This window comes from Apostichopus japonicus, chromosome 12, assembly GCF_037975245.1.
Source record: "Apostichopus japonicus isolate 1M-3 chromosome 12, ASM3797524v1, whole genome shotgun sequence".
NCBI classification, from domain to species: domain Eukaryota; kingdom Metazoa; phylum Echinodermata; class Holothuroidea; order Aspidochirotida; family Stichopodidae; genus Apostichopus; species Apostichopus japonicus.
Genome location: NC_092572.1, coordinates 21,400,575 through 21,607,569, shown reverse-complemented (window position 1 = coordinate 21,607,569; position 206,995 = coordinate 21,400,575). Strand labels below are relative to the sequence as shown.

At 34.7% G+C, this 206,995-nt stretch overlaps 9 protein-coding genes across 20 annotated transcripts; 6 read left to right on the top strand and 3 right to left on the bottom strand.

Annotated features, from left to right (window-relative positions):
• The first annotated feature begins 2,567 nt into the window (after positions 1-2,567).
• Positions 2,568-4,833, top strand: LOC139977867 (uncharacterized). The gene is made up of 2 exons (XM_071987568.1): positions 2,568-3,280; positions 4,107-4,833. The coding sequence occupies exons 1-2, from the start codon at positions 3,226-3,228 to the stop codon at positions 4,688-4,690; spliced, it is 639 nt and encodes a 212-aa protein (XP_071843669.1). The 5' UTR covers positions 2,568-3,225; the 3' UTR covers positions 4,691-4,833.
• A 21,772-nt stretch (positions 4,834-26,605) lies between these two features.
• On the bottom strand, positions 26,606-90,477 carry LOC139977852 (uncharacterized). 5 transcript variants are annotated; one of them, XM_071987538.1, is made up of 19 exons: positions 90,198-90,477; positions 89,097-89,408; positions 88,375-88,683; positions 86,379-86,510; positions 69,235-69,549; positions 67,095-67,394; positions 65,762-66,085; positions 64,493-64,801; positions 64,225-64,320; positions 44,760-44,778; positions 44,466-44,542; positions 43,970-44,143; positions 43,680-43,790; positions 43,161-43,330; positions 42,815-42,934; positions 42,133-42,247; positions 40,798-40,894; positions 40,147-40,228; positions 37,127-38,032 (listed from the first exon to the last, which is right to left on the bottom strand). In XM_071987538.1, the coding sequence occupies exons 1-19, from the start codon at positions 90,262-90,264 to the stop codon at positions 37,907-37,909; spliced, it is 3,255 nt and encodes a 1,084-aa protein (XP_071843639.1). In that variant the 5' UTR covers positions 90,265-90,477; the 3' UTR covers positions 37,127-37,906. The 5 variants fall into 5 exon arrangements, 3 of the variants coding, with proteins under 3 accessions (XP_071843641.1, XP_071843639.1, XP_071843640.1); XR_011796722.1 differs by lacking the exons at positions 37,127-38,032; positions 40,147-40,228; positions 40,798-40,894; ... (10 more) ...; positions 67,095-67,394; positions 69,235-69,549 and adding exons at positions 26,606-26,833; positions 28,453-28,767; positions 72,537-78,458; ... (9 more) ...; positions 83,873-83,943; positions 84,175-84,193 and having other exon boundaries at positions 90,198-90,475; XR_011796723.1 differs by lacking the exons at positions 37,127-38,032; positions 40,147-40,228; positions 40,798-40,894; ... (10 more) ...; positions 67,095-67,394; positions 69,235-69,549 and adding exons at positions 26,606-26,833; positions 28,453-28,767; positions 72,537-78,458; ... (9 more) ...; positions 83,873-83,943; positions 84,175-84,193 and having other exon boundaries at positions 90,198-90,475.
• Positions 90,478-93,988: 3,511 nt separating this feature from the next.
• On the top strand, positions 93,989-101,002 carry LOC139977395 (limbic system-associated membrane protein-like). Its single transcript, XM_071986691.1, has 6 exons — positions 93,989-94,124; positions 95,853-96,149; positions 96,453-96,734; positions 97,218-97,535; positions 98,579-98,884; positions 100,818-101,002. The coding sequence occupies exons 1-6, from the start codon at positions 94,064-94,066 to the stop codon at positions 101,000-101,002; spliced, it is 1,449 nt and encodes a 482-aa protein (XP_071842792.1). The 5' UTR covers positions 93,989-94,063.
• A 393-nt stretch (positions 101,003-101,395) lies between these two features.
• On the top strand, positions 101,396-106,125 carry LOC139977870 (uncharacterized). Its single transcript, XM_071987570.1, has 6 exons — positions 101,396-101,517; positions 102,196-102,329; positions 103,506-103,557; positions 103,897-103,949; positions 104,436-104,481; positions 105,379-106,125. The coding sequence occupies exons 2-6, from the start codon at positions 102,197-102,199 to the stop codon at positions 105,524-105,526; spliced, it is 432 nt and encodes a 143-aa protein (XP_071843671.1). The 5' UTR covers positions 101,396-101,517; position 102,196; the 3' UTR covers positions 105,527-106,125.
• Positions 106,126-109,821: 3,696 nt separating this feature from the next.
• Positions 109,822-124,406, top strand: LOC139977860 (neural cell adhesion molecule 2-like). 4 transcript variants are annotated; one of them, XM_071987556.1, is made up of 14 exons: positions 109,822-109,962; positions 110,819-110,864; positions 111,386-111,679; positions 112,816-113,097; positions 113,301-113,621; positions 114,366-114,680; positions 115,791-115,889; positions 116,134-116,161; positions 116,814-116,944; positions 117,407-117,458; positions 118,012-118,064; positions 118,417-118,462; positions 118,631-118,750; positions 119,065-119,099. In XM_071987556.1, the coding sequence occupies exons 3-13, from the start codon at positions 111,571-111,573 to the stop codon at positions 118,734-118,736; spliced, it is 1,542 nt and encodes a 513-aa protein (XP_071843657.1). In that variant the 5' UTR covers positions 109,822-109,962; positions 110,819-110,864; positions 111,386-111,570; the 3' UTR covers positions 118,737-118,750; positions 119,065-119,099. The 4 variants fall into 4 exon arrangements, with proteins under 4 accessions (XP_071843657.1, XP_071843655.1, XP_071843656.1 ...); XM_071987554.1 differs by lacking the exons at positions 110,819-110,864; positions 119,065-119,099 and adding an exon at positions 119,179-124,406; XM_071987555.1 differs by lacking the exon at positions 110,819-110,864 and having other exon boundaries at positions 118,429-118,462.
• A 183-nt stretch (positions 124,407-124,589) lies between these two features.
• Positions 124,590-142,875, bottom strand: LOC139977858 (uncharacterized). 2 transcript variants are annotated; one of them, XM_071987551.1, is made up of 15 exons: positions 142,750-142,875; positions 141,263-141,556; positions 140,581-140,862; positions 139,530-139,850; positions 138,465-138,770; positions 132,522-132,644; positions 131,676-131,694; positions 131,387-131,463; positions 130,856-131,026; positions 130,548-130,658; positions 129,983-130,155; positions 128,998-129,112; positions 128,230-128,323; positions 127,607-127,688; positions 124,590-126,979 (listed from the first exon to the last, which is right to left on the bottom strand). In XM_071987551.1, the coding sequence occupies exons 1-15, from the start codon at positions 142,871-142,873 to the stop codon at positions 126,854-126,856; spliced, it is 2,418 nt and encodes an 805-aa protein (XP_071843652.1). In that variant the 5' UTR covers positions 142,874-142,875; the 3' UTR covers positions 124,590-126,853. The 2 variants fall into 2 exon arrangements, 1 of the variants encoding a protein (XP_071843652.1); XR_011796724.1 differs by lacking the exons at positions 124,590-126,979; positions 127,607-127,688 and adding an exon at positions 129,695-129,814 and having other exon boundaries at positions 128,304-128,323.
• Positions 142,876-143,092: 217 nt separating this feature from the next.
• LOC139977861 (limbic system-associated membrane protein-like) lies at positions 143,093-159,932 on the top strand. 3 transcript variants are annotated; one of them, XM_071987559.1, is made up of 13 exons: positions 143,093-143,226; positions 152,218-152,511; positions 153,689-153,970; positions 154,175-154,489; positions 155,239-155,553; positions 156,642-156,740; positions 156,985-157,012; positions 157,648-157,775; positions 158,239-158,290; positions 158,845-158,897; positions 159,250-159,295; positions 159,464-159,583; positions 159,898-159,932. In XM_071987559.1, the coding sequence occupies exons 2-12, from the start codon at positions 152,403-152,405 to the stop codon at positions 159,567-159,569; spliced, it is 1,533 nt and encodes a 510-aa protein (XP_071843660.1). In that variant the 5' UTR covers positions 143,093-143,226; positions 152,218-152,402; the 3' UTR covers positions 159,570-159,583; positions 159,898-159,932. The 3 variants fall into 3 exon arrangements, with proteins under 3 accessions (XP_071843660.1, XP_071843659.1, XP_071843658.1); XM_071987558.1 differs by lacking the exon at positions 143,093-143,226 and adding an exon at positions 150,877-151,021 and having other exon boundaries at positions 157,660-157,775; XM_071987557.1 differs by lacking the exon at positions 143,093-143,226 and adding an exon at positions 150,877-151,021.
• Positions 159,933-159,977: 45 nt separating this feature from the next.
• Positions 159,978-182,852, bottom strand: LOC139977854 (high affinity nerve growth factor receptor-like). Of its 2 annotated transcripts, XM_071987542.1 has the most exons (16): positions 182,747-182,852; positions 180,671-180,967; positions 180,185-180,466; positions 179,384-179,704; positions 178,028-178,333; positions 173,083-173,205; positions 172,481-172,499; positions 172,192-172,268; positions 171,662-171,832; positions 171,354-171,464; positions 170,788-170,960; positions 170,509-170,628; positions 169,821-169,935; positions 169,051-169,144; positions 168,428-168,509; positions 159,978-167,800 (listed from the first exon to the last, which is right to left on the bottom strand). In XM_071987542.1, exons 1-16 carry the CDS (start codon positions 182,805-182,807, stop codon positions 167,675-167,677), a joined length of 2,478 nt encoding a protein of 825 aa, XP_071843643.1. In that variant the 5' UTR covers positions 182,808-182,852; the 3' UTR covers positions 159,978-167,674. The 2 variants fall into 2 exon arrangements, with proteins under 2 accessions (XP_071843643.1, XP_071843644.1); XM_071987543.1 differs by lacking the exon at positions 173,083-173,205.
• An 11,089-nt stretch (positions 182,853-193,941) lies between these two features.
• LOC139977864 (pregnancy-specific beta-1-glycoprotein 7-like) lies at positions 193,942-204,876 on the top strand. The gene is made up of 12 exons (XM_071987565.1): positions 193,942-194,099; positions 196,203-196,517; positions 197,510-197,809; positions 198,792-199,115; positions 200,036-200,344; positions 200,514-200,609; positions 201,785-201,824; positions 202,711-202,832; positions 203,229-203,262; positions 203,798-203,862; positions 204,311-204,359; positions 204,453-204,876. The coding sequence occupies exons 1-12, from the start codon at positions 194,051-194,053 to the stop codon at positions 204,508-204,510; spliced, it is 1,761 nt and encodes a 586-aa protein (XP_071843666.1). The 5' UTR covers positions 193,942-194,050; the 3' UTR covers positions 204,511-204,876.
• The last annotated feature ends 2,119 nt before the right edge of the window (positions 204,877-206,995 follow it).

Genomic DNA, 206,995 nt, shown 5'->3' with positions numbered 1-206,995 from the left:
TCATCAAAACAGTTTGTACTTTCTCTCTTTTTTTTTTTTTGGTACTTTCACCACCTTCTACTTGTTGAATACGTTGAAATTGTAAAGCTAGACCTATACGGAGTTCTGATTCGTTCATTCTTGTAATAAGTATTAATGAATATTATTAAATATTAGCATTAGAAGCAAACCCTGTAAAGTAGTGCAATTTCACTATCCGAAGTTAGAAAGAAACTAACTCCCTCCTTTTGGGGTAATGGCACTGCTACTGACATAAAGAATAATTATAGCAGAAAATGAAGGTAGATTACTTGGTTTAATCATCTTTGAACGGGAATTAAAATAATAATAATAAATTAATAATAATAAAAAGATAGATTTATCGACTAACTTGATCATCACATACTTTGTATTTAAAAATAAACATACTGCGGTCTCTCACATAGGTTTATGTCAACAGGTAATTTCCTTTGTATAAGGCAGTATTTCTTTGTGATGTGACATGTTACATACTAACACACACACTCGTTTGAGTAATTGTTGTTATGCGGGTTCCATGGATTCATTGATTAAATGATGTAATTACACGAAATGCATATTACAATAAATATATGCGTTGTAAGAATATATATTTACAATTAATAGGAATACAATCAAAAGATGTGCATATAACCTTAGTCCCGAACAATTAAAAGCGGAGGCTATGAATAATAGAGGGCGCAAATGCAAACACGATAAGGTTTGCATATGTAGTTGGATTTATGCACATTCTTCTGTTTTACTGTACATATCCTCTGTACCAAAGCCTATCTCTATCGATTATGTATGGCATTATATTTCATTGTGTAACAATTCAGTCAGTATAGAAGCTACAGCTTAGTGCTAATATGTAAATAGCCCAGTGCTAAGATGGCTATAGCCTAGTGTTAAGATGGCTATCAGCTCCTCGTATATTCTCACACAGTGAACGATTACTAGCATCTCCCTTTGTGTAAGTATTCTACGCTTGTGTATACTCAACGGTTTCTGGTATAAATTGTATAAAGTTGGTTCTTTGGAGGGGGAGGGGGGTTGAGCCGCCCATTAAGTGTTACTGTAATATTAACTTCATTTAAATAATCTACTTTCTGATGAATTGTACAGCAATGACCATATGTTATATCACAAAATATCACATTTTTTAATCCATCATTGTGAACAGTGTATACAACTGCGATTCATGTTTCTCTGTTTTTACCAACTTAAACGGCATGGATGTGATGCTCTGTGCAGAGTATAGGAATAAAACATTTCTACCATACAGCTGACATTCTTTACTGTAGAACCCTACCGAAAAACAAAGATAGTTTAGATCATACCGGACAAAATACTCGGAGGAGGGTAGAGGGGGGGGGCTGGTACTTTTCATCCATCTGTCATACAGGAATAATAATCACAAAAGTCACGGTTATCATCCCAAGATGTTGTTTGTTTCATTTTTATCTTTATGAAGGAAAGTATAAAGACGGTCATTTTTGGTCACATCCATGTTCCTTGTTTCTGAAACTCTTTAAATGGATTAACAAGGCAGTTGACGATGATCGCTTAGCAAAACAGCTGATGATTTCTTAAACGTGACCTGACCTATGACAGTACAACACTTCGTTTAACAGAACATGAGTGCAGTTAGTGCAACAATAAATTTATTTAAAACGTGCACGCACTGGTCATCGAAAGTAAACGGTGTAGGATATTTCATAGATTTGGTTCAAGGAACCGCCTCGGCTCCTTTACACTCTTATCCAATGGCATATGGATCATCGTGCTTTAAGCAAATGTCATTCAGGGATGACCTCCACAGTTAAGGATATCTACTGACAGTCGATATAATTACAACTTCTAAGGCAGTCCCCGTTACTGTTTTGATGATACCGTCGTTGCATGTAATTTTAATAAACGAACACTCTTTAACGTGTTGTTTATTATTTAGAAAAAAATTAGCGAAACATGCAACACATAGATTATGGTCGAAAAATTGTTACATGTATTAATGCACATTACAATACACATACACATATATATAACGTTAAAATGAATATGTTAATTCTCTGTGTAAAGTCCATTTATGATCCCGGAAGCAAGGATTGTGTGTTTTTAAAATTTCGAAAGCCATTTTCTCGCACACCGAGGTTACAGCATATGTTTTACTTTCGAGACATGTCTTTTATGAACGTCCCAAAGAGAGACAGAGTTAATATGTAAGTGAAATTCTTATATTATCTATGAAGTTGGGTGTTATTAAGAGTTGTTAAGTTTTCTCCGTGATTGTAAATGCAGTTAAAAAAGCACTATATTGTAAGTTTAGAAAGAGTAATGACGCCAGTCCATCACAAAAGCAATAAATCTCAAAAAAAAGTTGACTAGAGACTCAAGAGGCAGTAGCAGGTCTATGTATAGACAAGGTTATACATTAAAGGATGTCGCAATGTTCGATATCTTGTCTGTAAGTTTTTACTTCACGAAACTTTAGGTAAATTTATATTTCCTTCATATGTATATATATATATATATATATATATATATATATATAAACATATATATATATAAACATATATATATAAACATATACCTGAGAAAGATGGAGAACAGCAAAACCAACTGAAATGACCAAAGGACAGTATCATACCAAACTGACAAGTACTTTACACGTGTTAACGATCTCAAGTGTAACACTAGAAAATGGTGGAACATATTCATACATCACTTACTATAGTACAGGGAATGCTAATCTACGGAAATTTTTGCTTCAAGTTCAAGGTAACATGAAATGAAGAATTGCAGAGACTCATTGGTGATGTTCTTTCCAGCATATTTAATGTTTCTTTACTGTCAACTGAAATTTAATTTCTACCTTGAATCCTGATATACTCTTATCGACAGTCTGGTATTTTTTTTTACAAACTGACGCCTTATCACCTGCGTGATGAAAGACATGTAAGACACATTCGAACTCTTTACCGAGAAATGCGACTACAGAAAGAAATCCATGGAAGATGGACTACTATGGATAATGTCCATGTTCCTACAACTAATCTGTTTTTGGAAGGCATTTTCATTTTACTTTCAAGCATTACTTAATTTGAATAATATTGGTGTTTTCGGGCACTTCTACAGTTAGAACCTTTCTCCTCGGGTGATAATTCACTACACTTTAAATTCCAAAGAGTGAGAATTCTACGATGATCTCTCTTTAGAGAAGTAAAAGGAATGTTACATACAGGTACAACGGATGAAAATTACGTTCACACCTTGAGTTCTTCAGGTAATGGTTTTTTCCGACTTTTACCACATTTCTAAATAAGTGTTTAGTAGACTTTAAAATATACTTCAAAATAGAGGTGAACCTCTTGTTAAGGTAACACGTTCAAGATAACGAGGTACAAGTCGTTACCAGCACTAGCTCAGAAACCTTACACTATGCTCTTTGTAACAGATATTCATAAATGCCTACACCAGCTTTCTGTATACTGGACCAGTCTCGAATGCGGTTCGAGACTAGTCGAGTGTATAGTGAGGAGAATTGCTTCAGGATCGAAATATTAGACAAACACTGGTTTTTTGCCGTGGCAATCATGAAGTCATAATTGTATAGCCTACTTGCAATTAGTTACAGCAGTAGTACTGTATATGTTTTCACACACCGAGTCTCAATACACACACTGTACGTACTTCTTAAATCATCCAGCTAAATACTTCGAGTAACATGAATGACTTAGGGATTAATTTTGAGCTTAATTTTGAGCTAGAGTCACTAGCTGAAGATAGTCCTACTCCTAGTCCTTCAAACAGGTTCAAGGAATTGAGCAGTCAAGAAATTGATAAAATTGCTGAAGGGAAGAATGAGAAGGCAACCCTTTACAACACTACGTGGGGGAGTAAAACTTTTCAAGGGTCAGTATAATTTGTTTGTCTTCTTCAATATCTTAGGCCTTCTCCAGCAAGAACATTTACATGCATTTTAAAGACATGAATTAATGGATAAAACTAAATTCAAAGTTGAAAAGGGACCAGTCTCGAATACGATTCGAGACTGGTTATGAATGCAAAACTGTTCAACTCAGTTTACATGGTATTCTCTTTGTTTTCAGAATGGTGCACTGCAAAGGGAAAGGAAAGTAACTTTGAGGTACTTCCACCTGAAGAGCTAAGCTGCCTCCTCAGAGTATTTTATGCAGAGGTTAGGAAGAAGGATGGTAAAATGTACGCTAAGCAATCGTTTGTAGGACTAAGAGCGGCGATTCATCGCCACCTTACAGGGGAGCCATTCTGTCGTCAGATCAATATCATGAGTGACAGAGAGTTCCAAGGTGCTAACAATGTCTTCAAAGGGGTGCTTAAACAAATGAAGAAGGCGGGACTTGACAGAAGCCAACATAAATCTCCGATAGCAGCGGCTGATCTGAAGAAAATGATAACTGCTTTGGACGTGGACACACCACAAGGTCTCCTACGATTGACATGGTTTTACCTAGAGTATTACTTTTGCAGAAGAGGTAGAGAAGGTCTACGACTGTTGAAAAAAGACTCGTTCAAGTTTTGCAAAGATGACGAGGATAGGGAATTTTGTACCCTAGCTTTTAATGAAGCCACAAAAAACCACCCTGGGGACTTAAGGAAGGACAACAAACAGAGAAGAGAATATATGCATCAGGGGATGATAATTGTCCAGTAAAAATGTTGAAGCTTTATTTGAGCAAGCTCAATCCTAAGTGTGAGCACTTGTTTCAGCGACTAAATTCGTCTTTTACAAAAGGCAAAGGACAAAAATGTTGGTACAATAATGTTCCAGTAGGAAAAAATACGCTTGGGAACATGATGAAAGACATTTCAAAAGCAGCAAACTTAAGCAAACTATACACCAATCACTGCATACGTGCTACAGTGATAACTGAGCTAATGTAATATTGTGACGAGCCCGCTTCCTCCGATAGTAAAACTATATCGGGACTCGCGATAGAAAGGTACTGGGATATCTTGATGCCGTATTTATGCTTCTTCAGGAGATGTCTCGAACGGGCGAAAACAATGAGTTCACAGAAAAACAATTTGACAAGATCGGATTTGATTAGTGATTCGGTATAATTTCTTCTCTGTCGATTCTCTTTACAAATAAAACTAAATTACAATGATTTGACTTGACTTGACTCCGTCAATTAAACAATTAGAAAGAGTGATGAAATGGTGACGAAGCAACGAACTGATCACGGAGCGCTGTCGGAGTGATAAATTTGCTGATCAAGTGATAAACTTTGCTGACGGAGTGATAAAACTTTCGGCCTCCTTTTACTTTTAAACCTTACTTGCATAAAATCTCACTGCGCACAATCAGTAGGCAGCCAATGAACTGACCATCCTGTACTAACTTAACGATATAAAAATAAGTGCGCTGGCACTGATCTGCCCTGATTGGTTGGGAGTTTGGAAGTCCATCCCCTTTTCTATGGAAACTTCCATACCACGTGAGAGAACCTTCTCGAATGTTCCACAGACATAATGGAATCTATTTTGGGAAAAGGCCCTGTACCAAGATTCAATAAGATAGTTAAAAACTTCTCGTGGGAAAACTGAATCCATGACCTAGATAAATACATAAGAGGCCTGTAAGGTGTCTCGATGGAGTGTTTCGGTAACATCAAAGAGATGGCATCACTATTTCATAACATCCCCCTCAATCTTTTAAAATTTTTGGATACTCCAAAATTTTAACATCATACTGCTTTAACTTATCATGATCTCAAGAAGGTAGAGTACTGTAAGCACATTCACTAATATTCATTGACTTCAATAAATGGTCTTCTTATATCTCAAAGGTTAACATCTTGGTTACAAATGATTAAAATGATCATATGGTATATACATTGAACACTATTTCCTTGAATTTTGTGTACCTCTTCAATATTGATGACATCATATGATGTAATCCAAAAAAAAGGAAGATATCATTAAGATATCTTAAAGTTACATGACACAGCAAAATATGCAGTATCTCTAACAAAATACATTTATGCATTTCATACATCAATAATACATTTATATCAAAAGTGAAATCATGCCGTGATTGGGGAGAGATCAGAGAAAACTAGACTTAGTTATCTTTTAACTGAACAGAACACCTCAGCGTTCCATAAAAATTCGTATATTAAAAAAGAAACCTTAAAATATTACAAACTCATTTACAAAAGCTCCTCTTTAATGAAGGCATACAGTAGTTTCAAAACTGTTTTGAAACCTTGTGAATCATATACATCCACTTCAAGAAAATCAAGAAAATGTGACTCGATAGCATGGTGACCCTAGGTATGCACTCCGAAATGATCTAGTAAAGTACCAAAGTACTAGATATTCGATACCATAAAAGAGACCCCTTAGACTATGACATCAACAAATCTTTCTTCAAATTTACATATTACTTAACATCTTGTTCTTTTAAACTTCTTCATGAAATTTACTTTTGCATGAATAATTGAGGAAAAGAAAATTATATACATAACTTCCTCAAAAGATCTATACTTTCATTTGCTTCCATAACTGTTGCTGTAAGCAAAAGTTGCTCATCTTCAATGCTGTCTCAAAATAGCCTTCAATATATAACATAAATGATGCAATGTAAATATCCTTACAATATTTCTCAATATATGAAAACCCATGTTGCTAATATTCCGGATAGGTTCTAATTGCCGGGTAAACGTTTGAACGAATTCATAAGGAGAAAATAAGGTATACTCATTACATATTTGTTATAAAAGATGAAACTAGGTCACTTGGTGGCGTTTTTAACAATAAAGCTTATATTGTTACACCATATAGTACAATGACTTCCACTTAATAAGTATGCAGGTAATTGCCATGACGCATTCCATTCATACAATTGTGGGCAAAACACCTGTTCATCTGAAGGTAATATGCAGTTCTACATATTAACCATATAATGTTTGCAACATCCTGCCTGGATTGCCTGTAATGTTCAATCCCTTTTCATGGAGAAAATTCATTATTTCCCCTGTGTTGGAATATTTTCCTACATTCCACCAAAAATCGTGACTCTTAAAGCCTGTTGGAAAACATGGTGTCTGATAGGTGACCAGAACCTGTAATTCACCCAATTTGTATCGAGCACGTTGGACTTTCATGTCTCCTTGTGGAGCATTTGCAAAAACTTTCTTTTGCCTTAATATGCTATCTTTCATGGAAGGATATGGGATTGCTAATCCTTCATTATGTGCTCTATTCTCTAAAAAGGATGCAACATTCATTGGCTTAGTAGTCATAAGACACATGACGTGATCTGAAGTTACCCCTGGCAAAATGTTACCAAACTCATCATGAAACTCAATATATGCATCTTGCATGACATTAACATTTTCTGCATTAGAAGTGTTACTACTCAAAACATTTCTCATTCGTGCAACCTTTTCACTTGATGAACCCTTTGTTTTCAAGACATTTCGCAATTTCTGAATGTTTGTTATATTCTTAGTTTCAGAAGATGCTCTTACAAAACATGGTTTAAGCCTGTTATAATTGAATACATCACTAAGAATTTCTCCTTTGAGAGTGGCCAACAAATAATGAGTCCTATCTAAAACTTGATGGATCACTAATGGTCCACACCATTCTGCAGCAATTTTGCGAGAGTTCGCAGTCAAGGAAGAAGACGTTGGCTTATACAGATACACTAATTGACCCGTTGAATAAATTGCACCTTTGTCCAGTTTTGCACTTATCTTAACATTTTGAGCATCTTGTTGCTTCTTTTGTAAGACTAACATTACTCTTGACAAATGATCAAATCGTTTCTTTAACAATGCAGCATATTCTCCATGAGATTGTGATAATCCTGCCATTGGATTGAACGATAAATTTGTAAGATTTGGTGGCTTACGTCCAAATGCAAGTTCAAATGGGCTATAGCTACCTAACTGAGGAGAGGAAAACGTGTTATATGCATAGGCTGATGTTGGGACAAATCGTACCCAATCCGTACCAAACTGATTTAAGTTCACTTTGAGGAAATTTGAAAGAGTCTGAATGTGTCTTTCAACCTGTAAGCTTCCATGATTGCTTACACTGATGAACTTTTGTTCAATGCCTAAAGCTTTACTTAAGAGCTCCACTAATTTCCCTGTAAGAGAAGCTGCCGCATCACTTATGATACAAGACGGTGGACCAAAGGTTGTAACTACCCTCTGCAATAATGCTTCACATATCGTTTCAGCATCAAGAGTCTTAAGAGAAACACATACAACAAATCTAGTGATCTCATCACAAACAACCATCAAATGTTTAAATCCTGTAGCCGTTATGGGCATAGTCTTGAAATCCAGACTAAGTCTGTCAAAAGGACGATAAGAATCAGGAATGCGAGCATGATATTGTCTCAATTTGTCCGGTTTCTTACGGAATTCTTGACAACGGAGACATGCCTGAATATAATTACTGATGCGTTGAAACATATTGCGCAGATAGAAATGCTGTCTAATGGTCAAATATGTACGCATTACACCTTGATGATTACTTAACAAGTCATCATGATATCGAGATATTATTTGTTCTACCATAGTCTCAGGTACGACTAACTGAAGAGTCATCTTAGCATCATTAGTCTCATGCAAAAATATCCTGAATAACAAACCATTACATAACAAATAATCCTCTGCTTGAGAACGAACAGTTCTAGCATGCTTAACATTACTTGGAATAATATCATGTGCAAGAAAATCATAAATTGGTTTGTAGTAAGGACAAGTTTGTTGTTGAATTTGCAACTCTTTTACATCAAATGGCAGATCATAGTTTTTGATCAGCTTTCCTTGAATTGCCTTCATGACTTTATTCAATTCCTTTTGTTTTGGAATGTGCCCTGTAACCAAATGATCAATGTTTGTTATGACTGGCTTTGGCTGAGAAAATAATTCTGGTGGTGGTTCTCTGATTACCTCTTGCACTCTATGTCTATTCTGATCCACTAATCTTGGCTCTGAAGGTTGAGAAACACTTGTAAAATTTGGCACAACTAATACATCAGGACTATATGTATGTCTATTTTCACTCGGCATAGAAATAGTAGGCCTTTGACTATATGTTTCTCTCTTGTCATTAGAAATAACTGGTGGTGTCCTCTTTTGTGACTCAGATTGTGGTCTTTGTGTAACATGCTCATTAGAATGTGTTGCCTTAGGAATGGATGTCCTATTAACTCTATTTGTTGATACTTTGGCTGGGGAATCCTGCTTGGACTCCTTGGTGACTCTATTTGGAAATAAATCTGGAATTTTGACTCCCATTGACCTTGCCTTTGACCTTGTCATGATTGGATTAAATGTCTCCTTAGGTAAAGTTGAAAAATCCTCATAAGAACTGACCTCTTGAGCAACCTGATCTATTTCAGAGTGAAATTCCTGTGGTGCTCTAGACAAATAATCTGCCAAAACCAATTCTGAGCCTTTCTTATAACCAACCTGAAATGTATATTCTGACAATTTGAACAGAAGTTTACGTAAGCGTGAAGTTGCTGGTTCTTGTTTCGACTTAAACAATTCAACAATGGCCGAGTGATCAACATATGCCTCAAATTCTACATTTTGCAATAAATGTTTGAATGCTGTCACATTAATAAATAGACCCATCATTTCTAATTCAGTGACACTATACCTCTGACATGCTGGTGGTAATATCTTAGAGTAATATGCAATAATATTCTCTTTGCCATTAACTCTTTGTGTCAGGTATGATCCTGTTGCTACTCGTGATGTGTCGCTATATAATACAAAACGACCATATTTCTGTGGCATATGCAATATAGGTGGATTACACAACAACTCTTTAATACTTAGAAATGCACACTGATGTTCCTCTGTCCATTTAAATACCTTTCTCTTACGACTCAAATGATGTAATGGTCTCAATAGTGCTTGAATATTTGGGAAAAATGAAGCCACATAATTAACTGCACCTACAAATCGTCTTACTGACTTAACATTGTGTGGTTTCGGTGTGTTCCTGATTGCTGCACATCTATCATGTAAAGGTTGGATACAAGCCTCACCTTCTGGGGTTATTGAGAGCAAATGTCCCATATATCGGACTGAATTTTGAAAAATGCTACACTTTTTCGGAGAGATTTTCAATCCGTTGTCCATTAAAACCTTAAAAATTGCCTGTAGGTGTTGTTTGTGAGATCGTTTGTCTGCACTGTACACAATAATATCGTCATGATGAGCAATACAGAACTTATTTGAATTTGGGATCGTTGCCAAAATATCATTAATTTGCGACTGAAAGATCGCTGGAGATAAATTCAATCCCTGTGGTAAGCGTTTATAATAATAATGCTTTCCTCCATGAAATGAAGCAATACCTGTATATTGTTGTGCATGAACACTAAGTGGCAGACAGAAGAATGCAGACTTTAAATCAAGAACACCCAAAATTTTGGCTCCAGAGTACCCTATGGTACGGATAGTCTCATTCAGTAATGGAAATGGGTGATTGAGACGTTTTATCCTACTATTCAAGTAGCGAAAATCTGTGACAACCCTTTTGTCTTTTGTTCCCTTCTTTGGAATGAGGAAAACCGGAGAGGTATAAGACTGATGTCCTACTGCTAAGATTCCTAATCGCACTAATTTGTCAAGCTCACTGGCGACAATGACTTTGTCCTCATCTGAAAGTCTATAGGGACGTATGTAAAATGGCTCATCATTAGTAAGAGTAATATCAGCCTCATAATTTGGACAGTGAGATAATTCACCATAAAGAGAAAATGCATCTCTATGTGAGTCTAGAAATTCATATATGCTTTCTGTTTCTGAAGCATTCAGAATACTTTGTTCCAAATTAATGTTATCTCTCATGATTTCCTGTTCGGATTTGGAAACCAAGGGATCATCGGCTGTCAAATGTGGATAACGATGTAAATTATATCGTGTAATTTCATCACGATTCTCTTTCGAGTTAGAATTGTTTTGAAAAAGAGACGGTTTTTCGATGTCTCTCATGACATTGAGAAAATCTAGAGAATCAGTAGGTATGTCTTCTGTGACCGTAATGATATCTGCTAAATCTAAATGAGCCACTGTGCGAGAAGGATGCAGACAAAATTTCTGATTACCCATGTTCCTTAGTAGAATCTTTGTTCTACCTTTATGCATTTTTACTAACATTCGTGAAGGACACATACGAGATATTAGAGGAAACGGTTTAATAACCACATCTGCATTTCGTGCATAAAGTGGAAGACGTCCCTGTACAGTAATGTATCTTTGCTGACCTGGGTAAATAACAAATCTCTGCACTGGCCTTAGGAAAACTTTGGCTTGTTTTATTCTAAAACAATTTGTGGTAAAGTCCAAAGATCCATTCAATTCCTTCAGAGTTTGACTACCTAATATTAAGTCAATACCTGTCAGGTTTGCAGCAATTAAAGCAGAAAGCTGAAATTCATGACCCTGAATTTTGACCTGAAATGTTATCGTGCTATACGCATGAATAAACTGACCATTACCCAACTTTAGGTTTACTACATCAACTGAGACTGGTTGTATAGAGGATAAATACTTTGAATTTTGCACTGTAGAAGAAGAAATGATAGAGCGTGTCGCTCCACTATCAAACAACAATGAAATTCCTTTACCATCATGTAAAGTACCTCTTACAAAATTACGTGTGTCCAGTTGAATATCCACATTACGGTCGTTCCCTGTATATCTAGAACTAGGAATATTACTATTCTTCCAAATATTATTTGCTTTACGTTTCGATCTTCCCTTACTTGGTATATTGTCTGGAGTCACTGTATGATGAGTGCTATCATAAGTGCTCCCTAATGAAAATTCTGTGTTGGTACTTTCTTTACGTTAGCCTCCATTTCATGGCTTAGGCGAATTTGGCAATATTGTGCAAAATGACCTCGATTTTGGCAGTAGTAACATGTAATTGAAGGATTAAAACATGGTAACCTTCTCCTGTTATTATTCTGACTTGTCCTAGGACCACGAGAATCACGAGAACTATATCTTTGCCTAATATCTTTAGGATTGTCTTGCGATTCTGACCTACGTGACTGATCAAACTTGGTTTCTAATTCCTGAATTTTGGTACACAACTCGTGTATCTCAGAAGATGCAGAAATAGTAGGAGTCTGAACAGAAGACGCTTTGTCGTGCATTGCCATAAATGATTCGGAAGAAGCTGTGGGTTGACTTTGGATTTGCAAGTCAAAATAGCACTGTACTTTCATGACCAAATCTGCAATTGTTGCTTCTGGTGATGCAGACATTAACACTGCTGAGCGACATTGCAATGGCAGGGTTGAGATGAATTTATCTCTAATTTGGTCCTCGCCATAACTTAATTGTGCTGCAGCTTTTGAAATTTTTGCCAAATGAGCTTGAGCTGTATCACCTGGCGTATAGCTTAATGCATGAAATGCCTGTGATTTTGCATAGGAAGAGGTGCCTGGACTGAAACGAGCAAGGAATTGCTTTCGAAGATCAGCAATAGTTGAAAAATTTTTGTTTTCAATCCAGAGTCTGGCCTGGCCTTTAAGTGTTCGCTTAAATATGCGACATATTTCATTAAATTCTTCCGCTACAGGGGTGGTTTGGGACGGCAATTTATGCACCTCTAAATAATCTTCAAATCCCAAATAATGAGCTTCGGCTAAATCTGCATCTATTACATCGCCCTGAAATCGTGATGGCAAAAAATCAGTGGGCCTATGTTTCTGCATAACATTAACAGAGGTCGAAGTTTCCTGTTTACTGACGGACATAATGCCGCATACAATTAGGCTAGCTACGAGTATACAACATGAGCCTCTACTCAATTGAACACACTATCGACCGCAATTAAATACAAATAACAAATATGCAATACATGGACACGATTAAAATAACCTATCGTTACACTCTGATCTCAAATAGGGGTTGGGATACAAATTGGCATGATTTCACTCACCCTTAAGTTTAACTAAGAACTGGTAACTGCAAACGATGATTGAAGTCCCTCGGCTAGTAGTAGTATAGTAGTAGTAGCGGCAGGTAGTAGCAGGTAGGTAGTAGCAGGTAGGCCTACATCTCGTAAGAACTTCAGATTCGTTTGCCGTTAGCATCGGGTAGAGTCCAGGCTTAGATCGCGAAAATGTTCAGTTCTGATGTTTAGAGCTGTAGTATTCTACGTACTAGTTGCGCGAATGTTCAAACGCGAACTGCATGCTGGGTTGATTAACGTTAGTGTACAATCAGTGGTTCCGGTGTACAGACTTAGGCTAGTGTAGGCCGTCTTCCCTCGTAGAGTGTTTCCGTTAGGCTAGGTCGTGAACATACGTTGTGTTCCTCGTTAGGTCTTCGGGCCAAAAAAAAATCACCTGTTCGTTATTGAACGTAACGAACGAAAGTTGTGAAAAGTTCCGTTACCGTTTTGTTCCTGAAGAAAGCAACCGATCTCCACCATGTAATATTGTGACGAGCCCGCTTCCTCCGATAGTAAAACTATATCGGGACTCGCGATAGAAAGGTACTGGGATATCTTGATGCCGTATTTATGCTTCTTCAGGAGATGTCTCGAACGGGCGAAAACAATGAGTTCACAGAAAAACAATTTGACAAGATCGGATTTGATTAGTGATTCGGTATAATTTCTTCTCTGTCGATTCTCTTTACAAATAAAACTAAATTACAATGATTTGACTTGACTTGACTCCGTCAATTAAACAATTAGAAAGAGTGATGAAATGGTGACGAAGCAACGAACTGATCACGGAGCGCTGTCGGAGTGATAAATTTGCTGATCAAGTGATAAACTTTGCTGACGGAGTGATAAAACTTTCGGCCTCCTTTTACTTTTAAACCTTACTTGCATAAAATCTCACTGCGCACAATCAGTAGGCAGCCAATGAACTGACCATCCTGTACTAACTTAACGATATAAAAATAAGTGCGCTGGCACTGATCTGCCCTGATTGGTTGGGAGTTTGGAAGTCCATCCCCTTTTCTATGGAAACTTCCATACCACGTGAGAGAACCTTCTCGAATGTTCCACAGACATAATGGAATCTATTTTGGGAAAAGGCCCTGTACCAAGATTCAATAAGATAGTTAAAAACTTCTCGTGGGAAAACTGAATCCATGACCTAGATAAATACATAAGAGGCCTGTAAGGTGTCTCGATGGAGTGTTTCGGTAACATCAAAGAGATGGCATCACTATTTCATAACACTAAGCAACAGCGGGTTTGATTCAAGAACCATATCAACTTTGAGTGGCCACCGCTGCGAAGCAAGTATCCGCTCTTACTGCACAGACTCCTCAGCAGCACAAAAAAGGTCAATGTCAACAACCTTATCGAGGTGCTTCAACGAAGAACCGAAGCGTAAAGCGTCCAATGTTGACACTTACAGTAACAGAAGAAACCTTGTCGCTAAGCCTAACAATAACGCTAGCACTACTATTACTAGCAGTAACGACATGACTGACCAGGGACTAGGCCTAGCGATCTTTCAGACTCGCAATAACACTGCAGTTACTACAAGTACAAACCTGTCGAACAATGGGGCTCGGAACCTCTTCAAAAACTGCTCATTCTTAGGCACAGTAAACGTTTATTTGAACGGTTCATCTACCGACCAGGGATAGACGAGTTCTACTCAAAAGAATGTTAGCAACAGGCAACGTTGCTAGCCTAACTGTTGTAGCGTTTACGGACTTTCCAGAACACACACAACTCAGCATCTGTTTATTGCGCAATTTGACCTGGTAGGTCAAAAAAACGTTTTAAAATGTTATCTTGAGAAAGTTTTTCATCTGTTCTTATTTAATTTGCATTTCCTTCCTTTTTTAGTGTTTGAATTGATTAAACTACAAAAATTTAAGACCAAACGACACTCCCTCATTCGTATTTTGTCACTCTTCATATTCGTCGGAAGAAAATACTGTTTTACAAGAGGTGACTATTACGTCATTCAGGAAAAAGATGCAAGGGAGGCATAAGGAGAATTAAATACAGATCAGCAAATATTAGCGAAAAAATGCCGTTTTCTAACATTTGTGAGGATCATTTATGAATGGGGATAAAAACGAGGGTACCCGGCCGCCTCGGTCCGCTCAGCCTCCTCGATGACGTCATCATTGGTCTCAAATCAAATTTAAGACCGGTTCCCCTCGTATTTATCCCCTAAATTGATGTCCTCTATTCCCTAGAGTTCAATATTCAACATGAAAATGCTGTTCTTAACCTGCTTCCAAACCGTGCCTGTATACTCATCAAATATTAAGACTATTAGCTCAATGCACTCTTCTCTGTCTGAACAGGATATAAGAGCAGGATTCGTCTTTTGGTATCGTCAAACAGAGTTAATATGTTCTCGATATATTTATTTTGAGTCATTACAGTTGTTTCATGTTTCCTATTCTGAAGGATAAAGCTTTACTTATTACTGGGTGTATATTTTTTTTACATAATGGAAGGAAATTGAGTTAAATACTCACTTTCCGTCTCAAATTTTAAAGAAACGACAAGAACTGGCGATGAATGGAAATACTTTTTTGACTCATAACTGATCTTTCGGAAGATGAAACAGTTTGGATTCATTGAAATTTTAGGTGAAGATACACTTTTGGTGAAAACTGGTGTCGACTTTTTATATAATTCAAATCGTAATAAGTTGGAAAGTCAAGAACAGTGAAAAAACTTCCAGCCTCCACCGGGGTTTGAACCCGGGCCTCCCACTTTATATACGGACACCCTAACCAATAACCTATGGACGCTGATTTTATGTCCAGAGGTTCGAAACCGATAAGGAGGACGTAATACCACTGTAAGCGTTTGTCACCTGTATCGAACAATACTAGTTCTGTTTAGGTGACATATTTGCCTTACTCTAGAGATCAAACATGATGCTAACCAACTTGAAATCATTTGTGATTCCTAAAGCCGGATCTCGAAAGAGATACTTTGAACAGACTTTAAAATAAATAAAGCGCAACACACCAGAAACATTCCACCTCACGACCGATTTCGTCCTTTTGGGACTAAACAGGCAAAGGTATATAGGAATCGAACCCCGGATCTTGTGCCACAGACCGAAGTCAGTACCACTCGACCACAGTGATTCTACCGGTGTGTGAATGCGTATAATTTGGCTTTGTATAACTGTCATTATTACCCAAGTGTTATGATTGTACAGAGTGCACCCCTGGTGCTTTGAATCTGACAATTTACACAGAATAACCACTCTTTATAGGCAAGCCAAGCCGTAAAAAAGAAATGAATATGTAGCAAGTGGTATGACAGATATATAGTAAATAAATAAAGAACAACACGACCTCATGACCGGTTTTGTCCTTTTGGGACTTATCATGCGAAGGTATATAGGAATCGAACCCCGGATCTTGTGCCACAGACCAAAGTCCGTACCAGTCGTGATTCTACTGGCTTGTGAATGCGTTTAAACTGGCTATGTATAACTGTCAATGAGGGCGTATTACCTAAGAGTTATGATCGTACAGAGTGCACCCCTGGTGCTTTTGAATCTGACAACTTACACAAAATAACCACTCTTATAGGCAAGCCAAGCAGTAAACAAGAAATGAACGTGTGTGGGGTATGGGGAGGGGAGGGGGGTAACTGGCACCTGATACTATACTGCTTGGGCTCCTACTTGATTCCTAGAACACGTTCACTGTATTATTTGACAGGTATGAAGCTATGTCACTTTGCTGGAAATTGGATCAATAATCTCTCTTAAGCCTCAACGAACTTCGTAAGCTCTTACACGAAACTAAGGATATGAAACTGAAGTGGCAACGACTAATCAACTGTCGTGTGAATGAAGAAATCTCTACGAGTCTCAGTTAGAAAATACTCTCATGAGACGGCAGATCATGCTAGAACGAAGTATTTAAAAAATATTGATTTCTTGTTGTAGTATAAACATTCATAGAAGGAAGCTAAGAGAGAATCAGTTAGGAATCAGTTTATGAGAGACGACTGAAGATGGCATTAGGTTCCATGAAGACTCAATACATAATCTTCAAACTAATAATCAGAGAAAATATCAACGGCAATTAATCGGAAGGGAAACTATCCCGCCACTTCCCATGATAATTGTGTTTAATTTGTTTTCAAAGCATGTACATGGGAAACCTATACAGCGGGTCAATATCGTCCTACTACGTTACAATCTAATATGCTGGTTAACATTTACTGTGGTCAGATAGAGATATGATATACTTGGCGGTGATTACTAGTGGATGTGGGAAATAGTTGGACTTTAGAAGCCCTTGCTCCTACCTCCTCATTAATTTGCTAAGACTAAAAGAAGGAAAATATGGCCGCTGTTGTCATGTATGACGAGAGGGTTCAGGGAATACAGTGGTCTGGCCCGCGCTGAATTAAGGGGTCCCGAGGAAATAAAGAACAACATAAGAAAGATGACAAGGAATCCTATGACGTAATTATAACCTGGCCTGGTAATTATATATGGAGGCTTACACTGTGATACGTTTTTGACTTAAAAACGAGGTCAATATATGCATTACACGATTGTGTTGTAATATATTCATCTTTAAACAAAATTGCACAATGATGTACAAGAAAAGGCGTACACAGAAATTTATTCGTTAATTCAACCTTTATATTACTTTAGCTTTGCAATATCATCTAATCTTGATGAATGGACGAAAAATAGTGCTCCTGGTAACAGAAAATGAGGGTAAAATTACGGTAGCCACCAAAACAATATACAATGTACACGGCCGAGAACGTATAGAAAAGTGTAATAAAAAATATCTTACTGTTTATAATAATGACTTTTTGGTCCATGAAATGGATAAATTAACAACACTAGCTGTAACAAGAAAATATGAAGTAAAAATTTATCTAATAAGAAACCTATGGGTTAATGGGTAACTTATATGGAGGAAATTAGTAGTATGGTTAGCACAGTAGGGTTGTTTTGTTCCATAACTTTCAATTCTTTAACTCTGTTAATGTCGTCTATAGTGATATGAATATATCAGAAACTGTTGAGGTTGTTTATATCAAGAGAATGAAGAATGGGTAGTTTTCTTATAACCAATGAAAGATCAAAGTTGCAAGTATTGTTATACAGTCTTTCAACTTTACGCTCAACATATAAAGTATACTAATAATAATATATTAATGAGAAAACACCAATTGATACCAATGAGAAAATCCGGGTCTACTATCCTGCATGATAACTATCTAATTGCGGAGGTAAACTCTGCTGTAGTCAATAATGACTGCCGATCAGAACATAGCTGACACCCTGTTATACTCTACAGGTGCTGGTCAATAATGACAGACGATAAGAGCATATGCGACACCCTGTTATACTCTACACAACATGGCATATGTGGTCTGCTTAGGTAGGTCCTGTGACTTCAGGGAACTCTTGAAGTTTCGTAGCGGTTACCAATCGCCAGTATTAGAATCTAGGCACACTCAGTTCACATTCCAGCATGGTAGATTTGTTCTGCATAGCAAGGTTGAGCGGTATCAGGGGCTCTCATAGGTAAATACGTCGTAGGTATCGGTATCTCATAAGAACTGTCCGTGATTAACTTTTCAAATATCTGTTAAGGGATAATAAGGGGACTTTCGCAAGACACTATCAACAACAAAAATGCTAAATATATATTTAACGTTGCCTGAACTGAAGTTAGGATTTATACACCGTCTGACATACCACATATATTTAAAATAAATATCAAGTAAAATGAAATCATATGAAGCCACATTAGCTGGTAATATGAGACAGCTCGATTTTATTATACACTGTCCAAGGTTAAGCTACATATTCAGTTACATCATTATCCTTGCACGTGTCATAGCACATCGTGATGGTCGACATAGGACCTTTATTGTGAAAAAATGCCGCTTTAATTCATGTGGTATATCTGTGGCAGTTTTCTTTGTCAAACCATAACATTTTATGAATTCTATTACGCGTTTCTATATTGGGTTAGTTGTCCGAATGCTTTAACTCGGTTGTTATCGATACCAATAAACTAAACCTCACTAAATATTGTCTTTTCGATTCCGTTTCCTACCCATGGATTCCAATTTGACGGTGGGGTTGACTAACATGATGCAATTAAGGAACGTTGAATATAGGCGGATTAGGATAGAGTTTATGAACTACTGCTTAAACTACCTTTAACAGCTTGGTAACACTTCTAATCTTAGGTTTCAAATAAAATCGGGGATAGAATTTTATTATTCATTGAGCATGTGTAATAATGATGTTGATACCAGCTACGGCAACTTAATGGTGATTGATATATGTTCTAAAGATGAGTAATATATTACTTACAGCTACGAATGTTCCCCTCAGATGATGAATGGAAGGTCGAAGAGAAGAGTTATGATTCCAGCAATCAAACAAGATTTTATCTCTGCAGATGATTAAGAATTTAATTCAAATAGTGAATCAGCAGATGTAGTGTACTATTTGATATGTTTCATTGTAACTGTGAAATACAAGAAGTGTTATACTAATAATGACATTTAATAAGTTTTACTTTCATGATTACTGTCTTGTAAGTTTTCCCACTGGAAATCGTGAGGCTATTATTTGGTTAAAATAAAGGACTCTTCCAACGATTTACATATCAATGAGTATTACATTGCTCTAATTAAAGTGACCATGGAAACACTCATTTGGATGAAATTACCTGAAACAAATAAGTCAGCCCTCCATGAAACACTAAATTCATTTATGGTCACCTAAGTAAGCACATAAATACTCCACAATTACTCTATCATATTACAAAATTTTAATCCAACTAAAAATCGCATACACTGTGAGATAGTTGCACAACCTACAATAATTGCTGTAAAATACAGAATTAATTACACACCGACTTTAACTTATATTGAATGTGGTAACTTCGACACTCATAGAATGAAAGGGTAATTTAAAGACTGACTTCTTACTTTATCTGCCAGTACTTCTCCGGCCAGGGTACTGATGGCGTGATCGCCTCTTCGTCAAGCCTAACTTCCTTGTCCACAGGAAACGGTGGGCTTCCTAAGAGATGTGCGAGTGTAGAAATATCGAAACAGGTATATGTATATGTATATCCAACTTGTGTATGGAGGGAACACCAAGGTTATCACGTCTTTCAGACACTTGTACACCTGGGTGTCTGTCATAACTATTGTCAAATTCAATCCTTGCCTTCTTGCATTCACTCTACTTATACATGATACTACCAATTGTTATAAATGCAGTAATTAATTTCAGACATCATAGTCTTACATGATGCTCATGTCTCTGCTTCTAATAAAATAACCTTATAAAGATAAGAGCAGAGAAAATGTGCAATATTATAATTTGGTACTGGATTGCATTCGACGGTATTTCATGAACAATATATCTAGGTGTCTCTATAGATAATTATAATAAGTTGATTTTCTTTATAGAATATTTACATGTTTCTTCCGCGTTCAAATTACTGTAAAATATTTGAGCAAATCCACTTGACTCAGAATTAAGTAAAACTCAAAAACTTGAGTTATCTGTGATGTACTTATTTTATTGGAGATAAATATATTCAATAAAAGTCAATTTACTAATCAAATGTGAAACATGAAACTTTTTAATTGACAACTTCTGTATTTTTCTGTTATAATAAGCAACGTACTTTTTTATTGAACACTTTATTATGAGCTAGAATGATTTCTTTATTATCAATTTTTTTTACCAGCTGACATAATCTCCCATATTACTACTGCTGTAGACCACACGTCACTGGTTTCTGTATAATGATTCGACAGTAACATTTCAGGTGGAAATTGGTTCAAAGTTACCGTAGGAACCTGAAAAAGAAAAAGGAGTTTACAACTATAAAAGTTTATTGTATTAATTTAATAATGTTACATTCAGGTTATACTCATCCAAAATTTTACACTTGGGTTAATAAAATCACAACTGATTTTTTGTTTTCAAAGTCGAAATGATGGTAAGTTACGTTTGAAAATTATGCAATTGGGCTATGGGATGTCATTCAATATAGGGAGGTTTTGATTAAGAATAAAACAGTGATTTGCATATGGAGTATATTTAACTTTAATATTTAAAACAGTTTAGAATAGTCCATGTATGAGATTTTAGTATATTGAGCTTTCCATTCAAATAATAATAACAATGTACTTCTATAATGAAATCCACCAAATATGCAAAAACTTAGCGAAAAACGAGCGATTCAGCTAAAGTATTGTGTGTTTTTCTTAGTTGAACTTAATAACGTTGTACATCTTAGACTCCTCTATCAATTACAAAAGACACCTCTTCTGATGATAAAGGCCGTACAAGTAACTAAGTAAATAAATATATATAATTATTAGACACGAAGAACAGGGTCATACCTCGATTGATGATTGATTTATTTACCTGTGCTTTCTTAAGAGCAGCTATTTTTGGTGCATCACCGGCCAGACAGAAGTCAAACAATTTTACCTGCCCTTCCTTGGTTAGTAAAACCTTTTTGGTTGTTAAGCCAGGGTGAAGGAACTGACAGAATATAAAAACCAATAAGTTAAGCAGTTTTTAAATAATTAAGTGGTCTCGAGTTTGAATGAAAGCTTTGTTTGTTTAAAAATAAGTTCGATACGAATAGCAACTAAACAATAAACAACAATATTTAGCATATAACCCATTTACATTTCTTACCCCGAATGTTTTAAGGATGTCCATTCCTTCCAAAACTCCCGCTACGTGTTTGATGACGTCATGAACTGACAATGAACTACAACAATAGTAGTCTCCTTTATCTTTAGTATCACGTGACAAGACGCTATGCAGATTTTCACAGTTGAGATGCTCACTTAAAAGGAACAGTTTACCTAAAACAAAAGAAGAAATCAAAGATGGAGTTCAACAAACAAATCTCCATAAATAATAAAATTTCATTGAATATGATTCTAATCGAGATGAAAACTGACTAGCTTAATTATCAATTCGAATTAATATCAATGTTAATAAAATCCCTCCGGGCATGATTAACTCCTGTTCGGACAATATATAATGACTCTTGACTTAATCAGAAGATCTTGTCGACTCCAGACTGTCCATGAGAACCTTATCTTCCTTTACTGTCACAGCCGATGAGGGACGGGTGGAGCTAAATCATAACCCGAGCATGTTAGTTTTAATGAAAACGATTCCATTCCATTCACGGTCCATCATTTCTCATTATTACTTTTTTAAAGCATGTAAAGGACAAACTCACTGCTTTGGATAGATATTGCTTCAATCTTCGCTAGATGGTTCGATGCTGGGAACTCGAGACATTTTCTGATGAAAGCCTCCCAATTAATATTTTTCTTTCTAATGAGCTTTTCTGAAAATATGACAGAAAAGGGTCAGCAATAAATTAGAGCGTGTTAACATGTGTATATCAAAATGTTGCTCACAAGGTCACTCAATTAAAGCTATACATTTAAATGATATAAAATTGAATTTACTGTACCAATATCTGACTCTGACACTAACATCAGCCTTTGGTTTATAGATATTGAATATTCAATGTTATCACTAACCTATCATTGTTGTTATTACAACACACTTATTGGTCTCCTTAAAAAGATTAACAGATCCTTTCCATCTTTGGTAGATGTTTCCCATTTTAATATTCATGATGATGGAAATATCTTTCTCACTCAACATCCGGGTATCGTTTCCTGCGATCGCATCTGCTGTAGAATAGTAATCTGCCACAAATAAAAAGAGATTCGTAAAGGAAATAAACATCACGATACACATCGATACCTTCAGTTATTTAGCTTTAAAAAACTTTCTGGTCAACTTTAACAAACGTAGCTGTCTAATATGATTTTACTTAATGTTTTTCTTTGGGAAGACATTTATAAAATATACTAACCTATACAACTTTCATTCGTAATTTCTCAGTTTCTTAATTATTATAACTTTATGTAACTGGCTCTGTAATCGTACTATGTTACACGTGCTCTGGGCTCTACTTACGGTGTGTAATAAATGTTGTAGATTTGTAAATGCCTTCATTGATTCATACCTTTAAATTAGATTTATTTTGAGTAACTTACTGGGTTCACTTCCTTCCGAATGGTGCGAGTTCTGCGAGTTGTCCTCGTCAACAGGTATCTCTGGTATTTCTTTCCTTCTACAGAAATACACGACGAAAAGAGCCCGGACATTCCATCATAACTCATACCAAGGGATATTAGTAACATTATACACCTTGTTGTTACTTAAAAGTAAAATATTTCGATGCAAGTTTATTGTCAGTTTCTAATTCAAAATCATTTAAGCATTCAAATATAAACTCAATTCCAAAGCGTCAAGGTTTTGCTGGACTAAATTGATAACTAAGGCTTACCTGCCTCCTTTTCGATTGACTGGAAATGAAGTAAATATTTTTTATTTAATTCATTTTCAATAATTGTTTTCGTTTTCATTAAAGTATTGCAAGGTAATAAATACTTTAATATATATAACATTTTGAAACTAAACATATATAACTCCGTCAAAATACAATAGTAAGTAAAAATATCTTTGTTTTAATGATTGAATATAGTGAGTATTAAGTTAATACTAGACTACCATGCCAGAAGACTCAGTGTCACTTATATTTGTAACTTACGGTAATAGGAAACACTCATTGGAATCCCGATCATCATAACTGTTACTGCGACGCACATTGACAACTTCATGATAATATTTGCGGTCTGACCATAAGCTGTGTGAAAGACGAAAGTCATAAATTATTTAATAGTTGTACTTTCTTTTTCTACCTCTTTATTACTAATGGTATTAGCAAATGAAGCCTATGCGTAATATGATTAAAATGCGTTATAAGAATTAAATGTTAGACTAATTAAAGAAGAGACATACAAAATAGGGAATATTACTGCTTGATGTGTACAGAGTAACAACTGCAGACGATGCTGGGTCTCCTATTTGGTTTCCCGCAAGGCATCTGTATGACCCAACATGATCCATTACCATCTGTGTTAACGTGAACTGCCAGGTTGTGACGTAGTGTTCTTTAGACGAAACAACCGTTGGTGTGATACTAAGGTTCACCCATAAATCATGAATTCTTTTTTGTATTGTAATTTCTGGTACAGGATTGGAAGTACTCCTACATAAAATAGACACGTTACCACCGACAGTAAAAGACACATTCTCGCGTGTTAGCAAAGAAACTGTAGGCCCATCTACGAAAAGGAGGAAACATCATTTAGTATGAATATTGTCATCATACGGATGAAGAAAATGAAATATGTGTCGGAATCATCAGAAACAACTCATTTCAATGGTAACATTGGATTGAATAGGGATATTGTTATGCCATAGTACAACACGCATTTGAGAAATGAGTTTTTAATGTTGATATGACTATTCCGTTTCTTCATTTTAAAATTTAAATTTCAAATACATTAAAATGGACGATACAGCACTGTACTATATACATGGTCATGACAACAGTGTACTACAAGTCAAAAGAGAATCTTTACGGCAAAGTCGATGATTACATTGAGTAATCATTCCATACCTAATAGTTCACATTAATCCATTTCTTTATTAATTACTATTAGATTGTATAAATGCTATTTGACAAGACAAACATTATGATCAGGTTTTTAGTTATGTGTTGTTTCTGAGGGCTGGCATAAAAGTCTAAAATAATGTCCACCCATTATATTTACAGTGGTCAGTCTAGTATGTCTTATAGAGATTTCTACTGTTTTACGTTGCATCCAAGATAACATTAACGTAACATGTAGATAATTTTCATGTGTTATTTTTTGTAAGTATTGATATATTGTTTTCCTGGTTAAGTCAAACAAGCCTTAACTTGCTAACGCTAAATAATATTGGACTACTTTATTATCACGGTTACTTCAGATATAACCAGGTTTACTTTTGGATTACGTTCTAATATCAGGATAGTTCTAAAGAAGACTTCTAAGTAGGAAAGTTATATCAAGAAGAAAAAGAAATATCAAACCAGAATCTTATCAATATTCATGCCAAAAAGTATAACAATATTTATTATGAACACGTGGTGTGCTTGTAATCTTTTACTTTCAATAGAATAACATGTAAGGTACCATGTTGGCTTTGGTAGACGAATAGTTTCACTCTGAAGCAATGAAGATAAATGAACTACTCACATGTTATATCTAGAAATACTTTACTGGAGTTAGAAGTACCAAAAGCGTCTTGTGCTTCACATGCGTACACTCCAGTCACATTTTTTGTTACGTTACTGAAATAGAAATACCATTCTGTTTTGGAACTCGACACAGCTTCGGAAGAGGGTTTGTGAGTTAAAATCTCATGAATTCTACTATCTCCTGCCAAGTATCTTATCAGAGTAATGTTTGTTACCGAATTACTATCGGCTTCGCAAACAAGAGTGATATTGGTGTGCTCTTGAAAAGGAATCGTATCATTCATCTCCGAATCATCTAGAAAAAGCTTCAATTTCACGGGATCTGTTAAGATTAACAAAAAAGCAAAAAAAAAAAACAAAAACAAAAAATAACGTCTGCGAGGCTTTTATACACATTCACTTTAGATTATCAGGTTAGAGCATATCTTAGATTTTCTTATAGGCTACTTTTGCAAACAGTTTCAGATTGTCATGGCCACATAGGTTGCGTGTGGGCTAGATATGCCTTTTCAACGGAAGGTTTTCAATGTGTAAAAGATCGCTATTATCCTAGATTAGCTGTATTGATCAATAGTGGATTTTCGATTTCCATTATTTGCCGGTCGCAGCTCTTAGGTGCTGTGTGGTTCTCTCAAGCCTAGCTATTAGCTATTTTTACAGAAGACAAGTTACCTTTATGGCCAAAGCAGCGGCATTAGCCCTTACTTATGATCTTTGGGATTTTTTGGGACAACATGGGTATAGCCAATGATTCTGTGACATATTGAGGTTTCTCATCCCCTTTCATAAGAGATACTCTTCGCATTGCACAGAAACAGAAGTTTCCAGTGCGCGTTGCAAAGCTCAATTTATATGCATAGCATAAGTTGGAAAGAAGTGATGCCACAGTTTGTACGACCCACAACAATTACATAGTCTTACATGCAGCATTATTAGTGACAAGTGAATCAATGCTTTCGGTGATACAACCAGAGCTGCGCTCGCCAAATGGCAATTTGTTTATAATCCAAGTTCTCGCTCATGTATTGGCTTTCATACGTGACACGCTTTTCAGTTGGCCTATCTTGTGGAATATCTTTGTGGTTTGAACAAGTCTACCCCAATATTCAAGGTATAACCTACACGTATATGTTGTTCGTTTAAATTACAAACTGGCTCCTAATCCCTGCCGAGTAGCTCTTAGGTCTACCAAAATGCCCGTGACTAATGAGCCACTTTCCCCAGAAAGTGGCTCCTGAACATCAAATCTTAAATTCATCATTGGTCATGAGGGTCACAGCAATCACAATTGGGATAAAACAAAATAAAAACAAATTGGAATCATTTCTTACATAAAACATCCAAAACGACTGAAGCAGATAGGTTGAGAACATTGGATATCCAACAAGTAAGCGGTTTTTGATGATAACGTCGGTCACTTTGAAAGCGAACACTCTCACAATGCTCTGTTTTGTTGTCTGAAATATGAGTGGCAAATCTATGCGTATTGAGAAATGCGAAATCAATAGTTCGATGACCATCTTGTAGCAACCACGTAACATTATCCACCGTTCCTTCTGAAGAATCAACACAACACTCTGCTGTACTCATTTCGCCTTCGATGCTCGTACTACTATTCAAGACTGGATATCCTGTAACGATAAGTGAACATTTAATATCGTGCCAATTTTATGATTGTTGTAATTTAATTTTCGTCCTTCTCTTCCTCTTATTCTGGTTAGAAGTGGTTAGTGTATTTGTATATAATAATATAGGGACATGATGCATTAAATACCGGCATATCGTCGACCTCTGCAATTTTGCAGAGAGCACACAAAGGTATTAATCATTCTTAAATATGCTTCATCTCAATGTTTATCCATAAAAATCAAAACAGTCTAATCGGTGCATATTGATATCAGAATTTACAGCAGATAGCAAACCTTATAAAGATACGTTAAGAAGTTCTAAGTAACATTTTAAGGGTCGCAAACAGCGCAGAAAATGTTTTGATATATCATAGTCAAAGGAGCAGGAACTGCTGCTGCTGCTGCTGTTTTGCCATAGTCCTCATAGAACCGTCGGCATTCTCTTGTTTGCCTTTGCTCTTGCCACGGCCATTCCTCCATCTGTCCACTTCTTGATGTTATCGATCCATCCTGTTTTCCTACGTCCTGGCCTGGCATTCCCTTCTACTTCTCCTTCCACTGTCATCTGAACTAGGCTATCTGATCGGCGCTTCCAATGTCCATACATAGACAGCTTCCTCTTCCTTAACTGGAGAAGTAGACCTTCCTCTTCTGAAACTCCTACCCTTTGGCGGATCCATGCGTTTGTATTTCTATCTTTCCAGCTGACCTGAAGCATTCTTCGCCACACCCACATCTCAAGTGATTATATCTTCTTCATGTCATTCTGTTTTAATGTCCAACTTTCTGCACCAAGGAGCAGGAACTCTTAAGTGATAATAATGCTTCTATGGCGATTCCGGTTTTCAAGATAGCTTTAATCTGCTTGAATTTCGGAAAGCTCTTTAAGGCTTAATGAGTGCTAACATCTGCTCCTCAGTCCAGGTCTTACTGTGAATGGTAACCTATTGTTTACAAATTCTAACAATTCAATCAAAACATGTTCTATGTACTACATGTAAACAACACTGAACACCCTTGAATACAATTTGATGTTGACAATTGAGTTTTGTAATACACACACATGAAGACTGATCTTATGGTCTTTGGGTTAGACTAAGTAGTTCTAAGTATTAAATAATTGAAAAAACAATTGAGCTTTGTAATACACATGAAGACTGATCTTATGGTCTTTGGGTTAGACTAAGTAGTTCTAAGTATTAAATAATTGAAAAAAACAATTGAGTTTTGTAATACACATGAAGACTGATCTTATGGTCTTTGGGTTAGATTAAGTAGTTCTAAGTATTAAATAATTGAGAAATCAATTGAGTTTTGTAGTACACATGAAGACTGATCTTATGTTCTTTGGGTTAGACTAAGTAGTTCTAAGTATTACATAATTGAGAAATCAATTGAGTTTTGTAATACACATGAAAACTGATCTTATGGTCTTTGGGTTAGACAAGGTAGTTATAAGTAGTAAGTAATTAAGAAATCAAGGCCAGGGAACTTAAACACTAAGAAGTAATCATTTTGAGTTCTTATTTCCTAATAAACAAGCCTTTTAGACGAAGTTAATATTTCATTTAAACATATTAGTCAAGAGCAAAAATTCTGTATTAAACAGTTTAATAATTTACCCTGAACGTAAAGCAGCGATTGGAAACCTATTGGTATATCATTATCACTGTATACATAGCATGAATATTGTCCTGTGTCCAAGAAAGAAACGTTTATTATTCTAAAAGTTAAGGAAGACCGCATATCTTTCTTATTTTTCCCATTTATAAAATATCTTCCTGCTGATGAAGGTCCTGAGCCTTGAAGTCGTAGTAATTCTGTGCCATCTTTATCCAGTATGGCTGCTTTAATTTGATAGCCAACATCAAGAAGCCATTCTATCGATATACTGTTTCCTTCCAATGCCAGCCTTTGATGAGTAACTACGCTTTTCACTGTAAAAAGTAAAGAAAGAAAGTTCTTACAAAAATAACACAATGAAAGTTATCTATATGTTATGCAAGTATTATCTTGAAACCAGTGCTGGAATGTGAAACTCTCGAGACTGCTTGATTTATTATATAAGCATGTGCAAAATAATAATTTATTTATATTAACATGTTGAAAATCATACAAGTATGTCCACAAGTAATATGAACATGTCCAAAATAATATGAGAGTGTCGAAATATTATATGAATATGTCGAATGTAATTACTAACTTCATATTTGTAGTGAACATTTAGGCGTTTACATTAAGCCATTAGTTGCAAAATGTCCAAAATATTATAAGCTTATCCAAACTAATAGGAGCATGTCGAAATGTTTGTAAACATGTCGAAACTAATATATATGTATGTCCATAAATAGTTTAAGCATGTCAAAATAATATAAGAGTGACGAACAATACGAGAATGTTCAAAATAGTAAAAGTGTCGAAAAACCAATACAAAAGTCTCGAGGGTAACTGCTATATTCAATGAACATTTAGGCGTTTGAAGTTACGCCATATGTTCCAAATATCGAGCTTTTTATTTTGGTGTGCTGAAAACAAATACAGCATATCAAGCGAAAAGTAAGACGACGCCCAGTTCATCCATTCCCGTCTAAATGTATGTGTTTATATATTTTAATAAAATGTTGGTCGAGGACGATTTTATTTTCGAGATAATATTTATTGTGTTTTTTCGTAGCGCGAGTGGTCGACCGGCCTTAAGGTGCTGTGACTATCAGTGAGTTACGAAGAACCATTGTGTCCATCACACGGTTGCACCACTGATCTGTAGTTGGCGGCTTATTTCCACTTTTCCATCTTGAAATTTAGTAAGGTGAGAGTGAAGAGTAAGCGTGGGATACCTCTAGCCAAGGCTTAGTCTTTATACTCCTGGGCTAGTGTCATCTTCATTCATATCAGCTAGACCATAATTCGTAACCGGCCGAAATTTGTTCGTCGATATTGAATGATAAAATGTAATGCAGAACCGGTGATACTTTCCTCAATCCGTAAAACTAGTCGCTGTAAAAATCCCACGGCAGACCCATTCCAATAATGGGTAACCCTCTCAACTTGGTCAACTAAATTAGGTAGAAAGGCAACTCATTCACCCCAAAACTCCATCTTGTTAGATTATCTACTTAAGTATACTTCAACTATTTAGGTACATGAATAATAAAGACAAAACTGTTATTTTAACAAGCCTGGTAACCGTAATTAAGTATCACAATTCTCGGTTAAAAATTACCACAGTATAGTAGCTCATTTTCACTGTCAACGTACACATTTGTGATAACTATGTACTAGTCAGAAAGTTGTTAGCGCATGTGCATGATGTACGTAATTTCGTACGTTAACTTATTTGCCTACGCGTCATATATGAATAGTTTAAACACCTATAGGCAGGGCGAAACTACTCACATTACAAGGGGATGTTAAAAAGAAAACTGTTAGGTGATGGTCTTGTATTTACATATTCTGAATTATTTGCTTCACAAAAGCAGAAGAATGGTGCAATGTTATGATGTCACAATGATAACCATGGTGTCAGACGATACAGAGTAACCCCAAAGAAGGTATTGATAAGCTGAATATGTTTTCGACATACCAATATCAAAGTTAGATATTTGGAACACATGGTGTGACTTCAAACGCCTAAATGTTCACTAAATAAAGTTGAAGTGCGCCTGCCAGGTACACGCGAGACGTTTGGACATGCTCATACTATGTTTGGACATAATTATATATGTTTGGACATGCTCATAATATTTTGGATATACTCATATTAGTTTCGACAATTCTATTTAAATTTGGACATGCTCATATTTAATTTGGACATACCAATTATTTGGAAACATATGGCGTAACTTAAAACGCCAAAATGTTTACTACAAAATTGAATTTAGCACTTACATTCGACCATCTTGGATTACTTTTCGACACTCTTTTAATATTTTAGACATGCTCATTTAATATTTCGACACTCTTATTGTATTTTGGACATGCTACCATAATTGTTGGACATACTTATATTAGTTCGACATGTATATATAAATTTGGACATGCTTATATTATTGTGGACATGCTTGCATTGTTTTGGACATTTTATACATATGGCATTCCGTAGTGAAATTTAACATGTCTATAACAAGATTTCCGTCTTATACAACATAACATTCCGTTACATAGCCTTCCGTTACGAAAACGGGTTAAACATGTTGGCAGGAATATGTGGTGACATGTACTGTAGCCAAACTATATATATATATATATATATATATATATATATATATATATATATATATATATATACATATATATATATATACATATATATATATCGGAGGGGCAATATTTCCTAATTACTAGAACATTTTTAACTTACACATAATCTCATACTGGTCGTGTTTATAGAGACAGCAGTTTCTCCAAAATTTCCTTAGAAAATAAATAAATAATCAATTTTATAGCTAAAAAAGCTTTGCATAACTTCAAGAAATTGTACGGTGTCAAATTGTGGTCTAAATGAAAATACTAGTGCAGGAAACTTAATATTTCTGTGTTAATGTTAAGTTTTTTCCGGAAAAGAAATTCGGAAACGTGAAGTTTCTCTATATCTGGTAACATTATAACATTACAACATAATTAAGATATCAGTTTGAAAACCACTCAAGGTACAACACAAACGGTTATTAAAATCTCACCTTCGGCTTGTTCAGATAAGGTTAAGAACAGTATTAGTAAAACAAACATTGTTAAACGTAGGTTTCATCTTCCTTTTCGTAAAGACTGCTAACGTCATTTTGTTCACCGCCTTTGCCAAACATATTATTACATGGCGTTATGTGAAAACAAATGAAAGAGGGCTACTGGTAGTGGTTATTGATGATCAATTACATGGTTTCATTAACAGTAACAATAGGACAAAAATGTTAGAAAACGAACGGTTATAAAACTCACCTACGGCTTGTTTAGATAAGGTGAAAAACAGTATCAGTAAAACAAACATGGTTAAACATATGTGTCTGTTTGCTTCCCTTTAGACAGCGCACGTCATTTCGTTCACCGCCTTTGCCAAACAAATCGTCCCTTGTTTCACGCACTGACGAATATACTTATTATTTTATTTTGTTTTACGTAGTGACGAATGTTTTTAAAACATTTATATGCGCTTAAAAATTGTTCTACATCCTTTAAATTTGAAACGGCTATAAAATATAATTTGTTGTCTGTAACATAAAATTAAGATACTGCTTGAAAGGTATTATTTGTGATCAAACATTCAGTTGCAAAGCAGTGAATTGATTTGGATCGTGATAGATAACTTTCTAACATTCGTCAGTACGCGAAACAAGGGACGAAATGATTACATGGCGTTATGTGGACACAAAATGAAAGAGGACTACATGTTGTGATTATTTATTTTCAATTTAATGGGTTTCGATTAAAAGTTACAAAAGGACAGAAAGTGTAAGAACCCAATCACAGTATATCGTAGTTAACGTATTACATATGTAGTAGCAGTAGATCAGAACCGTGATAACAGCTGATCATTTCCTAAATAGGTCAACGAACAGCTTCGTAAAGTCGAAACCTTTCATTTAAAATAATTCGTTATATTTAGACAGTTTTTTCTACCCCTATGAATATTTACCTACTTTTCATAATAATAACCACACAACATGTAGCAAAACTGATTCAAAAATGCTGTATGCAGTTTGAGCTACACAATTCTTTGGAAAAAAATATGAAGAAATAAAGCAACCCCCCCCCCCCCCCCACAAAAAAAAAAACATTCGGTAGCTCCTAACATCCAAATCACCAATGTTCAAATGAGCTTAAAATCAATGTATGGAAACTGTCTTCACAATTTGAAACAGAAGGAAATCTAACAGTTATCAAGATAAACAACAGAAAATGGAATGATAAGGAGGTATGTGAGGTGTTGGACTATTCGTAATGTTTATTTTTGTAAGTACTCTTACTCGTTTTAATACTCGTGCTGGGGTATTGACGCAGTAGAGTATTCGTCATTCTGTACCAGGATCTTAAAGTACTCAGGCTAGATTTAAAGCATCTGGTACACGTAATATGGAAACATGTGGCCGCCATGCACATAAAATAACGCGGGGTCGTAAATTACATAATGACATGTTCTATTTTGTATGACATAAATCACACTTTTAACATATTTTTCAGAGTATTAAATTTACAACAAACAATACAAACATGGACAATAGATTTACAATATGAAGACAGTTGAAGGAGAGATGGACATAGCAGTTTCGGATAAAGAGCTTCATCCATTCTTTAAGCATTATGTAATCACTGAAACCCCAAGGATTTAACTGGATTGCACCCAAATCACTGAAACAGCATTTAACTGGATTGCACCCAAAACATTTAAACCGTAGCATTTAACAAAATTGCACCCAAAACACTTAAACCTGCGGCAATTAACTGGATTGCACCCAAAACACCTAAACTCTAGCAATGAACTGGATTTCACCCAAAACACTGACACCCTAGCAATTAAGTGAATTGCCCTCAAATTACTGAAACCCTATGCAATTAACTGGTTTCACCCAAACCACTGAAACCCTATAGAGCATTTTCCAACTGGCCACCAGTCATGGTTCGCAAATTATACAACAATTTGAGGAGTTTTTAAACAAGTTTGCTGTTTATTGCTGGTAAGATTTTGTAAAGATATATTCTATATTAACCTTAGCTTTTCATTGCGTAAAAAATCGCTTGATTAAGGCATTGTCATGGAGTAACATTGATATATTTGTGCGACAATCTGAAGCTAAAAGACAAGATAAATAATGGGCAAAATGTACGAAGTCGCGCAATCGAGTAGCGGTTCAAAGTAGCAGTGAGGCACTGTAAGGCTTAGTAATCGCGCACACTTATAGCTACTGCAGGGACATAGCCAGAAATTTAAAAGTGGGAGTGGGGAGAAGAATGTTAAAAGGGGCCCTTCTCACAAAGGGAGCATTATTAAATGTGACATAGCGCCATGATTTACAGAGAAAACGTTTGCCCCAAAATGCCTCCCACGTTCCAAGAATTAAACAATAATAAGAGTATAGTATTACGTAGCAGACTGAAGAACTTTTAGAAAAATTGCGAAGGGTCGCTTAGCTTCCTTTTAACCTGAAAAGAGGGCTATAATGATATTTCCTGCTTTTAGTTAAAACAAATTCGGGGTACTCAAGAAAGGGGGGGGGGTCGCTCGCATTGCTCACCTGGCTTCTTATATTACTGTATAGTATATCTAGTTTATACTAGTAGATACCTAATGTACTAAAGCGCCTAAAGTTTTGTTCATGGAATGTATTGATGTTGTAGATCTGTAATATAGAGAACTGAACAGCAGTCATAGTGGTTAGTATAATATTGCGATTTGGCGAGTAGATTTTTAGTCATGGTTGTCATATAGCGAGCACATTTTAAACATTTGCCGAGGCCATAAAACCTTTAAAACATGATTTATTATAGCAGAAGTCATGGATACTTTTCAAAGGCTACATGGTATACTGATTTTCCATATTGAGTAAAATAATCCTGTTGCTCGTGAGGTATAAATCTCATTTAAGAACAGCAGAGTTCAAACTCTGAAAAGCCTTTTACACGCAACCTAACGATGGGAATCATTGGTACTTTTCATACTTGGTGGTGGATTCAAAATCATGAGTAGAAGACCTCTATTGTTTTTGGTTGAGGTGTGTATTGCCCTCTCACGTTGTTTGACGTCAATGACATAACTTTTATATTCTCCATAATAGGGATTGAAACATTCCATGTTGATTGTTAACATAAGAATATCTGTGGTTCACTCTTTTGGCGGATTTGTAATTGTACAATCGTTAATGGTACTTAATGGTACTTAGCATAAAAACGAAAGAGGAATGTATTTTAACTGTAATGGAATTTGCGCCTGCATAACTAACTCACATTATGTTAGCATTCAGCTGGCTGTCTGATAATCCCCGCACAGAGAAAGAAAGATTGTTTTAGTTTCAGTTGACTACTTTAATGGACTTGTGCCATCCATTGTTATTGTTTCGGTGTTACCATAAACGTTACACTAGGCATAGTGTGATTAACTTATGATGTTATCATTTAGTAGTGTTTTTGGTGATAATCGATCCAATAAAATATTCGATATGTTGAACGAATTATCTACATTTTCTCTTGATCACCGAATATTTTTGTCACTTATTTCATTTATATTGAAGGTAACAGAATTCATAAATAGATCAATAAATTTAAAGTTTATGTGCGATTACCTTTGGATACCAAATCGGTATCGTTGACTAAGCACAATGTTAAAAATGCGTCAACATATACTGTAATATCATGCTTTAAGAGGGAATGTACCTATTGTTAATATTTTTGTGTTCATAAATATCTTTATTTCAGTTTTTATTTAAGTAATAATATCCGAGTATTGAATATTCTAACATTAGCAGTTTTGGGTAGCCTTCTATTTTGCAGGACTATGCTTGCTTGCAATTGGAATATTTAACATTCTTTTCATATTAGACTTAAGTAAGTATAAGTACGGGCTATCTCTGTTGAAGTTCTGTCGTGTCAAATTTATGTCACGCAGAATACTTTCATTTCTTGTGTCTATACTTATAGTTTGACAACATTGTTTTTAAGTTTTTTTCGTGTTCCGCTTACAAAAATTTGGTTGAAAATTCTGGGATGACTGGACTCCTGAATGACATGTCCATACACAAGAGGCAGGGAGAGGAAGAATAACTGGGATGTAGTTGATGGATGAAGGAGCCAATAACAGGATGTAATAAGTTTAGCAGGTAAATATTATTCGTATTGACAGCGCATTGTGATAACTGTAAACGCTAAATAAATGGAGGAGGTGGGTAGAATACATTTAACTAGGGAAAGAACTCCTTTTTTTAGGGTCATGTTTATCATTTGTACATTCTCTTTTCGAAAGGGAATTCATGTTTAATATCGTCCATGACCATATTGGTGATGATTTTGACATATTATTTTGTATGCGGGTTATTTTTCCAGACAGACAAGCCATGCCTTTTAGCCGTGATTGTTACGCAACCAGCAACTACCAAAACGTTTAGCAACGATATCACAAATACTTTATTATGTCCAGTCCTGTAGCAATCATTTGTGAATCATTTTTGAATTCCCGCTAGATAGATATGATGTGTCTAAATGAATGCGACGTCACCTGCGTCCAGGTTTGTCACATTCCCGCTAAATGTGCCTGGTTACAAGGGACTGGTCTAACAGTCACGATATGATCAAAGAAGAATAGGATCACGTGATTTCCGTTCGGTTGTTAGCAAGTTATCGTTAAGTGGTTAATATCTTTCACTTTGCCTGTTAACCTTCTTATATATTCAATAACGACGTGTACTATGTTAACGTAACGGTGAATATTTCCTTGTAGAATACATCATATGACTACAGGTTGATACTGTGTGTGTGTGTCCCTTTAGCCGTTGTAAGCAGTTAGCAGGAACACTCTTCAAAAGGGGAAAAGAGTATGAACAAACACACTAAATAATGGTGAAAAATGATTAAAGTATAAACTAAATATGAACTATTGCTTAATCCAGAAAGTTACTTAATACATAGTATACGGTAAATTAATGTATTCAAAGGTTATGAACACAGAGCAACAATTTTATCGACATGCAATTCGTGTTGTGATTGTGTTGGGGCACAGTAGCCTCCGTATACCTTCCTAATCAATCCGATATTAATGCTTGCGTAGAAGTTCTGTTCAGATATTTTGATCCTTATCGATGCAAGAGGAATCTCATTCCGATGAAACTCGTCACTTACATAAGGGGGTGGGGGTCGAGTAAAGTCCTTTTCTTCACTGGTTAGGCATCTGGTGGAGGGACCCAATGACCATTTCAATGTGGCCTATATTACGGTCAGTCGGCTGCTGTTGTCAAAGATGACGAGAGGGTTCAGGGAATACAGCGGTCTGGCCCGCGCTGAAATTACGGGGTCCCGAGGAAATAAGAACAACATAAGAAAGATGAAGAAAAGGAAGCCAATGACGTTATTGTACCATGGCCTGCTAATTATATATGGACGCTTGCACTGTGATACGTTATTGACTTAATTACTAGGTCAATATTTGCATTTCACGATAGTATTGTAAATATATTCATCTTTAAACAAAGTTGCACAATGATGTACAAGAAAGACGCACACAGAAAATTATTCGTTAGTTCATCATTAATATTACTTTAGCTTTGAATGTCATTTAAGCTTGATAAAAGGAAGAGAAATTGTGCTCTTTGTTACCAGAAAATGAGGGTAAAATTACGGTAGCCACTGAAACGATATGCAATGTACACGGCCGAGAACGTATAGAAAAGTATAATAAAAAGTATCTTACTGTTTATTATAATTACAGACTGAGTTTAACTGACTTTTTGGCATCCATGGAATGGATAAATTTACAACACTAGCTGTAACAAGAAATTATGAAGTAAAAATTTATCGAATTAGAAACCTATGAGTTAATGTGTAACTTATATATGGAGGAAACTACTATTAAGGTAGCACAGTAGGGTTGTTTCGTTCCATAACTTTCAATTGACTGACTCTGTTAATGTTATCTATTATATGAATATATCAGAAACTCTTGAGGTTGTTTATATCAAGAGAAGAAGAAAGGGTATTTTTCATATAACCAATGAAAGATCAAAGTTGCATGTATGTTGTTATACAGTCTTTCAACTTTACCCTCAACATATAAAGTATACTAATAATCATATATTACAGAAAAAACACCAATTGATACCAATGAGAAAATCCGGGTCTACTATCCTGCATGATAACTATATAATTGCGGAGGTAAACCCTGCTGTAGTCAATAATGACTGCCGATCAGAACATAGCTGACACCCAGTTCTACAGGTGGTGGTCAATAATGACTGCCGATCAAAACATATGCCACACCCTGTTATACTCTACAGCATGGCATATGTGGTCTGCTTAGGTATAGGTCTCGTGACTTCAGGGAAATCTTGAAGTTTCGTAGCAGTTACCAATCGCCAGTATTAGAATCTAGGCACACTCAGTTCACATTCCAGCATGGTAGATGTGTTCTGCATAGGAAGGTTGAGCGGTATCAGGGGCTCTCATAGGTAAATACGTCGTAGGTATCGGTATCTCATAAGAACTGTCCGTGATTAACTTTTCAAATATCTGTTAAGGGATAATGAGGGGACTTTTGCAAGAAACTATCAACAACAAAAATGCTTAATATATATTTAACGTTGCCTGAACTGAACTTCTTTACATTAAAGGTACAATCAAATCAATAGAAATCATAAATAAGTTAGATATGAATATTTATGGGAATCTCAACACAACAGGAAAGAGAGCCCATACCAAGCGTATTCAACAGTGTATTTTAGAATACATTATGTCGTTGTTACACCGAAGTTAGGATTTATACACCGTCTGACATACCACATATATTTAAAATAAATATCAAGTAAAATGAAATCATATGAAGCCACATTAGCTGGTAATATAAGACATCTGTATAACTACAACTATCGATTATCGTACACTGCCTAAGGTAAAGCTACATATTCAGTTACATTGTTATCCTTGCACGTGACTTAGCACATCGTGATGGTCGACATAGGACCTTTATTGTGAATAAAATGCCGCTTTACTTCATGTGGTATATCTGTGGCAGTTTTCTTTGTCAAACCATAACATTTTATGAATTCTATTACGCGTTTCTATATTGGGTTAGTTGTCCGAATGCTTTAACTCGGTTGTTATCGTGGGGAAGCAGGACACTTCGCCCAACAACCATTTCGCCCAACTGCCATTTCGCCCAACCTTACCATTTCGCCCAACCAGCCTGGTCATTTCGCCCAACCAGCCTGGTCAATAAGCCCAACCAGCCTGGTCATTTCGCCCAACCAGCCTGGTCATTTCGCCCAACCAGCCTGGTCATTTCGCCCAACCAGCCTGGTCATTTCGCCCAACCAGCCTGGTCATTTCGCCCAACCTTGATTAAATATGATACTTGAAAAGTAAACGTTCGGGAATTGTTAAAGTTACAGGATACGAACCGAATATTAAGGAAACTTGAGGACCGATCAGTGTGTTGGGGGTTAGGTTTGATAGTAAACGTTCGAATATTAAGGAATATTAAGGAAACTTGAAGTCCTTTTCTTTGTATAACTTTAGTAAGGAAACGTTACAGAATACGAACCGAATATTAAGGAATCTTGAGGATGGATCAGTGTTTTAGGGGTTAGGTTTGATAGGTTTGATAGTAAACGGTCGGGAATTGTTAACGTTATTAACCGAGTATTAAGGAAACTTGAAGTCGTGGTTAAATTGATTAGGCCTACATATGTGATTACATATGTGGTTACATTGATAAATATTACGGACGGGTTTTATATATATATATTGTTTTTCACTTAACGTTCCGGAATTGTTAGTCAGTAGGATGGACCAGTATTTTAGGGGTTAGGTTTGATAGGTTTTTATGAAGACCGATTCCCCTGTGTTTGTATAACATAAGATTAACACTATGTAGAACTAGATAAACACATAACTGCTGTGAACAATACCCTTGATTAATGCCTGGCGGACTTGATAAACCTTGACCGAAGTCATCAAGCAGAACAATAGGTGTAGTAATAGTAGTGTAATCCTCCCATTATACCCGAAATAACTGCTCAGACTCCGATCGATATCGAGCGGACCTCACTTTATTTACCTATTACGAAGTAACCTTACCCAAAATAAATCAAATTGAACTGGTGGAATAGAAAAAGTAATATTATTCTGACTGAATATTAGTAAAAATAAGGTTGGGCGAAATGACCAACACGGTTGGGCGAAATGACCAACACGGTTGGGCGAAATGACCAACACGGTTGGGCGAACTGACCATGCTGGTTGGGCGAAATGGCAGTTGGGCGAAATGGTTGTTGGGCGAAGTGACTCGCAAGCGTTATCGATACCAATAAAATCGATACCAATTAACTAAACCTCACTATATATTGTCTTTTCGATTCCATTTCCTACCCATGGATTCCAATTTGACAATTGGGATGACTAACATGATGAAATTAAGGAATGTTGAATATAGGCGGATTAGGATAGAGTTTATGAACTACTGCCTAAACTACCTTTAACAGCTTGGTAAAACTTCTTATCCTAAGATTCAAATAAAATCGGGGATGGAATTTTATTCATTGTGCATGTGTAACTGATGTTGATACCACCTACGCAACGTAATGGTGACTGACATCTGTTCTAAAGATGAGTAATATATTACTTACAGCTACGAATGTTCCCCTCAGATGATGAATGGAAGGTCGAAGAGATGAGTTATGATTCCAGCAATCGAACAAGATTTTATCTCTGCAGATGATTAAGAAATCAAATCAAATAGTGAATCAGCAGATGCAGTGTACTATTTTATATGTTCAATGTAAATATGAAATACAAGAAGTGTTATACTAATAAACACATTTAATAAATTTCACTTTCATGATCAATTTCTTGTAAGATTTCCCACTAGAAATAGTGAGGCTATTATTTGGTTAAAATAAAGAACTCTTTCAACGATTTACATATCAATGAGTATTACATAGCTCTAATTAAAGTGACTATGGAAACACTCACTTGGATGAGAGTACCTGAAACAAGTCAGCCCACCATAACACGCTAAATTCATTTATGGTAACCTAAGTAGACTTAAGTATAAATAAATACTCCACAATTACTCTATCATATTAACTTTTTAATCCAACTACAAAATTCGCATACACTGTGTGATAGTTGTACAACCTACAATAATTTTTAAAATATTTGTCTGTCAAATAGAAAAATACAGAATTAATTACACACCGACTTCAACTAGTATGGAATGCGGTTACCTCGACACTTATAGAATGAAAGGGTACATTAAAGATTGACTTCTCTCTTACTTTATCTGCAAGAACTTCTCTGGCCAGGGTGCTGATGGTGTGGTCGCTTCTCCGTCAACACTAGTAACTTCCTTGTTGACAGGAAATGGTGGGTTTCCTAAGAGATGTACGGGTGTAGAAACATCGAAACTAGTATATATATATTCAACTTGTGTATGGAGGGAACACCAGTTCAGTTCAGTTAATATATTTCGCATATACGTAGACATACAAAACAGTGCAGTAATGGTATATACAGGATACTAGAAAAAACATAAAATGTTTATCAAAGCCAGTAACCCTAAAAAAAAAAAAAAAAAAAAAAAAAAACAGAACAAAGTAAGAAAGAAAAACAAAAATGTACAAAACAAAATTGACAATAATATCAATCACGGTACTTGGAAGAAAGATAACTCTTTAGTTTATACTTAGATGAAGCAAATGATTTCGAATATCTTATACCAGTTGGGAGATTATTCCATATTTAATAACAGTAATTGTTTAGCAGAAACTTTCCATGTTAAGAGCGGTGTCTAGTGACAGAGAATAGTACATTTGTTCTCGTGACGTTTGTGATATCTGACCCAAATCTTCGGTCTACAATATTTCGAAAGACAGGAGGCAGTGCATTGTTAAAGTATTTGTAAGCAACAGTACACATTTTGAAAATGTGAACATCGTTGACTTTTTGAGCACACCAAGAGTACTGTGCAGAGGATTACTAGGAAAATGCCAGTGGCCAAGGTAATCATGTCTTCCAGACATTTGTTCAGCTGGGTGTCTGTCATGAATATTATCAGACTCACTTCTTGCCCTCTTGCATTCACTCTACTTATACATCATACTACCAATTGCTGTACATGCTGTAATTAATTTCAGACAACAAATTATGCCCATGTCTCTGCTTCTAATAAACTAACCTTAAATACCGATAAGAGCAGTAATGTAACTTTCGTCACCAAAAAAGGAAAATGTGCAATATTATAATTTGGTACTGGATTGCATTTGACGGTATTTCATGTACAATATATCTAGGTGTCTCTATAGATAATTATAATAAGTTGATTTTCTTTATAGAATATTTACATGTTTCTTCTGCATTCAAATTACTGTAAATATTTGAGCAAATCCACTTGACTCAGAATTAAGTGAAACTCAAAAACTTGAGTTATCTGTGATGTACTTATTTTATTGGAGATAAATATATTCGATAAAATTCAATTTACTAATCATATGTGAAACATGAAACTTTTTTATGATAACTGCTGTAGTATTCTGTTATAATAAGCAACGTATTTTGTTATTGAACACTTTATTATTTGCTACAAGGATTTTGTTATAATTAAATTTCTTTACCAGCTGCCATAATCTCCCATATTACTACTGCTGTAGACCACACGTCACTTGATTCTGTATACTGATTCAACAGTAACATTTCAGGTGGAAATTGGTTCAAAGTTACCGTAGGAACCTGAAAATAAAAAGGAATTTATAACGAATGAAAGTAATTGAAAGTAATTAATATATTAATGTTTTATTTAGGTTATACTTATCCAGAATTTTACACTTGTGTCAATAGACTCACAACTAATTTTTGCTTTCTTATGTCGAAATGATGATAAGTTAAATTGGAAAATAATTCAATTGTGCATAGATTTCGATCAACATTAAACAGTGATTTGGATATGGAGAATTTTTAATTGCATTAGTGAAAAACAGTTTAGAACAGTCCATGTATGATATTGAAATTTATTGAGATTTCCATTAAAATAATCATAATAATCTACTTCTGTAATGAAGTCCACAAAATATGCCAAACCTCCAACGAGAACAAGCAATTCCGCTAGATTATTGTGTTTTATTAAGCATGATCTAAATAAACTTGTTCATCTTAGACTCCGCTATCCTTTACAAACAACACTTATTCTGATCATAAAGACCATATAAGTAGTTAAGTTAATAGATAAAAATATAAAAATATAGTTATTAGACAGACAAAGAACAGGGTCATACCTCCATTAATAAATAAGTAATTTACCTGTGCTTTCTTAAGAGCAGCTATTTTTGGTGCATCGCCGGCCAGACAGAAGTCAAATAATTTTACCTGCCCTTCCTTGGTTAGTAAAACCTTCTTGGTTGTTAAGCCAGGGTGAAGGAACTGACAGAATATGGAAACCAATACGTAAAGCAGTTATGATATAATTAAGAGACAAAGCGGTCTCAATTATGCCTTCGTGTTTGACTGAAAGTTTGTTTTGTTTAAAGAAAGGTTAGATACGAATAGCAACTTTACAACAAGGAGAAGAGGTTGATTAAAAATCAGTGTCTTACTAAATAAGCAACAATATTTAGCTGATAACTCAGGCAAGTTTTACATTGCTTACCCCGAATGTGTTAAGGACGTCCATTCCTTCCAAAATCCCCGCTACGTGTTTGATGACGTCAGAAACTGAAAAAGAACTACAGCAATCGTAGTCCCCTTTATCTTTATCACGTGACAAGACGCTTTGCAGATTTTCACAATTGAGATGCTCACTAATAAGGAACAGTTTACCTAAAGCAATAGAAGAAATCAAAGATGGGGTTCAACAAAGAAATCTCCATAAATATTGACATTTTATTGGATATGGCTATCTTACTTATCAATAAGAATTAGAATCTATATTAATAAATCCCTCCGAGGATGATTCAGTCTTATTCGGACAATATATAATTACTCTTGACTTGATGAGAAGATCATGTCGACTCCAGACAGTCCATGAAATCCTTATCTTCCTAAACTGTCACTCATCAGGCCCGATGAGGGCTGAGTGGGGCTAAATCATAACCCGAGAATTTAATGAAATTGATTAGATTCACTTTCTATCTTTTTATTAGTACGTTTTCAAAGCATGTAAACTCACTGCTTTGGACAGACATTGCTTCAATCTTCGCTAGATGGTTTGATGTTGGCAATTTGAGACATTTTCTGATGAACGCCTCCCAATGAATTTCTTTCTTTCTAATAAGCTTTTCTGAAAATATGACAGAAAAAGGCCAGCAATAAATTAAAGCGTGTTAACGTATATATATATCATAATGTTGCACAAGGTCACTTAATATTTAAACGGTATAAATATGATTGCCTTTATCAATTTCTGACTCCGACGTTGACATCACCCTTGGATTATATATATTGAATGTTATCACTAACCTGTCAGTGTTGTTATTACAACATACTTATTGGTCTCCTCAGAAAGGTTAACAGATCCCATCCATCTTTGGTAAATTTTTCCCATTTTAATATTCATAGTGATGGAAATATCTTTCTCACTCAACATCTGGGCATGGTTTTCTGCAATCGCATCTGCTGCATCTGAATAGTAATCTGCCAAATATGATAAAAAAATCGTAAAGGAAATATTCATCACGTATACATACCGTTACCATTATAAATTTAACAAAAGTCGCCGTCTAATATGATTACACGTAATGCTTTTCTGTGGAAGGACATTTACATACAACATATTAAACACTAATACGTACTATTTCAGTAAATAATAATGATATCATTATTTTACCGGCTCTCTATACGTACCCTGTTATACGTACTCTGGACTCTACTTACTGTGTGTAATTAATGTTGTAGTTCCGTAAATGCCTTCATTGATTCATACCTTTAAAATTAGGTTTATTTTGAGTAAACTTACTAGGTTCATTTCCTTCAGAATGGTGCGAGTTCTGCGAGTTGTCCTCGTCAACAGGTATCTCTGGTAATTCTTTCCTTCTACAGAAATAAACGACGAAAAGAGCCCTGACCGTCCATGATAATTCATACCAAGGGATATTAGCAACATTATACACCTTGGTGCTACTTAAAAATAAAATATTTCAATGCAAGTTATCTGTCAATTTCGAAATAAAAAATACCTTAAGCATTCAAAGATACTCTCAATTTCAAAGCGTCAAGGTTTTGCTAGACTAAATTGATAACTAAAGCTTACCTTCCTCCTTTTCGATTGACTGTAAATGAAGTTAATTTATTTCTTAAATTCATTTTCTATAATTGTTTTCGTTTGCATTCAAGTATTGCAAGGTTATAAATACTTTAATATATAATATTTTGAAGCTAAAGATATATAACTTCGTAAAAATACAATAGTTAGTAAACATATTTTTATTTTAATGTTTGAATATAGTGAGTATTAAGTTATGCATTTGAATGTCATTACAGCAACATGAAATAATACCAATGAAATACAGAACATTTTATGTTGTTATATTCAACATTGATTGTAGTACTAACAACATTACTGTAAGGCTAAATTTATTAATGTCTCTTATAAATGTTTCATATATTGAAATGGTTTTGGCATGACAGTAATATACCAGTTAGTAACATGTTATCCAATATGGAACCTATACAAGAAATAATGTGATAACTCTTATTTAAAGTATGACTTGATATCAAAATACCCCTTACTTGGTTGATTTATATCTAAGGGTCCTTTATCAAGTACTTTCATTGGATGACTTGAGATGACACTCTGGTTTCTAACCCAATGGAAAAAAATTGAAGGAAAAAAATCATTCATCGTTTGTATAATCAATGTTAACAACTCTATTGACTGTCTTATATACAGTAAAGATATTAAATAACCATAATTGTAGTCACGAATGCAGGGACCGGGGTCAGGAAAGACGGGGGATGGGGAGGTGGGGGTGTGAATGGAGCTGGTCACATATAGCAATCAGTAGAATATCCTATTCTCAAGACTCACCTTCGTTGGTTTCTTGACACTGTAAGCAAATAAAGAAAGTATACATTTTGGTGTTTAAATCTTTTTAAAGTGGCCATCGATTATGGAGAAGCTCAATAAGAAAACAACACAATGTCTAAAACTCAAATGATCATTTCCCTCAAAAATGTTTCGTGAACAAAGTAGAAAACCAATCTGGTCTAAAACGATGTTTTCTTGGCTGATACTATACCTTAATATTTCTCATTGAAGCAAATACCTCCGAGCGTAAATATATATAATGATTAAAAGCACCTCTCACACTCTACCCCAACCTCTTCCCCTTTCCTCCTTTACCCTCTCAGTCTCATATATAACATTTAATATATGATCAAACATGTTAAAAGGTTAGTATGCATTATTATTCGTAAGCCTGTATTTCTCATCACATGATCAGACTTAATAATTCAGTAACTCAGATGTCAAGCTTATATATTGTTACCAATGCTTCATTGTAACAATCGTAAAGTGTCGCGGTCATTGAAGATACTGTATGATCGTTATCATCATATGAATGGTAACACTTTCGTTCTGTATAATGTCATTGCATGAACTTTCATATTATTATACTACTGTACTGTGTGTTTTATGCAAAATACCTAACCAAATGAAAACAAAATGTAACAATGTTATCCAAACTCTCTTTCTATGTCTACCTCTTGATAATGTTTCCTAATGTTATTCAATTATCTTTACTTTCTTAAAAAGATAGAACCTGAGGATTTTCGTAAAACAAAACACCTATATAGTTTTATCTGTTTTTATAGTTTCATTAATATTAAGTTCAAACGCGTGTACAATTCTTATACCTACATCTAAATTTCCTGACTGTGAAACAAGCACAAACTAACAGGCAATTGGCAATCACCAAACGGCACCAGCCACAATTACCCAACTGTCAATGAGGGTGTATTACACAGGTGTTATGATTGTACAGAGTACACCCCTGGTGCCTTTATTCAAGTTATATAAAGCCCGTATATACGCATTTACACACCAGAAGGAGAAGGAGAAGCAGAAGGAGAAGGAGAAAACGAGCTACCTATATAGCCGTATAGCCGCATGAATAGTCCTTACCTTTCCTCCATAAAAATATACAAGTTAAAACAAGTAAACATGCTAACAGAACATACACGGAACTGGCTATGCTGGATAGTTGCTTTGGTAAGACGGTGGTTGCGTCATACACATCTGTGGGAAAATAAAAACGCTTAATTGTTAATTAGTGAATATGTTCACGAGGTGGATGTACACAAGTTCTTTCGTGAATTAACTTGAGCAAACATGCAACACGTGCAACAGAACAGATACAACATCATGTAAGATACAACATCATGTAAGATACAACATCATGTAAGATACCCTTGAGCTCTCCCGTCACGTGATGTAGAAGCCAAACATAGCATCATGTTTGAATCATGGTATGTTGAAAAACCAAACCATCAAAAGTTTAAGTTCTCTCTCTGAAGTTTTGCTGCAATTGAAATGATTACTTTCTGATTCGAGAGTAATAAGTAATTTTATTGCAAAATGATTACTTGACGAGCTTTATTATTATATAATCTGACATCTAATCAGAGAACATGGGGTGAGACGAGAGTGGTGGTGGGTGTCCACTCGCTTTCAAAAGTAGAGGGGGTGGAATATTCTTCTAACTAGGAGTACTCTCCAAGGTGTATATAGCTGGATCATCCCCAGTTGGACCCCTAATTCACGCTGGTGTTAAATTGTCAAATCTCCCTGCTATTTTTAATCAATATTAATCATGTAATGTTAAAAATATAAAAAAAAATGCAAAGTTAATTATCGTTTATTAAAATGAACGGTGACTGATATGTGTCGTATCACAAAACTGAAGTCGGTAGGTATAGACCTATAAGATGTATTAATTATAACAATATTTACATCACAATGTTTGGCAGATTCCAGGTTACTTACCATGTAGGCTATGGTTAACATTTGGAGGAAATTTTTCAGCCGTTGTTGTCGTTTTACCGCCAAACAGGATAAATTTACTATTGACCGCTAAACAGGATCAATTTACAGGATAATGTAAATTTAGTGTTGCTGTTTGACTATACACGTTATGTGAGCCATTAGTTAGAATGGTGACATTAGCTGCTGGATTCGATGTACAGTGACATATGAAGAGGTCGTTAATGAACTGGCTAACACAGCGTGGTTTGTCAAAATTAATAAATAATTAAATAGACAAAAGCTAACAAAACAGTAAGACCTTGGTTTTTTAATTTGTGAATTAGGGCATTGTAAGTTTTCGTCCAGTGAAAAAGAAAGAAAAAAAGGGTTAACAATCTGCGTGGCTCTTATAAACAAGCAAATATGGCAGTATTAGGATTAAAGGTTGTCTAGTTAGTGAATTGGAGTAATAATTTGTATTTTTTTTCAGTGAAATATATCATTTCAAGAAACTGTATATCTAATGCATAATTCACCTGAAGGTAAAATTATTAAACTTCGACACCGCAGTAAATGATACATGAGTAGTGAAGGGGTGAAGGGGTTCCTCCACCCCGAGGTGGTTATTTAGGAAGCATTTTAGGACGTAAATTTGGAAACGTTTTAGGATGTATTGTAGGAAGTATTATATATATATATATATATATTTATATATATATATATATGTATATATGCATAGATACGTAGTAAGTATTTACCTCATGTTATCAAATTAATCCTACCCAAGTCATAATTTAATTATGACACGCCGTCATAGTGTATTTATGACGACCGTATGGCAAGCCGTTTTAGTTTTAGTTCTGTATTTGATGATATCAACCAATAATTTGATGATCCCAGCAAAAATTGGTGATATCAAAAAAGAATTGATGATAGCACTACTTATTTGATGATATCAGCAATTCAATTGCTGATATCACCAATTCAATTGCTGATATCACCAATTATTTGATGATATCATCAAATGAATTGAAGATATCAGCAATTTTACATATCTTTAATTAATTGATGATATCAGCGATTGATTTGGTGATATCAGCAAATGATTCGATGATATCAACAAATGCTTTGATGATATCAACAAATGATTTGATGATATCACCAATTGATGTAGAGATATATCTTATTTGATGATATCAGCAATTCGTTTGCAGATATCACATATTCAATTGCTGATATCAGTAATTCAAAGGTGAAAACCTTGCTTTTAGGATTAGCGCCCCACTTTAGTTTTGTTGGCGGCAAAAGGGAAACTTTAAAACTGGCCTAGTCTGTATGCATAATGCGTACATACGTACATAAGCCTACATTGTATGTACAGTACATATCCTAAGTTGTTTTGATCAATGTAGTTGTAGTAGTACAACGTAAAACTCGAGAAATGCGAGTGAGTACAGCATGAATGTTCGCACCTTCAGTCATTTTCCAAAGCAATGTACATACACTGAACGAACTCTATACGCGTACCGGTACGGTCAGATTAGTCGTGGCTTCAACTAGGCACAGAGAAACTAAATTGCAGATATAATCAAATACTTGGTGATATCATCAAATACAGAATAAACAGGTCAATAGTACTACTTACACACAATGTTTAAACTAGTTTGACGCCTGATGCCTGGTATTGCTTTTTGTCCACTTGTTGTGCATGATATCACTGTATCACCCATTTTCGGTTTATAGTGGAGTGTACTTATGACCGCATTAAGTGTTTCGTTTACTGCGATGCCGTGAACCTCCGGATTGCCATTTATCTCCAACCCAAGAGAAACAAGAGGCCTTCCTCCCTCTGCTACACATTGGATGGCAATTTCTTGGTTCAATCTAACATTTATGCTACCATTATTGATAACGTGACTTCCGTTATCAATTTTTAAAGTCACAATTGGAGGAACTGCAATTAAAAAGAAGAACAACAGAAAACAACATGTGAAAGACTGAAAGTGGTTTGGAACGCTCTCTGTATGACGCCATCATAACATAAAGGGTAGAAATATCGGGCAATTTATGGGATAGGTTATCGAGAAATTAGGTTTCCGTCCATTGAATGACTTTGACTTAAGCTAGATGCCATGGTATATTACCACATCAAAGTTATTGTAGTAGTACACACTAGTCACAAACAAGGTAAAATAAAATCAATTCTTTTCAAACGTATGTTTCTACCTCGAACGTTCTTTAATTTGCCACAAAACTGACTGGTCACAGGTATTTATGAGCAAAATAACAACAAGTTCCTTCACAATCTTATAAACTATTAAATATGTTCGCATTTAGAACTGAATATATTTTTATCAATATGTCACTATACCTTCCACACTAAGTAAGACCGTCGATTTTGTCACCCCTCCTTCCACGCAGTCGTAGTCTCCTTCCATATCTAGAGTTGCGTTCAGGATGATGAGATTGTAAGAAAATGAACCAGAATCAGAGATGGAAGCAATGTTCAGTTACATAGTCTTATTATCAAAGATCAAGTGACTCAAGGATATTATTTTGGGTGGAACATCGTTTCTCTTTACTGCCCATACGGTCTGATCTATTATACTAACAGCACATGCAAGGGACACTGAATTTCCCAATGCAACAGTTTCGTTTTTTGAAACGACTGCGTCCACAAAATCTGCGAAAATAATCGAGATAGATAACAGATGTTTCATATTATCTTGAATGTGTCGTCATAATTTGAGCAAAAAAATCAAGTGACTTTTTTGTATCATATTGTAAATCACATTTGTAATGATAAGAACAGGTTCAGTTGCTTTCACGCATAACTTCTAAGTTGGCTTATGTCTAAAGCACATTGGACTTATAGAGCAGTTAAGGATTAATATAGCAGTTAAGGACTTATATAGCAGTAAAGGACTAACAGAATAGTTAAGGACTAACAGAATAGTTAAAGGACTAATTTACCAGTTAAATTAATCATAGATCAGTAAAGGACTAATATAGCAGTTAAAGACTTATAGAACATTAAATGACCAATGCAATAGATAAAGTGTAAGAGTAAGAGGGTCTGACACAGGCTCTTTAGTGGATAAGCAGTATGCTAACAGTTTAATTTTTATTAGAATAGATAAAGGATTAATATCACAGTTAAATGAATAATATAGCAGTTTAATAACTAATAGAGCGATTAAAGGACTAATAGAGCAGTACAAAACTAATACAACGGCAAATGACCAATATAGCAGTTAAAGACTAATATAGCAGTAAATAACTATTTGAGCAGTAAAGGTATAATATAGCAGTTAGAGACTAACAGAACAGTAAAGGACAATAATAATAGTTTAGGACTAATATAGCAGTTAAAGGAATAATAGAGCAGTGAAGGACCAATAGAGTAGTTACTGACTTATAAAGCACTTATAGTCTAAGGGAATAGTAAAAGACTAATAGAATAGTTAAAGGACTAATAAAGCATTTAAAGGACGAATATAGCAGTTAAAGAATATTACAGCAGTAAATGAAGCAAAGAATAGTTTTGGACTTATAAAGCATTAAAGGACTAATAAAGCAGTAAATTACTAATATAATAGTTAAGGACTAATAGAATAGTCGAAGACCAACAGAGCAGTAAATGACTCAAAGAATAGTGATGGACTAATATAGAGGTTAAAGGACTAACATAGCAATCAGAGGACTAATATAGCTGAAAGGAACTAATAGAATAGTTAAAGACCAATATAGCAATAAAGGACTAATAGAGCATTAAAGGACTAACATAGCAGTAAAGTACCAATAGAGCAGTACAGGACTTATGTAGCAGATAAAGACTAATAGAGTAAAAGATTAATATAGCAATAAAGGACTAATAGAACAGTAAAGGATTAGTGTAGCAGCAAAGGACTAATATAGTAGTAAAGGACTAATATAGCAATAAAGGACTAAAGAACAGTACAGGACTTATATAGCAGTAAAGGACTAATAGAGTAGTTAATAACTATACTATAGAGTAGTAAATGACTTGAAAGAGGCGAAGGTAGCAAATATACTTACCAGCAAAGCTGAAAAATAAACAGAACAGAATTGAGCAGTATCCACAAATCAGCGATAATATATCCATCCTATGAGAGATGTTAGCTTACTTGTGTTTCGTTTGTCATAAACGCTCTGTGTTTATTGCTATTGCTCTCTTAATTTGCAAGCCCTGCGAATTGTGTTTCTTAGTTCATACTATACTGCGAATATCTGTCTGCACTTTTGAAGCCACAATTTTTGAAGCCTAACTGCAATGCCATTGTAATAACCTTAAACTGTTGTAAATATTGGCTGACATGGCTAGAAATATACTCGATAATTGTTCCAAACGTAGCATCACAACATCGAAAGTAAAATTATTTAGAATTTCATATCCATAAAAGCTAATATAAAATGTAGCATTACTTTCCGTTTAGCAACGCAACACGCACTAAGTTTTGTTCATATACACTACGTAATGGACATATACACTATAATACCAGGTCCTTCAAGGATGCTTTGAGTTATACGAAAGTTTATAAACATATAAGGTAAGCGAAGGACTTCCTTGACATTATAATAAAAAAGAAAGAAGGAAAGGGAAAAGCACAATGTGTATAGCCTAGCTACACACTTATTAGATACCACGTCGCTGCATGACAGATCTAAATCTGTTAATTTTCTCGTAGTGGATTAATCAGTCCCTTTCAATCATTTGTATTTTGGGTATTTATACTCCAGACTGAACAATTAAAACTTGTGAAAGTTCATGTTATTCTATCGTATAAAAGTAAAACCTTTGTAGCATGACCATGATATAAATGGCACTGTGTGTTGCGCAGTTGTGTTTATTATTTATCAATAGTGGCCAATAATCGATGTGTTATGATGCATTGAAAGAGGTAAGAGAGTTGAAACTGGAAATGGGAGTGGTTGGCGCAGGCGTTGAGTGGTGTGTCACATTCTACTTTCATTGCGGGCGGAGGTTGGTCAGCACAAAGGAACTGCTAAAGAGAGCAAAAATGGGACCACTAAGCATCGAAATTCAGAAAAGAAGATGGCAATTCATTGGGCATATATTGCACCAAGACCCAAACAACGACAGCAACATCAGCATGACTTGGGCACCAGAGGGCAGGAGAAAGAGAGGGCATCCAAAAACAACATGGCGCAGGACAGTGGACAAAGAGAGAGAGGGCTGGTTGGCGATCCTGGAATGATGCCAGCAACGTAGCTGCCGACCGAGATGAATGGAGACGCTCTGTGGAGGCCTTATTTGCCTCTAGGCAAGAAGAAGACAGATGAGATGAGAGGAGGTGGGATGAGAGGGGGGTCTGAAGTAGCCTTCAAACTTTGTGTCGAAATGGATTTACTCTACCGACACTTCCAGTATTTGAACAAAAGGGCACCTTCCATAAAAATGTATTTCTTAACGTTTTCCACAACAAGGCAGTTTTTAATAACAGTTTGATTTATTTTATTTTCAAAAAGAGCAAGCTTTTGTAATGAAAAAATGCACATTTTAAATATAAATAAAAGCTTTTCTAAATTTAAAAAGCCGAAGGGTACATTTCCTCCAAAACGGATCACATCTTATTCTTTACGAACGTCACTTTTCAGATATTTAAAGCTGGAAGTGGCACTTGCTCCATTCGATTCGTTCATAATTGATCCTTCTCCTGCAACAACGAAGGGAAAGGGAAATTTCCTGTTGGGAATGGTATTCATGTTGTTTTATGTTTGTAGCGAAAACTCTGATGACTTATGTGTAAGCTATTAAACAGGCGACGAACTCATACAATGGGTCGCAAACCTGACCGCGGTAAGTGAAATAATACAACTTTTCCAGGGGCGTATCCAGGGGGGGGCGCAACAGGCGCGCCCCCCCCTATTGGCCGTCACCAAAAAAAAAAAAGTTTAGCAAAAAAAAAAAAAAAATTGATGACGACCTTTATGTGAGATGTCGGTGATCGCTCAACCCCCCCCCCCCCCTCCCGTATGCTTTATTTTCTGTTTGCCAAAAAAGGTTCTGGCGAAGTTCGGCGGCATAATAGTTTTAGAAACATAGATGGTAATTGTGTTTGTATTATCACTATAAACACTAAGTGACATGCCAGCCATACTAAATTGTGCATTTTGTGTCCATATTTACTGGAAATGTTGCTTATTATTAAGGTCGAAAAATGGATCACATATGGCCATGGGCGGCGATCCTGGGTGGATGGGGGATATATCCCCCCATGAAAATGGGTGGAGGGGATGTAATGCACCATATCCCCCCCCCCACCAAATGCCAGGGATAAGAATATTTTCATGCCTACATTTATGCATCTTCGTTAATGTACGGCTCTTTTTTAGCTTCATTTTTCGCCTACTATAAACGCAGTGCGATCTTTTCAAATAAAGCGTCTTTATAAAGCAAAAATAGTTGACTGTAGGCTTCATTGGCCCTATAACAACAAAATGTATTATTGCGCCCACGGTATTGATATAGTACATATATGCACCCTCATAGTATTCATATAGGCCCTATAGTAGGCCTACACACGTACATGTTCCCTCGAACAGCTGAAAATCTCATGTAACCAGGGTAATGCTTAATACACGTTTCACCTGGATGCCCTAGCAATCGGTACCTAGGAATGTAACTATGTGTAATTGTGTATTGCATGTGTATAGGCCTATCATAGCCTGCATGAGGCCATTTTCGTCATCGAATAATATAAAAGAGCTCTCGAACATTATAACGTTGCGCCTGAAACAAGATTGACAGGGGCAATTTTCCCAAAATAACACCCGAAATTAAAAAAAAAAGTATTTTGGATCCTGATTATGAGATATTTCGGACATGACATCCCTATTTTAAAGTTGGGTATATGCCGCTTGGAAACCTCGGGAAGTGCCGTTTCCGGCCATCTAGAGGGTTTGTTAATCCCCAAATTTTCTTGTACGCTTCGCGCCAACTCATGGTGGCGCTACGCTTAGATAGTCAACAAGGTCATATCCCCCCACTCGGAAGTACGGATCGCCGCCCATGCATATGACACCATTTTGCATTTCAGCCCTTCTTCGAAAGCAAAAATTGTACACCCCTCCCCTTAGACCCATCCCCCAGGACGGCGATCATTCATGCCTAGCGCCCCCTCTATTGGAAAATCCTGGATACGCCCCTGTTTTCTACTTTTAGCTTCAATAGTGATTCAAGACAGTTATGTCAGTTGTAGAACTGCCTGCCTAGTACAATTTTCAATCATTTCTCAAACTTCTTCATAATGCTAAATGTGATGGTTGAAACCTAGACATAAGTCTGTGTTGAAAATGTTATAGTTTGATAAGAAATTGTTGCTTAGTGTACACGTTGTCATCGCCGTTAAAGAGGTTATGAAATGAAAAATTTTCATGTCTTGGAATGGTTTATCTACATTACTACAACACCACCCATGCACAACTTTCCGTAAATACGGCTTCAAACGCCAGAAATTCGCTGTCAAAGTATTCCCTCAAGCTGCCACTCGTAAAAAAAAAGCAAAGCTGCCCACCGCAGTTCATCTGACGTCATCAAAGGAACCATTTCAGCCAAAGCCGACTCCCCGCTGTTTACCGATACGGCGTTATACAGTTTACAAAAAGTGACCACAACACTCTTCTCATCAATTGTCTTCTCCCGAATCTTCCGATTCCGAGGAAATAGGACTTCACCTCTCAGGACATTCGTAAGCTTTGACTAAAATTATTTTCTTGAGGAAGAAGAGGAGGAAATAGTTTTGAGGGTGATGAAGATAATATCGGTGTTTTTCCCTATCAATTGAGCCCCTTGCAGAAGAATTGTAAAACGATCCCGATGGCCGAGACGCGTCGCTGCCGTGCGAAGTCCCCAAGCAGAACGGTTGGACGACCCTGAACCAAAACTGGTCGGTTGAGCATAAACAAAACCACCGTTATTAAGACCTTCATATGATTTAAATTATCTCGAATGTCGATGATCCTGCTACTTAACTTCGTAGCGAAGCTTCTATAATTTTGTGTCTTATAGTGCAAGGAAAATGTGACGTTCTGTTACAGTGCAACCCTATAGTAGTACTGGTAACATGGCCCTAGACCTAACTAATAGACGTTGTATAACAGGCTAGCCCGTGTAATTGTATCATCCAACTGTTACGTAAAATCACAACACAACGCCAGTTTTACCACAAAAGAAAACTTGCAGATCTAGAATGGATTGTTCTAAAACCAACTGGCTTTAAGTTTTGTGCAAAATATTAGATAATCAACAAAAAATCGACATTTGCTGTATCAAGGAGGCCTAGGCTATGGTCATAACAAGTAATTTGGCAACAGTATAGGCCTACAGGCACTCATAACGTTGTGTATGTGTAGTGTTTTGAGGGAGTCGTGTTCAAATTCTCCGATTTCTGTCATCTTTTGGAAAAGCTTGCAGTAGAAATCCGTCTTTATTTGTGGTGTAGCAACCTGATACCACATATCGGCTGGGCATATTTAACAGTAACGAGATAAATTTACGTAAAAACAAAACTCCAAACGCCAAATCTCAGTTACTACGGAGCGCTGCAACAGTGTAATGTTGTGTGTTCTCAGACGTTTAAGAATGTAAACATAGCGTCTCGGAAGTGAGCTGAGTTCCTCGACTGACGTCACGCCGCATTACCGTATATACAACAATTTTTTCGAAAGTTTTTATTACCCTCGAATTTTTGATCGTTTATTTCTCGAGGATGCAAGCTTCGGTTGACACAAATTGGGTATCATTGGAAAGCTACGAGTATACAGAATACGATGAGAAAGATTTTTTCTTTCCATTTCATAACCTCTTTAACGAGCATCATCCATTTTGATCAACACTGTGAACAGGGGGCGCTCATCACCTAATGGTCAAGACTTTCACTGTCTCACACATGTGAAGTTGCACTGATAGGCACTGTAGTAACTGTGTTTGTCAAATTGTAACCACTTTTTTCAATCGCAATATGTAATCCACAAAGCCTTAACCGAAACGCCAAACTTGCCAAAGTGAAACAAGGAAATATCAATTTTGTATTTACGGGGATTATTTCACTGATTTTGTGGATGCTGTGAGAGACGATGATATGAGCAAAGTGAGACATAGGGATCTTTTTTATGTGTTGAATTCTTCATTGTGTGTTAAAACAGCTATGAAGGAAAACAAACTCGTTTCCAAATACGACCGAAATTGAAAGAAAGAAAGAAAACCAATAACAAATGTTGAATAATAGAATCACGTGATTACTGTTCGGTTGTTAATAATTATCGTTAAATGGTTTATATCTTTCACTTTCCTTTTAACCTTGCTATTCATTCAATAACGACGTGTGCTATGTCAACCCAACGGTGAACTATTTCATTGTAGAATACATCATATGTGTACAGAAAACAACAATAGAAAAGATAAAAAGGAATCCAATTTCCCCGTTGTACCCTAGCCTGGTAATTGTATTATTTCACTGATGGAGGCTTACACTGTGATACGTAATTGACTAAACTAATAGGTCAATATATGCATTACACGACATTGTTGTAAATATATTCATCATTAAACAAAATTGCACAATTGTGTAGAAAAAAAGACGCACACAGAAATTTATTCGTTAATTCATCATTAATATTACTTTAGCTTGAATGTCATCTAAGCTTGATAAATGAAAACCGAAACCGAAACGATATGCAACGTACACGGCAGAGGACGTATTGACAAGTTAGTATGTAAACTGTTTATAATAATTATTAAATATAATAATTACTGTTGGCATCCATCGAATGGATAATTTTACTACACTAACTGTAACAAGAAAATATGAAGAGAGAATTTATCAAATATGAAACTTAGGAGTAAATGTGAAACTCATATATTGAGGAAATTAGTAATATGGTAAGCATAGTAGGGTTGCTTCGTTCTTTAACTTTCACCTGACTGACGCTGTTAATGTTATATATAGTTATATGAATATATCAGAAACTTTAGAGGTTGTTTATATCAAGAGAATGAAGAAAGGGTATTTGAAGTTTATGTCTACTAGCCTTGTGAAGACGCCAATAAATCATTACAGAAAAATGGCGATGACATCATTCATGCCTATTGTAACCACAGAGAACAAGAGTTGGCTGCTTAAATGGGAAATATCCAAACGCCTTGATAACCTATTTACGGAACAAAACAGTGTCCAAATGTGCGAGAATTGCTTTGGTGAAGAACGGTTAACTAGAAAAGGAAGGTCATTGGTAAAGTACAATTATATTTCATTCGATGCTGTGATTATTGAAAAAGCTAAAGTTTTCACATAACCAATGGAAGATCAAAGTTGAATTTGTTGTTACAAAGTTTTAAAACTTTATGCTCAACATATATAGTATAATAATAATAATCATAATTATAATAGTAATAATAAAAAATAATAATCATCATGATCATAATAATCATAATAATTAAAAAAAACTAATAATTGTAATATTAATAATAACAGTTATAATATTAATTATTATACTAATATTAAAAATAAGAATAATTTTTACAGAAAGCAGAGCAATTGAAACCAATGAGAAAATCCGAATCTACTATCCTGCATAATAACTATATAATTGCGGAGGTAAACTCTGCTGTAGTCAATAATGACTGCCGATCAGAACATATGCGGCACCCTGTTATACTCTACACAACATGGCGTATGTGGTCTGCTTAGGTAGGTCCAGTGACTTCATGGAAATCTTGAATTTTCGTAGCGGTTACCAATCGCCAGTATTATAATATAGGCACACTCAGTTCACATTCCAGCATGATAGATTTGTTCTGCATAGGTAGGTTGAGAGGTTTCAGGGGCTCTCATAGGTAAATACGTCGTAGGTATCGGTATCTCATAAGAACTGTCCTCGATTAATTTTTCAAATATCTGTTAATGGAAAATGCGGGGACTTTTGCAAGACACTATCAACAAATAAATGCTCTATATATATTTAACGTTGCCTGGACTGACCTTCTTTACATTAAAGGTACAATCAAATCAAGAGAAATCATAAATAAGTTAGATATGAACATTTCTGTGAATCTCAACACAACAGTAAAAAAGAGAGCCCATACCAAGTGTAGTCAACAATGTATCTTACAATACATTATGTCGTTATTACACCGAAGTGAGGATTTATACATCGTCTGACATACCACATATATTTAAAATAAATATGCAGTGAAAGGAAATTATATGAAGCCATATAAGCTGGTTATATGAGACTTTCTGTATAACTACAACTATCGATTATCGATTTCTATTATACACTGCCTAAGATGAAGCTTCATATTCAGTTACATTGTTATCCTTGCACGTGACAGAGCATATCGTGATGATCGACATAGGACCTTTACTGTGTACAAAACGCCGCTTTACTTCATGTGGTATATCTGTGGCAGTTTTCTTTGGCAAACCATAACATTTTATGAATTTAACTACGTGTTCCAATATTGGGTTAGTTGTCAGAATGATTTAACTCGGTTATCGATACCAATAAACTAAACCTCACTAAATATTGACCTTACGATTCCATTTCCTACCCATGGATTCCAATTTGACGGTGGGGTTGACTAACATGAAGATATTAAGGGATGCTGAATATAGCACGATAAGGTTAGAGTTTATGAACTACTGCTTAAACTTCATTCAACAGCTTGGTAAAACTCTTAATCTTAAGTTTCAATTTGGGACAAAGGTATATTCATTGTGCATGTATAACAACGATGCTGATACCACCTACGGCAACGTAATGGTGACTGATATCTGTTCTAAGATGAGTAATATATTACTTACAGCTACGAATGTTCCCCTCAGATGATGAATGGAAGGTCTAAGAAAAGAGTTATGATTCCAGCAATCGAACAAGATTTTATCTCTGCACATGATTAAGAAATCAAATCAAATAGCGAATCAACAGATGCAGTGTACTATTTTATATGTTTCAATGTATATATGAAATACAAGAAGTGTTAAACTAATAAACACATTTAATAAGTTTTACTTTCATGATCAATTTCTCGTAAGATTTCCCACTAGAAATAGTGAGGCTATTATTTGGTTAAAATAAAGGACTCTTTCAACAATTTACATATCAATGAGTATTACATAGTTCTAATTAAAGTGACTATGGAAACACTCACTTGGATGAAAGTACCTGAAACAAACAAGTCAGCCCACCATAACACGCTAAATTCATTTATGGCAACCTAAGTAGTCTTAAGTATAAATCAATACTCCACAATTAATCTATCGTATTAACTTTTTTTAATCCAACTACAAAAAACGCATAGGCTACACTGTGTGATAGTTGTACAGCCTACAATAACTTTTAAATATTTGTCTGTCAAATAGAGAAATACAGAATTAATTACACACCGACTTCAACTAGTATGGAATGCGGTTACTTCGACACTTCGATACTTTGACATAGAATGAAAGGGTACTTTAAAGATCGGCTTCTCTCTTACTTTATCTGCAAGTACTTCTCCGGCCATGGTGCTGATGGTGTGGTCGCTTCTCCGCTAACACTAGTAACTTCCTTGTTGACAGGAAATGGTGGGTTTCCTAAGAGATGTGCGAGTGTAGAAACATCGAAACTAGTATATGTACATCCAACTTGTGTATGGAGGGAACACCAGCTCAGTTCAGTTAGTACATATAAAACAGTGCAGTAATGGTATATACAGGATACTAGAAAAAACATAAAATGTTAAGCAAAATTAACCCTAAAGAAAAAGAAAGAAAAAACAGAACAAAGTAAGAAGAAAAACAAAATGTACCAAACAAAATTGACAATAATATCAATCACGGTACTTGGAAGTAAGATTTATACTGAGATGATTTAGATAAAAAATATACTTAGATTATTCCATATTTACTAACAGTAATTGTTTAGCAGAAACTTTCCATGTTTAGAGCGGTGTTTAGTGACAGAGAATAGTACATTTGTTTTGTGACGTTTGGGATATCTGACCCAAATCTTCGGTCTACAATATTTCGAAAGACACGAGGCAGTGCATTGTTAACGTATTTGTAAGCAAAAGTACACATTTTGAAAATATGAACATCGCTGACTTTGAGCACACCAAGAGTACTGTGCAGAGGATTACTAGGAAAATGCCAGTGGCCAAGATAATCATGTCTTCCAGACATTTGTTCAGGTGGGTGTCTGTCATGAATATTATCAAACTCACTTCTTGCCCTCTTGCATTAACTCTACTTATACATGATACTACCAATTGTTATAAATACTGTAATTAATTTCAGACAACAAATGATGCCCATGTCTCTGCTTCTAATAAACTAACCTTACATACCGATAAGAGCAGTAATGTAAATTTCCGTCACCAAAAAAAAGGAAATTTTGCAATATTATAATTTGGTACTGGCTTGCATTCGACGGTATTTCATGTACAATATATCTAGATGTCTCTATAGATAATATGTTAATTTTCTTTATAGAATATTTACATGTTTCTTCCGCATTCAAGTTACTGTTAATATTTGAGCAAATCCACTTGACTCACTTAAGTGAAACTCAAAAACTTGAGTTATTTGTGAAGTACTTATTTTATTGGAGATAAATATACTCAATAAAATTCAATTTACTAATCAAATGTGAAACATGAAACTTTTTTATTGATAACTGCTGTAGTTTTCTGTTATAATAAGCAACGTATTTTGTTATTGAACACTTTATTATTTGCTACAAAGATTTCGTTATTATTAAATTTCTTTACCAGCTGCCATTATCTCCCATATTACTACTGCTGTAGACCACACGTCACTGGTTTCTGTATAATGATTCAACAGTAACATTTCAGGTGGAAATTGGTTCAAAGTTACCGTAGGAACCTGAAAAGAAAAAGAGTTTACAACAAATGAAAGTTTATTGTATTAATATGTTAGTGTTACATTCAGGTAATACTAATCCAGAATTGTACACTTTTGTCAATAGAATCACCGCTGATTTTTGTTTTCTAAGTCGAATTGATGGTAAGTTACATAGGAAAATTATTCAACTTGGCTATGGGATGTCATTAAATATAGAGAGGTTTTGATTAAGATTAAACAGTTATTTGGATATGGAGTATTTTTAACTATATTATGAAAACAGTTTATAGCAGTCCATGTATGAGATTTAAGTATATTCAGCTTTCCATTCAAATAATAATAACAATGTACTTCTCTAATGAAATCCACCAAATATGCAAAAACTTAACGAAAACGAGCAATTCAGTTAAAGTATTTTGTGTTTTTCTTAGCTTGATCTAAAGAAAGTTGTACATCTAAGACTCCGCTATCCATTACAAAATTACTTATTCTGATGATAAAGACCGTGCAAGTAACTAAGTAAATATATATATCATTATTAGACACAAAGAACAAGGTCATACCTCGATTAATGATTGAGTTATTTACCTGTGCTTTCTTAAGAGCAGCTATTTTTGGTGCATCACCGGCCAGACAGAAGTCAAATAATTTGACCTGCCCTTCCTTGGTTAGTAAAACCTTTTTGGTTGTTAAGCCAGGGTGAAGGAACTGACAGAATATGAAAATCAATAAGTTTAGCAGTTGTTATATAGTTAAAGTGGTCTCGAGTTTTAATGAAAGCTTGTTTTGTTTACAAATAAGTTAGATACAAATAGCAACTTTACAACAAACAGTGACGAGGTTGATGACAAAATACTGTTTGACTATATAAACAACAATATTTAGCTGATAACTCATTTACATTTCTTACCCCGAATGTTTTAAGGATGTCCATTCCTTCCAATACTCCCGCTACGTATTTGATGACGTCAGGAACTGACAATGAACTACAACAATAGTAGTCTCCTTTATCTTTAGTATCACGTGACAAGACGCTATGCAGATTTTCACAATTGAGATGCTCACTTATAAGGAACAGTTTACCTAAAACAATAGAAGAAACCTAAGATGAATTTCAACCAAAGAAATCTCCATAAATAATAAAATTTCATTGGATATGATTCTAATCGCGATGAAAACTGGCTAGCTTAATTATCAATTCGAATTAATATCAATATTAATAAAATCCCTCCGAGGATGATTAACTCCTGTTCGGGCAATATATAATGACTCTTGACTTGATCAGAAGATCTTGTCGACTGCAGACTGTCCATTAGAACCTTGTCTTCCTTTACTGTCACAGCCGATGAGGGACGGGTGGAGCTAAATCATAACCCGAGCATGTTAGTTTTAATGAAAACGATTCCATTCCATTCACGGTCCATCATTTCTCATTATTACTTTTTTAAAGCATGTAAAGGACAAACTCACTGCTTTGGATAGATATTGCTTCAATATTCGCTAGATGGTTCGATGCTGGCAACTCGAGACATTTTCTGATGAAAGCCTCCCAATTAATATTTTTCTTTCTAATGAGCTTTTCTGAAAATATGACAGAAAAGGGTCAGCAATAAATTAGAGCGTGTTAACATGTGTATATCAACATGTTGTTCACAAGGTCACTCAATTAAAGCTATATATTTAAATGATATAAAATTGGATTTACTGTACCAATATCTGACTCTGACGCTAACATCAGCTTTTGGTTTATAGATATTGAATATTCAATGTTATCACTTACCTATCATTGTTGTTATTACAACACACTTATTGGTCTCCTTAAAAAGATTAACAGATCCTTTCCATCTTTGGTAGATGTTTCCCATTTTAATATTCATGATGATGGAAATATCTTTCTCACTCAACATCCGGGTATCGTTTCCTGCAATCGCATCTGCTGTATAATAGTAATCTGCCACACAAAAAAAAAGAGATTCGTAAAGGAAATAAACATCACGAATACACATCGTTTCCTTTAGTAATTAAGCTTTAAAAAGCTTTCTGGTCAACTTTAACAAACGTAGCTGTCTAATATGATTTTACTTAATGTTTTCCTTTGGGAGGACATTAAAAAATATACTAACCTATAAAACTTTCATTTGTAATTTCTCAGTTTCTTAATTATTATAACTTTATGTTACCAGCTCTCTAATCGTACTCTGTTACACGTACTCTGGGCTTTACTTACGGTGTGTAATAAATGTTGTAATTTCGTAAATGCCTTCGTTGATTCATACATTTAAAATTATATTTATTTTGAGTAACTTACTAGGTTCACTTCCTTCCGAATGGTGCGAGTTCTGCGAGTTGGCCTCGTCAACAGGTATCTCTGGTAATTCTTTCCTTCTACAGAAATACACGACGAAAAGAGCTCGGACATTCCATCATAATTCATACCAAGGGATATTAGTAACATTATACACCTTGTTGTTACTTAAAAGTAAAATATTTCGATGCAAGTTTTTTGTCAATTTCTAATTCAAAATCATTTAAGCATTCAAATATAAACTCAATTCCAAAGCGTCAAGGTTTTGCTGGACTAAATTGATAACTAAGGCTTACCTTCCTCTTTTTCGTTTGACTGGAAATGAAGTAAATATTTTTTTTAAATTCATTTTCAATAATTGTTTTCGTTTTCATTAAAGTATTGCAAGGTAATAAATACTTTAATATATATAACATTTTGAAACTAAAGATATATAACTCCGTCAAAATACAATAGTTAGTAAAAATATGTTTGTTTTAATGATTGAATATAGTGAGTATTAAGTTAATACTAGACTACCATGCCAGAAGACTCAGTGTCACTTATATTTGTAACTTACGGTAATAGGAAACACTCATTGGAATCCCGATGATCATAACTGTTACTGCGACGCACATTGACAACTTCATGATAATATTTGCGGTGTGACCATAAGCTGTGTGAAAGACGAAAGTCATAAATTATTTAATAGCTGTACTTTCTTTTTCTACCTCTTTATTACTAATGGTATTAGCAAATGAAGCCTATGCGTAATATGATTAAAATGCGTTATAAGAATTAAATGTTAGACTAATTAAAGAAGAGACATATAAAATAGGGAATATTACCGCTTGATGTGTACAGAGTGACAACTGCAGACCATGCTGGGTCTCCTATTTGGTTTCCCACAAGGCATCTGTATGACCCAACATGATCCATTTCCATCTGTGTTAACGTGAACTGCCAGGTTGTGACGTAGTGTTCTTTAGACGAAACAACCGTTGGTGTGATACTAAGGTTCACCCATAAATCATGAATTCTTTTTTGGATTTTAATTTCTGGTACAGGATTGGAAGTACTCCTACATAAAATAGACACGTTACCACCGACAGTAAAAGACACATTCTCGCGTGTTATCAAAGAAACTGTAGGCCCATCTACGAAAAGGAAGAAACATCATTTAGTATGAATATTGTCATCATACAGATGAAGAAAATGAAATATGTGTCAGAATCATCAGAAACAACTCATTTCAGTGGTAACATTGGATTGAATAGGGATATTGTTATGCCATAGTACAACACGCATTTGAGAAATGAGTTTATAATGTTGATATGACTATTCCGTTTCTTCATTTTAAATTTTAAATTTCAAATATATTAAAATGGGCGATACAGCACTGTACTATATACATGGTCATTACAACAGTGTACTACAAGTCAAAAGAGAATCTTTACGGCGAAGTCGATGATTACATTGAGTAATCATTCCATACCTAATAGTTCACATTAATCCATTTCTTTATAAATTACTATTAGATTGTATAAATGCTATTTGACAAGACAAACATTATGATCAGGTTTTTAGTTTTGTGTTGTTTCTGAGGGCTGGCATAAGAGTCTAAAATAATGTCCACCCATTTTATTTACAGTAGTCAGTCTAGTATGTCTTATAGAGATTTCTACTGTTTTACGTTGCATCCATGATAACATTAACGTAACATGTAGATAATTTTCATGTGTTATTTTTTGTAAGTATTGATATATTGTTTTCCTGGTTAATTCAAACAAGCCTTAACTTGCTAACGCTAAATAATATTGGACTACTTTATTATCACGGTTACTTCAGATATAACCAGGTTTACTTTTGGATTACGTTCTAATATCAGGATAGTTCTAAAGAAGACTTCTAAGTACGAAAATTATATCAAGAAGAAAAAGAAATATCAAACCAGAATCTTATCAATATTCATGCCAAAAAGTATAACAATATTTATTATGTACACGTGGTGTGCTTGTAATCTTTTACTTTGAATAGAATAACATGTAAGGTACCATGTTGGCTTTGGTAGACGAACAGTTTCACTCTGAAGCAATAAAGATAAATGAACTACTCACATGTTATATCTAGAAATACTTTACTGGAGTTAGAAGTACCAAAAGCGTCTTGTGCTTCACATGCGTACACTCCAGTAACATTTTTTGTTACGTTACTGAAATAGAAATACCATTCTGTTTTGGAACTCGACACAGCTTCGGAAGAAGGTTTGTGAGTTAAAATCTCATGAATTCTACTATCTCCTGCCAAGTATCTTATCAGAGTAATGTTTGTTACCGAATTACTATCGGCTTCGCAAACAAGAGTGATATTGGTGTGCTCTTGAAAGGGAATCGTATCATTCATCTCCGAATCATCTAGAAAAAGCTTCAATTTCACGGGATCTATTAAGATTAACAAAAAAGCAAACAAAAAAAACAAAAACAAAAAATAACGTCTGCGAGGCTTTTATACACATTCACTTTAGATTATCAGGTTAGAGCATATCTTAGATTTTCTTATAGGCTACTTTTGCAAACAGTTTCAGATTTTCATGGCCACATAGGTTGCGTGTGGGCTAGATATGCCTTTTCAACGGAAGGTTTTCAATGTGTAAAAGATCGCTATTATCCTAGATTAGCTGTATTGATCAATAGTGGATTTTCGATTTCCATTATTTGCCGGTCGCAGCTCTTAGGTGCTGTGTGGTTCTCTCAAGCCTAGTTATTAGCTATTTTTACAGAAGACAAGTTACCTTTATGGCCAAAGCAGCGGCATTAGCCCTTACTTATGATCTTTGGGATTTTTTGGGACAACATGGGTATAGCCAATGATTCTGTGACATATTGAGGTTTCTCATCCCCTTTCATAAGAGATACCCTTCGCATTGCACAGAAATAGAATTTTCCAGTGCGCGTTGCAAAGCTCAATTTATATGCATAGCATAAGTTGGAAAGAAGTGATGCCACAGTTTGTACGACCCACAACAATTACATAGTCTTACATGCAGCATTATTAGTGACAAGTGAATCAATGCTTTCGGCGATACAACCAGAGCTGCGCTCGCCAAATGGCAATTTGTTTATAATCCAAGTTCTCGCTCATGAATTGGCTTTCATACGTGACACGCTTTTCAGTTGGCCTATCTTGTGGAATATCTTTGTGGTTTGAACAAGTCTACCCCAATATTCAAGGTATAACCTACACGTATATGTTGTTCGTTTAAATTACAAACTGGCTCCTAGTCCCTGCCGAGTAGCTCTTAGGTCTACCAAAATGCCCGTGACTAATGAGCCACTTTCCCCAGAAAGTGGCTCCTGACCATCAAATCTTAAATTCATCATTGGTCATGACGGTCACAGCAATCACAATTGGGATAAAACAAAATAAAAACAAATTGGAATCATTTCTTACATAAAACATCCAAAACGACTGAAGCAGATAGGTTGAGAACATTGGATATCCAACAAGTAAGCGGTTTTTGATGATAACGTCGGTCACTTTGAAAGCGAACACTCTCACAATGCTCTGTTTTGTTGTCTGAAATATGAGTGGCAAATCTATGCGTATTGAGAAATGCGAAATCAATAGTTCGATGACCATCTTGTAGCAACCACGTAACATCATCCACCGTTCCTTCTGAAGAATCAACACAACACTCTGCTGTACTCATTTCGCCTTCGATGCTCGTACTACTATTCAAGACTGGATATCCTGTAACGATAAGTGAACATTTAATATCGTGCCAATTTTATGATTGTTGTTATTTAATTTTCGTCCTTCTCTTCCTCTTGTTCTGGTTAGAAGTGGTTAGTGTATTTGTATATAATAATATAGGGGCATGATGCATTAAATACCGACATATCGTCGACCTTTGCAATTTTGCATAAAGCACACAAAGGTTTGATCATTCTTAAATATGCTTCATCTCAATGTTTATCCATAAAAATCAAAACAGTCTAATCGGTGCATATTGATATCAGAATTTACAGCAGATAGCAAACCTTATAAAGATACGTTAAAAAGTTCTAAGTCACATTTAAGGGTCACAAACAGCGCGGAATATGTGTTGATATATCATAGTCAAAAGAGCAGGAACTGCTGCTGCTGTTGTTTTGCCATAGTCCTCATATATAGAACCGTCGGCAATCTCTTGTGTGCCTTTGCTCTTGCCACGGCCATTTTCCGTTCCCTACGTCCTGGCCTGGCCTTCCCTTCTACTTCTCCTTCTACTCTCATCTGAACTAGGCTATCTGATCGGCGCTTCCAATGTCCATACATAGACAGCTTCCTCTTCCTTAACTGGAGAAGTATACCTTCCTCTTCTGAAACTCCTACCCTTTGGTGGAACCATGCATTTGTCTTTCTATCTTTCCAGCTGACCTGAAGCATTCTACGCCACACCCACAGCTCAAGTGATTATATATTCTTCATGTCATTCTGTTTTAATGTCCAACTTTCTGCACCAAGGAGCAGGAACACTTGAGTGATAATAATGCTTCTATGGCGATGTCGGTTTTCAAGATAGCTTTAAAACCGGCTTAATTTCCGTAAAGCTCTTTAAGGCTTAACGAGTGCCAACGTCTGCTCCTCAGTCCAGGTTTTACTGTTAATGGTAACCTATTGTTTACAAATTCTAACAATTCAATCAAAACATGTTCTATGTACTACATGTAAACAACACAGAACACCCTTGAATACAATTTGATGTTGACAATTCAGTTTTGTAATACACATGAAGACTGATCTTATGGTCTTTGGGTTAGACTAAGTAGTTCTTAGTATTAAATAATTGAAAAATCAATTGAGTTTTGTAATACACATGAAGACTGATCTTATGTTCTTTTGGTTAGACTAAGTAGTTCTAAGTATTAAATAATTGAAAAATCAAATGAGTTTTGTAATACACATGAAAACTGATCTTATGGTCTTTGGGTTAGACTAAGTAGTTCTAAGTATTAAATAATTGAGAAATCAATTGAGTTTTGTAATACACATGAAGACTGATCTTCTGTTCTTTGGGTTAGACTAAGTAGTTCTAAGTATTAAATAATTGAGAAATCAAATGAGTTTTGTAATACACATGAAAACTGATCTTATGGTCTTTGGGTTAGACTAAGTAGTTCTAAGTATTAAATAATTGAAAAAACAATTGAGTTTTGTAATACACATGAAGACTGATCTTATGGTCTTTGGGTTAGATTAAGTAGTTCTAAGTATTAAATAATTGAGAAATCAATTGAGTTTTGTAGTACACATGAAGACTGATCTTATGTTCTTTGGGTTAGACTAAGTAGTTCTAAGTATTACATAATTGAGAAATCAAATGAGTTTTGTAATACACATGAAAACTGATCTTATGGTCTTTGGGTTAGACTAAGTAGTTATAAGTAGTAAGTAATTAAGAAATCAAGGCCAGGGAACTTAAACACTAAGAAGTAATCATTTTGAGTTCTTATTTCCTAATAAACAAGCCTTTTAGACGAAGTTAATATTTCATTTAAACATATTAGTCAAGAGCAAAAATTCTGTATTAAACAGTTTAATAATTTACCCTGAACGTAAAGCAGCGATTGGAAACCTATTGGTATATCATTATCACTGTATACATAGCATGAATAGTGTCCTGTGTCCGAGAAAGAAACGTTTATTATTCTAAAAGTTAAGGAAGACCGCATATCTTTCTTATATGTCCCATTTATAAAATATCTTCCTGCTGATATAGGTCCTGATTCTTGAAGTCGTAGTAATTCTGTGCCATCTTTATCCAGTATGGCTGTTTTAATTTGATAGCCAACATCAAGAAGCCATTCTATCGATATACTTTTCCCTTCCAATGCCAGCCTTTGATGAGTAACTACGCTTTTCACTGTAAAAAGTAAAGAAAGAAAGTTCTTACAAAAATAACACAATGAAAGTTATCTATTTTTTATGCAAGTATTATCTTGAAACCAGTGCTGGAATGTGAAACTCTCGAGACTGCTTGATTTATTATATAAGCATGTGCAAAGTAATATAAGCATGTCCAAATTTATATCAACATGTCGAAAATAATACAAGTATGTCCACAAGTAATATGAGCATGTCCAAAATAATATGAGAGTGTCGAAATATTATATGAAGATGTCGAATGTAATTACTGACTTCATATTTGTGGTGAACATTTAGGCGTTTAAATTAAGCCATTAGTTGCAAAATGTCCAAAATATTATAAGCTTATCCAAACTAATAGGAGCATGTCTAAATGTTTGTAAACATGTCGAAACCAATATATATGTATGTCCATAAATAGTTTAAGCATGTCAAAATAATATAAGAGTGACGAACAATACGAGAATGTTCAAAATAGTAAAAGTGTCGAAAAACCAATACAAAAGTCTCGAGGGTAACTGCTATATTCAATGAACATTTAGGCGTTTGAAGTTACGCCATATGTTCCAAATATGGAACTTTTTATTTTGGTGTGCTGAAAACAAATACAGCATATCAAGCGAAAAGTAAGACGACGTACATTTCATCCATTCCCGTCTAAATGTATGTGTTTATATATTTTAATAAAATGTCGGTCGAGGACGATTTTATTTTCGAGATAATATTAATTGTGTTTTTTCGTAGCGCGAGTGGTCGACCGGGTGCTGTGACTATCAGTGAGTTACGAAGAACCATTGTGTCCATCACACGGTTGCACCACTGATCTGTAGTTGGCGGATTATTTCCACTTTTCCATCTTGAAATTTAGTTAGAAGGTGAGAGTGAAGAGTAAGCGTGGGATACCTCTAGCCAAGGCTTAGTCTTTATACTCCTGGGCTAGTGTCATCTTCATTCATATCAGCTAGACCATAATTCGTAACCGGCCGAAATTTGTTCGTCGATATTGAATGATAAAATGTAATGCAGAACGGTGATACTTTCCTCAATCCGTAAAACTAGTCACTGTAAAAATCCCACGGCAGACCCATTCCAATAATGGGTAACCCTCTCAACTTCGTCAACTAAATTGGGTAGAGAGGCAACCCATTCACCCCAAAACTCCATCTTGTTAGATTATCTACTTAAGTATACTTCAACTATTTAGGTACATGAATAATAAAGACAAAACTGTTATTTTAACAAGCCTGGTTACCGTAATTAAGTATCACAATTCTCGGTTAAAAATTACCACAGTATAGTAGCTCATTTTCACTGTCAACGTACACATTTGTGATAACTATGTACTAGTCAGAAAGTTGTTAGCGCATGTGCATGATGTACGTAATTTCGTACGTTAACTTATTTACCTACGCGTCATATATGAATAGTTTAAACACCTATAGGCAGGGCGAAACTACTCACATTACAAGGGGATGTTAAAAAGAAAACTGTTAGGTGATGGTCTTGTATTTACATATTCTGAATTATTTGCTTCACAAAAACAGAAGAATGGTGCAATGTTATGATGTCACAATGATAACCATGGTGTCAGACGATACAGAGTAACCCCAAAGAAGGTATTGATAAGCTGAATATGTTTTCGACATACCAATATAAAAGTTAGATATTTGGAACACATGGTGTGACTTCAAACGACTAAATGTTTACTGAATAAAGTTGAAGTGCGCATGCCAGGCACACGCGAGACGTTTGGACATGCTCATACTATGTTTGGACATAATTATATATGTTTGGACATGCTCATATTATTTTGGACATACTCATATTAGTTTCGACAATTCTATTTAAATTTGGACATGCTCATATTTAAATTGGACATGCCCATTATTTTGCAACATATGGCGTAACTTAAAACGCTAAAATGTTCACTACAAAATTGAATTTAGCAGTTACATTCGACCATCTTGGATTACTTTTCGACACTCTTTTAATATTTTAGACATGCTCATTTAATATTTCGACACTCTTATTGTATTTTGGACATGCTACCATAATTGTTGGACAAACTTATATTAGTTCGACATGTATATATAAATTTGGACATGCTTATATTATTGTGGACATGCTTGCATTGTTTTGGACATTTTATACATATGGCATTCCGTAGTGAAATTTAACATGTCTATAACAAGATTTCCGTCTTATACAACATAACATTCCGTTACATAGCCTTCCGTTACGAAAACGGGTTAAACATGTTGGCAGGAATGTGTGGTGACATGTACTGTAGCCAAACAATATATATATATATATATATATATATATAACAAGATTATATATATATATATATATATATATATATATCGGAGGGGCAATATTTCCTTATTACTAGAAATTTTTTAACTTACACATAATCTAATACTGGTCGTGTTTTTAGAGACAGCAGTTTCTCAAAAATTTCCTTTGACTTCGTTGTTAATAATCACTTTTATAGCTAAAAAAGCTTTGCATAACTTCAAGAAATTGTACGGTGTCAAATTGTGGTCAAAATGAAAATACTAGTGCAGGAAACTTAATCTTTTTCTGTGTTAATGTTTAACTTATTTTCGGAAAAGAAATTCGGAAACGTGAAGTTTCTCTATATCTGGTAACATTATAACATTACAACATAATTGAGATATCAGTTTGAAGACCACTCAAGGTACAACACAAACGGTTAAAATCTCACCTTCGGCTTGTTCAGATAAGGTTAAGAACAGTATTAATAAAACAAACATTGTTAAACGTAGGTTTCATCTTCCTTTTCGTAAAGACTGCTAACGTCATTTTATTCACCGCCTTTGCCAAACATATTATTACATGGCGTTATGTGAAAACAAATGAAAGAGGACTACTGGTAGTGGTTATTGATGATCAATTACATGGTTTTATTAACAGTTACAATAGGACAAAAAATGTAAGAAAACGAACGGTTATAAAACTCACCTACTGCTTGTTCAGATAAGGTGAAAAACAGTATCAGTAAAACAAACATGGTTAAACATATGTGTCTGTTTCCTTCTCGTTTAGACAGCGCACGTAATTTTGTTCACCGCCTTTGCCAAACAATTTATTACATGGCGTTATGTGGACACAAAATGAAAGAGGACTACATGTAGTGATTATTTATGATCAATTTAATAGGTTTCGATTAAAAGTTACAAAAGGACAGAAAATGTAAAAGCCCAATCACAGTATATCGTAGTTAACGTATTACATATGTAGCAGCAGTAGATCAGAACCGTGATAACAGCTGATCATTTCCTAAATAGGTCAACGAACAGCTTCGTAAAGTCGAAACCTTTCATTTAAAATAATTCGTTATATTTAGACAGTTTTTTCTACCCCTATGAATATTTACCTACTTTTCATAATAATAACCACACAACATTTAGCAAAATTGATTCAAAAATGCTGTATGCAGTTTGAGCTACACAATTCTTAGGAAAAAAATATGAAGAAATAAAGCAACCCCCCCCCCCCCACCCCCCAAAAAAAACATTCGGTAGCTCCTAACATCCAAATCACCAATGTTCAAATGAGCTTAAAATCAATGTATGGAAACTGTCTTCACAATTTGAAACAGAAGGAAATCTAACAGTTATCAAGATAAACAACAGAAAATGGAATGATAAGGAGGTATGTGAGGTGTTGTACTATTCGTAATGTTTATTTTTGTAAGTACTCTTACTCGTTTTAATACTCGTGCTGGGGTATTGACGCAGTAGAGCATTCGTCATTCTGTACCAGGATCTTAAAGTACTCAGGCTAGATTTAAAGCATCTGGTACACGTAATATGGAAACATGTGGCCGCCATGCACATAAAATAACGCGGGGTCGTAAATTACATAATGACATGTTCTATTTTGTATGACGTAAATCACACTTTTAACATATTTTTCAGAGTATTAAATTTACAACAAACAATACAAACATGGACAATAGATTTACAAGAGTTGACAATTGAAGGAGAGATGGACATAGCAGTTTCGGATATAGAGTTTCATCCATTCTTTAAGCATTATGTAATCACTGAAACCCCAAGGATTTAAATGGATTGCACCCAAATCACTGAAACCGTAGCAATTAACTGGATTGCACCCAAAACATTGAAACCGTAGCATTTAACAAAATTGCACCCAAAACACTTAAACCTGCGGCAATTAACTGGATTGCACCCAAAAACACTTAAACCCTATAGAGCATTTTCCAACTGGCCACCAGTCATAGTTCGCAAATTATACAACAATTTGAGGGGTTTTTAAACAAGTTTGCTGTTTATTGCTGGTAAGATTTTGTGAAGATATATTTTCTATTAACCTTAGCTTTTCATTGCGTAACAAATCGCTTGATTAAGGCATTGTCATGGAGTAACAGTGATATTTTTGTGCGCCAATCTGCAGCTAAAAGACAAGATAAATAATGGGCAAAATGTACGAAGTCGCGCAATCGAGTAGCGGTTCAAAGTAGCAGTGAGGCACTGTAAGGCTTTTAGTAATCGCGCACACTTATAGCTACTGCAGGGACATAGCCTGAAATTTAAAAGTGGGAGTGTGGAGAAGAATGTTAAAAGGGGCCCTTCTCACAAAGGGAGCATTATTACATGTGACATAGCGCCATGATTACAGTGAAAACGTTTTCCCCAAAATGCCTCCCACGTTCCAAGAAATAAACAATAATAAGAGTATCGTATTACGTAGCAGACTGACGAACTTTTAGAAAAATTGCGAAGGGTCGCTTAGCTTCCTTTAACCTGAAAAGAGGGCTATAATGATATTTCCTGCTTTTAGTTAAAACAAATTCGGGGTACTCAAAAAAAGGGGGGTCGCTCGCATTGCTCACCTGGCTTCTTATATTACTGTATATCTAGTTTATACTATAGTAGATACCTAATGTACTAAAGTGCCTAAAGTTTTGTTCATGGAATGTATTGATGTTGTAGATCTGTAATATAGAGAATTGAACAGCAGTCATAGTGGTGAGTATAATATTGCGATTTGGCGAGTAGATTTTTAGTCATGGTCGTCATATAGCGAGTACATTTTAAACATTTGCCGAGGCCAAAAAACCTTTAAAACATGATTTCTTATAGCAGAAGTCATGGATACTTTTCATAGGCTACATGGTATACTGATTTTCCATATTGAGTAAAATAATCCTGTTGCTCGTGAGGTATAAATCTCATTTAAGATCAGCAGAGTTCAAACTCTGAAAAGCCTTTTACACGCAACCTAACGATGGGAATCATTGGTACTTTTCATACTTGGTGGGTGGATTCAACATCATGAGTACAAGACCTCTATTGTTTTTGGTGGAGGTGTGTATTGCCCTCTCACGTTGTTTGACGTCAATGACATAACTTTTATATTCTCCATAATAGCGATTGAAACATTCCATGTTGATTGTTAACATAAGAATGTCTGTGATTCACTCTTTTGTCGGATTTGTAATTGTACAATCGTTAATGGTACTTAGCATAAAAACGAAAGAAGAATGTATTTTAACTGTAATAGAATTTGCGCCTGCATAACTAACTCACATTATGTTAGCATTCAGCTGGCTGTCTGATAATCCCCGCACAGAGAAAGAAAGATTGTTTTAGTTTCAGTTGACTACTTTAATGGACTTGCGCCATCCATTTTTATTGTTTCGGTGTTACCATAAACGTTACACTAGGCATAGTGTGATTAACTCATGATGATATCATTTAGGGGTTGTTGTTGGTGATAATCGATCCAATACAATATTCGATATGTTGAACGAATTATCTAAATTTTCTCTTGATCACCGAATATTTTTGTCACTTATTTTATTTATATTGAAGGTAACAGAATCCATAAATAGATCAATAAATTTAAAGTTGATGTGCGATTCCTTTTGGATACCAAATCGGTATCGTTGACTAAGCACAATGTTTAAAATGCGTCAACATATACTGTAATATCATGCTTTAAGAGGGAATGTAGCTATTGTTAGTATTTTTGTGTTCATAAATATCTTTATTTCAGTTTTTATTTAAGTAATAATATCCGAGTATTGAATATTCTAACATTAGCAGTTTTGGGTAGCCTTCTATTTTGCAGGACTATGCTTGTTTGCAATTGGAATATTTAATATTCTTTTCATATTAGACTTAAGTAAGTATAAGTACGGGTTATCTCTGTTGTATTTCTGTCGTGTCAAATTTATGTCACGCAGAATACTTTCATTTCTTGTTTCTATACTTATAGTTTGACAACATTGTTTTTAAGTTTTTTTTCGTGTTCCGCTTACAGAAATTTGGTTGAAAATTCTGGGATGACTAGACTCCTGAATGACATGTCCATACACAAGAGGCAGAGAGAGGAGGAATAACTGGGATGTAGTTGATGGATGAAGGAGCCAATAACAGGATGTAATAAGTTTAGCAGATAAATATTATTCGTATTGACAGCGCATTGTGATAACTGTAAACGCTAAATAAATGGAGGAGGTGGGTAGAATACATTTAACTAGGGAAGGAACTCTTTTTTTTTAGGGTCATGTTTATCATTTGTACATTCTCTTTTCGAAGGGGAATTAATGTTTAATATCGTGCATGACCATATTGGTGATGATTTTGACATATTATTTTTTCCAGACAGACAAGCCATGCCTTTTAGCCGTGCTTGTTACGCAACCAGCAACTACCAAAAAGTTTAGCAACGATATCACAAATACTTTATTATGTCCAGTCCTGTAGCAATCCTATTTGAATTCCCGCTAGGTAGATATGATATGTCTAAATGAATGCGTCGTCACCTACGTCCAGGTTTGTCACATTCCTGCTAAATGTGCATGGTTACAAGGGACTGGGTAACAGTCACGATATGCTCAAAGGAGAAGACAGAGATTTTATTCGAGAGATAGAGGTGTTGAGAGAAAGAGGGATGCTTTGAGAGACGATGAGATGAGCAAAGTGCGACAAAGGGATTTTTTATGCGTTGAGTTTTCATTGTGTGTTAAAACAGCTATGAACGTAAACAACTCGTTTCTAAATACGACTGAAATTGAAAGAAAAGTAAATCAATATCAAATGACAACTAATAGGATCACGTGATTTCCGTTCGGTTGTTAGCAAGTTATCGTTAAGTGGTTAATATCTTTCACTTTGCCAGTAAACCTTCTTATATATTCAATAAAATATTTCCTTGTAGAATACATCATGTGTGTACAGATTGATACTGTGTGTGTGTGTCCCTTTAGCCTTTGTAAGCAGTTAGCAGGAACACTCTTCAAAAGGGGAAAAGAGTATGAACAAACACACTAAATAATGGTGAAAAAATGATTAAAGTATAAACTAAATATGAACTATTGCTTAATCCAGAAAGTTACTTAATACATAGTATACGGTAAATGAATGTATTCAAAGGTAATGAACACAGAGCAACAATGTTCTTGACATGTAATTCGTGATGTGATTGTGTTGGGGCACAGTAGCCTCCGTATACCTTCCTAATCAATCCGATATTAATGCTTGCGTAGAAGTTCTGTTCAGATATTTTGATCCTTATCGATGCAAGAGGAATCTCATTCCGATGAAACTCGTCGCTTACATAAGGGGGTGGGGGTCGAGTGAAGTCCTTTTCTTCACTGGTTAGGCATCTGGTGGAGGGACCCAATGACCATTTCAATGTGGCCTATATCACGGTCAGTCGGCTGCTGTTGTCATACATGACGAGAGGGTTCAGGGAATACAGCGGTCTGGCCCGCGCTGAAATTACGGGGTCCCGAGAAAATAAAGAACAACATAAGAAAGATGAAAAAAAGGAAGCCAATGACGTAATTGTACCATGGCCTGCTAATTATACATGGAGGCTTGCACTGTGATACGTTATTGACTTAATTACTAGGTCAATATTTGCATTTCACGATAGTATTGTGAATATATTCATCTGTAAACAAAGTTGCACAAAGATGTACAAGAAAGACGCACACAGAAAATTATTCGTTAGTTCATCATTAATATTACTTTAGCTTTGAATGTCATCTAAGCTTGATAAAAGAAAGAGAAATTGTGCTCTTTGTTACCAGAAAATGAGGGTAAAATTACGGTAGCCACCGAAACGATATGCAATGTACACGGCCGAGAACGTACAGAAAAGTATAATAAAAAAGTATCTTACTGTTTATAATAATTACAGACTGAGTTTAACTGACTTTTTGGCATCCATGGAATTGATAAATTTACAACACTAGCTGTAACAAGAAATTATGAAGTAAAAATTTATCGAATTAGAAACCTATGAGTTAATGTGTAACTTATATATGGAGGACATTACTATTAAGTAGCACAGTAGGGATGTTTCGTTCCATAACTTTCAATTGACTGACTCTGTTAATGTTATCTATTATATGAATATATCAGAAACTGTTGAAGTTGTTTATATCAAGAGAATGAAGAAACGGTATTTTTCATATAACCAATGAAAGATCAAAGTTGCATGTGTGTTGTTATACAGTCTTTCAACTTTACCCTCAACATATAAAGTATACTAATAATCATATATTACAGGAAAAAAACTGCCGATCAGAACATAGCTGACACCCAGTTCTAGAGGTGGTGGTCAATAATGACTGCCGATCAGAACATATGCGACACCATGTTATACTCTACAGCATGGCATATGTTTTCTGCTTAGGTAGGTCCCGTGACTTCAGGGAAATCTTGAAGTTTCGTAGCGATGATCAATCGCCAGTATTAGAACCAATGCACACTCAGTTCACATTCCAACATGGTAGATTTGTTCTGCATAGGTAGATTGAGCGGTATTAGGGGCTCTCGTAGGTAAATACGTCGTAGGTATCGGTATCTCATAAGAACTGTCCGTGATTAACTTTTCAAATATCTGTTAAGGGATAATAGTGGGACTTTTGCAAGACACTATCAACAACAAAAATGCTCAATATATATTAAACGTTGCCTGAACTGAACTTCTTTACATCAAAGGTACAATCAAATCAATAGAAAATCATAAATATATTAGATATGAATATTTATGGGAATATAAACACAACAGGAAATAGAGCCCATTCCAAGCGTATTCAACAGTGTATTTTAGAATACATTATGTCGTTGTTACACCGAAGTTAGGATTTATACACCGTCTGACAAACCACATATATTTATAATAAATATCAAGTAAAATGAAATCATATGAAGCCACATTAGCTGGTAATATCAGACATCTGTATAACTACAACTATCGATTATCGTACGCTGTCTAAGGTGAAGCTACATATTCAGTTACATTGTTATCCTTGCACGTGACTTAGCACATCGTGATGGTCGACATAGGACCTTTATTGTGAATAAAATGCCGCTTTACTTCATGTGGTATATCTGTGGCAGTTTTCTTTGTCAAAACATAACATTTTATGAATTCTATTACGCGTTTCTATATTGGGTTAGTTGTCCGAATGCTTTAACTCGGTTGTTATCGATACCAATAAAATCGATACCAATAAACTAAACCTCACTATATATTGTCTTTTCGATTCCATTTCCTACCCATGAATTCCAATTTGACAGTTGGGATGACTAACATGATGAAATTAAGGAATGATGAATATAGGCCGATTAGGATAGAGTTTATGAACTACTGCTTAAACTACCTTTAACAGCTTGGTAAAACTTCTTTTCTTAAGATTCAAATAAATCGGGGATGGAATTTTATTCATTGAGCATGTGTAAGAACGATGTTGATACCACCTACGCAACGTAATGGTCACTGATATCTGTTCTAAAGATGAGTAATGGATTACTTACAGCTACGAATGTTCCCCTCAGATGATGAATGGAAGGTCGAAGAGATGAGTTATGATTCCAGCAATCGAACAAGATTTCATCTCTGCAGTTGATTAAGAAATCAAATCAAATAGTGAATCAGCAGATGCAGTGTACTATTTTATATGTTCAGTGTAAATATGAAATACAGGAAGTGTTATACTAATAAACACACTTAATAAGTTTTACTATCATGATCAATTTCTTGTAAGATTTCCCACTAGAAATAGTGAGGCTATTATTTGGTTAAAATAAAGGACTCTTTCAACGATTTACATATCAATGAGTATTACATAGCTCTAATTAAAGTGACTATAGAAACACTCACTTGGATGAAAGTACCTGAAACAAACAAGTCAGCCCACCATACACGCTAACTTCATTTATGGTAACCTAAGTAGACTTAAGTATAAATAAATACTCCACAATTAATCTATCATTTTAACTTTTTTTTTAATCCAACTACAAAAATCGCATAGGCTACACTGTGTGATAGTTGTACAACCTACAATAACTTTTAAATATTTGTCTGTCAAATAGAAAAATACAGAATTAATTACACACCGACTTCAACTAGTATGGAATGCGGTTACTTTGACACTTATATAATGAAAGGGTACTTTAAACAATGACTTCTCTCTTACTTTATCTGCAAGAACTTCTCCGGCCAGGGTGCTGATGGTGTGGTCGCTTCTCCGTCAACACTAGTAACTTCCTTGTTGGCAGGAAATGGTGGGTTTCCTAAGAGATGTGCGAGTGTAGAAACATCGAAACTAGTATATGTATATCCAACTTGTGTATGGAAGGAACACCAGTTCAGTTCAGTTAATATATTTCGCATATACGTAGACATACAAAACAGTGCAGTAATGGTATATACAGGATACTAGAAAAAAAACATAAAATGTCTCTGCTTCTAATAAACTAACCTTAAATACCGATAAGAGCAGTAATGTAACTTTCCGTCACCAAAAAAAGGAAAATGTGCAATATTATAATTTGGTACTGGATTGCATTTGACGGTATTTCATGTACAATATATCTAGGTGTCTCTATAGATAATTATAATAAGTTGATTTTCTTTATAAAATATTTACATGTTTCTTCTGCATTCAAATTACTGTAAATATTTGAGCAAATCCACTTGACTCAGAATTAACTGAAACTCAAAAACTTGAGCTATCTGTGATGTACTTTTATTGGAGATAAATATATTCGATAAAATTCAATTTACTACTCATATGTGAAACATGACACTTTTTTATTGATAACTGCTGTAGTTTTCTGTTATAATAAGCAACGTATTTTGTTATTAAACACTTTATTATTTGCTACAAGGATTTCGTTATGATTAAATTTCTTTACCAGCTGCCATAATCTCCCATATTACTACTGCTGTAGACCACACGTCACTTGATTCTGTATACTGATTCAGCAGTAACATTTCAGGTGGAAATTGGTTCAAAGTTACCGTAGGAACCTGAAAAATAAAAAGGAATTTATAACGAATGAAAGTGATTGAAAGTAATTAATATATTAATGTTTTATTCAGGTTATACTTATCCAGAATTGTACACTTAGGTCAATAGACTCACAACTCATTTTTGCTTTCTTATGTCGAAATGATGATAAGTTAAATTGGAAAATAATTCAATTGTGCATAGATTTCGATCAACATTAAACAGTGATTTGGATATGGAGAATTTTTAATTGCATTAGTGAAAAACAGTTTAGAACAGTCCATGTATGATATTGAAATTTATTGAGATTTCCATTAAAATAATCATAATAATCTACTTCTGTAATGAAGTCCACAAAATATGCCAAACCTCCAACGAGAACAAGCAATTCCCCTAGAGTATTGTGTTTTATTAAGCATGATCTAAATAAAGTTGTTCATCTTAGACTCCGCTATCCTTTACAAACAACACTTATTCTGATCATAAAGACCATACAAGTAGTTAAGTTAATAGATAAAAATATAAAAATATAATTATTAGACAGACAAAGAACAGGGTCATACCTCCATTAATAAATAAGTAATTTACCTGTGCTTTCTTAAGAGCAGCTATTTTTGGTGCATCGCCGGCCAGACAGAAGTCAAATAATTTTACCTGCCCTTCCTTGGTTAATAAAACCTTCTTGGTTGTTAAGCCAGGGTGAAGGAACTGACAGAATATGGAAACCAATACGTAAAGCAGTTATGATATAATTAAGAGACAAAGCGGTCTCAATTATGCCTTCGTGTTTGCCTGAAAGTTTGTTTTGTTTAAAGAAAGGTTAGATACGAATAGCAACTTTACAACAAGGAGAAGAGGTTGATTAAAAATCAGTGTCTTACTAAATAAGCAACAATATTTAGCTGATAACTCAGGCAAGTTTTACATTGCTTACCCCGAATGTCTTAAGGACGTCCATTCCTTCCAAAATCCCCGCTACGTGTTTGATGACGTCAGAAACTGAAAAAGAACTACAGCAATCGTAGTCCCCTTTATCTTTATCACGTGACAAGACGCTTTGCAGATTTTCACAATTGAGATGCTCACTAATAAGGAACAGTTTACCTAAAGCAATAGAAGAAATCAAAGATGGGGTTCAACAAAGACATCTCCATAAATATTGACATTTTATTGGATATGGCTATCTTACTTATCAATAAGAATTAGTATCTATATTAATAAATCCCTCCGAGGATGATTCAGTCTTATTCGGACAATATATAATTACTCTTGACTTGATGAGAAGATCATGTCGACTCCAGACAGTCCATGAAATCCTTATCTTCCTAAACTGTCACTCATCAGGCCCGATGAGGGCTGAGTGGGGCTAAATCATAACCCGAGAATTTAATGAAATTGATTAGATTCACTTTCTATCTTTTTTATTAGTACGTTTTCAAAGCATGTAAACTCACTGCTTTGGACAGACATTGCTTCAATCTTCGCTAGATGGTTTGATGTTGGCAATTTGAGACATTTTCTGATGAACGCCTCCCAATGAATTTCTTTCTTTCTAATAAGCTTTTCTGAAAATATGACAGAAAAAGGCCAGCAATAAATTAAAGCGTGTTAACGTATATATATATCAAAATGTTGCACAAGGTCACTTAATATTTAAACGGTATAAATATGATTGCCTTTATCAATTTCTGACTCCGACGTTGAAATCACCCTTGGATTATATATATTGAATGTTATCACTAACCTGTCAGTGTTGTTATTACAACATACTTATTGGTCTCATCAGAAAGGTTAACAGATCCCATCCATCTTTGGTAAATTTTTCCCATTTTAATATTCATAGTGATGGAAATATCTTTCTCACTCAACATCTGGGCATGGTTTTCTGGAATCGCATCTGCTGCATCTGAATAGTATTCTGCCAAATATGATAAAAAAAATCGTAATGGAAATATTCATCACGTATACATATCGTTACCATTATAAATTTAACAAAAGTCGCCGTCTAATATGATTACACGTAATGCTTTTCTTTGGAAGGACATTTACATACAACATATTAAACACTAATACGTACTATTTCAGTAAATAATAATGATATCATTATTTTACCGGCTCTCTATAAGTACCCTGTTATACGTACTCTGGGCTCTACTTACGGTGTGTAATAAATGTTGTAGTTCCGTAATTGCCTTCATTGATTCAAACCTTTAAAATTAGGTTTATTTTGAGTAAACTTACTAGGTTCATTTCCTTCAGAATGGTGCAGGTTCTGCGAGTTGTCCTCGTCAACAGGTATCTCTGGTAATTTTTTCCTTGTACAGAAATAAACGACGAAAAGAGCCCTGACCGTCCATGATAAATTCATACCAAGGGTGTATTAGCAACATTATACACCTTGGTGCTACTTAAAAATAAAATATTTCAATGCAAGTTATCTGTCAATTTCGAAATACAAAATACCTTAAGCATTCAAAGATACTCTCAATTTCAAAGCGTCAAGGTTTTCTAGACTAAATTGATAACTAAAGCTTACCTTCCTCCTTTTCGATTGACTGTAAATGAAGTAAATTTATTTCTTAAATTCATTGTCTATAATTGTTTTCGTTTGCATTAAAGTATTGCAAGGTTATAAATACTTTAATATATAATATTTTGAAGCTAAAGATATATAACTTCGTAAAAATACAATAGTTAGTAAACATATTTTTATTTTAATGTTTGAATATAGTGAGTATTAAGTTATGCATTTGAATGTCATTACAGCAACATTAAATAATATCAATGAAATACAGAACATTTTATGTTGTTATATTTAACATTGATTCTAGAACTAACAAGGTTACTGTAAGGCTAAATTTATTAATGTCTCTTATTAATTTGTCATATATTAAAATGTTTTCTAACATGACAGTAATATACCAGTTCGTAACATGTTATCCAATATGGAACCTATACAAGGTATTATGTGATAACTCTTATTTAAAGTGTGACTTGAAATCAAAATACCCCTTACTTGATTGATCGATATCTGAGGGTCCTTTATCAAGTACTTTCATTGGATGACTTGAGATGACACTCTGGTTTCTAAACCAAATTGGAAACAAAATTGAAGGGACAAAAATCATTTATCGTTTGTATAAGCAATGTTCAAAACTCCATTGGCTCTCTTATATACAGTAAAGATATTAAATAACCATAATTGTAGTAACGAATGCAGGGACCGGGTTCAGGAAAGACGGGGGATGGGAAGGTGGGTGTGTGAGTGGAGCTGGTCACATGTAGCAATCAGTAGAATATCCTATTCCCAAGACTCACCTTCGTTGGTTCCTTGACACTGTAAGCAAAGAAAGAAATTATACAGTTTGGTGTTTAAATCTTTCTAAAGTGGCCATCGATGATAGAGAAGCTCTATAAGATAACAACACAATGACTAAAACTCAAATGATCATTTCCCTCAAACATGTTTGGTAAACAAAGTAGAACACCAATCTGGTCTAAAACGATGTCTCCTCGGCTGATACTCTACTTTAATATTTCACATTGAAGCATATAACTGCAAGCGTAAATATATATAATGATTAAAAGCACCTCCCCCACCCAACCCAACCTTTCCTCCTTTACCCTCTTAATCTCATATATAACATTTATTATATGATCAAACATGATAAAAGGTTATTGTGCATTATTATTCATAAGCCTGTATTTCTCATCACATGATCAGACTTAATAATTCAGCAACCCAGATGTCAAGCTTATGTATTGTTACCAATGCTTCATTGTAACAATCGTAAAGTGTTGCGGTTATTGAAGATACTTACTGTACGACCGTTTTCATTTTATTAATGTGACATGGTAACACTTTCGTTCTGTCTAATGTCATTGCATGAACTTTCATTTTCATTATACTACTGTACGGTGTTATTTATGCAAAATACCGTATGTTATCCAAACTCTCTTTCTATGTCTACCTCTTGATAATGTTTCCTAATGTTATTCAATGATCTTTCCTTTCTTAAATGGATAGAACCTGAGGATTTTTGTAAAACAAAACACCTTTATAGTTTGAACTGTTTTCATAGTTTCAATAATATTAAGTTCAAATGCGTGTACAATTCTTATACCTACATCTAAATTTCCTGATTGTGAAACAAGCACAAACTAACAGGCCATTGGCAATCGACCAAACTGCACCAGCCACAATCACCCAACTGTCAATGAGGGCGTATTACACAGGTGTTATGATTTTACAGAGTACTCCCTTGGTGCCTTTATTCAAGTTATATAAAGCACGTATATGCGCATTCACAAACCAGTAGAATCACAGTGTTCGAGTGGTACGAACTTCTGTCTGCGACACAAGATCCGGGGTTCGATTCCTGCCTTCGCCGCCTAATGAGTCCCAAAAGGACGAACCGGTCGTGAAGTGAAATTTGTCTGGTGTGTTGATAATTATTTATATATTATTTATATATATATGCAACTAACAGTTTCACTTACATATTGAGTTTTTTTCACTGCGGCGATCATCAGGCAACTTCTTGCAAGTACGACTGTTTCCTTCAAGGCGGTCAGTGGGTTTATTTGAACGGTTGCCATGACGACATTTGGACACAAATTCGGTACGCTTTTTGATTTTGTGTAGCATTTTTCGGCTCTGCTTCTTAATTTGAAGAATTTTTCTTCCATACAGAGATTACACTGGTCGGAGCTGCGCTAACGTGTCTTAGAGTGCTTTAGGATTTCCCAAGAAATGAAGTGATCGATTTTCTTTGTTTTTCAAGTCCCAGATATGTTTTGAGAGCTCAGTTTAGTGTTGGTAACGTTCGTTGCGGAAAGATTTGGTGTGATTGTTGTACCTTGCCTAAAAGCTTCCACTAGCCAGACCGATAAACACGGCTGTCTATGGATCAGTAGTGACCTCTGCTTTGTATATTATATCGCTGGCGAGACATTCCCCCGGACAGGGGCAGTCGCTCTTTTCTCTGCAATTACAGGTTATTTGCCTGGTGTCTGTGTTTGTTTTCGATATGACTTGTATATAAATACTTATATATACTTGTAAATATATATATATATATATATATTCGTGTTCTTAAATTCACGAATAACTAAGACAACATGAAAATAAGGGGTGGAGATTCAAAATGATTAAATTGGAGGCCTGAACCTGTATGGGAGGACTAGAGGCAAATAAAAGATTTATAGGATTATTAAACCGTCTCCCATATAGGTATGTAAAGTGTCTGTAGGTCATCTACAGAAAGAATGTAGGGGTCAAATGGTGCAATATGAGGAGTATTTAGAACATAATTTACGCCTTTCTAAGTACTTATCTAGGCAATTAGGTTGTGCTAAAAATGATAGAAGGATAGAAGGTAGATATAAAGGAAAGGAGAAGGAGAAAGAGAAAGAGAAAGAGAAGGAGAAGGAGAAGGATAAAGCGAGATACCTATATAACCGTATCTCAAAAAATCCGCTTAACTACATCCTGATGTCATATACTGATGAATAGTCCTTACCTTTCCTCCATAAAAATATACAAGTGAACACAAGTAAACATGCTAACAGAACGCCCACGGAACAAATGGGTATGCCAATAGTGTAGAGACTGGATAGTTGCTTTGGTAAGACGGTGGTTGCGTCATACACATCTGTGGGAAAATAAAAACGCTTAATTGTTAATTAGTGAATATATTCACAGGGTGGATTTACACAAGTTCTTTCGTGAATTAACTTGAGCAAACATGCATCACATGCAACAGAACATATACAACATCAGGTAAGATACCCTTGAGCTTTCCCGTCACGTGATGTAGAAAGCCAAACATAGTTTGAATCACGGTATGTTAGAGACCCAAAACATCAAGATGTTAAGCTCTCTCTCTGAAGTTTGGCTGCAATTGAAATGATTACTTTCTTAGAGTTATTAGTAATTTGATTGCAAAATGATCACTTGACGAGCTTTATCATTATATAACCTGTATCTAATCAAGGAATAGGGTGTGAGACGGGCGTGGTGGTGGCTGTCCGGTCGCCTTCAAAAGTAGAGGGGTGGAATATTTTTCTAACTAGGAGTACTCTCCAAGGTGTATATAGCTGGATCATCCAGTTGGATCCCTAAATCACGCTGGCGTTAAATTTTCAAGTCTTCCTGCTATTATTAATTAATATTAATCACGTAATCTTCAAAATATAAAAATTGTTGCAAAGTTAATTACCGTTTAATAAAATGAACGGTGACTGATATGTGTCGTATCACAAAACTGAAGTCGGTAGGTATAGACCTATAAGATATATTAATTATAACAATATTTACATCACAATGTTTGGCAGTTTCCAGTTTACTTACCATGTATGCTATGGTTAACGTTAATGAATCGTTAATGAACTGGTATATACAGCGTGGTTTGTCAAAATTAATAAATAATTCAACAGACAAAAACTAACAAAACAGTAAGAACTTGTTTTGTTTTTTGGTGATTTGTGAATTAGGGCATTGTTAGTTTTCGTCCAGTGGAAAAGAAAGAAAGGAAGTGTTAAAAATCTGCGTGGCTCTTATAAAAAAGCAAATATGAAAGTATTAGGATTTAATATTGTCTAGTTTGTGAATTGTAGTAATAATTTGAATTTTTTATCAGTGAAAGGAAAATATAACATTCCAAGAAACTGTATATCTACTGCATAATACACCCGAAGGTAAATTATTAAACTTCGACACCGCAGTGAGAAGTTAAATGATACATCAGTGAAGGGGTTCCTGATGATATCAGCAATTCAATTGCTGATATCAGCAATACATTTGCTGATACCACCAATTCAATTGCTGATATCACCAATTATTTGATGATATCATCAAATCAATTAATGATATCAGAAATTCTACATATCTTTAATTAATTGATGATATCAGCGATTGATTTGGTGATATCAGCAAATGATTCGATGACATCAACAAATGCTTTGATGATATCAGCAAACGATTTGATGATATCACCAATTGATATAGAGATATGTCTTATTTGATGATATCAGCAATTCATTTGCAGATATCACATATTCAATTGCTGATATCAGTAATTCAACGGTGAAAACTTTACTTTTAGGATCAGCGCCCCACTTTAGTCTGTTGGCGGCAAAAGGGAAACTTTAACTGGCCTAGTCTGTATGCATAATACATACATACGTACATAAGCCTACATTGTATGTACATAGCTAAGTTGTTTTGATCAATGTAGTTGTAGTAGTACAACGTAAAACAGGCCTTTTCTAAAGCAGTGTACATACACTAAACAAACTCTGTACGCGTACCGGTACGGTCAGATTGGTCGTGGCTACAACAAGGCACAGAAGAACTGAATTGCTGATATCATCAAATAATTAGTAATATCATCTAATACAGAATAAAAACCAAAACGGCTTGCCATACATAATAAAAACTAAAACGGCTTATCATAAGTACGAAATGAACAGGTGGGTTCAATCTCGAATTATAAACAGGCCAATAGCACTACTTACACACAATGTTTAAACTAGTTTGACGCCTGATGTCTGGTATTGCTGTTTGTCCACTTGTTGTGCATGATATCACTGTATCACCCTCTCTCGGTCTATAGTAGAGTGTACTAATGACCGCATTTCGTGTTTCGTTTACTGCGATGCCGTGAACCTCCGGATTGCCATTTATCTCCAACCCAAGAGAAACAAGAGGCCTTCCTCCCTCTGCTACACATTGGATGACAATTTCTTGATTCAATCTAACATTAATGCTACCATTATTGATAACGTGACTCCCGTTATCAATTTTTAACGTCACAATTGGAGGAACTGCAATTAAAAACAAAAAACATTAAATGTGAAAGACTGAAAGTGGTTTGGAACGCTCTCTGTATGACGCTATTATAACATAAAGGGTAGAAATATCGGACAATTTATGGGATAGGTTATCGGAAAATTAGGTTTCCTTCGATTGAATGACTTTGAATTAAGCTAGATGCCATGGTATATTATATACCACATTAAAGTTATCGTGGTAATGCACACTAGTCACAAACAAGGTAAAATAAAATCACTTTCTTTCAAACGTATGTTTTCCCCTCAAACGTTTTTTAATTTGCCACAAAACTGACTGGTCACTGGTATTTATGAGCAAAATAACAACCAGTTCTTTCACAATTTTATAAACTATGAATTATGTTTGCAATTAGAACTGCATATATTTCAATCAATACGCACTATACCTTCCACACTAAGTAAGACGGACGACTTTGTCATTCCTCCTTCCGCGCAGTCGTAGTCTCCTTCCATATCTAGAGTTGCGTTCAGGATGATGAGATTGTAAGAAAATGAACTAGAATCAGAGATGGAAGCAATTTTCAGTTCCATAGTCTTATTATCAAAGATCTGGCCACTCAAGGATAGTATTTTGGGTGGAACAACGTTTCTCTTTACTGCCCATACGGTCTGATATATTGTACTAACAGCACATGCAAGGGACACTGAATTTCCCAATGCAACAGTTTCGTTTTTAGAAACGACTGCGGCCACAAAATCTGCGAAAATAATCGAGATAGATAACACATGTTTCATATTATCTTGAATGTGTCGTCATAATTTCATGAATCAGTAAAAGCAAAAGATCGGGGTGATGTTTTTTTATCATATTGTAAATCACAGTTGTATTGATAATAACAGGTTCAGTTGCTTACACAGATAACTACTAGGTGGGCTTAAGGGGCACATTAAGTGGGCACATTGAACTAATAGAGCAGTTAAGGACTAATATAGCAGTTAAGGACTTATATAGCAGTAAAGGACTAATAGAATAGTTAAAGACGAATTAAAAAGTAAAAAAACTAATAGAGCAGTAAATGACTCAAATAATAGTGAAGTACTTATATACAGTTAAAATATAAATACAGCAGTAAAGGGCTAATATATCAGTAAATAACTAATAGTTAAGGAATAGAATAATAAAAAGGAATAGAAAGAATAGTTAAGGACTACTATAATTGTGGTAATACACGCTAGTCACAAACAAGGTAAAATCAAATCACTTTATTTCAAACGTATGCCAGTAAAGAACAAATATAGCATTTAAATGATTAATATCGCTGTAGAGGACTAATATCGCAGCAAACGACTAATATATCAATAAAGGGCTAATAGAGCAGTAAATGACTAATATATCAGTTAAGGGCAAATAGAGCAGTACATGACCAATATAGGAGTTAAAGACTAATAGCGTAAAGACTAATATAGCAACAAATGACTAAAGAGCAATACAGGACTAATATAGTAGTAAAGAAATTGAAAGAGGTGATGGTAGCAAATATACTTACCAGCAAAGATGAAAAATAAACAGAAAAGAATTGGACAGTATCCACAAATCCCCGATGATATGTCCATCCTATGAGAGATGTTAGCTTACTTGTGGCTTAATTTTTCATAAACGCTCTGTGTTTGTTGCTATTGCTCTATTATTTGCAGGCTCTGCGATTTGTGTTTCTAACTTCATACTATACTGCGGATATCTGTTTGCGTAAGTTTATATAGGTTTAAGACATTAATTTTTTAAGCCTAACTGCAAAGCCATTAAAAGAACATTGAACTACTATAAGTACTGGCTGATATGGCTTTAAATATACTTGATAATTGTTCCAAGTGCAGGATCACATAATCGAAAGTATAACTTTAGAGTTTCATTTCAGTAGAAGCTAAAGGTGCAGTAGCTGAAGGTAGTATTACTTTCCGTTCAGCAACGCAACTCGCACTATGTGTTGTTCATATACACTACGTATTGGGCATATACACTCTGTTACCAGGTCCTTCAGGGATGCTTGGGGTTATACGAAAGTTAATGATTGACAACCGGTTTAAAAATAAATTCAGTGTTCATGGGCGAAACATGATGAAGACTTGAATATGATGAAAACTTCAATGGTAAAAAAACGAAGACGTACAAGAGAAGTCGAATTAAGGATACAAATGGTACGTAAGTCGTAACCACAATATCGATGGACATATTGCAAGAGACTCTCTGGACTGATCTAGAATAAACACTGATTAGTTGAGAACCAGTAGCTTTTGCAATGCTGGTGAGGTGAGGGGGCATTCTTCATCTCCATCGAAGCGTTCAATAGGGAGAAACAAACCATTGATAAAATGACATGAAGGGTAAAACTAAGCCATTGAACAAATTCAGCGAGATCGACATCAACGCTCTTTTTTGGGGGGAGAGGGGGCTTCAGTTATTTTCAGTCTTTTCATTAAGCATATATACATGTAAACGTAACAGAAACAGTTTTAAAAATGTAAATAGAGAATGATAAACGAATATACATAACGATAGATTGTTATATACTATCATTTAGACCTGCAATATCTTTATATTAATTGTACGTATGGAAACTGTGTTCTAAGTGCAATGTGTTTCTCAATACTAAGGATAAAATCCACAGTGCTTTCAAAATGAGCGCGGCTGGGATTTATTTCCTGCATTTTACATTTGTTAATGAAATATTTAGCATGAAGTAAGAAAAAAATTATACTGTTTCATAGGTTTGTCCAATAAATCCAAAAGAGATAATTTTCAAAGTTATTCGGTGTTGAGGAAAACAACAAGAAATAGCATTCCGGAACTTCATAACCCTATCACAGTGCCAAAAGAAGGGATATCTTCATCTTCTAACTTACAGAATGTACATAAAGGAACTTGTGTCCTTTTTTCTTAAAAAGCAGCTGATTTGTACCAAGAATAAATGTAAGTATCTAATCTGGTATTAACATATTTTCGTAACCCGAACACGATAAAAACAATATTAGCAAAAGCCAAATATTACCATTATCATTAACTAGATATCCTTCATATTTGATACCAGCAGAGTAAAACACTCCATTAACGACAGTAGCGTTATCAATATGAATCGAGCTGTTGTTTCAAATGATTTTGAAAATAAGCAGAAGGCACTGAAGCTGAAAGCTTACTCCAGCGAGAAAAAAAAGACCAAATCAGTACCCTTCAAGTTAGAACGAAACGATAAGTACCTCCGTAACGTTTCAATGACAAATTGAAAAGACTGTTCATGCAGTATCGATATCACTTAAATATATTTTTACCTAAGCGAATTTCATTGCATATAAGGACAGGCGAACATTAATAATGTTAAATTTCCCCCTCTTTGTACGGATGGCGGAGAACCGTCCGCATAATTTATCTGGTTTCCCATCCCATATAAAACTTAATAGATTGTTATTTAAGTCATTCATAAAATACTCTGATGGTTTTGGTAGAACAGAGAAGAGAAAAACTAATTGAAAGATTGCAAAACTTTTAATCAGAACTTCTGCCAATAGGAGTGGGGTCACGAGTGCACCACTGCTTAAGCGTATTTTTGAGACGAGAAAGTTTTGGTAGATAATTGAGACTGTTAAGATCAGCTTTTTGATTTGTGAAATTTATACATCATGATTTAACAGGGCCATAGGTGATGACTATGCCACAATTCTTGAACAAAGCAGGAGTATTGTCATAGGTAGGACTTAAAGGGAGGAGAGATGATTTGTTGTAATTTATCAACGCTCTCTTTTGAAATAACATTTAATGCTCTCACTATCGCAAATTTCCCTTATATCATCATACGAATGTTCAAAACGATTATTTCTTAACATTTCTGATACTATATCGATTTCTTGATTTGAAATGAATTTCTAACTGAAAGGCGCTTAATTCATATCTTCTAACTATCGTTATTATTCAAGGAAGAGAAGCTTTATTCGAATGTTACCGTAATGGTCTGTTCTTGTTGACTTTCTCGATGTTGGACTATATTATTCCTGGAATGGACCACGCTGTATGGTACACTCGTATGAAAGCTTCGATGAAACTGTTAGGGTACTGTGGTTAGCGCTCACCCTCATAGCTGTTACAGTAACTACGTAGTTCATTTCATGTAACACATGTTACGGTGTACGAACACAAAGTAGTAATAATCATGCACGACTGTGGGACATGAACAGTAGTTGATGTACCAACCATTAAGTGACAGTTCATTAACACGCGATTCTAACATGACGTCCCTGAACATGATGTACTCGGAAATGGTCTTTCTTCGTTCTCAGCATGACGAATTGGCGTAATTTAAAAAGAGGTGTGCACTGGAGTCAAACGGTACAGTACCTTAATACTTTATCTTGTAGGCTTGGCTCATCTTCATAGACCCCTTGTCCACTCGCCCAATTCTCTCTCGTCTTAGTTTGGAACTAATAAAATGCTTTGCAGTTGTTATAGTGTGACGAAAACAAAGTAGTAATTATTGATGTACGGTTGTGGGATATGTGCATTAGTTGCTGTGTCAGCCTGAACATTGGCTATGCCATGCAGGGTGTTATCAGGAATCAACTGGATTGGTTATAAATCCGTTAGATTAAAATATGTTCTTGGTTATGTTCAATACTTGCAACGACTATTTTGATGTACAATTACCAACAAGTAGCAAACTGTTTAATTCACTCGTCCGTCCGTTGCTGTGGTAGTAAGGGGCGGACATTCGGGTGGGGTGGGGTTGAGGGTAGAGGAGTGGATGTCAGACACTGTCGTGAAAATCAAAAGTCGTACCAATGTCGATGTCAAATTGGCCACACACCTGGGCAAATTTAGCATGATATTTATACCCATGAACGTAAAAGCAAACAGATAAACGACTTTAGAGTACATCCTGCTTCTATAATGCTTACGAGGACATTCCCCCACCTGCTGTGCTCCCATAATTACACATTGACAAATTCGACACAATATTTGATATACTCCCTATAAGAACGACGAAATTGTTGAACATATATTTAATAACGAAACTATAAAGAATGAAATTTATACATAAAGTAACTCTTATCTTATACAACGTCATTGAAACAATTCAAAGTACTTAAAAAAATTAAAGTGCTTTTACTTTGGAAGAAAACAAAGAAAGTCAACCTAATTTATAAACCTTTGGTAACTTTATGTCTTTCACATAGTACTTAAACTTTACTGAAACGTGTCTTATCACACTTAAAAACTCATTCATTTTCATGAGTGATCTATAAAACTCGATGCCTGTATCTTTAATAATTAATTGCTTACTTTCATCGCATGATTAGCAGAATCAATATAAAATACTCGAGTACACAGAATGGACAGGGTTAACGTGAAAAAGAAACAACAGCAAACATGGCGATGAGAAGGTTTGTCCTAATAAGCTTGTGTTGTGCTCTAGCGAACACAGGGTTAGGTAAGTGTTTCTATTTCAATTCTGTTAGGGCTTTTTATTTTAAAACAATAGAAATACGACAAGTTTTAATTAAATGAACGAAACATTTTTGTTAATGTGTTAACTTGTCTTCTGGGAGCGTTGTGGTCAAGTGGACTTGGACTTGTGATGTAAGGTTTGCCGGTTCGAGTCCTGGCCAGCTCGTTACGTTGTGTGCTTGGGCAGGGCACTTTATAATTTTGTGATGCGCCTTATCGGTGGATTTGTCTGTGCTTTATAAATCATCAACATTATTGTTTTTATCCTTCGTAGTAGTAGGCCATATCATTGACATTAAGAGATAAAGGGAAGTAGACAAGTATTTCACAATATAACATTGCATCTATATGTTGCAGTATTACAAAGGTTTACAACTTGTTAATGTTATTTAATCTTCAAACTTGAGTTTATCACGTATTTGTGTACAATCAACACAAAACAGAACAACAACAACAAGAAACAAACTGCAATTCACGTTTTTAAATATAATATTCTGAGCACCATTTAATGCCCTGATATCGTCATAAAGGAGAAACACACTCACCTATATTATTACGGTGCGTGGGATGAACAAAGTGAAAGAAAATAAAGGTGATTGTTTAGATTTATGAAAAACCTTGGCCTAGATGTTGTATTTGGCCCGTGTATACAAATAACATTTCCGTATTGACCCTAAAACTTAAGAAGGGTTCCAGGGGTAGAAGATACCTCTTTTCCTTTGAGAAATGTTCATATGATTCAGGGTCCTAGTTACAAAATGTTTTTATACTCTTCCACTTTTGAAATATGTGCTACTTTATACTATTTTCAATTCTTGCATAAGACCTTTCCCTTTTCTTTTCACCGAAACAATTCTTTCGAAATTCTAAAAAAAAAAAAATAGCGACCCAAAAAGTTAGGATTCCCGCTTTGAAGACTAGGGTTTTAGGGGAATGCCACTCTGTCTCTGTGCAATGTCTTCAACAATTGGAATGTCTAAGTTTACCATTTGTTTACCTTCATATGTTTAATGTGTAAAACAATGCTAGTTAAGTCATATTTTGATTACGTCACGGAGAAAACACTCGAAAATATCTTATCTGTCGAAGACGAAAGTGAACAAAATAATAGTCAAAGAATGCATGTGAAATACCAGTAAGTTACTTTAATGATTCATGGTTTTGTAATGTTACATTAAAAATTTCATTTTAGTATTAAAGGGTAACGCAAAGTGTTTAATAGTTAAGGAAATTTATTAGTAGCAAAGCTCTCGCATAGATGCTTGGATTTTTCATGTCTTATAAGTATACTAGCAATGATTCAAGATCATCATTTGAATAATTCAACTTTCTCTGGCGATAAATTAGCTCATTAAACAATTACATTTTTCAATAAATGTCGAAATTTTGAAAAGTGCTATGATTTCGATATGTCTCATATTAAAAATTGGTAGATAATAGAGGATTGTGAAGTATATTAACTAAGGTATGATGACAGCATTGGTTTCTCCAACTGCTTATTTGCCTAAAAGTATATCTAAAGATTATTTGGAAGATTAAAAGAATGTCCCAAATTAAAGTTCTTAGTAGACTTGTCATATACACTTGGCATATTCTCAAGATATCTTGTACGGAATACATCCCTAATCCATTGAAACTAGTTTTTAAGATATAGTTATGAAACAAACTCTTTGATTTAATTACGATGGTAGTTTAATTTATCATCATACAGGATTATCGGTGCATACTGTCTTGATTAATGGTGACACTGAAATCGAATGGCCTATGAGTACTACACGCCAGGTTAGCTTTGCGGTCTTTGAAAAAGATGACGTCCAACTTCTAAGGATCGATAGAACAAATCATTTTAAGGCAACTAATGGAAAATTTTATGCAGAATTGAAAGAGAAATCGGCACTTATATTGAAGATTTCAAATGCGTCACTAGAGAATAATGGAGTTTACTCCCACACTACGTACTATTATACTGGAAATGCCGAAGAAGGGATGATCCGGCTTCAAGTGCAAGGTAACATTTCAAAAAATAAATAAATAATTTAATAACTAACTACCCTAATCCGAATCATAGCTTCCCGTATTTAATTTTACGAATATGCAAATTAAATGCAGTAACACATCATTAGAGCAATACTGACAATTTGAGGTAAGACATTATATTTGCACAAACGTTTTAACAAACTGGATTATATATTTTATTATATTTTACAGTAACATATCATTAGAGCAATACTGACAATTTGAGGTAAGACATTATATTTGCACAAACGTTTTAACAAACTGGATTATATATTTTATTATATTTTACTTACAGGGCAGCCTGATTTGTTCAATGTGAGCAGTGACACAGTCGAAGGAGATGCCATACACGCATTATGTTGTGTGGAATCTACCATGGAACCTCTGATGAAGTGGAAGGTTGATACAAGCATTTTGAATGATATTAAGCAAAATGCTTCTGTCCAGAAAATCTCGGATTATAAATATTGTGATGTGGTAGATCTGACTAGTCATCGGGTTTACAACGACAAATCACTCATTTGTGAAGTTCAAAATGGATTGCATCTCTCGGTTTCATCTTCTTTGAATGTTTTCTGTAAGTTACAAACTACGTTGTGTGGATGCTTATCGATCAATGCAAAATGCGTCCGTTAAAAGGTGGAAACAATCGTAAGCATCTCAGCGGACAGAATTTAATCAAGAAAGTTTGAAAAGTATTCCAAAATTACCATCGTTGTTTTGTATCATAAGACAAGTTGTAAATATGGAGAACATATTTCAGCTGGAATAAAAGTTCGCCCATCATTGGCAAAAGGGAAGCGTGCTATATAAGTATGATTTTAATAATTAGGGTAAAACTTTGCTGATTTAAAAATGACATATTTCCTCTTTGTAGATGTTTTGGCTTCTATGTTGTGTCATCCTAAGTAGAACAATAATGTGTCAATATTGCTCGTTATGTGTGCAATGGACCTGTTACTAAAGATGAATGGTTTCATATGTCAGCAGACAAAATGTTTCTACAGACGATATGACATGTACAGCTATATTTTTCTGTCTATTTTTCATTCCTCGACAGATGAACCGACGGTCACTGCTTCTGTCGATAGTGTCATTTGTTCAAAGGTCACCTGTATATTACGGGAATTCACAGACGCATTGGTTATATGTACAGGAGAAGGTAATCCCAGACCAAACGTTGTATTAGAGAGTCCATTGAGAAGGATAGACTTACCTGAATGGAATAGTTCCTTAATAGCAAACGTGTCAGAGTTTACAGTAAATAGGCATTTCTGGTTTGCTAACATCACAAGGAATCATTATGGCTTGTACAAATGCGAAGCGAGCAACGGTGTTGGAAATGTTGTCTACGATGCCGTACTGTTGAACATCACATGTGAGTTTTATAAGTCACTTTACAGTCCCTGTTCAAAATCTCCAATTGTAGCCCAATGAACATTAGAGTATGGAAGTGAAGTGTGGTGTACAAGAGACCGTTCAGTCTTGCGAAGGGTTCCTATGATATTGAACTACATATAATGCAGCTCAATAGTTTCATTCGATAATGTTATACTTTATAGTAAACTTAAGACAGTAACGTTATGTAATCATCAGCTGAACCACATGTTTACAATATTTCTAGTAGCATTCTTTGCAATGATCTTTTTTTAAAGTTAACCTTATTATCTAATCGATAACTGGCCAGTGGAACTAATTTGATGGATGCTGTTCATTCACTTCAGTGTGAAGTGTCAAGGTGGTCTGAAGCGCGCCACATCATGAGGCGACATTGCAGAGGGTTGTACGAAAATTTGATTTATTATTACTATGTAAGGTTTATTAGTGTAAGTCTGAGCAAAATGCCAACTTTGCTATATTTTACAAACCTGAAAGAGGTATTGAAGAATTTCCAACTGTATATGTCTTAGGATTTGTTTTAATAATCTCTTGCTGTGATTGGGGAGATATGAGCCCCAATATTGCTCCTGGGGTTGTTGGGGTGAATTCTCCCAGATGTTTACGTGGTTGCATCCCTTTGCAAAGCAACCGACATTGTAACTTCTCACAAATCAGCTTTGTTACAAGCAATCAAATAAAACGAAACAGTTTATGTAAAGAGCTGATGTTTTCCTGCCAACAAACCTTCTCAACAACATTGTTCTTATAATTTAGTAAGAAATATCACCACAATCAAAACCTAAGTGGCCCTTTACAATAAAGAAACAAGACGAACATAAAATCCATTTCCAATATCACCCCTGGATGTGAAAAGAAAGACAATATTTTCAGATATTGTGAGTGTCAAAAATTAAATTGGTTGATGACAAACTTTGATAGTTACATTTTAATGTAACCACACTGATTTTGGATGAAAATCTACAGATTAAGTTAAGTCTTAATATATTTTATGATATATAAAATGTCATTGACTTCGTACAGTTGACACGACAGTGAAAATGCTCACCTCTCCTTCCGATATGTTCACATCAAATGGCAGTTTCATCGTTGAGTGTGAAAGTTATTCCAATCCATTAGCGGAAATGTCTCTACAGAAGGAAATTTATGGTGAATGGGCTACTTTACGCAGTTCCACTGTTCCTGAAAGCAAGACAAGATTCACTGCAATTTGGAAGTTCACATTTGACGAGATCAAGGACGGCTACGAGGGCCGATACAGATGCAAAGCGTATAATGGAATAGGTCGACCAGCAACCTCTAACCTAACCATCTTATCGCCGGTACAACGTAAGTATAATACTTATATCTTCTGAAATCTGATAATACAGGCGCAGATCCAGAAAGGGGCGTTTGGAGTTGGGAGGGGGCTTAGAAATCCCTACATGGAGAGTCAGCCACAACCCTCTTTTATATCTTCTTGGGTCTGCCCCTGTATTTCTTTCCAGTATATGCACAGGCAAGAGAGCATAAAACATTTCATTGCTGACAATTAACATGGACATCACAATATCATAATCACGTACACTTGTACGGGATTAATCTCAACTCTCCAGGATACATCCGAGATATTGAGATGCTATCTATGAAAGATATCACCCTGCAGCTTCCTCTCCCGTACCAACTCCCTGACTACTCCATTAGGGAAGTAGGAACCACTCGGCCATTTAGCTGCGGAATAACCATTGATTTACATTGTACTCCCACATTCCGGTTTAGATTATACAGCCATAATATGTAGAATGGAATGGAACAACTGTTGTGAACGTTTCATTGTCTAAAGGAACTCTGAAGTGCGCGTGGTCATGTTTACGTGACGCCCGAAAACCTTTTTAAGAATGTTCAACTTTGATTTACCGTTCAAACTAGCTAATAAACGTGAAAATGAAAGTGTTATCCAAAGTGAAATTTGCACGGTAATTTCCTTGAATATAAAGTGTCACAATGGTTGGTAACATATTTTATCGCTTTATGACGGTCTAGGCAAGTTTGGGTAAAGAAACTCGCAAAAGATGATTGATCGGTGTTGAATTGTTTTAGGTATATTGAAACAAATCTACATGATGATTATGTGGTTCAACGGTGGTTGCAAAATATCTCATAATTATGTCACACACAACATATAAAATATAAAATGTTTATGTTGCAATACCAGAGGCGACTGACCGTCTAACTTAATAAACATGCTGGTGAAAAATAGCGAGTACTGCGAGTGCGACGGTAGGCGGTAGAGGCCAACGTCAGTTGGGGAATGGTGGGGTTAATTACTAACCTACACGTCACTATAGGCAAAAAAAACATGACTTATTGATGGTGGCTAAGAAGGGAAACACCACCGTTGACGTGATGTGTAACCTTCATAGCGAGTCATTCTGTCATCGACATGGTTGTGGTATGACCCAAGTTAGTGTGTTAATAGAACCTTGTCGTTAACAACATATTAATGTTTATGGTTAAGACATAGGCCAAGAAGTATACTATTTAATGAGCAAATCTTCGTTTCGATTATTTCATTTTGATTGATTACTTTAGGCAGAATTTGAGTCTTAATATATCATAGTAGAAGACGAAATGGACATTTGGAGTGCTAGGAGTGTTTCTATAACTATTGCGATTCCTCAAGACAGTAATTTCTAATAAATGCTAAATCTCTTTCATGCTCTATTGAAGCTAAAGTAATAATGATATCAAATCCCGACAACACCTCTAAAAGTTAATGTTAAACCATTATAAATTGAACACATAAACTGACAGATATTCATAGCACTTGATATAAACAACTAAGACGATACTCAACGTAATTTAGCCTTGGCAAAGTGGTATTACATGTTGCTTGCAGCTTTACAATGCTTTTGTATTTCTATTGACATTTTGTGTTGCATCTGAGGAACTAATGTATTGTGTCATTTTAAGTAGATCAGCTACATTAATTGGTGAACTCCCGTTATGTAAAAGGTCTGTTTTACACCCAAAAAATGGTGTTAGAAGAAATACGGTCTGGACTGAATGTAGTGTTGTTGAAATGTCTACAGCTTATCAGAATTATCTTCTAAAAGCTAACAGCATATGAGGTATAGGTTATGAAGCCATCGACTAATTCAAATTTGTGAACTTATTCATGTTAAGGTAAAGCCTGCTTTCTGTTAGCTTTATCAGAAGTTACCTGTGGCACACATGCAATGACACTGTCTTTTATTAACATTTAAATAACGTTTTCTTTAAGAGCAAGAATCGAGACCGTTTACGTGGAAACTGCAATTGATGACACTTGTGATCCTTGCAGTGTTTGGCCTAGTTACAGTAATGGTCATGCGTTATCGTAAGTTTGTTTCAATTTATCATACCAGGTACGGAACCATTCAGGCACGGATCCAGGGGATGTGGGGTGGGGTTGTACCCCATTTCTAGCCTTACATTAGCAGTTAAAAACTAATTTGTTTTGATGTAAACACAATCTTGTGCTTTGACATAAAAATAAGAAGACCACATTTATAGCCTAAAAATTTCTCAGAATTTTAGCATTTTTAATTTCCTGAAGTGGGATCCCATGCATCCCGATCACAGAGTAACACAAATCACACAAAAGAAATAATCACAAGCCATTGTTAACTATGACATGAAACATCTGTTACAATATCAGTATGAGATCTTCTAGTTAATCAGCTTGCAAGAAATTACATTATGTAGGTACTTGCAGTAGTCTGCCAAAAGCATTAAACAGTCGCTGCATTAATCTTGAGAATATAGTATGTTGCTTGATACATATATGCAAACAGCCCAATTTCGTAACACATGTAATTGGTTGGTTTACAAAAAAATGCCGGTAGATAATAATATTATTTCTGTTATGACATTATAATATTTTCATTTTCTTTCCTTTCAGGAAGCAAAAATTCTGTGGATTTTAAAAACCGTTATAGAAGGTTAGGGAACAACAAAAACATTATTTCATTCCTCAGACAAAACTTGGTAAAGTTAATAAAATGTCAGCTGGAATTTAATCTAGGAGTTTATATTATGTAAATCTCCTACTGCATTGAATGTATCATTGGCAAGGTCAGTCTTATCAATAATGTAATGATCTAACATTATATCTATATATATATATACGGTCATATTTGTGTACAGTAGCGCACCTGTGCCACCATAAGTAGTGCATATACACTAAGCAATCATTGGCAACTTACAGGGGCAGTGACTGCCCGATATGAAAACCATACGTATTCGCATCTTATTGCAGAAAACGAATATCGCAGTTGCACATATGTATTGCTGGCTATATCAGTCAACCATCAATCAACCACCAAGAGACTAATATCAATATGTTATTTGTGAAGAATGTTTGAAACGCTCTTTGATTGATATGTAGGCCGCTTCCCCGGCCCCCAATCGATCTGGAAGGAACATGCCACCCTAACATGTCTAACGACTTAACCTCCAGTACCATATATACTACCATATATATACCCTTGTTATACAGCGTTAGCATGTAATATTTTTGCAACTGTAAATGCACGGTATACTCACTACATAACAATAATTTATATTTATAGTTTTTTTTAAGTTATATTATATTTTGATACATTACTTATTATCGTTAGCATGGTTTCCATGAGAAGATACAAGTCTAATGATAACTCGAGAATCTTTCCGGATGTAGTCAGTGCACATCATGCTTCGGCTGTGGCTTCGACAATGTCACTTCGACAACTCCCTGATGAACCTAATAAGACCGGTACGTTGACACGATACACACGGGGAACACAGTATATACTGTATATCTTATTGTTTTGTACCGCAGTAAAAACTGGATCGGGCTATAAATGGATTTGCTGGGATTACACATATCCTCAGTTCTTACTGTTATCATCATAGCACATGATAACGATTTATCAGATTTACCAGTACGGCCACGCTTTTACGGTGGTACAACACTTGGTGATTACTGTAATCTCTGTGTGGATCGGTTAGTTAGTAATAAACACGAACATTTAAACTTGACTGCTCAATTTTACGTTTAAGATATTTGACTGCCAGCTTGCGCTGTAAATAATCCTTTGAAACGTCCCAAACTGTTCTACGGGATGCTTCATGACGTATACATGTTCATCATCATTACACACGTCATAATATGCATTCGAAGAGCGAAGTTTGAGAAGCGGTATCGACGATATTATACACATAGACTATTAGTAATGAATTTTGGTGGTCAACCGTTTGAGTTATGTTGTGTCTGCTATGTGTATACGTTATGTTTATATGTCATGTACATATGTTATGTGTATATGTTATCGTAGTAAATGTAATCCGTGGTGACATCACGCTGGGTGACGTCATTGGGGTCTAATGATAGGCTTTTTTATGAAAGCTTTGAAAGTAGAACTGCCTGCGAAGGAGTCCCATATTTGGGGATATATCAACAATAATTTCAATGATTGTGTACTATCTCGCAAAAAAAACAACAAACACGTTTCTAATGGATCCTCATTACTGGAACATTTCACCAACATTAATCTATCAGGGTAACATGTGATACTTCTATGGAAACCTATGCCATCCCCTGTAAAGGTAATTACGTCCATTAACATCCCTGTATATCCATGCATGCATTGGTATGTACTTAAACTAGAGCCGATGATCATTGTGTATCACTAAAACATCTTGACTGCTGAACCTGCCGTCTTTGCATTCAACGAGATACGGATTAGTATCGAATTGTTTTTATTTGTGGACATTCTACTACTATATAAGCACTTTTCGTCTGGAAGGAGTTTTAGTAGTATTTAGTTTCTAACAGGTATCAATATGACCAATCGTATCATATGGCGTCGATGGTGCTTGAGAAGAGATCAAAGTTGTACCTTACTGTTTATCGGCTCTCTCTCACATGAATGTCTTCATCTTACGATAGGTAACATCCGTACAAGTTTTCAACTGGATTCCGATTCTGATTATGAAAAATGGTGAGTACAATACAAGACTGTGCCTTGACATTTCAGTATAAACGTTGGGTTTCTCATCCTCCTCTTCTAATCATCCACATGAAGTAATATAATAGTTATAAATTTGTTTAAAAAGTAGGATATTTTGTTATATTATCGGTTTACAACATTTGAGATAGTTTGTTAGTTTTTCCCCAAAAATCGTATAGTTAAATATTAAATAGGTCTTTCTTTAATAGTCATATTGTGATCTGATTAAAACACTTTGGGTTTGCAATGAAAGCTACAAGAGATCTACTTTTGACTTCGCGTACTATATGTTCTATATTTGAAATTGTTCCCACTTTTCTTTATTTGTAGCCTCGATGAAGACAGCGATCGACAACTATCGTATGCCTGCGACGATACAACTTGTAAGCAATATGTACTAGCTTAATAGGAACGGGTCAAACGAGCGTACATGATTAACACAATGGGTCACTTGTATCACCCAGCTAAGTGTCAAACAGCATTCAAAATACATATATGGATATGTTACTAATCAAGGCTAGTAATTAGACCATCTGCTCATATAATGGAGCTGGTATTTGTTCAAATGCATACCATCTGATCGTGGTATTGCTTTCCTTTTAACAAAAAAAAAACAGTATTTTGTTAAGATTAGGAAGCCAAGGAATCTAACGAAGTTAAATTGTTCAGTGACACATCCAACGTACCATTCCATTGTACGAATGTACCTTTATTGCGGAAAGGTGTTTTGGACAAAGCAAGTACAACTAAGATAATATATTATTTGTTTAATACTTCTAAACAGTGATCTGATTAAAACACCTCGATAGAGAAGTAGAAAATATATATTAATATTAACACCAATAATTTCTGTTTCATAATGTAACCAGCTGCAGATGGATATTCAGGTGAACTAGATATTGCGCAATATGCGAAGTAAGTATTTTTTTTTTGTTTCATTTTGTTTCAACGTTGTTAAGAAACAATTAACAAAAGATGATTTCTAAATTCATTAGATATATTGGATAGCTGTTGTGATACATGAAATACCCATGAATGAAATATTCTAGTTAAAAGAGCTAATATGCACCGTTTCTCTCGAAAGGATAGTTGGAGATGAAAATGTTTGCTGTTAAACGATATGTATTTCATCCAGCAGTGAAACATTACTGTATTTGAGACATTTACGTATATGCTTAGTGCACTCGTTATGACGAGAATTTGATATTTACGAGACGGACACATTATGCGTGTCAAAATAAAAGTTCAGATGAATTATGTCATATAAGAAGCCATACATTTCTCTGTTTAATACTTCGTTGTTTTCACCTTTTTGATCAAATAGGCTACTGTTCATTCTTAATTGTGTGAAGATGTACCTTCCATGTATCTAATTTCAACTTCGCGTGTCAATATTTTGATCAAGAGAACGATTTTCTTTTGCGCGCAGGAAATCTAACGCGACTGTAATTAGCTGAAGTACAAGCTAAAAAGTTAGCGCTTTTTAAAAGACATTCTCAACATTGTGATTGTATGACAGTGAGTAGTTATACACGTTCGACCAAAATATTGGCCGAAACTTCAATCACACGCAACGATTTGTATTTAAAGTGTCGTGGAAATCCATCTTGCAAAGATTGTACGTAAAATAAACATATGTGTAATCGGTTATTTATATGTTTGCGATGCATCTTGTTACTATTCTCTGTTGAACGAAATGATATGTATTACGTTGATGTATATATAAAATGTATATGTGTTAATGCTATTAGAATAATAAACATTATCATAATGAGTTGATTATTCGTAACAATTTTGTTGTTCTGTCTATAGAGTAGACAAGGGAAATTTTCGTGTGGACGACTTTGCTTACGAGGCAATCGGTAAACTAAACACTACAATTGAGGAAGGTACCACGCAAGATGATATTCCAAAGGAGCAGATGTTACTTATTGGTCAACATGAGCTGTTTCCTGAGTGACACGCTTGAGAGAAAAGCATTAAATGAAGACAAATATTATATATTATTATGGATATAGTTCAGTCAGTCCGAAATAAGCAGCATTAGTGCTTTAGTCCTAATTCAGCTATCAGCTAGGAAGCTAGGTTTAAATGATCCACATTGCGATTTAGTTCGGTTGTTAGTATATGTATATATATATATATATATATATATATATATATATATATATATATATATTGGCTGTTGCTGGCATGTAACTAAAACGTAAAGTTGTGATTGGGTTAAAGTGTCATGTCTTTTACCTGGTGCCTGACGAGTGCTAAATTACGTTTGCTATGTGGGATGACGATTATTTAATATATAGTGCAACTTTGAAACTAAAGGAAATATTGACATTGAAGAGAACTGTTGTACAACAACTCAGTCACAACTACCAGAAAACAAAACATATGTATTATTGAGAGTGTATTTTAACGTCATATTTAACAATAAGTAACGTATTGATCAAGTAATCGAGGGCTTGATTGAAGGAGATATTCTTTCTAGGACAATTGTCACCACTTGTTTAGTATCAATTACTATTGTAGTAAAGAAATAAATAACTAACCGTCATCAGCCACCATGCTATTACTTTCGTTTTCATTGTCAAACTCTCTAAATAAACAATGAGCTTCATCAAGTTATTACTTAAATAAATAAAGCACAATCACTCTGTGGTTAATGCATGCGTTATAACTGTTCATTAACTACAATCCTCAAACGTTCGTATACATGAACACTAAGCAGACATGATTATGAGATTCTTGTGAAGATATAACCGACGGAAATCAGAATGTTCGAGCTCCTGGTCTTGTGTTACATACGAACGAATAGTCTATTGACCGATATCTTAATATTTACTTTCCATTTCTTTTATAGGGACAATCTCAATTTTCGATAGGAAATTGCTTGACTTTGTCTAACATATAAATAAAATGTAAGAACAAGTAAGAAAATGTATTGGAACAAAAATAATATTTTTAATATCAGCCTACAAGAGATACGCCATGAAGTTTTCCTTAATATTAAAGAAATTGTAACTGAACAAGATATATGTAACATTCAGTAGATATGTGTACCTCCCATGCGTTCATCTTTCAATAGCTTGAAAATAGGATATATATGTTTCTGTTCCTAATCCTTTTAAAGAAACACTTATGGGTATGGTTTACCATTATTAATGTTGTTATTCTATTCAATTCGAGCCTGACAGTAGTATTTGCAGCTGGAACTACAGTGGGATCCATTAGTTGGTCTCTGAGTAAACGGACTTCGAGCCAATTCCCAGTCCGATGTAGCCTAAATAAGCTTGTTTCCTACAATAGCTACAAATAAGTAATACACATTCCCCATGTAAGCTGTATGTAGTATAAACTAACAGTATCCTACGTCACAGTCCAACGTAATATGGTGAACGGAACTATGTGAGCATATAATCCTAATTTAGTGTTAGCTCACATTGCAACTGGGTAAGATAATTCGACAAAAGGATTTGTGTTGTTCAAATGCAATGATCTAGCTACTAAAGTGATCAAATAATAGCTAGAAAAGTCTGAGTGTAAAAAAGTTCACAGCCAAACTGTTAGCAATCAACGTGTTGCAGTTGCGGTCCACTATGTATCCAGTTATTTATATATGTTTTCTCACCAAACCTCACAATGTTAGGTTTTAGGCATCATGCATACAAATCATGATACAAATATACCATGTAATAATACACTGACAGAAATAAATATTTGTCATGAGCAATTTTAACATTGCTAACATTTACTAAAAATAATAACTGGGTGTTAGCATATTTTGAATAAACAATGACTTATATTATGTTTATAATAATAACTGAAGTAATATTCTTAAACCGTTGATGATGTTTACAGGGTTATCCACGTATATATCGACCATTGGCAGTGATGTTGCAATATCATGGTATCTGGATGACACACGTCCATTTGCGTATGCATTATTGATTAAAGATCACGAGCAAGTGGTGATCGTCGATCAAGCAAATCCAACTAAAATAATCGGACAATGTTATGCAGAACTGCTTAGAAATTCACAGGTGACGTTGAGAATATCACATGTAGCACTAAAAATGGTGGACGTTACACACACGAAACGTACTATAGTACTGGAAAGAACGAAGAGCTACAAGTTCAAGTTAATTAAGTTGAATTGTTTGTTTTTCTTTTTGTTTTGTTTTTGTCAATTATTTTTTCAATACTTCTATTGAGCTACTTTAACAAAAGAACCAAAGTCATTCAGCAAATAACTTAGACCGTCAAGCTGCAATATTATTTTACGTGATATCAAGCACTTCATCTTTGTATCATTACATGTAGGCCTTTATTTTAAGTTCCCATATATTAAGTCCTAAATATGACCGAAATATCACGTGTACCTTGCTAATTCAACTGGAAGTGAGAGGGACTGCTCAGCACAATACTACCAGGATCACCTTTTGTAGTAAAATAATGTCACACTTTCTCTTGCAAGTGTTCTATTCATCTTTGATTTCATGTTTTGTCAAAAACTGGATTAATAGAATAGATTTTTTTATTAAACTTCATGAATTGCTTAATAAGTTATCAATCGAAAACCACTGTATCAGCCATAAGTGCATGCTTAGTTATTCCAAGAATATATTATTATTGCTTAAAACTATTTTACAGTCGATTTTACTTTCATACACCATAAATGTATAAATACCTATATAATAGGTGAAGCAAAAGCGTAAGGTACATATCTTTCAACATTATGTGTGAGGTACGTATTAACCGGAGGAAGCCATAAAGTAATTTGCTTACTAACATAAGAAAGAAGAAGATAGGAACACGGTAATGGCATAGCGCTCCTAGAGAACGAACAATACCTAAAACTGCTGCATCTTTTCATGTGTTTTACCCTTAGATCTAGTTTGAGATCTGCCCCCCCCCCCCTTACGGCTCATGTACCTCTCAGCTGATATGAGAATACCCTAATCAAAATAGCGACTTACGATGGTGCAATTATCGATAGATTTACTTTCCTTTGGTTTTGTATATTATTTCGGTGATTTTATATGCGAATATATTTTTAAAACAACAGGTTGGTAAAATGTATGTTGAAATTGAAAATATATATAAAAATTTGCCTAAAGTGAACTTTCTTACCATGTAAACCTGTCGTTTGCAATGTGAGCACAGGCGTTATAGAAAGGGAATCCTATGACTGTAGTGTGCTGCGTGGAATCAATCTGAAAACCCCTAATGACTTGGATGTCTGAGACAGGAATAATACTTCATGACAGTCATGATCTTACTGTGGAAGAAATATCCAATTACACTTATTGTGGACGAATACTGCTGAAGAGTCATCGCTCTTACAATGAGAAAGAAATCGGTTGTAGTATTGAAAGTAGTTCGAATTTATGCGGAACAACACCCATTTTACGAGTTTTCTGTAAGACTTAAGACACCCTTCAGCTTTTTCATTCTGCTTTGCTTCTTGAAGTAAATTAGGCTCTTAATTATGAGGATGAACCATTTTGAAATGACTATGTTGAAAGTATGAAACTGTTAACGTTATACAACCATAATATCGCCGGATAAAACACGGGTGGGGGAGGGTGGTATTTTTTCACACTCTCGCGGTAGCGCCCTTCCACAGAGCATCTCACTTTTGAAGATGATGTTACGATGGCTACTTATATGTCAACATTTCAACGTTTTACACACAATTGCGACTTCAATTTGTTCTACAAAATGAGGAGAGGGATATTTGTTTCACATCAAAAAGACATGTCCTACTAGTATATAATCTAAATGTACCTCAAAATCCAATATTTGTAGTCAAAACTGTTAATGTTTTTGTGGGCAAGGAAAAAATTTAAAAAGAAAAACATCCTTCATACCTTCAACATCGGGTCTGATCATTTTACAAAGGTCAAATTCTGACCTTATTCAGTCGGAAAAGTCAATCATCTTTGATATCTTGCGCATGACACTGCCCCAAATACGCCGGTTTAAACTTAGACGTAAATATTTAAACAGTAATGGTCAAAAGAAAGAAAAGAGTAACGACGACTGAAATCACGTTTCACTCTTCTTCACATTTGAACATTATCATCCCTTTGTTATATCTCATTGGAGGGTTGCACGTTGATACTTGTCATGAATTAATTATTAAGGTAACAGTAAGATAATTTACACTTTCGTTTCTTTTGTCATTCGGCTTCCTTCTAATTATTAATTACCAAAATAATAACATAACGCCAAGACTGTTGTTGGTAAGACATCTAGATTTCTTTAAACATGTTCGTGCTCAACACACACACACACTAAACCTGATAGGAATGCAGATCAATCACGCAATCGTGATGGCTCTCAGAATTTTTGCTCTCAATGTGTTGTACTTTGCTTTAACGAACGCAACAAAAGGTAAGTTTTGTCTGTCAGAAAAGCTATATAGTTCGAAACTTGGCCAGTTAAGTAATGAAGCGAATAGTAGTTGGTTGTATCGTTTCGGGAAGAGATTTAAATATGTCATAAAGGTAGTATTTTACTGTTAAAGTAGACTGGTGTATTATGTAATGTGTCAGTCTATAATACTTAAATGAGGAGAGTTGTAATCATATATGTATATGAAAACAAGTGTAAAATGAAAATATACATTTAAGAATAGTGTGTATGAAGATAGCATATGACATTTGAGGTGAACACACGCATACCTTTCTATCTCCAACTAGTTAACTTGTGAAACAATTGTTAAAACCACGATCGGATTGACGCTAGATGACCTATTCACGTCATATCTTAAATCTCAAACCGGATGGAATTCTTCTAAGGACCCCTTTATCATTCAGTTAATTTCCACATTTGTATATATCAAGGATGATAGAATTATTAATACACACATATTCCTTTCGATAATCACAAGATCCTAAACTCTAAGCTCATTAATGTACATTAAAGACGAATCATTTAACAATAGCTTTTATTGTTCTGTTAGATAAAGGAATATTAAACTCCCATTATTTATTGCATCGCTAAGTTTTCCCGAAATCTCCTGTGAGATTCTCCCAGTCATTCTATGAAATGTTTAAGAGCTTTTCTACTGTATCCATGCGATTCCGCGTTACGATAATTGAAAAAAATACCAAGTATACACCGACGTATCATAGTATACATTAATATTTCTTTTTGTCAAGTTTATAATGTATTCTTTCATGATGCAAGTGACGGTTAAATGTTATGTAGTGTTAAATCAAATAGTGTGTAACGCATTCACTTCCAGCTTGTCATTCAAGAGAGCATGCAGTAATCCTTTGAAAATGAACACGGTAACAGAGCAAGGGAGGAGAAACATTTTAAGTATCATTTTATTAGTATTACCAAATCTATGCAACGGCCTTATACCATAAATCACTTTAAGCGAATTGTAAACTTTTCAATAAGCCTGCTAACTGCAGATTAAAGCAGGTGCAAGTTTACCCAAACTACGGAGTATTAAACGTGATCAAATTAATTCAATTAATTCAATCTAATTTCATTATGTTCTTAGTATTTGTTTGCTATATCAGTGTTAATCACTTGAAAAAAAAGCAAATAGGAAATCTGAAGAAGAATAGCATGGACTATTTTTCCTTTATTGAGCTTGATAAACTAGTCATTGAACTTTCATTAGACTTAGGTACAAATTAGCATGGAATTTATTCCTAGAAAGGGGTAGCTGTAGTTGGCAATGAATGTTAATGAAATATTTTGTTGAAAATACCAACGGAAAATAAGGTTATATAAGCCAATAATATATAATATTGTTTTACTAATCACGGAAAATAATTTACATATGTATGTTATACAGGGATATCGACACACACCGTTCTAATTAATAGTGATATTGAAATCGAATGGTATGTGAGAAAACATCAGGTCCGGTCTACGGTTTTGGAAAAAGATGGTGCCCAACTTCTCATCCTCGATCCAAGGAAACAAAGTGACGTAACTAAGGGACAATTTTATGCAGAATTGACAGAAAATGTACGTGTTATGTTGAGAATATCCAATGTGACCCCAAGGAATGGTGGAATATACTCACACATCACGTACTATGATACTGGAAATGCTGATAAGGGGACTTTCTTGTTGCAAGTTCAAGGTAAGTAACATAAAGTTGCTTTCTCGTTTTATTGCTTACCGAAGTAAAGTTATGGTAATCATGTATTGTATCTTGTTGGCTTACAAAATAACTACGTCAAAAGACTATGTTGATACACGAATGTTTTACATAGTTGGAAATATAGTTAAAGTAAACGTAATTCTTGGGTTTAATCTAAACAATTTTTATTTCATGATCTTGATTTTAATAACATAAAACTAACACTGTTTTTTTTTTGAAAAACTCAATGCTTTGATCTGTTCTAAACTCAAATAATTCTCAGAGATCCAAATAATAATTTTATGTTGGTAGTTGCATTATTGGATACTCTAAAATTAAAAACAACACTACTGACGAAGTGACAGCAGAGCATGTTTTAAAGGTCTAGTAAAAAAAGATGGAATTTTGGGACAAGGTTGAAGCAAACCTCATAAAGGGACACCTTGATTATGAACCTATAATAACCCAAGCCTTCAGTACTACATGTAATTCAATTTTTTTTTTTGACATTGGCAAGAATGAAACTTTAAATATGTAAATGATTATTGTTTTGAAGATGATACCTGTTACAACCGTTAAAATTGCACAAAAAACTTTGATCGATTAGCCAATTAGTATTCATAAAGAAATCAATCTAAAAGTATCGATAATGTTAGGATTTGTCTTGATAAACGTAAGACTCACATATCCATTGATTCATGACCGATAGAACGAAGTTGGTTTTATCAGTTAAACATATTTTTAATTGATTTTTAATTTTATTGTAATTCAACTTTAGTTTGAGAGGGTAACTTGGTTAGCTAAGGTTAATCTCCCCCAAGAGCCTTTTGAATTTTATTGTTATACAAAACACATAGGTGTTAATTTTGAATGTAAGAACCTACATGTAACCAGATAACAAAAAATGAAAAGATAACTAAACGTAAGCAAGTAAATGTATTCGAATAAAATGAGCCCATTGTCTATCTTTGCACGTAGGCGTAAAATATTATTTAAAGAGAGAGAGAGAAAATCCTGGGTAGGTAAATGAATAAGTAAGACGTTTCCATCCTGAAAGATATTCTTCAAAGGTAAAATTTGAAGAAGATCTTACTTTGCATAAAGGATAAATAAAATTTTCTATAATCTTGTACTAGGTCCACCTGGCTTGTTCAATGTCACCACTGGCGTAACTGAAGGCGAGGCCATAACGGCGCAGTGCTGTGTAGAAAGTTCCATGGAACCTCGGTTGACGTGGATGGTTGATACAGGAATAGTTCATGATAATACGCACAGTCTTGAAATAGAAACAGTATCTGGATATAGATATTGTGGGCAAATAAAGTTGACGAGCCAGAGAATTCACAATGGCAAGGAAATGATTTGTGAGGTAGAGAATGGTTTGAACCTGTCTGCGTCATCTCATCTAAATGTCTTCTGTGAGTAATTTATAATACTTTCTACAATGCTCATTGAAAACTATACATGCTGTAAAATAAAGATATTATTCTAGTGTGTGATAAAAAAAACCTTTTGGTTTCTTCGTTGATAGAACCACATGTGTTTGTATTTCTGTATTTCTTACATTCTATAGTTGCTGACATGATGTATATTTCTTTTGTGTTTTATAAATGACTGACAGACCAACCAACCATCAATATTTCTGTAAAAGGAACTGACACGTGTACTACAAGGGGTTGCATCTTCGAGGAGTTTGCTAACGTAACATTGCTGTGTTCAACGGATGGAAACCCTAAGCCAAACGTTACATTAAAGCGATTCGTTAAGACGGGAGAGTTTTACGAACGGAAAACGTATTTTACAGAAAACGGCAAAGGGTCAACAATGAACAGGTCTTTTCCTTTTAGTAACTTTACAAGGAGACTATATGGCAGGTATAGATGTGAAGCAAACAATGGCATCGGTGATATCGTCTTTGATGCAGTGCTATTAAACGTCACGTGTGAGTATTTGTGACGATATAAAGCCAGATAGATTTTTTTCTGCTCCGAATAAAGACAAAGTTTGAAAAAAAATGACTTTACTCCTTAGGTGGACAGTTTAAATGATCAGACCGAAACAAAGACAAAATATTATTACGTCAATCATCGGGAGTGTAAATTGTGATCCTGTACAGCTCTTTATGGCTAGGAACAACTCATATATGTTACTTCCTCTCCCGCGTGATACCTAATGTTTATTGATTACTCATTTTAAATAAGTCCTTTCAAAATAGTATGTAGCTGCTTTTATGACATATGAATTCTTAGTATTATATTAAAGATGTGTTATATCGTTGAAATTTTGAAACGAGTAACGAGTGTTGAATTATCATTCTTCTTCGGGTATGACTAGTTATCGTGATGTAAGTCTCGCTAAGAAGGTTAGCATGGTTTTTATTTTTTTTTTAAAGATATGTGTATATTAAAAACATATGGATACATATTACAAATAGAAAATACACATTAATATTAAGTATAAAATGAAACCATTAGATGCGATAATACGTCACATGTTACAAGCTTAAAATTTGATTGACAGTTTGAAGCAGATGGCTGACAAAAGAACATGCACGAATTGCCACATAATATTTTACCGAAAGCAGTATAGTACTTCTATTTGTAACTAGGAAGGTATAACCCCTCAGTAATGTACAATCATTTCATTTCTGTCCATACTGTACATAAGATGTTTTGTGTCTACACAGTTGCAGCAACAGTCAATATCTTTGTCTCGACTTCTCCGGATACCGTCACACCGCATGGTAACTTTACTGTGGAGTGCGAGGCGTATTCAAATCCATTCCCGACAATTTCACTGCAAAAGAAAATTCATGAAGAATGGGTTACTTTACGCATCTCAGTATCTCCACAAACCAAGCGAAGATTGAGATACCAAGCAGTTTGGACATTACCTTATGACGAGGTCAGCAATGACTACATGGGCATATACAGATGCATGGCGGATAATGGGATAGGTCGACCCGCACAATCAAATACAACCGTCATGTATGCGGTGCAAGGTAAGTCTAGTAAAGCATCGTGTGAACTCCACTGATCACAAACACGCACTAGTAATGCGGTTACCACTGCAGTTCCAAAACGCATATGCGCTTTCATTGTACACAAAGCATATCATTAACTATTACCATGCATCCTGCGAGTAAATAGTGAAGGAGAAGGAATCCCCTGTTATAGGTATCAACAATACGTTATTATTGCCATGCTTATTAGTTTATATCCCCCTCAATTTATGTAACATTTTTCACAGCACTAAATGTAAATCGTTAATAGCTTTCAAAACGTTAATGGCCATTTTTCATATTAACCAATCTTGTCAAAAAATGGTGGTGTCCCTTAGTCAAATGCTTTGAAACATTTTTTTTTGTCTGAACATCTCGGTGGATTTGTATCCTTGCGATCCTTGCGCTGTACTTCTAAAGGTTAATATAAGAAATTTATCGAAATGCGTTACCTTAGCTTCTTCATGTTTGGTTTCAAATTTGTTTAGAATGAGACAATTTATGTTACCTTAGTATTCTATATATTACTTATTATAAGTCACTTATTGGTGGTGTAGAGTGTGATCAATGCCGTGTAAATTCCGTACTTTATAAACAATAACAGGATTTGAATCTAAGAGAAGCTCGGAATTAACGGGTACCAGTACAGATTTAAAAGTTATCTAATTTATGTGAGTGTTAGGTCTAGTCAGTCGGTAAGTTACCAGCAACATTTCGAGATACCATTTGCATAAATACCGACGATGCCATATATATATATATATATATATATATATATATATATATATATATATATATATATTTATATATACCCATATAAATATATATATGTATGTATATGTGTGTGACATTTATATATATGTAACATATAGAAATAATATATAGGATCATTATTTTACATATAAGGAGGAACGTATAAGAAAATGTATCGGACTTGTTTGTCCTATTGGTACCTTCGTCGATAAATATTCGCAGTGGAAAGAAAAGTACAACATATGACACACAATGGTTTTGCTTCATTCAGTGAAGATCAGTTTTAAGGAGAATCGTTTAAGGTACTCCTTATATTTTCTTTTCGTCAACCCCCTAGCCTTCACTTCTCTCTCACAGATGTGGACGAATCGAGCCCAGTTTCACGGAAACCACTTTTGGTTTGTGTTATCCTCTTCGTCGTGTTTGGTATTTCATTCCTGACTTTCTTTTACAATCGTAAGTTATATTTATAAAAATGTACTTCTTGGTGTATAATGTAAGAATAAATCACCTGTTTTCTATTGTAATTGATGGTAAAAATTACAAAAAATAAAAACTTTAAAACGCAGAGTTTTGTATTAATGGAAGATAGAATTGAACTAAAAATGCACTTTTGTTAAATTGTTTAATTAATGATTATAACAGGAACTATGTGATTTTTAATCAAATTCATTTTCTTTCATTCTATTATGATGTGCAGGAAGGCAAATTACAAAGTTATCGAGACGGTAAGACACAAACAATTAAAGAAGATACGAATCAAAACCAACCTTTACCTCATCAAAACGGTTTTATTGTATAATCCCAATCCTTGCCTCCATTGCTCTAAATAATGTGTGATTTAAACATGTTTGTAGGTGTTACAACATTTGATTTTATGTTTGTTCATGTGTCGTTTGTTCTCACTTTAATCAACAGTCTATATAGTTGCTAATAAATTTGCCAATTTTAGAAAACAACAATGCAATGTATATAGCAAACTCTCTATTTAAGAAACGAAACAAAAAAGGACATAAAGCAGACATTAAAGCCATCTTAAAGACTTAAATATAAATGGCTGAATCAGGCTATTGTCAGGCTTGTTCTTCAGTCTTCTAGACATGTGAATAAACAATGACACCGTTTTTTCTTCTCTCCTACATATATATTAGTGCATATAATTGAAATTGGATAGGTTTTGTTGATTCTTAACAGAGGGAATGAATACCAATTATGCATTAAAAATTGAATCAATTCACATTTGAAAAATTAATTTTATCTACATTAATCTTCTATTTTTTAGATTTTGGAAAATGAGAGCCATTTAACTACCATACTTCTATCAACACAACCTTTATATATCAAGTACCTATCTTTCATTTTATTATTTTTTACTTTGAGATACTCGAGAAGACTGCATCCCAGGTTTGATACAGGTTTGGACTCTCCAGATGTAGTGAGAGCACATCATGCTCTAGATGTGGAAAACAGAATGTTACATAGGGACCTTCCTGCTAACCCGTGTAAAGAAGGTATGTTAATTCGATGATACATATATGTATATTAGATCCTCCTGCAAGCAGGAACTCGCGAAAAAGCCTAATTGGCTTATCAAAGCCGCAAGCAGACCGAAGTCAGTCTCTCACATTCATATTTAACGTCCATGATTATGAATTGTTAATTGTCTTGGGCGTTAATTTGTTTTGGGAGTGACTCGAACCGGGGACATTATGATTGAAAGGCACCGGTGTTAACCACTGAGCTAACACTCCTGATATGCAGAGTTAGTCACATAGTGATGTGTTGAGTACAATGATAGATATATCCAAAGAATTGTGAAAATACGTTTGATTTGATTACGAATGAATGTAACGTCCACTTAAAACCAGGTTAAGTGTGAAGTTATTCAGCATTGGCTCAGAATCGACGAAATGTTAAGGAACTGGAATTTATTATTGAATAGTTCTATGTTAACAGTTTTTTCTGCTTTGTAGGTAACGTCGATTCGGAAAGACCCGTAGTTTATGACCACTGCTACGAACAATGGTAACTACACACATGAATATGTCGTTTATTTTGCGATCAAGCCATCGAAACATTTAACTTAGAGTTTGATGTCAAATTGTTACCATAATTTGAAAGAATGGTAATTGAGTTGAAGAAAGATATCTTTCAGTCTGTTTGATCCTTCAAATAGGGCAAACTTCTACGAAGGAATGTAACATAATTGAATATGTTTACACCATATAGCGTTTGGACTGAAGATGTTCGTTTACTATAGTCTATATGAGTATATCATAATGCATTGTTGCGATTTGTTTACAAAAATGGCTTAAGTTAGGTCATTATACCTGTATTATTGTAAACGTTTAGTTTTGTTGCAGATCGATATCGCCACTAAAATATGTTTCACCCATTCGCCTTTATTTGAGAATAAAAAAAGTCTTAGAGTCTAAGAACAATAGTCTCTAGCATTCAAATTGATATATTCTTCATCTTTCATCATTTATATGTGCACAAGACTATATAGTTGAGAATGTAATTTTATAACCTTTGAATACTATTTTCATATTATTATGATATAAATTTGAATTTTAAGTTTGGGAGGGAACTCCGGTCGGAAGCTGTCCGTTTCTTACCAAGATCCAGAGGGTAAGAGGTTTATCATATATCATATATCCTCATTATATATCTCACGAACAGGAAGAAATATAGAGGTAAATTGAAGTTGCTTAAACTGCCAACAAAAAAAGCGTTTTTATTTTATTTTGTTCGGAAGTGACAATTTACCGTTGCTCTTAAATTATTATTTTTCTCTTAGCATTAAGCAACCAAGCTTGATATTTCTTTTCGATGACACTCTGGGTACTAACGGAGATTTAAGAGACCGCTAATGACAACAAAAAATCATGTGACTTCAAAACTTGATTTGATTAACAGCTTCGTGAATATTTAATTTGCAATATCAAGTATTAACATGAATAATTTACATTACTTTCATTAGATGATTTTGCAGATGGCCCAGAGCTAGATATAAATGGATATGCAAGGTAAGTAATATGGTAATTACAAAGTTGTGTAATAATCAGCTGTGCGTAGTTTCAATGATCGTAAAGTCAGATCCTCCTGGAAACGACATCCGGAAACAAATGTTATACCTCTGTCTTGAACGTAACACTACCAATAAAAACATATATTATATTGTATATTCATTTCAGATTAAGTCCGGAAACAGCCTCTATTTGTGAACGTGACGATGCAAACCACCAGGTCGCCAATATTTACATTGACGATCGAGTTCCAGAATGTGCTAATAGTGATTAAATTCGCATTATTTCGTGAGTAACGAAAAACTTCAATAAAAGACTTTTAAAAAACCTGTCCCGGGGATTTTAATCATAGATGAATTCCTCAGCAAGTTTATGCTCTAAAATATAAACATGGCAGTAGGAATGGACTTCCTGTTTTCATAAAAAGGAACCACAAATTTTGCAGTTACGTAATTATCAGGCAATCGTCATAATTATATTTTACTAAATATATTTTCTGAGCACTATATAGTCATGGTAGTTGTGTGTCAACGAAAAGCAAAAAGTTATCACAAAACGTTGACCTGAGAATTAATTTCCTTTATTTTCATCCTCTTACCAAGATAAAGAGAGAGAGTAGGAGGAGGAGAAGGAGGAGGAGGAGGAGGAGGAGGAGGAGGAGGAGGAGGAGGAGGAGGAGGAGGAGGAGGAGGAGGAGGAGGAGGAGGAAGAGGAAGAGAAAGAGAGATGAAAGATAATGGAGACATGAACACCACTTAATGTTGAAGAAACGTAGATAACAAAGCTTGGTACTAAACAAGCTAAAGCAAACATAACGCAATAAAAATTCCAGTGCCGCTCTTTTCTTAATTCGTAAAAGTATATTATCAAAACAGTTTGTACTTTGCTTCTTTTTTGTTACATTCATCACCTTCTACTTGTTGAAAACGTTGAAATTGTAAAGGCGGACCTTTACGGATTTCTGATTCGTCAATTTGTTCGATAAGGATTAATGAGTATTATTAAATATAAGTAGGGTTTTAGTTGGAGTTTTATAGTAGCAAACCCTCTGAACTAATGCAATTTTCACTATCCGAAGTTAGAAACTAACTCCCTCTTGAAGGGGACACAAACCGTACCATGATCTTTCCCAATCAATAATTTTATTTATAACTTATTTTTAACTAAATTTTATAAAACAATTTAATGTGACAGAAATTCTTGTGAAGAAAAATGCCCGCCAAACAGGAAAAGAAAAACGTAGTTCCGTCGAGATATATCGTATAGTTTCAAAGTCGAATCTGAGAGCTGTCATTTTGTAAATTTTTGATGTCTAGTGCCACAATGATCTGAAAACCATTTACTTTCTCTTTTTTACCTTTCCATGTTATCAAGGTAGAATGTTAACGGTTTTAGGAACAAGAACAATGACTTCCAAAGTCGTATAACTTACTCTGAATTATGTTCTACAATAAAATGCTCATTATTCAGACCTAGTATAGTTCCTAGGGCTAAACCATTCCGAGATTAATGAACCTATATGAAGAGGTGAGGTGGGGTGGGGGTAATGGCACTGCTACTGATATCAAGAGCAATTATAGTAGAAAATGAAGGTAGATTACTTGGTTTAATCATCTTTGAACGGGAATTAAAGTAATAATAATAAATTGATAATAATAAAAATAAAAAGATAGATTTATCGATTAACTGGATCACCACATGCTTTGAAATTAAAAAAAAAATCTGCGGTCTCTCACATTTTTGTCAACAGTAAATTCCTTTGTAGAAGATAGGAATACAATAAAATGGTATTACATATAACCTTAGCCCCGAACAATTAAAAGCGGAGAATATGGATAATAGAGTGCGCAAATGCAAACACGATAAGGTTTGCTTATGTAGTTGGATTTAAGCACATTCTGTTTTACTGTACATATCCTCTGTACCAAAGTCTGTCGCTATCGTTTATGTATAGCATAATATTTCATTGTGTAACAATATCAGTCAGTATAGTAGCTAAAGCCTAGTGCTAAGATGGCTATAACCTAGTGCTAAGATAGCTATAGGCTAGTGCTAATATGGCTATTGCCTAGTGCTTAGATGGCTATAGCCTAGTGTTAAGATGGCTATCAGCTCCTCGTCTATTGTCACACAGTGAACGATTATTTGCATCTCCCCTGTGTTAGTATTCCACGCTTGTGTTAACTCTACGGTTTCTGGTATAAATTGTATAAAGTTGGTTCTTTGGAGGGGGGTTGAGCCGCACATTAAGTGTTACTGTAATATTAACTTCATTTAAATAATCTACTTTCTGATGAATTGTACAGCAATGACCATATGTTATATCACAAAATATCACATTTTTTTTAATCCATGAACAGTGTATACAACTGCGATTCATGTTTCTCTGTTTTTACAAACTTAAACGGCATGGATGTGATGCTCTGTGCAGAGTAAAGGTTAAACACGTTTCTACCATACAGCTGCATGTGTATGACATTCTATACTGTACAATACTCTACCGCAGAAACTAAGATAGTTGAGATTATACCGGACAAAATACTTGGAGGAGGACGGGTGGGGTGGCTGATATACTTCATCCATCTGTCAAACAGGAATAACAATCACAAAAGTCACGGTAATCATCCCAAGATGTTGTTCATTTCATTTTTATCATTATAAAGGAAAGTATAAAGACGGTGATTTTTGGTCACATGCATGTTCCTTGTTTCTAAAACTCTTTAAATGGATTAAAAAGGTAGTTGACGATGATCGCTTACAAAACAGCAGATGATTTCTTAAACGTGACCTGACCTGTGACAGTACAACACTTTGTTTAACAGAACATGAGTGCAGTTAGTGCAGCAATAAATATAATTAAAACGTGCACGCAACCGCATAGGCTCCTTTACACTCTTATCCAATGGCATATGGATCATCGTGCTTTAAGCATATCGCATTCAGGGATGACCTCCACAGTTAAGGATATCTACTGACAGTCGATATAATTACAACTTTTAAGGCAGTCCCCGTTACCGTTTTTGATGATACCGTCGTTGCATGTTATTTTAATAAACAAAGCACTCTTTAACGTGTTGTTTATTGCTTAAAAAAAGGTAGCAAAACATACAAGACATAGATTAAGGTCGAAAAATTGTTATATATATTAATGCACATTACAATACACATACACATACATATAACGTTACAATGAATATGTTAATTCTCTGTGTTAAGTCCATTTATGATCCCGGAAGCAAGGATTGTGTTTCTAAAATTTCGAAAGCCATTTTCTCGCACACCGAGGTTACAGCATATGTTTTACTTTCGAGACATGTCTTTTATGAGCGTCCCAAAGTGAGACAGAGTTAATATGTAAGTGAAATTTGTATATTATCTATGAAGTTGAGTGTTATTAAAAGTTGTTAAGCTTTCTCCGTGATTGTATGTATGTATGTATGTATGTATGTATATGTGATCTTCCCGCAAGCAGGAACTCGCGAAAGAAGCCATGGAGGCTTATAGACTCGCAAGCTGACCGAAGCCAATCTCTCGGCACACATCCATTTAACGTCCATGTCGGGAAGTTGTTATTGAACAACACCCTTGCCAGACGACACACCTTGCTGTCGGCGGGGAATCGAACCGGGGATCTCATGACTGGGAGACGCCGGCGTTAACCACTAGGCTATACACTCCGCCATTGTAAATGTAGTTAAAAAACAACTATATATATTGTAGGTTTTGAAAGAATAATAACCCCAGTCTAGAAAGATTAATGACCCCAGTCCATCACAAAAGCAATAATTCTCAAAAAAAAAGCTGACTAGAGACTCAAGAGGCAGTAGCAGGTCTATGTATAGACAAGGTTATACATTAAAGGATGTCGCAATGTTCGATATCTTGTCTGTAAGGTTTTACTTCACGAAACTTTAGGTAAATTTATATTTCCTTCATATATATATATTATTAGACTAACAGGAACCACGGCCTTCCATATGTTTATTTAGTTTCCATTGGCTGCTTGAAGTATACAATCTGAAATATTTATGTCATGACTGATATCATGAACAAGAAGAAAACACGATGCGTGCTTGTATTTTAAATGTTTAAATATGATTGCACACAGAATATACAGCGCTAATCAGTGACGACTTTGAATTAGAATGACAAAGGGATGCTGTACGATGGATTGAGTCAACATGATACCTGAGAAAGATGGAGAACTGCTGATACTCCTATATCTAGTAAAATCAACACAAATGACCTAAGGACAGTATCATACCAAACTGACAAGTACTTTACATGTGTTAACGATCTCAAATGTAACACCAGGAAATGGTGGAACATATTCATACATCACTTACTATAGTATAGGGAATGCTGATCTACGGACATTTCTGGCTCAAGTTCAAGGTTAGATGGATTAAAGAATTGCAGAGACTCATTGGTGATGATCTTTCCAGCATATTTTCTTTACTTTTTCTTGTCTTTTCTTGTTTCTTTACTTGTCGACTGAAATTTAATTGCTACCTTGAATCCTGATATACTCTTATCGACAGTCTGGTATTTTTTTACAAACTCATGCCTTATCACCTGCGTGATGAAAGACATGTAAGAGACACATTCGAACTCTTTACCGAGAATGCGACTACAGAAAGAAATCCATGGAGAATGGACTGCTATGGATAAAGTCCATGTTTCTACAACAACTAATCTGTTTTTGGAAGGCATTTTCATTTTTCTTTCAAGCATTACTTAATTTGAACAATATTGGTGTTTTCGGGCACTTCTACAGTTATAACCTTTCTCCTCGGGTGATAATTCACTACACATTAAATTCCAAAGAGTGAGAATTCTACGATGATCTCTCTTTAGAGAAGTAAAAGTAATGTTACATACAGGTACAACTGATGAAAATTACGTTCACATCTTGAGTTCTTCAGGTAATGTGGGGGTTTTTTTCCGCCTTTTACCACAATTCTAAATTAGTGTTTAGTAGACTTTTAAAATATACTTCAAAAAAGAGGTGAACCTCTTGTTAAGGTAACACGTTCAAGATAACGTAGTACAAGGCGTTACCAGCACTAGCTCAGAAACCTTACACTATGCTTTTGTAACATATATTTTATGTCCCCTATTCCCTAGAGTTTAACATTCAAAATGAAAATGCCGTTCTTACCCTGCTTCCAAACCGTGCCTGTATACTCATCAAATATTAAGACAATTAGCTCAATGCACTCTTCTCTGTCTGAACAGGGAATAAGAGCAGGATTCGTCTTTTGGTATCGTCAAAAAGAGTTAATATGTTCTCGATATATGTATTTCGAATCATTATAGTTGTTTCATGTTTGCTGTTCTGAAGGATTAAGCTTTACTTATTACTGGGTATATTTTTTACATAATGGAAGGAAATTGAGTTTTAAAGAAACGACAAGAACTGGCGATGAATTAAATACTTTTTTTGACTCATAACTGATCTTTCGGAAGATGAAACAATTGTGAAAACATTTGGAGTCATTGAAATTTCAGGTGACGATACACTTTTGGTGAAAACTGGTGTCGACTATTTATATAATTCAAATCGTAATGAGATGGAAAGTCAAGAACAGTGAAAAAAAACTTCCTGCCTCCACCGGGGTTCGAACCTGGGCCTCCGGCTTTATATACGGACACCCTAAACACTAGCTTATGGACGCTGATTGTATGTCCAGAGGTTGGAAACCGATAAGGAGGACGTAATACCACTGTAGACGTTTGTCACCTGTATCGAACAATACTAGTTCTGTTTTTGGTCACATATTTGCCTTACTCTAGAGATGCTACATGATTCTAACCAACTCGAAATCATTTGTGATTCCTAAAGCCGGATCTCGAAAGAGATACTTTGAACAGACTTTAAATAAATAAAGAACAATACACCAGAAACATTCCACGTACCTCACGACCGGTTTCGTCCTTTTGGGACTCAACAGGCAAAGGTATATAGGAATCGAACCCCGGATCTTGTGCCACAGACCGAAGTCCGTACCACTCGACCACAGTGATTCTACTGGTGTGTGAATGTGTATAATTTGGCTTTGTACAACTGTCATTATTACCCAAGTGTTATTATTGTACAGAGTGCACCCCTGGTGCTTTGAATATGACAATTTACACAGAATAATCACTCTTTATAGGCAAGCCAAGCCGTAAAAAGAAATGAATGTGTAGCAAGTGGTATGACTGATATATAGTAAATAAATAAAGAACAACACACCAGAAAAATTCCACTTCACGACCGGTTTCGTCCTTTTGGGACTCATCATGCGAAGGTATATAGGAATCGAACACCGGATCTTGTGCCACAGACCAAAGTCCGTACCAGTCGACCGCAGTGATTCTACTGGTTTGTGAATGCGTTTAAACTGGCTATGTATAACTGTCAATGAGGGCGTATTACCTAAGTGTTATGATTGTACAGAGTGCACTCCTGGTGCCTTTGAATCTGACAACTTACACAAGATAACCACTCTTATAGGCAAGCCAAGCAGTAAATAAGAAATGAATGTGTGTGTGTGGGGGGTATAAAGGGGGGGGGGTAATTGGCACCAGATACTATACTGTTTGGGCTCCGACTTGATTCCTAGAACACGTTAACTGTATTATTTTACAGGTATGAAGCTATGTCACTCTGCTGGAAATTGGATCAATAATCTTTCTTAAGCCTCAACGAACTTAGTAAGCTCTTACAAGAAACTAACGATATGAAACTGAAGTGGCAACAACCAATCAACTGCCGTGTGTTGGAAGAAATATGTACGAGTCTTAGTTAGAAATACTCCCATGATACGGCAGATCATGCTAGAACGAAGTATTAAACAAATATTGTTTTCTTGTTGTAGTATAAACTTTCATACAAGGAACCTATGAGAGAATCAGTAAGGAATCAGTTTATGAGAGACGATTGTAAATGGTATTAGGTTCTATGAACATTCAGTACCTACATAACTTGTAAACTAATTATCAGCGAAGATATCAACGGCAATTATTCGGAAGGGAAACTATCCCGCCACTTCCCATGATAATTGTGTTTAATTTGTTTTCAAAGCATGTACATGGGAAACCTATACAGCGGGTCAAAACGTCCTACTACGTTACAATCTAATATGCTGATTAACATTTACTGTGGTCAGATAGAGATATGATATACTTGGCGGTGATTACTATTGGATGTGGGAAATAGTTCGACTTTAGAAGCCCTTGCTCCTACCTCCTCATTAATTTGCTAAGACTAAAAGAAGGAAAAGATGGCCGCTGTTGTCATGTATGACGAGAGGGTTCAGGGAATACAGTGGTCTGGCCCGCGCAAAAATAAAGAACAGCATAAGAAAGATGACAAGGAATCCTATGACGTAATTATAACCTAGCCTGGTAATTATATATGGAGGCTTACACTGTGATACGTTTTTGACTTAAAAACGAGGTCAATATATGCATTACACGATTGTGTTGTAATATATTCATCTTTAAACAAAATTGCACAATGATGTACAAGGAAAGGCGTACACAGAAATTTATTCGTTAATTCAACCTTTATATTACTTTAGCTTTGAATATCATCTAAGCTTGATGAATGGACGAAAAATAGTGCTCCTGTTAACAGAAAATGAGGGTAAAATTACGGTAGCCACCAAAACGATATACAATGTACACGACAGAGAACGTATAGAAATGTATAATAAAAAAGTATCTTACTGTTTATAATAATGACTTTTTGGTCCAAGGAATGGATAAATTTACAACACTAGCTGTAACAAGAAAATATGAAGTTAAAATTTATCTAATAAGAAACCTATGGGTTAATGGGTAACTTATATGGAGGAAATTAGTAGTATGGTTAGCACAGTGGGGTTGTTTTGTTCCATAACTTTCAATTCATTAACTCTGTTAATGTTGTCCATAGTGATATGAATATATCAGAAACTGTTGAGGTTGTTTATATCAAGGGAATGAAGAAAGGGTAGTTTTCTTATAACCAATGAAAGATCAAAGTTGCATGAATTGTTATAAAGTCTTTCATCTTTACGCTCAACATATAAAGTATACTAATAATAATATATTACTGAGAAAACACCAATTGATACCAATGATAAAATCCTAATCTACTATCCTGCATGATAACTATCTAATTGCGGAGGTAAACCCTGCTGTAGTCAATAATGACTGCCGATATGAACATATTTGACACCCAGTTCTACTCTACAGGTGCTGGTCAATAATGACTGACGATAAGAGCATATGCGACACCCTGTTATACTCTACACAACATGGCATATGTGGTCTGCTTAGGTAGGTCCCGTGACTTCAGGGAAATCTTGAAGTTTCGTAGCGGTTACCAATCGCCAGTATTATAACCTAGGCACACTCAGTTCACATTCCAGCATGGTAGATTTGTTCTGCATAGGTAAGTTGAGCGGTATCAAGGGCTCTCATAGGTAAATACGTCGTAGGTATCGGTATCTCATAAGAACTGTCCGTGATTAATTTTTCAAATATCTGTTAAGGGATAATAAGGGACTTTTGCAAGACACTATCAACAAATAAATGCTAAATATATATTAAACGTTGCCTGAACTGAACTTCTTTACATTAAAGGTACAATCAAATCAATAGAAATCATAAATAAGTTAGATATGAATATTTATGGGAATCTCAACACAACAGAAAAGAAAGCCCATACCAAGCGTAGTCAACAATGTATCTTACAATACATTATGTCGTTGTTACACCCAAGTGAGGATTTATACATCGTCTGACATACCACATATATTTAAAATAAATATTCAGTGAGGCCACATTAAGCTGGTAATATGAGAAATCTGTATAACTACAACTATCGGTTATCGATTTTTATTATACACTGCCTAAGGTTAGGCTACATATTCAGTTACATCGTTATCCTTGCACGTGACATAGCACATCGTAATGGTCGACATAGGACCTTTATTGTGAATAAAATGCCGCTTAATTTCATGTGGCAGTTTCCTTTGTCAAACCATAACATTTTACGAATTCTACTACTCGTTTCAATATTGGGTTAGTTGTCAGAATGATTTAACTGGGTTGTTATCGATACGTAATGGTGACTGATATCTGTTCTAAGATGAGTAATATATTACTTACAGCTACGAATGTTCCCCTCAGATGATGAATGGAAGGTCGAAGAGATGAGTTATGCTTCCAGCAATCAAACAAGATTTTATCTCTGCAGATGATTAAGAAATCAATTCAAATAGTGAAGCAGCAGATGCAGTGTACTATTTTATATGTTTCAATGTACATGTGAAGTACAAGAAGTGTTATACTAATAAACACATTTAATAAGTTTTACTTTCATGATTACTGTCTTGTAAGTTTTCCCACTGGAAATCGTAAGGCTATTATTTGGTTAAAATAAAGGACTCTTCCAACGATTTACATATCAATGAGTATTACATTGCTCTAATTAAAGTGACCATGGAAACACTCATTTGGATGAAAGTACCTGAAACAAATAAGTCAGCCCTCCATGAAACACTAAATTCATTTATGGTCACCTAAGTAAGCACATAAATACTCCACTATTACTCTATCATATTACAAAATTTTAATCCAACTAAAAATCGCATACACTGTGAGATAGTTGCACAACCTACAATAATTGCTGTAAAATACAGAATTAATTACACACCGACTTTAACTTATATTGAATGCGGTAACTTCGACACTCATAGAATGAAAGGGTAATTTAAAGACTGACTTCTTACTTTATCTGCCAGTACTTCTCCGGCCAGGGTACTGATGGCGTGATCGCCTCATCGTCAAGCCTAACTTCCTTGTCCACAGGAAACGGTGGGCTTCCTAAGAGATGTGCGAGTGTAGAAATATCGAAACAGGTATATGTATATGTATATCCAACTTGCGTATGGAGGGAACACCAAGGTTATCACGTCTTTCAGACAGTTGTACACCTGGGTGTCTGTCATAACTATTGTCAAATTCAATCCTTGCCTTCTTGCATTCACTCTTCTTATACATGATACTACTAATTGTTATAAATGCAGTAATTAATTTCAGACATCATAGTCTTACATGGTGCTCATGTCTCTGCTTCTAATAAAATAACCTTATAAAGATAAGAGCAGAGAAAATGTGCAATATTATAATTTGGTACTGGATTGCATTCGACGGTATTTCATGAACAATATATCTAGGTGTCTCTATAGATAATTATAATAAGTTGATTTTCTTTATAGAATATTTACATGTTTCTTCCGCGTTCAAATTACTGTAAATATTTGAGCAAATCCACTTGACTCAGAATTAAGTAAAACTCAAAAACTTGAGTTATCTGTGATGTACTTATTTTATTGGAGATAAATATATTCAATAAAATTCAATTTACTAATCAAATGTGAAACATGAAACTTTTTAATTGACAACTTCTGTATTTTTCTGTTATAATAAGCAACGTACTTTTTTATTGAACACTTTATTATGAGCTACAATGAATTCTTTATTATCAAATTTTTTACCAGCTGCCATAATCTCCCATATTACTACTGCTGTAGACCACACGTCACTGGTTTCTGTATAATGATTCAACATTAACATTTCAGGTGGAAATTGGTTCAAAGTTACCGTAGGAACCTGCAAAAGAAAAAGGAATTTACAACAAATAAAAGTAGTTTATTGTATTAATAATAAATAATAATGTTACATTCAGGTTATACTCATTCGGAATTGTACTCTTGGGTTAATAAAAGCACAACTGATTTTTGTTTTCAAAGTCGAAATGATGGTAAGTTACGTTGGAAAATTATGCAATTGGGCTATGGGATGTCATTCAATATAGGGAGGTTTTGATCAAGATTAAAACAGTGATTTGCATATGGAGTATTTTTAACTTCAATATTTAAAACAGTTTAGAATAGTCTATGTATGAGATTTTAGTATATTGAGCTTTCCATTCAAATAATAATAACAATGTACTTCTGTAATGACATCCACCAAATATGCAAAAACTTAGCGAAATACGAGCGATTCAGCTAAAGTATTGTGTGTTTTTCTTAGTTGAACTAAATAACGTTGTACATCTTAGACTACGCTATCAATTACAAAAGACACCTATTCTGATGATAAAGACCGTACAGGTTACTAAGTAAATAAATATATATAATTATTAGACACAAAGAACAGGGTCATACCTCGATTAATGATTGAGTTATTTACCTGTGCTTTCTTAAGAGCAGCTATTTTTGGTGCATCACCGGCCAGACAGAAGTCAAATAATTTAACCGGCCCTTCCTTGGTTAGTAACACCTTTTTGGTTGTTCAGCCAGGGTGAAGGAACTGACAGAATATAAAAACCAATAAGTTAAGCAGTTGTTAAATAATTAAAGTGGTCTCGAGTTTGAATGAAAGCTTGTTTTGTTTAAAAAATAAGTTAGATACGAATAGCAACTTTACAACAAACAATAAACAACAATATTTAGCTTATAACCCATTTACATTTCTTACCCCGAATGTTTTAAGGATGTCCATTCCTTCCAATACTCCCGCTACGTGTTTGATGACGTCATGAACTGACAATGAACTACAACAATAGTAGTCTCCTTTATCTTTAGTATCACGTGACAAGACGCTATGCAGATTTTCACAGTTGAGATGCTCACTTATAAGGAACAGTTTACCTAAAACAAAAAAAGAAATCAAAGATGGAGTCAACAAACAAATCTCCATAAATAATAAAATTTCATTGAATATGATTCTAATCGAGATGAAAACTGACTAGCTTAATTATCAATTCGAATTAATATCAATGTTAATAAAATCCCTCCGGGCATGATTAACTCCTGTTCGGACAATATATAATGATTCTTGACTTAATCAGAAGATCTTGTCGACTCCAGACTGTCCATGAGAACCTTACCTTTCTTTACTGTCAATCATCACACCCGATGAGGGACGGGTGGAGCTAAATCATAACCCAACAATGTTAGTTTTAATGAAAACGAATCGATTCGATTCACATTCCATCTTTTCTTATTATTACTTTTTTAAAGCATGTAAAGGACAAACTCACTGCTTTGGATAGATATTGCTTCAATCTTCGCTAGATGGTTCGATGCTGGCAACTCGAGACATTTTCTGATGAAAGCCTCCCAATGAATATTTTTCTTTCTAATGAGCTTTTCTGAAAATATGACAGAAAAGGGTCAGCAATAAATTAAAGCGTGTTAACATGTATATATCAAACTGTTGCTCACAAGGTCACTTAATATAAGTTATATATTTAAATGATATAAATATGATTGACGATATCAATCTCTGACTCCGGCGTTGACATCAGCCTTGGATTATAGATATTGAATATTGAATGTTATCACTAACCTATCATTGTTGTTATAACAACACACTTATTGGTCTCCTTAAATAGATTAACAGATCCTATCCATCTTTGGTAGATGTTTCCCATTTTAATATTCATGATGATGGAAATATCTTTCTCACTCAACATCCGGGTATTGTTTCCTGCAATCGCATCTGCTGTAGAATAGTAATCTGCCAAAAAAATGAAAAGATTCGTAAAGGAAATAAACATCACGAATACATATCGTTACCTTTAGTAATTAAGACCGAAGCTTTCTGGTGTATGTCAAATTTTACAAAAGTAGCTGTCTAATATGATTTTACTTAATGCTTTTCTTTGGGAGGACATTTATAAAATATACTAACCTATAAAACGTTCATACGTAATTTCTCAGTTTCTTAATTATTATAACTTTATGTTACCGGCTCTCTAATCGTACTCTGTTACACGTACTCTGGGCTTTACTTACGGTGTGTAATAAATGTTGTAGTTTCGTAAATGCCTTCATTGATTTATTCCTTAAAACTTAGATTTATTTTGAGTAAACTTACTAGGTTCACTTCCTTCAGAATGGTGCGAGTTCTGCGAGTTGTACTCGTCAACAGGTATCTTTGGTAATTCTTTTCTTCTACAGAAATAAACGACGAAAAGAGCTCGGACATTCCATGATAATTCATACCAAAGGATATTAGTAACATTATACACCTTGTTGATACTTAAAAGTAAAATATTTCAAAGCAAGTTATTTGTCAGTTTCGAAATCAAAATAATTTAAGCATTCAAATGTAAACTCAATTCCAAAGCGGCAAGGTTTTGCTAGACTAAATTGATAAAGCTTACCTTCGTCCTTTTCGATTGACTGTAAATGAAGTAAATATTTTGTTAAATTCATTTTCTATAATTGTGTTCGTTTTCATTAAAGTATTGCAAGGTAATAAATACTTTAATATATATAACATTTTTAAGCTAAATGTATATAACTCCGTCAAAATACAATAGTTAGTAAACATATCTTTGTTTTAATGATTGAATATACTGAGTATTAAGTTATGCATGTGAATGCCATTACAGCAACATTAAATAATAACAATAAAAACAGAACATATTATGTTGTTATATTCAACATTGATTGTAGTACTAACAAGAAGACTGTAAGGCTAAATTTATTAATGTCTCTTATAAATTTGTCATATATTAAAATGGTTTTAGCATGACAGTAATATACCAGTTCGTAATATTATTATGTTATTCAATATGGAACCTATACAAGGTACTATGTGATAATCCTTATTTAAAGTATGACTTGAAATCAAATACCCGTTACTTGACTGATCGATATCTGAGGGTCCTTTATCAAGTACTTTCATTAAATGAATTAAGATGATAACAACACACTGACTAAATCTCAAATGATTATTTCCCTCAAAAATGTTTGGTAAACATAGTACAAAACCAATCTGGTCTAAAACGATGTTCACTTGGCTGATTCTTAACCTTAATATTTCCCATTGAAGCAAATACCTCTAAGTGTAAAATATAATGTTTCCAAATATCAGTAAATTATCTTTACTTTTGTAACTTGATCAAACCTGAAGATTTTTATAAAACAAAACACCTTTATAGTTTAAACTGTTTCCATAGTTTTATAGTATTAAGTTCAAATGCGTTTGCAACACTTATACCTACATTTAAACTTCCTGACTGTGAAACAAGCACAAACTAACAGGCAACTGGCAATGGACCCGATAACACCAGCCACAATCACCCAAATGTTTTCTAAATCTCTTTTTGGTATCGTTTGTACAGTATCTGTAAGAAACAAGCAAAGAGTGTGTTCGTCTTTGAGATGTGAGAGATCAGACTTCCATCCATGACTACAAAATATGAACGTGTTGGCTTGTTGATTAACAACTAAATGTTACTCATTAACACACATACGGCTTCTTTACTTAAAACCTGAATTTGGAAGGGTGCACAGTAACGAAATGATACGTAACATCTACTTTTCTATCACAAATCGATACACCGTCATATCGAGTTTTAAAATTGGTTCCCAGAGAGAAGCCATTGTCAAGGGAAAGCTCAAAGTTTACAGTCAATATCGCTCAATACATTATGCCTAATATGCAATCCCCAATATACAATAAGTACACAATGCCCAATGGCCAACAGTCAATGCAAAATACACCCATTTGAATCAGTCAGCATTTGGAATTAGAAAATGAATTTTGCTCTATTAAATGAGAGACATTATCCAGGTTGTTATCTTGCCATCCCTATTGGCATTTCAAGAAATATAGACGTCATCTGGAATTTATTCTAGGGTAGGAGGTATATACAATGATATTATTTTGAATTTGTGTTTTGCTAAAGAAGACTAGGAAAATAAGTTATATTCTAACATTGATATCAAAGTTTAATTCAAAATTTAGTAGTTACAATACATAATGTGTTTTATCATAGTAGATGGCGCAGTTTCACTTTATTGTCCGTGCAGTAAACTTCTCGACTGTACTGGGATCTAAAAATACGTTGTGGATTCAATGATCAAAGTGCACACAAACACACACAAATACAAGGATTCAATGGAAACAAGCTTAATTATCATCGACGAGATCGCATTACAATTTGTATTAATTTCAGAGAATTGCAATACTTTTCAAAGACAATTCCCAGCAAACACACAACGTTATCCCAAACTTTTTCAAAGAGCCTCTTAAATATGTTTTTACAACGTTCAATGTGGTGTTATAAAAACGTCGGCATGACGGTTTTATGAGATATTAATGTTATGTTAATAATATGTATATGTTTTAACGAAAAAATGTTTTGAAATAATAGCCTGAAAACGTTTACGTTACATATTCATTACACCACAAATAACGTTATCAAAACAAAAGACGAAACGTTTGCTGGGAAGACTAGAAAACACAAGTCATCATAAGCATGTTACTGTTTCAGGTGTGCAGTACTTATATGATAAATATATATTGTCGATCCTTAGTGACATAGCTACTTTCATTACTTTCATTAAGAAAACCCTGTCATTAGATCCAAATGACGTCACCCAGCGCAATGCCACCACGGATTACATTTACAACGATAACATATATACATAACATATGTACATGACATACACATAACACATATTCATAACGTTTACACATAACATACACAACCTACCTCAAACGGATGAAGACCGAAAAGTTTGGCAGGTATCAAGCGTAAGTATTATTTACAGCGTAAGCTAGCAGTCAAATATCTTAAACGTAAAGTAGAGCAGTCAAGTTTCAATGTTTGTGTTAATTACTAACTTACCAATCGATCCACACAGAGATTACAGTCATTACAAAGCGTTGTGCCACAGTAAAAGCGGGGCCGTGCTGATAAATTTATTAAATCGGTAGAGTGTGCTGTAAGGAATACAGTAAGAACTGAGGATATGTGTAATCCCAGCAAATCCTTTTATAGCCCGATTCTTTTTTTACTGCGTTACAAAATAATAAGATCTACTATAGATATTGTGTTCTCCGTGTGTATCGTGTCAACGTACCGGTCTTATTAGGTTCAACAGGCAGGTGTCGAAGTGACATTGTCGAAGCCACAGCTGAAGGATTGTGTGCTCTGACTACATCCGGAAAGATTCTCGAGTTATCATTTTCATTGTTTTCATGGAAACAATACTTACGAGCATAATTAAAGTATTAAAATACACCATTTTTGAAAATTAACTCTCTAAATATAAATGGTTTGTAAATAATGAGTATGATCGTGCATTTACAACTACAATAATCCAACATGCTACCGCTTTGTAACAAGTTTACGAGTATATGGTTGAATAAGGCAGAAATACCAAGGCTCGTTTACACAATGGAGGTCACGTCGTCAGCCATTTTGCCGTTTATCGGCATTCTTCACAAATGCCAAATATTGATATTAGTCTCTTGGTGGTTGGGGTTGATTATACAGCCAGCAATACATATATGCAACTGCGATATTCGTTGTTTGCAATAAGTTGAGCATACTTATGGTTTTCATATCGGGCAGTGATTACCCTTGCAAGTTGCCAATGATTGCCTAGAGTATGCACTACATATGGTGGCACAAGTGGGTTACTGTACACAATGATACCGTGTGCTTAATGTTAGATCATTACATTATTGATAAAACTGACTCTAGCCGATGATACATTCCATGCAGTAGGATATTTACATAATACAAACTCCTTGATTAAATTCAGCTGACATCTTATTCACTCTTTGTCTAAGTTGTGCATCGCTTAGAGCGATAAACTCTACTTCATCAACTTTTGTCTGAGGAATGAAATCATGTTTATGTTGTTCCCTAACCTTCAATAACGGTTCTTAACATCCAGAGATTCGTTTGCTTCTTGGAATGTGATGAAATGAAATTATTATAATGTCATGACTAAAATCATATTATGATCTACTGGCAAGTTTATGTATACCATCAGATACATGTGCTGCGAAATAGGCCTGGTTGTATAAATGTATCAAGCAACATATTTACTCTCAATTTTATTGTAGCGCCTTTTTAATGTTTTTGGGAGACTACTGCAAATACTTGTTTAATATATTTATTATATCTTGAAAGAAGATGAACTAGAAGATCTCAGACTGATCTGTAACAGAATTTTATCAATTATTGATGCCATAGTTTTCAATCGCTTGTGAATAATTTTGGTATCCTCCTCAATATGGGATATATTTGTAAGCAGGTGACGATTATTTCATATCGTCATAGGAAAGCTCTGTCATTAGACTCCCTCTCACGTTGTTAGATTTGCTTCGACAATGGTAACACATACATATACGTCCATATTATCACAGAAAAACCTAACAACGCATATCAAATTTCCCAAGGTAGCTCACAAATTGTAAATACCTTATGCGCTCATGATTTAAAAGTTACCCTCCCCAATCTAACGAGAAACCGGTGGCCTGTGACGAATCAAAGGTATTAAAAGGAAGGGTGTAATGCTGATATCGTTGCAGCCGACGTCAGTGTTGAAGTGCGTGGTGTCTGGGATTCGTCCTCATGAAAATTTAAAAAAATACAAGTAAATAAGGTCTTTAAGTAATAAGTAAAATCGCAAGATTGTGTTTATATCATAATTGAATAGTTTTAAGTGCTTCAGGACGGTTGTAAAGGGGGCACAACCACTTCCTCTGAATACCCGTCTGAATGGTTCCGTACCTGGTAAGGTAAATTGTAACAAAACTTACGGACCATTACTGTTACTAGGTCAAACACTGCAAGGATCACAGTGTCATCAAGAGCAGTTTCCGGGAAGACGACATCGATTCTTGCTCTTGAAGAAAACGTTATTTAAATTTTAATACAAGAGGCGTCATTTCAATTGTTGTAGATATAACCTATCATAGGTCAACTCAAAATAAAGCTAACAAAAAGTAGGCTATACCTTAACATGAACAAGCTCCAAAATTTGAATTATTCCGTGGATTCATAACCGATACCTTAAACGCTGTAGCTTCTTGAAGGATAATCATGGTATGCTGTAGACAGTTCAACAACACCACATTCAGTTCAAACCGTCTTTCCTTTAACACATTTACATTTTTGAAAAAGACCTTTTACATAACGGAAGCTAATCAATTAATGTAGCTAAACTACTTAAATTGGCACAATACATTAGTTCCCCAGATGCAACACAAAATGTCAATAGAAATACAAAAGCATTGTAAAGCTGCAAGCATCATGTACTACCACTTTGCCAAGGCTAAATGACGTTGAGTATCGTCTAAGTTGTTTATATTACGAATATGTTTCAGTTTACTTATGATCATTTTTGATGGGTTAACGTTATTTTTAAAGGGTGTACTTAGGATTTGATATTATCATTACTTTGGCTTCAAAAGAGCATGAAATAGATCTATCATATATTAGAATGACTGTCTTGAGATCTCACAAAAGTTATACAAACAATTCTAGCACTCCACATTTTCATTTCGTCTTCCTCTATGAGATATTAAGACTCAAATTCTGCTTAAAGTAATAGATTAAAAAGAAAATTATCGAAACGAAGAATCACTAATTACAGAATATACTAGCCAACTTCTTGGCCTTTGTCAAAACCATAAACCATCGTGTGCTGTTAACGACCCTTTTTGGATCCTTACACTAACTTGGGTCGTACCACAACCATGTCGATGACAGGATGACTCGCTATGAAGGTAACACATCACGTCGACGGTGGTGTTCTACTTCTTAGCCACCATCAATAAGTCATGGTGTGTGCCTACATTGACGTGTAGGTAAATAATTAAAACCCACCATTCGCCATCTGACATTGGCCTCTACCGTCGCACTCGCAGTACTCGCTATTTTTTCCCGCATGCTTATCAAATTAGACGGTCAGTCGCCTCTGGTAATGCAACATAACCATTTTATATCACATATAATGATGTACATTATGCTACTATTGTGTGTGACAGAATTATGAGATATTTTGCAACCACCGTTGAACTACATAATCATCATGTAGATTTTTTTTCTCGATATACCTATAAAAAATCAACCCCGATCCATCATCTTTTGCGAGTTTCCTTACCCAAATTTGCCTGGACCGTCATAAAGCGATAAAATTTGTACCAAACATTGTGACACTTTACATTCAAGGACATTACCGTGCAAATATCACTTTGGATAACACTTTCATTTTCACGTTTATTAGCTAGTTTGGTGAATAAAACCATGTTAAAAACTCTTAAAACATTATGATCACGCGCACTAGTTTCTAATTCCCCAATGGAGTAGTCAGGTAGGTGGTACAGGAGAGGAAGCTGCAGGGTGATTTCTCTCAAAGATAGCATCTCAATATCACGGATGTATTCTGGAGAGTTCAGATGAATCTCGTACAAGTGTACGTGATTATAATATTGTCAGCAATTAAGTGTTCTATGCTCACTTGAGGGCGTTTTGTCTGTGCATACAGTGGAAAGAAATACAGGGGCGGACCCAAGAATATATGCAGGAGGGTTGTGGCTGACTCTCCGTGAAAGGATGTCTAACCCCCTCTCCAAACGCCCTTTTCTGGACCTGCGCCTATATTATCAGATTTCAGAAGATATAAGTATGATACGTACGCTGTACCGGCGTTTAACAATTAGTGTTGTGAAAAATGTTATATAAATGGAGGGGGATATAAACTTATATCATAGACTTCGGGGTTGGTATTTCTTACTTTAACGTAACCTATACAGTCCTGATAAAGATCCACCGGGATGTTCAGAGAATGAAATGTTGAAAGCATTTGACTTAAGGACACCACCATATCTTGACAAAGATTGGTTAATATGAAAAATGGCCATTGACGTTTTGAAAGCTATTTGCGTTTAGTGCTGTGAAAAATGTTATATAAATTGAGGGGGATATAAACTAATAAGCATGGCAATATTGACGCATTGTTGATACCTATAACAGTAGATTCCATTTCCTTCACTATTTAGTCGCGGGATGCATGATAATAGTTAATAATATATTTTGTGTACATTTAAAGCGCATTTGCGTTTTTGGAACTGGTGGTAGCCGCATGACGAGTGCGTGTTTGTGACCTGTGGACTTCACACGATGCTTTACTAGACTTACCTTGCACCGAAGACAAGACGGTTGTATTTGATTGTGCGGGTCGACCTATCCCATTATCCGCCATGCATCTATATAGGCCCATGTAGTCATCGTCATATGATAATGTCCAAACTGCTTGGTATCTCAATCTTCGCTTGGTTTGTGGAAATAATGAGATGCGTAAAGTAACCCATTCTCCATGAATTTTCTTTTGCAGTGAAATTGTCGGGAATGGATTTGAATACGCCTGGCACTCCACAGCAAAGTTACCATGCGGTGTGACGGTATCCGGAGTAGGCGAGACAACGATATTGACTGTTGCTGCAACTGTGGAGAAACGAAGTATCTTATGTTCAGTATGGGACAGTAATGAAATGGAATGTAGTCTCAATGTAAGTCACCACTGAGGGGTTACACCTTCCTAGTAACAAAGAGAAGTACTATACTGCTTTCGGTGAAATATTATGTGGCAATTCGTTAATGTTCTTCTCTCAACCATCTGCTTCAAAATGTCAATCAAATTTTAAGCTCGAAACATGTGACGTATTATCGCATATACTGGTTTAATTTAATACTTAATATTAATATTTAATTTCTATTGGTAATATGTATCCATATCTTTTTAATATTCACATACCTTTTTTTTAAATGAAAACCATGCTAAACTTCTTAGCGAGACTTGCATCACGATAACTAGTCATAACCCAAGAAGAACGATAATTCAACACTCGTTACTTGTTTCAGAATATCAACGATATAACACAACTTTAATATCATACTAAGATATCATATGCCATAGTAACAGCTAAATACTCTTTTGAAAGGACTTATTTAAAATGAGTAATCAATAAACATTAGGTTCACGCGGAAGAGGAAGTAACATATATGAGTTGTTCCTGCCATAAAAAGCTGTACAGGATCACAATTTACACTCCCGATGGTTGACGTAATAACATTTTGTCTTTGTTTCGGTCTGATCATTTTGAACCGTGAACCTAAAAAATAAAGTCAAATAGTTTTCAAACTTTGTCTTTATTCGGAGCAGGAAAAAAATCTATCTGGCTTTATATCGTCACAAATACTCACACGTGACGTTTAATAGCACTGCAGCAAAGACGATATCACCGATGCCATTGCTTGCTTCACATCTATACCTTCCATATAGCCTCCTTGTAAAGTTACTAAAAGGAAAAGACCTGTTCATTGTTGACCCTTTTCCGTTTTCTGTAAAATACGTTTTCAGTTTGTAAAACTCTCCCGTCTTAACGATTCGCTTTAATGTAACGTTTGGTTTAGGGTTTCCATCCGTTGAACACAGCAATGTTACGTTAGCAAACTCTTCGAAGATGCAACTCCTTGTAGTACACGTGTCAGTTCCTTTTACAAAAATATTGATGGTTGGTTGGTCTGTCAGTCAGTTATTAAACACAAAAGAAATATACATCATGTTAGCAACTATGGAATGTAAGAAATACAAAAAAATTTAAGAACTCTGCTTTTTTAACGCAAACACATGTGGTTCTATCAACAAAGAAACCAACATTCTTCTACATACGGAAACAGGCGTTTGGATTACTCATCTGCGACATTATGGAACAGTTTATCGGAGGAAGCTAAGTGTGCCAAAAATATAGATGAATTTAAAAACTAGTCATAACCTTTCTATTTAGATCTGCATCCCATTCACCGTGCTTTCTTTACTATTTATATTGTTACATTATTACAACGCATTTCCATTTTGCATTTATAGCGCTTTTAAAATTTTAATTTTACACACACATATATATATATATATATATATATATATATATATATATATATATATATATATATATATATTAAATTTTAAGAATTTGTTTGTATAATTTGCAGTTTTTATACAATTTATTGTCAGATGGTATATAACAAATTTTCTACCCTTTAACGATTTATATTTGTTTATCATGTTTGTTTGTATTTTACTGTAAAGCGCCTTAGGCCAATTTCTGATTGGATAAGGCGCTATAAAAAAATGTAAAATAAAATATAAACAAATAAATTAACATGTTTTTGTTTATCACACACTAGAATAGTATCTATGTTTTACAGCATGTATAGTTTTCAATGAGCATTGTTAAAAGTGTTATAAATTACTCACAGAAGACATTTAGATGAGATGACGCAGACAGATTCAAACCATTCTGTACCTCACAAATAATTTCGTTGCTATTGTGAATTCTCTGGCTCGTCAACTGTATTTGTCCACAATACATATATCCAAACACTGTTGCTATTTCAAGACTGTGCATATTATTACGAACTATTCCTGTATCAACCATCCACGTCAACCAAGGTTCCATGGAACTTTGTACACAGCACTGCGCTGTTATGGCCTCGCCTTCAGTTACGTCAGTGGTGACATTTATCAAGCCAGGTGGACCTAGTTCAAGATTATAAACAATTTTATTTATCCCTTTTGTAAAATAAGATCTTCAAATTTTGCCTTTGAAATACAATAAAATAAATTTTAAATGCAACTACCAACATACAATTTTTTGTTGGATCACTGAAACTTATTTGAGTTTAGAACAGATCAAAGCATCTGAGTATTCCAAAAAACAGTGTTAGTTTTATATTATTAAAATCAAGATCATGAAATAAAAATTGTTTAGATCAAACCCAAGAATTACGTTTACACTTACCATATTTCCAACTATACAAACATTCGTGTATCAACATAGCCTTTGACGTATTTTGCAAGCCAACAAGATACAAAACATTATTACCATGAATTTACTTAAGTAGGCAATAAAACGAGAAAGCAACTGTATGTTACTTACCTTGAACTTGCAAAAGGAAAGTCCCCTTATCAGCATTCCCAGTATCATAGTACGTGATGTTTGAGTATATTCCACCATTCTCTGGGGTCACATTTGAAATTCTCAACATAACACGTACATTTTCTGTCAATTCTGCATAAAATTGTCCCTTAGTTACGTCACTTTGTTTCCTTGGATCGAGGTTGAGAAGTTGGGCACCATCTTTTTCCAAAACCATAGACCGGACCTGATGTTTTCTCACATACCATTCGATTTCAATATCACTATTAATTAGAACGGTGTGTGTCGATATCCCTGTATAACATACATATGTAAATTAAACATTATTCTCCGTGATTAGTTAAACAACATTACATATTATTGGCTTATATTACCCTATTTTCCGTTGGTATTTTCAACAAAATATTTCATTGAAATTCATTGCCAACCTCAGTTACCCCTGTCTATGAATAACTATCATGCTAATATGTATCTACGTCCAATAAAAGTTCCATGAGTAGTGTATCATGTTCAAAAGAGGAAAAATAGTCCATTACATTCTTGTTTAGATTTCCTATTTGTTTTTTTCAATTGATTAACACTGTTATAGGGAAGAAATACTAAGAATATAATGAAATTAGATTGAATGAATTGAATTTGTTTCATCACGTTTAATACTCCGTAGTTTGGGTAAACTTGCACCTGCAGTTTACCAGGCTTGTTGAAAAGTCTAAAATTCGCTGAAAGTGATTTGATGGTATAAGGCCGTTCCATTTTTCACATGGATACAGTAGGAAAGTTCTTGAACATTTCATAGAATGAATGGGAGACTCTCACTGGAGATTTGGGGGAAATTTAGCCATGCAATAAATAATGTCGGTTTAATATTCCTTTATCTAATAGAACAATGAACTATTGTGAAATGATTCGTCTATAATGTACATTATGAGCTTAGAGTTAAGGATCTTGTGATTATCGAAAAGAATATGTGTATCTTTTCACAACAACTATTGGATGTGACTCATTCTACGTGCAATAAGCTGATAATTCTATCCTCCTTGATATTTACAAATATGGATATTATCTGAATGATAAAGTTGTCCTGAGCTGAACTTCCATCCGGTTTTGAGATTTAAGATATGACGTAAAGAGGTCATCTAAGGTCAATCAGATCGTGGTTTTAACAATTGTTTTACAAATTAACTAGTTGGATATAGAAAGGTATACATGTGTTCACCTAAAATGTTATATGCTATCTTCAAACACTATTCTAAAATGTATATTTTCAGTTTACACTATTTTCATATACATATATGATTACAACTCTCCACATTTAACTATTATAGACTGACACATTACATAATACACCAGTCAACTTTATCAGTAAAATACGACCTTTGTCACATATTTAAATCTCTTCCCAAAACGATACAACCAACTGCCATTCGCTTCATTACTTTACTGGCCAAGTTTCGAACTATATAGCTTTTCTGACAGACAAAACTTACCTTTTGTTGCGTTCGTTAAAGCAAAGTACAACACATTGAGTGCAAAGATTCTGAGAGCCATCACGTTTGCGTGATTGATCTGCTTTCCTCTCTGGTTTTGTGTGTGTGTGTTGAACACGAACATGTTTCGTGAAAGATAGATGTCATACCGACAACAGTCTTGGCGTTATGTTATTATTTTGGTAATTAATAATTAGAAGGAAGCCGAATGACAAAAGAAACGAAAGTGTAAAGTATCTTATTGTTACCTTAATAATTAATTCATGATTACTATCAACGTGCAACCCTCTAATAATATATAACAAAGGATGATAACGTTCAAATGTGAAGAAATGAAACGGGATTTCAGTCGTCGTTACTCGTTTCTCTGTTTTAACCAAATTGATAAAATATTTAACTCTAAGTTCGACCCGGCGTCTTTGGGGGCAGTAGCATGCACAAGATATCAAAGATGAGTGATCTTCTCGACTGAATTAGGTAAGACTTTAACCTTTGTAATATGATCAGAATCGATCTCAAAGTGTATACCAAACGTTATCACGAAGAGCTGTCACGGGTATTCTTAAAAGTAAGAGCAATTCCGATGAGGCGCTTTTCCTAAAGTATCAATATGCATATTGTCTACTCAAAAAAAAAAGCCTTTGAATGTTGTATTTCGCCAATTACAGCTTTTCAGAGTTGCTAAACTTCAACAATGGGTATAATGATGCAATTGGAAAAGATACGGACTATGGGTATTTCGCTCTTCCCCAACATGCTTGTCTACACTATTGTTATGGGTGTTACACAGTTCCTACTACCTTAACGTACTTACATAACTGTTATATAATATTTCTAAGCAGGTCGTGTCTGTGAGCGACATTGTATAGAATCAAGGCAATTATTTTTATTTTTTATCAAAAACAATATATATAATATTTATAAATATTTATTATATATATTATATTTCCACTGTAGATCTTTATACCTTGGACATATGTACTATATATCTATTATTTATCTATCATATATCTGTTATATAATCTATATAATATTTAGAGCTAATACATATCTTTTATATATCTATGATATTATATATCTTTGATATATCTATTATATAACTATAATATGTGTAGTATCATTCAGTAAGTATCCAACGTCAAGATAAATTTCTAAGAGATGGGAAACTCTATGTAACGTTGAGTATATAGTACAGAATATTAATATTGTCCTGTGTGTTTATTCAATATTAGCCCGGAAGGTCTGCAAATATCATACCTCTTATTTCGAGGGAGACCTCTATTTGGAGGGTTGTTTAAATAGTACCTCGCCAATGTTATTTTCCGTCGGGTGAAAGCGACAATTGTCTGGAAAAATTTGCGGTAGGTTAGGAAAATCATGACGTTATGGAGGAACACTTAATGTCAGAAACTTCTAAATCTCATCAGGAATTTGATTCACTCATTCTGTCTGGTAGAATTGTGGCCACCATGTACATGTACAATGGTGTGCGATAACGAAAATAATTACAATTTTACCAACCAGCATGAGCTGTTTCCTGAGTAACACGCTTGAGAGAAAAGCATTAATGGAATACAAATATCTTATACTAAGAAATAAAAGAAAAAGGTTATAAATTTTTACAGTTGCACAATTGAAAAATTGCATTGTTATTACCGTCATGCCGAATAACTTAAAGACATGCCTTAAAAAAAAGTGATGCATTTCAATTTGGTAATGATTAGAGTTAATATGAATTAATCAAGAGAAACAAGATGGTTGTTTAAAAAAGGAACATGAAATCAGGTTTTGGGTGTACCTTGAATTTTAACGCTTGTGAATTTCATATGAATATGATCTGCTAGTAGTTCATATCGTAATCTAACTTGGTATTCAACTTTTGAATGCTTTTCTTTACTCCGTTTTAATTGTTTAGGCTGGAAATTAGAAATGGTACAATTCCTCCCGTTATCCTCCTAAATTTGTTAACAATACGTAAACAATCGTGCACCTGGCCTTTCTTCGAAGACATGAGTTTTCCGTGACCGCAGCTCAGAGGCTGTGTTCTTTGAAGAAGTAAAATCTTGCTCGCGTAAACCCAGGCCAATGTTCAGGCTAGTATTAAAGGAGCTGATGCTAACGTGTAGTGTAAGACAATTTGACAAAATCTCATACAAGACGAGATACAAGAATACGTACGGTACGATATCTCATTATTTCGATCAACCGAATTGGTAGGTTTCTAATACCACGACATCAACTGATCGTAGATACTGTGAGTGCTCGGAATATTATTTAATACATTTGTGGGTCGTATGAATTGTTAGCAAACTGCACCATTGCACTGAGGGAGATAACGCCCAGTTATTTAGGATTGGCCTTATTAACCGATTGTTAACATTCACGTTATTAACATTAAATTGTTGCGCTCTGAACTGCGCGACACTGTATGTACGTTTGTTAGAATCCATGCTCTGTGGTGAATGGATATACTTCAGTGAGTCCGTAATAAGCAGCATAGTGCTTTAGTCCTAATTCAGCTATCAGCTAGGAAGCTAGGTTAAATGATCCACATTGCGATTTAGTTCGGTTGTTAGTGTATTAACATCTGTTAAAGGCGTGTCGACACCGTATAAAATTTACTATTTAGCCTTGAATCTGTTTTCATATTTGTATGCTGTATTGGGCGGTGCGTTGTGCGCTGCGTTTAACTCTGCGTTTAACCCTGCGTTGTACGCTGGGTGAAGCGCCGCATTGTGAGCTGCGTTTAGACACCGCGTTGTGGTATTGCGTCATTGCGTTAACAGTTAACGTTCTACGTAATGCAAGGATGATGATAAGAGCCATATATTGTAAGCACAATATTTTATGACCCTTGTATGCTAAAGGAGGTTTGAAGAAACCGTACCGCTGTGCCACGGACACTTTTATAGCTTCTCCATTGTAATCTTTTTGTCGAGATTCTCTTTCGCCAACTCAAGCCTTAAAGATTTTCCACCAGAAAGGGAAGTGACGTTACAATATTTCTTTCTGTTATAACAGGAACACCATAATTAGTTCGCTTAGACGATTTCTGAACTGTAAAACGATGGAATAGGCACGCTATTTTCACATGGGTAATTGAGAGGGAGATCCTGTATATCTTATCCTTGATATAAATACCTTACATATGGTATTTCGATTTTGCACATGCTACTGTTCAGTATCATTTAGTATCAGTCGCTTAATAGCAAGCCTTTGTGATGAAAGGGGCAAAACCAACATTTTCCCCAGTTTATCATTTAACTCTGAAAATTAAGTTTTTTAACTAATGCCTGTATTGATGGCTTTTCTTGTAACGTTATAGGTTGTAGCCCAGGGGCTACCTCCTTATCTTAAGTGGGGCTGGTAAGATGTAATATCGCCTAGGGGACGTGTCTAAAGGTAGGGACATCCGTCCCCTTTAAGTAATTTTGTCAATATGGATATTGCTTAGATGTAAAAGGGTCCTAACGTGCTGTTACAAAATCATACATACATGCAAGTCACAACTCCCTGTGGTGAGTAACTAGTTCGTCCACCATGTACGTATAGTAGACTCCATCGGAACGAGATATTGCAGAAATACCATTTGCTTTTCAACTATATATAACTATATATAACTATATATATATATATCTATATATATATATATATATAGATATATATATATATATATTGGCTGTTGCTGGTATGTAACTAAAACGTAAAGTTGTGATTGGGTAAAAGTGTCATGTCTTTTACCTCGTGTCTGGCGAGTTCTATAAGCCAAACCAGTATTGTTGTATACCTCAACTGTAAAAGCTCGTCGTGCGTGTGTGGCACGTTAAAATGTATTATTATCACCGACTATAGGATTCATCATATTAATTATAATGAACCCAGGAGAATAAATTGCAAAAAAATCAGTTAAAATATCTTTGTTGGACTACTAATTTGTGTGATTCGTATCGTTCCTATCGAAATAAGCCATACCGGGACCGGTATCGGGACCGAGACCGATGTTTACGATCATTTATTTACGTTAGTGTGTTGTTATAGTCACGCAATACTAAAGAAAGCGAAAGAAGGTTTTGTTCTTTAAATTAGCGAAGTAATTTCAGTTCCAAAAGTTATAAACAAATGTTATGATGCAATGAGCAAAACATATGGAAACTTTAACATGTAACTATCATATCTCAAGATAAATGTCATTGGTTGCAATGTATTAGTGTAAAGCATGTAATGGTGTCGGTAATCAATAAACCTTACATTGGTTTATTGGACGAATAACGCTTGCTATGTGGGATGACGATTATTTAATATATATATATAGGAAATAGAAAGGAAATATTGACGTTGAAGCAAACTGTTGTACAACAACTTAGTCACAATTACCAGGAAACAAAACAAATGTATTATTGAAAGTGTGTTTTAACGTCATATTTAACAATAAGTAACGTATTGATCAAGGAATCGAGGGCTTGATTGAAGGAGATATTCTTTCTAGGACAATTGTCACCACTTGTTAAGTATTAATTACTATTGTAGTAAACAAATAAATAACTAACGGTCATCAGCCACCATGCTGTTACTTTCGTTTTCATTGTCAAACTCTCTAAATAAACAATGAGCTTCATGAAGTAATTACTTAAATACATAAAGCACAATCACTCTGTGGTTAATGTATGCGTTATAACTGTTCATTGACTATAATCCTCAAACGTTCGTTAACATGAACACTAAGCAGACATGATTATGAGATTCATGTGAAGATATAACCGACGGAAATCAGAATGTTCGAGCTCCTGGTCTTATGTTACATACTAACGACCAATCAAGTCACCGATATGTTATTGTTTACTTTGCATTTCCTTTATAGGGACAATCTCAGCATTCGATAGGAAATAGCTTCACGTTGCATAACATATAAATAAAATGTAAGAACAAGTAAGAACAATGGAAGAACAATGTATTGGAACAATGATAATATTTTTAATATCAGCCTACAAGAGATACGCCAGTTTTCCTTTCTATTAAAGAAATTGTATCTGAACTAGATATATGTAATATTCAGTAGATATTTGTACCTCCCACACGTTCACCTTTCAAAAGCTTGAAAAATTGGATATATCTTATGCTTCTGTTTCCTTTTAAGGAAACATTTTGAGAAGGGTTTACCATTATTAATGTTGTTATTCTGTTGAATTTGAGTCTGACAGTAGTATTTACAGCAGATCTACAGTGGGGTCCATTAGTTGGTCTCTGAGTAAACGGACTTCGAGCCAATTCCCAGTTCAATGTAGCCTAAGCTTGTTTCCCATAATAGATACAAATAAATAATACACATTCCCATGTAAGCTGTACAGTATCAACTAATAGTATCCTACCCAACAGTGCAACATAATACGGTGAACGAAACTATGTGAGCATATAATCCTAACTTAGTGTTAGCTCACATTGCAACTGGGTAACAGAATTCGACTAAAGCATGTGTGTTATTCAACTGCAATGAGCTAGCTACTAAAGTGATCAAATAATAGCTAGAGAAGTCTATGTGTAAAATATTTCACTACCAAACTGTTAGCAATCAACGTGTTGCAATTACGGTCACTATGTAACCATTTTCGGGTATTCTCACCAAACCTCACAATGTTAGGTTTTAGGCATCATGCATACAAATCATGATACAAATATACCATGTATTAATAAACTGACAGAAATAACTATTTGACATGAGCAATTTTAACAATGGTAACATTTACTAAAAATTAATAACTGGTTGTTAGCATATATTGAATAAACAATGACTTATATTACGTTTATAATAATAACTGAAGTAATATTCTTAAATCGTTGATGATGTTTACAGGGATATCCACGAATACTTGCACCCATTGGCGGTGATGTTGCAATATCATGGTATCTGGATGACACACGTCCATTTGCGTATGCATTATTGATTAAAGATCAGGAGCAAGTGGTGATCGTCGATCAAGCAAGTCCAACTAAAATAACTAGACAATGTAATGCAGAAATGCTAAGAAGTTCACAGGTGACGTTGAGAATATCACATGTAGCACTAAAAATGGTTGACGTTACACACACGAAACGTACTATAGTACTGGAAAGAACAAAGAGCTACAAGTTCAAGTTAATGAAAGTTGAATTGTTGTTTTTTTGTCAATTAATTTCTCAATACTTCTATTGAGCTACTTTAACAAAAGAACCAAAGTCATTCAGCAAATAACTGAGACCGTCCAGCTGCAATATTTTTTTACGTGATATCAGGCACTTCATCTTTATATCGTTACATATTTTAAGGTCCCAGATAGTCCTAAATATGACCGAAATATTACGTGTACCTTGCTAACTTAACTGGAAGTGAGAGGGACTGCTCAGCACAACACTACCAGGATCACCTTTTGTAATTAAAATAATGTCACACTTTCTCTTGCAAGTGTTCTATTCATCTTTGATTTCATGTTTTGTCAAAAACTGGATTATTAGAATAGTTTTTTTTTTAACTTCAAGAATTGCTTAATAAGTAATCAATTGAAAACCACTGTATCAGCCATAGGTGCATGCTTAGTTATTCCAAGAATATATTATTATTGCTTAAAACTATTTTACAGTCGATTTTACTTTCATACACCATAAATGTATAAATACCTATATAATAGGTGAGGCAAAAGCGTAAGGTACATTTCTTTCAACATTATATGTGAGGTACGTATTAACCGGAGGAAGCCATAAAGTAATTTGCTTACTAACATAAGAAAGAAGAAGATAGGAACACGGTAATGGCATAGCGCTCCTAGAGAACGAACAACACCTAAAACTGCTGCATCTTTGCATGTGCTTTACCCTTAGATCTTCTTTGAGATCTGCCCCACTTACGGCTCATGTACCTCTCAGCTGATATGAGAATACCCTAATCAAAATAGCGACTTACGATGGTGCAATTATCGATAGATTTACTTTTCTTGGTTTTGTATATTATTTCGGTGATTTTATATGCGAATATATTTTTAAAACAACAGGTTGGTTAAATGTATGTTGAAATTGAAAATATATATAAAAATTTGCCTAAAGTGAACTTTTTTACCATGTAAACCTGTCGTTTGCAATGTGAGCACAGGCGTTATAGAAAGTGAATCCTATGACTGCAGTGTGCTGTGTAGAATCAATCTGAAAACCCCTAATGACTTCGATGTCTGAGACAGGAATAATACTTCATTACAGTCATGATCTTACTGTGGAAGAAATATCCAATTACACTTCTTGTGGACGAATACTGCTGAAGAGTCATCGCTCTTACAATGAGAAAAAATCGGTTGTAGTATTGAAAGTAGTTCGAATCTATGCGGAACATCACCCATTTTACGAGTTTTCTGTAAGACTTAAGACACCCTTCAGCTTTTTCATTCTGCTTTGTTTCTTGAAGTAAATTAGGCTCTTAATTATGAGGATGAACCATTTTGAAATGACTATGTTGAAAGTATGAAACTGTTAACGTTATACAACCATAATATCTCCGGATAGAACACGGGTGGGGGAGGGGGTATTTATTCACACTCTTGCGGTAGCGCCCTTCCACAGAGCATCTCACTTTTGAAGATGATGTTACGATGGCTACTTATATGTCAACATTTCAAAGTTTTACACACAATTGCGACTTCAATTTGTTCTACAAAATGAGTCGGCTTCAAAGTATCCAGGACCACACTTCCTTTCTTATAAAAAAAAAATTTAAAAAAAAACATCCTTCATACCTTCAACATCGGGTCTGATCATTTTACAAAGGTTAAAGTCTTACCTTATTCAGTCGGATAGGTCAATCATCTTTGATATCTTGCGCACGACACTGCCCCAAATACGCCGGGTTAAACTTAGACGTAAATATTTAAACAGTTATGGTCAAAAGAAAGAAAAGAGTAACGACGACTGAAATCACGTTTCATTTCTTCACATTTGAACATTATCATCCTTTGTTATATCTCATTGGAGGGTTGCAAGTTGATACTTATCATGAATTAATTATTAAGGTAACAATAAGATAATTTACACTTTCGTTTCTTTTGCCAGTCGGCTTCGAATTATTAATTACCAAAATAATAACATAACGTCAAGACTGTTGTCGGTAAGACATCTAGCTTTCACTAAACATATTTTCGAGTTCAACACACACACACACAAAACCTGATAGGAAAGCAGATTAATCACGCAAACGTGATGGCTCTCAGAATTTTTGCTCTCAATCTGTTGTACTTTGCTTTAACGAACGCCACAAAAGGTAAGTTTTGTCTGTCAGAAAAAACTATATAGTTCGAAACTTGGCCAGTAAAGTATTGAAGCGAATGGTAGTTGATTGTTTCTTTTCGGGAAGAGATTTAAATATGTGACAAAGATCGTATTTTACTGTTAAAGTAGACTGGTGTATTATGTAATGTGTCAGTCTATAATAGTTAAATGAGGAGAGTTGTAATCATATATGTATATGAAAATAGTGTTAACTGAAAATATACATTTTAGAATAGTGTGTATGAAGATAGCATATGACATTTGAGGTGAACACACGTATACCTTTCTATATCCAACTAGTTAACTTGTAAAACAATTGTTAAAACCACGATCTGATTGACCTTAGATGACCTCTTTACGTCATATCTTAAATCTCAAAACCGGATGGAAGTTCAGCTCAGGACAACTTTATCATTCAGATAATATCCATATTTGTAAATATCAAGGAGGATAGAATTATCAGCTTATTGCACGTAGAATGAGTCACATCCAATAGTTGTTGTGAAAAGATACACATATTCTTTTCGATAATCACAAGATCCTTCACTCTAAGCTCATAATGTACATTATAGACGAATCATTTCACAATAGTTCATTGTTCTATTAGATAAAGGAATATTAAACCGACATTATTTATTGCATGGCTAAATTTCCCCCAAATCTCCAGTGAGAGTCTCCCATTCATTCTATGAAATGTTCAAGAACTTTCCTACTGTATCCATGTGAAAAATGGAACGGCCTTATACCATCAAATCACTTTCAGCGAATTTTAGACTTTTCAACAAGCCTGGTAAACTGCAGGTGCAAGTTTACCCAAACTACGGAGTATTAAACGTGATGAAACAAATTCAATTCATTCAATCTAATTTCATAATGTTCTTAGTATTTCTTCCCTATATCAGTGTTAATCACTCGAAGAAAGCAAATAGGAAATCTGAAGAAGAATATAATGGACTATTTTTGCTTTTTTGAACTTGATACACTAGTCATTGAACTTTTATTGGACTTAGGGACATATTAGCATGGAAGTTATTCCGAGGAAGGGGTAGCTGAAGTTGACAATGAATGTTAATGAAATATTTTGTTGAAAATACCAACTGAAAATAGGGTAATATACGCCAATAATATGTAATGTTGTTTTACTAATCACGGAGAATAATGTTTAATTTACATATTTATGTTATACAGGGATATCGACACACACCGTTCTAATTAATAGTGATATTGAAATCGAATGGTTTTTAAGAAAATATCAGGTCCGGTCTACGGTTTTGGAAAAAGATGGTGCCCAACTTCTCATCCTCGATCCAAGGAAACAAAGTGACGTAACTAAGGGACAATTTTATGCAGAATTGACAGAAAATGTACGTGTTATGTTGAGAATTTCAAATGTGACCCCAAGGAATGGTGGAATATACTCACACATCACGTACTATGATACTGGAAATGCTGATAAGGGGACTTTCCTTTTGCAAGTTCAAGGTAAGTAACATAAGATTTTTTCTCGTTTTATTGCCTACCAGTATTATGGTAATAATGTATTGTATCTTGTTGGCTTACAAAATAACTACCGTCCGTCAAAAGGCTATGTTGATACACGAATGTTTATATAGTTGGAAACATAGTTAAGGTAAACGTAATTCTTGGGTTTGATCTAAACAATTTTTATTTCATGATCTTGATTTTAATAACATAAAACTAACACTGTTTTTTGGAATACTCAGATGTTTTGATACGTTCTAAACTCAAATAATTCTCAGATATCCAATAATAATTTTATGTTGGTAGTTGCATTATTGGATACTCTCAAATAAAACACAACACTACTGACGAAATGACAGCAGAACATGTTTTAAAGGTCTAGTAAAAACAAGATGGAAATTTGGGACAAGGTTGAAGCAAACCTCATAAAGGGACACTTTGATTATGAGCACCTTATAACCCAAGCCTTCGTACTTCATGTAATTTACAGTCTTTTGTTGACATTGGCAAGAATGAAACTTGAAATGTGTTAATGTAAATGACTTTTGTTTTGAAGATGATACCTGTTATAACCGTTGAAATTGCACCCAAACAAATGATCAATTAGCCAATTAGTATTCGTAAAGAAATCGATCTAAAGGTATCGATAAAGTTAGGATTGTCTTGATAATTGTAAGACTCACATATCCATTTATTCATGACCAATAGAACTAAGTACTTTCTCCGCTTGGCTCTCATGGAAATGTTAGTTTTATCAGTTAGCCATGTTTTTATTTGATTTTTATTTTTATTGTATTTCAACTCTAGTTTGAGAGGGTAACTTAGTTAGCTAAGGTTAATCTTCCCCAAGAGCCTCTTGAATATTATTGTTATACAAAGAACATAGGTGTTAATTTTGAATGTAAGAACCAACATGTAACCAGATTACGAAAAATGAAAAGATAACTAAACGTAAGCAAGTAAAATGTAGCCCATTAAAAAATAAAATGAGCCCATTGTCTCTCTTCGCACGTAGGCACCAACTCTTAAAATAGGATTAATAGAGAGAGAAAAACATAGGCAGGTAAATGAATGAGTAAGACGTTACCATCCTGAAGGATATTCTTCAAAGGGGAAACTTTGAAGAATACCTTATTTTGCAAAATGGATAATCAAATTGTCTATAATCTTGAACTAGGTTCACCTGGCTTGTTCAATGTCACCACTGACGTAACTGAAGGCGAGGCCATAACGGCGCAGTGCTGTGTAAAAAGTTCCATGGAACCTCGGTTGACGTGGATGGTTGATACAGGAATAGTTCATGATAATACGCACAGTCTTGAAATAGCAACAGTATCTGGATATAGATATTGTGGGCAAATAATGTTGACGAGCCAGAGAATTCACAATGGCAAGGAAATGATTTGTGAGGTACAGAATGGTTTGAACCTGTCTGCGTCATCTCATCTAAATGTCTTCTGTGAGTAATTTATAATACTTTCTACAATGCTCATTGAAAACTATACATGCTGTAAAATAAAGATATTATTTTAGTGTGTGATCAAAAAAAAACTGTTGGTATCTTTGTTGATAGAACCACATGTGTTTGTATTTCTTTATTTCTTACATTCCATAGTTTTTAACATGATGTATATTTCTTTTGTGTTTTATAACTGACTGACAGACCAACCAACCATCAATATTTCTGTAAAAGGAACTAACACGTGTGCTACAAGGAGTTGCATATTCAAGGAGTTTGCTAACGTAACATTGCTGTGTTCAACGGATGGTAACCCTAAGCCAAACGTTACATTAACGCGAATCGTTAAGCCGGGAGAGTTTGACAAACGGAAAACGTATTTCACAGAAAAATGGTCAACAATGAAGAGTTTTTTTCTTTTCGATAACTTTACAAGGATGCTATATGGCAGGTATAGATGTGAAGCAAACAATGGCATCGGTGATATCGTCTTTGATGCAGTGCTATTAAACGTCACGTGTGAGTATTTGTGATGACATAAAAGCCAGATAGACTTTTTTCTGCTCCTAACAAAGACAAAGTTTGAAAAATATTTGACTTTACTCCTTAAGTTGACAGTTCAAAATGATCAGACTGACACAAAGACAAAATGTTATTGTTTCAATCATCGAGAGTGTAAATTGTGATCTAGTACAGCTTTTTATGACTATAGGAACAACTCATATATGTAACTTCCTCTTCCGCGTGAAACCTAATGTTTATTGATTACTCATTTTAAATAGGTCCTTCAAAAGAGTATTAAGCTGTTACTATGGCATATGAATTATTAGTAAAGATGTGTTACATCGTTGATATTCTGAAACAAGTAACGAGTGTTGAATTATCATTCTTCTTCGGTTATGACTAGTTATCGTGATGTAAGTCTCGCTAAGAAGGTTAGCATGGTTTTTATAAAAAAAAAGATATGTGTATATTAAAAACAATATGGTTACATATAGAAATTACATATTAATATTAGGTATAAAATGAAACCATTAGATGCGATAATACGTCACATGTTACAAGCTTAAAATTTGATTGACAGTTTGAAGCAGATGGCTGACAAAAGAACATGCACGAACGAATTGCCACATAATATTTCACCGAAAGCAGTAAAGTACTTTTCTTTGTTACTAGGAAGGTGTAACCCCTCAGTGGTGACTACATTGAGACTAAATTCCATTTCATTACTGGCCATACTGTACATAAGATGTTTCGTTTCTCCACAGTTGCAGCAACAGTCAATATCGTTGTCTCGCCTACTCCGGATACCGTCACACCGCATGGTAACTTTACTGTGGAGTGCGAGGCGTATTCAAATCCATTCCCGACAATTTCACTACAAAAGAAAATTCATGAAGAATGGATTACTTTACGTAACTCAGTATCTCCACAAACCAAGCGAAGATTGAGATACCAAGCAGTTTGGACATTATCTTATGACGAGGTCTACAATGACTACATGGGCATATATAGATGCATGGCGGATAATGGGATAGGTCGACCCGCACAATCAAATACAACCGTCTTGTATGCGGTGCAAGGTAAGTTTAGTAAAGCATCGTGTGAACTCCACTGATCACAAACACGCACTAGTAATGCGGTTACCACTGCAGTTCCAAAAACGCATATGCGCTTTCAATGTACACAAAGCATATCATTAACTATTACCATGCATCCTGCGACTAAATAGTGAAGGAGTGAAGGAATCCCCTGTTATAGGTATCAACAATACGTCAATATTGCCATGCTTATTAGTTTATATCCCCCTCAATTTATATAACATTTTTCACAGAACTAAATGTAAATCGTTAATAGCTTTCAAAACGTTAAAGGCCATTTTTCATATTAACCAATCTTTGTCAATATATGGTGGTGTCCCTAAGTCAAATGCTTTCAAACATTTGTTTTGTCTGAACATCTCGGTGGATTTGTATCCTTGCGATCCTTGAGCTGTACTTCTAAAGGTTAATATCATGTATAAGAAATTTATCGAAATGCGTTACCTTAGCTTCTTCGTATTTGGTTTCAAATTTGTTTAGAATGAGACGATTTATGCTACCTTAGCATTCTATATATTACTTATTATAAGTCACTTATTGATGGTGTAGAGTGTGATCAATGCCGTGTAAATTCCGTACTTTATAAACAATAACAGGATTTGAATCTAAGAGAAGCTCGGAATTAACGGGTACCAGTACAGATTTAAAAGTTATCTAATTTATGTGAGTGTTAGGTGTAGGCAGTCGGTAAGTTACCAGCAACATTTCGAGATACCATTTGCATATATACCGACGATGCCATATATATATATATATATATATATATATATATATATATACGCCCATATAAATATGTATATGTGTGTGACATTTATATATATGTAACATATAGAAATAAGATATAGGATCATTATTTTACATAAAAGGAGGAACGTATGAGAAAATGTATCGGACTTTTATGTCCCATTAGTACCTTCGTCGATAAATCTTCGCAGTGGAAAGAAAAGTACAACATATGACACACAATGGTTTTGCTTCATTCAATGAAGATCAGTTTTTAGGCGAATCGTTAAAGGTACTCCTTATATTGTCTTTTCGTCAACCCCTTAGACTTTACTTCTCTCTCACAGATGTGGACGAATCGAGCCCAGTTTCACGGAAACCACTCTTGATTTGTGTTATTCTCTTCGTCGTGTTTGGTATTTCATCCCTGACTTTCTTTTACAATCGTAAGTTATATTTATAAAAATGTACTTCTTGGTGTATAATGTAAGAATAAATCACCTGTTTATCTATTGTAATTGATGGTAAAAAAAGGAAAAACTAAAAACTTTAAAAGCAGAGTTTTGTATTAATGGAAGATAGAATTTAACCAATATGCAACTTTTGTTACATTGTTAAATTAATTATTATAACATTAACTATGTGACTTTTAATCACATTAATTTTCTTTCATTCTACTATGATTTGCAGGAAGGCAAATTGCAAAGTTATCGAGACGGTAAGAAACAAACAAGTAAAACCTACCCTTACCTCATCAAAACGGTTTGGTTGTATCATCCCAGTCCTTGCCTCCAATGCTCTAAATAATGTGTGATTTAAATATGTGTGTAGGTGTTTCAACATTTGATTTTATGTTTGTTCATGTGTCGTTTGTTCTCACCTCAATCAACAGTCTATAGTTGCTAATAAAATTGCCAAGTTTAGAAAACAACAATGCAATATTTATATAGCAAGCTCTCTTTTTAAGAAACAAAACGAAAAAGGACATAAAGCAGACATTAAAGACTTAAATATGAATGGCTGAATCATGCTATTGTCAGGCTTGTTCTTCAGTCTTTTTGAAATGTGAATAAACAATAACACCTTTTTCTCCTCTCTCTTACATGTATGTGTATATGTGGTGTATAAAATTGAAATTCGATAGGTTTTGTTGACTCTTAACAGAGGGAATGAAATTATTTTAATTATGCATTCAAAGTTGAATCAATTCACATTTGACAAATTAATTTATCTACATTAATCTTCTATTTTTTAGATTTTGGAAAGTGAGAGCCATTTAACTACCATACTTCTATCAACACAACCTTTATATATCAAGTACCTATATTTCATTTTATTATTTTTTACTTTGAGATACTCGAGAAGACTGCATCCCAGGTTTGATACAGTGGACTTTCCAGATGTAGTGAGAGCGCATCATGCTCTAGATGTGGAAAACAGAATGTTACATAGGGACCTTCCTGCTAACCCGTGTAAAGAAGGTATGTTAATTCGATGATGCATATATGTATATTAGATCCTCCTGCAAGCAGGAACTCGCGAAAAAGCCTAATTGGCTTATCAAAGCCGCAAGCAGACCGAAGTCAGTCTCTCACATTCATATTTAACGTCCATGATTATGAATTGTTAATTGTCTTGGGAGTTAATTTGTTTTGGGAGTGACTCGAACCGGGACCTTATGATTGACAGGCACCGGTGTTAACCACTGAGCTAACACTCCAGATATGCAGAGTTAGTCACATAGTGATGTGTTGCGTACAATGATAGATATATCCAAAGAGTTGTGAAAAATACGTTTGATATGATTACGAATGAATGTAATGTCCACTTAAAACCAGGTTAAGTGTGAAGTTGTTCAGCATTGGCTCAGAATTGACGAAATGTTAAGGAACTGGAAATTATTATTGAATAGTTCTATGTTAACAGTTTTTTTCTGCTTTGTAGGTAACGTCGATTCGGAAAGACCCGTAGTTTATGACCACTGCTACGAACAATGGTAACTACACACATGAATATGTCGTTTATTTTGCGATCAAGCCATCGAAACATTTAACTTAGAGTTTTATGTCAAATTGTTACCATAATTTGAAAAGACTGGTAATTGAGTTGAAGAAAGTTATCTTTCAGTCTGTTTGATCCTTCAAATAGGGCAAACTTCTACGAAGGAATGTAACATAATTGAATATGTTTAAACCATATAGCGTCTGGCCGGAAGATGTTCGTTTTCTATAGTCTATATGAGTATATCATAATGCATTGTTGCGATTTGTTTACAAAAATGGCTCAAGTTAGGTCATTATACCTGTATTATTGTAAACGTTTAGTTTTGTTGCAGATCGATATCGCCACTAAAATATGTTTCACCCATTCGCCTTTATTTGAGAATAAAAAAAGTCTTAGAGTCTAAGAACAATAGTCTCTAGCATTTAAATTGATATATTCTTCATCTTTCATCATTTATATGTGCACAAGACTATATAGTTGAGAATGTAATTTTATAACCTTTGAATACTATTTTCATATTATTATGATATAAATTTGAATTTTAAGTTTGGGAGGGAACTCCGGTCGGAAGCTGTCCGTTTCTTACCAAGATCCAGAGGGTAAGAGGTTTATCATATATCATATATCCTCATTATATATCTCACGAACAGGAAGAAATATAGAGGTAAATTGAAGTTGCTTAAACTGCCAACAAAAAAAGCGTTTTTATTTTATTTTGTTCGGAAGTGACAATTTACCGTTGCTCTTAAATTATTATTTTTCTCTTAGCATTAAGCAACCAAGCTTGATATTTCTTTTCGATGACACTCTGGGTACTAACGGAGATTTAAGAGACCGCTAATGACAACAAAAAATCATGTGACTTCAAAACTTGATTTGATTAACAGCTTCGTGAATATTTAATTTGCAATATCAAGTATTAACATGAATAATTTACATTACTTTCATTAGATGATTTTGCAGATGGCCCAGAGCTAGATATAAATGGATATGCAAGGTAAGTAATATGGTAATTACAAAGTTGTGTAATAATCAGCTGTGCGTAGTTTCAATGATCGTAAAGTCAGATCCTCCTGGAAACGACATCCGGAAACAAATGTTATACCTCTGTCTTGAACGTAACACTACCAATAAAAACATATATTATATTGTATATTCATTTCAGATTAAGTCCGGAAACAGCCTCTATTTGTGAACGTGACGATGCAAACCACCAGGTCGCCAATATTTACATTGACGATCGAGTTCCAGAATGTGCTAATAGTGATTAAATTCGCATTATTTCGTGAGTAACGAAAAACTTCAATAAAAGACTTTTAAAAAACCTGTCCCGGGGATTTTAATCATAGATGAATTCCTCAGCAAGTTTATGCTCTAAAATATAAACATGGCAGTAGGAATGGACTTCCTGTTTTCATAAAAAGGAACCACAAATTTTGCAGTTACGTAATTATCAGGCAATCGTCATAATTATATTTTACTAAATATATTTTCTGAGCACTATATAGTCATGGTAGTTGTGTGTCAACGAAAAGCAAAAAGTTATCACAAAACGTTGACCTGAGAATTAATTTCCTTTATTTTCATCCTCTTACCAAGATAAAGAGAGAGAGTAGGAGGAGGAGAAGGAGGAGGAGGAGGAGGAGGAGGAGGAGGAGGAGAAGGAGGAGGAGGAGGAGGAGGAGGAGGAGGAGGAGGAAGAGGAAGAGAAAGAGAGATGAAAGATAATGGAGACATGAACACCACTTAATGTTGAAGAAACGTAGATAACAAAGCTTGGTACTAAACAAGCTAAAGCAAACATAACGCAATAAAAATTCCAGTGCCGCTCTTTTCTTAATTCGTAAAAGTATATTATCAAAACAGTTTGTACTTTGCTTCTTTTTTGTTACATTCATCACCTTCTACTTGTTGAAAACGTTGAAATTGTAAAGGCGGACCTTTACGGATTTCTGATTCGTCAATTTGTTCGATAAGGATTAATGAGTATTATTAAATATAAGTAGGGTTTTAGTTGGAGTTTTATAGTAGCAAACCCTCTGAACTAATGCAATTTTCACTATCCGAAGTTAGAAACTAACTCCCTCTTGAAGGGGACACAAACCGTACCATGATCTTTCCCAATCAATAATTTTATTTATAACTTATTTTTAACTAAATTTTATAAAACAATTTAATGTGACAGAAATTCTTGTGAAGAAAAATGCCCGCCAAACAGGAAAAGAAAAACGTAGTTCCGTCGAGATATATCGTATAGTTTCAAAGTCGAATCTGAGAGCTGTCATTTTGTAAATTTTTGATGTCTAGTGCCACAATGATCTGAAAACCATTTACTTTCTCTTTTTTACCTTTCCATGTTATCAAGGTAGAATGTTAACGGTTTTAGGAACAAGAACAATGACTTCCAAAGTCGTATAACTTACTCTGAATTATGTTCTACAATAAAATGCTCATTATTCAGACCTAGTATAGTTCCTAGGGCTAAACCATTCCGAGATTAATGAACCTATATGAAGGGGTGAGGTGGGGTGGGGGTAATGGCACTGCTACTGATATCAAGAGCAATTATAGTAGAAAATGAAGGTAGATTACTTGGTTTAATCATCTTTGAACGGGAATTAAAGTAATAATAATAAATTGATAATAATAAAAATAAAAAGATAGATTTATCGATTAACTGGATCACCACATGCTTTGAAATTAAAAAAAAAATCTGCGGTCTCTCACATTTTTGTCAACAGTAAATTCCTTTGTAGAAGATAGGAATACAATAAAATGGTATTACATATAACCTTAGCCCCGAACAATTAAAAGCGGAGAATATGGATAATAGAGTGCGCAAATGCAAACACGATAAGGTTTGCTTATGTAGTTGGATTTAAGCACATTCTGTTTTACTGTACATATCCTCTGTACCAAAGTCTGTCGCTATCGTTTATGTATAGCATAATATTTCATTGTGTAACAATATCAGTCAGTATAGTAGCTAAAGCCTAGTGCTAAGATGGCTATAACCTAGTGCTAAGATAGCTATAGGCTAGTGCTAATATGGCTATTGCCTAGTGCTTAGATGGCTATAGCCTAGTGTTAAGATGGCTATCAGCTCCTCGTCTATTGTCACACAGTGAACGATTATTTGCATCTCCCCTGTGTTAGTATTCCACGCTTGTGTTAACTCTACGGTTTCTGGTATAAATTGTATAAAGTTGGTTCTTTGGAGGGGGGTTGAGCCGCACATTAAGTGTTACTGTAATATTAACTTCATTTAAATAATCTACTTTCTGATGAATTGTACAGCAATGACCATATGTTATATCACAAAATATCACATTTTTTTTAATCCATGAACAGTGTATACAACTGCGATTCATGTTTCTCTGTTTTTACAAACTTAAACGGCATGGATGTGATGCTCTGTGCAGAGTAAAGGTTAAACACGTTTCTACCATACAGCTGCATGTGTATGACATTCTATACTGTACAATACTCTACCGCAGAAACTAAGATAGTTGAGATTATACCGGACAAAATACTTGGAGGAGGACGGGTGGGGTGGCTGATATACTTCATCCATCTGTCAAACAGGAATAACAATCACAAAAGTCACGGTAATCATCCCAAGATGTTGTTCATTTCATTTTTATCATTATAAAGGAAAGTATAAAGACGGTGATTTTTGGTCACATGCATGTTCCTTGTTTCTAAAACTCTTTAAATGGATTAAAAAGGTAGTTGACGATGATCGCTTACAAAACAGCAGATGATTTCTTAAACGTGACCTGACCTGTGACAGTACAACACTTTGTTTAACAGAACATGAGTGCAGTTAGTGCAGCAATAAATATAATTAAAACGTGCACGCAACCGCATAGGCTCCTTTACACTCTTATCCAATGGCATATGGATCATCGTGCTTTAAGCATATCGCATTCAGGGATGACCTCCACAGTTAAGGATATCTACTGACAGTCGATATAATTACAACTTTTAAGGCAGTCCCCGTTACCGTTTTTGATGATACCGTCGTTGCATGTTATTTTAATAAACAAAGCACTCTTTAACGTGTTGTTTATTGCTTAAAAAAAGGTAGCAAAACATACAAGACATAGATTAAGGTCGAAAAATTGTTATATATATTAATGCACATTACAATACACATACACATACATATAACGTTACAATGAATATGTTAATTCTCTGTGTTAAGTCCATTTATGATCCCGGAAGCAAGGATTGTGTTTCTAAAATTTCGAAAGCCATTTTCTCGCACACCGAGGTTACAGCATATGTTTTACTTTCGAGACATGTCTTTTATGAGCGTCCCAAAGTGAGACAGAGTTAATATGTAAGTGAAATTTGTATATTATCTATGAAGTTGAGTGTTATTAAAAGTTGTTAAGCTTTCTCCGTGATTGTATGTATGTATGTATGTAAGTATATGTGATCTTCCCGCAAGCAGGAACTCGCGAAAGAAGCCATGGAGGCTTATAGACTCGCAAGCTGACCGAAGCCAATCTCTCGGCACACATCCATTTAACGTCCATGTCGGGAAGTTGTTATTGAACAACACCCTTGCCAGACGACACACCTTGCTGTCGGCGGGGAATCGAACCGGGGATCTCATGACTGGGAGACGCCGGCGTTAACCACTAGGCTATACACTCCGCCATTGTAAATGTAGTTAAAAAACAACTATATATATTGTAGGTTTTGAAAGAATAATAACCCCAGTCTAGAAAGATTAATGACCCCAGTCCATCACAAAAGCAATAATTCTCCAAAAAAAAGCTGACTAGAGACTCAAGAGGCAGTAGCAGGTCTATGTATAGACAAGGTTATACATTAAAGGATGTCGCAATGTTCGATATCTTGTCTGTAAGGTTTTACTTCACGAAACTTTAGGTAAATTTATATTTCCTTCATATATATATTATTAGACTAACAGGAACCACGGCCTTCCATATGTTTATTTAGTTTCCATTGGCTGCTTGAAGTATACAATCTGAAATATTTATGTCATGACTGATATCATGAACAAGAAGAAAACACGATGCGTGCTTGTATTTTAAATGTTTAAATATGATTGCACACAGAATATACAGCGCTAATCAGTGACGACTTTGAATTAGAATGACAAAGGGATGCTGTACGATGGATTGAGTCAACATGATACCTGAGAAAGATGGAGAACTGCTGATACTCCTATATCTAGTAAAATCAACACAAATGACCTAAGGACAGTATCATACCAAACTGACAAGTACTTTACATGTGTTAACGATCTCAAATGTAACACCAGGAAATGGTGGAACATATTCATACATCACTTACTATAGTATAGGGAATGCTGATCTACGGACATTTCTGGCTCAAGTTCAAGGTTAGATGGATTAAAGAATTGCAGAGACTCATTGGTGATGATCTTTCCAGCATATTTTCTTTACTTTTTCTTGTCTTTTCTTGTTTCTTTACTTGTCGACTGAAATTTAATTGCTACCTTGAATCCTGATATACTCTTATCGACAGTCTGGTATTTTTTTACAAACTCATGCCTTATCACCTGCGTGATGAAAGACATGTAAGAGACACATTCGAACTCTTTACCGAGAATGCGACTACAGAAAGAAATCCATGGAGAATGGACTGCTATGGATAAAGTCCATGTTTCTACAACAACTAATCTGTTTTTGGAAGGCATTTTCATTTTTCTTTCAAGCATTACTTAATTTGAACAATATTGGTGTTTTCGGGCACTTCTACAGTTATAACCTTTCTCCTCGGGTGATAATTCACTACACATTAAATTCCAAAGAGTGAGAATTCTACGATGATCTCTCTTTAGAGAAGTAAAAGTAATGTTACATACAGGTACAACTGATGAAAATTACGTTCACATCTTGAGTTCTTCAGGTAATGTGGGGGTTTTTTTCCGCCTTTTACCACAATTCTAAATTAGTGTTTAGTAGACTTTTAAAATATACTTCAAAAAAGAGGTGAACCTCTTGTTAAGGTAACACGTTCAAGATAACGTAGTACAAGGCGTTACCAGCACTAGCTCAGAAACCTTACACTATGCTTTTGTAACATATATTTTATGTCCCCTATTCCCTAGAGTTTAACATTCAAAATGAAAATGCCGTTCTTACCCTGCTTCCAAACCGTGCCTGTATACTCATCAAATATTAAGACAATTAGCTCAATGCACTCTTCTCTGTCTGAACAGGGAATAAGAGCAGGATTCGTCTTTTGGTATCGTCAAAAAGAGTTAATATGTTCTCGATATATGTATTTCGAATCATTATAGTTGTTTCATGTTTGCTGTTCTGAAGGATTAAGCTTTACTTATTACTGGGTATATTTTTTACATAATGGAAGGAAATTGAGTTTTAAAGAAACGACAAGAACTGGCGATGAATTAAATACTTTTTTTGACTCATAACTGATCTTTCGGAAGATGAAACAATTGTGAAAACATTTGGAGTCATTGAAATTTCAGGTGACGATACACTTTTGGTGAAAACTGGTGTCGACTATTTATATAATTCAAATCGTAATGAGATGGAAAGTCAAGAACAGTGAAAAAAAACTTCCTGCCTCCACCGGGGTTCGAACCTGGGCCTCCGGCTTTATATACGGACACCCTAAACACTAGCTTATGGACGCTGATTGTATGTCCAGAGGTTGGAAACCGATAAGGAGGACGTAATACCACTGTAGACGTTTGTCACCTGTATCGAACAATACTAGTTCTGTTTTTGGTCACATATTTGCCTTACTCTAGAGATGCTACATGATTCTAACCAACTCGAAATCATTTGTGATTCCTAAAGCCGGATCTCGAAAGAGATACTTTGAACAGACTTTAAATAAATAAAGAACAATACACCAGAAACATTCCACGTACCTCACGACCGGTTTCGTCCTTTTGGGACTCAACAGGCAAAGGTATATAGGAATCGAACCCCGGATCTTGTGCCACAGACCGAAGTCCGTACCACTCGACCACAGTGATTCTACTGGTGTGTGAATGTGTATAATTTGGCTTTGTATAACTGTCATTATTACCCAAGTGTTATTATTGTACAGAGTGCACCCCTGGTGCTTTGAATATGACAATTTACACAGAATAATCACTCTTTATAGGCAAGCCAAGCCGTAAAAAGAAATGAATGTGTAGCAAGTGGTATGACTGATATATAGTAAATAAATAAAGAACAACACACCAGAAAAATTCCACTTCACGACCGGTTTCGTCCTTTTGGGACTCATCATGCGAAGGTATATAGGAATCGAACACCGGATCTTGTGCCACAGACCAAAGTCCGTACCAGTCGACCGCAGTGATTCTACTGGTTTGTGAATGCGTTTAAACTGGCTATGTATAACTGTCAATGAGGGCGTATTACCTAAGTGTTATGATTGTACAGAGTGCACTCCTGGTGCCTTTGAATCTGACAACTTACACAAGATAACCACTCTTATAGGCAAGCCAAGCAGTAAATAAGAAATGAATGTGTGTGTGTGGGGGGTATAAAGGGGGGGGGGTAATTGGCACCAGATACTATACTGTTTGGGCTCCGACTTGATTCCTAGAACACGTTAACTGTATTATTTTACAGGTATGAAGCTATGTCACTCTGCTGGAAATTGGATCAATAATCTTTCTTAAGCCTCAACGAACTTAGTAAGCTCTTACAAGAAACTAACGATATGAAACTGAAGTGGCAACAACCAATCAACTGCCGTGTGTTGGAAGAAATATGTACGAGTCTTAGTTAGAAATACTCCCATGATACGGCAGATCATGCTAGAACGAAGTATTAAACAAATATTGTTTTCTTGTTGTAGTATAAACTTTCATACAAGGAACCTATGAGAGAATCAGTAAGGAATCAGTTTATGAGAGACGATTGTAAATGGTATTAGGTTCTATGAACATTCAGTACCTACATAACTTGTAAACTAATTATCAGCGAAGATATCAACGGCAATTATTCGGAAGGGAAACTATCCCGCCACTTCCCATGATAATTGTGTTTAATTTGTTTTCAAAGCATGTACATGGGAAACCTATACAGCGGGTCAAAACGTCCTACTACGTTACAATCTAATATGCTGATTAACATTTACTGTGGTCAGATAGAGATATGATATACTTGGCGGTGATTACTATTGGATGTGGGAAATAGTTCGACTTTAGAAGCCCTTGCTCCTACCTCCTCATTAATTTGCTAAGACTAAAAGAAGGAAAAGATGGCCGCTGTTGTCATGTATGACGAGAGGGTTCAGGGAATACAGTGGTCTGGCCCGCGCAAAAATAAAGAACAGCATAAGAAAGATGACAAGGAATCCTATGACGTAATTATAACCTAGCCTGGTAATTATATATGGAGGCTTACACTGTGATACGTTTTTGACTTAAAAACGAGGTCAATATATGCATTACACGATTGTGTTGTAATATATTCATCTTTAAACAAAATTGCACAATGATGTACAAGGAAAGGCGTACACAGAAATTTATTCGTTAATTCAACCTTTATATTACTTTAGCTTTGAATATCATCTAAGCTTGATGAATGGACGAAAAATAGTGCTCCTGTTAACAGAAAATGAGGGTAAAATTACGGTAGCCACCAAAACGATATACAATGTACACGACAGAGAACGTATAGAAATGTATAATAAAAAAGTATCTTACTGTTTATAATAATGACTTTTTGGTCCAAGGAATGGATAAATTTACAACACTAGCTGTAACAAGAAAATATGAAGTTAAAATTTATCTAATAAGAAACCTATGGGTTAATGGGTAACTTATATGGAGGAAATTAGTAGTATGGTTAGCACAGTGGGGTTGTTTTGTTCCATAACTTTCAATTCATTAACTCTGTTAATGTTGTCCATAGTGATATGAATATATCAGAAACTGTTGAGGTTGTTTATATCAAGGGAATGAAGAAAGGGTAGTTTTCTTATAACCAATGAAAGATCAAAGTTGCATGAATTGTTATAAAGTCTTTCATCTTTACGCTCAACATATAAAGTATACTAATAATAATATATTACTGAGAAAACACCAATTGATACCAATGATAAAATCCTAATCTACTATCCTGCATGATAACTATCTAATTGCGGAGGTAAACCCTGCTGTAGTCAATAATGACTGCCGATATGAACATATTTGACACCCAGTTCTACTCTACAGGTGCTGGTCAATAATGACTGACGATAAGAGCATATGCGACACCCTGTTATACTCTACACAACATGGCATATGTGGTCTGCTTAGGTAGGTCCCGTGACTTCAGGGAAATCTTGAAGTTTCGTAGCGGTTACCAATCGCCAGTATTATAACCTAGGCACACTCAGTTCACATTCCAGCATGGTAGATTTGTTCTGCATAGGTAAGTTGAGCGGTATCAAGGGCTCTCATAGGTAAATACGTCGTAGGTATCGGTATCTCATAAGAACTGTCCGTGATTAATTTTTCAAATATCTGTTAAGGGATAATAAGGGACTTTTGCAAGACACTATCAACAAATAAATGCTAAATATATATTAAACGTTGCCTGAACTGAACTTCTTTACATTAAAGGTACAATCAAATCAATAGAAATCATAAATAAGTTAGATATGAATATTTATGGGAATCTCAACACAACAGAAAAGAAAGCCCATACCAAGCGTAGTCAACAATGTATCTTACAATACATTATGTCGTTGTTACACCCAAGTGTGGATTTATACATCGTCTGACATACCACATATATTTAAAATAAATATTCAGTGAGGCCACATTAAGCTGGTAATATGAGAAATCTGTATAACTACAACTATCGGTTATCGATTTTTATTATACACTGCCTAAGGTTAGGCTACATATTCAGTTACATCGTTATCCTTGCACGTGACATAGCACATCGTAATGGTCGACATAGGACCTTTATTGTGAATAAAATGCCGCTTAATTTCATGTGGCAGTTTCCTTTGTCAAACCATAACATTTTACGAATTCTACTACTCGTTTCAATATTGGGTTAGTTGTCAGAATGATTTAACTGGGTTGTTATCGATACGTAATGGTGACTGATATCTGTTCTAAGATGAGTAATATATTACTTACAGCTACGAATGTTCCCCTCAGATGATGAATGGAAGGTCGAAGAGATGAGTTATGCTTCCAGCAATCAAACAAGATTTTATCTCTGCAGATGATTAAGAAATCAATTCAAATAGTGAAGCAGCAGATGCAGTGTACTATTTTATATGTTTCAATGTACATGTGAAGTACAATAAGTGTTATACTAATAAACACATTTAATAAGTTTTACTTTCATGATTACTGTCTTGTAAGTTTTCCCACTGGAAATCGTAAGGCTATTATTTGGTTAAAATAAAGGACTCTTCCAACGATTTACATATCAATGAGTATTACATTGCTCTAATTAAAGTGACCATGGAAACACTCATTTGGATGAAAGTACCTGAAACAAATAAGTCAGCCCTCCATGAAACACTAAATTCATTTATGGTCACCTAAGTAAGCACATAAATACTCCACTATTACTCTATCATATTACAAAATTTTAATCCAACTAAAAATCGCATACACTGTGAGATAGTTGCACAACCTACAATAATTGCTGTAAAATACAGAATTAATTACACACCGACTTTAACTTATATTGAATGCGGTAACTTCGACACTCATAGAATGAAAGGGTAATTTAAAGACTGACTTCTTACTTTATCTGCCAGTACTTCTCCGGCCAGGGTACTGATGGCGTGATCGCCTCATCGTCAAGCCTAACTTCCTTGTCCACAGGAAACGGTGGGCTTCCTAAGAGATGTGCGAGTGTAGAAATATCGAAACAGGTATATGTATATGTATATCCAACTTGCGTATGGAGGGAACACCAAGGTTATCACGTCTTTCAGACAGTTGTACACCTGGGTGTCTGTCATAACTATTGTCAAATTCAATCCTTGCCTTCTTGCATTCACTCTACTTATACATGATACTACCAATTGTTATAAATGCAGTAATTAATTTCAGACATCATAGTCTTACATGATGCTCATGTCTCTGCTTCTAATAAAATAACCTTATAAAGATAAGAGCAGAGAAAATGTGCAATATTATAATTTGGTACTGGATTGCATTCGACGGTATTTCATGAACAATATATCTAGGTGTCTCTATAGATAATTATAATAAGTTGATTTTCTTTATAGAATATTTACATGTTTCTTCCGCGTTCAAATTACTGTAAAATATTTGAGCAAATCCACTTGACTCAGAATTAAGTAAAACTCAAAAACTTGAGTTATCTGTGATGTACTTATTTTATTGGAGATAAATATATTCAATAAAATTCAATTTACTAATCAAATGTGAAACATGAAACTTTTTAATTGACAACTTCTGTATTTTTCTGTTATAATAAGCAACGTACTTTTTTATTGAACACTTTATTATGAGCTACAATGATTTGTTTATTATCAATTTTTTTTACCAGCTGACATAATCTCCCATATTACTACTGCTGTAGACCACACGTCACTGGTTTCTGTATAATGATTCGACAGTAACATTTCAGGTGGAAATTGATTCAAAGTTACCGTAGGAACCTGAAAAAGAAAAAGGAGTTTACAACTATAAAAGTTTATTGTATTAATTTAATAATGTTACATTCAGGTTATACTCATCCAAAATTGTACACTTGGGTTAATAAAATCACAACTGATTTTTGTTTTCAAAGTCGAAATGATGGTAAGTTACGTTGGAAAATTATGCAATTGGGCTATGGGATGTCATTCAATATAGGGAGGTTTTGATTAAGAATAAAACAGTGATTTGCATATGGAGTATATTTAACTTTAATATTTAAAACAGTTTAGAATAGTCCATGTATGAGATTTTAGTATATTGAGCTTTCCATTCAAATAATAATAACAATGTACTTCTATAATGAAATCCACCAAATATGCAAAAACTTAGCGAAAAACGAGCGATTCAGCTAAAGTATTGTGTGTTTTTCTTAGTTGAACTTAATAACGTTGTACATCTTAGACTCCTCTATCAATTACAAAAGACACCTCTTCTGATGATAAAGACCGTACAAGTAACTAAGTAAATAAATATATATAATTATTAGACACGAAGAACAGGGTCATACCTCGATTAATGATTGAGTTATTTACCTGTGCTTTCTTAAGAGCAGCTATTTTTGGTGCATCACCGGCCAGACAGAAGTCAAACAATTTTACCTGCCCTTCCTTGGTTAGTAAAACCTTTTTGGTTGTTAAGCCAGGGTGAAGGAACTGACAGAATATAAAAACCAATAAGTTAAGCAGTTTTTAAATAATTAAGTGGTCTCGAGTTTGAATGAAAGCTTCGTTTGTTTAAAAATAAGTTCGATGCGAATAGCAACTAAACAATAAACAACAATATTTAGCATATAACCCATTTACATTTCTTACCCCGAATGTTTTAAGGATGTCCATTCCTTCCAACACTCCCGCTACGTGTTTGATGACGTCAGGAACTGACAATGAACTACAACAATAGTAGTCTCCTTTATCTTTAGTATCACGTGACAAGACGCTATGCAGATTTTCACAGTTGAGATGCTCACTTATAAGGAACAGTTTACCTAAAACAAAAGAAGAAATCAAAGATGGAGTTCAACAAACAAATCTCCATAAATAATAAAATTTCATTGAATATGATTCTAATCGAGATGAAAACTGACTAGCTTAATTATCAATTCGAATTAATATCCATGTTAATAAAATCCCTCCGGGCATGATTAACTCCTGTTCGGACAATATATAATGACTCTTGACTTAATCAGAAGATCTTGTCGACTCCAGACTGTCCATGAGATCCTTATCTTCCTTTACTGTCAATCATCACACCCGATGAGGGACGGGTGGAGCTAAATCATAACCCAAAAATGTTAGTTTTAATGAAAACGAATCGATTCGATTCACATTCCATCTTTTCTTATTATTACTTTTTTAAAGCATGTAAAGGACAAACTCACTGCTTTGGATAGATATTGCCTCAATCTTCGCTAGATGGCTCGATGCTGGCAACTCGAGACATTTTCTGATGAAAGCCTCCCAATGAATATTTTTCTTTCTAATGAGCTTTTCTGAAAATATGACAGAAAAGGGTCAGCAATAAATTAAAGCGTGTTAACATGTATATATCAAACTGTTGCTCACAAGGTCACTTAATATAAGTTATATATTTAAATGATATAAATATGATTGACGATATCAATCTCTGACTCCGGCGTTGACATCAGCCTTGGATTATAGATATTGAATATTGAATGTTATCACTAACCTAGCATTGTTGTTATTACAACACACTTATTGGTCTCCCCAGTAAGGTTAACAGATCCCATCCATCTTTGGTAGATTTTTCCCATTTTAATATTCATGATGATGGAAATATCTTTCTCACTCAACATCCGGGTATTGTTTCCTGCAATCGCATCTGCTGTAGAATAGTAATCTGCCAATAAATAAAAAGATTTGTAAAGGAAATAAACATCACAAATACATATCGTTTCCTTTAGTAATTAAGACCGACGCTTTCTGGTGTATGTCAAATTTAACAAAAGTAGCTGTCTAATATGATTATACTTTATGCTTTTCTTTGGGAGGACATTTATAAAATATACTAACCTATAAACCGTTCATACGTAATTTCTCAGTTTCTTAATTATTATAACTTTATGTTACCGGCACTCTAATCGTACTCTGTTACACGTACTCTGGGCTTTACTTACGGTGTGTAATAAATGTTTTAGTTTCGTAAATGCCTTCATTGATTCATTCCTTAAAATTTAGATTTATTTTGAGTAAACTTACTAGGTTCACTTCCTTCAGAATGGTGCGAGTTCTGCGAGTTGTCCTCGTCAACAGGTATCTCTGGCAATTCTTTCCTTCTACAGAAATAAACGACGAAAAGAGCTCGGACATTCCGTGATAATTCATACCAAGGGATATTAGTAACATTATACACCTTGTTGATACTTAAAAGTAAAATATTTCAATGCAAGTTATTTGTCAGTTTCGAAATCAAAATAATTTAAGCATTCAAATGTAAACTCAATTCCAAAGCGTCAAGGTTTTGCTAGACTAAATTGATAAAGCTTACCTTCGTCCTTTTCGATTGACTGTAAATGAAGTAAATATTTTGTTAAATTCATTTTCTATAATTGTGTTCGTTTTCATTAAAGTATTACAAGGTAATAAATACTTTAATATATATAACATTTTGAAGCTAAATATATATATAACTCCGTCAAAATACAATAGTTAGTAAACATATCTTTGTTTTAATGATTGAATATACTGAGTATTAAGTTATGCATGTGAATGTCATTACAGCAACATTAAATGATAACAATGAAATACAGAACATATTATGTTGTTATATTCAACAATGATTGTAGTACTAACAAGAAGACTGTACGGCTAAATTTATTAATGTCTCCTATAAATTTGTCATATATTAAAATGGTTTTAGCATGACAGTAATATACCAGTTCGTAATATTATTATGTTATTCAATATGGAACCTATACAAGGTATTATATTATGTAAAATAAAATGTTTCCAAATATCAGTAAATTATCTTTACTTTTGTAACTTGATCAAACCTGAAGATTTTTGTAAAACAAAACACCTTTATAGTTTAAACTGTTTCCATAGTTTTATAGTATTCAGTTCAAATGCGTTTGCAACACTTATACCTACATTTAAACTTCCTGACTGTGAAACAAGCACAAACTAACAGGCAACTGGCAATGGACCCGACAACACCAGCCACAATCACCCAAATGTTTTCTAAATCTCTTTTTGGTATCGTTTGTACAGTTGCTGTAAGAAACAAGCAAAGAGTGTGTTCGTCTTTGAGATGTGAGAGATCAGACTTCCATCCATGACTACAAAATATGAACGTGGTGGCTTGTTGATTAACAAATAAATGTTACTCATTAACACACGTACGGCTTCTTTACGTAAAACCTGAATTTGGAAGGGTGCACAGTAACGAAATGATACGTAACATCTACTTTTCTATCACAAATCGATACACCGTCATATCGAGTTTTAAAATTGGTTCCCAGAGAGAAGCCATTGTCAAGGGAAAGTTCAAAGTCTACAGTCAATATCGCTCAATACATTATGCCTAATATGCAATCCCCAATATACAATAAGTACATAATGCCCAATGCCCAACAGTCAATGCACAATACACCCATTTGAATCAGTCAGCATTTGGAATTAGAAAATGAATTTTGCTCTATTTAATGTAATCCCTATTGGCATTTCAAGAAATATAGACGTCATCTGATATTTATTCTAGGGTAGGAGGTATATACAATGACATTATATTGAATTTGTGTTTTGCTAAAGTAGACTAGGAAAATCAGTTATATTCTAACATTGATATCAAAGTTTAGTTCAAAATTTAGTAGTTACGTTAAACAATACATAATGTGTTTTATCATTATAGATGGCGCAGTTTCACGCTATTGTCCATGCAGCAAACTTCTCGACTATTCTAGGGTAGGAGGTATATACAATGACATTATATTGAATTTTTGTTTTGCTAAAGTAGACTAGGAAAATAAGTTATATTCTAACATTGATATCAAAGTTTAGTTCAAAATTTAGTAGTTACGTTAAACAATACATAATGTGTTTTATCATCATAGATGGCGCAGTTTCACTCTATTGTCCATGCAGCAAACTCCTCGACTGTACTGGGATCTAAGAATACGTTGTGGATTCAATGATCAAAATGCACACAAATACAGGGATTCGAGGGAAACAAGCTTAATTATCATCGACGAGATCGCATTACAATTTGTATTAATTTCAGAGAATTGCAATACTATTCAAAGACAATTCCCAGCAAACACAAAACGTTACCCTAAAAAAATTCACAGAGCCTCTAAAATATGTTTTTATAACGTTCAATGTGGTGTTATAAAAACGTCGGCATAACGTTTTTATGAGATATTAATGTTATATTAATAATATATATATGTTTTAACGAAAAAATGTTTGAAATAATATCCTGAAAACGTTTACGTTACATATTCATTACACCACAAATAACGTTATCAATACAAAAGACGAAACGTTTGCTGGGAAGACTAGAAAACACAAGTCATCATGAGCATGTTACTGTTTCAGGTATACAGTACTAATATGATAAATATATATTTGTCGATCCTTAGTGACATAGCTATGAACGTGACAGAAGTTTTGATGTTGAAAATACGTATTCACTAGAAATGTTTTTCTTTCTCGACATAGCACACAATCGTTTAAAATTATTTTTGACATGTGGAACTCCTTCGCAGGCAGTTGATCTACTTTCATTACTTTCATTAAGAAAACCCTGTCATTAGATCCAAATGACGTCACCAAGCGCAATGCCACCACGGATTACATTTACAACGATAACATATATACATAACATATGTACATGACATACACACATAACACATATTCATAACGTATACACATAATATACACAGCATACCTCAAACGGATGACGACCAAAAAGTTTGGCACGTATCAAGCGTAAGTATTATTAACAGAGTAAGCTAGCAGTTAAATATCTTAAACTAAAGTAGAGCAGTCAAGTTTCGATGTTTGTGTTAATTACTAACTTACCGCGATCCACACAGAGATTACAGTCATTACAAAGTGTTGTACCACAGTAAAAGCGGGGCAGTACTGATAAATTTGATAAATCGGTAGAGTGTGCTATAAGGATTACAGTAAGAACTGAGGATATGTGTTATCCCAGCAAATCCATTCGTAGCCCGATCCAGTTTTTACTGCGGTACAAAACAATAAGATCTACAGTAGATACTGTGTTCTTCGTGTGTATCGTGTCAACGTACCGGTCTTATTAGGTTCAACAGGCAGTTGTCGAAGTGACATTGTCGAAGCCACAGCTGAAGCATGATGTGCTCTGACTACATCCGGGAAGATTCTCGAGTTATCATTATCATTGTTTTCATGGAAACCATACTTACGAGCATAATTAAAGTATTAAAATACACCATTATTAAAAACTAACTCTCTAAATATAAATGGTTTGTACGTAATGAGTGTAATCGTGCATTTACAAGTACGATAATCCAACATGCTACCGCTTTGTAACAAGTTTACGAGTATATGGTTGAATAAGGCAGAAATACCAAGGCTCGTTTACACAATGGAGGTCACGTCGTCAGCCATTTTGGGTGGTATGTTCTTTTTCACATCGATAGAGCGGGAGGGGGTTGGTAAGTACTTATCAATCAAATAGCGTTTAACGGCATTCTTTACAAATACCATATATTGATATTAGTCTCTTTGTGGTTGTGGTTGACTTATTCAGCCAGCAATACAGATCTACTGCCAAGTTTATGTATACCATCAGATACCTGTGCTGCGAAATATGCCTGGTTGTATCAATGTATCAAGCAACATATTGACTCTCAATTTTAATGCAGCGCCTATTTATTGTTTTTGGGGCAGACTACTAAAAATACTTGCATAATATATTTTCTTGAAAGAAGATTAACTAGAAGATCTCAGACTGATATGTAACATAATTTTATCAATTATTGATGCCAAAGTTCTCAATCGCTTGTGATTAATTTTGGTATCTTCCTCAATATGGGATTTATTTGCTAGCAGGTGACCATTATTTCATATCGTCATAGGAAAGCTCTGTCATTAGACTCCCTCTCACGTTGTTAGGTTTGCTTCGACAATGGTAACACATACATATACGTCCATATTATCACAGAAAAACGTAATAACGCATATAAAATTTCCCAAGGTAACTCACAAATTGTATATACCTTATGCGCTCATGATTTAAACGTTACCCTCCCCCGATCTAACGAGAAACCGGTGGCCTGCGACGAATCAAGGGTTTTAAAAGGAAGGGTGTAACCCTGATATCGTTACAGCCGACGTCAGTGTTGGAGTGCGTGGTGTCTGGGATTCGTCCTCATGGAAATTAAAATGATACAAGTAAATAAGGTCTTTAAGTAATAAGTCAAATCGCAAGATTGTGTTTATATCATAATTGAATAGTATATAAGTGCTTAAGAATGGTTGTAAATGGGGCACAACCACTTCCTCTGAATACGCGCCTGGATGGTTCCGTACCTGGTAAGGTAAATTGTAACAAAACTTACGGACCATTACTGTTACTAGGTCAAACACTGCAAGGATCACAGTGTCATCAAAAGCAGTTTCCGTTAAGACGACATCGATTCTTGCTCTTGAAGAAAACGTTATTTACATTTTAATACAAGAGGCGTCATTTCAATTGTTTTAGAGATAACCTATCATAGGTCAACTCAATAAAAGCTAACAAAAAGTAGATTATGCCTTAACATGAATAAGCTCCAAAATTTGAATTATTTCGTGGCTTCATAACCGATACCTCAAACGCTGTTAGCTTCTTGAAGGATAATTCTGATATGCTGTAGACAGTTCAACAACACTACATTCAGCTCAAACCGTATTTCTTCTAACACATTTACATTTTTGAAAAAGGACCTTTTACATAACGGAAGCTAATCAATTAATGTAGCTAAACCACTTAAAATGGCACAATACATTAGTTCCCCAGATGCAACACAAAATGTCAATAGTAATACAAAAGCATTGTAAAGCCGCAAGGCTAAATGACGTTGAGTATCGTCTCAGTTGTTTATATTAAGTGCTACGAATATGTTTCAGTTTATTTATTAGAATTTATGATGGGTTAACATTTTTTTTAAAGGGTGTACTTAGGATTTGATGTTATCATCACTTTGGCTTCAAAAGAGCATGAAATAGATTTATCATATATTAGAAATGACTGTCTTGAGAAATCGCAAACGTTATAGAAACATTTCTAGCACTGTACATTTTCATTTCGTCTTCTACTTTGAGATATTAAGACTCAAATTCTGCCTAAAGTAATAGATTAAAAAGAAAGTTATCGAAACGAAGAATCGCTCATTAAAGAGTATACTAGCCAACTTCTTGGCCTTTGTCTAAACCATATACCATAATGTGTTGTTAACGACCTTTTTTCGATCCTTACACTAACTTGACACTTTCATTTTCACGTTTATTAGCTAGTTTGGAGGATTAAACTAAGTTAAACACTCTTAAAAGATTTTCGAGCGTGTAAACATGATCACGCGCACTTCAGTTTTTTAGACAATGAAACGTTTCACAACAGTTGTTCCATTCTTCACATTATGGATGTTTAGTCTAAACCGGAATATGCGAGTTGAATGTAAATCAAATGGTTATTCTGCAGCTACATGGCCGAATAGTTTCTATTTCCCAATGGAGTAGTCATTGAGGGTGATTTCTTTCATAGATAGCATCTCAATATCACGGATGTATTCTGGAGAGTTTAGATGAATCTCGTACAAGTGTACGTGATTACAATATTGTATTGGCCATGCTAATTGTCAGCAATGAAATGTTTCATGCTCTCTTGAGGGCAATTTTTCAGTGCATACAGTGCAAAGAAATACAGGGGCGGACCCAAGAAGATATAAAGGAAGTTGGTGGCTGACTCTTCATGTAGGGATATCTAGCCCCCCCCCCCCTCAAAACGCCCCTTTCTGGATCTGCACCTGTATTATCAGATTTCAGAAGGTATAAGTATTATACTTACGCTGGACCGGCGATAAGATTGTTGGGTTAGATGTTGCTGGTCGACCTATTCCATTATACGCTTTACATCTGTATCGGCCCTCGTGGGCGTCAATGATCTCGTCAAATGTGAACTTCCAAATTGCAGTGAATCTTGTCTTGCTTTCAGGAACAGTGGAACTGCGTAAAGTAGCCCACTCACCATTAATTACCTTCTGTAGAGACATTTCCGCCAATGGATTGGAATAACTTGCACACTCAACGATGAAACTGCCATTTGATGTGAACATATTGGAAGGAGAGGTGAGCATTTTCACTGCCGTGTCAACTGTACGAAGGCAATAACATTTTATATATCATAAAATATATGAAGACTTAACTAAATCTGTAGATTTTCATCCAAATCAGTGTGGTTACATTAAAATGTAACTATCAAAGGTTGTCATCAACCAATATAATTTTTGACACTCACAATATTTGAAGTTTTGTCTTGCTTTTCACATCCAGGGGTGATTTTGGAAATGGATTATATGTTCGTCTTGTTTCTTTTATTGTAAAGGGCCACTTAGGTTTTGATTGTGGTGATATTTCTTACTAAATGATAAGAACAATGTTGTTGAGAAGGTTTGTTGGCAGGAAAACATCAGCTCTTTTCATAAACTGTTTCATGGTATGTTGGTTGCTTGTAACAGGGCTGACTTTTGAGAAGTTACAATGTAAGGCGCTTTAGGATGCAGACACGTAAACTGGGAGCATCCACCCCCCCCCCCCACACAACCCCCGAACAACATTAGGGTTTAGCTTCCCCCCCCCCCATCACAGCAACAGAGTATTACAACAAATTCTTAGAACTATAAAGTCGGAAATCTTCAACATCTTTTCATGTTTGCAAAATATAGCTCAAGTTTGCACCTTTGCCCAGACTTATATATTAATAATCCATACATAGTAATTATACATTAATTTCGTCCACTCTTTCCAATGTCGCCTCATGCTGTGGCGCGCTTCAGACAATATTTACCCTTCACACTGAACTAAATGAACACCATCCATCAAATGTTTGTTGCTCTGGCCAGTTATTGATTAGATAATAAGGTTAACTTTAAGGAAATAATCATTTCGAAAAATGCTACGAGAAATAATGTAATGATTTGCTTCAGCTGGTGATTCCATAATGTTATTGTCTTACGTTCACTATAAAGGATAACATGATCGAATGGAATTATTGAGCTGCATTATATATAGTTCAATATCGTAGGAACCCTTCGCAAGACTGAACGGTCTCTTGTACACTACACTTCACTTCACTACTCCAATCTTCATTGCGCTACAAGTGGAGATTTTGAACAGAGACTATAAAGTGACTTATAAAACTCACATGTGATGTTCAACAGTACGGCATCATAGACAACATTTCCAACACCATTGCTCGCTCTGCATTTGTACAAGCCATAATGATTCCTTGTGATGTTAGCAATCCAGACATGCCGCTTTACTGTAAACTCTGACACGTTTCCTATAAAGGTACTATTCCATTCAGGTAAGTCTATCCTTCTCAATGGACTCTCTAATACAACGTTTGGTATGGGATTACCTTCTCCTGTACATATAATCAATGCGTCTGTGAATTCCCGTAATATACAGGTGACCTTTGAACACATGACAGCACTATCGACAGAAGCAGTGACCGTCGGTTCATCTGTCAAGATAGAAAAAATAGAAAAAATAGCTGTTCATGTTATATCGTCAGTAGAAGCATTTTATCTGCTGACAAATGAAACCATTCATCTTTATAGTAACAGATCCATTGCACACATAACGAGCAATATTGACACATTATTGTTCTACTTAGGATGACACAACATAGAAGCCAAAACATCTACAAAGAGGAAATATGTCATTTTTAAATCAGCAAAGTTTTACCCTAATTATTAAAATCATACTTATATAGCACGCTTCCCTTTTGCCAATGATAGGCGAAATTTTATTCCAGCTGAAATATGTTCTTCATATTTACAACATGTCTTCTGAAACAAAACAACGATGGAAATTTTGGAATACTTTTCAGACTTTCTTGATTAAATTCTGTCCGCTGAGATGCTTACGATTATTTCCACCTTTTAATGGACGCATTTTGCATTGATCGATAAGCATCCACACAACGTAGTTTGTAACTTACAGGAAACATTCAAAGAAGATGAAACCGAGAGATGCAATCCATTTTGAACTTCACAAATGAGTGATTTGTCGTTGTAAACCCGATGACTAGTCAGATCTACCATATCACAATATTTATAATCCGAGATTGTTTGGACAGAAGCTTTTTGCTTAATTTTATAAAAAATGCTTGTATCAACCCTCCACGTCATCAGAGGTTCCATGGTAGATTCCACACAACATAATGCGTGTATGACATCTCCTTCGACAGTGTCACTGCTCACATTGAACAAATCAGGCTGCCCTGTAAGAAAATATAATAAAATATATAATCCAGTTTGTTAAAACGTTTTTAAAAATATAATGTCCTACCTAAAATTTTCATTATTGCTCTCTTGATATGTTACTGCATTTAATTTGCATATTCGTAAAATTAAATACGGGAAGTTATGATTCGAATTAAGGTAGTTAGTTATTAAATTATTTATTTAATTTGTTGAAATCTTACCTTGCACTCGAAGCAGCATCATCCCTTCTTCGGCATTTCCAGTATAATAATACGTAGTGTATGAGTAAATTCCATTATTCTCTAGTGACGCATTTGATATCTTCAATATAAGTGCCGATTTCCCTTTCAATTCTGCATAAAATGGTCCATTAGTTGCTTTAAAATCATTTGTTTCATCGATCCTTAGAAGTTGTCCGTCATCTTTTTCAAAGACCACAAAGCTGACCTGGCGTGTAGTACTCATAGGCCATTCGATTTCAATGTCACCATTAATCAAGACAGTATGCACCGATAATCCTGTATGATGATAAATTAAACTACCATAGTAATTAAATCAAAGAGTATGTTTCATAACTATATCTTAAAATCATGTTTCAATGGATTAGGAATGTATTCCGTACAAGATCTCTTAAGAATATGCCAAGTGTATATGACAAGTCTACTAAGAACTTTAATTTGAAAACTTAGTATCTGGGACTTTCTTTCATTCTTACATATAATCTTTAGATGATATACTTTTAGGTAAATAAGCAGTTGGAGAAACTAATTTTGTCATTACACTTAGTTATTAAACGTGTACAATCCTATATTATGTTACAAATTTCTATTTAAGACATATAGAAATCATAACACTTTTCAAAATTACGACATTTATTGCCAAATGTAATTGTTTAATGAACTAATGTATCGCCAGAGAAAGTTTAATTATTAAAATGATGATCTTCAATCATTGCTAGTATACTTAAAATACATGAAAAAATCCAAGCATCTATGCAAGAGCTATGCTAATAATAAACTTCCTTAATCATTAAACACTTTGCGTTGCCCTTTAATACTAAAATGAATTTTTTAATGAAACATTACAAAACCATGAATCATTAAGGTAACTTACTGGTATTTCAAATGCATTCTTTGTCTATTATATGTTCACTTTAGTCTTTGACAGTTAAGATATTTTCGAGTGTTTTCTCCGTGACGTAATAATAATAATATGACTTAACTAGCATTGTTTTACATATTAAACATATGAAGGTAAACTTAGACATTCCAATTGTTGACGACATTACACAGAGACAGAGTGACATTCCCCTAAAACCCTAGTCTTCAAACCGGGAATCCCAACTTTTAGGGTCGCATTTTTTTTTTTTTTTTTTAGAAATTCGAAAGAATTGTTTGTGTGAAAAGAAAAGGGAAAGGTCTTATGCAAGAATTGCAAATAGTACAAAGTAGCACATACTTCAAAAGTGGAAGAGTATAAAACTCATTTTGTAACTAGGACCATGTATCTTATGAACATTTCTCAAAAGAGAAGAGGTACCTTCTTCCCCTAGAACCCTTCCTAATGTTTGGGGTCAATAAAGGAAATGTTATTTGTATACACGGGCCCTAATACAACAGTAGACCAAGTTTTAACTTAAATCTAAACAATCACCTTTATTTTCTTTCACTTTGTTCATCCCAAGAACGTAATAATATGGATGGAGTGTGTTTCTCCTTTATGACGATGTCAGGGTTGCATTTGGTGTTCAGAATATTATATTTAAACACGTGAATTGCAGTTTGTTTCTAGTTGTTGTTGTTGTTGTTCTGTATTGTTTTTTTCCTTAATATTGACTGCACACAAATACGAGATAAACTCGAGTTTAAAGATTAAATAACATTAACAAGTTGTAAATCTTTGTAATCCTGCAACATATAGATACAATGTTATTTTGTGAAATACTTTTCTACTTCCCTTTATCTCTTAATGTCAATGATATGGCCTACTACTACAAAGGATTAAAAAAATAATATTGATGATTTATAAAGCGCAGACATATCCACCGATAACGGTGCTCAAGGCGCATCACAAAATTATAAAGTGCCTTGCCCAAGGACACAACGTAATGAGCTGGCCAGGACTCGGAACCAGCAAACGTTAGATCACAGGTCCAATGTCTTAACCACTTGACCATAACGCTCTCAGAAGAGAAGTAAATACATAACAAAAATATTTCTTTCATTTACTTAAAAACTGTCGTATTTCTATTGTTTTAAAATAAAAAGCCATGGAAAGAATCGAATAGAAACACTTACCTAGCCCTGTGTTCGCTAGAGCACAACACAAGCTTATTAGGACAAACCTTCTTATCGCCATTTTTGCTCTTGATTCTTTTGACGTTAACCCTGTCCGTTCTGTGTACTCGAGTTTTTATGTTGATTCTGCCAATCATGCGATGAAAGTAAGCAATTAATTATTAAAGATATCAAGTTTTATAGATCACTCATGAAAATGAATGAGTTTTTAAGTGTGATGAGACACGTTTCTGTAAAGTTTAACTACTATGTGAAAGACATAAAGTTACAAAGGTTTATAAATTAGGTTGACATTCTTTGTTTTCTTCCAAGGTAAAAGTACTTTAATTTTCTTTAAAGTACTTTAAATTGTTTAAATGACGTATAAGATAAGGGTTACTTTACGTATAAAGTTCATTCGTTATAGTTTCGTTGTAAAATCTACAATCTACAAAGCTGTTAACTTATTCCAAGGTAAGACACAAAAAAACTGGGCGAATGGACAAGATGTCTATGAAGATGAGCCATGCCTGCGAGATAAAGTAAAGAGGGTACGGTACCGTTTGATTCCAGTTCACACCTCTCTCTAAATTACGCCAATTCGTCATGCCGAGAACGAGGAAAGACCCTTTTCGGTACATCATGTTCAGGGACGTCATGTTAGAATCGCATGTTAATGAACTGGCACTAAATGGTTGGTACATCAACTACTGTTCATGTCCCACAGTCGTGCATCAGTATTACTACTTTGTGTTCGTAACACGGTTACATGGGTAACATGAAATGAACTACGTAGTTACTGTAACAGCTATGAGGGTGAGCGCTAACCACACTACCCTAACAGTTTCATCGAAGCTTTCATACGAGTGCACCATACAGCGTGGTTCATGCCAGGATAATAAAGTCCAACATCGAGAAAGTCAACAAGAACAAACCATTACGTCCACATTCGAACAAAGCTTCTCTCTCTTGAATAATAAGGATAGTTAGAAGATATGAATTAATTGCTCTCCAGTTAGAAGTTCATTTCAAATCAAGGAATCGAGATAGTATCAGAAATGCTTAAAAATAATCGTTTTGAACATTCGTATGATGATATAAGGTAAATTTGCGATAGTAAGGGCATCAATGTTATTTCCAAGGAGAGCGTTGCTAAATTACAATAAATCATCTCTCCTCCCTTTAAGTCCTACCTATGACAATACTCCTGCTTTCTTTAAGAATGTGGTATAGTCATCACCTATGGCCCTGTTAAATCATGAGGTATAAAGTCCACGAATCAAAAAGCTGATCTTTTAAGTCTCAATTATCTACCAAAATTTCTCGTCTCAAAAATACTCTAAAGCAGTGGTCCACGGTATGCGGACGGTTCTCTCTCGTCCGTACAAAAAGGGGTAACCTAATATTATTAATGTTCGCCTGTTCTTATATGCAATGAAATTCGCTTGGGTGAAAATATATTTAGGTGATATCGATAATGCATGAAAAGTCTTTTTCAATCTGTCATTGTAAGGTTACGGTGGTACTTATCTTTTTCGTTCTAACTTTAAGGGTACTGATTTGGTCTCTTTTTTCTATGGTGTAAACTTTCAGCTTCAGTGCCTTCTGATTATTTTCAAAATCATTTGAAACAACAGCTTGGTTCATATTGAGAATGCAACGGTCTTAAATGGAGTGTTTTACTCTGCTGGTATCAAATATGCAGTACATCTAGTTAATGATAATGGAAAAATTTGGCTTTTGCTAATATTGTTTTTATAGTGTTTGGGTTAAGAAAATATGTTAATTCCAGTTTAGATACTTACATTTTATTCTTGGTACAAATCAGCTAATTTTTAAGAAAAGAAGAGACAAATTCCACTCTGTAAATTAGAAGATGAAGATATTCCCGAACACTTTTGGCACTGTGATAGGGTTATGAACTTTAGGAATGCTAATTCTTGTTGTTGTCCCCAAAACCGAATAACTTTAAAATGTATCTCTTTTGGCTTTTTGGACAAACATATGAAACTATAAATAGTATCATTTTTCTAACTTCATGCTAAATATTTCATTTACAAATGTAAATTGCAGGAAATCAATCCCAGCCGCGCTCATTTTGAAAGCATTGTGGATTTTATCCTTAGTATTGAGAAACACATTTCACTTAGAAACACAGTTTCCATATGTACAATTAATCATAACGGAAAGTTTTAGACCAAAACGCTCACAGCGAAAACTAAGAATTGGCTGTGCAGCAAGCACAGCTTTGCGTTTTTTCTGCTGACCTACTTTCCCCTTGCTGCTCTGTGGACGATTACGCGATGGCGGAGAGCGTCAGGGACTGTTCCATTATACATTAGGGAGTTAATACCAATGAAATACTAGACCGAACCCCCATTACGACTTGTACTTGAATTAGTCTATAGGCTACAGTATCATTAATACTGTCTTATACGCAGCTAGTATAGACCGTACACTGTAAGGCTATATTGCGTGCTAAACAGTACAGAACTATATTCTTTAGAACAACTCCATACCCCACAAATTGTGGTTTGGTACGTTCCAACTTAGTCGTTTCATCGCGTGGTCAGAAACAGGTTCAAAAGGATACAGAAAATGTCACTTAGGAGGTATTATTTTCAACCGAAATTACAATTAATTGAATAAATACAGTCTTCTGAAAGTTACTGAGAAACATTTTGAGTTAAGTCTAACAATAACTCAAGATATCACAATCAAACGACAACACTTCTTGAATGCACATTCCCCAACGTGTGCTGAGTACAGTATCGTGACGTCATGTCGATTGAGAACAAAGGGAAACGGAAGAAATATCCCTGATTTCTTTTTAGTTTGCAATTTGGCGTAAGGTTCTCATTGGTCAAATTAGTTAAGAATCGGTAGAAAACTTGATGAATATTCATAGATTAATTCACCGTTTGAACTGGGATTATAGGACTTCGCATACAAAAGTTACGGTGTGAAAATAGCCCACACAGTGCAGAAAAACTAGGGTTTTCAAGTGTACTCTCATTGAAAATATCCTAAAATCACTTTTTTAATTAAAAATTGGCGTAAGGTTACCAAAATATATATGGATTAAGGCATACACCACCAGAAATCTAACAGTTTAAGCTTTTAAAATGTGGATGGTCCAAAATGATTGACTAAATACACATGAAGATACAGGTCAAAACACACACAAAATGGCTCTTGTGCTACACAGTTAAGGACCCTCTCGGAGTGCCGTGAGCGCTATGTTCCGTTATGATAAAGATATTGCAAAGGGTATGATAGTATATAACAATCTATCGTTAAGTATATTTGTTTATGATTCTTTATTTACATTTTTACACTTTTCTCTTACGTTTACATGTATATATGCTTAATAAATAGAATGAAAATAAACTGAAGCCCCCCAACCCCAAAGAGCGTTGATGACGATCTCGCTAATTTTGCTCAACGGTTAAGATTTACCCTTCTCGCATTTTATCAATGGTTTGACCAGATTCCGCCAGAAATAGAAATTATGAATAGGAAGCTTACAACTGACGGTGGAATATTTTCCTTTTCGATATTAGTGTCACGTTGTCTGCCACCGTAATATCCATTTAACATGATTGAATAACAATTGACGCTTGTTTGCTGAAAATCTGTATTATAGTTTCGGGTGCATGGCGCATGGATGGAACATTTTCTCAAATAGCCTACAGAATTTGGACTGTAAAATTAGGTAAATGAAGAAGGAATTAACTCAAGGTGTTATCTTAAATACTTTTGAAGATTAAAAAGTCTCCCATTGAACACTTCGATGGAGATGAAGAATGCCCCCTCACCTCCACAGCATTGCGAAAGCTACTGGTTCTCAACTAATCAGTGTTCATTCTAGATCAGTCCAGAGAGTCACTTGCAATATGTCAATCGATATTGTGGTTACAACTTACGTACCATTTGTATTTCTAATTCGACTTCTCTTGTATGTCTTCGTGTGTTTTTTATCCATTGAATTATTTATCATGTTCAAGTCTTCATCATGTTTTCGTCCATGAACACTGAATTAATCTTTAAACCGGTTGTCAATCATTTTTTGAAATTTTTTTTTTCCCTGCTACCGCCACACATAGTCAACATTAATGGTAGTTACTTGACCAATTTGAACGTATCGATGTATAAGAGTCATTAGGCTTTCGCTACAAACATTAAAAAACATATCATCCCCAACAGGAAATATCCCATAAAGGAATTGCATCTCCTTTCCCTTGTTTTCGCAGGAAAAGGATCAGTGGTGAACGAATCAGAAGTAGACAATGGAGCAAGTACTACTTTAAGTTTTAATAATCTGAAAAGTGACCCTTGTAAAGAATAAGATGCGACCCTTTTTGGAGAAAATACCCTTTCCGTTTTTTAAATTAAGAAATGCTCTTATTTATATATAAATCGTGCAATTTTGTCATACCAAAAGCGGGCTCATTTTGGAAAAAAAAATTGTTGCGTAATTAGTCCTTTACTGCTCTATTACTCATTTAAATGCTATATAAGCCCTTTACTGCTGTATTAATATTTTAACTGCTATATTAGTACTTAACTATTATTTGAGTCATTGACTGCTCTATTAGTCTTTAACTATTTAATTAGTCCTTAACTATTCTATTAGTCCTTTACTGCTATATAAGTCTTTAACTTTTTTTCGGGTTATGATTTAGCCCCACTCATCCTTCATCGGGCCTGATGAGTGACAGTTTAGGAAGATAATGATGTCATGGACTGTCTGGTGTCGACAAGATCTTCTGATCAAGTCAAGAGTAATTATATATTGTCCGAACAAGAGTGAGTCATCCTTTTTATTAATACATTTAATAATTCTAATTGATAGATGAGATAGCCATATCCAATAAAATGTCAATATTTATGAAGATTACTTTGTTGAACCTCATCTTTGATTCCTTCATTGTTTTAGGTAAACTGTTCCTGATTAGTGAACATCTCAATTGTGAAATTCTGCATAGCGTCTTGTCACGTGATACTAAACATAATGGAGACTACTATTGTTGTAGTTCATTGTCAGTTCCTGACGTCATCAAACACGTAGCGGGGATTTTGGAAGGAATGGCCATCCTTAAGACATACGGGGTAAGAAATGTAAAACTTGCCTGAATTACCAGCTTAATATTGTTGTTTATTTAGTCAGACACTTATTTTTTAATCAACATTATCTCCTTGTTGTAAAGTTGTAATTCGTATCTAAATTCTTTCTTAAACAAGATAAGTTTTCAGTCAAACACGAAGGCGACCGCTATGTCTCTCAATTATATAATAAGTGCTCAACTTATTGGTTTACATATTCTGTCAGTTCCTTCACCCTGGCTTAACAACCAAAAAAGTGTTACTAACCAAGGAAGGACAGGTCAAAATATTTGACTTCTGTCTGGCCGGCGATGCACCAGAAATAGCTGCTCTTAAAGAATGCACAGGTTAATTACTTATTTATTAATGGAGGTATGACCCTGTTCTTTGTCTGTCTAATGATCATGTTTTTATATTTTTATCTTATTACTAAATTACTGGAACGGTCTTTATGATCAGAATAAGTGGTGTTTGTAAAGGATAGCAGAGTCTGATGTACAACTTCATTTATATCATGCTTAAAAAACACAATACTCTAGCTGAATCGCTTGTTCTCGTTGGAGGTTTGGCATATTTTGTAGACTTCATTAATGAAGTTGGATTATTATTATTATTATTTTAATGGAAAGCTCAATAAATTTCTATATCATACATGGCCTGTTCTAAACTGTTTTTCACTAATGCAATTACAAATCCTGCATATCCAAATCACTGTTTAATCTTGATCGAAACCTCTGCACAATTGAATTATTTCCAATTTAATTTATCATCATTTCGACTTACGAAAGCAAAAAGTAGTTGTGAGTATATTGACCTAAGTGTACAATTTTGGATTAGTATAACCTGAATAAGACATTAATATATTAATTACTTCAATTACTTTCATACGTTATAAATTCTTTTTTCTTTTTCAGGTTCCTACGGTAACTTTGAACCAATTTCCACCTGAAATGTTACTGTTGAATCAGTATACAGAATCCAGTGACGTGTGGTCTACAGCAGTAGTATTATGGGAGATTATGGCAGCTGGTAAAGAAATTTAATAACAACGAAATCATTGTAGCAAATAATTAAGTGTCCAATGACAAAATTCGTTGCTTGTTATAAGAGAAAACTACAGTAAATATCAACCAAAAAATTTATATTTCATATTTGATTAGTAAATTGAATTTGATTGACTACATTCATCTCCATTACGACAAATACATCACAGTTAACTCAAGTTTTTGAATCTCAGTTAATTCTGAGCCAAGTGGATTTACTCACATAATTACGGTAGTTTTAATGCGGAATAAACATGTAAATATTCTATAAAGAAAATCAACTTATTATAATTATATATAGAGACACCTCGATATATTGTACATGAAGTAAAGTTGAATGCAAACCAGTACCAAATTATAATATTACACTATTCCTTTTTTGGTGACGGAAAGTTACATTGATGCTCTTATCTGTATTTAAGGTTAGTTTATTAGAAGCAGAGACATGGGCATCATTTAAGACTTTGTTGACTGAAATTAATTACAGCCTTTATAACAATTGGTATCATGTATAGAAAGAGTGAATGCAAGAGGGCAAGAAGTGAGTTTGATAATATTCATTACAGACACCCAGCTGTACTGAACGACGTTGGTGGTCCCTCCATACACAAGTTGGATATACATATACATGTACTAGTTTCGATGTTTCTACACTCGCACATCTCTTAGGAGACCCACCATTTCCTGTCAACAAGGAAGTTACTAGTGTTGACGGAGAGGCGACCACACCATCAGCACCATGGCCGGAGAAGTACTTGCCGATCAAGTAAGGAAGAAGTCAATCTTTAAAGTACCCTTTCATTCTAGTGTCGAAGTAACCGCATTCCATACTAGTTGAATTCGGTGTGTAATTAATTCTGTATTTTCTATTTGACAGACAAATATTTTAAAAAAACTTGTAGGTTGTACAACTATCGTACAGTGTATGCGATTTTTTTTAGTTGGATTTAAGAAAGTTAGCTATGGTAGAGTAATTGTGGAGTATTTATATATACTTAAGTCTACTTAGGTTACCATAAATGAATTTAGTGTTTGAATGAGCGCTGACTTCTTGCTTCGAGGTACTTTCATCCAAGTGAGTGTTACCATAGTCACTTCAATTACAGCTATGTAATACTCATTGATATGTAAAACTTTGAAAGTGTCATTTAGTTTATCCAAATAATAGCTTCACTATTTGTGGGAAATCTTAGAAGACATTGATCATGAAAGTAAAACTTACTCAATGTGTTTATTAGATTAACACTTCTTGTATTTCATAGTTACATTGAAACATATAAATTAGTACACTACATCTGCTTATTTGAATTGATTTCTTAATCATCTGCAGAGATCAAATCTTGTTCGGTTACTGGAATCTTCGACCTTCCATTCATCATCTGAGGGGAACATTCGTAGCTGTAAGTAATCTATTACTCATCTTTAGAACAGATATCAGTCACCGTAACGTTGCGTAGGTGGTATCAACATCATTGTTACACATGCACAATAAATAAAATTCTATCCTCGATTTTAATTGAAACTTAAGATTAAGAGTTTTACCAAGCTGTTAAAGGTAGTTTAAGCAGTAGTTCACAAACTCTATCATAATCCTGCTATATTCAGCGTTCATTAATGTCATTATGTTAGTCATTTCCGTCAAATTGGAATCCATGGGTAGGAAATGGAATTGTAAAGTCAATATTTAGTGAGGTTTAGTTTATTGGTGTCGATAACAACCGAGTTAAATCATTGTGACAACTAACCCAATATTGAAACGCGTTGTAGAATTCATATATTTTTACTGCCACACATACACCACATTAAGTAAAATGGCATTTAATTCACAATAAAGGTCCTATGTCGACCATCATGATGTACTATATCACGTCCAAGGATAACGATGTAACTGAATATGTAACTTAACGTTAGGCAGTGTGTAAAATAAAAATCGATAATCTACAGTTGTAATTACACAGCTGTCTTATATTACCAGCTTAAAGTGGATTCATATGATTTCCTTTCACTGAATATTGATTTTAAATATCTTTGGTATGTCAGACGATGTATAAATCTTAACTTCGGTGTAACAACGACATAATGTATTGTAAGATACATTGTTGACTACGCTTGGTATGGGCTCTCTTTCCTATTGTGTTGGATTCACCGAAATGTTCATATCTAACTTATTTATGATTTCTCTTGATTTGATTGTACCTCCAATGTAAAGAAGATCTGTAATGTCAGTTCAGGCAACGTTGAATATATATTTAGCATGTATTTGTTGATAGTGTCTTGCAAAAGTCCCCGCATTATCCCTTACGTGATACCGATACCTACGACGTATTTACCTATGTGAGCCCCTGATACCGCTCAACCTACCTATGCAGACACATCTACCATGTTGGAATGTGAATTGAGTGTGCATTGGTTCTAATACTGGCGATTGATCATCGCTACGAAACTTCAAGATTTATCTGAAGTCACAGGACCTACCTAAGCAGACCACATGTGCCATGCTGCAGAGTATAACAGGGTGACGCATATGTTCTTATCGGCAGTCATTATTGACCAGCACCAGTAGAGTAGAACTGGGTGTCGCATATGTTCTGATCGGCAGTCATTATTGACTACAGCAGAGTTTATCTCCGCAATTAAATAGTTATCATGCAGGATAGTAGATTCGGATTTTCTCATTGGTATCAATTGGTGTTCTTTCTGTTATATATTATTATTATTATACTTAATATGTTGAGCGTAAAGTTGAAAAACTTTCTAAAAATTTGGCTTTTTCAATTAATATATCACAGCAACCAATGAAATATAAGTGGACTTCACAAATGACCTTACGGTTCTAGTTACCCATTCTTCACCAAAGCAATTCTCGCATATTTTGACACTGCTTTGTTTCGTAATAAGGTTATCAAGGCATTTGGATATTTCCTATTTAAGCAGCCAAAGCTTTGTTCGCTCTGGTTGCAATAAGAACGTATAATTTCATCGCAATTTATTCTGTAATGTTTTATTGGTGTCTTGAGAAGGCTAGTAGACATCAACTTCAAATACCCTTTCTTCATTCCATTGATATAAACAACTTCAAAAGTTTCTGATATATTCATATAACTATAGAAAACATTAACAGAGACAGTCAGTTGAAAGTTATGGAACGATAGAACCCTACTGTGCTTACCATATTATTCATTTCCTCAATATATAAGTTACACATTTACTCATAATTGTCTAATTCGATAAATTTTAACTTTGTACTTTCTTTGAACAGCTAGTGTTGGATATTTAACCATTTGATGGGTGCCATAAAATCACTTAAACTCAGTCTGTAATTATTATAAACAGTAAGATACTATTTTGTGATACATTTTTATACGTTCTCTGCTTTATACATTGCATATCCGTTCGGTGGCTTCAGTTCGGTTGCAGTATGAAATTTAAACTTGTTTCCACCAAAATAAAGTTAGAAACAAAGTAAAACTCGTTGCAGAGTCGTAAATAAGCTGCTAGGACTACTGTCTTCTCGAACAAATAAAATGTAACATGTTCAAAAATACTTACGAAGAGAGCTTGGCTTCTGTTACATTAGATCTCCAGCAGGAAATATCATTATAGCTCTCTTGTCATGAAGCTATGCGACCCTTCGCAATTTTTCCAAAAGTTCGTCAGTCTGCTACGTAATACGATACTCTTATTATTGTTTAATTCTTGGGACGTGTGAGGCATTTTTGGGACAAAACGCTCTGTTAAGTGTAATGACACTCCCTTTGTGAGGAGGGCCCCTTTTAATATTCTTCTCCACCACTCCCCTTTCAACTTTCTGGCTATGTCCCTGCAGTAGCTATAAGGGTGCGCTATTACTAAGCCCTACAGTGCCTCACTGCTACTTTGAACCGCTACTCGATTACGCGAATTCGTACATTTTGCCAATTATTTATCTTGTGTTTTAGCTGCAGATTGGTGCACAAAATTATCGCTGTTACTCCAAAATGCCTTAATCAAGCGATTTGTTACGCAATGAAAAGCTAAGGTTAAAAGAGAATATACCTTCACAAGATCTTAGCAGCAATAACAGCAAACTTGTCTCAAAACACCTCAAATTGCTGTACATATTGCGAAATATGACTGGCGGCCAGTTGGAAAATAGGGTTTCAGTGGTTTGGGTGAACCAGTTAATTGCATTGGGTTTCAGTGTTTTAAGTGCAATCCAGTTAATTGCTGGGGTTTAAGTGTTTTGGGTGCAATCTATTTAATTGCTTGAGTTTTAGTGTTTTGAGTGGATTCCACTTTATTGCTATGGTTTCACTGCTTTGGGTGCAATCCAGGTAATTGCTATGATTTCAGTAATTTGGGTGCAATATAGTTAATTGCTAGGGTTTCAGTGTTTATGGTGCAATCCAGTTAATTGCTTTAGGATTTCATTAATTTGAGTGCAGTCCACTTAATTGCTAGGGTGTCAGTGTTTTGGGGGAAATCCAGTTCATTGCTAGAGTTTCAGTGCTTGGGTGCAATCTTGTTAAAATGCTACGGTTAAGTTGTTTTGGGTGTAATCCAGTTAATTGCTACGGTTTCAGTGATTTGGGTGCAATCCAGTTAAATCCTTGGGTTTCAGTGATTACATAATGCTTAAAGAATGGATGAACCTCTATATCCGAAACTGCTATGTCCATCTCTCCTTCAATTGTCAACTCTTGTAAATCTATTGTCTATGTTTGTATTGTTTGTTGTAAATTTAATACTCTGAAAAATATGTCAAAAGTGTGATTTATGCCATACAAAATAGAACATGTCATTATGTAATTTACGACCCCGCGTTATTTCATATGCATGGCGGCCACAGGTTTTCATATTAAGAATATAACGATTTTTTTTAAATGAAAGATTTTACCACTTTGCACAACTGTTCGTTGACCTATTTAGGAAATGATCAGCTGTTGTCACGATTGTGATCTACTGCTACTACATATGTAATACGTTAACTACGATATACTGTGACTGGGTTCTTACACTTTCTGTCCTTTTGTAACTTTTAATCGAAACCCATAAATTGATAATAAATAATCACTACATGTATTCCTCTTTCATTTTGTTTCCACATAACGCCATGTAATCATTTGTTTGGCAAAGGCGCTGAACGAAATGACGTGCGCTGTCTAAACGAGAAGGAAACAGACACATATGTTTAACCATGTTTGTTTTACTGATGCTGTTGTTCACCTTATCTGAACAAGCCGTAGGTGAGTTTTACAACCGTTGGTGTTCTTACATTTTCTGTCCTTTTGTAGCTTTAAATGAAACCCTGTCATAAATAATCAATAACCACTACCAGTAGCCCTCTTTCATTTTGTGTCCACATAACGCCATGTAATAATATGTTTGGCAAAGGCGGTGAACAAAATTACGTGAGCAGTCTTTACGAAAAGGAAGATGAAACCTACCTTTAACAATGTTTGTTTTTCTAATACTGTTCTTTATCTTATCTGAACAGGCCGAAGGTGAGTTTTATAATCGTTTGGGTTGTATCTTGAGTGGTTTTCAAACTGATATCTCAATTATGTTGTAATGTAACCAGATAAGGAGAAACTTCACGTTTCCGAATTTCAAAACATTAAAACAGAAAAAGATTAAGTTTCCTACACTATAGTATTTTGACCACAATTTGACAACTTACAATTTCTGAAAGTTATGGAAAGCTATTTCTAGCTATAGAATCGACTATTTACAGCGAAGTCAACGAAAATTTTGGAGAAACTGCTGTTTCAGAAAACACGACTAGTATTAAATAATGTTTCCAAGAAAATGTCCAAAACAATGTAAGCATGTCCACAATAATATGAGCATGTCCAAATTTATATATGCATGTCGAACTGATATATGTATGTCCAAAAACTATAGTAGCATGTCCAATATACTATAAGAGTGTCGAAATTGAAATGAGCATGTCTAAAATATTAAAAGGATCAAAACATAAAACAAGAGGGTCGAATGTAACTGCTATATTCAATTTTGTAGTGAAAATTTTGGCGTTTTAAGTTACGCCATAGTTTGCAAAATAATGGGCATGTCCAAATTAAATATGAGCATATCCAAATTTAAATAGAACTGTCAAAACTAATATGAGTATGTCCAAAATAATATGAACATGTCCAAACATATATAATTATGTCCAAACATAGTATGACCATGTCCCAAAAATATATGAGAGTTTCGAAAATAATAGAAAAGTCTCGCATATACCTGTGCACTTCAACGTTGTACAGTGAACATTAGGCGTTTGAAGTCACGCCATGTGGTCCCAAATATCTAACTTTTATAATGGTATGTCGAAAACAAATTCAGCTAATCAATACCTTTGTTGGGGTTACTCTGTATCAACTGACACCATGGTTATCATTGTGATATCATAACATTGCACCATTCTTCTGTGTTTGTGAAGCAAATAATTCAGAATATGTAAATACAAGACCATCGCCTAACAGTTTTCTTTTTAACATCCCCTTGTAATGTGAGTTCTTTGGCCCTGCCTTGAGGTATTGAAAATAATCATATATTGACGCGTAGGCAAAGAAGTTAACGTACGAAAGTAATTCACCTTGGCCAATGTTGTTGTTTTGGTTCAATGGATCGTACTCGTTATGTTTTGCAAGTTTGGTCTAGTCTTTACTTGGAATTTTTAGTTCAGAAAAACAAAATGTTCAAATAATGTTTTGACAGAAGAAAGGAATATTTCTACAAAAAGTGAAATTAAGATGAATTCTAAATACATAGAACATTGACAGTTAAGGGATTATTCCAACTGTTTCACATTTTAAGGATAAATCAGCCAGAAGAATGTATTAGGAAACGAAAGATTTCACTTGACGGAGAACATTTATCATTATGACATCATATATCACTTTCTGTAATTAATCTTCCTGGAGTAAATAGAGGGTTTAGTCTATCAACAGAAAAGTATATCATCCGATCAACCATATTAGTTAGGAGTCAGGGACAACAATTTTGATTCGTTGTTTCAACGAACAGTTGAATATTTCCCTCTTAAAGATAAAAGCAACATTGCCCACCACCAGAATGTCTTTTTAAGTGTTGCATATGTTGTAGCCTTTAACTTGAACAACCATACTTGCAAACGTAAAACCGTTTCAGAGAATATTTTCAGTTCAATATACTTTCAAATTATTTTACTTTATACATGTGTGATTCATCTAAATAAATCAAGCAGTCTAGTATGTCTCGAGGGTTTCACTTTCCAGCACTGGTTTCAAGATAATACTTGCATAAAAATATATAACTTTCATTGTGTTATTTTTGTAAGAACTTTCTTTCTTTACTTTTTACAGTGAAAAGCGTAGTTACTCATCAAAGGCTGGCATTGGAAGGGAAAAGTATATCGATAGAATGGCTTCTTGATGTTGGCTATCAAATTAAAACAGCCATACTGGAAAAAGATGGCACAGAATTACTACGACTTCAAGACTCAAGTCTTATATCAGCAGGAAGATATTTTATAAATGGGACAAATAAGAAAGATATGCGGTCTTCCTTAACTTTTAGAATAATAAACGTTTCTTTCTCGGACACAGGACACTATTCATGCTATGTATACAGTGATAATGATATACTAATAAGTTTCAAATCGCTGCTTTACGTTCAGGGTAAATTATTAAACTGTTTAATACAGAATTTTGTTTGCTCTTGACTAATATGTTTAAGTGGAATTTTAACTTCGTCAAAAAGGCTTGTTTATTAGAAAATAAGAAATCAAAATGATTACTTCTCAGTGACTATGTTCCCTGGACTTGATTTCTCAATTATTTAATACTTAGAACTACTTAGTCTAACCCAAAGACCATAAGATCAGTCATCATGTGTAAAAACAAAACTCAGTTGCTTTCTCAAATATTTAATACTTATAACTACTTAGTCTAACTCAAAGACCATAAGATCAGTCTTCATGTGTATTACAAAACTCAATTGTCAAGGACAAAGGGTATTCAAGGGTGTTCTGTTGTTAACATGTAATACAAAGAACATGTTTTGATTGAAATGTTAGAAATAGGCTACCATTAACAGTCAGACCTGTACCGAGGAGCAGATGTTAGTACTCATTAAGCCTTAAGGAGCTTTCCGAAAATCAAGCAGATTAAAGCTATCTTGAAAACCGGAATCGCCATGGAAGCATTATTATCACTGAAGTGTTCCTGCTCCTTTGACTATAATATATCAAGACAAAATTTAGACCAACGTCATCCTTTAAGAACATTTAATGTAGATATGTTTTGACATTTACCACGCTGTTTGTGACCCTTTAATGTGACTTAGAACTTTTTTACGTATCTTTATAAGGTTAGCTATCAGCTGTAAATTCTTATATCAATATGCACCGATTAGACTGTTGTTCATGTTGTGATTCTTAAGGATAAACATTGAGATGAAGCATATTTAAGAATGGCCAATACCTTTGTGTGCTTTATGCAAAATTGCAAAGGTCGACGATATGCCGGTATTTACTGCATCATGTCCCTATATTATAATATACATATACACTAACCACTTTTAACCAGTAGAAGAGAAAGAGAAAGGATGAAAATTAAATTACAACAATCATAAAAGTGGTACAATATAAAATGATCACTTTTCGTTACAGGATATCCAGTCTTGAATAGCAGCACGAGCATCGAAGGCGAAATGAGTACAGCAGAGTGTTGTGTTGATTCTTCAGAAGAAACGGTGAATGATGTCACGTGGTTGCTACAAGATGGTCGTCGAACTACTGATTTCGCATTTCTCAATATGCAGAGATTTGCCACTTATATCTCAGACAACAGGACAGAGCATTGTGAGAGTGTTCGCTTCCAAAGTGATCGACGCTATCATCAGAAAAATCTTACTTGTTGGATATCCAATTTTCTTAACCTATCTGCTTCAGTCGTTTTGGATGTTTTATGTAAGAATGATTCCAATTTGTTTTTATTTTGCTTTATCCCCATTACGATTGCTGTGACCGTCATGACCAATGATGAAATTATGATTTGATATTCAGGAGCCACTTTCTGGGAAAAGTAGCTCATCGCTCACGGGCTTTTTGGTAGACCTAAGAGCAATTCGGCAGGAACCAGGAGCCAGTTTGTAATTAAAACGAACAACATATAGACGTGTAGGTTATATCTTGAATATTGGGGTAGACTTGTTCAGACCATGAAGATATTCCACACGATAGGCCAACTGAAAAGCGTGTCACTTATGAAAGCCAATTCATGAGCGAGAAATTGGATGGAAAAAAAAATCGCCATTTGGCGAGCGAAGCTACGGTTGTAATTGCCGAAACCATTGATTCACTTGTCACTAATAATGCTACATGTAAGGCTCTGCCATTGTTGTGAGTAGTACTAAATGTGACATCACTTCTTTCAAACTTATGCTATGCATATAAATTGAGCTTCGCAACGCGCACTGGAAAATTGTATTTCTGTGCAATACGACATTTATCTCTTAAAAAAGGAGATGAACAACCTCAATAAGTCAATACGTCACAGCCTCTTTGGCCATAAAGGTAGCTTGTAAAATAGCTAATAGCTAGGCTTGAGAGAACCACACAGCACCTAAGAGCTGCGACCCGCGACCGCCTATAGTGTGAAAAAAAATATTTTGTTGCTTTCTTCATTTCAAAATAATGGAACTCTTAAATCCACTATTGACCAATACAGCTTATCTAGGATAAAAGCGATCTTTTACACATTTAAAACCTTCCGTTGAAAAGGCATATGTAGACCACACGCAACCTATGTTGAGATGAGAATCTGAAACTGTTTGAAAAATTAGCCTAAGAAAAATCTAAGCTATGCTCTAATCTGATAATGTAAAATGAATGTGTATAAAGTGCCTAGCAGACGTTAATTTTTGTTTTTGTATTTTGTTAATCTTAACAGATCCCGTGAAATTGAAGCTTTGTCTAGATGATTCGGAGATGAATGATACGTTTCCCGTTCAAGAGCACACCAATATCACTCTTGTTTGCGAAGCCGATAGTAATTCGGTAACAAACATTACTCTGATAAGATACTTGGCAGGAGATAGTAGAATTCTTGAGATTTTAACTAACAAATCTTCTTCCGAAGCTGTGTCGAGTTCCAAAACAGAATGGTTTTTCTATTTCAGTAACGTAACAAAAAATGTTACTGGAGTGTACGCATGTGAAGCACAAGACGCTTTTGGTACTTCTAACTCCAGTAAAATATTTCTAGATATAACATGTGAGTAGTTCATTTATCTTTATTGCTTCAGAGTGAAACTGTTCGTCTACCAAAGCCAACATGGTACCTTACATGTTATTCTATTAACATTAAAAGATTAGAAGCACACCACGTGTACATAATAAATATTGTTATACTTTTGGGCTGTTCATGACATACATAATGAATATTTATAAGATTCTGGTTTGATATAACTTTCGTAATTAGAAGTCTTCTTTAGAACTATCCTGATATTAGAAGTTAATCCAAAAGTAAACCTGGTTATATCTGAAGTAAACGTGATAATAAAGTAGTCGAATATTATTTAGCGTTAGCAAGTTAAGGCTTGTTTGAATTAACCAGGAAAACAATATATCAATACTTACAAAAAATAACACATGAAAATTATCTACATGTTACGTTAATGTTATCTTGGATGCAACGTAAGACAGTAGAAATCTCTATAAGACATACTAGACTGACCACTGTAAATAAAATGGGTGGACATTATTTTAGACTCTTATGCCAGCCCTCAGAAACAACACAAAACTAAAAACCTGGTCATAATGTTTGTCTTGTCAAATAGCATTTAAACAATCTATTAGTAACTTATAAAGAAATGGATTAATGTGAACTATTAGGTATGGAATGATTACCTCAATGTAATCATCGACTTCGCCGTAAAGATTCTCTCTACAGTGCTGTCTCGTCCATTTTAATATATTTGAAATTTAAAATTTAAAATGAAGAAACGGAATAGTCATATCAACATTATAAACTCATTTCTCAAATGCGTGTTGTACTATGGCATAACAATATCCCTATTCAATCCAATGTTACCATTGAAATGAGTTGTTTCTGATGATTCCGACACATATTTCATTTTCTTCATCCGTATGATAACAATATTCATACTAAATGATGCTTCTTCCTTTTCGTAGATGGGCCTACAGTTTCTTTGCTAACACGCGAGAATGTGTCTTTTACTGTCGGTGGTAACGTGTCTATTTTATGTAGGAGTACTTCCAATCCTGTACCAGAAATTAAAATCCAAAAAAGAATTCATGATTTATGGGTGAACCTTAGTATCACACCAACGGTTGTTTCGTCTAAAGAACACTACGTCACAACCTGGCAGTTCACGTTAACACAGATGGAAATGGATCATGTTGGGTCATACAGATGCCTTGTGGGAAACCAAATAGGAGACCCAGCATGGTCTGCAGTTGTCACTCTGTCCACATCAAGCGGTAATATTCCCTATTTTATACGTCTCTTCTTTAATTAGTCTAACATGTATTTCTTATAACGTATTTTAATCATATCACGCATACTAATCACTAATACCATTAGCAAGTAAGGAGGTAGAAAAAGAAAGTACAACCAATTAATAATTTATGACTTTCGTCTTTCACACAGCCTATGGTCAGACCGCAAACATTATCATGAAGCTGTCAATGTTCATCGCGGTAACAGTTATGATTATCGGGATTTCTATGAGTGTTTCCTATTACCGTAAGTTTCAAATATAAGTGACACCGAGTCTTCTGGCATGGAAGTTTAGTTTCAAACAAAGAACAGTGCTGATTTGTGATTAAAATTAAGGAAATTTAAATTGACCGATGTAACAAATAGACTAAGACATAATGTTACATATTAAACATATTTATTCAAATTTCACTTATCAAAGTTAAAATGAACAAGGATACGCACTATCACAATCGAATAAAATGGCAGATGTCGTGACTAGTTTGACTTAAACTGAGCATCGTCTTAATAATAATGTGTTCACTTGGTATTGCGCCGGTATCCGTCCGAAGACGCTCACGTCGCAGTGCCTATAACCAACCGTCTTTTATCATTCCATAACCGTTCTCAAGTCACTGTGGACTATACACGATGAGCTGCCACCAAGGGCGCTAAATAGTATTTACCGATCAGACAAACATATTCCCCCAGTCCATACTTATTTGAGAGTAACATGTTGAGAATTGAAAGAATAGTTGAAGTCTCCAGAGAATTCACAAAGAAGTACTTTGATAAGAGTACCTTCACCAGAGCTTGTGACATTGCTAAAATATAATAGTTTCGAAATTAGTTCCTCTGAATAAAGTACATAGCAATGAACGTTTGGCTAATAAGGAGTGAGACAAAGATCAAAATCATAGTTTGTTTTTTCTTTGCGATGGTCATTTATGCAGTGTGGACTTGTTACAGGTAGAATCAATACTTAACTTAATTTAAACTACTTTAAAAGGAAAAAACTGAAAAAGATAACATGCAACTGTTGTCAGTTGCCTTATTTTCTAAGTGTAAATATGCAGACAACAAAAGAATACAGACAACAAAAGCCTCTGTCGGGGTATCCCATACATGACATCACAGGCAATGGAATGCGCAGCCTTTCAAAACATAGAATAGTTTGATAGCTTACAATATATTAACATTACGGAGGCTATGAACCCTGGCGAATAACAATTCTTCTTCGCACGTTCTGCTTAATTATACAAACTTTTAAATTTCATTTCCGACGGCGGTATGCCTTTATAACAACTCATTTGCATTTTAAAATTGTCGACACTTTTACCAAAACAAAATTTGTATAACATAAATGGTCTCATCAGATTCATATTAACCAATGTAGTAATTTCATTCTTCTCGGAGAGTTAACATTTGCCTTTCTTACACAGGTAAGAAATCACTTCTGGACTTTACCGGAATAGCTCGGGTGTAAGTGAACTTATAATTACTGATTACTGATGGTGGGGCACGTCACATTATTTCCAATTTTTGTCACATAGGTAATAGAAATTTTTAAAAAACATAATGACATATTTCGTCTGTGCTTGGACAGTAAAATACTCTACAACTCGAATCGAGCAACTTGATTAATATATGAAACAAGTGTATTCTCAGTAGTTATTCATTCAACGTTTAGTATGTTTCCATTCCAAACGATATTACTGAAGGAAGAATTTGTTTCTTAATGTTTCACAATTCATTCAATACAAACTAATAAACCTGAAACATATGGGCCGAATCTCCTTCATGGCGATCTGGAAGAATACAGATGCCGACGGATGGAAGATTCTCTTTGACTCCTCCCTCGGCATCTGACTTTTATGCAAAAAAACATTATGGCATGTAATATAATGCAATTCATCCCGACAATTTTCGAGTGTTGTGTTTTTAGATTTTCATTTCTTCTGATGTTCGACATGGAGTGAGGTTGCTTCTTATGTTCTATGACATATAAAATTCTTGTATGCATGTCTTTTATACATTTTTGTCGTGAATATCCAACTTAAGACGCATGTTGCATGAATAGTTGAAATTCACTTAGGCTTTATAGGATATTGGCTATATATATATATAGGCTATATAGGCTATACCCATGACAAAACTCAAAAAGCTGCAAAGATGTGCAGGAGATTATCTTAAGTACTTAAATAGGAACAACGGACGGAAATAGAAGGAGACTGAAGAACGAATTGTTTAAATTCAATTAGTAAATAAAGTCATCTTAAGGTATTAAGCACCTTTTCTGAGATTTTCCGCGTCTCATTTATGACAAATGATTTTACATGTTGTAAAATATCTCGATTTCTCGATTTAGGAGTTATCTAAGACGGTCTAGACAGAGAACTAGCAATAACTATCCCGTTGTTACTTTGAGTAACACTGATTTTGGCCCCTCTACACCGTGTGCTTCACGCCCTATTGAACCCGAAGACAAGGGTAAGTACTAATATGGTATATAAATGTTACTATGTTGAACTGTTCAAAAAATCCCACTATATTGTAAATTTCAGAAAGGTAAAAATGTCTACGAGGACTAAAAGACACTGACACCGATTATTTCATTATTAGCTCATTTTTGGACATCCCCTTACCAATCAGTAATATATGATTTTCACATTAAGATCATTTTGATATGCATATACCCATAGTTCAGTTCATATTTTGCGAAGCCATATCTTTGGAAACTGACAGAAAATGAAACATGTTCTTTTGGACTGTTTACTTTTCGTTTCTCCTTTGAATTCACTTGATTTCACTTTTATCGTATATAATATAATAATGTGTTATGAAAAAAAACTGTTTATTTTTCTATCATATTGTATTTTACGTCAGATACGTCAATGTTTGATCCGCTGTACACCCAATGGTAAATATAACTTACATCATTTACAAGGGATTACTCCTTTATGACCTATATATTTAATGTATAAGAATCTGATAGTTAATGGGCCTTATCGATTGATCTGATGAGTATGTTGATTGGACATTTAATAGGATATATATTGGTTAAATGAGAGATTCAGATCAGATGTCCACAAATTTCGATGCCCATGGCCCAGGAGGTTGCTAAGGAGGTTACGAAACGACCACTCCTTAGTACATGTTCAGAATGCGTGTACGTTGGCTTGGATTAAGGGCGCCAGGAAGCACAGATACACTATTTAATAAATGTTCTGAAATCAGTAAAATTCAGCGAAACACCGAGATCGAGATCGTCCTTTTGGGTCGAGCTCCATAGTTTGGTTGACCACATTGAAGTAGTAAAGACTTCTAATATACGACATTATCAAGTGTTTAAACATATGGAGTACTTTTTAATTTTGCTTTGAATTGGTATAAGGATTTAATATTACTATGTAGAATCGTCTAGAGCTTGTTGCATGGTTCAATTTTCATTTCAGTCATGCCTCAACGTTGAAATCCGATCGTACACTTTCAGGTTTCTCTGACGATTCTGAGTTTTCCGGTATGTTTTTTTTTTAGTAATGAATGTTTTATAATCACAAAGTACTTCCTTCATTAACATTACCGCGTTTTCTGTTAATAACCATCATGCATTACTCGTCTTTGTTATGTAGCATCACTGACATAACTTAAAATGTAGTGGATATAAACAGTTAGGTTCAAATTTGATTTTTGATCCCATGGATCGAATTGGATACCTGAAGGTGTTTGTGGGGGGGGGGGGGTTACCGTGTATTCTTACACTGATGATTGGATCAACTATGAAGGCCGCCGTTATTATTATATTTATATATTTTTCCAAACCGGTATATTTCTTAACAAAACATATACTTGATAAAACGATAAATTAAACATTAATTTATAAGTCAAGATTTGTTTGCGGTAATTGTTTAAAATGATCATTTACGAACTTGATAAGATCAAATTCCTTTTCTGTTAATCTCTCACAGAATTTCAATGGGAGCCGAGTGTTCGAATAAACTCATCGGGCTATGCTTTGTAAGTATATGATTCATAGAATATATCAATTAATTATATAGACGGAAAAACGGTTTTGATCATCTTTGTCCTACATTTTTGTTTTCATTTCAGGCTCAACGTTTCAGGAACGATCAGTGGGATAACGCAATCTCATGATAGAGAATGCTAGTTAATTCTATTCAAGCAAGTCTACATTTATATCCTTATTTGCGAACATGGTGTTTAAACATAATATATCGCCCACTGGTTATATCGTAAAAATCAGATGGCTGGATGGATGGATAAATGAATGGATGGATGTATGGATGGATTGATGAATGGATGGATGGATAAAAAGTAAGGCAAATATGTCACCAAAACAGAACCAGTATGTTCGATACAGGTGACGAACGCCTAAAGTGGAAATACGACCTATAACGCATATACAGCGGAAGGCCCAGGTTCGAATACCGATGGGAAGCTGGAAGTTTTTTCACTGTTCTGGATTTTTCAACTTCTACGTTTTCAATTATATATATATATATATATATATATATATATATATATATATATATATATATATATATATATATATATATATATATATATATATATATATATATATATATATATATATATATATATATATATTCATTTGCCTTTGTCGTTTACCTCCATTTCATTAACATAACGTCTGTTCAAAGTATCTCTTTTGAGATCCGGCTTTAGGAATCACAAATGATTTTCGAGTTGTTTAGCATCATGTCTGATCTATAGAGTTATGCAAATATGTCACCAAAACAGAACTAGTATTGTTCGATACAGGTCACAAACGCCTACAGTGGAATTACGACATTCCTTACCGGTTTCGAACCTCTGGACATACAATCAGCGTCCATGGCCTAGTGGTTAGTGTGTCCGCATATAAAGCGGGAGGCCCGGGTTCGAATTCCGGTGGAGGCTTGAAGTTTTTTCACTATTCTGGATTTGTTAACTCATTACGTTTTCAATTATACATATGTATAAATATACATATGTATAAATATATGTATATATATATATATGTTTGTACATATATATACACATATATACATGTATATGTATATGTATGTATATATATATATATGTATATACATATATAAAAATATATACATATATATACAAACATATATAAATATATATATATATAAATATATATATAATAAATATATAAATATATTCATATAAATATATATATATATATTCATATATATATATATATATATATATATATATATATATATATATATATGAATGTATATATATATATTTATATATTAGGCTGTATTGAAAGAGGTTTGAACCGTAAAACATGCATACAGAATTCTCCTTCAGAGTTTCGAATCACGTTTTACAGAGAGATGACGTTTAACTATACATTAAACTCTTACTGCACTTATATTCTATTGAAATCAGTTCGGTATGGCGTTGGTTTGAATTCATTATTACGAATAATATAAAACGAAAATCATCCCTTTTTTCATCATTGTGCAAGTCGTAAACCTTTAATGGTAACCATATCTTCTCAAACTAAGCATTAAAATAATGTTCGTTTAAAGTTTCTTATTGTTCAGTTATTTTGTTTCAAATTTCCAGATAAAATGTATATATATATTTTTATAGTTTCTTGTTCACGATTATATTGTTCAATTTAGTTTGTGATTAGATTATATTACATAGAAAAATCATCGCCGCCAACAAGTGGCAAAAATACTATTGTCGACATTACCGAGAATTACTGGAGTCGCATTTTTAGTACACCGAGCCAAATATCGATGATTTCTTTTATACATTCAAATTTGATTTGAGCGTTGAAAGTTTAAATTAATTAAAGCGAAAGCAGCCCCGGAAAAATAATGTGAATTTTCCGGAGCTTAGAAATTCCTTCTCATTATGTCCAAACCTGATTGATGTTTCTCATCGAGCTGTGTGTTGCAACTGGGTTTTTTTTTTTTGCTGCTCTCTACTTATATCAGGCGATATTAACTGCAGATGCTTGAATATGTAACAGACCATGCAATTTTTGTTTTTTCAATGTATAGTTTTAATGTGTACCATGTTGAGTGATCGTGAATACATATGGAGGAGAGAAAATAATATTACTTAAAAAATATTTTAAAATTTCTGTATAAAGTTTCATATATTCATTATCACGATGCCTAAATTCTATTTTAACAAGGTTTTAATGAATTTTAATAAATGCTTATTAACCAAACATTTTTCATTCCTACTCTTTATTCCTTTCTAAGGAGGGAAGTTAACGAAAGTCGTCAAACAGACTGTAGGGAGGGAAGAAAAGAAACCTGTATACAATTAAGTTGGTATCTAGAACATTGGCTGTACTTACGCATATAAAACCATTCATTGAGATATCGATACGTCCTATATTCTATATTATAATGGATATTTTTACCGGTGTTTGAGTATTGTAGTTTAGTATGGGGTATCACAGAAATTTCAGTGTGGGGTATGAGTAATGCCAGAAATGTTCTCACACTTAGTCGGCTACAGAAAGCTGCAGCAAGAATTATTCTCTATGCAAAATTCGGTGATAGATCAGAAGACCTCTTTAAAACATTGAACTGGTACATTCGAAATAAAAAGATTGAAATAATAGTAATAATACTATTCATGAA

What these genes read in the sequence shown, in the direction of transcription:
- LOC139977852 (XM_071987538.1), bottom strand. Translation starts at nt 90,264, where the DNA reads ATGGACATATCATCGGGGATTTGTGGATACTGTCCAATTCTTTTCTGT. An exon ending in AGTATTTCTAGATATAACAT is followed by an intron (nt 64,802 to 65,761) that starts GTGAGTAGTTCA and finishes TCCTTTTCGTAG; the next exon opens with ATGGGCCTACAGTTTCTTTG. An exon ending in CACTCTGTACACATCAAGCG is followed by an intron (nt 64,321 to 64,492) that starts GTAATATTCCCT and finishes TCTTTCACACAG; the next exon opens with CTTATGGTCACACCGCAAAT.
- LOC139977858 (XM_071987551.1), bottom strand. Translation starts at nt 142,873, where the DNA reads ATGTTCGTGTTCAACACACACACACAAAACCAGAGAGGAAAGCAGATC. An exon ending in ATCTCATCTAAATGTCTTCT is followed by an intron (nt 139,851 to 140,580) that starts GTGAGTAATTTA and finishes ACTGACTGACAG; the next exon opens with ACCAACCAACCATCAATATT. An exon ending in ATGGGAGATTATGGCAGCTG is followed by an intron (nt 128,324 to 128,997) that starts GTAAAAAATTTG and finishes CACATCTCTTAG; the next exon opens with GAAGCCCACCGTTTCCTGTG.
- LOC139977867 (XM_071987568.1), top strand. Translation starts at nt 3,226, where the DNA reads ATGTTACATACAGGTACAACGGATGAAAATTACGTTCACACCTTGAGT. An exon ending in TCACACCTTGAGTTCTTCAG is followed by an intron (nt 3,281 to 4,106) that starts GTAATGGTTTTT and finishes CTTTGTTTTCAG; the next exon opens with AATGGTGCACTGCAAAGGGA.
- LOC139977864 (XM_071987565.1), top strand. Translation starts at nt 194,051, where the DNA reads ATGTTTGTTTTACTGATGCTGTTGTTCACCTTATCTGAACAAGCCGTA. An exon ending in AGTCGTTTTGGATGTTTTAT is followed by an intron (nt 197,810 to 198,791) that starts GTAAGAATGATT and finishes TAATCTTAACAG; the next exon opens with ATCCCGTGAAATTGAAGCTT. An exon ending in AATATTTCTAGATATAACAT is followed by an intron (nt 199,116 to 200,035) that starts GTGAGTAGTTCA and finishes TCCTTTTCGTAG; the next exon opens with ATGGGCCTACAGTTTCTTTG.
- LOC139977395 (XM_071986691.1), top strand. Translation starts at nt 94,064, where the DNA reads ATGGCGATGAGAAGGTTTGTCCTAATAAGCTTGTGTTGTGCTCTAGCG. An exon ending in TCTAGCGAACACAGGGTTAG is followed by an intron (nt 94,125 to 95,852) that starts GTAAGTGTTTCT and finishes ATCATCATACAG; the next exon opens with GATTATCGGTGCATACTGTC. An exon ending in CATCTTATCGCCGGTACAAC is followed by an intron (nt 98,885 to 100,817) that starts GTAAGTATAATA and finishes GTTTTCTTTAAG; the next exon opens with AGCAAGAATCGAGACCGTTT.
- LOC139977861 (XM_071987557.1), top strand. Translation starts at nt 150,961, where the DNA reads ATGGCTCTCAGAATTTTTGCTCTCAATCTGTTGTACTTTGCTTTAACG. An exon ending in CGTCTTGTATGCGGTGCAAG is followed by an intron (nt 155,554 to 156,641) that starts GTAAGTTTAGTA and finishes TCTCTCTCACAG; the next exon opens with ATGTGGACGAATCGAGCCCA. An exon ending in GACCACTGCTACGAACAATG is followed by an intron (nt 158,291 to 158,844) that starts GTAACTACACAC and finishes TTGAATTTTAAG; the next exon opens with TTTGGGAGGGAACTCCGGTC.
- LOC139977854 (XM_071987542.1), bottom strand. Translation starts at nt 182,807, where the DNA reads ATGGCGATAAGAAGGTTTGTCCTAATAAGCTTGTGTTGTGCTCTAGCG. An exon ending in ATGGGAGATTATGTCAGCTG is followed by an intron (nt 169,145 to 169,820) that starts GTAAAAAAAATT and finishes CACATCTCTTAG; the next exon opens with GAAGCCCACCGTTTCCTGTG. An exon ending in TGAGGGGAACATTCGTAGCT is followed by an intron (nt 167,801 to 168,427) that starts GTAAGTAATATA and finishes ATCCCTTAACAG; the next exon opens with ATATTTGAAAAATTAATCAC.
- LOC139977860 (XM_071987554.1), top strand. Translation starts at nt 109,878, where the DNA reads ATGCAGATCAATCACGCAATCGTGATGGCTCTCAGAATTTTTGCTCTC. An exon ending in TTTAACGAACGCAACAAAAG is followed by an intron (nt 109,963 to 111,385) that starts GTAAGTTTTGTC and finishes TATGTTATACAG; the next exon opens with GGATATCGACACACACCGTT. An exon ending in ATCTCATCTAAATGTCTTCT is followed by an intron (nt 113,098 to 113,300) that starts GTGAGTAATTTA and finishes AATGACTGACAG; the next exon opens with ACCAACCAACCATCAATATT.
- LOC139977870 (XM_071987570.1), top strand. Translation starts at nt 102,197, where the DNA reads ATGGTTTCCATGAGAAGATACAAGTCTAATGATAACTCGAGAATCTTT. An exon ending in TGATGAACCTAATAAGACCG is followed by an intron (nt 102,330 to 103,505) that starts GTACGTTGACAC and finishes ATCTTACGATAG; the next exon opens with GTAACATCCGTACAAGTTTT. An exon ending in TGCCTGCGACGATACAACTT is followed by an intron (nt 103,950 to 104,435) that starts GTAAGCAATATG and finishes TAATGTAACCAG; the next exon opens with CTGCAGATGGATATTCAGGT.